Below are 242,227 nucleotides of genomic sequence, written 5' to 3'. Positions count from 1 at the left end.
ACTCTCTCTTTCCCTTATTTATCTCTCTGTGAAGAAAAAGAGAGAGAGATTGGCCCTTGGGAAGAGTGGGTTCATAGTGGAGCACCCAATGCCAATAATAACCCTGGTGTCAAAAACAAAAAGCAAAAGAAAATGACATTGAAAGTATAGAGTTAAGTGCTCCTGTTACAATACACAAGGAACTGGATTCAAGGCTCAGTCTCTATCTACTCGGTGGAAGATTTACAAATGGTAAAGCAATGCTAAAGGCCTCCTGCTCTCTCTCTTCATATATATGCAAATACATTTGCATATACATATCCCTTCCCTCTTCATTTTTCTGTCTCTATTCTATAAATAAATAAATAAAATATTTTTTAAGATGGCATTGTAACTCACCTGGTTAAGCACACACATTACAGTGCACAAGAAATCAGGTTCAACCCACTGGTCTCTACCTGCAGGGAGAAAGCTTCATGAGTGGTGAAGTAAGGATGCAAGTGTCTCTCTGTCTCTCTCCCTCATTATCTCTCTCCACCCTCTCAGTTTCTCTCTGTCTCTATCCAGTAATATATATATATATATATATATATATATATATATATTTTTTTTTTTTTTTTAAATAGCAGCAAGGGGGCCAGGTGGTGGTGCTCCAGGTTAAGCGCACATTACTATGCACAAGAACCTGGGTTTGAGCCCCGCTACCCATCTACAGGAGGAAAGCTTCACAAGAGATGAAATAGGTCTGCAGCTGTCTCTCATTCTCTCTCTCTCTCTCACCCTCCACTCTCAATTTCACTCTGTCCTATAAAATGGAAAATTAAAAAAAGAGGAGAAATGGATGCCAGGAGTGGTGGATTCATAGTGTTGGCACTAAGCCCCAGAGATAACCGTGGTAGGGAAGGGGAGGGGAGAAGCAACCAAATCATGGAAAGTGAAGTGTGCAAAAAAAAATTGAACTAGGAATACCAAAGGAGACCATCTGGGACCAAAACAAGACAGTACTAGAATGACTTCAAGCATCCATCAAACATGAGTGCAAACATGTGTGGCTGCTGGACAGAGAGGAGCCTAGAGAGGGATTAAATGGTTGGTAACAGTCCAGCAGTTAACCAGTTGAGACACCACCTCCAGTCTGTTTCACCAACAAGGGGACAGCTGAAGGGAGGAGAGGACTCCCCAGAGACTTATCAGGTGCAGCTGTGAGTCTCCATTATTGCTGCCCTCAGAATCTGGAGCAGTGGCAGGAGAGCCCTGTGCTGACACCAGGGGACAGAGAACTAGCCAGGAAAATCAGAAGACCTTTACCTCCATGGCAAAGTGGTGGGGCTCTGAAAGTCTCTTTGCACAACCACTGGAATATCTCTGCCACACCCTGCTTTATCTCTTGGTCAGGAGTCAGTGATTAAGCTAAGAAGCCTGCTTATAGTTTAAAAGTCCTCAGGCTCCCATAGACTACAGGGAAGAAAAAGCACAAAAAAGGCTTTTAAGACACTGAGCTCCAAATCAGGGATCAAAATGCTATTGAAACAACTGTTAAATTCCACAACTGTGAACCCTTTAATTACCTTACTTAGACACAAGTTAATCCAGGCAAGAGTGATCCGTAATTTGAAAAGTACTGAGAGAGGGACCTCATAACATACTATATAAAATGGTTAAACAAACAAGAAGAAATATTGGAGAAATGAATCAGGACAAGAGTCCAGCTAAAAGCCCCCCAAAGGCTGAATCACAAAATAATGAGGTCAACATCCAAACATTAGTTAAGGAAATAATCACAGGAGTGAGAAAAGAGTTTGAAAGAATTGTCATCAGAAATGAAGAAACAACAAATGAGACTCTGGAAGAAAATATTAATTATCTCAAGGTTATTAGAGAGCTAAAATAGCTGAGCTAAGAACACATGTACCTGAACAACAGTATAAGAACAGGGTAACAAAACAGATGAACTCCAGAAGACAATAGAGGGGAGAGAGAATAGAATCAATGAGGCTGAAGACAGAATTAGCAAGATCGAGGATGAATTAGAGACAACTAAAAAAGAAGTAAGAGATCTCAAAAAGAGATTAAGAGATACTGAAAACAACAACAGAGACCTATGGGATGATTTCAAAAGAAACAATATACGCATTATGGGATTACCAGAGGAAGAGAGGGAGAGGAAGAAAGCATTCTTCAGGCCATAAGAGCTGAAAACTTCTCTAGTCTAGACAACATCAAAGACATAAAGGTTCAAGAAGCCCAGAGAGTCCCAAACAGAATTAAACCAGACTTAAAGACACCAAGACACATCATATTTAGAATGAACAGGAATAAGGATAAAGAAAGGATCCTGAAGGCTGCAAGAGAAAAACAAAGAGTCACCTACAGAGGAAAACCCATAAAATTAGCAGCAGACTTCTCCACACAAATACTACAGGCCAGGAGAGAAGAGCAAGATATCTATCGAGTACTCAATGATAAAGGTTTTCAACCAAGAATACTGTATCCTGTTAGATTGTCATTCAGACTATACGGAGGCATAAAAACCTTCTCAGACAAGCAACAGTTGAAGGAATCAACTATCACCAAGCCTGCCCTGAAAGAAGTTCTGAAAGGTCTCCTATAAACAGTCAGACCACCATAAATAGGCCATATATCAGAACACTCTAAAGCTCTACAAGAATGGCATTAAAATATCTTCAATCTTTGATATCAATAAATGTCAATGGCCTAAATTCACCTATTAAAAGACACAGAGTACGAAGATGGATCAGAAAACACAACCCAACAATATGCTGTCTACAGGAAACCCACCTAACTCAACAAGACAAACACAGACTCAAACTGAAAGGATGGAAAATTATCATACAGGCCAATGGCCCACAAAAAAAAGGGCAGGAACAGCTATTCTCATATATGACACAATAGACATTAAAATAGATAAAATTTTAAAAGATAGGAATGGACACTACTTAGTGATCAGAGGATCAGTCAATCAAGAGGACTTACCAATTATTAACATCTATGCACCCAATGAGAAGCCATCTAAATACATGAAACATCTACTGAAAGAGCTACAGCAATACATTAACAACAACACAGTCATAGTAGGGGATTTCAACACCACACTCTCTCAACTTGACAGATCATTCAGGCAATCTTGAGAAGAAAGAACATAACTGAAAGCATCACACTCCCAGATCTCAAATTGTATTATAGGGCCATTGTCATCAAAACTGCTTGGTACTGGAACATGAATAGACATACTGATCAGCAGAACAGAATTGAGAGGCCAGAAGTAAGCCCCCACACTTATGGACATCTAATCTTTTATAAAGGTGCCCAGACCTTAAATGGGGAAAGCAGAGTCTCTTCAGCAAATGGTGTTGAAAAAAAAAAAATGGGTTGAAACATGCAAAAGAATGAAACTGAAACACTATATTTCACCAAAATACAAAAGTAAATTCCAAGTGGATCACGGACTTGGATGTTAGACCACAAACTATCAGATACTTAAAGGAAAATACTGGCAGAACTCTTTTCCACATAAATTTTAAAGACGTCTTCAGTGGAACTAATCCAATTACAAAGAAGACTAAGGCAAGCATAAACCTGTGGGACTACATCAAATTAAAAAGCTTCTGCATAGCTAAAGACACTACTACCCAAACCAAGAGACCCCTCACTGAATGGGAGAAGATCTTTACATGCCATACATCAGACAAGAGGCTAATAACCAAAATATATAAAGAACTTGCAAATCTCAACAACAAGACAACAAATAACCCCATCCAAAAATGGGGGGAGAACATGGACAGAATATTCACCACAGAAGAGATCCAAAAGGCCAAGAAACACATGAAAAAAAAAAAAAATGCTCCGAGTCTCTGATTGTCAGAGAAATGCAAATATACAATGGAATACTACTCAGCTATTAAAAATGGTGAATTCACCGTTTTCAGCCGACCTTGAATGGACCTTGAAAAATTCATGTTAAGTGAAATAAGTCAGAAACAAAAGGATGAATATGGGATGATCTCACTCTCAGGCAGAAGTTGAAAAATGATAAGGAAATTAAACACAAGTAGAACCTGAACTGGAATTGGCATATTGCACCAAAGTAAAAGACTCTGGGGTGGGTGGGTGGGTAGAATACAGGTTCAAAAAGGAAGACAGAGAACCTAGTGGGAGTTGTATTGTTATATGGAAAACTGGGAAATGTTATGCATGTACAAACTATTGTATTTACTGTCAACTATAAAACATTAATTTCCCAATAAAGAAATTTTTAAAAAATTACTGCTTTAGTAATTGCATTATTCTGAGATTTGTGTACATACATTATGCTAAACTAATTAGTTATTTCTATAGAATTATTTAACATTATTCAAGTTTTTAAGATTTGCTTATTTTATTATGAGAAAGGGAAGGAGTGAGGAAACTAGAGCTTCCCTCTGACACATGCACTGCCCAGGATCAGACTCAAGACTATATCATGTTTGATTATCTAGTGTCCCATCCACTGCATCACCTCCTGGGCCACTGAACTAAATGAGTTATTAAGAAGAGTATAATTTTATTGTTTTTATTTATCTGCTTGAAATCAGAATTTCTAGTGTAAAAGGTAGTATTAATGCAATCTAAAGAGCTAAGTAAAAGAACCTGTCATTATGAATTTGAATTAGAAAGTCAGTATAAACTTTTGTCTTTTCTATATGTGCATATATGTGAATGTATGTGGGGCATTAAGCCACCCTGCATTGCTGATACTATGGCATATTTACCTAATCATTGTTTTGCCTGAAATCCCCACCCATTCCACTCCTTTGATCTATCTTCTTCGAGCCCCACCCTGCCTGTAACATTAATCCCACTGGTTAAAACTCTCACAACAGTTGCTAGGGAGATTCTACCTTTCCAGCCCCTCCCATTTTTCTCCACCCCTCTCCTAAATATGTATAGGATTGTAAAGCCACTTCCATTTCTGTCTTATCTCTTCCGTGTCCCATGAAGGAATATGAGCCATACCCTAGAGACTCCAGGAATGGAAGAAATATGGGTCTTATAGAGAATGAGGAAGATTCCTGCTGTCTTAGAGTTTGAGAAGGCAATAGACAGTTATTGTTATAACCAAGTTATTTGGGAATCTGGTTTATTTTGAAAATCTTATGTTTAGGATTTACTGTACCATTCAAGACCTTACCATGATTTATGCCATTTAATGCTATTTACAAATAGTTGTATCTTATATGCTGACAGAACCAGTTGCTTCCCTCTGTCTCATCTGTGAGGCAGGTATCTCCTTTTTACTGTTCTCTTTTCTCTTCTCTTTGTGACAATTTCTTAACTTGTTTGTTCAAATACACACTCTATAACTTCTGCTGCATGTTTCCTTATTCTTTCCTGGGTCTCTTGTGCACCATGGACCAGAAGAAGGCTAAATATCTCTTTACCATATCCTCTTGATTTCTTTCTGTCTGTATCCAATAAAATAAAAAAGACTCACTTAAAAAGTCCTTTCTCTTAGTGAGACTTGCTAATTCATAATTGGGGCACAATCATTACTAATTGTTACTGGATTGGTCATTATTTCTAGACCTTTTCAATGGGCAGAGGTAGGAAAAATGTACACATGCTCACACACATTTGTCAGACTAGTATCAGGGGAGGGAGAGATAACCCAGGAATCAAGTCCGTGGGGCTAGCAATACAAATCTTTATTCATGTGGGTGCCCCAGAATGGGGCATGTAGGCACCTGGTTAAAACCACGTGGAGCCAAAAACCACAATGGCCAGTGTCCACCTCCCCCTGCATGTCTGTTTTTCTCCATTACTCTGGTGAGACCTTTCCTAGCTCATGGGACTCCTTAATTCCATTTTAGACCAGGGCCCATGAGATAGAGCACATGCATGTGCATCCATAAGTTAGGGGAAAATAGATACCTTGAAGTCAAAATGTGCATGAGTTTGCAGTCAATAAACACAGCAAGCAAGTAGAAAGAACATAAAAAGACACCATAAAGTACTTAATCAAGGGGGCAGAGCCAAGATGGCTACTTGGAGGCAGCTGCTGGCTTGAGCTCCGACAACAACTGCTGGAAAGGGTAGGATAACTGGCCATCAGCAGGACAGTGGATAAGGGGTCCTAAGTGTGACACCAAGGAGGTGATTATAGCTCAATTTGGGTTAGAAAACAGAGAAAAAAGAAAGGAAATTTTCTGATTATTTCTGAAGTGCACCCCTCTCCCCCACCCTATAACCAGACCCCAGGGGCTGGAGAGCTGCTACTAGCAGGCTACCCACTGAGCTTGTTTCCTTACCAAGATTCCTGGCTCATCAGGGGTGTGATTCCAATCCTTTTCCTTTCTGGTTCCCTTTGCTCTTTTTTTTTTTTCTTTTCAAGCTCAATTGGAATGACATTATATCTGACCAATCAGAGCCTCACCCCACCTGGGAAAGACTATCTGGAAGGTTTTCTGGTTTTTTTCTTTTTAACAACTGGTTGTCTTTGATCAGGTTTCCTGAGCCTGGTACTGGAACAAAAATAGGCACACAGACCAGTGAAACAGAATTGAAATCCCAGAACTAAACCTCCACACCTATGGACATCTAATCTTTGATAAGGGGGCCCAACATATTAAATGAAGGAAGGAGGCTCTCTTCAATAAATGGTGCTGGGAAAACAGGGTTGAGACATGCAAAAGAATGAAACTGAACCACCTTATCTCACCAGAAACAAAAATCAACTCCAAATAGATCAAGAACCTGGATGTTACACCAGAAACTATCAAATACTTAGAGGAAAACAGTGGTGGTACACTCTCCCACATAAACCTCAAGGAAAATTTTGATGAAACAAACCCAATTGCAAGGAAAACTAAAGCAGAAACAAACCAATGGGACTACATCAAATGGAAAAGCTTCTGCACAGCCAAAGAAACCATAGCACAAACAAAGAGACCCCTCACAGAATGGGAGAAGATCTTCACATGCCATACATCAGACAAGAGACTAATAACCAAAATATACAAAGAGCTCAGCAAACTTAGCACCAAAAAAGCAAATGACCCCATCCAAAAATGGGCAGAGGATATGAACAAAACATTCACTTCAGAGGAGATCCAAAAGGCTAATAAACATATGAAAAAGTGCTCCAGGTCGCTGATTGTCAGAGAAATGCAAATAAAGACAACATTGAGATACCACCTCATCCCTGTGAGAATGGCATACATCAAAAAGGACAGCAGCTACAAATGTTGGAGATGCTGTGGGGACAAGGGAACCCTTCTGCACTGCTGGTGGGAATATAAATTGGTCCAGCCTCTCTGGAGAGCAGTCTGGAGAACTCTCACAAGGCTAGACATAGACCTTCCATATGACCCAGCAATTCCTCTCCTGAGGATATACCCCAAGGATTCCATAATGCCCAACCAAAATGATAAGTGTATACCTATGTTGATAGCAGCACAATTCATAATAGCTAAAACCTGGAAGCAACCCAGGTGCCCAACAACAGATGAGTGGCTGAGAAAGCTGTGATATATATACACAATGGAATACTATGCAGCTATTAAGAACAATGAACCCACCTTCTCTGACCCTTCTTGAATGGAACTAGAATGAAATATGTTAAGTGAGCTAAGTTATAAAGATAAAGATGAGTATGGGATGATCCCACTCATCAACAGAAGTTGAGAAAGAAAAACAGAAAGGGAAATTAAAAGCAGAATTAGACTGAGATTGGAGTAGGGCACCAAAGTAAAAACCCTGGGGTGAGGGTAAAGGTGGACATTCAGCTTCCCGGGGCAGTAGGGGATAGGGGTAGGGGGGTGTGGGATGGGCCACAGTCTTTCAGTGGTGGGAATGGTGTTTATGTACACGCCTATTGATTTGTAGTCATATAAATCAATATTTAGTTAATATGAGAGGGGAAAAATTGATTGTATGTCTCAAACTTTTTAAAGCACATAATGAATCTTTTTAATACATATAGGCTGAGTCTTTGATATGTTTACTCTCTCAAAAGCCTAGACCAGAGAGAACAGAAGCAACCAGTGGCACAGCTATATATAAGATATTGGGTATTATACAGCAAATCCTAACAAAGGGACTTTTCAAAGTTAACCCAATACCAAATAATGTGATGATAACAATAACTATCCATTGTCTTCTTGAACCCTAAGACAGCAGGAACCTCACATTTCTACTATAGAGCCTCTACTTCCCCCAGTCCTGGAACCTTAGGGTGGGGGGCACTTTCCTGCATGCTTCTCTCAACTCATACCAAATAATATTGCATCCACCAATCACAACCTAATCAATGCAATGAGTGCCACCTCAGCATGCTTCACTTCAGACTGTGTCCAGAGACATCAGGTGTGGAATGACAACCCTTCAGCTTCATTACTCTGGTGAGACTTTTCCTTTCATAGTATTCTCTAATTCTATTACAGGTGGTTCACTTCCTTGAGAGCTTGTTTGGAGGTTCTAGCAGGGGAGCGCAGCTACTCGTATACCCTCGACCGAAGACCGGTCCGTCTCTATTCGGGGAAGGCCGTCCTCTTCGACCGAGCGCGCAGCTTCGAGAGGGACGCACATGGAGCGGTGAGGGAGGAAGGGGACACCCGCCTAGCCAGCCAGATCAGCCGAATCAACCCTGGCGATCAATGGGGTGACAGATGTCGCAGCCAGATCGCCCTCACATCCGGTGGTTCACTTCCTAACAAAGTCCCAAAACCTAGATATAGACCAGGTCCCCTGAGATAGAGCGTATGTTCACATGTATCCATAAACTAGGATACATGTGAACATATATACCTGAAATATATACCTGAAAGCAAAAGTACACAATAATCTGCAGTGAGTACCCCCCAACACTTCATCTGTTCTATTCCAGTCTTAAGGTCCATGATTGTTCAACAATTTGTTTGGCTTTGTATGTTAGCTCTCTTTCAGCCACCAGGTTCCAGATGCCAGCATGATGCCAACCAGACTTCCTTGGACAGATGACCCCACCAGTGTGTCCTGGAGCTCCGCTTCCCCAGAGACCCACCCTACTAGGGAAAGAGAGAGCCAGACTGGGATTATGGAACAACCAGTCAACACCCATGTTCAGCGGGGAAGCAATTACAGAAGCCAGACCTTCCACCTTCTGCAATCCACAATGACCTTGGGTCCATACTCCCAGAAGGATAAAGAATATGAAAGCTATTAGGGGAGGGGGTGGGATATAGAGATCTGGTGGTGGGAATTGTGTGGAGTCCTATCCTACGGTTCTGTTAATGTCTCCCTTTTTAAGTAAATTTTTAAAAAGTACTTAATCAAATAGTTTCTACTTAGACCTAGATACCTTCCTCACCTACTTCCTATTTCAATTCCCTTAAACACTCTAAGGCTAACCTTGTCAGACAAGGTAAGGACTACAAAATCGGGATAAGGGCAAGAGACTGGCATACTTTAGTGATGGCTTTTTTGTTCACTATCAGTCCACCCCATCATCTGGGGCCTTAGAATCCTTGGATTTCCACATAGGTATGATGGGCCTAGACCCCTAACAGATCCCTCTCTCTACCATCATTGGTCATCTCCATCAGGAACAACATCGTGGACCCTCTTGTGGGCCTTTACAGGACCTTGCCCTCAACGTGGAAAAACAATGGTAGGGACTGTCCCACTCTCTGAAGGGAGACTGGGTCAAAATACTCTGCCACTTGAGGAAGACTGGTCCTTAAATGAGTGCAGCCTAGAATGTCCTTAGCTATGACTACAGAATTTGAGCTCAGACTGACAGGGATGCAGAGGTTACACAGGCTCCTGTGCTGAATACGGGACTAGATTAGATTGATGGGGTTTATAATTAACTATATTTGTGTACTTTTCCAATATTTGGGAGCTACTATCTTCCCTGATCCAGCTTTCTAGTCCTATTTCCAATTTTGATACCATCTCCCCAGACAATTCCTTTAGCCCACCTGCATGTTAGCTGTCAGGCTGAGGCAAAATTGGTAAAGTCATGGGTCCCCTGGAATATACCTAAAATAGATCTACTAGCTTTTTAAAAAATGGAAACCCCAAATCTCAACTACTATAATCTTCCCCTTAGGTTCCTGATCATTAAACAATTTGTTCTGCTTTAAATCTTAATGTTTTTCAGCCACCAAGTTGCAGATGCTCCCATGACATCAACCTGACTTCCCTAGGCAGGCAACCTCATGAATGTGTTCTAGAACCCCACCTCCCCAGAGCCCTGTGCCACTAGGGAAAAATAGAAACAGACTGGTGGTATAGATTGACCTGCCAACACCTATGTCCAGTGGAGAAGCAGTTATAGAAGCCAGACCTTCCCCTTCTGTACCCCATAGTGATCCTGGGTCCACATTCCCAGAGGGATAAAGAATAGGACAGTGGGGGAGTTAAGCAGTAACACAGTGGGTTAAGCACAGGTGGCGCCAAGTGCCAGGACTGGTGTAAGGATCCCGGTTTGAGCCCCTGGCTCCCCACCTGCAGGGGAGTCACTTCACAGTGAAGCAGGTCTGCAGGTGTCTATCTTTCTCTCCCCTTCTCTGTCTTCTCCTCCTCTCTCCATTTCTCTCTGTCCTATCCAACAACAATGACACCAATAAAAACAATAACAATAACTACAACAACAACACGAAAACAAGGGCAACAAAAGGGAATAAATAAATATCAAAAAAAGAGTAGTTCCAGTGGTGGGTATGAGGTGCAGAACTCTGGTGGTTGGAATTGTACCCCTCTTATTAGATCAATAAAAAAATGCTAACATGAAATGAGGGAGAGGGGGAAATAGTCACCAAGAGAAGAGAAGGGTGGGCAGTAAAAAGGAGATATCTGTCTCACAGGTGAGACAGAGTAAAGTATGTCAGCAAAAAGCTAGAGCCAACTACCAACTGTTGGGCAAGAGTGTACTGGGTGGTCTGGGAAGTGGCACAGTGGATAAAGCATTGGACTCTCAAGCATTAGGTCCTGAGTTCAATCGCCAGCAGCACATGTACCAGAGTGATGTCTGGTTCATTCTCTCTCTCCTCCTTTCTCATTAATAGATAAAATATTTTTTTAAAAAATAATGCACTAGATATATACCTACAACTGAAATTGTGAGAAAATAGAAGTAGCGTGTTCTGGCCACCCTGGAATCAGGGGCAAATTCAGAAATCTGCCCTATTCAGCTGCCTCCAGTTCAACTGCCAGGTGTAAAAGCCTTATCTTTTGATATTCTGAATGACCGGAAACTGACGGCTAGCTTGGGCCAGGTGGTGGCACACCTGGTTGAGCACATGTTACAATGCACAAGGACTAGGATTTGAGCCCCCAGACCCCACCTGCAGGGGGAAATACTTTGCAAGTGGTGAAGCAGGGCTGCAGGTGTCTCTCTCCCTCTCTATCATCCCCTCCCCTCTCAATTTCTGGCTGTCTCTATCCAATAAATAAAGATAAGAAAAACATTGTTTTTAATTTTAGATTTTTTTAGCCTGGGGGTTTTCATTGGCCTAGCTCTGAACTGTTGCTAGTCTGTCAGCTGGCAAAAGCCTTATTTCTAATTTTATGCGACAGCAGAAGGGGAGCTGGAGAGGGAAAGAGAAAGAGAGACATCTATAGCACTGCTTCACTGCTCATGAAGCTTGCCCTTGCAGGTGAGGACTGGAACTTAAACCCAGGTCCTTCTATAGCTAGGTGTGCTACCACCCAGCCCCCCAAAAATGACTTCTTGAGGGAAGTGGTTCATTCCAGGTCTGAGGTGGGAAAAGCCTGTGATGAATCTGAAATACAGTTTCACACCAGAGAGCAACTGTACTACTAGGATCCTTACAAAATATTCAAGTACCAACTTGAAGAGGTTTCTACTGAACAAAAATCAGACACTTAGCTTTAAAGTGGATAATAAATGCAACTGCTTGAAACACTTCAAATATTATTTATTATTTGTTTGCTTGTTTGCTTTTCTCTTACCAGAGCACTGCTCAACTATGGCTTATGGTGGTCCCAGGGATTGAATCTGGGTCCTAAGAGGCCTCCGGCATGAAAGTCCATATGCATAACCATTATGCCCAGCTTATGTTGTTTTTTTAATGACTGACCAGTTTTAGACTTTAAGAAGGACTTGAACCACCATCTGAAAATAATAAGAATCAATTTTTCATCCTATATTTTTATTTCCCACATATTGGAGTGTTACTGGGCATATATCCAGAGGGTATGAAAACACTAGCTTAAAGGGCCATAAGCACCTCTATGTTCATAGCTGCATTATTCACAGTAGCCATGGGGTGGAAGCAGCCTGAATGCCCATCAAGAGATGACTGGATAAAGAAGTTGTGGGACAGTGCACAAGGACCTGGGTTTGAGTACCTGTTTCCCACCTTCAGGGGGAAACTTCACAAGCAGTGGAACAATGCTGTAAGTGTCTCTTTCTCTCTCCCTCTCTGTGCCCCCCCTCCCCCTCTCAATTTCTCTCTGTCCCATCTAATAAAAATAAAGGAGAAACAGCCACTGTGAGCAATAGATTTGTCACCTTAATCTATAGCCATACCACCTGAGCACACCTAATCTCATTTGATTTGTCACCTCAGACCACTGGGAGTGGTTGATTGATCATAAAGACATCAAGCCCCAGCAATAGCCCTGGCAAAAATAAAAATGAAATGAAGGGACTTGGTTGGTGGGGGGGGGGGGTGGCCAAAGAATGACAGCAACCAAATGATCATGCTGGGTGGGGATGACGGGTGATGAAAACAATGAAAAAAGAAGGAGGAGGAGGAGAAAGAGAAGGAGAGGGAGAGGGAGAGGGAGAGGGAGAGGGAGAGGGAGAGGGAGAGGGAGAGGGAGAGGGAGAGGGAGAGGGAGAGGAGGAAGAGGAAGAGGAAGAGGAAGAGGAAGAGAAAGAGGAAGAGAAAGAGAAAGAGAAAGAGAAAGAGAAAGAGAAAGAGAAAGAGAAAGAGAAAGAGAAAGAGAAAGAGAAAGAGAAAGAGAAAGAGAAAGAGAAAGAGAAAGAGAAAGAGGACGAAGAAAATGACGACGATGACCCAGGATCTCACAGCACAGCCTACAAAGTATGAGGATCAGGTGAACACCAACAGATGCATGACAAGTGTTAGGCAGGTGGTCCAGGAGGTGGTGCAGTGGATAAAATATTGGAATTTTAAGCATGAGGTACTGAGCTCGATCCCTGGCAGCACACGTACCAAAGGGTTGTCTAGTTTTCTCTCTTCTAGCCCCCTCAAAAACAAATTATATATATATATATATATATATATATATATATATATATATATGAAAAGAAAATTTTAAAAAATGTGTCAGACAGAACTTAGTGGAGCAGAGGCAGCTCAATTCTGGAGCTACAGCTGAAGCTGGGAGAACCATCTTGATTTGTAGATACTGAGCTCCAGGCAGCAGCACAGAAGAGTATGCACAAAAGGGCAGTCAGAGATGACAGTGCAATCTGAAAAAGGCAGGCACAGCAAGATCCTGAGGCTGGATAGCAACTCAGAACAGGAGTGGGAAAAGAAGCCATGGGAAACCATACTGAATTACCTACCACCCACTGAGGGTTAACCAGAGCTGAACCTAAGTAAACAGGGAAGATGCTCCTCCCCCACAAAACCACCACAAAAGCACAACCACAGTGCCACCTGCCAGTTGAACAGCAGAAACCACACCCAACAAAAAATGGGGGAGAAATACAGATATTCATTTCCATAGGATTATAAAAGCATGTCTGAATGCGATTTCAGAAAGCTAATTGTGAAGGCCACTCACGACTCCAACCGTAACATGCAAATGCAAATTAAGGAATCTCAAGACCTACTCACCAAAGAATTAAAAATGCACAAAGGGAGCTTCAAGAAGAAATATAGGAGCTAAAAGGTAAGATAAGATAGCCTGAAGCTAATGAGTGCCTACCTGAGAGGTCTTGTATCAAGAATAAACCAGCTTGATGCTAGAACAGCAAAATCAGAGGACAAAACCTCCACACTTGAGAGCAAAGCAGTTAAAGAAGGGTTTATTAAAAATGAAGTCTTCTGTGAGTTAGCAGACTCCATCAGAAGGAAGCATGTGAAAGTTCCAGGAGTCCCTAGAGATGAAGAGAGAGAGATGAGCAGAGAGCATATTCAGAGCAATTATTGCAGAATACCTCCCACATCTAGATAATGGTCAAAAGCTAGATATAGTAGAAGCTGAAAGGAATCCAAAGATACTGAACACTAAAAAACCCCAAGAAATATCATAATAGCATTGTTCAAAAGTAAGGACAAGTAAGAAACATGGCAAGCTGCAAAGGAAAGGGAAAAGTTAACATAGAGAGGTAGAACCATAATGCTATCATCAGATTTCTTAACACAAATCCAAGAAGCAAGAAGGGAATAGAATGACATTTTACAATATTAAGAGATAAAACTCACCAACCACGTTTACTATATTCTGCCAAATTACCCTTCAGGTATGAAGGAGAAATCAAAAGCTTCCCATACCAAAACTGAAGGAATTCATCACCACCAACCCTGTCTTGCAAGAACTATTGAAAGGAGTACTACAAGAAAAGAAGTAAAGGAACTATTAACTCCAAATGAAGTGATCTGTGGTAGAATATAAATGGAAAGGGAGCTGGGCGGTAGTGCAGCAGGTTAAGCGCATGTGGCGCAAAGAGCAAGGACCTGCATAAGGAAACTGGTTTGAGGCCCCGGCTCCCCCATCTGCCGGGGAGTCGCTTAACAAGCGGTGAAGCAGGTCTACAGGTGTCTTTCTCTCCACCTCTCTGTCTTCCCTTCCTCTCTCCATTTCTCTCTGTCCTATCCAACAACAACGATATCAATAACGACAACAATAAAACAAGGGCAACAAAAAGGTATAAATAAATATTAATAAATAATTTTTTAAAAAGAATATAAATGGAAAGTCAACAAAAGCAACAAAAGGGTCAACCATATAGGAAAAGAAAGGTGAGAAAGGTCAAAGAGATATGACCAGTATGAGTAAACCAAGACCAGCCATCAGTGGCCTAGACAGCAAAACAGAAACTCTTAAATCTCAATCTTTGCCTCACCTTTGCTGGAAACAGAAGAAAAAGTGTTGGGTCAAGAGAAGAAGGATAAGTACAGGATAACTCTACACATAAGTGGAACTTGGAAGACAGAGTTAGGAAGGCGATAACACAGGATGAAACTTGGACTGGGGAAGGGTAGTGCAACAAAGCAAGGGACTCTGGGGAGGGGGCAGAGTAGGGAGTCTGAGGGAAGAGTGGGCTTGGGGCCCCTGATGAGGGGGATGAAAGTATGCAGCAGATACCTGTTATGCAGAACAGGGAAAGCATATGCATGTGTAAACAAATGTACTGTAATTCATTAGCCCCTCCCCAATAATTTAAAAAAAAAGAAAATGAAATAAAATAGAATAAGAAGTTGTATGACATACACTCAATGGATCACTACTCAGTCATTGACAAAAGGATGATATTGTGTCCTTCAGACAAAATAGTTGGAACTGGAGGTGATTATGCTTAGTGAAGTAAGAAGATGAAAGACAACTACTAGATGGTTTCATTTATATGTGGAATATAGTGGATTAAAACACATGAACTTAAATTTAAAAAAAAAAAAAAAGCTAGCCAAACTGTCTCTAAGACTATGTGAGAACCAAGGTTGGGTATTGCTGGGAGCTGAGGACACAGAACTTGAGTGGTGGGTGTATTGTGGAACTATACCACTGTAATCTCATAATCATTTACATGAAAAAAACTAGAATATTGGGTTTTGGTTATAAAATACATTATTATTATTGTTGTTGTTGTTGTAAAATATTCCAACTTAACTTCACAAACAGTGAAGCATCACAGTAGCTGTGTTTCTTTTTCTCTTCTCTCCCCCTTTCTTCCCAATTTCTCTGTCTCTATTCAGAGAACAAAGAAAAAAAGGGTAGCAGGGATATGACTGCCAGGAATGGTAGATGCATTGTGCAGGCACCGAACCCCATTGATAACCCTGGTGGCAATAATAATAATGATGGTAATAATTCCCATTTAATGACTATATCTGAAAGCATCCCAACTAAAAAATAAATTGAGTTATTATATTACTGTTTTACAACTTCCAAGACATTACTGTACGTTGACGTTGGATATCAAAAGTTGCCGATAATAACATAAAGAAGGCAAGTCTTCATGGTTCTAATGAAGGAGCACAGAACCACCTAGGGATTCTTCAAGGGGGGTTTCCCTAAGTCTGGTGAGGCCCCTTGTGCCTGTTGCCAATTTGCAGGAAACACAGAAGACAGAGGAATACACTAACATGTATAAAGAGCAAAATCCAGACTGTGAGAAATGACACATCTAACACACTAGGATCTTGTCTAGAAGTGCAAAGAAAGGAAGAAATGGCAAGATGAACCTCAAGATTTAAAAGGACACTTGACAGCTTTTATAGGTGGGGGTCGAGAGCATAATGGTTATGCAAATAGACTCTCATGTCTCAGGCTCTAAAGTCCCAAGTTCAATCCCCACACCACTATAAATCAGAAGAGCTAAGCAATGTTCTGTTAAAAATAATAATAACAAATAATAATTAAAATTAAAAATAAATAAAACCCAAGATAGCACTTATTGGGGAGAAGGGAGTTTACTGGTGATCAGACTAAGGGTCTCACATATGCATTCTGCCACTGAGTTGCACCTCCTGCCTCCAAGACAAAGTAATTTTTAATTTTTTTAAATATTAATGTCCCCTTTTGTTGCCCTTGCTTTTTTTTTATTGTTGTAGTTATTGTTGTTGTTCTTGATGTTGTTGTTGTTAGATAAGACAGAGAGAAATGGAGAGAGGAGGGGAAGACAGAGAGGGAGAGAGAAAGAAATACACCTGAAGGCCAGCTTCACTGCCTGTGAAGCGAGCCCCCTGCAGGTGGAGAGCTGGGGGCTCAAACTGGGATCCTTACACCAGTCCTTGCGCTTTGCACCACCTGGGCTTAACCTCTGCGCTATCGTCCAACTCCCAATTTTTAATTTTTTTAGGAGTAATTTATTTGTGGCACAAAGTGCAAGGACCAGCATAAGGATTCCGGTTCAAGCCCCTAGCTCTCCACAAGTGGTGAAGCAGGTCTGCAGGTGTCTCTCTTTCTCTCCCTCTCTCTGCCTTTCCCTCCTCTCTCCATTTCTCTCTGTCCTATCCAACAACGACACAGTAATAAATGCAACAATAAAAAAAAGGGCAACAAAAGGGAATAAACAAATATTTTTTTAATTTATTTTTTATTTCAGAAAGGAAAAATTAACAAAACCACAGGGTAGTAGGGGTACAACTCCACACAATTCCCACCACCCAATCTCCATATCCCATCCCCTCCCCTGATAGCTTTCCAATTCTCTATCCCTCTGGGAGCATGGACCCAGGGTCGTTGTGGTTGCAGAAAGTGGAAGGTCTGACTTCTGTAATTGCTTCCCCACTGAACATGGACGTTGACTGGTCGATCCATACTCCCAGTCTGCCTCTCTCTTTCCCTAGTAGGGTGGGGCTCTGGGAAAGCAGAGCTCCAGGATACATTGGTGGGGTCTTCAGTCCAGGGAAGTCTAGCCGGCATCCTGATGACATCTGGAACCTGGTGACTGAAAAGAGAGTTAACATACAAAGCCAAACAAATTGTTGAGCAATCATGGACCCAAAGGTTGGAATAGTGGAGAGGAAGAGTTGGGGGGGTACTCACTGCAAACTCTAGTGTACTTCTGCTTTCAGGTATATATTTTGCACTAGTTTATGGATAAGTGTGAACATATTCTCTAACAGAACCTGGTGTATATCTAGGTTTTGGGACTTTGTTAGAAAGGGATCCACCTGTAATGGAATTAGAGAATACTATGAAAGGAAAGGTCTCACCTGAGTAATGAAGCTGAAGGGTTGTTATTCCACACGTGAAGTCTCTGGACACAGTGTGAGCTGAAGCATGTTGAGGTGGCAATCGTTGTGTTGATAAGGTTGTGATCGGCTGATGCAATATTATTTGATATGGATTGGGAGAGGCATGCAGGAAAGTGGGCCCTATCCTAAGGTTCCAGGACTGGGGGAAATATAGGCTCTCTAGTGGAGATGTGAGGTTCCTGCTGTCTTAGGGTTCAAAAAGACAATGGATAGTTAATGTTATCATCACATTATTTGGTAATTGGGTTAACTTTGAAAAGTCCTTTTGTTAGGGTTTGCTGTATAGTACCTAGTGTCTTATATAGTGGTGCCACTGGTTGTTTCTGATCTACTTGGTCTAGGCTTTTGAGAGAGGCCGCATATCAAATACACAGCCTATATATTAAAAAGACTCAGTCTGTGTTTTAAACACTTCGAAACATACAATTTTCCCCCTCTCATATTAATTAACTAGTGATTTATATGACTACACTTTACTAGGAGTGTACATAAACACCATTCCCACCACCAAAAGACTGTGTCCCATCCCACCCACCCACCCCCCACCAGCCCAGGAAGCCACATGTCCCTCCCCTTCACCACAGGGTTTTCACTTTGGTGCCCTACTTATAAAAATTTTTTTGAAAAGAGTAGTTTATTTGTAACATGGGAGAGAAAGAGGAGACAGCCAGACGATCACTCTGACACATGGGATGTCAGAGAGGAATTGAACTTGGAATGTGATATATGAAAGTCCAATGTCTTATCCACTGCACAGCCACCTAGACCACATAGTAATTTTCGAATGTTTATGTTTAAATAAAGCATAATATATAGGCTTGCATATATACTAAAATAAAAAAATAACTATTAAAAAAGCACAAGAAAATGGTTATTGGAAGCCAGGTAGTGGTGCACCTGGTAGAGCACACACATTATAGTGTGCAAGGACCTGGGTTCAAGCACATGGTCCCTGCCTTCAGGGGGAAAGCTTCTCAAGTGGTAAAGCAATGTTGGAGGTATCTCTCTGTCTCTTTCCTTCTCTATCTCCTCCACCTCTCACAATTTCTCACTTTCTCAATCCAAAACTAAATAAGTAAGTCTAAAAATGGTTATTATAAAGATAGTATAATGAATTATTTTGAAAGAAGAGAAAGTGTTAAGATCAAAATAGGGCACATGGATGTGAGGACAATCTGTCTGTATTATCTATACCGGTCACCCCCTGATTGCCAGAGTTGATGGGGCTGATCTGACTGGCTAGGCAAATATTCCCTTCCTTCCTCATCATTCCATGTGTATCCCTCCCGAAGTAGCTCACTCTAAAAGGGAAATCTTCCCTGATAGTGACAGATCCGTCTTCCAGTAAGTGGTACAGGAGCAGCTGTACTCCCCTGCTAGAGCCTCCAAACAAGCTCTCAAAATAGAGCACATGAAGGGCCTGCTCCGTGTGCTAGTTTGAGTAGCAAAGTTCTAACCACTCCAAGACCTGAGAAGTATCTGCAGGGACACTCACATAATAACTTAGTGGCTATGCCACCAAATTGCAAACGCTACCATGATTCCATCCTGACTTCCCTGGGCAGATGACCACCTCACCAATGAGTCTGGGAACCTTATACATCTCCAGAGCCCTACCCCACTAGGGAAAGACAGAAACAGGCTGGGAGTATGGATTGACCTGCCAATGCCTATGTCCAGGAGAGAAGCGATTACAAAAGCCAGAATTCCTACCCCCTGCACCCCAAAATAATTTTGATCCATACTCCCAGTGGAGGAAAAGTGATAGGAGGAAGAGGATAAGAGGGCTCTGAACTCCACCTCCATTAGGACCTGGAGAGAGAAGAGGTAAAAGAGAGGGACATTTGGATGTGGTAATAGGGTTATGTGTAACTTGGAAAGGAAGAGAAGATAGGACCTTTAAAAAAGGAGGGAAGGAAATTATATACAAATATAGACAGAGAGTTATAGAAATAATAGTTAACCCACATCTGCAACCTTAGGAAAACTGCTGTAGCTTACAAAAGAGGGGTAGGGGATTCAGAACTCTGGTGGTGGGAACAGTATGGAATTATATCTCTGTTGACATGTAATTTTGTAAACCAATATTAAATTACTAATAAAACTTTTTTTATAATTTATGTTCTATGCATTGGGCTTGTAGGGTGTTCTGATTTTGACTTCTTTCTCCCACAATTTTATTTAGATGTTTCATAAAAAATATATATATATCTAACAACCCATGGATTTAAGACTCCTTCCAAACTCAGCAACAATTAGAACAGTTATAAATTCCCTATTGCATAAAGACTCCTATGGAGTTTTTTTACCTATAGAAAGCTTACCAGGAACGTCCATTTTGTCAAATGCAGGGTTCAGGTTCAAGTTCTTCTCCTACGTAACCAGAGGAAACTTCAGTGCTATGATGTATTTTCCCCCTACCTATCCATCTACCTATCTTTCTATCTCTATTGCTCCATAAATAATAAATCTTGAAAAGAAGAAAGAACTTCCTACACATCAATAAGAAACCTTAATCCAAAAGAAAATATGGCAAGAGCTATAACCAGGCAGACCACTGTAAGAGAAAACTATATAAAGCACTGGTCTCTCAAGCATGAGGTCCTAACTGATCCCTGAAGTCAGCTCAAAGCAGTGAAGAATTAGACTAGGGGGAGGGGGTCAGAAGACAAGAAGCAAAGTTTTCTTACACAGAAAATATGCATTGTTCTGCACCTTGTTTTAAGTTGTTTTTAAAAATCAGTACAATATGAAATTAATTCCATTAGTTCACAGGACTCTCCCATTCTTTATTCTGCATGTACAATTCAATGCTTTTACATTCATCAAATGGTATAACTATCACCATCATCTAACTTTTTATTTATTTTATGAAAGAGATATAGAGAAAAAGATATACAGAGACCAGAGAACTGTTCAGCTCAGACTTATGTTGGTGCTGGGGACTGAACCTGTGACCTCAGAGCCTCAAGCATACCATAATCTAATTTTAGAACATTTTTTGTCACCCCCTCCCCCCAAAGAAGAAGCCCTGTGCCTATTAGCAGTCACTCCTCAGAATTTCCCACTTCCTTCCCCCAGCCTGAGGCAAGCAACAATCTACTACTTTGTATCTTTGTTCAGCTCATCGCTCTCTGGTGAAGATTGCTTTCAATCTATTGCTGCTATATAAATAATGTTACAGTGAATAGTTTATGCCATGCTTCCTTTTATTTGTGGAGAGATGAGTTTTTAGGACCAATTTCTGAAAGTGGAATTACTTGTTCTCTATCTAGAGGTTTGTCTTTTTGTTTTGTTTTTTTTACCGGAGCACTACTCAGTTCTGGTTTATGGTGGTGCTGGAAATTGAGCCTGAGATCTCAGAGCCTCAGGCATGAGTCTTTTGCAGAACTTTTATACTGTTTCCTCAGCCCTCTAAGAGTTATTACAACACACACACATACACACACTTTATTTAGGATAGAGACAGAAGTTGAGAAAAAAGGGGAAACTAGAGAAGAAGGGAGAGAGAGGAGGGAGGGGCCTTCAGCACTATTTCCCGGCTCATGAAACTCTCCCCCACACCCCCATAGGTGGGAACTTGTGGCTTGAACACACGTACTTGCACATTGTAATATGTGCGCTCAACCAGGTACACCACCTGGCCCCCTCTATCCAGAGTTCTTTATAGTTTATGAAGATGAGTTATTTACCTATGTGGTAAGTGCAGGTATATTCTTCCAATCTGTCATTCAGCTTTTAACATTGTTTTATAAAGTGTTTTGTTTGGTCATCCATGCAAGTTTTCTTTGTATATCACCAAAATCTATCAGTCCTTTTTTTTTTTTTTTTTTTTTTTTTTTATTATAATTATTTTTTTTTATTGGATAGAGACAGCCAGAAATTGAGAGGGATGGAGAGACATGGAAAGAGACAGAGAGACACCTGCAGCCCTGCTTCACCACTTGTGAAGCTTTCCCTCTGCAGGTGGGGACCAGGAGCTCAAACCTGGGTCCTTGCGCACTGTAACATGTGTGCTCAACCAGGTGCGCCACCACCTGGCCCCCCAAAATCTATCAGTCCTTTTAAAAAAATGTGTTTGTGGGAGGTCGGGCAGTAGCACAGCGGGTTAAGCACACATGGCACAAAGAGCAAGGACCGGCATAAAGATCTCAGTTTGAGCTCCCGGCTCTCCACCTGCAGGGGGGTTTGCCCCACAAGCGGTGAAGCAGGTCTGCGAGTGTCTCTCTCCCCCGTCTCCCCTCCTCTCTCAATTTCTCTCTGTCCTATTCAACAACAGCATCAATGGCAACAGTAAGAATAATGACAAGGGCCCCAGCGATAACCCTGGAAGCCAAAAAAAAAAAAAAATGTGTTTGGATTTTGAGAGTTACATACTTTCTTCAATTCCAGATTATATACAAATTTACCCATGTTTTCACTTAGTATTTATATGGTTACATTCATCATATTTAAATTTCTAGTCTATCTGAAGTTAACGCTGATATATAAAATATAAACCCAAGGGACCAGGTGGTGGTGCACCTGCTGAAGCACTCACATTATAGTGCACAAGGACGCAGGTTCAAGCCCCTGGTTCCTACCTGCAGGGAGAAAGCTTCATGAATGGAAAAGCAGTGCTGCAGGTGTCTGTCTCTTTCCTTCTCTATCTCCCCTCCCCTCTCAATTTCTTGCTGACCCTATTGAATAAATTAAATTTTAAAAAAACAATAAAAATAAAAGATGAAAACCCAAGTTCCTTTCTGTGAGGCTATCTGGCAGCAAAATCCTACTATTTAAACACTATCTTTTTTGTTGTTAAGACTTTACTTACTGGGAGCTGGGTGGTGGCATACCTGGTTGAGTGCACACATTACCATGCTCCAAGGACCAGGGTTCGAGTCTCCTCCTACTACCTGCATGGGAGATGACTCATGAGGATGAAGCAGATCTTTCAGGTGTCTCTTTTTCTCTTTTGCCCTTAATCCCTCCCTCCCCTCTCAATTTGTCATATCAAATACAGTAAAAAGAAAAATTAAAAAACGGCCCTATAACTGCTGGGAGTGGTGGATTGGCAGTGCCAGCACCAAGCACCAGCAATAATCTTGGTGGAAATTTAAAAAAAAAAACACTCTTTTAAAGGTTTTACTTACTAATGAGAGAAACAGAGAAAAAGAGAAGCAGACATCACCTTGGTACATGGGCTGCTGGGGATCAAACTCAGGGTCTCATGCTTTAGAACCCAAGTTTATTCACCGTGCTACCTCCCAGATCACTATATTACTGGGTTTTGTTAGTTTTTCTAGAAATTTGCAATACTATTTAAATCATTCTCTAATATTCCAAATGTTTCGGTCTCTTTTTAATCTTTTTGTTCCATTGGTCTATCCATCCATTCATGCTAGTTTCATTATAGGGGGGTTTGTTTGCTTGCTTTTTGGTTTTTGTTTCAGAAAATTTCTAGAACTGTATCTATATTATTTTGCTCATTTAAAAAATATTTTTATTTATTATTGGATAAAGAGAGAAATTGAGAGGGGAAGAAATAGGGACAGAAAGACACATGCAGCCCTGCTTCACTCATGAAGCTTTCCTCCTGCAGGTGGGGACCAGGGGCTTGAACCCAGGTCCTTGCGCACTGTAATGTGTGCACTTAACCAGTTAACCACCACCTGGCCATTTTGTTCATTCCCTCTCCAAGTCCTGATGGAGTTGGAGTTCAGAGCTCCCTGGTCATCTTCTCCATAACATTGACACATCTGGGAGTATGTACCAATTCTTTATGGGATGCAGAAGATGGAGGTTCCGGCTTCTGTAACTGTTTCTCTGCTGGACATAGGCATTGGCAGGTTGATCCATATCCCAAGTTTGTTTCTATCTTTCCCTAGTAGGGCAGAGCTCTGGAGAGGTGAGATTCCAGGACACATTGGTGAGGTGGTCTGCCCAGGAAAGACTGACAGGCTCCTAGATTTGGACCCCTCTAGAATAAGACCCTGGAACAGTCTCTGGATATCTGAGAGCAACAACCCCCTCCAGCATCCAGGCAATTTAATCATATTAAGGACAGAGGTATAATCTTTCTACATAAATCTTTTTTTCTTTTTCTTGCCTCCAGAGTTATTGCTAGGGCTCAGTGCCTGCACTACGAATCCACTGCTCCCATTTGTTGCCTTTGTTGTTGACCTTGTTGCCATTGCTGTTGTTGGATAGGACAGAGAGAAATCAAGAGGAGAGGCAGACAGAGGGGGAGAGAAAGATAGATACCTGTAGACCTGCTTTACTGCTTGTGAAGCAACTCCCATGCAAGTGGGAAATCAGGGGATCAAACTAGGATCCTTAGACCAGTCCTCACACTCCCAACTGCACTACCGCCCAGCCTCCTCTATATGAATCTTTAAAGTACTTTAATATCTTCTTCAATCCATCATGTAGTAAAAGAAGGCTGCATTTGTGCCCCTTAATCCCTGCTAATTAATACTAAGCTCACTATGCCCCAAATGACTTATGAAAAACATTACTGTGGTTACATTAAAATTAAAGCTAAATATGATATGCAAAGTCAAAAGGTTATATTAATGTTAGCAATTAATTGTTAAGATTTTTTTTTTTAACCAGAGCACTATTCACCTCTGGCTTATGATGGTGTGCCTCAGGGATGAGAATCTGTTTGTATAACCATTATGCTATCTACACCCCACCTAACCCTCCCCACCCAAGTGTTAAAGATGTTTCAATGTTTAGCACATAATTCATTTCCTACCCACCTACAGAGGGAAAGCTTTGCAAATGGTGGAGCAGGTCTGGGGGTGTGGCTTATCACTCTTCTCTATCTGTCCCTTCCCTCTCAATTTCTAGCTGTTTCTATCCAATAAATAAAATAAAGACAAAAAAATTTAAAAACTATTTAAAATAATTTATTTCCTGAAATCTTATCTACCATCAATTTCAAATACAGGCATTAAAAACTCATACCAGGGAAAATATAATAAAGTTTACATAATGGTATATACAACAATGACTTAGCTTTGGAAAGAAAAATACAAATATGCCATATTTTATTATATACCAAATATTCAGTCACAGTGCCTCCTAAAGGCAAAGTCCCTTTCTTACTCATCTTTACAGTGCCATCTTACATTTGCTGAAAAAATGAAAAGTAGTGTCTTTAAAAAGATTCTCAATGAAGTAGGTATAGTTTTAAGATTTGAATCTGAAAAATAGAAAGGCCTAAAAATAAAAATGATTACTAACTAAAATTCCCTTATATAATTTCATTATTACAAAACAGGTCTTGAGTAAAAATACTTTAAAAATAGTCTCTCTACACATAAGCAAGCTATCTCATGCTGTATCATCGTCATCTACCGCAGCATAAATGGCTTGATTCCGCCTCTTAATTTTCTTTCTTTGTTCAGGTTCATGTTCGTCACTCAGCCTCTTTGATGGCAACTGGGTTAAGTCCTTTCTATCCCCTGAATCCACAGCCTTGTCAGGATTCCCATCTCTGCCAACAGGGGAATCCAATGTATCATCAGAAGAAACGACCATGGAACCTGGTAAGATCCTGACATCAGAGAAGCTTGCTGAAAGGTCTGACGCTTGATCAAAAAGTTCAACAGACGGAGTAGTCATATCACTGTGTGCGCTTATTATACTGTCTTCATCCACCTCCTCCTCTTCATCTAACATGATTTCGTCGGGGTTGACAGAGGACAGGGCAGATGTGTCTGTGGTATATTCACTGACATCTCCTCCAGAGTCATTACTAGCCACATCATCCTGCTCTTCATATTCACCACAAAGGCGAGGTTCTTCCTTGGCCTGCTGCAATCTGACATTAATGTCTGTGATGCCAAGCTGAGCACAAAATTCAGTTGTCTGAGGACTAATCCTATGAATCAACTGTGTTTGTGTCTGTGGCTTGCTCGGGTCATAACAAGCAGCTGTTATGCTGAAGTTACATGGAACTCTGAGGTCATGGTTTAATTTTTCCAATACTTCTTTCATAGCTTCTTCTGTGGCACTATAATCCCACCTGTAAAAAGACCAGTATCATAGTTTTTCCCATTTCATCAGTCTCACATAATAAGTGAGGGACTGGGAGGCTGGCAGTAGTGTGGCGGGTTAAGCACACGTGGCGCAAGGACTGGCATAAGGATCCTGGTTTGAGGCCCTGGCTCCCCACCTGCAGAGGAGTCACTTCACAAGTGGTGAAGCAGGTCTGCAGGTGTCTCTCTTTCTCTCCCCCTCTCTCCATTTCACTCTGTCCTATCCAACAATGACAACAACAGTAACAACAATAACAACAACAATAAAACAAGGGCAACAAAAAGGAATAAATATTTTTAAATAATTAATTAATTAAATGAGGGACTGCATGGATTTCAAGTGCAAAGACAAAAAATAATGCATACATCAAAACTCCATTTAGTAAATAAAGGGACAGGCAATTTAGCAACGGACGATTTTGAGATTAAAACAATTCTTAGAAAGAGTACAAAATCATCTTAATGTGAACCTAATCACTAAATATTCGTCTCACACACATTTATGTGTTCATTCGAGTTGGTGCTCAACTCAAGTCCACTTTGTCCTGTCTTTTTGATGGGAAACTTGTATGTTTCCAGACAAGTTAGTGATGAGTGTGTTGACTCTAGTTTAACAATAATTCCCTTGGTAGAAAAAAATAAAAGGAAAAGAAGGTGGAGAAAACAAAGCTCTTCCATGCAATTGGAAAGGGCAAGTCCTAAAGAAGTCCAGTACCTTGTATGCAAGCCATTATTTTCTGGCATGTTCCACAGGTGTGCAGTCATATTAGTAAGATCATTAGTGGCCCTGAGAACAGTGAGCCACTCAACATCATATTCCAAGTAATCAGGGGCAGCGGGGTCATGCTCTATTTCTATCACCTACAGGAACAGAATGGCAATTTTAAGAAATATGTTTCTACTTCTCATAGTCCAAGAATTCCAATTTTTCTAAAATCTTTTTAAGAGACAGAAAAATTATGAGGGAAGTGGAAGATAGAGACACCTGCAGCACTGCTTCACTACTTGTGAATCCTGCCCCCTCCCTGTGAGGACTGGGGGCTTGAAACTGGGTTCTTGCACAAGGCAATGTGTGTGCTCAACTGGATGCACCACTGCCTCCCCCCCACCCCCCGCCCCCAATACAGCTTACTGAGAAGAAAGTAATTGCCTAAAATCATTATATCACTAAAATGTTCCCAAAGAAGTCTCAGGAATAGATAAATTACAAGAAAAGTATAAGTAATGAAGGAAATTATAACTTTGTAGTCACTGGAACATAACTATATTACAAGTTATTTCCTTTTCTTTTTACCTGAAGAAAATCTCTATGTGGTAAGCATTTGTCCAAGGCTAAAAATTTGGTTGTTTTAGCTGTCTGTTCTTTATCCTTGACCTACAAAAATGAACAGGTTAGCAAAGAGTGTTAAAATATCACAGGTAATTCACATATGGAGTATATGTAAACAATATTTATTGTCTATATCCTAGAACTGTATGACACAGGGACAACTGTTGCACTTCCAAAACAAGTTAGTTCCACTGTTACACAAGTGGGTATGATTTGTATAACATGGCACATGGTACTTAAATCCATCAATTTCCTTACACACACAAAAAAAGTAGAAATGAATTATTAGGATAATGGTCAAAGCATATAGCACACATAGGCACACAGTTTAGGCACACAGTTTAGAAGAGCGTTTTTTTTTTTTTTAAAGTGGCAAAATTAAACATACAATCTTCAAAAGAAACTGAATGAGGATTCTTTATAACCTTAGATCAAGCAAAGATTTCTTAGATACCAAAAGTAGAAGTGACACAGACATATAATGAAACACTATTCAACAACAAAAATGAATCAAATACGGACACATGTTACATAAACTCAAAAATACTGAAGGAAAGAAACCAGATGCTAAAGACTATACATTTTAGAATGCTATGTGTATGAAATGTTGAGAAAAGGCAGGTCTTAGAGAAAGCAAAGGTTACCTAGGACTGAGGATGGGGACAAGGATTCACAGGTCAAGACACAAAGGATCTTTTAGTTCTAAAACTGGACTATCTGATATTTTCACATCTCAAAAAAATATTTTAACTACAGCACTGCACACTTAAATGGATGAATTCTATGATGCAGAAACTATACTTCACTAAAGCTATTTTTTTCAAGTGAACTGACAGAAAGAAACATAGGTTAGAGGGGGCGAACAAATATGATGGCCTCAGTGGGGCAGTAACAAAGTGACCTGCTGAAAATAACAAGGTGCATGGGGAAGAAACATAGTGCTGAGAACCAGATACCATTCACTGCTGGTGAGGGGCTAAGGAATATGGAAGACCCAGAGGTCACAGGCACAGCCAACAGCAGGGCAGTTCTGAGGAAAGGTGATCTTTGGTGCTGGTGGAAGGGCTGAGAGAGAATACTAGCAGAGACAGAACAAGAATCAAGAAAATCAGGAATTGTGGTCCAGGAGGTGGCGCAGTGGTAAAGCTTTGGACTCTCAATCATGAGGTTGCAAGTTCGATCACCAGCAGCACATGTGCCAGAGTGATGTCTGGTTCTTTCTCTCTATCTTTCTCATAAATAAACAAAATACTAAAAAAAAAAAAAAAAAAAAAAGAAAGAAAGAAAAAGAGAAAAAAAAGAAAATCAGGAATCAAGTAGGAGGAATTAAGAAAAAGGGATCAGACATAATGTAAAGACACAGCCCATAAAGATAACAAGAAAAGATGGAGATGGGGAAAGCAGCAAATCATATGCTCTGCCTGAAATACAAGGATGCCATGAGCTTTAAGAGGAGGACAGATAAACTTGAGGTAGAAAAGGTGACTGAAATATGCAAGTGATTTGAACTTTAAAATAGGAACATTACTCTGAGTGTGACCCAAAGGAAAATGAAAGGAATAACCTCATCTCTTTTTCCCAGTGCAAAGCACAACAGAAATGGGCTAGAGGAATGCTTTCAGAGAGAACCTTCCAGGCTCTGAAGAACCTTGGTAAAGGTTGCCTCCACCACAGAAAGTGTTTGCATGGCATACCTCACCCCACCTTGGGACAAAGGCAATGCCTGTTAGCACATTAAAAGGTCTCAGAAGGGCCCCAGGAGGTGGCACAGTGGATTAAAGCACTGGACCCTCAAGCATGAGGTCCCAAATTTGCTCCCTGGCATCACATGTGCCAGAGTGATGCTCTGGTTCTGTCTCCTTAACATAAAAATTAATCTTAAGAGGGGGGATGGTGGCACACCTAGTTGAGCACACGTTACAAAAATTAATCTTACAAAAAAATAGCCTCAGAAACATAGCAGAAATGTCTGAGAAGAAACCTCCAATTTATTAGCACAGTTTTCTAAATGTGTTGTTCCCTTAGGACACTTTCTGGGAAAGTCAAAGCTCAATCAGACTCAAAGGGCCAAGTGTTAGAGGTCTGCCTAGGTAAAGTAACCCCTCTCCCTGCACCTGGCAGGTAACCAGGAAGAGGGGCCAGAAGAGCCAGTGCAACTGCATATCCTGTACCAGCACTCCCTCCCTCTCTACTTGACTGCAAAGGTTACATAACATGCAGGTGGAGACAGACGTGAGCACCTGAAAGTAAAGGCTAGGTCTTTGTATCCCCAGAAGCATAAAACTAGGAAGGCCAGGAAGCTTGATACCCTTCACTTCTCTCTTGGAGGGTTTACATTCCTCTAAGGCATGTACTTTCCTCCCCTTTTCTACTTCTACTTTCAGTAACTGCTCATCTCCCTGAAACATAGCTGTCTTTCATATGATTCCTCCATGTAGATGTTGGCCGAGAGCCCTTCCAGTGAAGCTTTGAGGGGACCTTTGCCCTATTCCCTCTCACTCCCCTGCAACAGGAAAGTCTATATTAATTCCACAAAAGCTAAGAAGTATGCATCTATTCCCTCCCTGCCATCGGGCAGCAACATCCATGCAATTATCAAGGAAGACTCTGATGAGAGTCATTTCAAACTCCCTCTCTCCTTTATCACCAAATCCCAAAGACTCTGTTTCCAAAATCTCTCTAGAATCTTTTCTGTTCTCTGCTCACTTAGAAAAGGAATTTCTTTTTCTATCTCTATATCTCTCAGCCCACCCCCATAAATAGTCTGGCTGAGGTGCTCCCTCAGTGACCTAGCAGGGAAAAAAAAAATTATATTTATTAACACCAGAGAGAGAAAGAGAGATGCAGGAGGAAGGGATTGGGGTCAACACATTTTCTATGGTGCTACCTCCTGGGTTGCCCTAGTGCTTTTAATCTCAAACCTATTCCAGTTTTATAATTACTTGCTTGTCTAAATATTGAAGCTCTCTTTACTTTCTTTCTCTAATTTATATATGTGCCAATTGTGCTTAGCTCACAGATTTGCTAAAATCTCCCTACTGGATGGGAGATTTTTTTACACACTATACACCCAAAAAAAATAATAAAAAGAAGAAGGCTGATGACCAAAATGTGTAAATTACTCACAAGACTCATTGTTAACATTAAAAAACAGATACAAAGTGCTACAACAATCTTGAAAAGAAAGAACAGAACTAGAGGCATCACATTCCCAGATCTCAAATCGTATTATAGAGCCACTGTAATCAAAACTGCTTGGTACTGACACATAAATAGACACACTGATCAGTGGAATAGACTTGGAATTGGGTTTGGTGTACTGCACCAAGTAAAGGACTCTGGGGAGTGGGTTTCAGATCCTGGAACATGATGTCAAAGGACCTAAGGGGGTTGAACTGTTATGCGGAAAACTGAAAAATGTCACACCATGTACAAACAACTTATTTTTGTTACTGTATTTTATTGTTTACTATAAACCATTAATTCCAATTAAAAAAAAATACAGGGAGTTGGGCTGTAGCGCAGCAGGTTAAGCGCAGGTGGCGCAAAGCACAAGGACCGGCATAAGGATCCTGGTTCGAGCCCCCAGCTCCCCACCTGCTGGGGAGTTGCTTCACAGGCGGTGAAGCAGGTCTGCAGGTGTCTACCTTTCTCTCCCCCTGTCTTCCCCTCCTCTCTCCATTTCTCTCTGTCCTACCCAACAACGACAACATCAATAACAACAATAATTACAATAAAACAAGGGCAACAAAAGGGAATATATATATATATATATATATATATATATATATATATATATAGTAGGAATGATATTTCTGTCTCCTACCTGATGCTTCATCAAGGCTGCAAACTTCACATGAAGGTGGGCAGAAAACCAATATGTAGGTTTCAAGTGCTCTAAGAGCTCTGAGGCAGCAGGACTTCCTAATGTGTTATTCTCCACTTCTTGGCGGAAAAAAGACTTAGTCTTAAGAAGTTGCTTCTTATTTCCATAGTGATATATACTTCTCGGCCAGTCATGAGATAAGAATATGTCCATAGGTTGTTTCAGCTTTATCAGAAGAAAAGGAGACCTCTTGATAACAAACTAGCCAAAAGCAAACCCCCTCGGTCTTCTCCACTACCACATCATTATTTACCCACTTAGAGCTCTAGGTTTCTGTGTATCACATTCTAAGGACGCTTCAAGGAAGTCACAATTACTAAACAACTCTGCTTCATAGATCGCCTCATTTTCTAGGGCATAACAGGTCAATAGAGATGCTTTGATTTAGATTACCAGTCAGCTATGGCTTCGGACACAAGGTTTCTAAAGTTTATACAGCCATAAAAGATAGAGCTATGCTTTTCCTTTTTTTTTTTAATTATCTTTATTTATTTACTGGATAAAGAAAGTCAGAAATCGAGAGGGAAGGGAGGGATAGAGAGGGTGAGAGACAGAGAGACACCTGCAGCACTGCTTCACCACTTGTGAAGCTTTTCCCCCTGAAGGTGGGGGCTGGGGACTCAAACCTGGGTCCTTGAGCATTGTAATGTGTGCACTCAACCAGGTGTGCCACCACCTGGCCACTTTTCCTTTTTGGTAAATAAACTGTTTTAAGATCCTGAGACATCCGATTAAGAGTCCTCTAATGTAATGCCATAGGAAAGTTTCATTCCATTTTTTCTTTTTTTTTTTCCTATTTTTATTTGATAGGACAAAGAGAAATTGAGAGGGGAGGGGAGATAGAGAAGGAGATAGGAAGAGAGACATCTGCAGACCTGCTCCTCTGCTCATGAAGCGTTCCTCCTGCAAGTGGAGGGGTCTCAAACCTGGGTCCTTGTGCTTGGTAATATGTGCATTTAACCAGGTGTGTCACCACCTAGCCCCCTTATTCCATTTTTCCCCCCAGTGGGCTCACACAATATACACGTCAAAAAACTCATGTTCCCATGAGGGTTATCAGCACACCTCTACCCTTCACCAATTTGTCGTGGCCCCCACCCCCATTAAACTTATTTTTAAAATTAATCTGTGATCCTCCTAAAGCAGTCAAAGATTCAAATTTTAGAAATTCTGAATTAAGTTCTTATAGGAAGTAGTATACCAAACCAAAATACATTTTTGAAAGGAATAACTTTACTTTTTGTCAAACCTACTGTACTCTTTACATACCTGTTTTAATTTATAGACCTCAATATTTCTCACATGATAAATGCTTCTTATCGTAGCAGAATTATAAGGGGGGCACTCAAAATGACCTTGAATTGAAAAAGAGAAATAAAATACACTCAACTCTCATAAAAATCATACATGCATGAATGTTATGCATTTACAAACTACAGTATTTACTGGCAACTGTAAAACATTAATTCTCCAATAAAGAGGGAAAAAAGAGAATTGCATTCTAAAATGACCAATAAAATCATACATATTCATGACTAAAATATTGCAATATATTATATTCCAGAAAATAAAGCAAAAAGAGAAGAAAAGAATAATAATAAAAAAGAACAGAGAGAAATCAAACACTTTGGGATACTTATACCCAATGATTACATTCAGTATAAATAAGATAAAGACCCCAATTAAAAATAATATTGTGAGAAATGTATAAAATTTTTTTAAATCATACATGCAGATACACACGCACATTTCTCAAAACTAATTTGTCCTCAATGTTTTTGGATTTTGAAACTTTTTTTCTAGTTTCATTGCTCAGCTCTGGCTTTAGGCATGAAAACCACTAAGCTACTCCAAGAAATGCCCTTAGTATCCTGGTATTTCCTATTGAAAAGTCATCACAAACTATAAATCTAAATAGAGGTGTTTATGACATTTTAATTACATTCAATTTTGGAGCATATTGCTTATTCACATTGTTTAAATTTTTTAAAATATCAGGTGGCTCTGAGGTGGCACAGTGGTTAAAGCTCTGGACATATAGCATGAAGTTCTTAAAAGCCAAAACCTGGAAGCAACCCAGCTGTCCAACAACAGATGAGTGGCTGGGTTAAGTTGTGGTCCATATACACAGCTATTAAAAATGATGAATTCACTTTCTTTATCTCATCTTGGATATAGCTTAAAGGAATCATGTGAAGTGAGATAAGCCAAGAAAGAGAAGAATGAATATGGGATGATCTCACTTATACACAGAAGTTGAGAAATCAGATCAAGAGAGGAAACACAAAGCAGAACTTGAACAGAACTTGGGTTTAGTGTACTGCACCAAAGTAAGACTCTGGATGGGCATGACAGTGGAGTAAGGCCTAGGCTAAGGTTTAGAATGTCTTGGAGAAAATTAACTGATTTTACACATGTGCCAACAACTGTATTTACTGTAAGTCATTAACCCCTCCCATTAAAAAAGAAAAGCATGAGGTCCTAAGCTCAATGCTTAGCATCACATGTGCCACAGTAATGCAGTTTCTCTCTCCCTCTTGTGTAAATAAATAAATCTTAACCAGAAGGGAGGGAGGGAATGATCATTGAAAGAGTAGAGCAGCAAATGGTCGCTGCTGGGCTATAAACAGGGACTAACCATAATAACTACAGAGTCGGGTGGTAGTGCAGAAGATTAAGCACATGTGGCACGAAGCGCAAGAACTGGAGTAAGAATGCCAGTTCGAACCCCTGGCTCCCCACAGAGGAGTTGCTTCACAGGTGGTGAAGCAGGTCTGCAGGTGTCTCTCTTTCTCTCCCCCTTTCTGTCTTCCCCTCCTCTCTCCATTTCTCTCTGTCCTATCTAACAATGACGATATCAATAACAACAATAACTACATCAATAATTTTAAAAAAAAGGGCAACAAAGGGGGAAATAAATATAAAAAATTTTTTAAATCAATGGAAAAGTCAAACTATATTTGTAAGTTGCACTACTTGCAAGTTCTAAAATTCAAAACAATTCTCAAATAAATCAATCAAATAACCATACCTTTTCGATAGTCATGAGATTTAAAGATTCCAGAGATTCCACCAATTCTAACACCCCGGTATTTTACTACACCAGCCAAACCTGGGAAAGTACATAGTTAAATAAAATTACTACTGGGGAAAAAAAAACTTTACTAACTAAGCAATTTAGAAGTCTGAAATTCCAAGCAATATTGAAATTATCTGAAAATTAAGTATCATGATGAAGTTGTTCTTTTACTTAACAACATGCCAATACTATAAAGTAGATTAAAGAGGTAACCCTAGAAGCAGATTAGTCAACAAACTAAACAGAAAGGAAGAAATGTAATAGGGTATATTAAGATAAAAAGACTAATTTGGTGTCTACTAGGATATTTACATTATAAATCTGAAGGCAGAAATAAGGCAGAAATCAGAACAAAGGGGACACATACACTGATTTTTTTATAATGCACAGGTGAAACTTTACATATGTTATGATACTTCCTTAACAATAGGAACTATAAAAAAACTAACAAAAGGAGCTACAAAAATAAAATGGAAGAGTATATAACTAAATCTAATCTAACTATAAGTCTAAATGCGGGAGGTAAAAGGAATAAGCTAATCAGTACATGGAATTCCAATCATCAAAATTCAGCAACTGATACTACTCACTAAAAAAGGGGGAGAAGACTCAAATAAATAGGCTTGTAAATGAGAGATATCACAACAGGCACCACAGAAATCCAAAGTATCATGTGATGCTTCTACGAACCAAGCTTTTTTTTTTTTTAATTTCTTTATTGGGGAGTTAATGTTTTACATTCGACAGTAAATACAATAGTTTGTACATGCATAACATTTCGTAGTTTTCCATATAACAATACAACCCCTACTAGGTCCTCTGTCATCCTTCCAAACCAAGCTTCTTATATGCCACCAAGCTAGAGAACCTGTGTGTTCTTAGAAACATACAACATTCTAGCAAACGCTAGAAGAAGCTAACTGGACACAGCAGTATATTAAAAAGATTGTACATTCTCACCAACTGGGATTTATCCCTAGAATGGCAGGCCAGTTCAGTATATGTTAATCAATCAATGTGATCCACCACATCAATAAAAGAAAAAACAAAAAAACCACACTCAGTAGATGCAGAGAAAGCCTTTGACAAAGTCCAACATCACTACAAAAAAATGGGAATAGGTGAAAATTTTCTTAACCTAGTGGAGTCCATATATAGCAAACCTACAACCATTATACTCAATGGTGTGGAGGTGAAAGCATTCCCGCTCAGACTAGGTACGAGAAGAGATTTCACAATTGCTATTGAATATAGTACTGGAAGTTCCCACCATAGCAATCAGGCAAGAAAGAAATAATGAGATACAGATTGGCAGTGAGGAAGTCAAACTCCTGGAAATTATCAGGCAATATAGTATAGTGTCAGGCTACAAATTAACATAGAAAAGTAGGTGGCATTCCTTTATGCTAACACTAAGTCATAAGGAGAAGAAATCCAGAAATTAATCCTACTTACTATAGCAACAAAAATAGTAAAATATCTAGGAATATACAAGTGAAAAAGACTTGTACACTGAAAATTATGAGTTAACTATTCAAGAAGTGAAAAGATATTCTACGTTCATAGATTGGAAGAATTAACATCATCAAAATGAGTATTCAACCCAGAGCCACATACAAATTTACTCCAATTCCATCAAGGTCCTACCCTATTAGAACAAAACAAAGCTACCCTATTATAATACCTCTGCTAACCTCAACTAAATCACCACAACCACTGCCACCATGCCATGTCACGCTGCCACTGCCTTTTTGCTTTGGACTGTATCCAGAGACTCCCCAAGCCTGAAATGTCAACCTTCCAACTCCAATAATGATCAACAATATTTATACACCTTTCCCATATTTGGGAGCTACTCTCTTCCCTGATCCAGCTTTCTAGCCCTTTTTCCAGCCATGACATCATCTCCCCAGACAATAACTTGGGTCCACTTGCGTATCAGATGTCAGGTTCAGGGAAAAAACTAGTATATAGTCCTGGGCCCTTTGGAATATAACTAAAATAGGCCTTCTAGCTATCTTCAAAACAGAGACCCCCAAATCTTCATCTGCAATATTCCAGCCTTTAGGTTCATGATTAGTCAACAATTTGTTTGGCTTTATGTTAACTCTTTTTTTCAGCCACCAAGTTCCAGATGCTACCATGATACCAATCAGACTGGGCAGATGACCCCACCAATGGGTCCTGGAGCTCTGCTTCCCCAGAGCCCTGCTCCACTAAGGAAAGAGAGAGACAGGCTGGGAGTATGGATTGAGCTGTCAACACCCACGTTCAGCGAGGGAAACAATTACAGAAGCCAGACCATCCACCTTCTGCACCCCATAATGACCCTTGATCCATACACCCAGAGGATTAAATAGGAAAGCTATATATATATATATATATATATATATCCTTTCCTAACACATGGGACTACCTAGTTCTATTTCAGATGGCTCACCCTCTAACAAAGTTACAGACCAGAGATATAGGTTAGGGCCTGAGGACTGGGTACATGTATCCATAAGAGCAACTGCATACCTCAAAGTAAAAGTGCATAATAGTCCTCTGTGATTAAATTTAAACCTAATAAGATCATCAATCTAGTAAAATAGCCTAAAGAAGGCAACATAAATTTTCAAAATCTTTATTACTTAAGCCTAGACATCCTATCCTACCCTATATTTCACTCCCCTCACTCACTCACTCACTCTACTCAACTAACTACACAAAAGAAAGATTTATCTCAATCTCTTCTGACAGCATCAGCATTATTGTAATCCCTTGTTAATCTTTAGAAGAAACACTATATACAACTGGCCCAGAGATATACTGGTAAAAGCATTTAACAATTAAAGGACAATTATTGTCCCTAGGACAATCTTTATTAGAACCACCAAGTAAGTGCAATGAGACCTGAGGTTAACTTAAACCACTAAAATCCTAGGTGTATGTCCTCCCTAACTTGAAGCTAGATCCCATAAACCTAATACTGGTTTGGATACAAATGACGCTCAACACTTTAACAACTGGAAGAAAGTCTAAGCTTGTCAGATAAAGATGGGACTACCAAAAGCTGGAATAGGGCAAGAGACTGGCTCACTTTTTAATAGTGGCCTTTTTGGTCAATACTAGGCCACCCCATCACCTGGGGCCCTAGACAGATGCCTCAGCCAGATCGCCCTCACATCCAATTATATTTCCATGATAAATTATTTAATACTTAAGAGGCATTCCCAAAACGACATCCATTTCACTCACAAAGCAGCTTGACTACAAATCCTGACAGGCTCTTCCACCCAATGGAAGTAAGAAATCACCCACAAGCACATACCTAAGTAATAAATGTTTGGTGCTACCCAGCCACCGTAGGGTAACTCTTGTAAATGATTTGAGGCTTCATGGTTCCCCCCTATGAAGATGGTTAGAACTGGGGCCTTCTTCTCTCCAGAATAATACCTGCAACATTAAAAAGTCAAGTTCATGTTTGCCTTAACAGGAATCCAACAAGGCAGCAAGCATTCTGGCATTTTATACAAATGCAAAGCCAAGTCGAGTGTAGAAGAAATATCTAAAATTCACCAAAAAAAAAAAAAAAGTTATTTCTGGGTCAGGAAGCTTCACAAGCAGTAGAGTAGTGCTGCAGGTGTCTCTCCTCTCTCTACCTCAGTCTCATAACCACTACGAAAAATGACTATAATGACCCTGAAGGTGATATAGTGGATAAAAGCTTAGACTCTCAAACTTAAAAGTCTCCAGTTCCATCCCCAGCAATGCATGTCCCAGTATGGCGCTCTGGCTCTCCCTCTCATAAATATATCTTTAAACATAATAAAAGTTCTTTTTTAACCAGATCACTGCTCAGCTCTGGCTTATGGTGATGGTGGTGTTGGGGACTGAACCTGGGGCTCTGAGCCTCAGGTAGAAAAGTTTCTTTGCAGAACCATAATGCTATCTGCCCCCGCCCCATTAACGAAGTTTCTAAAAGAACAGCCCCGTGTCTCTTGCCCCTACGTTAAGAGGTGCTGCCTTGGGTACCTTTACACTTAGTCAGTACAAAGTCAAGAACTTAAATTCTCTATATACACCCATTGCTACCGCCCCCTCTACCCCCCAGCTTCTAGAACCCAGACCTGCACCCAGGAGTCCGAGAAAGCACCCAGGAGGTGTCCACCACGGCACAACCCAGAGCAGATCAACACAGTCAACTTGTCCCGCCCCGGCTGCCCCTCGGGCAGCAGTCCCTCCCGGAAGCTGACCAGCCCGCCTGGCCGAAGGGAAGAAGGAAGGTGACAGCAAGGAGCCGCCAGCCCTGGGCGGCAGCGGGAACCCAGGTGGACAGCGGGCGGTGCCCGGGCCGAAGCACTTACCTGTAGAAAGTCTGCATGTGGCGGTATTTGGGTGGCACGGCCATGCAGCGCAAGTCTGCCTCGTTACGCACCGCCTGGAAGTCGCCGCAGCACAGCAGCAGGTCGATGGGCCCCGCGCCTCGCCGCTCCGCCAGAGCCAGCGTCTCATACAGCTTGTCCAGCTCGCCATGGCAGCAGCCCGCCACCACCACGCGCATCTTGCCTGCAGCAGCGGACAGTGTAGTCCCGGAGCCGGGCAGCACGAGCCCCGCAGACAGAACGCACACTGCGCTCCCGCCAACCCGCCTGTCGGCCGCGCCGAATTGAGACAGGCAGGTATTTATAACGCACTTCCGGATCCTGGGTCTCGCGAGAGCTTGTGGGATGAGTGTGACTAACTCCGGGATTCCAAAGGAACTTAAGTGTGGACGAGGGTGGGGCTTCGCATCCAGAGTGGGTGTGTACGGGGTTTCTATACGTGGTTTCTAATGCCCTGAGGGGAGAAATAAACTCCTAAGTCTCCTGAGCAATCCCCTATCCCTCCAAAAACCAGAACTGAGCAGTGCTCCGCTCTGTCTCTATAGATCATTAAAATAAAACAAAACAGCTCAAAATAAAAAGTAAAAAAACAAACGGAACACAAAGGAGTTGTGAGATAGCGCCATATATCCTGAGGACCTCCGTTCAAGCCCTTGAGATGTTGGAGCACTGCTATGAGCTCTACATTTCTTTCTTTCGGCCTGAAATTAAATAATAAAAAAAAAAAAAGCCAGACAGGAACTGTGGGATCCCACATGTATGAGACCCCAGCACCATAAGATTGAATAAATAAAAACATCCAGAGGGTGTGAAGTGCAGTCCCATGTTACAAATCATTGTAAACCTAAGTAACTCTTTCTCCAAATACATTATTGTTCATTTCCTTTAACAAGAATTTGACTCATGGGAGTTGGGCTGTAGCGCAGGGTTAAACACATGTAGTGTGAAGCGCAAGCACCAGCCTAAGGATCCCGGTTCGAGGCCCGGGCTCCCCACCTCAGGAGGATCAGTTCATAGGTGGTAAAGCAGGTCTGCAAGTGTCTATCTTTCTCTCCCCCTCTCTGTCTTCCCTCCTCTCTCCATTTCTTTCTGTCCTCTCCAACAACAATGACATCAATAACAACAACAATAATAACCATAACAATAAAAAACAACAAGAGCAACAAAAAGGAAAAAATAGCCTCCAGGAGCAGTGGATTTGTGGTACAGGCACTGAGCCCCAATAATAACCCTGGAGGCAAAAAAAAAAAATACAAAAAAAAATCCCTTTGGAATTTAACTTAAATATGCCTACTAGCTATCTACAAAATGAAGGACCCACCAACTCTTCATCTGCACTATTCCAGGTCCATGATTGGTCAACAATTTGTTTAGCTTTGTATGTTAACTCTCTTTCCAACTATCAGGTTCCAGATGCTAGCATGATGCTGACCAGACTTCCTTAGAGAAGTCTTGTCTTAGAGCTCTGCTTCCTCAGAGCCCCACCCCACTAGGGAAAGGAAGAGGCAGGCTGGGAGTTTGGATTGAGCAGTCAACCCCCATGTTCATGGGGGAAGCAATTACAGAAGCCAGACCTTCCATCTTCTGCATCCCACAATGACCTTGGGTCCATACTCCCAGAGGGATAAAGAATAGGAAAGCTAACAGGGGCAGGGATGCGATACAGAGTTCTGGTGGTGGGAATTGTGCATAGCTGTACCCCTCTTATCCTATGGTTTTGTCAATGTTTCCTTTTTATAAATAAAAAGTTAAAAAAAATAGGGAACCTCCCAATGGAGAGGATGGGATATGGCACTCTGGTCATGGGAATTATATGAATTGTACCCCTTTTATCCCACAATCTTGTTGATCATTATTAAATCACTAATAGTAAAAAATATATAAATAAAAAAAAAGAGGGTCCGGGTGGTGGCACACCTGGTTGAGCACACTTGTTAGAAAGTGCAAAGATTCAGGTTTGAGCCCCCAGTCTCCACTTGCTGGGGGAAAGCTTTGTGAGCGGTGAAGCAGGGTTGCAGGTGTCTCTCTGTCTCTCTCCCTTATCTACCCCTTCCCACTTGATTTCTGGCTGTCACTATCTAGCAAATAAATAAAGATAATTTTTTTAATTAAAAAAAAGGAAAAATGAAGTTGAAAAATAAGAAAACACAAAGTAGAATTTGGTCTGGGTTTGGTCTGTTGCACCAAAGTAAAAGACTGGAGTGGAGGGGAAGGGTTCATGTCTTGGAACCTGGTGGCAGAGGAGGACCAACAGGGGGTTGAATTGTTATGTGGAAAACTGAGAAATGTTACACATGTACAGACAATTGTATTTTACTGTTGACTGTAAGCCATTAACTCCCCCAATAAAGAAAAAAAAGGAAGAAAAAAATACAAAAAAAAAAAAGAATTGGACTCTGGTGGTCCAGGAGATGGCAGTGGATGAAGAGTCTTATTTGCATAGGTCTCATTTGCATAACCATTATACTATCTCTCCCTGCCCAACTTCTTTAATAATTGATGGACTTTTCCTGTTCATAAGTTAAATATGTATAAGGATTTACCAGCTGTGTGTGTGTGTTTTAATTTTTCTTGGGGTTTCACAACTTCAGGTTGACTTTCTCCTATAAAGAGGCAGAGATAAAGCAAGAGACTCTACAATAACCACAGCTTCTTCCTTCAATGCAGTGAGGGCTGGGCTTGAACCTGGGTCATGCCTGTGACATGACAGACATACACACACACACACATATGTAGTTTTTTATGCTTTTTTTTTTTCACCAGAACACTGCTCAGTTCTGGCATATGTTGGAGTCCAGGACTGAACCTAGGACCTCCCAGCGCTTCAAGCTATCTCTCCCACTCACTATGTACAATACTACAGACATCTATGGACATAGATAACTTAATCCCTGAAAATAATTTAAATATCTTACAGATATGTCATTCTCCTATATTGAAAATTACACTAATGTGTTTTAAAAATATTTCTTTCGGGGGCCGGACTGTAGTGCAGCAGGTTATGTGAACATTGCACAAAGCATAAGGATGGGCATAAGGATCCTGGTTGGAGCCCCCGGCTCCCCACTTGCAGGGGAGTCACTTCACAAGCGGTGAAGGAGGTCTGCAGGTGTCTGTCTTTCTCTCCTCCTCGCTGTCTTCCCCTCCTCTCTCCATTTCTCTCTGTCCTATCCAACAATAACAGCAATAACAACAACAACAACGATGAACAACAAGGGCAATAAAAGGGAAAAGGTGGCCTCTAGGAGCTGTGGATTAGTAGTGCAGGCATGAATCCCCAGCAATAATCCTGGGGCAAATAATAATAATAAATATATATATATATATATATATATATATGACACCTTTAATGATTCTTAAAGCAAATTAAATACTTCTAATTTTAAACATGTTTTTAAAAAAGATTATTATACCTGAACATTCACATTTGGGGAATTTTATGCAATTTTTAATATCTATTCATATAGATTTTTCTTTCCACCAGGGATTTACCTGAACTTCACACTTATATGATTCCACCACTCCCCATGGACTCTTTTTTCCCCCTCCATAATAAGGTGAGAGAAAATGAAAAGTCAAGTCGTACTGCCTTGCAGCTGGGATAGTGAAGCTTTACCTTTGCATGGACTTTTCCCATGTGTTGCCAGGCTCTATTGAATGTATGTTCTACAGGCTGAACCATCTCCGAGACCAGACCAATTTTACCTAATTTTCAGAGGGGTCATGTCAAGAGCTATGTAAATATAATGCTAAGTGGTCTGAGAGATGGTGCAGTAGATAAAGTATTGGACTCTCAAGCATGAGATCTCTAGTTCAGTACCCACAGCACATGTACCAGAGTGATGTGTGGTTCTTTCTCTCTCTCCTTCTATCTTTCTCATTAATAAATAAATAAAATCTTCAAAAAATTAAAAATAAATGAATATAATGCTAAGAAAGATTAGTTAAACATTTAGAAAAAATATTAATGTTGAGCTTTTAATGTTACTTCTTATGTAATTATGATTTTTCCATTTGAATTAACTTGAAAATTACATTTACTTTACTCTTTATTAGTAATTTAATAATGGTTGAAAAGATACCACATCTGTCACCTAAATTCTGTGCTTTCCCCACCTAAGGATAACCACTACCTTCTTAAGTCTTAGAGATAATTTGACTTCTATTTGTTTGCAACTTCCAATATTTCACATATGTTTACTTTGATATTTTTCATTCTACAATGAAAGAATATTTTTTTCTGATGATTCCCAGGGATCTTTTGGAAGACCTTAGTCAGCTAAGGGGAAAAAAAACTCTTGGCAGAAAGCGCAAGGACCAGTGTAAGGATCCTGATTCCAACCCTCAGCTAGCTCCCCACCTGCGGGAGAGGGTCACTTCACAAGCGGTGAAGCAGGCCTGCAGGTGTTTATCTTTCTCTCCCCTTCTTTGGCTTTCCCTCTTCTCTTAATTTCTCTTTGTCCTATCCAACAACAATAGCAATAACAACAAGGGCAACAAAATGGAAAAAATGGCCTCCAGGAGCAGTGGATCCTTAGTGTAGGCAGCGAGCCTCAGCAATAACCCTAGAGACAGAAAAAGAATAGAAAGAAAATATCTTTTTAAAAAAATATTTATTTATTCCCTTTTGTTGCCCCTGTTGTTTTATTGTCATAGTTATTATTGTTGTCGTCATTGTTGGATAGGACAAAGAGAAATGGAGAGAGGAGGGGACAACAAGAGGAGAGAAAGATAGATATCTGCAGACATGCTTCACCACTTGTGAAGCAACTCCCCCACAGGTGGGGAGTCCAGGACTCAAACCAGGACCCTTATGCTGGTCTTTGTGTTTCTACCACCTGCACTTAGAAAGACTCTTTACATAGAACTTTGATAGTAGGGAGTTGGGCGGTAGTGCAGTGGGTTAAGTGCATGTGGCGTGAAGCTCAATTACCGGCCTAAGGATCTCGGTTAGAGCCCCCGGCTCCCACCTGCAGAGGAGTCACTTCACAAGTGGTGAAGCAGGTCTGCAGGTGTCCTTCTCTCCCGCTCTCTGTCTTCCCCTCCTCTCTCCATTTCTCTCTGTCCTATCCACCAAGGACGAGAATAACAACAATAACTACAACAATAAAATAATAAGGGCAACAAAAAGGAATGAATAAATAAATAAATATTTTTAAAAAGAACTTTGATAGTGGGTATTGTGTGTAGTCATAACCTTGTAATCTTGAAATCTTGTAAATCACTAACATATATGTGTGTGTGTGTATATATATATATATATATATATTTTTTTTTTTACATTAAAAACCAAGGGGGTAGGGCAGTGTTGGCACCTGGTTAAACACACACATTACTGTCGGGCATTAAGCCAGCCTCCCCTCCATCTTGCATTGTCAATAGTATGGCCTATTTACATAATCATTGTTTTGCCTGAAAGATCCCCACCCATTCCAATGATCTATCTTCTTTCTACCTCGAGACCCATCCTGCCTGCAGGATAACATTAATCCCACCAGTTAAAACCAGCTCAACAGTTGCTAAGGAAGTTCTACCTTCCTAGCATGCCTTTTTCCTTTCTCCACCTCCTTTCCTAGCTATTTCCATTTCCGACTTGCCACTTCCGGTTTTATCCTATAAAAGCCACTTCTGTTTCTGGTTTCTCTCTCTTCTGCTTCCTGACCTCCTCCTTGTGCAGACCGGGATGCGGACACCAGCCATTGTGGTACTGGCTCCACGCGGCTTAACTGCTGCACTCACGCCTGACTTTGGGGCTCCCGCATGAATAAAGATCTGTATTGCTACTGCCATGAACTTGGTTCCTGGATCATCTCTCCCACCCATGACACTAGCCCAGCATATTACCATATGTCAAGACCTGGATCCAAACCCCCACTTCCCAGCTGCAAGGAGGAAACTTCATGAGCAGTGAAGCAGGCCCTGCAGACGGTCTATCTCTTTCCTCTATCTCCCCTGTCTCTCTCAAGTTCTCTCTGTCTTATCAAATAAAGAAGGAGAAGGAGAAGGAGAAGAAGAAGGCAATGAAGAAGAAGCAGAATCTCCAGGAGCAGTGGATTTGCTGTACAAGCACTGAGCCCCAGAGACAACCCTCATGGCAATTTAAAATATAAAATAAGATTAGAGAGAAAAAAACAACTGAGCTTCCTATATATATTTTAAGAAGTTATTTAGAGATTATTTGTAGAAATGTGTCAAGAATATAATCTAAAGTATTAGGTAGAAATAAGATCTCAGTGGCTCAGAAGAATGAGAAAACATTGGGCTCGAAAGCAGGAGGTTCAGAGTTCAGAGTTTGGGCCCCTGCATCACATGTGCCAGTATGATATCGTTTTTCTCTCTCCAACTTCTCCCTCTCTCTGATAAATAAATAAATATTTAAAAACAAGATCACAAATTATGAAGGAATATTTAAGTCTTTACCTAACCAATATTACAATGCAAAAATGACTCCTTTTTAACTTAACATTAAGAGAGCCAGAATTACTTAAAGTAAGGGGAAATAAGGTGGAATTACTGATAATAGTCTTTAAATTTTTTTTTCTTGGGCAGGGATAGAGATCATAATAGTTATGCAAATAGACTCTCACTCCTGTGGCTCTGAAGGCCCAGGTTCAGTCCTCACACCACCATAAACCGGAGCTTAGCAGCGCTGTGGTCAAATTTTTTTTCTTTATTTATTTAATAATAAGGACACTAAGGAAACAGAAGGAGAACCATAGCATCTCTCTGGCATATGCAATTCTGGAAATCAAACTTGGAACCTCATGCTTTTTAATTTTTTTAAATCCTTATTTGTTTATTATATATTGACAGAGAAATTGAGAGGGGAGGGGGGATAGAAAGGGAAAGAGACAAAGAGACACCTGCAGCCCTGTCTCAACACTTGTGAAACTTTCCCCCTCCAGGGGTGGGGGGAGCCAACGGCTTGAACTCAGGTCCTTGCGCATTGTAATGTGTGAGCTTAACCAGGTGCATCACCATCTGGCCCCAACTTAAGTAATCTTTATAGCAGCCTGGGTGGTGGCACAGTATATACAGCATTGGACTTAAAAGCATGAGGTCCTGAGCTTGATTCCTCATACCTCATGTGCTAGTGGGATACTCTAGTTCTTCATCTTTTTCGCTCTCATGTTAATAAATGATTTCATGTGCCTAACTTATTTATATTGTTGTTATTACTAACTGGAATACTGTTCCGTTCTGGGTTATGCTGGTGCTGGTGATTGAACCTGGGACCTCAAACCCTCAGGTATGAAAGTTGTTTGCAAAACCATTGTGCTATCTCCCTAGTCCTTTATATATGTCTTTATAAATAAAATGCATGCATGAATTTTAGCAAAAATACTTAAGGTGACCTTGAAAAATTCATGTTGAGTGAAATAAATCAGAAACAGAAGGATGAATATGGGATGATCTCACTCTCAGGCAGAAGTTGAAAAACAAGATCAGAAAAGAAAACACAAGTAGAACCTGAAATGGAATTGGTGTATTGCACCAAAGTAAAAGACTCTGGGGTGGGTGGGTGGGGAGAATACAGATCCATGAAGGATGATAAATGAGATAGTGGGGGTTGTATTGTTAAATGGGAAACTGGGGAATGTTATGCATGTACAAACTATTGTATTTACTGTTGAATGTAAAACATTAATTCCTCAATAAAGAAATAAAAAAGAGAGAAAAAAATACTTAAGGTGAAATACAAATATAGAGTTTAATGGGAGATAAAAGGACAAGAATATAAAGTTCCTAGTCACAGTCTCAAAGGTATAATGGGAAGATAATCAATTGAAAAACCACAACATATTGTTGAAGAGTCTATACTAGAGGTAACAAATGATGCATTTTGATGCATGAAAACATGGAAGGTCTCTTTTTTCTAGTACTGATTTAATGTTGATTTACGAAATTGTAAGATAACAATTCCACATTATTGCCACCATCAGAGCTCTGTGTCCCTACTTCCTCCATTGGAAACTGCAATAGTTCTCCCAAGGTCACAGATATGGGTTGAGTAATATATATATATATATATATATATATATATATATATATATATATATATATATATATATATAAAAATTCCTTTTTCCCCCTGTTTTCCTGCCTCCTCTTACATTCTAAGTCACACCTACAACTATCACTACTTCTGAGTGTTTTTCCTTTTTTTCCTCTTCTCTTTCTGGGTCCTGATAGAACTGAAGTTCAGAACCTTCTAGTCATCTTCCCCTAACATTTACCCCTTTGGGAGTATGGATGATAATTCTTATGGGGTACAGAAGGTGGGAGTTCTGGTTTCTGTAATTGCTTCTCTGCTGGGCCATGGACATTGGCAGGTTGATCCACACCCCCAGCCTGTTTCTTTTTTTCCCTAGTGTGGTAGGATTCTGGAATGGTGAGGTTATGGGGAGCATTGGTGAGGTCATCTGCCCAAGGGAGTTCAGGATGGAATTATAGCAGCATCTGCAATTTGGTGGCTGAAAGGTAGTAAAATGTTTAATAAATAGGAACTAAAAAGTAGGAATAGAACAGATAAGAATAGGGATCTTAGAGTGGAAGTAAGCATAATTAGGTATGTTCCTAGGGATCCATGACTTTGGTAGTTTTTGCTTGAGCTTGATAGATAACACGGAGGTGGGATAAAAATATTGTCAGGAGGTGGGGGTGCACGGTAGCCCAGTGGACTAAGCGCACATGGCCAAAGCTCAAGGACAAGCGAAAGGATCACAGTTTGAGCCCCCCCTCCCTACCTGCAGGGGAGTCACTTCACAGGCAGTGAATCAGGTCTGCAGGTATCTATCTTTCTCTCCCCTTCTCTGTGGCACAATGGATAAAGCACTGGACTCTCAAGAGCGAGGTCCTGAGTTTGATCCCTAGCAGAACATGTACTAAAGTGATGTCTAGTTCCCCCCTTTCTCCTATCCCTTTCAATTAATATAAACATATTTTTTAAATATTGTCTGGGAAGATGGTGCTAGAGTTAAGAATAGGACTAGAGTGGTCCGGGAGTTGGCATAGTGACTAAGGCACTAGACTCTCAAGCCGGCAACACATATACCAGATTGATATCTGGTCCTTTCTCCTTTCTCTCTTTCCTCCTATCTTTCTAAAAAAAAAGAAAAAGAAAGAAAGAAAGAAATCTGGATTAGGGCAGAGAGTAGCTCCCAAATTTGAAGAAAATATATAAATATATAAAATTAATGTTTACCCTATCAATCTGCCCTGGTGCCCATAGGTAAGGGTCTGAACCTATACTTGAACATGAGTCTTCCTGGAAAGTTTTTTTTTAATATATTTATTTATTTACTCCCTTTTGTTGCCCTTGTTGTTTTATTGTTGTAGTTATTATTGATGTCATCATTGTTGGATAGGACAGAGAGAAATGGAGAGAGGAGGGGAAGATGGGGAGAGAAAGACAGACACCTACAGACCTGCTTCACCGCCTGTGAAGCGACTCCCCTGCAGGTGGGGAGCCGGGGGCTCAAACCAGGATCCTTATGCTGGTCCTTGCACTTTGCGCCGCGTGCGCTTAACCCACTGTGCTACTACCCGACTCCCTTATTATTTGTTTTTTTTAGCCACTAGGGCTATTGTTGGAATAATTCAGCTCCACCATCCACAGTGTTATTTTTTTTTCTTTCTTTTTTGTCTCTCTTTATAAAGAGTGAGAAAAGAGAGGAGAAACATCACAACACTGCTCCACCACTTAGGAAATTTCCTCTGGTGTGGGGTAGAAGTGGGAGTCTTGAACCCAAGTTCTGGTGCAAGATAACATGTGCATGGTTATGAAACACTACCCAGACCCAAGGATGTATTGTTAGAGCTTAATGGACCAAGTTCAGATCAAATAAAGCTATAGCAGCACCATAGCATACAATTGTCAGTTATTTTTTTATTTTATTTTATTTTATTGTCAGTTATTTTTTATTTTTTATTTTTTAATTGTCAGTTATTTTTTATTCATTTATTTATTTATTTATTTATTTTTAAAAATATTTTATTTATTTTGTGGTCCAGGAGATGGCGCAGTGGCTAGGGCACTGGACTCTCAAGCATGAGGTCCTGAGTTCAATCTCTGGCAGCACATGTACCAGAGTGATGTCTGGTTCTTTATCTCTCTCTCCTATCTTTCTCATTAATAAATAAATAAATAAAATCTTTTTAAAAATACTTTATTTAATTATTGAATAGAGACAGAGAAATTGAGATAGAAGGGGGAGATAGGTAGAGATAGAGACAGATAGAGATAGAGACTGCTAGCACCACTCCACTGCTTGTGAAGCTTTTCCCTTGTAGGTGGCCATCGGGGTACTTGAACCCAGGAGCTTGCACATGGTGATTGTGCAAGCTCTCAACCAGGTGTGCTACCAACAGATACCTCACTTGAAAAAATTATTATAATTTTTTTTTTGCCTCCAGGGTTATTGCTGGGTCTCGGTGCCTGCACTACGAATCCACTGCTTCTGGAGGCTATTTTACCCATTTTGTTGTGCTTGTTGTAGTTGTTATTGTTGCCATAGCTGTTGTTGTTGTTGGATAGGACAGAGAGAAATGGAGACAGGAGGGGAAGGCAGAGAGGAGGAGAGAAAGATAGACACCCGCAGACCTGCTTCACAGCTTGTGAAGCGACCTCCTGCAGGTGGGGAGCCAGGGGCTCGAACCAGGATCCTTACGCAGGCCCTTGTGTGCTTAACCCGCTGCGCTACTGCCCGACTCCCCAAAAATTATACATGGTGCAGAAGAAGGGATGGATATGATGGAGATGGCATGGATGGGAATGATGCAGAAGGGAGAGATGCAGATGAAAGAGATGGCAGAGATTCGGATGATGCAGAAGGAGGCATGGAGATCATGGAGATATCGGGGATTGTGATGATGCAGAAGAGGGAGATGGAGATGATGGAGATGACAGAGATGCAGAAGAGGGAGATGGAGATGATGGAGATGACAGAGATGCAGAAGAGGGAGATGGAGATGGCGGGGAAAGCCATGATGCAGAAGAGGGTGATGGAGATGATGCAGATGGCGGAGATGTGGATGGTGCAGAAGAGGGAGATGGAGATGGTGGAGATGTCGGGGATGGGGATGATGCAGAAGGGGAAGATGGAGATGATGGAGATGGCAGGGATGTAGATGATGCAGAAGAGGGAGACAGGGATGATGGAGATGTCGGGGCTGGGGATGATGCAGAAGAGGGAGATAGAGATGATGAAGATGTCGTGGCTGAAGATGATGCAGAAGAGGGAGACAGAGATGATGGAGATGTCGGGAATGCGGATGATACAGAAGGGGGAGATGGAGATGATGGAGATGGCGGGGATGCGGATGATGCAGAAGAGGGTGGTGGGGATGATAGAGATGGCAGGGATTCAGGTGATACAGAAGAGGGAGATGGAGATGATGGAGATGGCAGAGATGCCGATGATGCAGAAGAGGGAGATGGAGATGATGGAGATGGCACAATGGGGATGATGCAGAATAGGGTGATGGCGATGATGAAGATGGCAGGGATGCAGGTGATACAGAAGAGGGAGATGGAGATTATGGAGATGGCGGAGGTGCCGATGACGCAGAAGAGGGAGATGGAGATGATGGAGATAGCTGAGATGTGGATTGTGCAGAAGGAGGGATGGAGATGGCAGGGATGGAGATGATGCAGAAGTGGGAGATGGAGATGATGGAGATGATGGGGATGGGGATTATGCAGAAGAGGAAGATGCAGATGATGGAAATTGTGGAGATTCGGATGATGCTAAAGGAGGGATGGAGATGATGGAGATGCAGGAGATGCAGATGATGCAGAAAAGGGAGATGGGGATGATGGAGATGGCGGGGATGGCGATGATGCAGAAGAGGGTGATGGAGATGATGGATATGGTAGGGATTCAGGTGATACAGAAGAGGAAGATGGAGATGATGGAGATGGTAGAGATGCGGATGATGCAGAAGGGAGAGATGGAGATGATGGAGATGGCTGAGATGAGGCTGAGGTTCTGCATCTTCTGCATCATCCCAGTCCCCACCATCTCTATCATCTCTGTCACCCTCTTCTGCATCATCCCCATCCCCGCCATCTCCATCATGTCCGTCTCCCCCTTCTGTATCATCTGCATTCCCGGCATCTCCATCATCTCTGTCTCCCTCTTCTGCATCATCTTCAGCCAAGACATCTCCATTATCTCCATCTCCCTCTTCTGCATCATCCTCAGCCCCAACATCTCCATCATCCCTGTCTCCCTCTTCTGCATCATCGCTTTCCCCACCATCTCCATCATCTCCATCTCCCTCTTCTACATCATCCGCATCTCCACCATCTGGATTGCAACATCTCCATCTCCTTCATTTCCATCATCTGCATCTCTCCCACCTGCATTATCTCCACCTCGATTTAAAAGATGGCCTATGTTCTGTGCATTAAAAAGTTTTAGACAGGGATTCTGGCAGTAGTGTTGTATGCTTTACATTAGGTTGTTCTAGCTCTCCCCCGCCAAGAAAATTGGATCAGTCCTGCTAGTTTCGCTGGCCCGCTTGGCCCCGCCCCTAGGAACCCGGAGAGGGTTTCAGAGTTCCAGAGTTCGAGAGTTCTTGGCGCCGCCGCGGGGGGAAAGAGGCAGCAGAGTTCTGTTTGGTGATTAGTTTGGTTTAGTTTATGAATCGTTGCTCCTGAATAAAGAAATACAGCTTACCTGCTCAGCCGTATGTCTCTGGTCGTCTCTGTTACCTGCCCGTGAAGCTAGCCCGGCCAGCAAGAGCCTCCAAATTTTAACAACAAATGGCACCCAACATGGGGTGACCTGCACATCTCTCAGATAAGTAAAGACAATTCGTCTACCTATGTACTATGGCCTTCTCTTCTGCTTGTGAAGAGATCTCCAAAGGCCTCTGCTCTTTCTTCACGAGACTGTTTTGCTGTTTCTGGAACATTTATCTCTGGACCACTCTGTGGTTTCCACTTGCTCGGGCGCACTCAAAACAGCCAGATGAGTCGGGAAGAGCCAGCAGGCAAGAGGCGAGGCGCCGAGCTGCCTTTTCCACCTGGTGGAACAGCCAGCCAGCGGGCTGCGCCCAGACAACCCCGCGCACTGTGCCCGCAGCCCCGCAGCCCCACAGCCTGCAGGAGGATGACGCCAGCATGCAGGAGCCCGATGCCACCACACAGGAGCCCGACACCAACACGCAGGAGCCCGATGCCAACACGCAGGAGCCCGATGCCACCACGCAGGAGCCCAATGCCAGCACGCAGGCCAGCCCACAGGAGCCGGCTCTCCACCGCGTGGCACAGAGCACTGGATGTGTGATCCCTCCATGCTGCTCGGCCACTGAGAACAGGGCAGCAGACATGACAGGGCCATGGGGCAGGGCCTTGGCAGCCTATCATGGCCGCCACCCCTGGGGACCTAGGCCCACGCCTTCTACAAGGCTGGCTCGCCCGCCCTCTTGCTATGAATTCTGCAATGATCCCGGACCTCCCGGACCCCCGGGCTCCCTGCCAAAACTGGGCACATGAGATCTCCAGCTGCTGGTCCGGTCTGAAGGCAGACAAGCTGGAGTACACAGAGATTTGCCCAAGAGACCACCACTGGACAACGCACCCCCCCAACAACTAAGACAGTACAGATTTAAATTCGTGTTTAAAATGACATGTCTTCGTAACAAAGGTTTCTCTCCTTGTGTATTAATGACCATGTTTATGTGTATGTTTAAAGTTTGGTAAGCAGTAACTTTAAGGCTAAATTCTTACTAGTCAAAGTTAAATGAAAAAGGTTTTCAACGTAATTCTCATAAAGATAAAATTAACTTACATTTAAAGTCTGAGGTAAAAATTAGTTAACAATCAATATATTTTAACTAAGTTGGTCTAAACAAAAGGTTAAATAGACTTATAGATATGTAAAACTCTCCATTATCTTCTCTATTAGAAATGGTAGATCGCACAATGGCTATGCTAATTATTCTCATGCCTGAGGTTTCCTTTCCTGCGCACACCTAGGGTGTGTCTCCATCTTTAATGGGTGTAACAAAAGGTCAAAAAGACATTGTTGATATGTAAAAGTCTCAAATTCCTTCTCTATTAGAAACGTTAGATTGCGCTATGGTCATGCTAATAAGTTTTGTTTCATAGTAAGTAAATTGCAGCCAGCTGCCTTTGGGACTCTAGGCCGTTCCCCACCCCCATGCAAATGCCTGTCGAGGCAAGTACGCCCCCCAGAGGCAAGAAATGTTTTTTTTAAGCTGATAAAGTTTTGCCACAGAGGCAAAAAAATATGGCCCCCTCAGGCCTTCCCTTGGCAGCACACTGGTTCTTGTTACTTGCTTATGTTTCTCCATGTTTGTGCCAGTTTCTTTTTTTGAAAATGCCTGTATGATATAGGTTTCTGTTCACCCGACACCCTTGATACTGTAGTCATTTAGTTAAAAAGAAAAGGGGGAATTGTTCTATGCTTTACATTGGGTTGTTCTAGCTCTCCCCCGCCAAGAAAATTGGATCAGTCCTGCTAGTTTCGTGGGCCTGCTTGGCCGCCCCTAGGAACCCGGAGAGGGTTCCAGAGTTCCAGAGTTCCAGAGTTCGAGAGTTCTTGGTTCTGCCACGGGGGGAAAGAAGCAGCAGAGTTCTGTTTGGTGATTAGTTTGGTTTAGTTTATGAATCGTTGTTCCTGAATAAATACAGCTTCCCTGCCCAGCCGTATGTCTCTGGTCGTCTCTGTTACCCGCCCATGAAGCTAGCCCAGCCAGCAAGAGCCTCTGAATTTTAACAACACGGTAGCACAACGGGTTGTGCACACGTGATGCAAAGCACCAGGACCAGCATAAGGATCCTGGTTTGAGTCCCTGGCTCCCCACCTGCAGGGAAGTCACTTCACAGGTGGTGAAACAGGTCTGCAGATGTCTGTCTTTTTCTTCCCCTCTCTGTCTTCCCTTCCTCTCTCCATTTCTCTCTGTCTTATCCAACAACAATGACATCAATAACAACAACAATAATAACTACAACAACAATGAAAAACAACAAGGGCAACAAAAGGGAAAATAAATAAATCTAAAAAAGAAAAAAAAGTTTGAGACATTCAATCATTTTTCCCTCTCATATTGATTAGAGTTTTACATGACTACAAGTTAATAGGAGTGTACATAAACAGCAGTCCCACAGCCAGAAGACTGTGTTTCCCCCTCTCCTCCCAGTGAAGCCAAACATGCACCCTCACCCTCAACCCAGAGATTTTTACTTTGGTGCCCTACTCCAAACTCAGTCAAATCCTGCTTTGATTTTCCCTTTCTGTTCTTCTTTATCAGCTTCTGTTTATGAGAGGGATCATCCCATACTCATCTTTGTCTTTCTGTCTTAGCTCACTTAATGCTGAATGCGAGCAACTACTAAAGCAGTATGATGAGTCGAGCGACCCAGATGTGGCCGACCACCTCATTGCCTCCCTGGATGCAGCACACCAAGCCTGCTGGCAATAACTCACGGAAAGTCTGAACTTCACCCACTCAAGTAGGAAGGCCTGGAAGCTTCTTCATAGTCTGGGTGCCTGTAGCCAACCCTCTCCTGTCTCCCATCCTCCCTTATCTCCAAACTCAGTGGCCAGTCACCTAACTCAAGTTGGACGTGCTAAGATCGACCCAGTCTGGAAAAGAGAAATTTCCCATGAGTGGTCATCCCACTTCCGTTTATCTTGTCCATCTCCAAAACTCTCTCCCTTTACACTGTCTGAACTGGAAGACGCTTTGAAGAGGGTTAAACCGGGAACGGTTGCTGGCTATGATAACATCACCCCAGAACTCATTCTTAACTTGGGCCCCGTGGCAAAGAAGTGGCTCACTTCATTCCTGTCCCACATCTTGGAATCTGAATCTATGCCCAAAATTTGGCATTGTGCAAAGATAATTGCAGTTTTGAAACCAAAGAAAGACCCAACACTGGCCACCAGCTATAGACCAATTTCTCTCCTCTCCGTGTGTTACAAACTCCTTGAGAGGCTGCTTCTGTCATGTATTTCTCCTCTTACAGAGAAATTCCTATCACCTGTCCAAGCTGGTTTCCGCCCAGGAAGATCTACCTGCGAACAAGTCCTGGCCCTCTCAACTTACATTGAAAATGGATTCCAGAAGAATTTAAAGACGGGTGCTGTCTTTGTTGATCTCACAGCAGCCTATGACACGGTCTGGCACTGTGGTCTCCTAGTCAAGATCTCAAAATGCCTGCCTCCATGGGTGGCCAACACTATATCATTTCTTCTCCAAAACAGAAGATTCCGGGTGCATCTGGGTGACAAGTCTAGCAGATGGAGTCTTGTCTCAAGTGGCCTCCCCCATGTCTCTGTTCTGGCTCCTACGCTATTTAATATTTACATCAATGACCTTCCAGAAACTTCTTCAAGGAAGTTCATCTACGCCGATGACATCTGCTGTGCAACTCAGGCATCCAAGTTTGACAACCTTGAGGAAACACTCACGAAAGACATGTCTCTGATATCTGATTACTGTAAAAAATGGTGACTAATCCCTAGCACTGCAAAAACGGTATCATCTGTTTTCCATCTACACCATGCCTTGGCCTCGCGTGAGCTTAATGTGCAGCTTGACAATGCGAGAATCCGGCATGAAGCCCAGCCAGCCTATCTTGGCGTTACTCTCGATCGCACCCTGTCATTTCACGAACATCTCATAAAAACTGCAGCAAAGGTGGGTGCGAGGAATAACATCATTGCAAGACTGGCCAGCTCTTCATGGGGCGCGAGCACTTCCACACTATGATCATCATCTCTGGCATTATGCTATTCCACTGCAGAATACTGTGCCCCAGTATGGTTCCGTAGCCCCCATGTCCACTTGGTCGATTCCAAATTATATTCCTCCATGAGGATAATTTCTGGAACCATCCGTTCCACCCCGGTTCCATGGCTGCCAGTTCTTAGCAACATCGCCCCGCCAGATATTCTCCGGGATGCAGCATCATCTAAGTTCATTTCCCACGTCTACGCTCTACCGGACCTGCCAATATACGCAAATATCTTTGCCCATCCTGTTCAATGCTTGACGTCTCGTCATCCAATCTGGTCTCCTACGCCTACACTGAACTTCTCTGTTCCAGACTCTTGGAAACAGAGTTGGCAGTCAGCTGAGGTAAAGAACAAACACCTCATCACAGACCCCTGCAAGCATCAACCTGGCTTTGACCTAGCACGTTATGATTGGGCCCTCCTCAATCGCTATCAAACAGGCCATGGCCGGTGTGCAGCTATGTTCCATCGCTGGGGAGCCAGAGACAACCCGAACTGCCCCTGCGGCTACAGACAGACTATGACCCACATAGTCAACGACTGCCACCTCTCCAGATTCAAAGGAGGTCTCGAAACTTTACATCAGGCTCAACCTGACGCTGTTGACTGGCTACGGAAGAAGGGCAAACACTAGAAGAAGAAGAAGAAGAAGCTCACTTAACATAATTTTTTTTAGCTCCATCGAAGAATGGTCAGAGAAGGTGGGTTCATTCTTTTTTGAAGACTATTTATTTATTAATGAGAAAGATAGGAGGAGAGAAAGAACCAGACATCACTCTGGTACATGTGCTGCCAAGGATTGAACTCAGTACCTCATGTTTGAGAGTCTGATGCTTTATCCACTGCACCACCCTAGGACCACATATTTTTAAAGATTTTATTTATTTATTAATGAGATGGATAGGAGGAGAGATAGAAAAAGAACCAGACTTCACTCTGGTCCACATTGTTCTTAATAGCTGCATAATCCCCTATTTAATTTTAAAAGAAGGAATTTAAATTGTTATAATCTAAAATTATACTATATCCAACTTCTTTTTTTGAATTTTTTTATTATTATTTAAGAAAGGAGACATAACAAAACTGTAGGATTGGAGGGGTACAACTCCACACAATTCCCACCACCCAATCTCCATATCCCATCCCCTCCCCTGATAGCTTTCCCATTCTCTATCCCTCTGGGAGTATGTACCCAGTGTCTTTGTGGGTTGCAGAACATGGAAGGTCTGGCTCTGTAATTGCTTCACCGCTGAGCATGGGCATTGACTGGTCGATCCATACTCCCAGTCTGCCTCTCTCTTTCCCTAGTAGGGTGGGTCTCTGGGGAAGCGGAGCTCCAGGACATATTGGTGGGGTCTTCAGTCCAGGGAAGCCTGGCTGGCATCATGATGGCATCTGGAACCTGGTGGCTGAAAAGAGAGCTAACATACAAAGCCAATCAAACTGTTGAACAATCATGGACCTAAAGGTTGGAATAGTGGAGATGAAGTGTTGGGGGGTACTCATTGCAGACTATTGTGTACGTTTGCTTTCAGGTATATATTTTGCCCTAGTTTATGGATACATGTGAACATACGCTGTCTCTCACAAAAAAACCTGGTCTATATCTAGGTTTTGGGAATTTGTTAGGAAGTGAACCACGTGGGATGGAATTACAGAATACTATGAAAGGCAAGGTCTCACCGAGTAATGAAGCTGAAGGGTTGTCATTCCACACCTGAAGTGTTCATCATTATGCCAGGTCTCGTGCATTGCTTGATGCTGTGGTATATTTACATAATCACTATTTTACCTGAGACCCGCCTGCCTGCAGGGTATTGGTTTACCCCATTGGTTAGAACCTTCATAACAGCTGCTATGGAAGCTTTCTATCTTCATGCTCTTTTCTTTTCTCCACCCCCTCTCCTAGGCATTTCTTTTTCTGACCTGCCACTTCCATTTAAAAAGATATAAAGGTGCTGTCTCTCATCAGTAAAGGCATTGCATCGCATTCCTGCTACATCATGAGTTTCTGGTCTCTTCTCTCTCCCACAATGCTAGCCCAGCACTGAAGTTTCTGGACACAGTCTGAAGTGAAGCATGCTGTGGTGGCACTTGTTGTGCTTAGGTTGGGATCGGTGGATGCAATATTATTTGGTATGAATTGAGAGAAGCATGCAGGAAAGTGCAGCCCACCCTAAGGTTCCAGGACTGGGGGAAATATAGGTTCTATGGTGGAAATGTGAGGTTCCTGCTGTCTTAGAGTTCAAGAAGACAATAGACAGTTATTGTTATCATCAGATTATGTGGTAATTGGGTTAACTTTGAAAAGTTCCTTTGTTAGGGTTTGCTGTATAATACCCAGCCTCTTGTATATAGCTGTGCCACTGGTTGCTTCTGTTCTCCCTGGTCTAAACTTTTGAGAGAGTCAATATATCAAAGACTCAGCCTATATGTATTAAAAAGATTCAGTCTGTGCTTTAGAAAAGTTTGAGACATACAATCAATTTTCCCCGCTCATATGAATTAAATAGTGATTTATATGACTACAAATTAATAGGCGTGTACATAAACACCATTCCCACCACCAAAAGACCGTGTCCCATCCCACCCATCCCCCCACCCCCACTGCCCCTGGAAGTTGAATGTCCACCCTCACCCTCAACCCAGGGTTTTTACTTTGGTGCCCTACTCCAGATTTAATCCAATCCTGCTTTTAGTTTCCCTTTATGTTCTTCTTTCTTAATTTCTGTTGATGAGTAGGATCATCCCATACTCATCTTATCTTTCTGACTTAGCTCACTTAACATAATTCCTTCTAGCTCCATCTAAGATGGGTCTGAGAAGGTGGGTTCATAGTTCTTAATAGTTGCATAGTATTCCATTGTATATATATATACCACAGCTTTCTCAGCCACTCATCTGTTGTTGGGCACCTGGGTTGCTTCCATGTTTTAGCTATTATGAATTGTGCTGCTATGAACACAGATGTACACATATCTTTTGGTTGGGCATTATGGAATCCTTGGGGTATATCCCCAGGAGAGGAATTGCTGGGTCATATGGAAGGTCCATGTCTAGCCATGTGAGAGTTCTCCAGACTGCTCTCTAGAGAGGCTGGACCAATTTACATTTCCACCAGCAGTGCAGAAGGGTTCCTCTGTCCCCACAGCCTCTCCAGCATTTGTTGCTGCTGTCCTTTTTGATGTATGCCATTCTCACAGGGATGAGGTGGTATCTCACTGTTGTCTTTATTTGCATTTCTCTGACAATCAGTTACCTGTAGCAATTTTTCATATGTTTATTAGCCTTTTGGATCTCCTCTGAAGTGAATCTTTTGTTCATATCCTCTGCCCATTTTTGGATGGGGTTGTTTGCTTTTTTGGTGCTTGTTGTAGTTATTATTGATGGTGTTGTTGTTGGATAGGACAGAGAGAAAAGGAAAGAGGAGAAGACAGAGAGGGGGAGAGAAAGAGAGACACCTACAGACCTGCTTCACTGCCTGTGAAGCAACTCCCCTGCAGATGGGGCGCCAGTGGCTTGAATCTGGATCCTTATGCCAGTCCTTGTGCTTTGCACCATGTGCGCTTAACCCGCTGCACTACTGCCTACTCTCGGACAAACAATTTTTTGAAATGATGCTAATGTTTGCTTTATGGTGGGTGCATGAGGGGCATTGACTATATATGTGCATAAAGCAGAGTGAAGGGTCAAAAGGAGTGTTTTATTTGTAAGCACGTATAAAAAAAATAAAAGATGTTCTGAGGCATTACTATGGAGTAGAAGCTGTTTTAGATCAAGCTCCTGATAAACTACAAAAGAGAAAAAGAAATCACCTGAATACTCAACAAAATACAACCAGCATCTCTCCAGAAACTCAGGAAGCTACCAAGTTGCGAATGCTACTGCAGTATTATCCTGAACTCCCTGGGCAGATGACCTCATCAATATGTCTTGGAACCTCACCTCTCCAGAGCCCAACCCCACTAGGGAAAGACAGAAATAGGCTGGTGGGGTATGGATCAACCTGCAATGCCCATGGCAAGTGAAGAAGCAATTACAGAAGCCAGACCTTCCACCTTCTCCACACCATAAAGAATGTTGGCTCACACCCTCAGAGATGGACATGATAAGGGAAGATGACTACAGGGTTCTGAACTCCAATTCCATCTGGACCCAGATAGAAAAACAAAACATAGTCAACAACTTCTTTGGCTTTATATGTTAACTTTCTTTTCAGCCACCAGGTTCCAGATGCTACCATGATGCCAAACAGACTTCCCTGGACAGACAGCCCCACCAATGTGTCGTGGAGCTCCGATTCCCCAGAACCCCGCCCCACTAGTGAAAGAGAGAGGCAGGCTGAGCGTATGGATCGACCTGTCAATGCCCATGTTCAGCGTGGAAGCAATTACAGAAGCCAGACCTTCCACCTTCTGCATCCCACAATGACCTTGGGTCCACAGTCCCAGAGGGTTAAAGAATAGGAAAGCTATCAGGGGAGGGAATGGGATATGGAGTTCTGGTAGTGGGAATTGTGTGGAGTTGTACCCCTCTTTTCCTATGGTTTTGTCAGTGTTTCCTTTTTATAAATAAAATAATAAAAAAACAAAAAAAAGGGAAGGACACTCAGAAGTAGTAGGTGTAACATAGAAATGAAAAGAAGGCAGGACCATAAGGAAAAAAATGGGCAAATATATATAACTACAGATAGTTATAGAAATTATAGTCAATCCATATCCGTGATTTTGGGAGAACTACAGCAATTTTCAATGGAGGAAATGGGGACACAGAACTCTGGTGGTGGGGAAGGTGTGGAATTTATACCCATTATCTTATAATTTTGTAAATGAATATTAAGTAACTAATAAATATATTTTACTTTTATTTATTTGTTATAGGATAGAAACAGAAAGAAATTGAGAGGGGGAGCTGAAGATAAAGGGAAAGAAACAGAGAGACAACTGTAGCCCAGCTTCACCACTTGTGAAGCTTTCCCCCCCGCAGGTGGGGAACAAGGGCTTGAACCCAGGCAAGGTCCTTATGCACTGTAATGTGTGTGCTTAATCCCACCTGGCCCCCAGTAATATATATTTTTTTAATTTACAAAAATAAAAAAATCTGCCATTAAAATATGTTTTTAAAACTATAAGTAACACATCACACTTGATTTTACAAAATGTTATGATTGAGGAAAAATTACAAAAAAATTTTTAATGCTTTAGGGCTGAGAAGACAGCATAATGGTTATGCAAACCAACTTCCATGCCTGAGGCTCTCTGAGGTCTCAGGTTCACTATACCACCATAAGCCAGAGCTGAGCAGTGCTCTGATCTCTTCCTCTGCCTGTCTGCCTCTAATCCAATTTCTCTCTCTCTCTCTCTCTCTCTCTCCCTTTATCTCCCTTATTGAAATTAATTAATTTTAGGGAGTTGTGTAGTAGCACAGCAGGCTAAGCGCACATGACGCAAAGTGCAAGGACTGGCATAAGGATCCTGGTTCGAGCCCCTGGCTCCCCATCTGTAGGGGAGTCACTTCACAGGAGGTGAAGCAGGTCTGCAGGTGTCTATCTTTCTCCCCATCTCTGTCTTCCTCTCCTCTCTCCATTTCTTTCTGTCCTCTCCAACAATGATGACATCAATAACAACAACAATAATAACTACAACAACAATAAAAAAACAAGGACAACAAAAAGGAAAATAAATATATATTTAAAAAAATTTTTAAAGAAGAATTGTTTATTTTTGCCACCAGAGTTATTTCTCTCTTATGCTTGGTGCCTGCATGACCTCACTGTTCCCAGAAATTTATTATTTTTCTATTTTTTTCAGAGACAGAGAAGGAGGAAGGGAGGAGGGAAAGAGATCTCAACATTCTTCAATTTGGTGGGAGTTGAGCTTGAATCTGGCTCTTGCACATGGCTAAACAGCACAATATGCAGTGAGCTATTTTCTGGTCCTCTGACAGCCATCTTGTCTTTCCTCTAGGTAAAGGATGAGAGATGGGCTTGGGTAGAGGAAAAGCAAGACAGAAAGAGAGACACTTGCAGTACTGCTCCACCATTTTCTTTCTTTCTTCTTTTTTTTGAAGATATCATATTTCATTTATTTATTAACCACAACGTAAATAGCTCAAGAAAAAGAAAAACCTGGTACTGTGTTCTATAACTTGTCATTAATAATCTTTTATTTTTAAAATTTCTTTATTGGGGAATTAATGTTTTATATTCAACAGTAAATACAAAAATTTGTACATGCTTAACATTTCCCAGTTTTCCATATAGCAATACAACCCCCACTAGGTTCTCTGTCAACCTTTTTTGGATGTATTCTTACCCTCACCCACCCCAGAGTCTTTTACTTTGGTGCAATATGCCATCTCCCATTCAATCCCTGAATCTCCATGTGCTTGAGTGATGCTCTTTCTCCCACTCACCCACCCACATAGAAAAATAAATCTTGGGGGCAGGGTGGCAGTGCACCAGGGTAAGTGCACATAATACTCTGTACAAGGATATGAGCAAAGACCTGGGTTCAAGCCCCCACTCCCCACCTGCAGTAGAGACCTTCACGAGCAGTAAAGCAGGCCTGCAAGGCTCTCTCTTTCCCTCTCCTCTCAATTTCTCACCACCCTATCAAATGAAAAGAAAAAAAAGCCACCAGAAGTCATGGACTTGTAGTATCAGTACCAAGTCCCAGCAGCTGGAGGAAGAAAAAAGAAAAAGAAATATATATTTTTATTTCTTTTTTGGGGTATTAATGCTTTACAGTAGACAGTAAATACAGTAGTTTGTACATGCATAACATTTCTCATTTTTCTACACAACAGTACGACTCCCACTAGGTCCTCTGCCATCCTGTTCCAGGAACTGAACTCCCACCCACCAACCTGAGTCTTTTACTTTGGTTCAATACACCAACTCCAGTCCAAGTTCTGCTTAGTGTTTTCTCTTCTGATTTTGTTTTTGTTTTTGTTTTTGCTTCCAGGGTTATTGTTGGGGCTCAGTGCCTGCACCATGAATCCACTGCTCCTGGAGGCTCTTTTTCCCCCTTTTTTTCCCCTTGTTGCTTATTGCTGTTGCGGTTATTATTATTATTGTTATTGATGTTGTTAGATAGGACAGAGAGAAATAGAGAGAGGTGGGGTAGACAGAGGGGGGAGAGAAAGATAGACACCTGCAGACCTGCTTCACCGCTTGTGAAGTGACCCCTGTGCAGGTGGGGAGCCAGGGGCTTGAACCAGGATCCTTACACCAATCCTTGTACTTCACCCACTGCGCTACAGCACGACCCCCTCTTCTGATTTTGTTTTTCAACTTCTGCCTGTGAATGAGATCATCCCATATTCATCCTTCTGTTTCTGACTTATTTTACTTAACATGATATCTTCAAGCTCCATCCAAGATGGGCTGAAAACAGTGAAATCACCATTTTTGCTCTGAAAATGTCCAACAGTTCTAATTTATCTACCTCTTCATTTAGCTCCCTTGTTTGTTGATTTTCTGTCTGGATGATCTTTCAAGTTGAGAGAGTGAGGTGTTGAAGTCCCCTACTATTACCATGTTGCTGTTAATCTATTGCTGTAGCTCTTTCAATAGATGTTTGATGTATTTAGATGGCCTCTCCTTGGGTGCATAGATGTTGATAAGCATTAAGGCCTCTTTATGGATTGATAAAACAGACTGAAAGTGGCTCCTCTACTGGCAAACTGGCGGATTTACCAACCGCTCAGGATTAGATATGGGCTTTAGCCATAGGTGTCTCTCCTTAGGCTACTCTGTGTCCAGGAGCTACACATGTTTGCACTTACCAGTGACTTGGTGGGTTCCCAAAGTAGTCCCCGTCTCTCGCCTTGTTGCACTCTCAGGTAATTTTTGATATTCCTTGTTTTTTTTTTTTTTTTTTTTTGATATTCCTTGTTCTTTTTTTTTTATTTTTTTATATTCCTTGTTCTTTTTTTTTTTTTTTTTTTTGATATTCCTTGTTCTTTAGAGAAGTTTCTCTTCTCGACTGGGTAGAGCTGGAGATCTGGTCAGAGTTGTGGTCTCTGGCTGCTCTGGTGATTTGGTGGGTTTCCAAAATAGTTCCAGTTCTGTCTTGTTGCGGTCCCAGATAGACTCCTTTGATATGCCATTGACTGGGGAGAGGCTTTCTTTCTTTCTTTCTTTCTTTCTTTCTTTCTTTCTTTCTTTCTTTCTTTCATATTTATTTATTCCCTTTTTGTTGCCCTTGTTGTTTTATTGTTGTTATTATTGATGTCCTCATTGTTGGATAGGACAGAGAGAAATGGAGAGGGGAGGGGAAGACAGAGAGGGGGAGAGAAAGATAGACACCTGCAGACCTGCTTCACCTCCTGTGAAGTGGCTCCCCTGCAGGTGGGGAGCCAGGGGTTCGAGCCTGAATCTTTACATCAGTCCTTGTGCTTGGTGCCACATGAGCTTAACCTGCTGCGCTACTGCCCGACTCTTGGGGAGAGGCTTTCTTTGAAATACTTTTTAAAAAAAATATTTATTTATTTATTCCTTTTTGTTGCCCTTGTTGTTTTATTGTTGTAGTTATTATTGTTGTTGTTACTGATCTCATCATTGTTGGATAGGACAGAAAAAAATGGAGAGAGGAGGGTAAGACAGAGATGGGGAGAGAAAGATAGACACCTGCAGACCTGCTTCACCGCCTGTGAAGTGACTCCCCTGCAGGTGGGGAGCCTGGGGCTTGAAACAGGATCCTTGTGCCACGTACACTTAACCCACTATGCACCCGACTCCCTCTTCTTTTTTTTTTTTTTTAACCAGAGCACTGCTAAGCTCTGGTTTATTGTTCAGGGGATCGAACCTGGGACTTCAGATTCTCAGGTAATAGAGTCTCTTTGTATAACTATTATGCTGTCTCCCCTGCCCAAAAAACAAATATTGATTTGGCTTAAGTTATTAGAGTATTTTGATAATGTAAATTATCCAGATATTTGCACCCATATTTTTCTACTTGGTGCAGGGGCTGGAGGAATGCTAACAGTTTTATGTTTTCTATGCTTCAGGCATTTAAATATATTTGTTTTATACAGCTAGAGAAATTGAGAGGGAAGGGTGAGTGTTGTCTAGGAGGTGGTGCAGTGGACAAAGTGTTAGACCCTCAAGCATAAAGTCCTGAGTTCCATCCCTGGCAGCACATGTACCAGAGTGATGTCTGGTTCTCTCTCTCTTTCCTCCTATCTCTCTCATTAATAAATAAATTTAAAAATATTTTAAAGAGAGAGAGAGAAGAGAGCCTGGGAGGGTGATATAGAGAGGGAAAGAGAGGGCCAGTGGTGGTGCACCTGGTTAAGTGCACATATCACCATGCACAAGGACCAGGGTTCAGGCTCTGCTCCCCACCTGCAGGGAACAATTCATGAGCAGTGAAGGGGGTCTGCAGCTGTCTATCCTCTCTCTCCCTCTCTCTCCCCCCATTTCAATTTCTCTCTGTCCTGTCAAAGGAAAATAGAAAAAAAAAAAAAAAAAAAAAGGAAAAATGGCCACTGAGAGCACCAAGCACCATGAATAATTCTGGTGGAGGGAAAAATGGAAAAGACACCTGTAGCACTGTAGCACTACTTTACCACTTACAAAGCTTTCCCTTACAAGTAGACTCTGCATGACAAATCCATAGGTCTTGATGTCCATTCTCTCTATTTCTCCCCCCCAACCCCCCACTTCCAGTCAGAGAATTTGAGTGGAGGAGGAGCCAGGTGGTGGCACACCTGGTTAAGTGCATACATTAGTGCTCAAGGAACCTGGTTCAAATCTCTGGTCCACCCAAGTGGTGAAGCAGGACTACAGGTGTCTTTCTCTTTCCCTCTCTATCCTCCCTTCTGCTCCCCTCTTAATTTTTCTCTGTTTCCAATAATAAAAAAAATTAAAATATTAAAAATTTGTTTTAAAAAAAGAGGGAAAAGGAAGACAGAAAGAGAAGCACCTGAAACCCTACTTCACCACTTGTGAAGCTTTCCCCCTGCAGGTGGGGAGCAGGAGCTTGAACCCAGGTCTTTGCACACGGTAATGTGCAAAGATTAAAAAATGTTGATTTATTTATTATGACACAGTGAGCAGAAAAAGACCTGAGCATTGCTCAGCTCTGGCACAAGGACAGTATGAGGCTTAAACTGCCTATGTTACAGAAATGATTCCCAAAGCACAAGACTTGAGCTAGTTCTTGGTGAAAGAGAGAAGTTTATTACACCAGTATGTAGGAGACTCCAGATCTCTCCGGGAAGTTCTCTCTGCACCTTCAAAGCACAGTTTTATTGAGGTCTCCCTCCCCAAAGGGGTGGAGGGAGTAGGTTTCTTTCACTATTACAAAGTAGGCAGAAACAGACAAAGGCAATCTTTTATGTAATTGCTATACATCTTCCTTATCTGTGCCCTTGGTACAGAAAGGAGAGAACTAGTGCCTGATATGTATCAGTCTTGAGACAGCTGAATTTACTCTGTAGTCTTTTACCTGACCACCACTGTCTCAGGCCCATTAGTTTACGAATGTGGAGGGGAGAAGGGGTAGCAACTACAGCCACTGTTTTAATCGATAGAAGAGTAAACACAAAGGAAATGCAGTCTTAGGCTTTATGTCTCCGTATCAGAGAGGAAAGGCACTTTTCCACCAGGCACATAGATTAAAATATCCACATAGGGTAAATCAGGAGAGTATGCACTCTGTGTTCATCTATTTCCCATAATACCTACTACAGGCACCTCAGGCATGCACGTCTTTTGCTCCAACAGGCAGTTATTTCCCCAGAAATCATCTATTATTTTTAACCATTTCTAGGACTTCATTGGTCTGTGCTGACTTCTTCAGCTAGAGAAAGGCAGAAAGAGGGAAAAGAGAGAGAGAGACCACAACACCGAAGTGGTGGGGCCCTGCTCAACCCTAAGCTGTGCACATGACAAAGAAGTACAGTGATGCTCTGATCCTTACCTTCTCTCAAATAAATAAATTAAAAAAAATTTTAAGTGAGCTAATTCTCTTTGAACACACACACACACACACACACACCATAGCACCACCATGGCACATGCAGTGCCAGGGATCTAACTGGAAACCTCATGTAAGGCTGGTGCCCTGCCCACTGGGCAATTTTCTTTTTTTTAATTAAAGTTTTTATTATCTTATCTTTATTTGTTGAATGGAAATAGCCATGAATTGAGAAGGGGGAGATAGATAAGATTGATAGAGACACCTGCAACGCTGCTTCACCGCTTGTCACCCCTGTAGGTGGGGATCTGGAGCTTGAACCTGGGTCCTTGCACACTGTAACATGTGTGCTCAATCAGGTGTGCCACCACCTAACCGTTGGACGATTTTCCTCAACAGGCAGTACATTTGTTCTTGACAAAACCTCGAAATAAGTGGAATAGATGAACAGATGATACTCAAGCAGGTTACACTTCTTTATTGGATCATGAAACATTTTGTTCTCCCCCCCCTTTTTATTAATGATTTACAAAATTACAAAATAACAGGGGGACAATTCACACCGCTCCCATCAGCAGAGTGCTGTGTCCCCTTAAATTGGAAACTGCAGTAGTTCTCCCAAGGTCACAGGTATGGGTTGACTATTATTTTTATATTTGTCAATCTGTCTATCTATCTATAGTTTTTCCCATTTTTCCTATGGTCCTGTCTGCTTTTCCTTTCTAAGTCACGAGCACCCCCTCCCATATTTTTCCCGTTTCTCTCCGGGTCCTGACGGAGTGGGAGTACAGAGTCCTCTCTGGTCATCTTCCCTTAACATTTATCTCTCTGGGAGTATGGGCCAAAATTATTTTTGGGGTGCAGAAGGTGGGAGTTTTTGCTTCTCTAATTTCTTCTTCACTGGACATGGGCGTTGGCAGATTAATCTTAACCCAGCCAAAACAGTCGTTCTTATCTGCGGCAGAGGAACTGGCTGTGAGACCACAGTGGCTCCATCTGTAAACTGAAGATAGCAACGACTTAGGATATTTCCTCTTTTTATTTAGGGGCGGGAAGGAGCGAGACGGAGAACTCCCACAGCCAAGTCCAAACTCTGCGGCTCCAAGGAGCGCTCAGGACACTCACGGGCGTCAGCCAATCAACGCGGGCGGCTCGCAACGCCAGCGCGAGGCCCCGCCCACCACGCCCCTACCGTCCGCAGGTGGGGCCGTGCTGTCCCTTCGCGCATGCGCACGCCGCCGCCCGGCGCCCACCTCCCGCACTGGCCGCGAGTAGCTGCGGTTTCTGAGAGGACGATTCGTAAGCCGCCCTTGGCGCGGTTTGCTTGCGCTCTGCCTCCCGCGGGCCCCGGAGGCCGTCCCGGAGCGTCCAGTCCGCGGCCTGCTCGCGTCTCCCAGGACAGCCCTTCCGCTGAGACGCCTGTCGCTGAGCCAGGAGTGGGTTGTCGAAAGTGCCGGCCCCCGCGCCGGCTCCGGCTGCCGCCGGGTGGGAAGGCGCAAGATGGCGTGCCTGCTGGAGACCCCCATCCGCATGAGCGTCCTCTCGGTGAGTGGCCGCCGCTGCCGCAGGCCTCCGAGTACCTCCCTCTGCGCCGAGCCCGGGCGGCTGGGCGGGCGCCCCCTGGCCGGAGGGGTGGGAGCCCCGGGGCCACAGCTCCCGCCTGCGCGCTCTGCCCCGCGCGGTGTCCGCTTGCGGGCGCAGCTCCTTTCCCGGCCTTTCGCGGCCGCCCGGCGGCTCCATACCCCGCGCGCGGCTCCTCTGCTCAGGGGGACGCGACGCGGCTGCTGAGCCCGAGAGAGTCCTTGCCCGGCCCGGCTTCCCGTTTTTCCTCCAAGGGGGAGTTCAGCGTTGAGGGAAAAAAGAGAGAGTGAGAGAGAGAAGGAATATGACTATGAATCCAGATTTTCTGTCATCGGAAGGTGGGACTCGAACTTGCGATCTCTGTTGGGCCCACCGCTGAACAACCCCCCCTGCCCCCCCTCCCCGATCTCCAGGAGCCAGTTTCCTAGGTCCTGATGGTCTGTTCTCCCTGTATTTTCAGAAAGTAGCACACCCAGAGGTACAGTTTCACTTGAAATCAGGATGACTGGCCACTGAGATGAGACAGAATGCGTTATTTAGCCTAAATTCTGACTTCCCGAGGTGCTATGGCTATTGGCAGGCTAGGAAGTGTGCTTGTTGTCAGGCTTATTTATTTATTTTATTCATGTATTTTTATTAAAGCGGTCACCACGAAAAGCACAGCTTTCACCTTGCCGTTGAGAACCAAAACCAGACGCAGGGGGTGAAAGTTCTGGGAGGGAGCCGCGAAGGGTTCGGCAGCCTTGGAGCTGCTCCTCACTCGGAGAATGTGCTTTCCTGAGTTGGGAGCAAGCCGGCAAAGGCTGGTTGACCATCGTTTCAGATTTGTGGGGGTCAATCTGGTGTTGAGAGTGTGGTTGAATTAGAGGTGACATGCCAGGTTTCTAGACGCAGAAAACTTAATCACTTTTCCTTTCTCCAGACTTTTCCCCATATGCACACCTGTCGGAAAGCACCTAAGACGTTTACTTAGGATTCAGGGTCAGAACGTTGGTGATTTAATTGGGGAAGAAGAGGTGTCAAGATGTTCTCTCCTGTTCTTTTTTTGTCTTTTATCTTCTCTCTCTCTCTCTCTCTCTCTCTCTCTCCCTGTCTCTCTCTCTTTCTCTTTTTCGTTTCTTTTCTTTCCCGACCAGAGCACCTGCCCGGCTCTGGTTTATGCTGGTGCTGGGGACTGAACCTGGGACCTTGGAGCCTCAGGCAGCAGGCAGGAAAGTTGTATGCATAAACACTCTGCTGTCTTCCCTGACTCAACAACACCTTTTCTTTTTTGTTGTATTTTTCTTGTCACCTGGCTTTTTGCTGGGGCTTGTTGCTTGCATGACAACTCCAGTATTCTGTGCAGCCATTGTCCCCCCCCCTTTTTTTCCCCTGATAACAGACAAAGCAGGAGTGACAGACAGCAGAAGAAACACCTGCAGCACTGCTCATGAAGCTTACCCCCATGCTCATGGGGACCCTGGGCTTGAACCAGGACTTTTGTGCATACTAACTGCAATAGTAGGTGTGCCAGTTGCCTCCCCCCACCCCCTTAATACATATAATAGGACTATTCTGTGTGAGAGCTGGCCAGTGACTTTCCCCTCATGATTTAGAAAATGTGCATTTCGGGGTATATTTAAAGATACTTATTTACCAGTGAGAGAGAGAGGGAGAAGGAGGGGGGGAGAGAGAGAGAGAGAGAGAAAGAAAGGGAGAGAGAGAAACCAGAGCATCATTTTGACATGTGTGATGGTGGAGATTGAAGCTTGAGCCCAAAGACACCTTATCCATTGTGCCACCTCCCATGCTGATAAAGTCCACATCTTAACTATTCTCTGTTCCCCAGTATTTCCTGTGGCCTTCATTTCACTTGAAGTGTCTTTTTTTTTTTTTTTTTTTGTATGTTGTCAACCGTTATAGTGTATCTAATTAAATCTTAACTGGTTTCACTTAGTAACATTTCCTGCTTAACTTTTTATCAAAAACTTTTTGAAGGGGTGTGAAGTGCAGGGACCAGAATAAGGATTCTGGTTTGAGCCCCCAGCTCCCCACCTGCGGGGGGCGGGGGGGGAGGGTCATTTCACAGGTGATGAAGCAGGTGTGCAGGTGTCTATCGTTTCTCTTCTCCTCTCAGTCTTCCCCTCCTTTCTCCATTTCTCTCTGTCCTATCCAACAATGACGACATCAATAACAATAATAGCAACAACAACAATGATAAATAACAAAGGCAACAAAAGGGAAAAAGTGACCTCCAGGAGCAGTGGATTCATAATGCAGGCATCGAGCCTCAGCAATAACCCTGGAGATAAAAGAAAAAAAAAAAACTTTTTGAAGAGTATTCTCTGCTTTACTCTCATTGGGGACATCATCATCATCATTAGTATTTTAAGCTATTCACAGTTAAGTCTAGTCTGTCAATTCTTCAGTCCTAGACTCTTGGGAAGTCAGAATTTTGGCTAAATAATTCTTTCTAATCTCAGTGGTCATACTAATTTAAAGTGAACACTGTGCCTCTTAATATGCTTCTCAGGACATCACTCTTTGAAAGTGTAGGTAGAACAATCAGAATCTTGGAAACTGATTCCTGGACTGGGGAAATAGTACAGTGCTTTATGCAACAGACTTACATGCCTGAGGTACCAGAGTGCCCAGGATCAATTCTCTGCTCCACCATCAGCCAGAGTTAAATCAGCTTTGATTTAAGGGGAAAAAAAAAGAAAAGAAAAAAAGAGGATTCCTTTAATGGGCTGCTTCCTGCACATTAGTTGCATTGCTGCTTCTTGCACACTGGTTGTGTTCAACATCCTTTATGTAGTGTGTATACCTGAGGGAGTGCTGGATGAGACCAGACGTGCCCTCTGGGAGCTTACAGTCTGAATGACTAGCACTTAATAAACACAATTCTTCCTAGGGGCTTATGTAATAATGGCGGTATAGGATTTCCTAATCAAAGCCTTTTATACCTTCTTCCATCTGTGAGATCTCTGTTTCTTTCATAACCTTAACTGTAGTCTGCCTATCCATTTTCATTGCTAGCTTGGACCCTTCTCCTTCATCTAGTCTCACATCTTCAAGTGTGTGGTTGCTACCCATCACTTCCAGCAAAGCACATATCTTCTAAGAGAAGAATGTATTTCTCATTTCTGTTAATGGTTATTACCTTTCAGTGATCACTCACTGTTAAACCTTTTAACTCTGACTTCCCCCCTTTTCCTGCCCCTATATCTAATCAGTCTAAGTTTTATTGACTCTTCATAGTGTTTCTTACATCTTTCTCTTCCTGTGGTCAATCTCTCATCTAGTGTCTACATTACCATATGTCCTTGTAATTATGTTTACAGCCTCTAGTGTTTCCTACTCTCTCAGTACAAGTTCGTTGTCCATATTAATGCTCCTGTTGAACACTTTGAATGCACTATTTCCCTGTTTCAATTCTTTATCAGGTTCCTATTGCTGAAAAGCTGACATTCATATTCAGCTTTGGATATAGTATTCCTCATCTCTCTCTGCAAGACTCTCCGATCCCCATTATGAGCTGTTTTCCTCGAGTTGAAGTGATCTTGGGTTCTTTAAACCCCAGTAACTCATATCGCTTGCCCACCCAATCTGCACATAACAATAACAGCTCTGTATAGGATTATTCACATAATATATTTTGAATTTTCTGTTATTTGTGAGGCATAGTTGGGTTTAGGAATACAAGCCACACAGACCCATCTGCCTTTTAGAGGGAAATAAAGTCATGTCATACTTTGTGGTATGGTGATTAGTACTATGAAGGAATAACCAGAATCTTTTTTGCGTGTGTAGCAGGGTGATCTGATCTCATATGTAGGATAGTAAGGAGAGGCAGGGAGGGTTTCCTTGAAGTAATGCTGAACTGAAAGTTTGGGGCTAGTAAGAAGTAACTAGAAAAACGAGCATTCAATAGAAGGAACTGCTTTTGCAGAGTCCCTGAGGCATTTGATATTTTTATATTATCTACTTAGTAAATTAATTCATGGGTAAATGCTTTACCTTTTCTTTTTAGTTCCCATTCTGTTTATAGCACTGAATCTTGTATATGTGCAATACTCAGCTGTTTGCTTGGACTTTGTCATTGGGCAGTTGGAGAAACTCTCCAGCTGTCTTTTAGATTGTGCTGTGACCACTCTATTTCACCTTTGTTTGGCATCACAAGTCACTCTGCTAAAAAAAAAAAAAAAAAAAAAAATCCATTCTCCGATGTTTCCCAAATTTTTGGTTGATTGTGCATCGACTTTTTATTTTGAAATCATTATTGACTCAACATGAAGTCATATAGACCCATGTGCCCAGTTCACCCAGCTTCCCCCGTTGGTTACATTTTATATGACTAGAATACAATTATCAAATCCCGGATACTCATGTATCTGCATAGTTAAGTTTCACTTTATTACAAGTGTATATTTGTGTAACCATCAATCAAGCTAGAGAACCAGTTCATTATCATTAAAAATTTCTTTCAGGGGCTTGGTGGTGATGCACCTGGTTGAGTACACAAGTTGCAGTTCAAAAGGACCCAGGTTCAAGCCCTGAATCCCCACCTGTAAGAAGCTTTGTGAGTGGTGAAGCAGTGCTGCAGGTGTCTCTCTGTCTCTTTCCCTCTCTATCTCTCCCCCTTATTTTCTGGATACCTCTGTCCAATAAATAAATAAAGCTAATAATAAGAAGACTTTCTTCACACTAGCTTTTTATTGACATACTTGCCAAACTCCCATCCCTGCAGTGCTTTAACTCTGACCACTAGCCTTATTTGCAGCCCTGTCCCTACAATTCTTTTATTTTCTATTTTTTTAAAAATATTTTACGGGAGTTGGGCGGTAGCGCAGCGGGTTAAGCGCAGGTGGCGCCAAACTCAAGGACTGGCAAAAGGATCCAGGTTTGAGCCCCCGGCTCCCCACCTGCAGGGGAGTTGCTTCACAGGTGGTGAAGCAGGTCTGCAGGTGTCTATCTTTCTCTCCTCCTCTCTGTCTTCCCCTCCTTTCTCCATTTCTCTCTGTCCTATCCAACAACAATGACATCGGTAATAACTACAACAATAAAACAACAAGGGCAACAAAAGGGGAATAAATAAATAAATAAAGTAAAAAAAATATTTTACTTATTTATTAATGAGAAAGCTAGGAGGAGAAAGAGGGAGAAAGAACCAGACATCACTCTTGTACATGTACTGCTGGGTATTGAACTCAGAACCTCATGCTTCAGAGTCCAATGCTTTTATCCACTGTGCCACCTCCCAGACCACCAATTCTGTTGTTTTCTATAGTGTTACGCAGATGAAGTCATACATATGTGACTTTTTGAATTGATTTTTTTTCTTGCTTTTCTACTCAACACAATTTCCTTGAAATCTTTTGCTTTCTGTATCATTAATTTTATTGCTATATAGTATTTTATGATAGATTGATGTACCCATTTGTAACTTTACCTATGAGGTATTTTAGGTTTTTAAAAATTATTTTTTAAAAATATTATTTTTGAATGGAGACAGAGAAATTGAAAGGGGGAGGTAAAGGGAGAAAGACACCTGCAGCACTGCCTCACCACTTGTGAAGCCTTTTCTCTTTTAGGTGGGGCCATGGGGCTTGATCCTGAAATGTGTGTGCTCAACCAGGTGTGCCACCATCTGACCTTTTTAGTTTTGAAATATTACAACCTGCTCTGTATAGGTTTTTGAGTGAATGTAAATTTTCTCTGAGATAAAAGTCCAGGAAAGCAATTCTTAGATTGTATGATGTCATTGATTTTTAAAATAACACAAATTTCCAGAGTGACTGTCATTCTTTTTTTTAAAATTAAAAAAATATATTCCCTTTTGTTGCTCTTGTTTTATTGTTGTAGTTATTATTGTTGTTGGATAGGACAGAGAGAAGTTGAGAATGGAGAGGAAGACGGAGAGGGGGAGAGAAAGATAGACACCTGTGGTCCTGTTTCACTGCTTATGAAGTGACCCCCTGCAGGTGGGGAGCTGGCGGCTTGAACCGAGATCCTTACACTGGTCCTTGCTCTTTGCGCCACTTGCACTTAACCGCTGCGCTACCACCCAACTCCCTGCATTTGTCATTCTTACAAGTAATATGTGGAGATTCAGTTTCTCCTCCCTTGCCAGCATTTGTTATGTCATGGTTTTTTATTTTAGCTATTCTAGTAAGTTGTTAAAGCATCCCCATTGTCTTAATTTGATTTCTCTTTTTAAAATTTTTATTAGTGATTTAATATTGATTTACAAAACTATATGTCAACAAGGGTATAATTCCATACCATTCCCACCACCAGAGTTCTGAATCTTCAATCTCCCCACTGCAAGCCACTGCAGTTCCCATACGATTGTAGACATGGGTCAACCATCATTTCTACAACTATCTGTCTACATTTATACACAATTACCCCCTTTTTCTTCCAGGCCCCTTCCTTTCTTCTCTTCAAAGCCGCTCTTGACACCACTACTACCTAAAAATGTTTCTCTTCTTTTCCTCCTCTCTCTTCAGATGCTGATGGAGCTGGAGTTCAGAGGCCTCTTATCCTCTTCCTTCTATCACTTTACCCCCACTGGGAGTATGGATCATAGTTGTTTTGGGGGTGCAGACGGAAGGAGTTCTGGCTTTTGTAATTGCTTCTCTGCTGGATGTGGGTGTTGGCAGATTGATCCATGCCCCCAGCCTGTTTCTATCTTTCCCTAGTGGGCCAGACCTCTTGAGATGTCAGGTTCCAGGACACTCTGGTGAGGTCATCTGTCCAGAGAAGTCAGTGTAGCATCTGCATCCTGGAAGGTGGCAGGACATAAAATGAGACAAAATGGTTAATGATCAGGAACCAAAAAGTAGGAGTAGAGCAGATAAGATTAGGGATCCTGGGGTAGAAGAAGGCTGTTCCATTTTAGGGGTGTTCCTGGGGGACACAGCTATGGTAGTTTTGCTTGAGTTTGATAGCTAACCTGAAGTTGGGTAAAAATATTGTCTGGGGGAGTCGGGCAGTAGTGCAGCAGGTTAAGTGCACGTGGCGCAAAGCGCAAGGACTGGCAAGGATCCTGGTTTGAGTCCCTGGCTCCCCACAGGTGGTGAAGGTGAAGCAGGTCTGCAGGTGTCTATCTTTCTCTCCCCCTCTCTGTCTTCCCCTCTCCATTTCTGTCTGTCCTGTCTAACAATGACAACATCAATAACAATAATAACTACAACAACAATGAAAAACAACAAGGACGACAAAAGAGAAAATAAATAAATAAAATATTAAAAAATATTGTCTGAGAAAATGGTTGTGAGAGTAGAGAAAAGGGCTAGAAAGTTGATTAGGGCAGTTGAGTAGCTCTCATTCTTGAAAAAGAATTCTGTGGGTAAAAAGGAACTATTTACCTCCATCCACCTGACCCAGAGCCTGTATATATATTTAGCACCAGAGCCTGTGTAACCTCTGAGGTCCCTATCAGTCTGAACTCACATTTCATGGTCACAGCTGAGAACATTGCAGGCTGCACTCATTTCAAGACCAGTCTTTCTTAAGGGCAGGGCAGGGTACCCTAGCCTCCCTTAAGCGACTGGGGCTGACACTACCATCACTGCTTTATGGTGAGGGCAAGGTCCAGGGAGGGCCCACAGGACAGCTTATGATGACATTCCTGATGAAAGTGACTACTGGTGAATTTGATTTCTCTTGATGCTTAATAATGTCGAACGTATCTTTGTTATTTATTTGTATTTTATATAATCTCTTTGGAAAATTATTTCTTCATATCTTTTAGGCTACTTTGTAGTTGGACTGTTTGGTTTTTGAAAGTTGATTTCTTTTTAACTAGAGGACTTTTTAAAAAATGTTTTTATTATCTTTATTTATTGGTTAGAGACAGCCAAATATAAAGAGGGGAGGAGACAGAGAGGGAGAGAGTCAGAGAGACATCTGCATCCCTGCTTCACCACTCAACAAAGCTTCTACCCTGCAGATAGGGAGTGGGGGCTCAAACCTGGGCACTTGCACATTGTAGCATGTGTGCTCAACCAAGTGTGCCACCACCTGGCGCCGGGGACTTTTATTTTTTAAAAATGTATTTTTATTTATTTCATAAAAGATAATTTCACAGAGGGAAAGAGACAGAGAAAGGAATCAGAGCACCATTCTTGTACATGGGGCTTTGGGTTTCGAATCAGCAGCCTCGGCATGAAGTCCTGTCCTCTACCAGTTAGCTCCCCACCTGCAGAATGCATTATTATAATATTTATTTTTTCTTTTTATAAATTAAAAAATATTTTTCTTATTGGATAGAGACAAATCTAGAGGGAAAGGGGAGATAGGGAGAGAGAAAGAGACATACCTGCAGCACTAACTTTACTACATGTGAAACTTTGCCCTCTGCAGAGGAGGACTAGAGGGCTTGAACTCGGGGCCTTGTGCATGGTGATGTGCGTTCAACTTGGTGTGCACAGCTCCAGAAGACTTCGTTTTTAAAGAAAACTTAAATTTAGATTATTGAACCAGTTAACAGTGTTCAGTGCATAAAAACATCTTGACTGTTGCGTTGTTTTTCCTTTTTTTTTTTTATTTGTGATTACTAGTGTGCTTTCTGTTCTTGTTTCTGAAGTTCTGTTCATGAGTGAGATCATCCCATATTCATGTTTTGATTTTAGGTAGATTTACTGTGATGTGTCTTGGTTTGTGTTGTTTTGGATTTAGGAACCTGGATATTCAGCTTCCTGAACATCTATATCTTGAACAAGGTCTTTAGATTTAAAAGTGCTTTCATATGGGATAATGTTCATTTTATTATTATTATTTTTTATTTATTTATTTATAAAAAGGAAACACTGACAAAACCATAGGAAAAGAGGGGTACAACTCCACACAGTTCCCACCACCAGAACTCTGTATCCCACCCCATTCCTCAATAGCTTTCCTATTCTTTAACCCTCTGGGAGTATGGACCCAAGGTCATTGTGGGATGCAGAAGATGGAAGGTCTGGCTTCTGTAATTGCTTCCCTGATGAACATGGGCGTTGACTGCTCGATCCATACTCCCAGCCTGCCTCTCTCTTTCCCTAGTGGGGTGGGGTGCTGGGGAAGCGGGGCTCCAGGACAAATTGGTGGACTTGTCTGTCCAGGGAAGTTGACATCATGCTAGCATCTGGAACCTGGTAGCTGAAAAGAGAGTTAACATATAAAGCCAAACAAGTTGTTGACTAATCATGAAATGTTAATTTTTGAAGTCATCTACATATTATTTCTTTTAACCCATTTAAAGATAAAAGTCTCAACACCTTTTCCAGAAACACATTCATTTGCTTAAAGAATCACATAGTTTCAAGGTTTTCTTGGATTTGCTGAAACTACACATGCATCTTGAGTTAGCAGTTCCTATGCTGTACTTAATCTAATGTAAGTTAGTTTAAACACACACACACGTACACGCACACACACACACACACATTTAAAAGTTATTTATGGGGGGAGTGTTCAGGTCCTGGAACATGATGGCAGAGGAGGACCTAGTGGGGGTTGTATTATTATGTGGAAATGTTATGCATGTACAGACTATTTTATTTTAGTTTGTCGACTGTAAACTGTTAATTTAATAAATAAATTAATAAAAAATTCATTTAAAATCATTTTGGAGTGGCAGAAGTCATAACAAGGTTTTAAAAACTCATGTTAGGTGTCATGTAGGGAACTTGGCTCTAGTATGCTGTAATCCTTGGCCCAGAGTGTTCAGTGATCTTCCGGAGTGCTACAGCCACAGAAAAGATTTTGTGTAGCAGAAGGTATAGCAGCAGGCTTGGAGAGCAGAGCTAGGCTAGCTGGAGACCCAAGCTAGGACATAGTAAAACACTTAAGAGGTCAGCATACAGTCAAAGTGGACTAGACAGAGGTGGTTTATGGTATTGGCATGATTGCTATAGCCTATTGTGTGGAAGATAAGTCAGACAGATACTAAGTGGTATTGTAATTGGGAGGGAATGCACCAGTTGTTGGAAGTGATGGGCTGAGTCTGAGTCAACCACCATGGATAGCTCCAAGGCCTCTGTGAATCTGAAGCAAATACTATTCCCCCTCCCCTTCACCTCCCTCTCTCCTTCCCCTTTCCCTACTCCTCCCACTCTACCTCTCTTTTCCCCCTTCCCTCCTCCCTCCCTCCCCCTCCTTTCCCTTTTATTGTTTTTTTTTTTAATATTTATTTTATTTATTCCCTTTTGTTGCCCTTGTTGTTTTATTGTTGTAGTTATTATTGTTGTCGTTGTTGGATAGGACAGAGAGAAATGGAGAGAGGAGGGGAAGACAGAGAGGAGGAGAGAAAGATAGACACCTGCAGACCTGCTTCACCGCCTGTGAAGCGACTCCCCTGCAGGTGGGGAGCCGGGGTTCGAACCAGGATCCTTATGCTGGTCCTTGTGCTTTGCGCCACCTGCGCTTAACCCGCTGCGCTACAGCCCGACTCCACCTCCTTTCCCTTTTAATCAGAAGACAACCAAGGTGTCTGAACATTATCATTTTCAACCCCCCTTTTTTTTCTTCACCAAAGTACTGCTCAGCTCTGGTTATGGTGGCTGTGGGAGTCCCCACAGCCACCTGGGACCTTTGGTGTCTCAGGCATGAAAGTCATTTTGCGTAACCTTTATACTATCTCCTTTGCTCAAAATTCCAGTTCTGAGTGGTACCTTGAAAGATAGTATCCAGGACTTCTAAGCCATTACATATTATTTTCAAACAATAAATTATTCTTATGGCTTGGAACACCACCACACCCATATCTGAATAGCCTAGCTCTGTAATGTCAGGATTGAGGTGCAGTGAAATAATTGTGTCTAGTGAATTTCCTGGACTATCTTATCATTTTGAGAGGCACCAGAATATTCCCAGGCCAAACCATAGAATATGTCAATTTTGTTTTTAAGGTTTTCATAGTCATTGCCACTTCATGTATGTCCCAGTGACTCTCCTTGCCCCCTTTGATTTGCAGATGCTGCTTGCTTTGCATTATAGCTGCTTTCTTAGTTTATTATTTACACTATACTTTGATTATTTTCTTTAAAAGATTTATTTATTAACAGAACAGAAAGAATGAGAGCATAATTCTGGTACATGCCATGTCAGGGATCAAACTTGCGACCTCTTGTTTTAGCCTTTGTGCACCTCTTGGGTCACTGTGCCATACTTTTCAGGGACACTGTAACACCTAACTAGAGGTTAGGGTTACTTTCAGTTCATGTGATCAACAAAGTATGTTTATGGCAATATTGAAATTACTGTAATGCTTATAAGACTGTGCCTTTAAAAAGTTAGTGCAATTGTACTCCTTATCCTATGGTCTTGTCAGTGTTTACGTTTTATAAATAAATAAATTTTAAAAAGTAATTGCAGAAAAAGTAAGCATCATTCTTTGTATCTGGTTTTTAATATCTTATTTATTTATTTTTAATGAAAGAGAAAAGCAAGCACTGCTCGACTCTGGCTCATGGTGGTGCCAAGGGGATTGAACCTGGAACTCTGTAGCCTCAGACATGAGAGCTTCTTTGCATTATGCTATTTTCTCCACCCCTTGTCACTTTGAATTGGGGAAAACTGAAAAAGGAGAGATTGATTTACCCAGTGTTACAAAAGTGAGTATCAATGCAAGACCCCCCCAAATGTGTATGCACAGCTTTACCTTTTAGAATTATTATTATTTAAATATTGACTTATTTACTTACCCTTTTGTTGCCCTTGTTGTTTTTCATTGTTTTAGTAATTATTGTTGTTATTGATGTCATTCTTTTTGGATAGGACAGAGATAAGTGGAGAGAGGAGAGGAGAAAGAGAAGGGGAGAGAAAGACACCTGCAGACTTGCTTCACCGCTTGTGAAGTGACCCCCCTGCAGGTGGGGAGCTGGGGGCTCGAACCTTTTAGAATTTTATTTTCACCATTGTGAGCACTGATTTAACTATTTCCTGATATGTTCTCTTACCACACAGTGTCTGATTTTCTACCTTAGTAATTATTGAGAGGTCAGAGTTCTCTCTTATCTAAACAGATTAAGGTGAAACATATTTAGGGCTGGTAGCTTCCCTTTTTCTTTCTGTCTCTATATGAAAAAGTTGGCTAGGAGCAGTGAAAACATGACAGTGACAAAACATAAAGAAAAACTTCTATTTTACATATTTACTTCTCCTGATTTTTTGAATTAAGTTTTATTCACAGCAAATCTGATATTTATTACAAGGTATTTAACACCTTACCTGAGGAGTTTTTACCCCCAAAAGGCAGATAATTCAGAAGAGCAATGAGAAATTCTTGTAGCTTGCTACTACTTTTCTGAGTTACCTCTAAGTTCCTTTTCCTTTGTGCTACTAAAGAAGAGTAAAAAGTAGGGTGACCAGATAGCCCACCCTGCCTATAGTACTCTGGCTTGTGTGTATTATCAATTATTAAGTGCTCCCTCTCATCCTTAAAATTATCCTGACTTGGATGAGAAATTTCAAGGTCTGTTGGTTGTCTGTTGTATTGTTAGGAAAAGAATTACTCCAGAACTAAGCTGCTTAAAACTACATGATCACAATGTTTCTATAGAACAGGAATCAAAGTGTGACTTAGTTGATGCCTCTGCCCCAGAATCTCATGGGGTTGCAGACATGGTGCTAGAAGGAGCTGCATCTCAAATGAAGTAGAATTTGCTCCCAAGCTCTCTCACAGTTATTGACAGGTGTTAGTTCACTGTGGGCTGTTGGACCAAGGGCCTTAGTTCCTTGCTGATTCTTGGCCAAGGGCTTCCCTCAATTCCAGGCCATCTGGACTTCTTTATTGGGCAGCTCATGGCATTGCAACAGCTTTTGAGAGAGAAAGAGATAGAGTGTGTGTAAAAGAGAGGACTCTGAAATGATATCCCATCAACTCTGCTCAGGTTCTCACTCAGGGTGAGTGACTGCACAAGACCTTGCCAGGAAGTGGGGGTCCTTGTGGTCCATTTTACAGGCTGCTTATTATCATGGTCACCCCAGTAAAAGGGAAGTTTGGTGGTCCGGGAGGTGGCGCAGTGGATAAAGCATTGGGCTCTCAAGCATGAAGTTGTCAGTTCAGTTCCTGGCAGCACAATGTACCAGAGTGATGTCTGATTCTTTCTCTCTCTCCTATCTTTCTAATAAATAATTTTTTTTTTAAGAAAAGGGAAGTTTGTTTCCATATAATTCTTCTCCACAGTTGAATGCAGCTAATTACCTACTTCTGTTTCCCCCCCCCCCCCAAATTATACTGGTATATGTAATTTTTTAAATACTTATTTCCTTTTTGTTGCCCTTGTTTTTTAAAAATTGTTGTTGTAGTTATTGTTGTAATTGATGTCGTTGTCGTTAGATAGAACAGAGAGAAATGGAGAAAGGAGGGGAAGACGGGAGAGAAAGACACACCTGCAGACCTGCTTCACTGCCTGTGAAGCGACTCCCCTGCAGATAGGGAGCCAGGGGCTTGAACCGGCATCATTACACCGGTCCTTGTGCTTTGCGCCATGTGCGCTTAACCTACTGCGCTACCACCCGACTCTCTACTTCTGTTTTTATTTTCCTTCAGAAAAAAAAAATTGAGGCCCTTCTCTTTTTACTCCTACACAATAAATTTAATTTCTCATAGGATTTACAAATTGGTGTGTGCAAACTATCTGGTGAAAGAATCCATGTGCATTTTTTTGCATATTATAATTTTGGGGGTGCTATTAAGCATAAAATGTGGTAGCCCCCTCAAAAAAATGAAAGAGACAAAAAGGGGGAAATAAACCGTAGCACCAAAGCTTCCTTCAGTGCAGTGGGGACCAGACTCAGACTTGGGTTGTGCACATAGTAGAGCAATGCATTATCCAGGTGAACTACTTTTTTAGTGTCTACAGTGGCTTTACTGCAGCTTTAATTTTGTAAAATGAGTTCATAGACAGGGTTTGAGGGCTTGTTAGCTCATGTGCTTGATACTTTATGCCAAAAGGCCGAGGGCTAATTCACCTTGCCTGGCTTTCCTCTCCTTCATGAGTGTCATCTGAGCTCTAGATGGTTTAGTGGCATATTCACTTTTGGTTGAAAAGCTGAAGGAATCACAATCCCTTTCAGCTACAGGAAACTGCAGAGAGGAAAAAATTGTGTGTGTAGTCCTTGCACATGTGCAATTCCACTACACTACTCATTTTTTTTCATTCCTTTTATGTCAGAGAGAGAGATAGAGAGATAGAAAGGGAGAGAGAAGCAGAGAGAAGAGACGTCACAGCACTACTTCACTGGCTGTGTACTTTCCCCTTGGTGCTGTCCATGGTCCTCCTATTTGGTGCTAGGGATTAGACCTCAACATGGCAAGTCATGTATCCTACCAGATTAGCTGTCTCCCTGCTTCATACAGAGAGTAACTGAAAAAGACAGAGCGTCAGAAACCCTCGTAACCTTGTCTCTGCAGGCAGGAGTTTCCCCAGTGCTGCTCATATTTCTGGATGAGTAAGAACGCCCCAATCAAACTGTTCCTTATCAGCATTGACACTGTCATTGGCAGGAATGAAGGCTAAACCTCCCCCCCCCTTTTTTTGGCAGAGTACTGATCAGCTCTGGTTTATGGTGGGGTGGGGGACTGAACCTGGGACTTCAGAGCCTCAGGCATGAGAGTTTCTACTATCTAACCCCATTCCAAAGACTAATAACCCTTTAAGAGCTGAGAGAGAGCTGTGTTCAGTTGCTCTTTTCAGACCCTTCATCCTCTATAAACACTCCTAGTTCTTTCTTTTTTTTTGTATATATAATTTTTACTTGTTATTAATAGTATGTTACAGGATGACAGAGGACCTAGTGGGGATTGTATTGGAAAAAAAAATAGTATGTTACAAAATTGTAAGATTACAGTGTATACTTCCACACCACACCCACCACCAAAGTTCTGTATCCTCATCCTTTCACCTTTCAAAGATAACCACCATAGTTCTCACAAGTCTCTGTTTGCTTCTGTTTTGTTTGGATTTTTTTTTTTTTGGCAAATTCATGTAAATCAGATCTAGATTCCACATATGAGTGAAGTCATCCGGTAGTTGTCATTCATCTCTACTTATTTTGCTAATCACCTCCAGTTACATCCATTTTGTCCCAAAAGGCACAATGCCATCTTTTTGATTGCAGAGTAATATTCCATGGGATGTATATCCCATAGCTTCTTTAGCCAGTCACTTGTTGATGGGCATTTAGGCTGCTTCCACTGTGGCTATTGTGGATAATGCAGCTATGAACATAGGGGTGCACATATGACCCTTCTAATGCTCCCAGTTTTGAATCTCATTTGACTCCAGATCATTGAAGTCATCTGCACATCCTTACTCCTTCTGTCTTATTTCTTTACTATTGTAAGCTCCCAGTTCATAAGTACATTTTCTAGCATTACTTTTGTCATAATCTGTGGAGATTTCATTATGTATGTAGATAGTTTTCCTGAAAAAAAATTTTTTTAATTTATTTCTTTATTGGGGAATTAATGTTTTACATTCAACAGTAAATACAATAATTTTTACATGCATAACATTCCCCAGTTTCCCATTTAACAATACACCCCCCACTATGTCATTTATCATCCTTCATGGACCTGTATTCTCCCCACCCATCCACCCCAGAGTCTTTTACTTTGGTGTGATATGCCAATTCCATTTCAGGTTCTACTTGTGTTTTCTTTTCTGATCTTGTTTTTCAACTTCGGCCTGAGAGTGAGATCATCCCATATTCATCCTTCTGTTTCTGACTTATTTCACATAACATGAATTTTTCAAGGTCCATCCAAGATCGGCTGAAAACGGTGAAGTCACCATTTTTTACAGCTGAGTAGTATACCACAACTTGCTCAGTTGACTGCCCCAATAGTCACATCTTCTATGCTACTTTGAGATACTTATCTCTGTGGCTGTTACCTAGACTTTGACCGTACCAATAGCTAAACCCAGATAATCTCAGTTCCAGAATCAAAGGTGCAAGCATCCTGGTCTCCACCTTCTGTCCTCCCCAACCTTTCCTTCTACTAGCCCTGTGCCAATAAGCATTTAGTCCCACCGCCACCTGCAGTTTGCACATCTTGCCACTTTTCACTGAGCTTTAACAGGTGCAGGACTACAGTCACAGCCTTTTGTGCACCCTCAACTCAGCAGACCCTTTGCTCTGGCTTTGTGATGCTTGTCTCAGATTTCAGCCTTAGTGAAACTTAGTTCTCATATACTCTCCTCTGTGCTTACTCTTACTTCCTACTTTGTATTTTCATACGGCTATTGTAGATGAGCACAACCAGGTGTGAATTCATAAAACAGGATTCATGCTGTCTCTTGGTCCTGGGACTTTTTCCTGGCCATTCAGTGCTTTACTTCTTCTCTTTCTTTAAACCATCCACAGTTTGCCACCCCATTCTTGCCATTTTTGTTCTTTAAAATTAAAATTTAAAATTTTAGACAGTGTCCAATACCCATTTGTTACTGTACCTCGTTAACCCCATTCTACCTCCATTATCCATAAACATTGTTCCAGAAGTTTTCCTCCTCCAGTTTAACATCAACTTTTATTGTCTATTAAAATCTTTCCCTTGGGGGCCTGGGAGGTGGCACAGTGGGTACAGCATTGAACTCTCAAGCTTGAGGTCTCAAGTTCAACCTCCAGTATCCCATGTGCCAGAGTGATACTCTGGTGGTTCTTTCTCATTAACAAATATAAATATATTTATGTAACATAATTATATTTGTATTAATAAAATGAACATACACACAGTCTTGGGGAGACTTGATGCCTGCTCAACTTTATTGTTTCTGGTGGTCATTTCCCTCCCTCCCCCCTCCCTTCCTCCCTTTCTCCCTCCCTTCCTTTTCTCTCTTTTAGAGGATGAGAGCTACAGAGAGGGAGAGACAGAAGGAGCAACACCTGCATACTGCTGTATTGCTTGTTAAGCTTCCCCTCTGTAGGTGGGGATTGGGGGCCTAAAACTCAGGTCCTTGCGCATTCGCTAAAGTGTGTGCTATGCCACTTGACCCCTAAACAAATCTTTTACTATTTATTTATTTTGCCTCCAGGGGATGCTGGGACTCAGTACCAGCACTGCAAATCCACTGCTTCTGGCAGCCACCTTCCCCTTCCCCCATTTTATTTGATAGTACAGAGAGATTGAGAGGGGAGGGAAAGATAGGGAGCGAGACAGATACCTGCAAACCTGTTTTACTGCTTGTAAAGCATTCCCCTTGCAGGTGAAGAGCTGAGTGCTTGTACTTGGATCTGTACTCGGGCCCTTGGTCTGGCCCTTGTGCCTAGTACTATGTGCACTTAACTGGGTGCACCACTGCGCAACCCCTCCTCCACCCCAATAAGTCTTAAAAGATTATTTTCCCCAGATTGGCAAGATAACTCAGCTTGATAGTATGGTGCTTTGCCAGGTATGCACTCTGGGTTCGACCACATTTAAGGAAGCTTTGGTGCTGTCATCTCTTCCACTCACTTGCTGCTTTCTCTGTCTCTATCAAATATAAGTAAATACATTTTTTCCCCCTTGTTGGGCTGGGAATATATCATAGTGGTTATGCAAAAGATGTTCATGCTAGGGACTCGAAGGTCCCCACCACCAAAAGCCAGAATTGAATAGTGCTCTGGTTTAAAAAAAAAGAGTGAAGAGGGTGAGAGGGGAGATATAAAATTATTTGCAAGCTAGGGAGACAGCATAATGGTTCTTTAGGACTCTTCCCCCCCCCCCCCCCAAGGTTATTGCTGGGGCTCGGTGCCTGCTCTACAAATCCACTGCTCCTGGAGGACATTTTCCCCATTTTTGTTGCCCTTGTTGTTATTGCTATTGTTGGACAGAACTGAGAGAGGAGTGGGGGAGAGAAAGATAGATACCTGCAGACCTGCTTCGCCTCTTGTGAAGCGATCCCCTCCTGCTGTTGGGGAGCCAGAGGCTCCAACTGCAATCGTAATGCTTATCCTTGTGTTTTGTGCTATGTGTGCTTAACTTTCTGTGCTACCACTGGCCCCCTACAAAAGACTTATGCCTGAAGCTCCAAGGTCCCAGGTTCAATCCCCAGCATCACCATAAGCCAGAGCTATGCAGTGCTCTGGTCTTTCTGTATCTCTCACTTATAAACATTAAATAAATAAAATATCTTTAAAAAAAAGAAATGATTTGCAAGAAGAAAGTAGGGAAATGAGAAAATTGCCCCATATAGACAGTTAAATGAAAATGTTTGCCAATAGCAGAGTCCAATAAGGTTGAATAAGCAATCACATCCCCTGACTTTCCACTTCTGGGCCAGCTGCTGGCTAGCCTTCTGTGTTTTGCATTCTGTGGCTGCTTCTCTACGCTCCCTTGTTTTTCTGTGCCAGCAGCTGATATACTTGGTGATGGATGTTATATGGGTGTTGTCTCCACATGCCTTATGGTTATGTCTGTGATAGTGATTCTTTCCTTGTCCATTTCCTACTCACTTTCCAAAACCAGCTCCTCCAAGAAGGCTTCATTGATTCTCCCAATTTAATTCCTTCTTCAGTACTGCCTTTATGTTTACATACTTCTTCTGTCTTGTATTCTAGTAGGAAGTATAAACATTAACACAGTTACAACAGAATATGATTTCTCTAGGACAGGAACTATGGTTTATTAAGTTAAAAAAAAAGACACTTTCCTTAGGGTCAGGCATATAGTAAGTACTCAGTGCCTGTTTGAAAGAAACAACTTTTCATGCCTGAAGCTCCAAGGTCCCCAGGTTCAGTTCCTGGCACCACCATAAGCCAGAGCTGATTAAAAAAAAAAAAATGAACTAGACTCAGAACAGTACAAAGAGTTGCTATTAATGGGGAAATTATGTTGTTTAAGGTACAGGTATTAAATGGAAGTACTTTTTAAACAAATATGTATTGTATGTGTGAGAGAGTTTGACTTGAGAGAACACAACAAGCAGGGCACCAGCCTTGTACATGACGTGCTAGAGGTCTAACTGGGAACCTCTGGCAGGTGGGTACTGTGCTCTGCCAGCTGAGCTGTGTCCTCAGCAACACAAGTACCTTTTTAAAAGCTTGAGAGGCAAGAGACTCAGAACTATGCCATAGTTTGTGGAGAAAAACAGTAAGACCACAGGTTTTTGGGTAAGAGGTAAGCTCAGAGCCTGTGGTGCTCAGAAGAACGTTTCTGTGTTGGAAAACCAGAAAAGCACATGTTCCTTTTTATTACAAGAATATGATTTTCAGATTTTGCTCCCAGGATTTTGCTCCAAATATTTCATTTCTTATGTATTCATATAGTTGTTTGTATCCGTAACTAACGCAGGACAATCTGACATCTGCGTACAAATCATCCTTCATTTGTTAGCCAACCAGTTGGGAGAGACCTGCATTATAATTCTGCTATTTTGAGGCAACTCCTTTATTTATTTATTTATTTATTTATTTGTATGTTTGTTTGCCAGAGCACTGCTCAGCTCTGGTTTGTGGTGGTGCAGGGGATGGAACCTGGGACTTTGGAGCTTCAGACATAAGAGTCTTTGCACAACCATTATGCCGTCTACCGCTGCCTGGAGGCAACTTCTTTACTGGCACCCTTGTGGGCAGAATTTTCATCAGTCTTTTTTGTTTGCTGCTCCTGCTTGCCTTTTATAAACAGAGTACATCCTAAAAGTGGGTATTTGAGCTGCCTTTGAAGGTATTTTTGACAGTTTTGATTCTGTATTAACTGTATTGTTAAGAAATTGGAGGTGATATTGTTTTTCTTTGAGTTATTTTTGATATTCAGATATGTTGGCAACTCTTTTCTGATTAGTTATTCTGGGTAAACTGGAAAAATATTTTTCTTCTGTAGATAATTTGTTGCAAAGTGTTGGCAGTAATTGAACATATTCCAGCAGGCATCAGAATGAAAGAGCAAGGAAGAAAAACCCTTTTTCTCTGCTTGTAAAACTTTTTTTTCTGTTTTAAATAATGTAAAATATTAAGAATTAAACATAAAAGATAAGTATTAACCATCATAAGAAATGTACACTAGAGGGAATAAGAAATAATATAACAAAGTAAATAAATCCCACCATCCAAGTAAAGGAAGTATCTCCCCTTGCTTTTAATGTTCGAACACTCCTCTTCTCTCAGCTTTACATAGTTGGACCAGGTAACTCTGTTGGTCCTGCAAACCACTTTATTATTAGTGTTTTCCCCATACAAAATGTGACAAGGCTTGCGTTCATGAGCACGCACTGTCTTTTTTTTCTTTCCTTTCTTTCTTTCACTTGTTTTCTTTCTCCCCTTCTCCCTTCCCACTCTTCTCTCTCTCCCTCTTGCCCTTCTGCCTCCTAGCAATATAGCTCCTCTGCATCAGTCTGAGGGTCTTCCTCTTATACCTGTTCCAGATTACCCCTTTTGAATGTTCATGAAGTCTGTAACCTTTTTTCCTTCCTGAGGGCCAGATTAATTCCCTCATTAGTGAGTACTACACAAAATCAAGTGTTTCTACGTAAATGACTTGCAATAGTTAAGAAATGCAGCTTCCTTCTTAATACAGCTCAGTTTTCCTGTCAGCAAAGCTCACTAGACAGCACAGGGCCTGTCACTGACCAGTTACGTTTTTGAAATGAGAGCCAGGTATCTGCCTTCTTCCCCAGTTTACTGTTTGTCTTGTTACACACGTTTTTGGGAATGATGTATTTTATGAGAGCTAATGCATGTACCTTAAATTAGATAATTTAGCTATTTGGTATTATGAGTGGTACTGTGTATTTTGTGATTTGCATGGCTTCAGATGTTATAATTTTTCCCCCCACTTTCTAGGAAGTAACAGCTAGCAGTCGCCACTATGTTGACAGGCTATTTGACCCTGATCCCCAGAAAGTTCTACAAGGTGTCATGTAAGTAGTATGTATTTAAGAGTCTATCAAAAAAGTCTTGCTTATTTTCATGTTTCATGAATCTATCAGATATGTGAGTACACAGACTTACAACTTTTTTCTTCCATTTTGGAAAGATGCCTTGACATGCATGATTTTAATGTTGCATTACAGAATACTGTCTGGTAGGTAGCTGTTAACTAGTTAGATAATTTAGCTATTTGGTATTATGAGTGATACTGTATTATTTTGTGATTTGCTTCAGATGATGGCTTCAGATGTTATAATTTTTCTGACTCTACTACCCAACAAAAGCTAGAGAATAAAATTGATTTTTTTAAAAATAAGTTAAAAGAGATGAAAAACGATTTTTCCTGTGTGTGTGTGTGTTTGGTTAGTCCATAAACTATCTCTTAAGATTTGAAGGTTTGCATTTCCTATTCATGATCTAAATATCAATACTTAGAAAGCAGTCATTAGAAAACTTACTACAGAGTAAGTAATCTATATAACATTTTCCCAAATTCTTTTTGTGTTTAATGAGAGGGAACATTTTTAAGGAGCATACCTAGGTGATATTGTTTTGAAAAAAGTCAAGTAGGACAAGTGTGATAAGTTTGCAAGTGATGGAAAGATGTGTTCTCTAAGAACAGATTACCATGCCCTAACACATTAGTTCTAGAGAAGATGCTCTAGTTTAAGATTCCATATAGGATTGGGAAATGCATAGGACCCACAGACTTCAACTATATTCAGGGAAAGGAGGACACAAAAGGCTTACCATGAGATTCAACAGTAATACTACAAATTAAGTCCCTTTCTTCTTCTTTTACTCTATAGTACCTTTCATTTAACTTTTGTTCGGTCATGGCAAAGTTAGGATGCCTGTTTACAGAAGTTGTATTGACTGAAATTCTTACTTAAGCCCCCTATCCAACCTTGGATGTTTATTTACAAAGTGAAAGCAAGATAAAAGTGAGTAAGGCTGCTTGTCTGTTCAACTTCAGCAGGAAGGAAAGGTGAAGAGTTGGAGGGAACCCCACCTAGGATACTTAACACTTTATCTTCCTACCTTCTCAGCTTACAGAAACTGATATTTTGTCTTTTCTCTTTATTTTTAATGGTTCCTTTTTCCTCTCATCCAAGGACTAACCAGGCCCGACCCTAATTCCTTTTTTTCCCTTAAATAGAAGTTTTTATATAATGATTTAATCAGCTTCTTCCTATACTAGTTTATTATCAGAAAAGTATGAAACTCATCTGCTATACAAAGTGACTGAGGGGATTAGTTTAATGTTCTCCCATGGACAGACCACATAAGCCAGGCAGCTTTACATGTGGGTAGTTGATAAAGATTGCTGAGTAAATAGTTTTGTTGAAAATGTCAGACTTAAAACAGAAGCAAGCAAACTCTTTGTAAATCTTGTGAAAACTATGGTGGTTCTCTTTGGGAGGTGGAGGGTGGGGGTATGGAGCTTTGGTGCTGGATGTGACGTGGAAGTATACACTGTAATCTTACAATCTTGTAACATACTATCAATAAAGTTTACATAAAAAAGGAAAATGTCAGACTTAGTAATTGCTCATTGAATAACAGAGGGTGGTATTGTTTTTTTCTTTATTATTTTGCTACTGACTGTTTAGGAGAAAAAAAAATCTATCACTGTTTACATATATCATTCAGTCTTTCTATGTGAAAGACTTCTTTATGTCTTGAGTTGTGTCTGATGTAAGCTCAGGTGTTGTCAACTTTATTACTTATTTATTAGAGACCACTGAAGCAGGGCCAGAGTAATAGCTCACCAGGTAGCATGTGATTCACTTGGCCAAGGTTCTACAGCCCAGTCACCACAGAGAGGTGCTAGGGCAATAGAGGGAGCTATGTGCTGTGGTACTTCTCCCTCTTTCTGTCTATCTGAATGAAAAAGTGACCCAGAGTGGAGAAATTATTCATACGCAAAGCCCTGAAATACTATAGTTTCTAGAAATTTGCTAAAACTTCAGGTAAAATATTAAAAATTTGTGGGGAGAGTATGTTGTGGAAAGCCAGTTAAGATGCCTCTTGAAAAATCAAGTCTTAGACACCTACTTGTCAGTTTAGACAGATGAGGCTGTGAAGGGAATTGTGGAGTGGTAAAAGTATGGGCATCTCTTGTAGTTGGACAAATTTAAATTCCTGGTTCTGATGCTTCCTAGTGGAATCTTCTCTTACCTGTGTGCTTGGGAAAACTACTAATTTTCTTAAGGTTCAACTTCACCATCTTCAAAGGGAGTGCAGCACCGCCAGTAATTTCCAGTTGTAAGAATTAAACACAGAAATATAAAATTGAGAACCTGTTATGTTATTTCTCACAAATTGGGACCTAAGTTATTGGTTGTCATTCATCTTAATTTAAGACAATTTCAAAAGCAAGGTGATTCTTTTCAAGGAAGGCAAAGGGAAACTCAGAAAATATCACATAGATAAAATAGTTCAAGTAAAAAAGGAGGAGAGATTAAAATTGATTCAAAGAAGAGAATGTGAATGATAGTGCCTTTCATAAATGGGATTACTGCTTACCCATAAACAATACTGATATAGTATGAGTACTTAACACTGCTGCATATAATAATACTAAATATAATGCTTCTATATTAATAATACTTAAAATTTGTCATACAGCTCCTCCCTTGTCTGCTGGTATATTTTCCAAGACCCCCCCATTAGTTTCCTAAATTGCAGGTTTATGTAAATTCACTGTTCTTTTCTTATACATATGTGATTAACAAAGCTTAACTGAGAAATTAAACACAGCAGGAGATCAGCTGTAACTGATAATAAAATAGAACAATTCCTTTTAGGCCATTAAAAAATAAAATAAAATAGAACGATCCTAACAACATAATGTAATAAAAGTTTTGCAATTGCAGTATCTATTTTCTCTCAGAATACTTTAATTGTACATAATATTTTCAGACTGGTTGACTATGAGTAACTTAAAACTCTGGAAATGAAAACCTTAGATAAAGTGGTACAGTTGTAGTTTTAGAGGAATAGGTCACCCCAAATCTTTTCATTTTATGTCAGACTAGCATAGGCATATTCCTTTGTGACTGTTACCCAGACATTCTTTTTGGCTTAATTTTTTTTTTTTTTTTTCAGAGCAAAAAAATAATGAAATTTTACTGTTTTTGGTTCTGGAAACAACAGACTTAACTAAAGTCTTGAAGAAAATTAGTAAGAGCTAATATTTAATTTATTAATTAGTATTAATATGAATTATCACTAATAACTGATTTTCTTTTTTTTTTTTTTTTAATTTTTTATTTAAGAAAGGATTAGTGAACAAAGGCATAAGGTAGGAGGGGTACAACTCCACACAATTCCCACCACCCAATCCCCATAACCCACCCTCTCCCATGATAGCCTTCCCATTCTCTAGCCCTCTGGGAGCATGGACCCAGGGTCGTTGAGGGTTGCAGAAGGTAGAGGGTCTGGCTTCTGTAATTGCTTCCCCGCTGAACATGGGCGTTGACTGGTCGGTCCATACTCCCAGTCTGCCTCTCTCTTTCCCTAGTAAGGTGTGTCTCTGGGGAATCTGAGCTCCAGGACACATTGGTGGGGTCTTCAATCCAGGGAAGCCTAGTCAGCATCCTGGTGGCATCTGGAACCTGGTGATTGAAAAGAGAGTTAACATACAAAGCCAAACAATTTGTTGAGCAATCATGGATCCCAAGTTTGGAATAGTGGAGAGGAAGTGTTAGGGAGGTACTCACTGCAAACTCTAGTGTAATCCTGCTTTCAGGTATATATTTTGCAGTAGTTTATGGATACGTGTGCACATAAGCTCTCTCTCACAGAAACTGGTGTATGTCTAGGTTATGGGACTTTGTTAGAAAGTGAACCACCTGAGATGAAATTAGAGTGTACTATTAAAGGAAAGGTCTCACCCGAGTAATGAAGCTGAAGGGTTGTCATTCCACACGTGAAGTCTCTGGATACAGTCTGAGGTGAAGCATGTTGAGATGGCAATCGTTGCTTTGGTTAGGTTGTGATCGGCGGATGCAATATTATTTGGTTTGGATTGGGAGATGCATACGGGAAAGTGGGCCCTGTCCAAGGGTGCCAGGACTGAGGGAAGTAGGGGCTCTATAGTGAAGATGTGAGGTTCCTGCTGTCTTAGGGTTCAAAAAGACAATCAATAGTTAATATTATCATCACATTATTTGTTAATAGGGTTAACTTTGAAAAGTCCCTTTGTTATGGTTTGCTGTACAGTACCCAGTATCTTGTATATAGCTGTGCTATTGGAAGCTTCTAATCTACTTGGTCTAGGCTTTTGAGAGAGTCCGCATATCAAATATGTAGCCTATCTATTTAAAAGATTCAAGTTTGTCTTTTGAGAACCTTTGAGACATACAATTGATTTCCCCCTCTCATATTAATTAACTACTGATTTATATGTCTACATTTTGCTAGGAGTGTACATAAACACCATTCCCATCACCAAAGGACCGTGACCCATCCCTCCCGCCCACTCCCACCCCCCACTGGCCCAGGAAGCTACATGTCTACCCCTCACCACTGGGTTTTTACTTTGGTGCCCTACTTACAATTTGATCAGGTCCTGCTTTTAGTTTCCCTTTCAGATCTTCTAAGTCAGCTTCTGTTGATGAGTGGGATCATCCCATACTCATCTTTAACTTTCTGACTTAGTTCACTTAACATAATTCCTTCTAGCTCTGTCCAAGATGGGTCAGAGAAGGTGGGTTCATTGTTCTTGATAGCTGCATAGTATTCCATTGTGTATATATACCACAGCTTTCTCAGCCATTCATCTGTTGTTGGGCACCTGGGTTGCTTCCAGGTTTTAGCTATTATGAATTGTGCTGCTATGAACATAGGAGTACACACCTCTTTTTGGTTGGGTGTTATGAAGTCCTTGGGGTATAACCCCAGGAGAGGAATTATTGGGTCATATGGAAGGTCCATGTCTAGCCTTCTGAGAGTTTTCCAGACTGCTCTCCACAGAGGCTGTACCAATTTACATTCCCACCAGCAATGTAAAAGGGTTCCTCTGTCCCCACATCCTCTCCAGCATTTGTTGCTGCTGTCCTTTTTGATGTATGCCATTCTTGCAGGAGTGAGGTGGTATCTTAGTGTTGTCTTAATTTGCATTTCTCTGACAATCAGTGACCTAGAGCAGTTTTTCATATGTTTGTTAGCCTTTTGGATCTCCTCTGTGGTGAATGTTTTGTTCATTTCCTCTGCCCATTTTTGGATGGGGTCATTTGCTTTTTTGGTGCAAAGTTTGCTGAGCTCTTTATATATTTTGGTGATTAGTTTCTTGTCTGATGTCTGGCATGTGAAGATCTTCTCCCATTCTGTGAGGGGTCTCTCTGTTTGTTTAATAGTTTCTTTGGATGTGCAGAAGCTTTTCAATTTGATGTAGTCCCATTGGTTTGTTTCTGCTTTGGTCTTCCTTGCAATTGGGTTTGATTCATCAAAGATGTCCTTGAGGTGTAGATGGGAAAGTGTTTTACCAATGTTTTCCTCTAAGTATTTGATTGTTTCTGGTCTGACATCTAGGTCTTTGATCCATTTGGAGTTGATTTTTGTTTCTGGTGAGATAGAGTGGTTCAATTTCATTCTTCTGCATGTTTCAACCCAGTTTTCCCAGCACCATTTATTGAAGAGAGCCTCCTTCTTCCATTTAATCCTTTGGGCCCCCTTATCAAAGATTAGATGTCCATAGGTGTTGGGATTTACTTCTGGGCTTTCAATTCTGTTCCACTGGTCTGTGTGCCTATTTTTGTTCCAGTACCATGCTGTTTTGATGATGATGGCTTTATAATATAGTTTAAGGTCTGGGAGTGTGATGCCTCCATTTCTGTTTCTTTTCCTTAGGATGTTTTTGGCAATTCTAGGTGTTTTCAGGTTCCAGATAAATGATTGTAGTGTTTGTTCTATTCTCTTAAAGAAGCTTGGTGGAACTTTGATGGGTATTGCATTAAATTTGTATATGGCTCTGGGGAGAATGTTCATTTTGATGATATTTATTCTTCCAATCCATGAGCATGGGATATCTTTCCATTTCTTGGTATCTGTTTCTATCTCCTTGAGTAGCGACTCATAGTTTTTAGCATACAAGTCTTTCACTTCTTTGGTCAACTTTATTCCTAGGTATTTGATTGATTTTGCTGAAACAGTAAATGGGAGTGATTTCTGGATGTCTTCTTCTTCAGATTTAGTGTTTGCATAAAGAAATGCCACTGATTTTTGTACATTGATTTTGTAGCCTGATACCTTGCTATATTGCCTAACAACTTCCAGTAATTTTCTACTGGATTCTTTAGGTCTTTCTATGTATACTATCATATCATCTGCAAATAGTGAGAGCTTGACTTCTTCCCTTCCAATCTGTATTCCTTTGATTTCTTTCTCTTGCCTGATTGCTATGGCAAGAACTTCCAATACTATGTTGAAGAGTAACGGTGACAGTGGGCAGCCCTGTCTAGTCCCTGATCTGAGGGGGAATGCTTTCAGCTTCTCTCCATTGAGTATGATGTTGGCTGTAGGTTTGCTATATATAGACTCCACTATCTTGAGGAATAATAAAAGTTTTGCAATTGCAGTATCTATTTTCTCTCAGAATACTTTAATTGTACATAATATTTTCAGACTGGTTGACTATGAGTAACTTAAAACTCTGGAAATGAAAACCTTAGATAAAGTGGTACAGTTGTAGTTTTAGAGGAATAGGTCACCCCAAATCTTTTCATTTTATGTCAGACTAGCATAGGCATATTCCTTTGTGACTGTTACCCAGACATTCTTTTTGGCTTAATTTTTTTTCTTAAGCTTTATCACTGTTTGAGAAGACAATGCAATATTGATAGAGGATAGAGGAACCATAATAACATTTATGAAAAGGGTGTTAATCAATTTGCCCTTTTTATATGCATTTCACAGTCTCCATTGAGTCACATGAAAACCGTTACTAGACAAAAACAGGCAGATAGAAGGGAGGAGACCATAGAGTGTAAACAACCAAAGGTAGCTTACTAACTTACAGGAAAGAAAAAATAGAGGCAAAAGTACAGTAATTAAAAAATTTTAAAAATCTGGGAGTTGGGCGATAGCGCAGCAGGTTAACTGTAGGTAACGCAAAGCGCAAGGACGCGGGCCTAAGGATCCCGGTTCAAGCCCCCTGCAGGGGAGTCGCGTCACAAGTGGTGAAGCAGGTCTGCAGGTGTCGTCTATCTTTCTCTTCCCCTCTCTGTCTTCCCCTCCTCTCTCCATTTCTCTCTGTCCTATCCAACAATGACGACATCAATAACAACAATAAAACAAGGTCAACAAAAGGGAATAAATAAATATTTAAAATAAATATGTTATAAAAACAAATAAAAAAACTTTGGGCGCAACTTTGCTTGGGGTTTAAGACAAATGGGGAGTTTACTGTATTACGGTACAGACAGTATTATTTAGGGGTAAAAAAATAGGCAATATTGGCTAGTCATTATAGAAGTAGCACATGAGTCTTGTAAGCTAGTTTTATGAGAGCTGAGCTCCACATGTACATCTCCTGGGAAATTGGGCATAGCGGTGCCTGGGGACAAGAGCAGGCACCAAGAGTGCACAGGAAGAAGAGAGCTGCAGCTTGAGTTCGCAGGAACGAAAGGGAACTTTAGACAGGATGACGCTTAGGCTGACGTCAGCTGTATACTAATTACGTCCATCAGTAATTATGCTAATTACATTCATGTCCCAACAGAAGTAAACACCTTTGAATATAAAGCATTGGGTTGTAAGGCGGGGCGGTAGCGGCCCCGCTTAAGCTCACATGGTGTGAAGCGCAAGGACTGGGCGTAAGAATCCCGGTTAGAACGCCCAGCTCCCCACCTGCAGAGGGGGTTCGCCCCACAAGCAGTGAGGCATGTCTGTAGGTGTCTATCTTTCTCTCCCCCTCTCTGTCTTCCCCTCCTCTCCCTATCTCTGTCCTATACAACAACATCAATAATAATGATAACCACAATAATGATATATATATATATATATATGTATATAAACAAGGGCAACAAAAAAGGGGGTAAAATAGCCTCCAGGAGCAGTGGATTCATAGTGCAGGCTCGAGCCCCAGCAATAACCCTGGAAGGGGAAAAAAAAAAACATTTGATTGTAAAGATATAAAGTAGTTGTCAGCTGGAAATAGAATTTTATCATTTTTTTAGTTTGATAGTTTCTAAGTTTGATTTTCCTCAGTGAAGAGTGTGAACATATAAAACAGGGAAAACAAAATTGATATATTGGGACTGTCTTTGTAGATAATCTATTACATAAAAGATAATATGTGTGTGTGTATATATATATATATATATACATATATATATATGTATATATATAATCCTGGCTAGTGAGTATGCTCATTGTTGAAGATTAACACTGACCATTAGAAATGCTTCCATTACAGTTGTAGAATGAAGTTATCTAGAGATAGATTTTTTGCTAGTTCTATATTTAGCATAAATTCAAATGGTCTTGTATCAGAGATTTAAATATAGAATCAGCTCCTAAAGATCAAAATTTTAAGCATGTAATCAAATGGAAGATCATCTTCAAGAGAATAGGGAGGACAGTTGTGTTAGTATAAACTATAGTCTTTACAACCTCTAAACAGTGTAGAGGTATCAGATATAACTGTGCTACACTTCAAATTCTGAGCTCCCTATGTTGAGGATCTGTGTATGGCATACAATTGAAACAACTACAAGATTCTTTTTGGGGGAGGTGTTGAAGGTACTTTGGAATTAGTTCATCCATGTTAAGTATCATAGGTAAAGAGTAGCTATTCAGGGGGCTGGCTTCTAGCTCACCTGGTATGGCACGTGCTTCACTATGTGAGATGACCCAGGTTCAAGCCTCTGGCCATCATACAGGAACACTGTGCAAAGGGGAAGCTTCACAAGTAGTGGAGCAGTGCTGTGGTGTCTCTCCTCTGTCTTTCTCCCTCTTTCTTTCACTCTCTGTAGGGAAAACAAAAAGTCTGCGAGTGATAGGATGGTGCAGGCACAAAATTCCAATGAAACAATACTGGAGGCAAAAAAAAACCTTAAAATGTTTTTATAAATTATGAATCAGAGCTCCTTAAAAACGTGTGTGTGTGTGTGTTTGTTAAATATGTTTAAGAGCTATTTAAGTGGTTTTCTTTTTAATTGGTGTTAGTGATTCTCTATGAAAACAATGAATGTATTTATATGATCTTTTGTTGAAGGATTAAGATGGTATAAGTAAATGTGACTGACTTGTAGATTCAGAGTTTAATAGAACCAAAAAACTCTGGAAAACTCAGACAGTTGTAGATTCTATAGGGCTATCTAGCTTTCATCAATATCTTTGATGTATTTTAATGTACTGATGAAAACTTTTCTTTGGTAAGGATTTCTTGATTTTCTGATCCTAGAAAATTATGTACCACTGGGTCAGTAGAGTGTATCACCTTCTTATAGACCCCCTAAAGTGAAATTTTTGAATTGAAAAAAATTTTTAAGATGGCCAGGTGGTGGCACACCTGGTTGAACACACATGTTACAGTGCACAAGGACCCAGATTCAAGCCCTTGATCCCCACCTGCAAGGGGAAAGCTTCATGAGTGGTGAAGCAGGGCTGAAGGTGTCTCTCTGTCTCTCTCTCTCTCTCTGTCTCCCCTTCTCTCTCAATTTCTGGCTGTCTCTATCCAATAAATACATAAAGATAATAAAAAATTTAAAAAAAGAAAAAAATTTAAGTTGAAGAGTTTTTTTTTTTAATTTCTTTATTCCCCTTTGTTGCCATTATTGTTTTATTGTTGTAGTTATTATTGTTGTTAATGATGTCATTGATGTTGGATAGGAGAGAAATGGAGAGAAGAGGGGAAGACGGGGAGAGAAAGACAGACATCTGCAGACCTGCTTCACCGTTTGTGAAGCGACTCCCCTGCAGGTGGGGAGCCGGGGGCTCGAACTGGATACTTACACCAGTCCTTGTGCTTTGCACCACCCGTGCTTAACCCGCTGCGCTACAGGCTGACTCCTTGAAGATGAGTTTTAAGATAATTCAAAAAGTATCCTAGAACAACAACAATAATAACTACAACAATAAAACAAGGGCAACTAAAGGGAATAAATAAATAAATAAATATATTTTTTAAAGTATGTGTATATATATACTCACACTTATGTAAATATAAATAGTAACATACATGTTACTTTTAAAATATTATAATCATAAATGATACCAAATGAAGCAATGATCTTGAATAGTACTTAACAAACAAGCAAACAAAAACTATGTATTCTGTTACAGGTCAGTCAGAGAATTATGTTGACAAGAGTGTCCGGAAGTTATTAGATCAAATTGACCTTTATGTAAAGAGACATAAACTGTGAATGTGATAGTAACTTTGTATATACCATGTAGCTATGCATTTATAGCTACATGTAAATATATGTTTCATATTAATAAACTGATTATGTGTTGCTATATTATCCCATAATGTTCTAGTAAATTTTTATGTTCTTCAAAGTGGTTACATATATAAGAATATCAACATGCTATATAAATATTTTGATAGACATTATTAATGTAATTATTTCATTATATTATTTATTTTTGGAGAATGTAAGGTATTTTGTAGTCATATGTTGGTAAAAGCAAAGGGTTAAATACAATGAATTGTAGTTTCCAAAGTACTATTTATATAAATCAGAACTGATCTAACAACAGCATGCATTCCAGAAATCTATACCATGGGATAATTTGTTGACAAGAATGAACAAAATTAGTTGATTCTCAGTTCTGTTCTCATGTATAGGTTCACACTACCTAAGCTGAAAATTTAAGTATACTCTGTATTCCTCATGTTCCTTCAAAGTGAAAGCCTTTTATTAAAATTGTTTGGTTCTTTTTTAAAAAAAAATTTCCTACGAGCTGGAGTGTCAGAGAGAGGAAAGAGGGAGAGGGATAGTGTACACTCCTTAAAGAGCAAAGTGAGTTTCACTCCAATACCTGCTGAGTGAGGAGGGTTTGAACTGAGAACCTCAGGTTTTCAAGTCCTATGTTCTGCCGCGAAACTAACTTTAGTTTTAATAGTAAGTAATTATCTAATTATTTTTTAAAAATACTTATTTAATTTTAGTGATACAGAAAGATGCAGAGAGATACTGAGAAAAACTCTAGAACACTGCTCTAGCTTACACAGTGGTGCTGGGCAATGAACCTTGGACTTCAGAGCCTCAGGCATGAAAGTCTTTTGCATAACCATTATGCTGTTTCCCCTGCCTTTATTATCTAATTCTTTAAAAATTGATCATTCACATAGGAAATTTAGGTAACTTTCATTGGTAATTGAAAATCTGTCATATTCTAACCATTCTGGATAGTACCAAGCACATTGCACTTAAGTGCTTGGATACTATATTCTCAGGGTTGTAATAGTTATAATTATAGGGATAGAGTAAGTGGCTTATAATTTTCCAAGTCCAAATAATTCTGTAAATTTACCATGCTGATTTGTACCTGTTATGTGCACATATGTGTGCACGAATGCACACACACACACAACACACACACACACACACACACACACACACACACACCTTAATCAACAGTGATTTATTGTTCTTTTTAGGTAAGTCACACTTTTTTAATAGTAAAATTTATTTTGATTGTCTTTATTGGGACGAGACATCCAGAAATCAAACAGGTAGGGGGAAATAGGGAGAGAGAAAAAGAGACAGCTGCAGCCCTGTTTCAACACTTGCAAAGCTTTCCCCCTGCAGGTGGGAACCAGGGGCTCAAACCCAGGTTTTTGTGCACTGTAACATGTATGGTCAACCAGATGTGCCACTACACAGCCCTGAGTAAGTCAAATGTTGTACTCATCTTGCAGTTTTCAATGTCTGATGTACTTTTGGACTTATTTACAATAGTTAGATTTAAAAATGCACAATATCCCATACAAAAGCTTCTTTATGTAAGTGAAAAATACTAATGGCTCAGAATCTAAATGCTATTTAGCCTGAGGCTCTATTCTATAATTTAAAATTTGCTTTTATAAAGTATTAGGTTTCAGGTAAATTTTATGTTATTTTTACTAATCAGAAATAAATGTGCTCATAGTTGATTGACTAAAATTACTTCAACAGTATATATAGCTAGGGGGTCAGGCAGTGGTACACCTAGTTAAGTGCACACTTTACAGTGTGTAAGGACCCAGGTTCAAGCCCCTGGTCCCCACTTGCAAGGGGGAAGCTTCATGAGTGTTAAAGCAGGGTTGCAGCTGCCTCTCTTTCTCCCCACCCCCTTCACCTCTCCTCTCAATTTCTCTATCTAAAAAATTTTTTTAAAGTATAGCTAGGGCTGATTCTTTCCTTCCTTCCTCCCCTTTCTTCTATCCTTCCTTCCAACTTTTCCCACAGTCTTAATGGCAAGTTGCAATCTTTATTTTCTCTCTCAGTCTTTTGATAGCCATTACACTTTTTAAATACATATTTATTATTTAGACAGAGAGTGAGTATGCACAAGCCATGACTCAGACCCAGGACTTCATAGTTGCAGGCCCTTTGCTTTACCACCTCCCAAGTTGCCCCAGGCCAAGTTTGAATTATTTTTTTATTTTATATTATTGAGAGAGATAGATCATATCACTACTCCATCATCCACGGTGCTCTCCTAATGCTGTCCATGATGTTAAGACTCAAACCCAGGGCCTCAAGCACAGTAAAGTACGTGTTCTACTGGGTGACCTATCTCCTGGTTTCATTTATTTATTCATTACTTATTCCCTTTTGTTGCCCTTGTTGTTTATTGTTGTTGTTATTGGTGTCGTCGTTGTTGGACAGGACAGAGAGAAATGGAGAGAGGAGGAGAAGACAGAGGGAGAGAGAAAGACCTGCTTCACCGCTTGTGATTACGCTGGTCCTTGCATTTTGCGCCATCTGTGCTTAACCTGTTGTGCTACCGCCCGATTCCTCTGGTTTTATTTTAATGAGTCCTTTAGTTTTTAAATTTATTTTATTTACTACATGTGAAAGACTTTTACATGAGACAGAGAAAGAGAGAAACGGGCTGGGTGATGGTGCACCTCATAGGACACACACATTACAGTGTATAAGGATCTGGGTTCAGACCCCTGGGAGAAGCATTATGAGCAGTGAAACAGTCTTGCTTTCCCTCTCCCTGTCTCCCCCTTCCCTCTCAACTTCTGTCTTGATCCAAAACCAGAAAAGCACTTCAGTACCTGCAGTGCCAGGGATCAGACTTTTAGGCCCACTTGAGTCACTTCCCTAACCTCCTGAGTCCTTCTCTATGATACTGGAAGTTAAACTTCTTTCAGAACAAAGAATGGAAGGAAGTAAAAAAAAAAATCAGCTCCATGTAAAAGTGGAAACTTCTTGAGTCCATTTACTAGTGGACAAAGAGTGGGATCTCCTTACACCTTTTTCCCCCTCCAAAGTACTGCTTTGCTCTGACATTGGATAGTGCTGGGGATTTGACTTGATGCCTTCATATCTATCTATTTATTTATTGATTGATTGATGATGTTAATTTATTGATGAAATGCCAGGCACAAGCAATGCTGTACATTGAATGTGGGTTCTTATCCTCTAGTCATTGTGTCACCTCCCAGACTGCCAGACAGGCTTCCTTTTTAGCTGTTTTTTAAATTTTTTAACTGGATATTTATTTGTTTGTTTGATTATTTATTTTTAAATGAGAGAGAGAGATATAGATATACCAGAGGAGTGCTCTGTCTGTCATTTATGGTGAGAGGATTAAACCCAAGGCCTCATGCATGCAAGGCATGTATGTACCACAGCCACCTCACCAGTATCTATGTGGATATTCTTTTTTTTTTAATTTTTAAAAAATTATCTTTATTTTTTATTTACTGGATAGAGACAGCCAGAAATCGAGAGGGAAGGGGGTGACAGAGAAGGAGAGACAGACACCTGAAACACTGCTTCACCTCTTGCAAAGCATTCCCCTTGAAAGTGGGGACTGGGGGCTCGAACCTGGGTCCTTGTGCACTGTTAACATATGAGCTCAACTAGGTGCACCACCACCCGGCCCCTAGATATTCATTTTTAAAGAGGTGTGTGTGTGTGTGTGTGTGTTTGTATGAGAGAATGAGAACATGGGGAGGGGGGAGGGAGAGAGAAAGGGAAAGACAGAGAGAGAATGAGAACACCAGAGAGAGAGAGAGAGAGAGAGAGAATGAGAACAGCAGAGTATCACTCTGCCACATGTGGTGCTGGAGGAGAATTCCAAGTTTTTATTTATTGTGCCACCTTCCAGGCTGCTACATGGTTGTTCTTACCTCAGATAATTTAGTTTGTCTAAAATTAAAATTGATTCTTGGCTCTCAAACGAAATGATTCTCCAAGATTTTTCGTATTTTCTCCCCAGACATCCAGACTTCATAGTCACTTTAGATAAGTCACATATCATAGCTTTTCTTGTACTTATCAAATCATCTGTTAACTCCTTCTATACAATGTACTTTGTGTAAAAAAAGATTCCTGGTGCTTCCACCCTAACCAGTCTTTTTTTTTTTAATTTTTTTAAATTTTACTTATTTATTCCCTTTTGTTGCCCTTGTTGTTTTTTTATTGTTGTAGTTATTATTGTTGTTGTCATTGTTGGATAGGACAGAGAAATGGAGAGGAGGGGAAGACAGGGGGAGAGAAAGCTAGACACCTGCTGACCTGCTTCACCGCCTGTGAAGCGACTCCCCTGCAGATGGGGAGCCGGGGTTAAAACCGGGATCCTTATGCCGGTCCTTGTGCTTTGCGCCACCTGCGCTTAACACGCTGTGCTACAGCCCGACTCCCCACCCTAACCAGTCTTATGTAAGCAAATGACTGGTCCATTCCTTCATCATACATTTGTGATGAAGATGCTAGACTCTGTGCTAGTGTGAAAGTATATGAGGGGCCAGGCGGTGCTGTACCTGGTTAAGTGCACATATTACATACAGTGTGCAAGGTCCCAGGTTCAAGCGCCTAGTCCCCACCTTCAGGGGGAAAGCTTCATGGGTGGTGGAGCAGGGATGCAGGTGTCTTTCACTATCTCTCCCTTCCTTCTCAATTTCTGTCTCTATCCAATTATAAATAAATAGAAAAAATTTAAAAATCAAACTAAAAAAATTGAAGAGGGTGCTGGATAGTGGTGCACATAGTACTAAGAGCAAGGACCTGAGTTCAAGTTCCTGGCTCCCCACCTACAGGGGTTAAGCTTCAAGACAGGTGAAGCAGGACTACTGGTCTCTCTGTCTCTCTCCAATTTCTCTCTGTTCTAGCCAATAAAATGGGGGGGGGATGGCCACCAGAAGCAGTGGATTCCTAGTGCTGGCACCAATCCCCAGAAATAACCCTATAGGCAAAAAAAAAAAAAAAAAAGTTAAGATGAAAAATGTAGTCACTGCTCTGGAGGATCCAGAAGTCTACAAGAGGAATTGACTAATGAAAGGACAGTTCTCTGTAGCCTGATTTGTGGATGCTGTGGTAATGATAAACACAGGGGACCTTGGCACTGGAGAGGAAAGCCATTCATCACTGAGCTGCCTCTCTTGACTCCAGTGTTATCTGTAGTCTAATTTGCTGCACATTCAGTTCTTGTTCTGTAGCCACTTTTCATGCCACTTTTCTGATAAAAATGGGCTTGCTTCATAATTTAGCCTTCTTTGGCTTGTCTCTTCTCCTTTTCACTTTTTAACTGCCTTCATTGTTACTTTGTCTTTTCAACCTAGACTCCACATTTCCCTCAAACTCAAAATGTGCTAAATTTATTTATTTGCTTTAAAAAAAATTATTGGGGAGCTGGGCGGTAGCGCAGCGGTTAAGCGCACGTGGCAGGAAGCACAAGGACCTGTGTAAGGATCACGGTTCCAGCCCCTGGTTCCCCACCTGCAGGGGAGTCGCTTCACAAGCAGTGAAGCAGGTCTGCAGGTGTCTATCTTTCTCTCCCCTTCTCTGTCTTCCCCTCCTCTCTCTGTTTCTCTCTGTCCTATTCAACAATGATAACATCAATAGCAACAATAATAATAACTACAACAACAATAAAAAACAAGGGCAACAAAAGGGAAAATAAATATTTAAAAAATTAGAAAAATTACTGGGTTAATGATTTACATGTGCAAAATTTCATAGTTTTCTGCAAAATAGTCACTTCCAGCCTAGGTCCTTTTCTACCATCTTGCATTAGGTTCTGAAAGCTGTGTGTCTCCCCCACCTCCCCTTGAATGAGAGTCCTTCACTTTGGTGTAATACACCAAACCCAGTCCAAGTTCTGCTTTGTTTTCCCCCTTCTGTTCTTATTGTTCTTAGTTCTCAGCTTCTGTCTATGAGTGAGATCATCCCATATTCATCCTTCTTTTTCTGTCTTACCTTATTTAACATGATTCCTTCAAGCTGCATCCAACATGAGGTGAAGAAGGTGAATTTACCATTCTTAATAGCTGAGTAATATGCCAGTGTGTGTATATATACCACAATTTTCTCATCTACTCATCTGTTGGTTGCCTGGGTTGCTTCTAGGTTTTGGATATTACAAACTGTGCTGCTATGAATATAGGTATACCCAAATTGAATGGATGTGTTTGTTTTCTTAAGCTATATTCCCAGGAGAAGAATTTTTGGGTCATAGGTAGGCCTGAGAGTTCTCCAGACTGCTCTCCACAGGGGTTGGACCAATTTATATTCTCACTAGCAGTGCAGGAGAGTTCCTTTGTCCCCACAGCCTCTCCAGCATTTGTTGTTGTTGTCCTTTCTGATGTATGGCATTCTCACAGGAGTGAAGTGGTATCTCATTGTTACCTTTATTTGCATTTCTCTATCAATTACTGGGCATTTTTTTCATATATCTGTTGACCTTTGGATCTTTTCTTTGGTGAATATTCCGTTCATGTCCTCTCCCTGTTTTAGGATGGAGTCATTTGGTTTTTTGTGGCTGAGTTTGGTGGACTTTTTATATTTTTTAATTAGCTTTTTGTTTGATGTATGACATAAACAGTTCTTTTTCCATTCTGTAAGGACTCTCTTGTTTGGGTGGTGATTTCTTTTGCTGTGCAGAAACCATTCAGTTTGATGTAGTCTTGTTTTTTTATTTTTGTTTTAATATTCCTTGCAACTGGATTTTTAAAAAAAAATTTTTTTTAATTTATTATCAGATACAGACAGAGAAATTTGAGAGTGTTGGGAGAGACAGAGAGGGAGAGAGACAGACACCTGCAGCCCTGCTTCACCACTTCCTCCCCTTGCTAGTGAGGAGCCAGGATCGAACCGGGATCCTTATGCTGGTCCTTGCGCTTGGCGCCACATGTGCTTAACCCGTGGCTCTGCCACTCAGCCCCCTGCAACTGGATTTGTATCACTGAAGATGCTTATAAAATTTAGATGGAAAAGAACTTGCCACTATTTTCCTGCCAGTAGTTTCTGGTCTAACATCATAGTCCTTGATCCATTCGGAGTTTACTTTTGTGTGTGGTAAAATGCAGTGGTTCAGTTTCACTCTTCTGCTCAGTTTAACCCAGTTTTCCCAACATCAATTGTTGAAGAGACTCTTCTTTCCATTTAATAGTTTGGACACCCTTGCGAAAAACTAGATCTCCATAGGTGTGTGGGTTTATTTCTAGGCTCTCAATTCTATTCCACTGGTCAGTGTGTCTGTTTTTGTTGCAAGCAGTTTTGATCACAATGGCCCTGCAATATAGTTTGAGATCTGGAAGTATAATGCCTCCAATTCTTTTTTTCTCAAGATAAATATTCCTAGATATTTTTCTGGTTCTCGACAAACTTTTGTAGCTTTTATTGGATTCTCTTAGAAAAAAAAATTGGTGGGGGTGTCGGGCAGTGGCTCACCAGGTAGATTGTATACTTTATAGTGCAAAGGACCCAGGTTCAAATCCCCAGCCCCTACCTGCAGGGGAGAGGCTTCACAAGGAGTGAAGTAGAGTTGCAGGTCTTTCTCTTCCTCTCTCTGCCCATTCCTTCTCAGCTTCTCTCTGTCTTATTCTAAAAACAAAAATAAACACCTACAAATTATTTGAGGCCAGACAGTGGCACACTTGGTTAAGCAGACACATTACAGTGTGCAAGGACCCGGGTTCAAGCCCCTGGCCCTCACTTGCAGGGGCAAGGCTTCATAAGTGGTGAAGTAAAGTTACAGATGTCTCTCTGTCTCTCTCCCACTCTCCCTCCCCCCTCCCCTCTCAATTTATCTCTGTCTCTATCCAGTAATTAAAAGAAAAAGAAAAAAATTGGTGGGACCTTGGTGTGGATTGCATTAAATTTGTATATTGCTCAGGGTAGAATATTCATTTTGATGATGTTCTTCCAACCCATGAACATAAAATATCTTTCTACTTCTTTGTATATTTTTCCATTTCCTTGTATAGTGACTCACAATATACAAGTCTTTACTTCTTTTGTTAAGTTTATTTCTAGATATTTCATTGTTTTTGCTGCTATATTGAATGTGACTGATTTCTGGATTTCTTCTTCTTTGACTTAGTATTAGCATAAAGGAATACATTGACATTTCATGTGCTAGTTTTGTAGCCTGACACCATACAATGTTGCCTGATAATTTCCTAGAGCTTTCTGCTGTATTCTCTAGGTTTTTCTGTGTATATTATCATAATAGTGACACTTTGACCTCTTCTCTTCCAATATGTATCCTTTTAATTCTTTGCTCTTGCTTGAATTGCTATGGCCAGAACTTCCAACACTATGTTGAGTAGTAAGAGTGACAGTGGGCAGTCCTGTCTAGTCCCTGATCTAAGTGGGAATGCTTTCAGTTTCTCACCATTAAGTATGATATTGGCTGTAGGTTTTCTGTATATAGGTTCCACTAGGTTAAATATACGGGTGGTGGTGCACCTGGTTGAGTGCACGCTATAATGCCCAAGGACCCAGGGGAAAGCTTTATGAGTGGTGAAGTAGTGCTGCAGGTGTCTCTCTTTCTCCCTCTCTATCTCCCACTACCCTCTTTATTTCTGGCCATCTCTATCCAATAAATAAAGATTAAAAAAATTAAAGTGGAAGGAGGTAGATAATATTTATGCAAAGAGACTCTCATGCCTGAGACTCTGAAGTCCCAAGTTCAATTCCCCACACCACTATAAGCCAGAGCTGGGCAGTGCTCTGGTGTTTGTCTCTCTGTCTCTCTCAAAAATAAAATAAATAAAATATTTTTTAAAATTAAACAAAAAAGTAATAGCACAACTGATCAATTAGGGTAAAAGTTTCTACTAGACATTTAATTTTAATAATTGGTTTATTTTAATGTATTTTTACCCTACCTGTCCTTTGGGATCACCTCCTATGTTTATGAGTCACTTACAATCGATAAGAACACTGTGAGGGTAGAATAACTTTACTCGTGAGTTAAAGATCTGAGTGTAAAATTTAAAATGCTCAGGTTGCCAGTGGTATCACACAGGACTTGCATACAAGAGGCCCCAGCTTCTGTCCTTGGCATCACCATCAACCAATGCTGAGTGGTGCTCTGGTAAAATAAATAACAAAATGTTTATGAATATGTGAGAAATAGTTTTTTTTTCTTGTGTTTTAATCTCCTTATAAGACCACTGACTGCTTAAGCAGAATAATCACAATGGATTATGCTTTTTCTGATAAAAAATAAAATGCCCAGATGTTTGGTGGTGGGTGTGGTATAATCTCATAATCTCGTAAACCCCCATTAATCACAACTAAATCTTAAATAAATTGGGAGGCTTCTTATAATCAATAGCACATCATTTTAGTTGGTAACCTTTTCTAGTGGTCAAATAATGTTTGACAGTAGCATTATAAAGACCAGCAGATAGCTCCCTGACAGGATGCCTGCTTTGCCACGCACATGACCCAGGTTCTAGCCTCTGGTGCACCACATGGGAGTATGGTAGCACTGGCAGAAGCTGTGGTGCTCTTCTTCCCCACCCCTCTGTCACCCAGAACAGTGAAGGCCCTCACACCCCAACAGTGACCAAACAGCAGGGTGAGGAAGTTAAAGTGTGTACTTGTAAAGCTATTAAAGTAGCCAAGAAAGAGGATGATATCCCTTGGAGACTAGGAATTATAAAACAAAACCTCAAGAAGGTACAACTCATAAGATCATAATGCAAATAAAATCAAATTATAAGAAATACTTGGTATAGAAGAAGTCAGGAAGAGAGGGAAAAAACAAGCAAAATCATGTCCCTGAAGCTGTATGTTCTGTGAGATGATTGTTTTTACTACCTACTCCTAGAGTTCTGAAAGGTTGGTCTTCCTTTCCGTTCCCTTCCCTTCCTTCCCCATCTCCTCCAGTGGACCACAACACTGGAGTTTCCTCTGTTGCGGTGGCATCTTACATGTGGCGCCAGGGCATAAACCTGGGCTATGCTCACAGTAGTGCACATGCTCTACCCAGTGAGTGACCTGTCTACTCTCTATTTCATTCTTATTTTTTCTTTAGAGAATTAATATTCTGTATTTCTTGATACTCAAAGAATTTTTTTTTAATTCTAACTCAGCATTCAAAAACGTTTTGCAAGCCCTTTGCCACCCACTTTCCACACTTCACAACTGTCCTGTTGTATAATCCTCAGGTTTACTTAACATCTGTTTCTGTCCCTTCTCTTCTGCACTCGAGAAAAAAAGGCCAGTATTCTGACTTTGTCACTGACTCCTATACTTGCTAATCTAAAATGTTGTTAGGTAATGGCACAGTGGGACGAATTGATCTTTGATTTTTCTGTGATGTCTCAGTGTACCTTACACTTTCCTTTTCTCCATGATTCAGAGACATGAAAAATGCTGTTATTGGAAACAACAAGCAGAAAGCCAACCTCATTGTTTTAGGAGCTGTTCCAAGGTATGTCTGCAATAACCCCTTTTCCTGATGTTTATGTTGGTAATGCAAATTTCATTATCAACCCTAAGCCTCAACTTAAAAAAAATTTTTATATTTATTTTTTTTTCCTTTTTGCTGCCCTTGTTGTTTTATTGTTGTAGTTATTGATGTCGTCGTTGTTGGATAGCACAGAGAGAAATTGAGAGAGGAGGGGAAGACAGAGGGGGCAGAGAAAGAGAGACACCTGCAGACCTGCTTCACCGCCTGTGAAGTGACTCCCTTGCAGGTGGGGAGCCAGGGGCTCGAACCGGAATCTTTACACCAGTTCTTGTGCTTAGTGCCACATGTGCTTAACCTGCTGCACTACCGCCCAACTCTCGGGGAGAGGCTTTCTTTAAAATACTTTTAAAAATACATTTATTTATTTATTCCTTTTTGTTGCCATTGTTGTTTTATTATTGTAGTTATTATTGTTGTTACTGGTCTCATCATTGTTGGATAGGACAGAGAGAAATGGAGAGAGGAGGGGAAGACAGAGATGGGGAGAGAAAGATAGACACCTGCAGACCTGCTTCACTGCCTGTGAAGTGACTCCTCTGCAGGTGGGGAGCCGGGGTCTTCAACCAGGATCCTTATGCCGGTCCTTGCGCTTTGCGCCATGTGCACCCAACCCGCTGCACTACTGCCCGACTCTCACCTCCACTTTTTTTTCTGTATTATCTATTATATATTTTTTAAAAGCCTCTTATTTTTACTAATACTTGCTTTGAAATATATGAATTATTTCTTCAAAAGAATTCAGAATGCTAGAGAATGGACCTATGAAGTCCATGTAGCATATTGGGGAATTTGGGAAGCTTATTCACTCATTGTATGGCCTGGCATGCAGGGAGACCCTGCTCTAGAGGGATGTGCTGTGTGATGGACAGTGGCCCTAACCTGCTTCTTACTGTCCAGGCCTTCTGTGTAATTGGATAATACTTGCTTTGGAGCCTCAACACTTTTTTTTTTTTTTCTTGAATTAAATAAATCTGCCTGGGTGCTGTCTCTTGCCTCTCCGCCTCATTAGAATTTGCTGTTTTTTATGTAAATGTTTTTATATTATTATTATTATTGGATAGAGACAGAGAGAAGGGCTGGGTGGTGGCACAACTAGTTTAGAGCACATGTTACAATGTGTGAGGACCTGAGTTCAAGCCCCTGATCTCCACCTGCAGGGAGAAAGCTTTGTGATTGATGAAACAGTGTTGCAGGTGTCTGTCTGTCTTTCTCCTTTTCTCTGCCACCCCCTTCCCTCTCAATTTCTGGATGTCTCTATTCAATAAAGATAATAATAAATTAAAAATTTTATTTTAATATTTTATTTATTTTTAATTTTTTATTTATAAAAAGGAAACACTGAAAAAACCATAGGATAAGAGGGGTACAGTTCCCACTACCAGAACTCCATATCCCATCCCCTCCTCTGATATCTTTCCTATTCTTTATCCCCCTGGGAGTATGGACACAGGGTCATTATGGGGTGCAGAAAGTGGAAAGTCTGGCTTCTGTAATTGCTTCCCCACTGAACATGGACGTTGACAGGTCTGTCCATACTTCCAGCCTGCCTCTCTCTTTCCCTAGTGGGGCAGGGCTCTGGGGAATCAGAGCTCCAGGACTCATTGGTGGGGTCATCTGCCCAGGGAGGTCCAGTTGGCATCATCTTAACATCTGGAGCCTGGTGGCTGAAAAAAAAAAAAAGAGTTAACATATAAAGCCAAACAAATTGTTGACTAATCATGAACCTAAAGGCTGGAATATTATAGATGATTTGGGGTCTTCATTTTAGAGATAGCTAGTAGGCCTATTTTAGTATATTCCAAAGGGCCCATGACTATACTAGTTTAAGAAAGAGAGGGGAGGGGAGATAGAAAGGGAAGGAGCCGCTTAATGAGGTGCACTACCACCAGTCCCCCAGAATTTACTGTTTTTAAAATTAACTCATTTTCCTTTGAGTACCTAATGGCAGACAATGGCAAGTATATAATTTCCTTTTTTGCCTTTGCTACTCAAAACTAAGTTATTTATTTATTAATTGCCACTAGGGTTATCACTGGGGCTTGGTGTAGGCACTAGGAATCTACTGCTCCTGGTAGCCATTTTTTCTTTCTATTTTATTTGACAGGAAAAAGAAAAATGGGGGGTGGGGTGAGATAGGGAAAGAGAAAGAGAGACACCTGCAAACCTTCACTGTTTGTGAAGCCTCCCCCTTGTAGGTTGGAGCTGAGCTTGAACCACCGTCTTTGCACTTTGCACATGGTACTATGTGGGCGGCTTCCTGGTTTTTGTTTTTTTGTATTGCCACCAGGGTTATCACTGGGGCTTAGTGCTGTTACTATGAATCTACCATTCCCAGCCCCCAGGGTGTCATTTTCTTTTTTCTCTTATTTTCATTAGCTAGGACACCAAAAAATTGAGAGAGGACAGGGAAGTAGAGGGAAAAAAAGACATCTGCTATCCTGTTTCACCACTTAAAAAATGGCCCCCTGCAGGTGGGGATTGGGGATTGAACCTGGCATCTTGTGCTTAGTAATATGTGTGCTTAATCAGAACACCCCCCAGAACTAACCGTTGTGTGCAACTATTGTAAGTTTTTCATTCAGTATTGTCTTACAGTTTTAGGGTTTTTTTTCCCCCCTATCTTTGATATAGGATATGTGATTGTTTTGGTTATAGCCAGTTTCAGATGTGTTTTTGGTAGCCATTGAGCTTTCAGAAGATTTTCATAAAGAATTAGTGGTTAGTATACATGATGTATACATATGCTTTTAGGAAGAATAAAGGTTCTGCCCTAGCACAGTATGTCATTACTGATAACTGATCACAGAGTCTGGGGAGTAATTGTTGGGCTGGAGTGGAAATGGATCTCCTGATTCTCAGAATTGGGAGACAAAGAGAGCTTTCCTTGTTGAAAACAAGGACTCTAAAGTAGTGCCTCTAGACTGTCCTTTGTGATATCTTTAGCTCCAGCTCTCAATTCAATGTCTGTTTCTAGTCTGAATTTAAGATCTGCAGCACTTGCATTTGAAGACTTTGAGTTTTTTTTTTAATGTAATTTTCATTAGCGATTTGGTAATGGTTTATAAGATTATAAGGCTACAGGGGTATATAGTCCACATCACACCAACCACCAAAGTTCTGTCTGTCTAACCCCTTCTGCTAATCACCATAGTTTAAGACTTTTGTTTTTTAACTTTAGGATATAAGTTTTATTTTTAAATTTTATTATTTTTATTTATTTATTAGAGATAGCCAGAAATCTAGAGGGAAGGGGGTGTTAGGAGAGAGACAGAGAGACACCTGTAACACTGCTTCACCACTCGCAAAGCTTTCCCATTGCAGGTGGTGGCCGGGGGCTTGAACCTGGATCCTTGCGCATTGTAACATGGGCACTTAACCAGGTGTGCTTCCACACGGCCCCTATTTATTTTTTTAATTTAATTGTCACCATGGTTATATTTACGATGCCAGCACTGTGAATTCACATCATCCAGTGACCATCTTTCCTTCTCCTCCTCCTCCTCCTTTTTCTTCTTCTTTATAAGTAACGTGTGCTAACCAATTGAGCTACTGGAGCGAGTCCCCCCACCCCCATCTTACCTGATAAGACAGAGAAATTGAGAGGGGAGGAGGAAATAGGGAGAGAAAGATAGACATCTGCAGACTTGCTTCATTGCTCATGAAATATGTCCCCTGCTGGTGGGGAGCAGGGTTTTGAATCTATCAACCAGATTTTTAATATGTAAAGAGTATTCATAGCCTTTTTCTGTTACATTATTTAGCTAACTTTTGTTTTTAGTTTTTTAGTCTTCTGTTTATCAAGTTCCTTCTTTTTAGATTGTTGTACTTGCTTCAGCAAGAAACCTCGAGCACAGAGCTGAAAACGGAGTGTGCAGTGGTATTGGGGAGTCTTGCTATGGGTACTGAAAACAATGTCAAGTCTCTACTGGATTGCCATATTATCCCTGCCTTACTACAAGGTATGTAGGACAGTTGTTTTTGCACAGCTAAATATTAAGAGTTTTCTTGTGCTTTAAGTACAGATTAAGTGCATGAGTCTCTGATCTGTTCTGTTAATAGGACTACTGTCTCCAGACCTGAAATTCATTGAAGCTTGCCTTCGATGCCTACGCACCATCTTCACGAGCCCTGTCACTCCAGAGGAGCTACTGTATACAGTGAGTCTTCGGTGTTTTTAAGCCATCATTTCACTAGCAGAGGACTTAGAATCTTAGCATCTCAAAACCCACCATATCTGTGCTATGTTACAGAAGTTTCCAGAAGTATTTTGAGTTCTTGCTTCTTTGCAAATATCAGACGATCCTAAGCTGTTAAAGATATAAAAGATAACCTCAGAGTTTGAGGAATTTGCAATTTTTAAAAAAAGACTCATTTGATATTTTAATGTATAGATAACAATACAGTATTTTATGTTAAATTAGTGAAAGGAGATTTCACTCATTCTTGGTTGAAATTCAGAGTAGGCATTATAGAGAAATTAGAATTTGGGGGCCGGGCAGTAGCACATTGGGTTAAGTGCACATAGTATGAAGCACAAGGATCCTGGTTTGAGCCCCCGGCTCCCCACCTGCAGGAGGGGTCACTTAGCAAGTGGTGAAGCAGGTCTGTAGGTGTCTATTTTTCTCTCCCCCCCTCTATCTCCTCCTCCTCTCTCAATTTCTCTCTGTCCTAGCCAATAAAATGGGAAAAAATGACCTCCAGAAACAGTGGGTTCATAGTGCCGGCACCAAGCACCAATGATAACCCTGGAGGCAAAAAAAGAGAATAATTAAGAATTTTATTTACTTATTTAGACCAGAGCCATACTCACTTCTGGTTTATGATGGAGCTAAGGATTAAACCTGGACCTTGGAGCCTCAAGCATGGAAATCTTTTGCATAAGTGCTGTGCTATCTCCTCTGCCTGAGAAGCTAGTATTTGACCTGTTTTGAATAATGAGCACAATTACAGAAGTAGAGAAGAAAAAGAAATCCAATCTAGGAAAACTCTAGAAGAGAGCATCCTATAGGACAGTGGGCAGAATGGTTTAATGGAGGATGGCAGTAGCTAGCTGCTGTATACACCATCCAGCTCACAGGTGTCAGTTAGTTGCACTGAACCACTACTCTATCATTAGCCTAGTTAAGCTCCCCGCCCCCCCATGAACTCACCAAATGTCTGAAGCATAAAATTGGAGATGTTACATAGTATAAATTGTTTCTCTATGAAAGCTCCTCACTATGCCTGGGTCTGAATTTTTCTTATATAGAAAAGTCAAATGGTCTAGACCAGAGTTTTCCAAACAATGAACCATGGTTTATTAATAAATTATGAAAGCAGAGTGACAAGCTAGCCAGGATCTTTTTATCCCCCTGTTAATGAGATGTCAATTCAGGAGAAACTTCTACACACAGATAATTGGTTTGATCTCTTTGTGAATGCAAGAGGATCTTTAGGATACAGTCTTTGATTTCACTTATGAGTCCTTTTCTGTAAACTGGACATCCCTAATTGAGAACTAGTTGGAGAGGAGTCCATGGACCAGTAGCATCTGAGTCATGGCAGTACAGTTCAAAACCCTGTTTTAAAATCCTGTTTTCAGATGGGTAACTTTGGGCAAATTATGTAGTTATTTTGTAGCATATTGGCAGAATGGGGCAATGTGAAGAATTGGGATGGGGCTATTATAACAGGAAAATAAAGGGAATAAAAAAGCAACCAGGGGTTGTGGTCTGAGAGGTGGTGCATTGGATAAAGTATTGTACTCTCAAGCATGAGGTTCTGAGTTTAAACCCCGGCAGCACATGTACCAAAGTGATATCTAGTTCTTTCCCTGTCTCTCCTCCTTTCTCAATAATAAATAAACTTTTAAAAACAAAAATTCTGTATCACCAAGAATTACCAAAGGGAAGATGAGATTTCCTGGGAGCTTAAACACAGAGAAGGTAAATTAAAAAAAAAAAAAAAAAAAAAAAGCTCGGTGGTGGTACACCCAGATGACCACACACTTGACAGTGCACAACGACCCAGGCTCAAGCCCCCCAGTCCCCACCTGCAGGGGGTGAAGCTTCATGAGTGGTGAAGCAGTGCTGCAAGTGTCTCTCTGTCTCCCTCTCTCCCCCTCTCAATCCTATAAAATAAATATCTTTGAATAGAGAGCAACTGAGATGAGGGTTTCAGAAGTAGTTTCAACAGCTTGAAAGAAGCTTTTTTTTTTAAATCTCTTTTTTTTTTTTTTTTTTGCTACATCTTAGCTGCTAACTGCTTTCTTGACTTCTGCCAATGCTGCCAATTAGTTCCCTTCAGCCCATAAAATAGATGGATACTGGTCGTTACTGCCTTTTCTCTTTTTGTGTACTTGGTACCTGCTCCCCCCCACACACCCCTTTATTGCCACCAGGATTTTTTCTGGGGTTCAGTCCTGGCACTGTGAGTCCATTGCTCCCAGTGGCCATTCCCCACCCCCTTCTTTCTATTTATTGGCTAGGACAGTGTGAAATGAGAGAGGAGGGGAAGATAGAGAGATACAATGAGAAAGATAAACACCTGCAGACCTGCTTCACTGCTCATGAAGCATCCCTCTCCAGATGGGGAGTGGGAGGGATCAAACTTGGGTCCTTGTGCATGGTAATATGTGTGCTTAATTGGCTGTGCCACTGTCTGGCCCCCTCTTCTTTAATATTTATTTTATTTTATTGGGCCGAGAAAAACAGAGGGGAGGGAGGTTTGGAGGGCTGGATAGAGGAAAGAGATGCCTTCAACACTGCTTCACCATTCGTAGAGCTTTTCTCCTATAAAGGGAGCTAGTGGCTTTGAACCCAGGTCCTTAAGCATGATATTATGTGCCCTCAACTGGTGCACCACTGCCCAGTCCCTAGTACCTGTTTCGCTTCAAAATTTCAAAGGCTTTCATTTGTTTTTACACTGCCTGTGACAAGAGAGTGTTAAATAGAGGGGAAAGATTCTTTTTTTGGGGGGGAAATGATCATTTCCAGGACTGTTGTTACATGTGAAATTTCTTACAGCCCCATAATAGGTGTGAGTACACCACACCCTTCCCCAGCTTTGATACCAAGTTTCCTTTCTTACCCTCCAAGTATGTATTTTTTGTTTGTTTTTTTTTGTTTTTTTGTTTTTGTCTTTTGTTAAGATATAGTCTTAACAGTGGACTAACTGCATGGGTCTATTTGGAAGGTGGTTAGAAAATGGGATCTTAAATTCTCGAAACTTCCAGAATCAGTTTTTACATAAAAAGTATCCCCTGGGAATTTGTGTGCACATCCACACTCCAGAACATAGCTCTAAGGCCATGACAACAGTGACTTAAGAAGTTTGCCTCGGTTTCCTTTCCATTTGTGATTCAGGTCATATCCCTCTTCACCTTTTTATATTTCTGTTGCAGTCTGAAAAACAGGTTCTTGCAGAACCCTGTGGCAGGAAGGCTGGATTTCTTTCTTCTTTACCATGATGTGTGTTGCTAGGTATCAGCAGGATAGTGGGTTCCAAATTAGTAGCATCTGTACAAGTTGTCTTGTACAGATGGAAATTAGCTGGCAGCGTAAGCGAATGTTGATGGATTACTGACACATAACAGCCCAGAGATTCAGATTGCCATGTTGTATTTTCATGCAATAATTTCTCCTTATAAACTGCATTATATCTTATTTTAGTAACAGATTTGCTTTTGGTACATTTCTGTTAAGTCTTATGGAAATAATTTTTAAACATTTTGTTTATATTATGGGTTAAAGGGTATTTATAGGAGTGCAGTTGTGAATTTCTTGTTTCTGTATTTTGTTGTCATGGTTGAATACTTTCTGTGTCCTTTTCTAGATAGTTGTGATGACCTTATTGCTTTTATTTGCTGTGTTAAGAGGATAGGTCCCAGGAAATACCTCTTTGGGTCAAGTGCATATATTACCATGTTTGAAGCCCTGACTTTGACTGTCAGCTCTATATGGAAACACACAGAGTTGTCAGTATGTACCACTAGAACTCCATTAACCATGAAACAGTTTTCTTTTCCCTCCCTTTTATACTTCTCCCTCTCTTTAGTTCTTTTACTTCCTTCTTTTTTTTTTTCTTTTTTCTGCTTTCCTAGTATAGGGGGAAAAAACATAAAATTGACCAGGAGGCATATGCAAAGTCTCCTATAACATATTATAAAGCAAGTTGAGAGACTAGAATATGTACATGCTCTTGGGAATTATTTGTTAGATGTTTTCATGGTGCTTCAGTTCCTTGTCTTTGTGCTCTGCTTCCCTTCAAGGATGCCACAGTGATACCACACCTCATGGCGCTGCTTAGCAGATCCCGCTACACCCAGGAGTACATCTGCCAGATCTTCTCACACTGCTGTAAAGTAAGAGCCAGAGAGAATGTTCTCTTCAATGTAAAATTTTACATGCCCCCAGGAATTGTGCCTTTTTATATATCCTGCCAGAGACCATCTATATATAGGGTAGCAACACTATGTATAGGCCCTCTCTCTCTCTCTCTCTCTCTCTCTCTCTTTTAATACAAGTAGTAGCACACCAGACATACAGTTATGCACCTTACATTTTCACTTAATTTAGTTTGATTATTCTGTATCAGTACAGAAAGAGCTTTCTTGTCTTCTAGAAACAGCCACATGGTGTTTTACTATATAAAATGTATAATGATTTATTTAACTGTCCTCTGTTAGGGGGTTGGCTTATATTATTTTAAAACAGTGCTGCAACAAGTACTTCATGTGTAAGGCATTCTGTAAGAAAAATTGCTGGGTCAGAGCATGTACATTTGTAATATTACCATTTATTATTTATATAGAGGTTGTACTTTTTTTTTTTTTAACTTTATTTTAATGAGAGTGGGAGATACAGAGAGAAAGACCAGAGGACTTATGGTGGTGCTGGGGATTTAACCTGGTACCTTAGAGCCTGAACCATGCAGGTCTTTGGCATAACCATTATGCTATCTATCTCCACAGCCCAAGGCTGTACCATTTTATGCTCCTACCAGCAGTGTGTGATCCTGATTATTACCTTACACCCTCAGTTTTTACACTGTAGGAAATAGTTTAAAGTGACCTTCTGTAAGGAAAAATAAGAATGATTCTTCAATGCTCTGTTGAGAGAACTTGCTAGTCCCAAAAGGCTAGAGTCTAAACTGAAGAAATACTATGAAGTGCTACTTAATTTACTTCATAGTTTGCATAATCAGGTATACTCTTTTGATTACCAAGGGTGATCTTTTACAATTTCTATACATTCTCAAATTTCTAGCCGAACGATTCCATGGGTGTTTCAAGACAGCATTACTCACCTACCTATCATACAAACACCAATACAGTGTGAGGAGTTTGGGGACCACAGGTAAGAGGGGAAAGACAAGTGAAGACCTACATGCCAAGCAAGAAGTCTTAGATCTCTGGTATTTTAGATTTCTCTCCCTTATTTATTAAGGGGGTGGGGGGGACACTACCAATAACAATAACTGGAGTCCTAACTTCTAAGTTGTTGCCACTTCTGAAATAGCTGCTCACATACTGAGACCCATCTTTTGGAGCTGAGAACTCTGAGGAGGGCTTGATGTGCCTTCCTAGCTCCTTTTCTCTAAATGGGCCAGCCATTAGTTTCTTGTTTGTATTTCCATACAATCCTATGCATGGCCAAAGAAAGGAGGAAGAGCTCTTTTGGTAAGAAATAATTGTGCAGTTTTTGGTTCAAAGACTTTAAATAGTTGAAGAAGCAACAGGGACAGTATTTAAAAAAATATTTTATTTGTTATTTATTATGTAGAGACAAATGAAGATGGAAAGGGGAGCTAGGGAGAGAGGAAGAGAGACACTTATAGCACTGCTTCACCACTAGTGAAGGTTCCCTCCTGCAGGTGGGGACTGGGGATTTGAACATGGATCCTCGCACATTGTAATGTGTGCTCAGCTACTGAGCTACCATCTAGCCCCATTTTTGCATAAATCATATGTATAAGCATGTACCTGTCTTATCTATATGTAGTAGCTATATAGATAAGACAATTCTACCTTTTGTATTAAAATGGTAAGTGGGGAGGAATGTATTTATATATTTGCTTGACTATATATAAAATGGATTGAAGAATATAAAACAATCTTATTAGTTAGGCCATCTCAAAGTGGGAAACAGTTGGCCACAGACTGGTTGAAAGCAGAGATGGAAGAACAATAGAGGGTAGAGAGAGCAATACCTGTTGATTTACTTCTGATAGGGACAGCCAATATTTAAATTGGAATGTTGAATTTGAGAAGGAAAAAGAGGTCCTTACTTATCCCAGTATGCTGACATGTAAGCTAAGGCTAATTTAGGTTTGTCTTCACAATTTATTCTAATTCCCTACTTGTTATAGATTATGTTGGTATGCTTCTAAGACCCCTTCTGTTTCATTGATTTAATTCCCCCTGCTTAACACTGCAGTCTATTTACATAAACCACTGTTAACTAAGCACTGCCCTGCCTGCAGGGCATTGGTTTAATCCCCACTGATTCATGATGTCTTTTTGCTCCGCCCCCTCTGGTAGTACACCCTGATTTGCACCAGTCACTTTTCACTCCACCCTCTCTATGCCACATCCTGTTTCCACCCTACTTGGCGAGTATATATATATATATATATATATGGACAGGGTTGTGATTATAGATAGTTTAGATGGCTTAGATTGTGCTGCATTCCACATGAATAAAGACTGAACTGCGTACCAGCCATGAGTCCCTGGTCATCTGTCTCCCGCCCGCGAAGCTAGCCCGGCAAGATTAGACAAACGTGTCAGATTCTTAGGAGTCTTTTGCTTGGTTTTCCTGTTACAGTCTCTATTATTATTATTATTATTATTTTTTTACACCAGAGCACTGCTCTCATTTATGGTGATGTAGAGGATTAATGAACCTGGGACTTTGGAGTCTCAGGCAAGAGGGTCTCTTTGCATAACCATTATGCTATCTACCCCTGCCCCTCCACTATCTTTATAATGAATAAGCTAAAGACTTTTCTAACTTTCAAGTGAAACATTAATAATACAGTGACAAGTATGCAGTAAGTAGTACCTATAATTATGATTTGAGGTGCATCTGTGAGGATGAGGTAGAAGACTAGGAACATACTTCAAGCCTGTGCCCCAAGACTACCCTGATTTTTGTTATCATAAAAGCATTTTAAAATAGAAATATAGAGGTAAATACTTTAAACAGTTGTCTGCTGGGAATTATCCTCACACCCTGAGAATCTACACTAACAAGCAGCTTCAATAATTTTCAGTAAAACATTGTTTATAAAAACAATACATTAGGATTGGGTCATGGCATACATGGTTGAGTGCACATGCTACAATGTGCAAGGACCGGGGTTCAAGCCCCTGGTCCCCACCTGTGGGTGGGAAGCTTCACAAGCTTTCCTAAGATAATCACATCCCATAGTAGGAAGGTAAAGAAATAGGAAAATTAACACATTGTATGCTTGACAACTTTTTCTAGTATTCAACTGGAAATCTTTGAAATGGCCCTACATGTAGGGGGAAAGATTCACAAGTGGTGAAGCAGTGTTATAGGTGTCTCTCTGCCTCTCTCTTTCTCTATTTTTCCCTTTCCTATCAATTCCTCTCCATCTCCTTACAATAAATAAATATATAAATAAATAAAAAGAAAATAATTATATATTTTTTCATTTTCTTTTTATTTATTCATGAGAAATATAGGAGGAGAGAGAGAAAGAACCAGACATCACTCTGGTACATGTGCTGCCGGGGATTGAACTCAGGACCTCATGATTGAGAATCCAATACTTTATCCACTGCACTACTTCCTGTACCACAAGAAAATAATTCTTTTTTAAAACTAAAAAATATTTACTTATTCATTATTGGATAGAGACAGAAATTGAGAAGTGAGAGACAGGTAGAGAGCGAAAGAAACAGACACCTGTAACCCTATTTACCACTCATGAACCTTTCCCCCTGCAGGTGGGGTCCAGGAGCTTAAATCCTGGTCCTTGCTCACTGTCATGTATGCACTTAGCCAGGTGCACCACCACTTGGCCAAAGGAAATAAAAATATTAAAAACAAAAACAAAACAAAAAACACAGGACAGTGGTCCGGGAGGTGGTGCAGTGGATAAAGTATCGGACTCTCAAGCATGAGGTCCTGAGTTCAACCCTTGCCAGCACATGTACCAGAGTAATGTCTGGCTCTTTCTCTCTCCTCCTATCTTTTGCATTAATAAATAAATAAAATCTTCTAAAAAAAAAAAAGCAAAAAAAAAAAAAACAGGACATTACCTAAAGTATGTGAGGGGATTGCCTGAATAAATTGTGGATTGTTTAAATTAAAAGGAGAGATTAGGAGTTGAATAATATATAAACATTAAGACAAATTTGTTCATATAATGTGTTTATGTAATGCAGTATATACAGACAATAACTTAAAGTAAAAGAACCTTTTAGTAGTATGCAAAATGTTTACAGGATTATTACTTACAAAATAGAATATAGGCGTCTTAATATGAATGCTAGCCTCCCACTTCAAATGGTGAATAATTTGGCCCCAAGGGAAAATGAGCATCTACACGATAGTTGTTTAGCTAAGTAGTGTATTGAATAGAAGAAAGTGGTTTGAGAATTCTTGTTTTGGATCAGTAAGTCTTTTCTTTTGTTGAGTAAGAACTGCCTCAGACGTGAAACTTTGTATTAATTTTTACTTTCTACCACTTCAAAAATTTTCATTATATTTAATTTTTAAAGTTACTTTTGAGAGAGAGAGAGATGCAGTACTGCTTCACCACTTGTGAAGCTTTCCCCCTGCAGGTAGGACCATTTCAAAGATTTTTCAGTTGAATACTAGAAAACAGTTGTCATGCATGCAATGTGTTAATTTCCTATTTCTTTACCTTCCTATTATAGGATGTGATAATTTTAAGAAATAAGATAACAGTAAGCATCATATCTTACTGCTCAGTTACAGTGTGTTGTTTCTCACTATCTATGATTCAGAGGGGCCTGATGAGATAGATCAGGCTCTGGGTTGGTGATTAAATAGCATTAGTTGCCCCTAACTCACTATCAGTCTATACACAGGGTAAGAGTGTATAGAATTCATAGTGGTTGTATTGCTTTGATGATATACTGTTTAAAAATTGCAAAGGGCCCTTGCCAGGATAGCTTTTCTACCCTCTTCTTTTTAAATTTTATTTCTACTTATTTATGAGAGCTAGAATATCATGTGATATTGGGAATCCATCTCAGGACCTCACACTCTTAAGTCCATTTTATCTACCTCCCAGACTTCTCTGGTCCCCCCCCACTTTGTTGGGGAGAGGTGAGGAAGCAGCTGTTCTACAGACTGAGATGAGGTAAGATTTGGTTGCCACTTGTAGGAATGAAACAGTATCTACCCTGTAACCTAGGAGGTGGCACAAGGGATGAAATACTCAAGCATAAGGTTCCAAGTTTGCTTCCAGGCACTGCATGTGCCAAAATGCTGCTGTTTTGTTCTTTTTTATTTTTACTTTTATTTATAAAAAGGAAACATTGACAAAAACCATAGAATAAGAGAGGTACAACTCCACACCATTCCCATCACCTCCCCTGATAGCTTTGCTGTTTTTAAAAAAATATTTACTTATTAAAAAAAATATATTTATTTCCTTTTTGTTGCCCTTGTTTTTATTGTTGTTGTAGTTATTGTTGATACCGTCATTGTTGGATAGGACAGAGAGAAATGGAGAGAGGAAGGGAAGACAGAGATAGGGAGAGAAAGACAGACACCTGGAGACCTGCTTCACCGCCTGTGAAGTGATGCCCCTGCAGGTGGAGAGCAGGGGCTCGAACTGGGATCCTTATGCCAGTCCTTGAGTTTTGCGCCACGTGCGCTTAACCTGTTGCACTACTGCCTGACTCCCAGCTTTCCTATTTTTTATCCCTCTGGGAGTATGGACCCAGGGTCAGTATGGGGGTGCAGAAGGTGGAAGGTCTGGCTTCTGTGATTGCTTCCCCGCTGAACATGGGCATTGGCAGGTTGATCCATACTCCCAGCCTGTCTCTCTCTTTCCCTAATGGGGTGAGGCTCTGGGGAAGTGGGGCTCTAGGACACAAAGGTAGGGTTGTCTGCCCAGGGAGGTGCGGTTGGCATCATGCTAGCATCTGGAACCTGGTGGCTGAAAAAAAAAGAGTTAGCATATAGAACTAAACAAATTGTTGGCTAATCATGAACCTAAAGGCTGTAATAGTTCAGATGAAGAGTGGGGGGGAGGGGCTCTCCATTTTGTAGATAGTAGGTCTATTTTAGTTATATTCCAGAGAGCCCATGACTATACTAGTTTTTTTGTGTTTGTTTGTTTGCTTGTTTCTGAGCCTGGCATCTGATATGCAGGTGGGCCCAAGTTATTTTCTGGGGAGATGATGTCATGACTAGAAAAAGGACCAGAAAGCTGGATCAGGGAAGAGAGTAGCTCCCTGATATGGGAAAAGTGTATAAATATTGTTGACTGTAAACCCCATTGATTTGATCTGATCTGGGGCCCATATTCAGCTTAGGAGCCTATGTGACCTCTGCATCCCTGTAGAGCTGAGCTCACATATTATGGTCATGAGTAGGAATGTTCCGAGCTACCCCAATTTCAGGACCCATCTTCCTCAAGTGTTTTGTTCTCTGTCTCCCTCCATCCTTCTCTCCCTCCCTCCCCCTCACTAATAAATAAGTAAACCATTTTTAAAATAATATTTATCCTGCTTTTGGGGCAGTGTTTTATGCGAGCAAAAGCTAATTCTACATTGTAGTGAATATGGCTCTATATATTTTTAAAAATTATTTTATTGGGAGTCAGGTGGTAGTGCAGTGGGTTAAGTGAAGGTGGTGCAAAGTGCAAGGACCAGCGTAAGGATCCCAATTAGAGCCCCCGGCTCCCCACCTGCAGGGGAGTCCCTTCACAAGCGGTGAAGCAGGTCTGCAGGTATCTATCTATCTTTCTCCCCTATCTCTGTCTTCCCCATCTCTCTCCATTTCTCTCTGTCCTATCCAACAACGATGACATCAATAACAACAATAAGTACAACAATAAAAGAACAAGGGCAACAAAAAGGAATAAATATTTAAAAATATTTTATTATTTTTATTTATTTATGGATAGAGACAGCCAGAAATTAAGAGGAAGGGGGAGATAGAGAGTGAGAGAGACAGAGAAACACCTGCAGTACTGCTTCACCACTCAGAAGGCTTTCCCCATGCAAATGGGGACCAGGGGCTTGAACCTGGGTCCTTGTGCATTGTAACATGTGCACTCAACCAGCTGTGCCACTACCTGGCCCCTGTGAATATGGCTTTCTACATCTAAGTAAATGTATTATTGGAATGAATCAACTCTTCTTAATTTATTATTCTCTTTCTTACAGGGTCCAGATCATCAAACAATTTTATTTAACCATGGTGCAGTTCAGAATATTGCTCACCTACTAACCTCAGTATCTTACAAAGTAAGACATTAAAAATCATGGTCAGATTTTTTTATTCTTTTAGTTCCTAAAGTCTTGCTCTAGAAAGAAGTCTCTAAATTTTATTACTTCATTGATAGAAACTTTGTTCAGGAATAACATTTTATCAACAAAGTGTTACAAGGTATTGCTTTATTGAATACTCCTAAAAGAGCATATATCCCTCCCCCCCATAAGTCAAGTTATGGTAGTTACTATTGATGTTTACCTTTGGTTAGTAATAATGTCTCTTCTAGTTAAATGCCAGTGCCAAAGCTATGCTTGAGGTGATGGCTTCTAAACTCTGACCTTGATGAGCTGACTGGAATGAGGAATGGAGCCATCTGAAGCTGGGGAAGGAAATGTAGTGAGGGCCGCATACCCTGCTCTGTACAGAAACCATTCAACATCACGTCTGGAACAGTTGTGGGGGTGCCAGCTTATGCCCTATTTCTGTACCCTGTGGTATTATTAATTTCTCCACATCTTCCATCACTTCTTTCTGTATAGAATATAATAAAAACTGTGGATGGAAAAAGGTCTTGGCACTGTCACTTTTGTGATGCATTCTCTGCCTGGGGACCCATGCCAGTGATAAAGAGCACCACCCAGCTGCCTACCACTCAGGTCCACAGAAGAACTCCCTAAGTAGACTCAGGCTTAGAACTGAAGAGGTGGTAATCTGGTGAAGACTGAATAGGAAGAATGAAAAGTAACAGCTCTTGGAATTGGAGAGGTAGCTCACTGTGCAGTGCTGTGCCTTGCTTTTGTGAAGCAGAAGTTTGATCCTTGTACCACACGAGAGGTGTTATGGTATTGAGAGAAGCTCTGGTGTCTCTCCCTCTCTCTGTCTCTGCTTCTATCAGAACAAAAATGAGACCTAGAACAGCAAATCTTTCATGCTCCAGGCCCATACTCCACCAGAAGAAAGAAAAAAAAAGCACTCTTGTAGGAACCCCTGCAGATTATAAATTATATTTGGTCAGGAGATTGGGCCCCTGCTACTGTCCCAGACTAAGAGCCTAGCTTTGTGGAATTCTTTAGTGTTTTCTAAGTTAAATTAGTTTAGTCCTTTTTAAACTTTCATTGTTCGCTTTGGCCCTCGCCCAGCTTATACATAACTCTTTTTTTTTTTTTTGGTCTCTCTTCCCCCTTTTATTCTTTTTCCTTCCCTTCAGCTCTCTGGTTTGTCTTTGGGAATAAGAAATGTCCCATTTGGAAGACAATTGATAATTCTTAGTTCCCTTTGACTTACCAACATTGTGTTTTGTACACTGTTCTGTAAAATTTAATTAGAGCTCTCATTAAATTGTTGTGTCTCCGGGTATTTTCTTTGCTATTATTTCAAAATCAATTTATGTTTTATAACTAATTCTTTTAAAAAAATATTTATTTATTATTTATTCCCTTTTGTTGCCCTTGTTTTATTGTAGTTATTATTGTTGTCGTCGCTGTTTGATAGGACAGAGAGAAATGGAGAGAGGAGGGGAAGACAGGGGGGAGGGAAAGATAGATACCTGCAGACCTGCTTCACCGCTTGTGAAGCAGCCCCTCTGCAGGTGGGGAGCCGGGGGCTCGAACCGGGATCCTTACGCTGGTCCTTGTGCTTTGCGCCACGTGCGCTTAACCCGCTGCGCTACCGCCCGACTCCCATAACTAATTCTTAACTCTTACTATATTCTCCAGGAATATATATTCTCCAGGCATATAGGTACTTAAATAATTATTTATATACAGGAATTTAGATTATGAGGCATTAAAAGTCATACTTGCAGATTAAAGTAGTTGCATTTTTTTGTTTGTTTTTACAGGTTCGAATGCAAGCACTGAAATGTTTCTCAGTTTTAGCTTTTGAAAATCCCCAGGTATCGATGACCCTCGTAAATGGTAGGCTGAAACTTTCAGTGGCACCTACGTGATTTAATTTATGAGTTTCATAGATGGGAAGAGTTTCCTTAATCCTTTTTTCCCCCTCTAGTTCTGGTTGATGGAGAACTGTTACCACAAATTTTTGTGAAGATGTTACAGAGGGATAAGCCTATTGAGATGCAGCTGACATCAGCAAAATGGTAAAAAAAATGTGGCAATGTGGAAAAATGAATCCTTTAATAATATCTTAGAGTATTTGTGAACAACCTGATCAGCTCACTTCCAACGCTGTTCATGTTTTGGCGTTTTAAAATCTGAAAGTCAAGGGGCTGTTTTACATTTTCTTGAATAGATACAAATTTTTATTCACTTTAATCCAGTAACAAGCAGAGCAGGAGAATGCTTCTGTAGCATCTGAGACCATCCACAGAAAATATTGTGTCAATCTCAACTCATAACTAGTGTTTCAGTTAAAATGATCCAGAATTATGTCAGATTTAGCCAACACACTTCATACCAAGTATTAAGATGTAAAATATATAATTTGTACCATATAAAGATATAACTATATGGTGTGGGAATTAAAGTCACAAATTAGAATGTGGCTTCTTTGTCTTTAGAAAATCAAGGTAGGAGAGTCAGGTGGAGGTGCACCTGGTTAAGCGCACACATTAACAGTGCACAAGACGCAGGTTAAGCCCCTGGTCCCCACTTGCAGGGGGAAGGCTTCATGAGTGGTGAAGTAGGGCTGCAGGTGTCTCTTTTGTCTCTTTCCCTCTCTGTCTCCCTCTCCCTTCTCAATTTCTCTCTGTCTCTATCTAATAAATAAATAAATAAAAATAATTTTAAGAAATCCTCAGAGGTGTGAGTCTGTAAGATAGTTATATAACCTAGTTTCTGGCTTTCATAGCACTCAGTAAAACACTGTAGTATTCTGTGCTAAATTAATTGTTAAGTTTAAGTATTTGAAAAGCTGTGATTCTGAGGAATTTTCAGTGACTGCATCATGAATTTTGTTCAATTTTGATCTTAATTTCAAAACTGAGCGCTTTTCCTCTCGGTTAGTAAGGTAACGTTTTGATATAACTGGTTTAAAAACTGAATGTGGTAATATGCTGTAAGGCATATACAAAGAATTCAGCTTTCTACAGTAAATGAAGAGTTTTACTAATTTGTTCATAGTTTCCCATGGAAGTCAGAACATGGGTGTTTTTATTTTCTCCCAAATTTACTAAAGGAATCTAATTTAAAAAGAAAACTCATTCATTAAGTTTCTGAAGTGCTTAATGCTCAGTACCTACTTAAAAGCGTCTGGATTGATTTCATTCATATTCAAAACCTTATGTAACTGTCAAGGTAAATTTTCTTTTTTTCTTTTTTTTTTGTAGTGAATGAGTATTTGCCTAATTCTCAAAAGCCAATACTTGTAGCTTCTGAATAGGTAATTCATTTCAGATTACATGCTTCTTCTGTGATCCTTCTACTATTCTTATTCCCTTGCTGGAGTTAGAATAGCATGACAATAAATAAATATAAATAAATAAATAAGAGGAAAAACAAAAAAAGAAAAACTAGAAAACAACTTCTGTTTACTTATATACTTGATAAATGCTATATTTTTATTTGAAACAGATTTTCCTTTTTTTTTTTTTCCTTAAAATTTTTTGGGGTTAGGCTGTCAAAAGTTTCAAACAGAAAGTACAGAGAGGAACCAGGGGATAGTTTAACTGATAATCTGAGGCCCTGGGTTCTAGCCCTGATCACAAAGTGAAATTGTAGATAGTTTCATCTCCATGGATGGGGAAGTTGTACTGTGGTATCTTTCTCCCCCCATTGTAAAATTAAAAGAATGAAAGGACTGGCCCAGGAACAATTGTATTGCACATGTGCTAGGTCCCAGGCATGTATGAGGTCCTGGCAGCCAACACACACACACACACACACACACACACACACACACACACACACACACACACACGAAAATACAGAGAAAAATATAAAAAACTTCAGTGAATTGCTGTGTGTCTAGCACCTCATTTCAAAATTTATCCACTTGGGGGGTCAGGCAGTGGCACACCTGGTTAAGTGCACACATTATAGTGTGCAAGGACCCAGGTTCAAGTCCCCAGTCTTCACCTGCAGGGGTAAGTTTCATGAGTGGTGAAACAAGGCTGTAGATGTCTCTGTCTCTTTCCCTCTATATCCCCCCTCCCCTCTCAATTTCACTTTGTCTCCAATAAAAAATATATTTAAAAAATAATTCACTTGGGTAGTGTACTATTTAAAAAAATTATCCACTTGTTAAATCATTTTTTGTTTTTTTTTAAAGGTGTATTTATTTTTATGCGTGATTCACCAGAGTTCCACTCTGGCCTAAAGTAACTTTGTAGGGTTTTCTTTTTTTTTTTTTTTTTTTTTTTTGGGGGGGGGTGAAGTGGGAAGGTAATAGTTAAATGCCTATGTGTAAATAAATAATGTACATTTACTCTACCCATAAATTTGATTTATGAAACAGTGTTTTATTTAAGAAGATAAATGTCTAAAAGCACAGTGTTCCTCTGTTTCTATAAAACTGCTAAACTAGAACAAAGCTTGTCTTGTTAGAATTTTATGTTTGAATGAGAATTCTCCAAAGTGAAATTATAGGTATTTTTAAAAACTTGTCTGGCTTACTCGTTGTATATAGCAGTTAGTTTTCTTTGACTTTTAACTTGATAGAGCCATAGAAGGGAATATCAAAAATCTGCTCACAATTGGTGAGAGCACTTTTTCCCATAGTATATTAAAGGCATATAAATTTTTTCAAGAAGATTTAGAGCACAGAATAAATTTATTTTTTGCTGTCTTATTCTAGTTTAACTTACATGTGTAGAGCTGGAGCAATTCGGACAGATGACAACAGTATTGTATTAAAGGTGAGCAGCTTCACATTAAAAACATGAAAATTATTTAGTGGTTGACTCTAAATATTAGTATTCCTATTTCTATTATATGTTTAACACTGAGGCCTTCATACATAATTCTAAAACTCCCTGCCTTTCTTTTTAGTGGGATGCCATGCAATTTTTTAAGTTTTAGATATGTTTTAAAGTTAAAATGAAATAATTTTCCTTTTGTCTCATACTTTTTTTGTTTGAATACTTTTTTTTAATTAGTGATTTAATAATGATTGATAAGATTATGGTATAAGAGGGGTACAATTACATATGGTTCCCACCACCAGAGTGCCATTTCCCACCCCCTCCATTGGAAGGTTCCCTAATCTTTATCCATCTGTCAGTATGGCCCAAAGATCTTTACAGGGAGTAGAAGGTGGAGGAAGGCTTCTGTAATTGCTTCTCCACTGGACATGGTCATTGACAGGTCTCTATACCTCAAGCCTGTTTCTATTTTCTACTTTAGTGGGGTAGGGCTCTGGGGAAGTGGAGTTCCAGGACACATTGGTGAGGTCGTCTGTCCAGGGAACTCAGGTTGTCTCACACTTTTTTTCTAGCTATAAAAGTTAGGACCATGTAGACCTTTTAAAAATGTGGAAAATTCAAGAGAAATAAAAAAACGCATTTTACCCTTAATATTCAGTTAAGTTTTCAATACAGTTTTGCAAGCAAGTATGCAGTTTATTAGCTCTGCAAATAAAGATTTTGTCACTGTAATATGTCAGTAGTGAAAAATTATAATAAAAAAGAATGAGAAAATAATACATGACAGCAGTCACCGTCATTATAGTAAGATACAAACTGAACGCAAAAAACCCAGAGGAAACCTGATGGCAGAGGACAACCTAGAGGGGGTTGAATTGTGTTGTGAAAAACTTATTTGAGAAATGTCACACATGTACAAACTACTGTATTTTTCTATTGAGTGTAAACCATTAATCCTCCCAATAAAAGAAAAAAAGATGACTCACCCTAAAAATCACAGGAGCTGGATGCTGATTTTAGCATTTGAATTGATGACCAGTTTAGTAATCTTGGACATATCCATTATGCTTTTGGTGTTCAGACTCTTGTAGTAAAGATAAATATCTATATGTCTATATACCTATACAATGATTATCTGTATCCATAATCGAAATGATTTTTTAACTGTAGAGAACAAAACAGATAGAAATAGATTATCATTTTATGTTTATGAAATCTCTCACTATTACTGTTTAAAATGAACCTAAGTGTAAACGCATTTCAAAATACAAAGACTGATATTTGCTTTAGTCTTTTATGAAGTGAGTAAATTAACTGAATTAAATCTGAGAATTTTTTCTTAAAATTCTTTTTATTTATTATTTGATAGAGACAGATAGAAATTGAGAGGGATGGGGAAAATAGAGGGAAAGAGACAAGAGATATCTGCCGTCTTGCTTCACCACTTGTGAAATTTCCCTCTGCAGCGGGCCCTTGGTCCTAATCTGAGAAGCTTTTATGTATACAGCACTGCACAGAGAGCTAAGGACTTCCATTCAAGTGTCCATCATTTATTTATTTTTTAAATTTCTTTATTGGGGATTAATGTTTTACAGTCGACAATAAACACAATAGTTTGTACATGAATAACATTTCTCATTTTTCCACACAACAATACAACCCCCACTAGGTCCTCTGCCATCCTGTTCCAGGACCTGAACTCCCTTCCACCTACTCTAGAGTCTCTTACTTTGGTGCAGTATACCAACTCCAGTCCAAGTTCTGCTTAGTGTTTTCTCTTCTGATCTTGTGTTTCATTTCTGTCCGTGATATGAGATAATCCCATATTCATCCTTCTGTTTCTAACTTCTTTCACTTAACATGATTTCTTCAAGCTCCACCCAAGATAAGCTGAAAATGCTGAAATCACCATTTTTACTCTGAAAATGTCCAACAGCTCTAGTTTATCTGTCTCTTCATTTAGCTCCCTCGTTTCTTTATTGATTTTCTGCCTGGATGATCTTTCAAGTTGAGAGAGTGGGGTGCTGAAGTCCCCTACTATTACCATGTTGCTGTTAATCTATTGCTGTAGCTCTTTCAATAGATGTTTGATGTATTTAGATGGCCTCTCCTTGGGTGCATAGATGTTGATAATCATTAAGTCCTCTTGATTGATTGAACCTCTGAGCACTAAGTAATGTCCATCCCTATTTTTTAATTTTTTTTATTTGAAAGTCTATCAAGTCAGATATAAGCATACATAGCTGTTCCTGCCGTGTGTGTGTGTGTGTGTGTGTGTGTGTGTGTGTGTGTGTGCGCGTGTGTGTGTGTTCCATTGGCTTGTATGGTAGTTTCCATCCTTTCACTTTGAGTCTGTGTTTGTCTTAATTGAATTTGGTGGGATTCCTGCAGACAACATATGGTTGGGTTGTTTTCTGATCCATCTTCCTACTCTGTGCCTTTTAATAGGTGAATTCAGGCCATTGACATTTATTGATATTATAGGTTGAAGATATTTTAATGCCATTACTATAGATTTTTAGTGTTCTGATATATGGCATGTTTATGGTGATCTGATTGTATATAGGAGGCCTTTCAGAACTTTTTTCAGGGCAGGCTTGGTGATAGTTGACTCCTTCAATTATTGCTTGTCTGAGAAGGTTTTTATGCCTCCATGTAGTCTGAATGACAGTCTAGCAAGATACAGTAGTCTTGCTTGAAAGCCTTTCTCATTGAGCACTCGATAAATATCTTGCCATTCTCTTCTGGCCTGTAGTGTTTCTGTGGAGAAATCTGCTGGTAATCTCTGTAGGTGACTCTTTTTCTCTTGCAGCTTTCATGATCCTTTCTTTATCCTTATTCCTTTTCATTCTAAGTATGATGTGTCTTAGTGTCTTTAAGTCTGTGTTAATTCTGTTCGGGGCCCTCTGGGCTTCTTGAACCTTTATGTCTTTGATGTTGTCCAGACTAGAGAAGTTCTCCGCTATTATGTCCTGTAGAATGCTTTGTTCCCTTCCCTCTCTTTCTTCCTCTGGTAAGCCAATAATGTCTATATTATTCTTTTGTAGTCATCCCATATATCTCTGTTGTTTTCAGTATCTCTTTATCTCTTTTTGAGATCTCTTTATCTTTTTGAGACCTCTTCTTTCTTAGTTTTCTCTAATTCATCCTCAATCTTGCTATTTCTGTTTTCTGCCTCATTTATTCTATTCTCTCTCTCTCTCTCTCCTGTTGCTTTCTGTAGTTCAGCTATTTTATTACCCTGTTCTGATACCGTATTAGCTTGTTCACCTAGTTGTGCTCTTAGCTCAGCTATTTCAGCTTTCAGCTCTCTGATTACCTTGAGATAGTGCTTTCTTTCCAAGTCTCATATGTTGTTTTTGCATTTCTGATGACAGTTCTTTCAAACCCTTTCCTCGCTCCTGTGACTAATTCCTCAACTAATGTTTGGATGTTTATCTCATTCTTCCGTGCTTCTACCTTTGAGGGGGCTTTTAAGTGGAATTTTTTTTTAAAAAGATTTTTTATTTTAAATTTATTAATAAGAAACATAGGAGGAGAGAGAAAGAACCAGGCATCACCCTGGTACATGTGCTGCCGGGGATTGAACTCAGGACCTCATGCTTAAGAGTCTGATGCTTTATCCACTGCGCCACCTCCCGGACCACTTAGCTGGACTTTTGTCCTGGTTCATTTCTCCAATGTTTCTCCTTGATTTAACCATTATTATAGTGTATTACGAGGTTCTTCTCTCAATACTTTTCAGTCCACTGATCATTATGCCTGGATTGACCTGTATCAAAGTAAGGTACTTAGAGAGTTCACAGTTGTGGAAATTAACATTTGTTTTAATGTTATCTCAGTCCCTGAGTTGAAGCACAGTGCTGTTAAAGCCCTTTTGTTCTTTTTCTTCCATGTAGGCTATGGGAGCCTGAGGGCTTTTTACCTATAAGTAGGTTTTTTTTAGCTTAGTCACTCACTCCTGACCAAGAGATAAAACAGGGTGGGGGAGAGATAGCACAGTGATTCTGCAAAGAGACTCCCACACCCCAAGGATTCAAAGCTCCAGGCTCAATTCATCTTCTCTGCCAAGTGGGGCAGCACTGCTGGGCCCTGTGAGTTTCTAAACAAGTCCCGTTTATAGTCTGTAGGTTCTGAGGCAATTATTCACCATGTTCTCATCAGGAGAACAATGTAGAAAGGCTCCCACTATACAGCCCCACCGCTAGACCACCAGGGTGTACCTCTTCTCCTGGATTTCCTGGTCAGTTCTCTGCTGTCACCACCCCACTCATGTCAGCACAGGACCTCCCCCCTGTTGCTCCAGCCTCTGAGGGCAGTAGCCATGGAGACTCACAGTTGGATTTGGTGAGTCTTAGAGGAGGCCTCTTCTCCCTTCAGCAGTCTTTTTGTTGGTAAAACAGACTAGCGGTGGCTCCTCAGCTGGCAAACTGGCAGACTTAACAGCCGCTTGGGAGTAGATAGGGATTTAGCCCCAGGTGTCTCTCCTTAGGCTCCTCGCTGTCCATGAGCCACACATGTTTTCACTTACTGTGGTGTGGTAGGTTCCCAAAGTAGTTCTAGTCCTGTCTTGTTGCGGTCCCAGGTAGTCTCCTTTGATAGTCTTAGTTGTCTACATCATTTATTCATTTAACTCCTCTTAACTCTCCTTTATTTCTTTATTGGTAAAATAGGTTGATATTAAGGTTTTCCTGTACTAGCCTATGAATTTAGCTGTTCAATGTTAAATAAGAATGGGTTTTTCCTCCTGGGTTTTGTCTTGAAAAACTTGGACTAACTGATTAGAAATCAGTAATGGACAGTAAAGTACCAAACTTACAGTAATTGAAATAAGAACTCAGAAAAGAGTAATAAAGCAATTGACTGTGGTGATTGTAGCTTCTCTAATTATAATGCTTCAGTTTTCATTCCAAAATTCTTTAAAGTTGATTAACCTGCCTTAAAAATGGCAGAGGATATTTTAATTAAAAAATTATTGTAGATAAATTTTCAAGAGCAGTGACAAGATTTTTGAAGGACTTCAAAGGTAAAACTGCATCCATAGATGATACTATAATTATTCCATGAAGCTCTTTGGAAAACCTAGGAACTGAGATTGACTTCTTCATTCACACTGTAGGAAAAAAGTGGAGTCTGAGAAGATTGCTGAAATTTTTAAGGCTGTATTTTGTTTTGGTCACTCTATATTAATCCTTAAACAAAATGCATCATTTCAGATATATTACCAAAAAGTACATATTGTAGGGCAAAAATTATTCTATATTAAAATGTTTATCTCTTTCAGTCAAATAAATCTAATTAGAGCTTGTATTACTTTGTACAAGCTTATATGATTCGATTTTATATGTCACCACAAGTTTTTGTTTTGCATTCCAAAGGAAAGAAACAAAAAAAACTTTTATTTAAGTCTTTATTGAAATATTGACTGTAAATATACTCCCAATAAGAACCATTGAGTTGGTAAGTCACTATATGCTCCTTGTTAAACTTTTACCTTAACCAAAAGCAAATAATGAATCTCACTACCTTCCAGACATTGCCTTGTTTGGTTCGAATGTGCAGTAAGGAGAGATTACTAGAGGAGAGAGTTGAAGGAGCTGAGACTCTCGCCTATCTGATTGAACCAGATGTTGAGCTGCAGAGAATCGCTAGCATAACTGATCATCTCATTGCCATGCTTGCTGATTATTTCAAGTATCCCAGCTCAGTGAGTGCCATCACTGATATTAAAAGGGTATGTGTTCTTTTCCTTTATAGCAGTTTAGGAGAGGGTTAAAAACAAGTTTTCTTGCTGTTCACAACATTGAACCAAATGATAAATATAGTCCAAAGCCCCATTAAATGTAATATTTTACCTTTGGTGATGTAGGTGATGCTGCTTTCTTAGTTTCTGAATCTAGTTTGTTTCATGTTTATTATTAGAATTATTTTTTAGGGGGTTTGGCAGTGGCACAGCGGGTTAACCGCACGTGGCGCAAAGCACCAGGATGGGCATAAGGATCCCGGTTCAAGCCCCCGGCTCCCCACCTTCAGGGGAGTTGCTTCACAGGTGGTGAAGCAGGTCTGCAGGTGTCTTTCTCTCCCCCTCTCTGTCTTTCCCTCCTCTCTCCATTTCTCTCTGCCCTATCCAACAATGAATGACATCAACAACAACAATAATAATGACCACAGCAAGGCTACAACAAGGGCAACACATGGGGGAAATAGCCTCCAGGAGCAGTGGATTCATGGTGTAGGCACTGAGCCCCAGCAATAACCCTGGAGGCAAAAAAAAAAAAAAAGAATATTTTTTTTAATTGAGTAGGTCATAGTAAAGAATAAGGTTGCATGCCTAATTAAACTAAGCCAAACTAACCCCCAAACAGTGGGGTCTCTGTACTGGATATTGATATTTTGTTAACATCATCTAATGCCATTCAAGGTTCAACCTTCTCTGTTACCACCATCTCTTTCTCTACAATAAGAATTATCTATTGCTATAGGTGGCTAGCCTTCCTTTATCTTTTTTTTTTTTTTAATCAGAGCACTGCTCAGCTCTGGCTTATGTGGGGGATTCAGCCTGGGACCTCAGAGCCTCAGGCATGAGAGTCTCTTTGCATAACCATTATGTTATCTACCTTTGCCCCTTCCTTTATTTTCTACTGCTCTTTTCCTTTTGTTACCTTACTCTTACTTTTGCTATAGTCTCTCTCTCTTTCTTTTCCAGTTCCACTTTGGATCTACCGGTGGCTTCTTAACCTGGTGACCAGATCCATTTCCTTAACTATAACATATCAGTATTTTGTTAGAGAAAGCTTATTATTTAAGGAGGTCATGATGGAGAAAACATTACTTCTTAATTAGTGGCCATCTCTGTTTTGTGAATGTCACTATTTTTGATGCAGTGGCAGATTTTAAAAAAACACTTCTCCTGACCTCTCCTGTGATACGGAATTCTGTTAAAGAAAGGAAAAAAAAAAAGGGGGCTTAGAAGGCAGCTGTCACTTGGTATTTAACATTTTAACACTGAAACCAGGACCATGTATAGCTCTATAGGTTTTTCTCTTTCTCAGGAAGGGCCTAAATTAACCTTCATTGATGATTGTATTAATAATATTCACTGGGAGTCGGGTGGTAGCACAGTGGGTTAAGCGCACGTGTTGCAAAGCACAAGGACCTGCGTAAGGATCCCATTTCGAGCCCCTGGCTCCCCACCTGCTGTGGAGTCACTTCACAGGTGGTGAAGCAGGTCTGCAGGTGTCCTTCTTTCTCTCCCCCTCTCTGTCTTCCCCTCCTCTCTCCATTTCTCTCTGTCCTATCCAACAACGATGACATCAACAACAATAACTACAACAATAAAACAATAAGGGTAACAAAAGGGAATAAACAAATATTTCAAAAAATAATCTTCACTGTCCTTTATGTATTAGTATGTGTGTGCTCATGTCCCTTCTGTAGTACAATTATTTTCCAGTAGAACTAAACCAGGTGTCCTGTATCTTTCCTCTGACTAATTGCTCACACTGATACAGTTTTGTCATTGGTACAAGATACATGGGCACCCTGAGTTGATCACCCCAGTAGTGCCAATGGAATTCTTTGGTAGACATGATGATAAGCAATCAGACTTACAAGATGCATATCAAATAATTTTAGCTAATATGTGGAAGATGATTTCTTCTGTTAGAAATTTTTCATCTTATTTACATAACAGTTGAACTAGAATTAACTTTTAATGATCTTCTAACAACCTTGAGTGTTACTTTGTTTTGCCATCTTTGTTTTGCTTTATTTTATTTTATTTTTATTTTATTTTATTTTATTTTATTTATTTTTTACCAGAACACTGCTCAGCTCTGATTTATGGTGGTTCAAGGGTTGAACTTGGGACTTCAGAGCCTCAGGCATGAACGTCTGTATGCATAACCATTATGCTATCTCCCCCTGCCATTATTTTTATTTTTAAGAGTGGATTATCCATTGCTTTCTGACCATAAAAAATATATATCTAGGGGCTGGAAAGATAGCTCACCTATATGGTGTACCTGCTTTGTCATGTTTGTGACCCAGGTTTGAGCCTGACCACCATTGCACTGCAAGAGACTTCAGTGCTATGCTGTCTTTCCATGTGCCTGTCTCTGTCTCTTTATATCTGAAAAAGTTGACCCAGAGAGGTGGAACTCCAGTGATATGGGGCGGGAAGAAGGGAAGGAAATACAGCTACTGAAGATTATAGTGAGTTATTTCTTACTTATTAATAAATGTATTTTTTCCTAGTATACTAGCCCAAGCTAGTATTTTATTATATAAATCATGGTTAGAAAGCAGTTAAGACTTTAAGCATAGATATTTTAGAACTTACATATCAGGATGAATATCGTATATTGGAAAGTTCTTTTTACAACCCATTGTACCTGCTTTGATGAAATATTTTTGAAACAACTCTTGAGTAAGTGCCTTCAGAACTGGCCCTGTTGAGTCCCAGTTCTTTGCCATGATGCTTACATTGTTTTTGTTACTCTGATTTCCCCATTTTCTCATACCACATTTGATAAAGATACGCCACTGTCAGGATTTACTAGCTAATTTGCTACTAACTCTTCAAATTCTCAGAATATTATGAACAACACCCATATCGTACCACAGGTTCATTATATAAGGTAATCCTTGAAGACAAAGGATATTAACTGGGATAAAACATCACTTTTTAAAAGTATTTATTTATTTATTGGATAGAGACAGGAATTGAGAGGGAAGGGGAAGATGCAGTGGGAGAGAATAAGGCACCTACAGCACTGCTTTACCACTTGCATGCAGGTGGGGATTGGGGGCTTGAATCTGGGTCCTTTTGCATGGTAACATGCACTCTACCAGGTACATCACCACTTGGGTCTTAATCAGTTATGTTTCCTAGCTGTGAAAGTACTTGCTTTATTGAGATGCTTTGTATATTTACTAATCTGTGTTCAGTCACTGTCATTGTCCTAAGAACATGCTCCTAGTCTATTGACATTTTTCTCCTAGTTTGATAAGTCATGTATAAAAATAATTCATAATTAGAAAACTAGCTATACTGTACATGAAGAAAGATAGCATCAATTGCTTTGTATCAGGAAGTAATATTAATACCAATGACCCTGAACATAGGTCTTTATAGTTGCATAATAAATATTTATCATGCTATATTGCTTATCAAGGTTTTTCACAAAGATTTCTCTGTTTCTAAAAGCTCAAATTAGGTTAGCAGTGTGGTTAGTTAGCATTTGCTTAAACTTTCCAAAAACATTGTTATAGTCACTCCCAGTTGCCAGTTGTTTTCTGGGGCTAAACAGTCCTGGTGTGCCTTACTTTTGACAAGTCCATTTTAAAGACCTTGTACAACCAGCATCATTGCTATTAAGACTCCTTTCTAAGCACACTGGATTTTAGTAGAAAGAGGTTCACAAAAGATTTCCTTTCATTTATTTATTTTACCAGAGAACTACATAACTCTAACTTATGGTGGTACTAGAGATTGAACCTGACACCTCTGATTCCTCAAAGCTTGAGAGCCTGTTATATAGATTGCTGTGCTGTCTGTCTGCTTAACCCCTCACAGGGTTTTCATATATCGGTGACAAGTTGTTGTGATTTTCACTTTTAGCCAGATGCAGAGTGCATGCATTCTGGATCATGATTACACAAGTACAGTGAGCTCTCTGTCAACTGTGAGCAGAGCCCCAATATAATCACAGATTTAGTCAGGGCGCTAATAGCATTCATTGCCAAACCTTTGTTGAAAATTTATTTTTTGTTTAGTTAGAACATGTCTCTTTTTTTATCCCCCTCCCATAGCTTGATCATGACTTAAAACATGCCCATGAACTCCGCCAGGCTGCATTCAAGCTATATGCCTCCCTCGGAGCTAATGACGAAGACATCCGGAAGAAGGTGAGTCTGGGAGAGGGGCGTCCCCCAGTCCTGGCAGCCAGCAGGCAGGGAGTGACGTCAACCTGAAAGTCGTGGTGAAGAGCACTAACCGTGACTGCTTGAATAGAATAAAGCAGAGTGACTTACAGGCATAATTGAAGAATGAATGGGACCCGGATTTGGTGGGCTGTTTGTTTTTAGAATATAGAGTGGCATGGCCGTGCTGGAATGATAAATAATTGACGTGCTTTTTTGTGTCATTAATATGGATCACTGTGTTGCACATCTTTGCATGTTTTCTGATAAAAATCAATTCTAGCACTGTGAAGCTTTAGTCACCTTGAAAGATCTAACACTAGAATTGTAAATGTTATTTATGGAAATACTTTCCAATGCCATTGGGACATTCAGATCTCTATTGTATATTGTTCTTTGATATGTGGCTTAGTCATGTTTGGACTTTTTTTTTTTTTTACTACTGTGCAAGTTTTGATGTGAATAAAATCTTTGTTGAATAATGATTTTATGTTTAGTGAGTGGTCATCTGAATTTTCCAGTCCCCTCACTCCCAAAATATATCACTGGTATAACACCTCTGTGTTGCTGCAGCTTAGTCTCACACTGAAATTCTGTTCTTTATGAGAATAGGTCTAAGTAGGAGACAGAATGTAGTGGTGAACTCTGAGCTGATTCCCTTCACAAATCAAAAGGATGGAGCTTACTATTCAAAAAGTATATCTAGTCTAGTAGCTTTTACACACAAATTTTAGGAACATTGGTAAATTAATCTTATGTTTTTATGAACCACAGTAAAAAGCAAATTGGGCATTATTTATGAATATGACAATTTATTAAATCCTGCCACTTATTTGGTATTTTAAGGAACTCTGACAGAAACCACAAAGTTTTGGGGGAGTTTAACATGATTCAGAAAAGCATTTCAGGCTTGAGGAAAAGAAGAGAATGAACTAACTGTAGATTTATTGAAATTAATGGAAAAGGAATAGTTCTTGAAGTAAATTGAAATAATAGCAGTAAGAATAGGTGTGTGTGTAGCTTTGGCTTAAAATCATTGTGAAAAACACAACTAAACTGAATGTTTTCCATGTATCTCAACTTAGTTTAGCTAACAGATGATTTTGACTTAAAGTGTTTTTAGTAAATGTCTTATGAAAAGTTCTTTTTGACACTGCTAAGCATTCAGTTGTAAACTGTCAATTCATGACAAACATACTAGCTATAAAATATACCCTATGTCTAAACATGGTTTATGGATATTGATGTTAATACCTTTTATTCAGTCTAGGTGCATGTGTATTGCAAGGGGAGAGACTTTTTATGGCAATTCACATAAAATATTTTTAAAGAAAATTTAACCTGACTGTATAATTTAAGTACATAATGATCTATTCTGGATGATTATTAGAGCCCTTTGGAAAGAGAAAAGTGTTTTGCCCATTCTTCTAGCTTAAGAAGGCCATGTAGACTGAAAGGGAGAGAGATAGGTGGGTCATATGGGAAAAGTAGGATGTCCGTTTGTACTTCTTTGTACTTTTTTGTTAATAAACTATTGTTTTGGAACTAATGACTTAATTTGTGGTATCATGTTGGAAATCCTTACAATATAATAGTCTGGTGGCCAATAGTCTATTAAAATTTGTATTCGTAATATGTATAACTTCCTGGTGAGATTAAGTCCTGATAATTTCTGTAGAAAGATGGCAAATAAAGAATAAGTTATTAATTATAGTTTTTGTGTGATAAAGATATTCTGACATTCTTATGTAACTGGGTTAATAGGGAGATAATTAATTTCTGGGAATATCAGTGTTTGAATACTTTATAGCAACTAACAAAAGAGAAATTGTAAAATGAAAAATATAAAGTACTTTTGTGATATAATCTTCATAAAAACAGTTCTTAGGAGTGGAGAATGCTTATTTTTAAGTGTGTGAAATATGATAAATAATACCATTATTCCTTTGGATACAATTATTGCTTTCTGTTCTTTGTTGAAATAATTTTTATTTACTTTCTCCATGAAACATTTTACATTTATGCCATTACATTTATACCTTTTTGGGTATAAATTCTTGAAGTACAATGCTTACTATTGGTTTACTTTTGAATATATGATTACCAAGGGGATGTTCAATTTACTGAATTAATGAGGCTCTGAAAGTGTTATAAACCCTCTCCTCCCAAAAGGCAGCAGAAAGACTTGTCTCTGAACAAAATTATGAAATTTTCAGTTAGTCTGCCTTTTTATGTGAAAATGGGAGTGCAGTTTCATAAGAATAGCAAGTTACATATCCTACAGCTTCCATTATGGTCAGTTAAGTAAATGAGAGAGAATAAAGAGAAGAAAACAAGTGCAAAGAGGAATAGAGACAAGAAGTAAAGAAAAAAGACAGAAGCCTTCTGTCATCACATGATTATGTATCTGTCTCTGTCTTTTATTGCCTCCAAAGACTTCTAAAGACCTATTGTGAACTCATTTCTGATGATTTCTTTTTGAAGCAGTAAATTGAATAATGAGTATGACTTGTAGTCCAGAGATTTATCACTCCTGCCATAGCACAGTGTTTGTGTATTCCCATGAAAAGAAGTCAACTGTGTAACTGTCTGTTGAGCCCAATAAATACTCATTATTTGTTAAATAAATACAGAAATGAAAATGTAGAAGTCTTACATAGAGTGACATTTCCTTTAAATATACCTGGGTCCTTCTTTAACCTTCTATGCAGAGTAAATTGGGTATTCTGTTCCTAACTTTGTGTCCTCTGTCACTCTGTGGCATACTTAAACTGTCCTTAATCTTCTGTGTTGGAGTCCTATCAGAGTGAAAGAGGGTGGTAAGAGCTGCAGGTGACAGTGGAAATTATTGCCATTGGCTGTGATCTGAAGATGGAGAAGAAGCCCACGAAAAGAGGAGGGACCACTATACTTGCCAGTAGTTTGTGGTCTGATCACATCAAACTTAGAATTCAAGGATTTGGGTCAGGGAAAACAAAGATAGAGGCAGGAATTGGGGGTATAGTGGAAGAAGGATCCAGAGCACATTAGTAATAATCACAATGACAGAAATACCAGGTAAAAATCATCTCTCCCACAAAGATGCCTAGTTTCTAATGATAGCCTTTACCATATATTGACAGAGATGCATAAGTTCAGTTAGTGAGACATTAAATAGGAAAGCAGTTAAGATACATGCATATGTTAACAAGTGACTGCAGGTAGTGGCATCTCCAGTCAGAATCCCCAGTCTCTGGGCAAGCAGTGCAAAGGTAGAGGTGGCAAACCTGTAATTCTTTTCTAACAAATCATTCTCATCATTTAATTGGTGCCTACTGATTAGAAATTTGTAAGGCTGGTCTCTTTGAACTAATTTATCCGCAGTAGCTGTAAAATGTAAAGTGAGGAAAATTGCTATTGACTATTAACTAAAATCAATAAAATTAAAAAACTTAATAGTTTTTTATTTTTGAGAAAAAGCATTACACTTTACAAATGTTTATTGTAGTGTTTGTTCCATTGTGGTATCTGACTAGTAACATGTTTCAGAAAGCTTGCCTCTTGAATTTGGAATACTTTTAGCTGGAGCTTTCTTTTGAGGAACTAGAATGTAAGCTCCACGAGTGCAGATATTTTTTCCCACTTAACTACTATATCACTAGTATCTATAGCATTATCAAATGTATAGTTGGCACTTAATAGATATTTGAAGGATAGATGGGTGGACAAATAGTTTTACAAATGCCCATATTGCAAAAGGGCATTAGTAAACACCTCTTAATTAAATTATACATGACTATTTGCAGTAAGAACTGTAAGTTTACTGGTGATTCTATAAATTCATGAAGAGAGTAGATTTAAGGGGGGGCCAGGCTATGGCGCACCTGTGCACTACAGTGCACAGGGACCTGGGTTCAACCCCCTGGTCCCCACCTGCAGGGGAAAAGCTTCACAAGTGTGGAAGCAGAGTTGCAGGTGTCTCTCAGTCTCTATCCAATAAAAATAAATATTTTAAAAAGGAGAGAGTATATTTAAGGTACAGGAAACGAACATCTGGCCATATATAGGCATGGAGGGAAAATGCAGGAAATTCCCACTTTTCAAAAGGCAGGCAGTCCTTACAGCATGTCTTCTGTTCACCTTGATAGATCAAAGAGAACATACTTTGTGGCATGGTACTTGCTTAACTTTGAAATAACTTTAGCTGTTATTATTCTTATTTTTAAAGGTTTTGTTTATTAACACAGGAAAGAGAGGGAAAGAGTGGGCCAGACCATCATTCTGACACATGCACAACCAGGGACCAATGTTTGAGTCACTGCACCACCTCTGAGGCCGATAGACATTATTTTTTAATTAGAAAAATGTTTTTTATAGATGTGTGATTTAAAAGTTTTTTTTTTTTTTTTTTTTTTTTTTTTTGCATTCACACAAGTCTGAACCTGGACCAATTTTATTTTCTTGGGCTAAAGGCATGATTTGCTTTATAGAAATTAGCCTGGACCTTGGAAATCAACACCTTCTTACTAAAGCGATAGACACCTGTGTAAAATACCTTCTCAGCTAATATCAATTTTGCATATATTGAACCGTATACACTGTGTAAATATTGTCTCATGAGTAGGAGAGCAGAAAAAGAACAGTGGAACAGTCTTAAAACTCAGCACTTCTAACCAAATGTCATTAAATAAAAAAAAGTTAGGAATGGGCATTAAGAATCTTTGTGGGCTCAAACAATTATTTTGGACCAATTAAAATCAGCATGGTATGGGAACTGGGCAGTGGCACACTCGGTTGAGCACCGGTTGAGTGCTGTTAGCGTGCAAGGACTGGGGTTCGAGCTCCTCTTCGCACCTGAAGGGGGAACTTCACAAGCATTGAAGCAGGTCTTCAGATGTCTGTCTTTCTTTCTCCCTCCATATACATGACTCCTCTCAGTTTCTGTCTGCCCTATCAAATGATAAAAGAAAAGAAAAAGGAAAAAATGGTTGTCGGAAGCCATGGATACATAATACTAGCTCCGAGCCCCAGCAATTACCCCGGTGGCAATTTTAAAAATCAGCATGATGTTATCAATGATGCTATCCTTAAACCAGTATGGAAGCTAGTAGTTTAATATTTTTGCCACTTTTAATTTTTTCTCTTACTTGTATTTTCAAGAGTAAAACAAAGGATCTTAAGTTTTTGGTTTTTCTGATAATTGTATAGTCAAGCAGTTTTAGATAACATATGAAGAAGGTAGCCACAGGTGGGTGAGATTTATTGTTTTTTCAAATGATTTTATTGGCAGAGATGATTTATAGTACAGTTCTTGACACGTGGGTACAATTTTTCATCTCCCTGTGATAGGTATTTATAGAACACATTCACCTCCAACACTTTCCACCACCATGTATCAAGATCCCCATCACCCTCTGCACTCATCCTCCCATCTCCTCGCCTCCCAGAGTCCTCTGCTTTGCTGCAATTGGAGTTTTTCTTTTTTTTCCTTTTTCTTCTTCTTTTTTTTTTTTTTGAGATGTATAGGCAGAAAACAGTAAATGGGAAACCAAGGAGAATGAGAATTTATCTTGTATCCACTCGCACCCCCATCCCCATACAAATGAAGAAAGCTGTAAGGATGGAATGTGTTTGAAATGCTCAGAATAGCAGCCCAGGAAGTGGTGCAATGGATAAAATACTGACCTCTCAAACAAGATGTCCTAATTTCACTGCTGTTGCATGTGCCGGAGTGATGTTCTGATTTTCTTTCTTATTCATAAGTCTTTGAAGCAGATTTTGTATGATGCCTGTAGTTGCTCAAAAAAAAAAAAAAAAAAGAAGAGGCATTATTAGAGGATATTTATGCTATAAACTACTCAAAACTGTTACTCATTCCAATAGAATATTTAACTTCAGATGCAAAGACTAATTTATCTCATAGTAATGACAATATGTTTTTAATTTTAGGTTTTAAAATTTTCCTAATATTTTGGTTTTCTGGAAATTAAATTGAATGCACAATATAAGTTAATAATTGATTAAAAGCATCAGAAACAGAGAAAAGTAAGGAGGCCAGATTCTAACTTTTATTATTTAAGCATAGTTGTCATATATCTTATTTTTTAAGGGAAAAAAAATCTTTCATATGAAACCGTATCCCAAATAGTATTGTTCAAAGTTTGAACAAATATAAATTCGTACTTTTTAGGTCAGTTTTTCTTAATATCTTTTAGCTGTCTCATTTGCTAAACATTTCATGTTGAACATTTTCACCATGTGTTCTGGCTTGCTTTTATTGCTAATTGATCTGGGTAACAATGCTATAAGTTTATATATTTAAAATATTTTGCAAAAGTTCATTGATTCTAAATACACACGTTAAAGTTACATTGACAATATTCTGTATTTGTCTCTGCCACAAAATCAGACAGGTTTTATGCAAATAATGAATCCTAAGCTTTAGCCTGCATGTTGAAATAAATACATTGAACATTTTGAAGGTCTTCAGTGGTACCACACAAGTGGTGCCCTTCAGGAGTTTGCTCTGAATAAGAACAAATTCATTCAGAATTCAGAATGCCTTGACTTAATCAGTGGTTAAAGTGTAAGTTATCTTCTTAAAGCTAATCTACCAAAGACTTTTAAGTGAATTCTGCAGCATTCATGCACAATGGTAAGTATTTCTGAAGAGTTACCTGGGACAGAACTAGGTTTCACCGCTTACCCGCAGTGTAACCACCCTTGACCTTCAGCACAATGAATGAAGCAAATCTGAGAGTGATAATGCTATGCACATAATAGAGGTATTTATGAAATCGAGTAAGGAAATTTCATTGCAGTGTTTCCATATATGGCACATAAAATATTTATATTATCATTTGTAGGATTGTAGTTACATAAACCCTAATATAGTTCTTACTCTTTTTGAAACTGAAAAGTACAGGTTATTTTCTTCTTTGTTTATAGTCTAATTAAAGATAGATGGCATACTGGCCAAGAAAGGGGCTAAGTTCTGATCTGACCTGCAGAACTAAAATTAGGTCTTCATTAGATTTTTAAGAATGTTTCATTTGGACCTTGAGGAAACCAAGCCTGTGGTAAAAGAACAGGACCTCTGCTTGTACAGTTTCCTATCACTAAAGTGGGCACAAGGTTGACAAACTATACCCTCTGTGAACTTACTGCACATTACTGCCAGTGCACTGAGAATCACTTTTAAATGTTGAAAAGTAAAAAAAAAAAAAAAAAAGTAATTCCTGACATATGCGCATTGTATTAGAAATTGGGCCCATACTAGTTTTCCCTCTAGTTTTATTGCAGTATGACTGACAGAATGTCCATGAGGTTTTCTTGAATTGCAGCCATGTTCATCTGTTTTTAAGTGTTCCTGTGAGTGGTTTTGCACTGAAATAGCAGGTGAAGTCGTTAGTTATAGAGTCATATGAACCTAAACTATGTACTGTTTGTCACTTCACAGAAAAACAAAAACCATAGCTGCCACCCTCTGCTAATAATGCTACATAGCCAAGTAGACAGTATTATAAAGCAGTTTGATGTACAGTGATGCTTCCCACTTTCCGCTTTGTACTGGATTATAGAGAGAATGGAGCCTCAGCAGAGCTGGGAGAAGGAGGGGTCAGTTGGCCTGACTTTCTGAAAGGAGAACATTTATCAAGTGCTGACAATATGGCATTGTCATTGTATATTTTCCTATATGTGAATTTCTTTGTTTGAATTTTTTGGCCACTCGACAGACCCCAAACAAGTTGGATTAATAAGCTATGACTTTTGGTGATGCTAGGGAATGTTAATTTACTAGACTCTGCACATTGGTTAACAAAATTGCTTGAACAAGAGTTTTTTCCATGCCAAAGGGGAAAAATTAAAATAAAAAATACCCCAAAAAACAGATCCAGTTTATTAAGGAAATACCTAGCCACTCTTTACTACAAAGTGTTAGGTAGTCCTGGGACATGCAAAAGAAAATTATTTAGATAGTTACATCAAAAGCAAGTTATTTAGATAGTTACAATCCATTTAGGAGACTGACTATATTGTAATGTAAGTACTTACTGTGTGCTGGGCACTGGGCTAAGTATTAGCGTATTCCTTGGAAGTTCATAAAACCCGTGAGATAGCAATTTGTGAATAAGCAGTTTGATCATAACCATCTACCCTGTTAAATGATAGCACCTACACCATATTCCAGTCTCTCTTAACTCTAAAACCTGTGCTCTTAATCATAATGTTACTCACATACAGTTAAATACCATGACTAGAGCCAAGTGATCTGAAATGATAGGACACTTCACAGGAGGATGTGGGCAGTCTCAGAATTGGCATAGTTGTAGAATGCTGAACTTGCAAGTGTGAGGTTCTGAATTCAGTCACTAGCACCGCATTATCTCATGAAATAAATACATCTTTAAAAAGAGAATTTAGTGAGTCAGGTGGTAGCACAGTGGGTTAAGCGCAGGTGGCACAAAGCACAAGGACCAGTGTAAGGATCCGGGTTTGAGCCCCTGGCTCCCCCACTTGCAGGGGAGTCGCTTCACAATCGGTGAAGCAGGTCTGCAGGTGTCTTTCTTCCCCCCTTTCTGTCTTCCCCTCCTCTCTCCATTTCTCTCTGTCCTATCCAACAACAACAGTAATAACTACAACAATAAAACAACAAGGGCAACAACAGGGAATAACAAATATTAAGAAAATCTTTTTTAAAAAGAGAATTTATTAGGATAAAGCACCAAATTCAGAAACTATGTCTTTTTTTTCTCTTCTTCAGCTTTCCGTATAAAAAAGTAAGGAAATACTTTAATTGTAGCATTTCCAATATGTTCAAGAAGAAGCAGAAGAAAGATGTGTAACTTGTGGGAGCTCACAGTTTAAAGCTACCTTACAAATTTAAACTTGAGGCTACATGTTGAAATCTTTGGGTCTTTTTGTAAAGATTACTCCCTTATCAGGCTATAATGTTAAGGACTGGAATGTTAGCTCCACAGAAGCAATACTTTTCAGGTAGTCAATGTTGCGCTTGATTATGCTGTGTACTTTGCCATTAAAATTGAGCCAGCCAATGTGTAGGATAATTAAGGCTATCACGTGTTCTTGAGCACAGAAGCAAGAGGACTGAGCTAGGCCATTGTCGGGCTGGTGTCGGGCTAGCTTCGAGGGCGGGAGACAGACGACCAGGGACTCATGGCTGAGCTTTACGGAATGCAGCACAATCTAAGCCAAGCTAAGTTACACTAAACTAAACTAAATTAAAAACTCACAATCCTGCCCTTATATATACTTGCCATGTAGGGTGTAAACAGGATGTGAGGTAGAGAGGGTGGAGCAAAAAAAGAGATTGGTGAAAATCAGGGTGTGACAAGGAGAGGGGGCGGAGCAGGTGAGAATTCTACCACTGAACCACCAATGCCCTGGAGGGAGGGTGGTGCTTAGTTAACAGTGGTTATGTAAATAGAATACAGTGTTAAGCAGGGGGGGATTAAACCAAATGAAGTAGAAGGGGTTTTTAGAAGCATACCAACAGGCCGTTGTGAATGAAGCAATGGCTTCATACAGGTCCCGGCACTGGAAAACAGCAAAGATGGGGGTAGATGGTGGGGGATGTCATACTAGTTCTGTCATCTGAATAATAATAATGATATTGTGTGTGTGTTGAAGGTCTAAGTCCACTAATCATGTAGACTATATATTGCCATTTAACTAATGAACTCTATAAAAATTGAGCTCATGCTGATAATTATTTTTTGATGGGGGAAGTACTGAGCTATTTTCAGACATTATAAGTATTACTGACATAGTGTGTTTATATTTTTGATCTTAGGGGAAGGAGAAATTGAATCAAGAAAGAACTTCCTCTTTTTTTTACAGCATGGAAAAGTTTAAAACTTTTGGAGTTTATGCCCAATACTGGTTTCATATAATTTACCCTATACTTATGAACATTGTAACTTGATAAGAGAATAATTATTAAAGTAAAACTCAAAGATTCCAAATGATGTCTCAAATTTAAATCTATAAGGAAGCTGTCTACAAAATAGAATACTGAGTAATAACTCTGTGATATCATTAGGTTTCAATATCAAAGTTTAGCACTCTAAGCACTTAACATAAGTAAAAGTTTCCCAACTGTTGAGAAGATAAAAAGAAAGACAGGAATTACAAAATACTTCTTAAAGAGGCTTAAAAGCAAAAATGAAATATAGAAACTTAAGAATGGGCCTGTCATCAGAACCCTGACCCTTTTATCCTCCACTCCTAATTTGAAGTGGCACTGTTCTGAGGTTTAGCCCCACAGGAGAGACTAAATATTGATACAGTTCAACCTTCAAGTTGAAAAGATCATAAAGAGAGCTCCATGCATATCAGCTTAACAGTGTTTTGCTTTTAGGTCTCTGAGAGGAGGAACACTTTGCCTCCTGCCTCCCAAGATGGGGGAAGCTAGAGAAATGTGATAAGAATGTGGGAGTGGGTAGCCATGGAAGAGTGGGAGAAGGAAAGAAATACTTTGTAAATTCTGTACTGAGAGTCCAGAACAAAATGTGTGGATGAGTGTTCAGTTCTAAGAGAAGCTGTGTGTCCTTAAAAAAAAAAAAAAAAAAGAGAGGCAGGGGAGGCAGGCAGGGTGGCTGGTTGGCTTTGGTAAAAAAAATTATTTCATTTTAAAAATTAATAAGAAAACTGTCAGAACAAGGCAAGGAGAATAGTAGCTTATGATTAGAGAAAGCATGTGTATATATATCACTGACAAAACCATAGTATATATAAGAGGGGTACAACTCAACACAATTCCCACCACCTGAACTCCGTATCCCATCCCTTCCCTTGATAGCTTTTAATCTCAAAAGAAATGGAGGCTTGTTACCTGCAAATAGTAATGTATTGTCCCATGTTGTTGATATCTGGTTAAAGCTAGCTTCTAGTTCTGGAATGGAAATCATATTATAAAGGGATTGAATTGAGAAATCACATTATAAAGAGATTGAATTGAAAAAGTCATCAGAACTCATTCTCTTGGTTTCTTCAGGGTTTTGTTTTTGTTTTCCTTCTCAGTGATTTGTATCCTCTGCACCTGAGCATTTGTACCCTCACTTAAGCTGAATTGTTGATTTGTCGTTTTCTGTGTTGGAAGCTCTGTGAATTGTATCTTCCCCAAACCCCAGTCATCAGCTTAGGTTATCAGTGATGACTACACTTGTTTCATTCAGATCTTTATTGGTCTAGCATGTGAGTACATAGTTCTTCTTTCTTGGCTTATAAAGTCAGATCTCTGCTAAGTCTAAGCACAGATCTCATCCTTAAGAACAATGAGCAGAGAGGACCTTGTAATAGGAATAAGAAAATGTGGTGAAGTCTCAGCTCTGCCTCAGTTTATCTAGAGAACCTTGACTGATGGTTTACTCTTTTCAAACTCCAGAGATCTCATTGATTAACTAAAATAATTCAATGAATTTATTTCTGTATAAGTACCGCACGCTAACTGATTGTGCCACTGGAGCTCAATGATGAGTTCATTTCTAAAACCTTCCAATTTTTAACCTTTAACAACAACAAAAATGAACAGCTCTAAGTGTGCTCAGTTCTTTCCAGTAGTTCCATCTGCTTATGCAGATAAATGCCACACATAAGAGCACAGTGTTCATATTGTCTTCCCAGTTGTCCCTGCTGAGGAGCAAGCACTGCAACTACCCTTGCTTGATTCATGGAAGGCCATGGTTTTTGTTAGTTTCTTTTTTCTCACCACTCCTATCACCAGAAGTCTGTGTCCCCACCCTCACCCCCATAGATGGCCATTATAGTTCAACCATACTCTTAGATACAGGTTGACCTTTTTTTTTTTTTTTTTTTTCGTATTTGTATGCTCAATTCTCTAAACTCCATATATGAGTGAAACCATTCTGTAGTTGTCCTTACCTCCTTACTTGGTTCACAAAGTATAATCTTCTCTAATTCTATCCACTTTATCCCAAAGGCCACAATATTATCTTTTTATTGCTCCATTGAATATATGTCCCATAATATTTTTTTATCCAGTCATTTTTTTGAAGGGCATTTTGGTTGTTGACAGGTTTTTCCTATTGTGAATAAAGCTGATATGAACTTGGGGTGCATATATCCCTTCAAATCAGTGTTATGATATCTTTTAGGCATATGCCTATTCGTGGAATTGCTGGATCATAAGGTATTTCCATGTTCTTTATAATGGCTGCACCAATTTGTACTTCTACCAGCAGTGTAGTAGGGGTCCTCTCTCTTTCACATCCTCTCCAGCACTTCATCTTCTCTTCTTTTATTGATGGAGCCCATTCTCGCAGGTGTGAGGTAGAATCTCAGGATAGTTTTAATTTGCATTTCTGTAATGGTAAGTGAATTAGAGCATTTCTGCATATGTCTATAAGCCATGCATATCTCTTCTTTAGAGAACTATCTATTCACATCTGCATATTCGTATCCACTTTTTTATCGAGCTCTTCTTTTTTCTTTTTGTTGAGCTGTAGGAGTTCTTGATAGATATTTGATACAACCTCTTGTCTGAAGTATAGTATGCAAATATTTTCCCATTTGTTAAGTTTCCTCTATTCTTTTTTTAAAATGATTTTTTAATATTTATTTCCTTTTTGTTGCCCTTCTTTTCATTGTTGTTGTAGTTATTACTGTTGTTATTGTTGGATAGGACAGAGAGAAGTGGAGAGAGGAGGGGAAAACAGAGAGAGGGAGAGAAAGATAGACACCTGCAGACCTGCTTCACCACTTGTGAAGCGACTCCCTTGCAGGTGGGAAGCCAGAGTTCAAATCGGGATCCTCATTCTGGTCCTTGCACTTTGCGCCACATGCGCTTAAGCTGCTGTGCTACCACCCGACTCCCATTTCCTCTTTATTTTTACGGAATAATAGTGAAAAGAGACCATACCACCAAAGCTTCCTTCAGTGCAGTGGAGGCTGGGCTCAAACTTGGGTCACATGCATAGCAAAGCTGCACACTATCCTCACTGCAGGTGTTTCTCCCTTTCTATCTCCCTCATCCTCTCAATTTCTGGCTGACTCTATCAAATAAAGATAATTTTTTAAAAAGCTAAAATTATTTAAAAAAGAAAAACAAAGAAAATGGGAGTTGAAGACTGGTGGTGGTATAGCTGCATGAGGACTCAGGTTCAAGCCCCCAGCCATACCAGGAAATGGCAGGGGGTGGAGGGTGGGGATCAATGATGTCTTTTCTCTATCAAAAGAAAAATGGGGTTGGAGGGCAGGAATGGCTACTGTGAGTGATAGAGTCATGCAGACACCAAGCCTCAGTGATAAACCTGGTGACAAAGAAAGGAAGAGAGAGGAGAAAGGGAATTTGGGGGCTAGAAGTGACAATGAAGACAGAGTAGAGGTGTGTGAGGCAGAGTCAGGTCAGGTCTGGTCTAGGGTGAGGAGTAAAAGAGTTCCACAGCTAAGTTTTCTTGAGCCCAGCAAAGCATTATGTATGTGGTAGTTACCATTCCTGCCCCACAGCCCAGTGTGGCCTCTACCTTTATCCAGCCCTCCTTTTAGCTATTCCTGTTTAACTCAGACACCCTAAGACCTCCCCACCCCCTCCTGTGCTGACACCTTTCAGTTCAGTCTTGGTCAGCGATCCTCGTACAGTGGACACAATCTGAGAGACTTTGGAGTCCCACCCCAAGGAATCTAATTTTATTTGCTCGTTTTTTTTTTTTTTTTTAAGTCCCTTTTTAAAAAGTTCCCCCAGATGGTCTTTCTGCATGTATACCCAGCCAGATGTTCTCCCAGGTGAGAGTAGTGACTAGGTGGCTTTGCCCAGGTGGGGGCTAGCTGACCAGGCTGGGCACAAGCTCTCCTAAGCACAGCCAGGTTTAAGGTCTTGAGTCTGCAGGCCAGGTTCTAGGCTAAGCTCCCAGGCTCTGTATTAGCCAGAATCCATCTTTTCACAAATTGCCTGGAGTGACCATAGTCATGCCTACAGAAAGGTGAGGATATATCAGATAATGCCACATGCTTAGCACAATGCCTGGCACGTAGAAGTACTCAGCAGATAGTAGCTGTTAATGTCTGTGCTGTGAATACATTTGCACTTTATTCTCTAGCTTCAATCAGATGTATTAGCCCAACTGGCCACTCCGGCATCTGACACTGTATTTCTAATACACTGTTTCTCTGTAGGGTCACACAAGGTAAATCTGATTTCTTCTTTTACATATTTGTTTTGTCTCTACACATTAATTACTGAATAAAGAAATAAGGTATAGGATTTTTTGTTTGTTGTTGTTTTTTTAATTTTAGGAAAGTTTCCTCATGAGATGTTGCCAGTCTTGCTGCTACAATAAATATGGGGCAAGGGCTATTTTTTTTTAATGTTTAATCTAGTTTCAATTTGTTGGGTAAGAATATTAACCAGAAGGAGGTGGCTGTATAAGAAACCTGCAGATTTTATTTCATAAGGTGTGAGTATATCTGATTTTTCTAGACCCTCATGCTCGCAGGCCCTTGCCCAATGGAAGTTCGGTTATATCTTTTACTTTTTCTAAAGATTTTATAGGCAACATACCTGCAATACTAGTGCCATTTAATTACTGTTTTGAGTGGGTTTAAAAACAGCAAAGCAGTCAGTCTGGCAGGTCCTTATCGAGGTGGCCCTACCTGTCCCCACCACAAAATGATTATCCCAGAGGTAAAAACTGGTTAAAAGCAATCTTCAACTTTCGTAGTGGGCTTTAGCAGACTTGCATTTACAAGCAGTGAAGTTATCATCTTCGTGTTGTTATTTATGCAGCATTAACCTTTTTCTCCAGATCATTGAGACTGAAAATATGATGGACCGAATTGTGACTGGCTTGTCTGAGTCTAGTGTCAAGGTGCGGTTAGCTGCCGTCAGGTATGCGCTTTAAATGGTCTGCATAAACATCCTTTGCGTGTGTTTAACCTCCTTTCTTTCCAGACCTTCCATGAATAAACACAGAATCCAAATGTTACTGTCAAAAGTATGCTCAGGTGAATTCCTACCGGGGGTAATAACACTATTTAACAGAAACTCTGGCCACAAAAGTAGTCTGGAGTAGTTGAATTCACAATGTCTATAGAATATCCTTGAAGTGTGTGCTAGTGAATGTGAATTGCCAGTTTTTGAGTAAAAGCTTCAACTTCTTGTGAAGCTAACTTTGATTGTTCTTTGTAGATGCTTGCACAGTTTATCTAGATCTGTGCAGCAGCTTCGAACAAGTTTCCAGGATCATGCTGTATGGAAGCCTTTAATGAAGGTAAGTTGTAATGGTCAGTGGGTGACACCCATCCCCGGCCTAGGAAAGTGTCTAATGTTCTGAGTGTCTTTAAATCTACACACGTGTTCCTGGGGCCAGCACCTCATACCTCACAGGGAAGTACACACGCACAAGTCCATTGCTTCCTGGCAGACTTTTTATATTTAATATTTGATTTAGTATTTACTTATTTTGAGAGAGAGAGAGAGAGAGAATGATTCAGATAGAAAAACCATATCTCTGCTCAGCTCTTGCTTATGGTGGTGTTGGGACCTGAGAGTCTCAAGCATAACAGTCTTCTGCATAACCATTATGCTGTTTCATCAGCCTCCTCCCCCCTGTCAGAGAGAGAAAGATGCTGCAGTCCTGTGGAGCTTCCCCTGGTGCCACGGTAGCTCCCATTTGGTGCTGAGTTCCTAACCTGGGGCCTCCCACATGGGAAAGCAAGTGCTCTACTTGGTGAGCTATCTTCAGCCTTACACCTTTCATAGTAGCCTAATTTTGACGTAACAATTTATCTAACCATTCAAGACTTTTTTAAAATTTATTTTCCCTTTTTATTGTTGTAGTTATTATTTGTTGTTGTTGATGTTGTCCTTGTTGGATAGGACAGAGAGAAATCGGGAGGGGGGGAGGGGAGAAAGACACCTGCCATTCAAGACCTCCTTTTTCCCCCAAAGAACTTTCCAGATACTTTCACTGGTGCCATTTCTCTGATTGCTCCACCTAGTGTTCCCATGAATCAGAATTGGAGCAGTATGTGGTGTCTGGTTGGTTCTGCCTGGGAAAAGATTTGGTGAATAGTCTAGAAGAATTTTGTGTTTGGGTCCATGTGACTGTAATTACTCTTTTGTTGCACATTTCAAGTATACTATTAAAAACTTGGAATCAAATCATTTACTTTTAGTTTCTTCTTAGTTTAAGGGTTATTTGCATGTCTACTTCCCCCTCCCCTTTGCTTTTTCATGTTTTCTTTTCTTTTGGAGTATGGGATGTTTGTGCTGGGGATCTTGCCCAAGCAGGTGCTATATACACCTGAGCTATGGCCCAAGCCCTTAATTTGTTTGTCTTGCTTTTAACTGCTGGTTAGCAAATGGCAGGAATGCAGGCATTTATTTCATTAACATTTTTATTTTTGGTTATTTTACTCTTATTTTGGTGAAATGTCAACTTCTGGATTGCACACTATATACTACACTGCTGCATCCTAAAAGTGTCATGACTTTCTTTTTAGTTTTAGCATTATTTTGTTTTAACTAATTTAAAAATAAATTTATAAAAGCACATTAATCTCTATAAAATCCTATTTTTTTTTCAAACACAGCCACTTTTCAAAGCCGTGGTAGAAGCACTTACTTATTTCAACCAATAATTCTTAGTAGATACAATTTACTTCCTTCCTTCCTTCCTTCCTTCCTTCCTTCCTTCCTTCCTTCCTTCCTTCCTTCCTTCCTTCCTTCCTTCATCACTGGAGCTTCATTGACTTTTTGAGATAAAAAGGGAGAGAGAGGGAGTCGAGCGGTAGTGCAGTGGGTAAAGTGTAGGTGGCACAAAGCACAAGGACTGGCGTAAGAATCACGGTTCGAGCCCCCGGCTCCCCACCTGCAGGGGAGTCGCTTCACAGGTGGTGAAGCAGGTCTGCAGGTGTCTGTCTTTCTCCCTCCCCCCGTCTCCTTCCTCCTCCATTTCTCTCTGTCCTATCCAACAACGACAACAATAATAACTACAACAATAAAAAGGGCAACAAAAGGGAATAAATAAAATTTTTTTAAAAAATCTTGAAAAAGAGAGAGAGATGTGTGGGTGTGAGGGAGGGTATAACAGCAGAGAAGCTTCCACCAGTACGATGGGGCCAGAATCAAGTCCGAGTCATGTGCATGGCAAAGCAGGTGCACTATCCAGGTGATCTATTTTACCAGTCTGGTTATTTTTCTTACATTATAAGCATTCATTTAGCACCCATTTTATATTTTATGTACTATTTGGTTGATTTAGGCTGGGATAAACTAGAATATATATATATATAATTTCTTCAAGAACCTTAAATTTGTAGCCTGGGAGGTGGCACAGTGGATAAAATGTTGGGACTCAAAAGCACAGGCTCTGAACTTGAACCCTAGCGTTGTACATGCTAGAGTGATGCCACTGGTCTCTTCCCAATACTCTCTCATAAATAAGCAACTGATTAAAAATAAAAAGAATTGGGAGTTGGGCGGTAGCGCAGCGGGTTAAGCGCACGTGGCGCAAAGCGCAAAGACCGGCATAAGAATCCCGGTTTGAGCCCCCGGCTCCCCACCTTCAGGGGAGTCGCTTCACAGGCGGTGAAGCAGGTCTGCAGGTGTCTGTCTTTCTCTCCCCCTCTTAGTCTTCCCCTCCTCTCTCCATTTCTCTCTGTCCTGTCCAACAGTGACAACATCAGTAAAAACCACAATAATAACTACAGTAAAACAACAAGGACAACAAAAGGGAATAAATAAATATTAATAAATAAAAATAAAAAGAATCTTAAATTTGTTGGCAAGAAAGTAATAAAGATCCTAAAAAGTGGTCACAAGCAATGGCAGTGGGTTTTCCAAAGAATACAGGGGCAGCCTTGAGTTGGAATGGGACAGCCTTAAGGTTTGTGTGGGGTATGCAGCTGCTGGAAGGACATGGCAAGGCAAGGGAAGGTGCTTGGGTCTAGAGAGGATGTAGTAGAGGGTGCATATCCTATATGAGATTTGGTCTTTATCAGCTAGCTGAAAAGTTACAAGGACAGTAAAACGTATGTCTCGAGAAGTGCTTCTGTTTCGTCACTCTTGCTTATTCTTGGCAGCCCAAGACTTGATCTAACTGGACACAGGTAACATATTTCACTGAATTTTTGTAGGTTGATACATTTCCAATCTCTGTATCTAGAGTTCCCTTGGATTCTTTGAAAAATCATAAATCTGATCACAGCACAATCTCAAATACAAAGAATTTAGATGAACTGAATGTACTGGAGAAGTCTTCTCACCTAGAATCTAGAAAAGAACAGGTTCTGGTCATTGCTAATGGTACTAGCACTTATTATTGTGCTGTGTTGTCCTCTGAGTTCAGTGCACTTGGGTACATGAATGTCCATGGCAGCTTACTGTTTACTTACTGTGCCTGATAGCAGCAGGGGACTATGACAATAAATTAAGCTTTCAAAAGCTCTGCTTACTCATTGCTGTGTGCCAATTACTATTCTAAAATATAATCATCTGTTAATTCTCACAATAACTATTAATTAACTCTTAATTATTATCCATTTTACAGCTAAGGATTTCATATACCTCTCGTGATTTGACTGAAATGTGAACTCAGGCTGCTTTTTTAAATGAATTTTAAAAATATTTTATTTACTGATTTATTGGGTAGAGACAGAAAGTGGAGGGAGGAGAATTGGGCCAGGACTGTGCGATTCCAGCCCTCAGTACCAGGTCCTCATTTGAATACCCAGCCTGTGCAGTAAGTTTGATCCATATGTGCCCCAGTCAAGCACTTCCAGAAGCACACCAGAAAGTCACAGACCTAAGTGCAGTTCAATGGTTTCAGAAATGTCCTCACTGGACAGAGTATTAGGAACTAACTTGGCCCCAGAATTTTCCACAGAGTAGTGACTTCTCTTTGACTTCTTTTATTTCCTTTCCTTTGGAGCAACCGTTTTCCAGGCAGTGAAGTTGTAGTTTCTCCAGCAAGATAGATGTGAGAGCCTTAGTCCCTTATAGTTACAACACCAGGTGAATTTTGACAGGATATCAAGGCTGCCTCTCCTGCCTCTCCAGTATGAAAAATCTGGCTGAGAGAAATTGTTTTTGTTTAGTTTTATGATATTACCTTGGTTCCAAACCATTAATACTATTCCCCCTTTTAATTCCCTAGGTCTTACAAAATGCACCAGATGAAATCCTAGTAGTAGCATCTTCCATGCTGTGTAATCTTCTCCTTGAGTTTTCTCCAAGCAAAGAGGTTAGTATTAATTTTCTCTTCCTGGGTGTTATATTCTCTACCTTGAACTTAATCAGGTAATTTCATAGTAGTTAACATTGAAATCTGAGATTTGGACTTAAAAATTTTGTTTTCTTGGTTTTGAGGTAAGCTTAGCTTCCAAGACTATATATGCTTTAAAAGTTCAACTTTACACCTCTTCAAAATATATCACTACACCACACCTAAGTACACACAAAGCACAAATATTCTTGCAGCACAAAAGTCTGTTGGAACCCCTCTCTGCCCCAGGAACCCTCAGTTTTATAGTCTGAGTCTAAAGGCTTTTCTTCACTTGACTGCTTGTTCCCCTGGCTTAATTTCTGTATAGACCTCCTATAAGTGAGAACGTTCTTTATTTTCCATTTGTATATGTTCCTTTAGTACTTCTTATAGGGCTGATTTACAAAAGTTTTTGATGAATTATGTGATTGGAGAAGGGGGAAAGTTAAATCATTTTAAGGTCTTTTTTTGGGGGGAGGCATCATTTTTCCCTTCTATGCCTGTCATGTTAAGCTTGTTGAAATGGTATTGAAGATTACAGTCAGACTTAACTGCCTATAAGTTTAAATATAAGAATTATACAAGTAAGAAGACTTTTTCAAAATTGTCTTTATTAGATATAAATCCAAACTCAATTTTGTAAGTCAAAATTACTAGTAATTTCAAGGAGGTAACTGCTGGCATCAAAAATTAATCTTATTAATGATTGTTAATATTTGGAGAAACATTAGATGTAGTGATGTTTATTTATTATGTTATAAATTATTTTACTCTGCGTTCTTTCAGTAGTAGGTAAAAATAAAATTGGCTAGTCATAAACAGATTTAGACACTTTATTGTGCATTTGTTATGTACTGTTTTTTTTTTATATATATTTTACTTATTTTGAACAGAGACAGAAATTGAGGAGTAATGGGGAGGGGATAGAGGGAGAAGTGAGTGAGAGGTCCCTGTAGCATTGTTTCACCATTCATAAAGTTTCCCTCCTTGCTGGTGGGGAGCTGGTCTTGAACCCAGGCCCTTTCATATTGTAATATGTGTGCTGAACTAGGTACACCACCACAATGTCTGTTGTGCATTTACTAGTCTCATTTTTATTTTATTTTATTTCATTTTATTGTAAATTTCTTTACTGCATTGTAATCCCTGCTGACATTTTATTGGTATTAAGAAAGTCAGAAAGGGAAGGGTGAATGTGTGATTATCTTACTCATGGACAGAACTTAAGAAACAAGAACCTAAAAGGGGAAACAAAGTTAAACTTGGGCTGGTTTTGCACCAAAGCAAAGCATGCCGGGGATAAAGGAGAAGGGATAGGGTTGAGGAAAGAGGAGTTTCGTGGTCCTGGTCCTGGTACCTGATGGGAAAGGACCAAAGTCAGGCATGAGAGTATCTTGCAGATGGCAAGATGGGAGATTTACCCATTTGCCAACATCTGTACTATAAACTATTAACTTCTCAATTAAAAGGGGGTGGGAGAGATTACTTTTTTTTTAAGGTGGTAGTTAGAGACAGTTATTCAACAAGTGAAAATTTTGGAATGTAAGGGGAGAGACTTTTTTTTTTTTTTTCCCAGACAAAGGGACAAGGTAAGATATCTTTTCTCCTCTGTTCCAGTGGTGGGTGTTTTGGCCTGACTTGGGTTGGGAGGTGGCTTCGGGCACAGACTCATTAACATGATTGATATTTAAAGTTAATCATAAAATGTAAAGGTATAGTTTAAATGTCAACTTCTCAGAATTGATGACTGTTTAGTAGTTATCCAAGAAACTGTGACATAATTAATACACATGAAAATGTTAAAGGTAAAGGGGCACAGAGTATGGGCTCTACTCTCAGCTGACTTGGAAAAAGAGAAATAATGTGAATATGGGTATAAGGACAAGCAGTAATAATAAAACAAGCATGGGGAAATGTTGAAAATGGGTAAATCTGGGAGAATCCTTATTATTTGTCTGTTTTAATGAGAGAGCAGAGGACTGCCCCATCATTACAGATGAGATCAGGTATGTTCAGGATGGTATGGCTATAGTTGCCCCATCATTACATGTGATGCGATGTAATGGTGCTGGAGATCTAGACTGGGGCTTCTCCTGTACAAGGCATGTATTTAAACCACTCAGCAGCTTCCCTGGTCTGCTTTTGTACTATTCTTTTTGTTGTTTGTTTGTTTGAAAGATACATTTATTTATAACCAGGGCACTGCTCAGCTCTGGCTTATGGTGGTATAGGGACTGAACCTTGGGACCATAGAACCTCAGGCATGAAAGTCTTGCATAGCTATTATCTTATTCTCAGGCCCAATCCTTGTGTTATTCCTTCCTTCTTTCCTTCTTTCCTTCCTACCTTCCTTCCTTCCTTCCTCCCTAGCCCTCTTGTATTCTTCTTGATAGATAACTTTTAAGCTTATACTTACTTCAAAATAGAAAGTAGAAAGATAAACCTAAACATATAAGTAATTTGCATAAGAGTATTATACTACCTTTTTGTGCATCTGCCCTTTTTCTCAATACATACTTCTGAATTAATTAAGATACCCCCCCATATTTGATTTGTTATTAATAGTGGGTTACCCACTAGGGAAAGATAGAAACTGGCTAGGAGTATGGATTGACCTGCCAATGCCTGTGTCCAGTGGAAAATCAATTACAGACCTTCTGCACCTCAAAAAAGAAAATTTTGGTCCATACTTCCAGAAGGGGAGATATGTTAGGGGAAGATGAACAAAGGACCCTGAACTCCAACTTCATCAGGACCCAGGGAGAGAATGGGGGCTGGGCATGTGAAATGGACACTCAGAAGTAGTAGGTGTGACTTAGAAAGGAAGAAAAGGAAGGACCATAGGAAAAATGGGCATGGAAAAATGGTGTATTATACCAAAATAAAAGACTCTGGGGTGGGGGGACTTGGGTCCTGGAACATGATGGCAGAGGAGGACCTAGAGGGGGTTAAATTGTTATGTGGAAAACTGAGAAATGTTACACATGTACAAACTACTGTATTACTGTAAACCACTAATTCTCCCAATAAAGAAAAATATTGAATTATTAAAAAAAGGAAAAAGTGGGCAAATATATAAAAATATAGGTAGATAGTTAAAGAAATAATAGTCAACCCATATCTGTGATCTTGGGGGAACTAATGCAGTTTTCAGTAGAGGGAATGGGGACACAGAGCTCTGGTGTTGGGAAAGGTGTGGAATCTTATAATTTTATAAATCAATATTAAATCACTAGTAAAAATTTTTTTTAAAGTGAGTTACAAGATTGTAAGATTAAAATATAGTTTCACACCACATCCACCACCAAAGCTTTGTGTCTCACCCTCTCACTTCCCAAAGATAACCACCATAGTTCTCACAAGTCTAATTAAGATGCTTTTCAAATCCACTTGACTTTTTATTTGTCGGAAATGATAAAGCAGTCCTTTAAGTATTGACTTAGAAATTATCTATCAAGACTTGTCTTTAGCTAAGTATGATAAAGTAAGTGTTCAGCATAAAACTTGCTCTGTTAAGTATAAAATATGGTACAAATGTAAAAGTATAAGACTGTTTTGTTCATTTAATTTACTACAGTGAAAATAGCTCTAAGGGATGAATTCCATAGCAGGTCTGGAATAAGACTGACAGTTTAGAGGGAGGAAGTTTGGTTATCCGAATTCCATTCTAAACTAGCCATATTACTTCACAGTCACAGCCCGTGGGAGGGATCCTAGTTATCAAGAGAAATCCTAATCTATGTATTTCTCGCATATTCTAGTAAGAAATAGTATTTATTTCTTTTATATATATATATTTCTTTATTAGGGAATTAATGTTTTACATTCGACAGTAAATACAGTAGTTTGTACACGCATAACATTTCCCAGTTTTCCATATAACAATACAACCCCCACTAGGTCCTCTGTCATCCTTTTTGGACCTTTATTCTCCCCCCCACCCCCCTACCCCAGAGTCTTTTACTTTGGTGCAATACGCCAATTCCAGTTCAGGTTCTACTTGTGTTTTCTTTTCTGATCTTGTTTTTCAATTTCTGCCTGAGAGTGAGATCATCCCATATTCATCCTTCAAGAAACAGTATTTCTTATTACTCTAGCTGTACATTCATTCGCACTGTCCTCTGAGGCTCTGTCACTCCCTGGTATATGGTGCTTACATTTCACTGAGTCTTCCAGGACTACAAAGTAAAAGAGAATTACAGGGGTACAGGGGTTATTTTAGTTTTTTTTTTTTCCACTTATGACTCTTCTTAAAGTGGTTTTTTTATGTTTGCCTCACTAAAGCATTATAAAAGGTGCTTGCACTTGGATAAAAGAGGGAAGCAGTATGCCAGTAAAACATAAACACCTTTACTTTTCAAGCCTAACTTTAACACTGTCTTTTTCCTTTCTAACCATAGCCAATTTTAGAATCTGGAGCCGTAGAACTACTTTGTGGATTAACCCAAAGTGAAAATCCTGCTTTACGAGTAAATGGAATTTGGGCTTTAATGGTATGTTCACAATTTGTGTGTGTATGTCACTATTTACAAAAAGAATAGAGCTATTAACAAAACTAAAGATTGTGTTATTTGAAATGTCATTTTAAAAAATCTTGTCATTTAGGCCCAGTTTTCTAATGACCTGAGAATTAGAAAACTTGATATTTTACTTTTGGGATTTAAATGTAAGCAAGGTGTTTGGCTTTTGTGTACTTCAGTTCTCCTATGTATTATTAAGAAAAATTAACCGGTACACCCAAAGAGACCTCCCACAGAATGGGAGAAGATATTTACATGCCTCACATCAGATAAGAGGCTAATAACCAAAATATATAAAGAACTCACCAAACTCAGCAACAAGAAAACGAATGACTCCATCCAAAAGTGAGGAGAGGATATGAACAGAATATTCTCCATAGAGGAGATCCAATAGGCCAACAAACATGAAAAATGCTCCAAGTCATTGATTGTCAGAGAAATGTAAATAAAGACAACAATGAGATACCACTTCACTCCTGTGAGAATGTCATACATCAGAAAAGGTAGCAGCAACAAATGCTGGAGAGGTTGTGGGGACAAAGGAACCCTCTTACACTGCTGGTGGGAATGTAAATTGGTCCAACCCCTGTGGGGAGCGGTCTGGATAACTCTCAGAAGGCTTGAAGTGGACCTACCCTATGACCCTGTAATTCTTCTCCTGGGGATATATCCTAAAGAACCCAACACACCCATCCAAAAAGATTTGTGTATACCTATGTTCATAGCAGCACAATTGCTAATAGCCGACACCTGGAAGCAGCCCAGGTATCCAACAATGGATGAGTGGCTGAATAAGCTGTGGAACGATGGAATACTACTTAGCTATTTAAAAATGGTGAATTCACCTTCTTCACCACAGCCTTGATGCTTTCTCTCAATACGGTAGATCTTTTACTCCTGGGTGGAGCTTGAAGACTTAACATGAGTTAAGTGAGATAAGTCAGAAAGAGAAGGATGAATATGGGATGATCTCTGAAGGGAAAACACTAAGCAAAACTTGGACTAAAGTTGGTGTATTACATCAAAGTAAAAGACTCTGGGGTAGGAGGTTGGGAAGAGGGTTCAAGTCCTGGAACAGGATGGCAGAGGAGGACCTAGTGGGGGTTGAATTGTTATGTGGAAAACTGGGAAATGTTATGCATGTATAAACTACTGTATTTTACTGTCAACTATAAACCATTAATCCCCCAATAAAGAGATTAAAATAAAGAAAAACGAACTGATATTGAAAGTCAATTAATTATAGGAAAAGAAGTTTTCTGCATTGTGAATATGCTAATGCCTGAATAGACCTTTATTCTGTATAGCAGATTTGTGAAATAAGCTAGAGAGTATTAAATGAGGGTTTGTTGCTGCTGCTGTTTGATATTGTGTGTGTGTGTGTGTGTGTGTGTGTGTGTGTGTGTGTGTGTGTCACTCCCAAGACTTCATTGGACTGCTCTATTTCAGCTAGAAAGAGAGAGAGGGAGAGAGGGAAAGATACCATAGCACTGAAGCTTTCCCAAGTGTGACAAGACCTGTGCACAGACCTGGGTCACATGCATGTACTTGCTTTGCCATGCAATCACTGACTTAAAAAACATCCTGGGGAAGAGCTTTAAGAAAGAGAAATATTGGGAGTCGGGCAGTAGCACAGTGGGTTAAGCGCACATGGCGCAAAGCGCAAGGACTGGTTAGGATCCCACTTCAAGCTCCTGGCTCCCCACCTGCAGGGGAGTCACTTCACAGGCGGTGAAGCAGGTCTGCAGGTGTCTCTCTGTATCTCTTCCTCTCTGTCTCCCCCTTCTCTCTCAATTTCTCTCTGTCTCTATCCAATAATAAATTTTTAAAAATTTAAAATAAAAGTATGGCTCAGAATAATTGTTAATGGTCACTTTTATTATTAAAGGGTATAAGAAGACAACTTGGCAGCTACAAATGTAGTGTTGAAAGTAATAGATTTTGTGTTTATTTTAGAAATCTTTTCCTTGACCTCACTATCACTTTATTGAGAAAATGTTTTATTTTGAAACCTTAAGGCACTCAAATATCTTTGTCAGAAAGTGGCCATATTCTTCACGTAGTATTTATAGTAGTGACTGGTACCTTTCTCTTGATAAGAAAAATTGTAGTTGGTTAGCAGGAACTAGAAAAATAATGCTATTGTGGGTCAGGCAGTAGTGCAGCAGGTTAATCGCACATGATGCGAAGCACAAGGACCAGCTTAAGGATCCTGGTTCAAGCCCCTGGCTCCCTATGTGCAGGGGAGTTGCTTCACAGCAGGTCTGTAGGTGTCTATCTTTCTCTCCCCGGCTCTATCTTCCCCTCCTCTCTGGATCTCTCTCTGTCCTGTCCAACAACAGCAGTGGCAATAATAAATAACAAGGGCAACAAAATGGGGAAAATGGCCTCCAAGAGCAGTGGATTTGTAGTGCAGGCACCAAGCCCCAGTAGTAATCCTGGAGAGGGAAAAAATGCTACTTAAGCTTAAAGATGTTCCCCAGATTCTATTAATGCTTTGAAAATTATCGGTTACTATTAAATTGTAATTTAATTAAGCAAATGTCATTGAAACCTCTTTAATTCTTTCAGAATATGGCATTTCAAGCTGAACAGAAAATAAAAGCAGATATCTTACGAAGCTTGAGTACTGAACAACTATTCCGGTTATTATCTGATTCAGATCTGAATGTGTTGATGAAGACCTTGGGGCTTCTTAGGAACCTTCTTTCTACTCGACCTGTAAGTACAGTCACCTTGGCTTCCAGATTAACTGCCCTGCACATTACAAAGCATTGCCATCCTCTCTGTTCCCATCTACATCTGCCCACAGGTGTCATTCAGACACTACCCCTTCCCAGAGAAGCAGATAGTGAATAACTGGGCCTGACACCTTTATAAGTGTTTTGGAAGCTATTTCAGCTATTGCTTCTGGGCCTTTGACTCTTCCACAGACTGTCCTCTTTTCCTGTTCTTCCTCTAGTCTGGATATGAACCTGTTGGGGTAGGTTTCCTTATCTACCTAGATCACCTAGCACCAGGGTCTCTGCCTTTCCTCTAGAGAACTCTTTTCAAAAGGTGCCATTGCATAGACATCCTGCTCACCCATTGCCACATTCACTGAATTACCTCTGAAGAGGTCAGTGTGGGGAAGCTAAGCCCAGCCGGTGGGGTCCCTCGAGCAGCAGTGTCAGTGGAAGAAGCATGGGTGGACACCCTCTCTGTGCCTCACTTGTATTTCTTACGGTACATTTTTTATGTTTTTATGAAAGTGAGAAAAAGATCAGAGCTCTGCTCTACTTGAGTATGCACAATGGTGCTAGTGATCAAACCTAGGTAACACTGTATGATAGCGTCTGACTTTTCCAAGTTCATTTGTATTGTCTTTCTCTTCCTCTCCCAGATGATAACTGGGTTTCTCGTTGTTTTACAGCACATAGACAAAATAATGAGCACTCATGGGAAGCAGATCATGCAAGCTGTCACCTTTATTCTGGAAGGGGAGCATAACATTGAAGTCAAAGAGCAGGTATGTGTTTGCTTTTGCTGAGGGGCTTCTTTGCGGAATGAGTGCCAACAAGGAGCCTGCTGAGCAGTCTCCTAAAATGTTCAGATCTCCCCACGACAGGGTGCCAAGATGGAAGGTACTGTGGAGAAAGGTCCTCCATCACCCCTTCAGCCCTCTTCAAGTTCTCTTCCTCCTGAAATACAAGAGAACATTTTATTTTTAGTTTTTTTAAAAAAATTTTTTATCTTTATTTATTGGATAGAGACAGCCAGAAATCAAGAAGGAAGGGGGTGATAGGGAGTGAGACCTGCAACCCTGCTTCACAATACACAAAGCTTTCCCTCTACAGGTGGGTACCAGGGGCTTGCATGCTATAGTGCGTGCACTTAACCAGGTGCGCCACTACCTGGCCCCACAAGAAAACATTTTAGATAGTTGATATTAGGGTTTTTTTCTTTTTCCCCAATCAGCATTTATTCATTTTTTGGTAAAGTTTAAGTAATATGGCAAATTCTCTTACTGAGTTTCAGATATTAAAGATATTTCAGTTTTTTGGGTTTTTTTTTTTTTTTTAAGAGAGAGATAGCACCTATGCTTCCTTTAATATGGTGGGTACTGGGCTTGAACCTGGGTTATTTGCATGGCAAAGCAGTGCACTATCCAAGTGAGCTATTTTGCTAGCCCATTCAAATAACCCTTTATACAGGAGATATACTCCAGTTGGTTATTATGGCTTATCCTTTACATGTGCTTTGGGTCTCAGTTTACTGCTGTTTGGTAAGACGTGTTCCACATCTAGACTCATAGTAGTTGGTGTGTATTCTTTTTGTGATGTCTTTGTCTGATTTTGTTTTGAGGGCCATGCATGTTTCCCTCAGGGAATGAGGTAGTAATCTGTTCAGTTTTGTGCAAAAACTTGAGAACAATTAGTATTCTTTCTTAAATTTTGGTAGACTATATATCAGTGATGCCATTGTGGGAAAGTAGCTACAGATTTTATTTCTCTTATAGAAATAGGACTGTTTAGTGGCTAGGGAGGTTCAGTGGTTAGAGCACAGGCCTTCCCTATATAAGAACCTGGGTGCAGTCCTTGTTTCAGCATATTCCAGAGCAGTTTTCTAGCATGTCTGTCTGATTCTCTCATTAGATAGATCCTTTAGAAAATAAGTCTTAGCTTAAAACATTTAAAAGAAGGAGATAAAGAACTATTGGTTTGTCAAAAAATAATGACTCCTCTTTACATAGAAAAATACATCATGACTTTCCCAACAACCCATTGTTGAAGTTAGCCATTATTTGTTGAGTGAGTTTCAAATAATCTGTCCATTTTATCTACAACTTCAAACGTATTAACGTACAGCAGCTCCTAGTATTCTCTTTTTATAGCTGTAGTATTCTTTGTGGTTTACCCTCCTTTGTTCTATATATTGGTGGTGATTTCACTTTTCCTTAGTCTCTGTCACCTGCAGGCTCTTTTTACTGTTAGTTCAGACTCCCTCTAGACTCCACATGAGGCCAACTGGACAGGGCTCCTTCAGACATTTTGCTTCTCTTTATGTTCCTCAGATAAAATGTTTTAAAACAAGTCCAGAGGCCCTACTTGCCTGTTGAGAGTAGAATTTGTGGACAGTGTCCAGGCCTTCATTATGAAGGTTATGAACTTGGGAGCAAGTAGCATTGTGGGAGGGAGGAGGAGGGAGAGGTACTTGCAATAGCATCTGTGAAGCATCCACTGAAGAATCTGCATCTGAAAAAAGAAAGGAAGAAAGAAAGGAGGGAGGGAGGGGAGGAGGGAAATAAAAGGAAAAAAGAGAAAAGAGAGAGGGCTGGGTGGTGCCAAAGCTGGTAGAGCACATAAGTATACCATTTCATGAACCTGGATCCTCCCAGGCCCCACCTGCAGGGGAGAAGTTTCATGAGAGGTGGAGCAGTGTTGCAGGTGTCTCTCCTTTTCTTTGTCTCTCCCTATCTTTCTGCCTCTATCAAAAGAAAGAAACAACTTGTGGGTTATTTAGAAATGAAATTTTCAAGAAAATAATAACAAGTTATATTTTCCCTTTGATTTATATATTGATAAATGAAATGTAAGACAGGACTGCCTTTGCCCAGCTATGGGCAAGCTTATACCCAGAAAGGAACTGTTAACATGCTCTGGGTCTATGCGAGATGCTGAGGTTCTACTGACAGTGATTCCAGGGAGTAAAGTCAGGGTATTTCAAGTGGAGTCAGTGAGAACCCATGTATTTCAGGTGAAAATGACCTGAAGTCTTGAAAAACCTGGAGTCTAGGCACTGAAGGTTTTGCTCACCACTGGGCTCCCTCTTTTCCAGACATTGTGCATCCTGGCCAACATAGCAGATGGAACAACAGCAAAAGAGCTCATTATGACAAATGATGACATCCTGCAGAAAATCAAGTATTACATGGTAGGTCTTGATCTCTTTTCCCAGAGGCCGTAGCATTTGTTATTATTATTTTTAGTTTCTTTTCATATATATAAATAATTGTGTAGAGACAGAGAAATCAAGAGGGCAGTGGGGAGATAGAAAGGGAGAGAAACAGAGAGACAACCACAGCCCTGCTTCACCATTTGTGAAGCTTTCCCCTTGCAGGTGGAGGCCTGGGGCTTAAACCTGGGTCCTTGTGTGTTGTAGCATGTGGATTCAACTAGGTGCGCCACCACCTTGCTTCAGGGACTGTAGCATTGAAACAAATTGTATGGCCAGCAAGATAGCTCACCTCATTATGTACCTGTTACAGTGGGGAAAGCCTTGGTGCTGTGATATTCTTCCCGCTTTCTGTTTCTTTGTCTCTTTCTATCTGAAAAAAGCGTAATGTGGTGAGGCCCTAGTGATGACAAAAAATAATTTGTACAGGACTTCTAGGACAAAGAAATTACTCTTAAGAGATTCAAAGAGCTCTCTTTCATTCTGAAGAAGGGTGAATAACACCAAATCTTTGAAGGCTGTGCCATTTGGCATACCCCCACCACCAGCCCACTGCACACCATGTCATGTTCTGGGAACTTCCCTCTCACTTACTTTGAGCTCTTGCTTCTTTTTCAGTGCCAGCTCTCTCCTATCCTGGTCTTCTCTCTCAAGACTTCAGTGCCATGTAGATGAACTCTCTAGCCCTTTTAATACCTGGACACCTGCTCCACCTATTGTACTTTTTTGCCACCACCAGAAGCTGTCCATTACCAAAATGTGCAAACCAGAGATCTCACCTCTTTCCTGTCTCTTGATGTCTCCTAACAAACCCCTAAGCATAGATGAGCATGTTTTCTCTCTGCTTGCTGTATCAGAATTAAGAACTACAGAGGGAAGTACAAAACCAGCTAGGCCAGCTTCATGCTGAAGTCACATTTATAAACCCAAGTAGGCAACTGGCACTACCTGGTATCATCTTGTCATTTTCCAAGCAAGTTGGTAGACTTCTCCTCAAGAATACTTCCTTACCCTTGCTATCTCTTTTAAGCCTCACCTCTTATTTTATTGTTGTTGTTGTTGTTTGTTTATAAAATGGTGATGTTGGCAGGACCATGCCTCACCTCTTTTCCTACCTGCCTAGGAGAGCACTACTTAGCTCTGATTTATGGTAGTGTGAAGGATTGAGCCTGGGAGTTCAGTCTCAGGCATGAACTTCTGCTTGCATAACTAGTATGCTATCTCCCCAGTCCTAACCCTCATCTCTTCTGTTGTCTTATTATCTCAGAGAAGTAGGCAGCATGGCTAACCTGTGGGTTGCCGCAGGTCAGAGGAAGGGGTGCACTTCACTCTAAATTGACAGGAAGCCCCTGAAGGATTCAAGCTGTTACAGGACAAAAGTCTGATTTAAATATTTTTTTTCTCCCCCCCCCCAAATTAGGTCCTTGTACTTGGGTGACTTCACCAACCCCCAGGACACTTTTTTATAGTGGGATAGACAACCCAACACCAACACTTTCCCTGCCGCACCCCATGTGGTGCCAGGATAGGCCCTGGGCCATGTACAGTCTCCAAGTGTGAGTCTTACCAGGGGAGCTAGCTCTCTGGCCCTGATGAACATTGTTAGAAAACTGGCTGGGCAGAAGGGATTAGAGGGATATAAGGGGATGTGCAGGAGCCCATTATAGTCAGTCACGTCCACCTGTGTGGTAGACTACGGAAGAAGTTGTGATAGAAAGAAACAGGTTCCAGATCAGTTTTAGAGAAAGCTAGCAACACCTGCCAGTAGCTTAATGAATGATATGAGAGAATCAAAACTGATTCATAGCTTTGAACAGCAAGATAAATGGCAAGGTTGTTACCCTGAGATGGGAAAGATGGGGAGAGAAGAAATGTAGGTTTAAGGAAAGTGTTTAAGAATTCATTAGTTTAGGGCTGACAACAGCTGGCTTGGATAGTGCGCTGCTATGTCATGTGTGCGACCCAGGTTTGACACTGGCCCCCATGACATTATAGGAAGCTTTGGTGCTGTGATTTCTTTCAGTCTCTCTGTCTGTCTCTGTCTCTATCTGTATCTGAAAAATTATCCACGAGTAGTTTGGTGGTGACCAAAAAAGAAAATAAATCATTATGTTATTTATTTTTTAAATTTTTATTTTAAGAACAAAAAGGAGAGGAAGAGAGGCCACAGAACTGCTTCTCTTTGGCATATAGTGGGGTTGAACCTGGGGCCTCTGGGGTCTTGGATATGCAAGTTTTGGGTTCTCAGGCTGAGGTATCTCCCAGCCCAAGGAAATAATTTAAATTTTTTTATGTATTTGTGTGTGTGTAAGAGAAACACCAGAGCATCACTCTGTCACACATGATGTTAGGGATCAAATTCTGGACCTCATGCTAGAGCCCAATACTTTAACCACTAAGCCAGACCACCAAGAATCCACTTTTTTTTTTAAATATTTATTTCTTTTCCCTTTTGTTGCCCTTGTTGTTTTTTTATTGTTGTTGTAGTTATTGTTATTGATGTTGTCATTGTTAGATAGGACAGAGAGAAATAGAGACAGGAGGGGAAGACAAAGAGGAGGAGAGAGAAAGACACCTGCAGACCTGCTTCACCGCTTGTGAAGCGACTCCCCTGCAGGTGGGGAGCCAGGGCTCGAACCGGGATCCTTACGCCAGTCCTTGCGCTTTGCGCCACCTGCGCTTAACCCGCTGAACTACAGCCCAACTCCCAAGAATCCACTTTTAAACATTGACTTCAGTAGCCTCTGGTTAGCCATGAGAAGGTGTTGAACTGTTAGGAAAAACAGGTCAGGGAAGGTTGAGATAGAGGTCTAGGCTGGAGGCAGACACTTTAAAAGTCACTATCATGAAGATGACAGGAAAAGCCATGGAGAGGGTCCTGTACCCCTCCCTATACCACTTATTCTTTTTATTATTATTATTATTATTTTTAATAAAAAGGAGACATTGACAAAACCATAGGGTAAGAGGGGTACAACTCCACACAATTCCCACCACCAGAACTCCGTATCCATCCCCTCCCCTGATAGCTTTTCTGTTCTTTATCCCTTTGGGAGTATGGACCCAAGGTCATTGTGGGATGCAGAAGGTGGAAGATCTGGCTTCTGTAATTGCTTCTCCACCAAACATGGGCGTTGACAGGTCGATCCATACTCCCAGCCTGCCTCTCTCTTTCTCTAGTAGGGTGGGGCTCTGGGGAAGCAGAGCTCTAGGACACATTGGTAGGGTCGTCTTTCCAGGGAAGTCTGATCGGCATCATGCCAGCATCTGGAACCTGGTAGTTGAAAAGAGTAAACATACAAAGCCAAACAAATTGTTGAACAATCATGGAACCTAAAGGCTGGAATAGTGCAGATGAAGTGTTGGGGGGTCGTCCATTCTGTAGATAGCTAGTAGGCATAGTTATATTCCAAAGGGCCTGTGGCTATACTCGTGTTTTTTTGTTTGTTTGTTTGTTTGTTTGTTTGTTTTTTGCCTGAGCCTGAAATCTGATATGCAGGTAGATCCTAATTATTGTCTGGGGAGGTGATGTTATGGCTGGCAGAAGGACCAAAAAGCTGGATCAGGGAAGAGAGTAGCTCCCTAATATGGGAAAGGGGTATAAATATTGTTGACTGTAAACCCCATCTATTTGATGTGATCTGGGGCCCATATTCAGCTTAGGAGCCTGTGTGACCTCTGCATCTCTGTAGATCTGAGCTCATATTCTGTGGTCATAAGTAGGAAAGTTCCAAGCTGCCCCAATATCAGGACCCATCTTCCTCAGGTGTAGCATAGAGTATGTTGTCCAGCCTCCCTTCAGAGAATGGAACATTCTCTACCATTGTTGATCCAAGTTGAGAGCAAGGTCCTATGAGGGCCCACAAAGGGGTCTATTTTGTTGTTCTTGATAGAGATGACTGGTAACAATGGAGAGATGCCGGCACTCACGTGGAGTGGCTTCAACCAAGGGGTAAGCCACCAACCCTCCCTCGCCGGTTCTAGGGACCGCGCGATTCAGAAAGGAGGCCACAGGGAGTACTCTGGTACAAACTCTCATTTATTTGGGGATGGGTACAGGCTTATATATAGAGTTAAACAAAGAACATTTTTCACATATGTCAGAAATTACAGGTTTCTTAAAGGTCAGCTTGCCCCTATGGTAGGGGGCTGGTATGACAAGAACTGATGTGATGCATAAAGGTCAAAACGATTAGTCTCCATGATGCAGGCAAGTTAATTATCCAAAGGCATTTGGGAGAAGCATAGGGGTTAAACCAGTAAGGAGAGGTAGAGAAGAAGAAAAACAAAGCTTGATGTAAATCACAGATATCAAAAGGCCCAAGGAAATAAGATTTGGGGTTTTCACTGCCTGGTATTGGGGGGTGTATGATAGAGTGTGTTCTCCTATATGATCAAAAGGTGAAGTGGATGTGTGAACATTGAGTGAACCCTAAAGCAGGCAGCCATTTGTCGTGCTAGCAGGGGAAACTAAGTATAAGAGGCTGGTAGGCTTTCTGTGAGCTTGAGAGACTAACAAGGAGAAACTGAGTCTGGGAGGGGAGACTTTTCCCTCTTGGCTCTTCTCTATAAGGAAAGAGGCTAACAAGTGGGGTGTCTTTCCAGACCTTCATCCAAGGATGGGAGAGCTCCCCTAAGCTCTACCAAGCTTTCACATAGTCCCATCATGTCTGTTTGGGAATCTCAGGACTCCCTGAATAGGGCCCCACCACTTATTCTTAATTCTGGCTGTAACATGGTATATAAGATGACTTTTGGGACTTAAGAAAACCCTGATGCCCAGGATATGCCCCAGATCTGTTAAGTCAGAACCTCAGAAGGAACGAGATGAGGCAAGTCCTTGAAGCCCTCCAGGGAGGTGATACAACAAATGCTGTGTGCAAAGCACTGTTCTCAGGAGAGCATGGAGGGGAACAGAGAAGAAAGTGCATAGCCCAAGTCAAAAGCATCATGTTTGTCCAATGCTAGTGTTGCTGTGCATGTGTGTGTGTGCGGGGGTGATTACTGATCATAAACTGCACGCTGACCTGCAGCCCTGGAGTTTTACTGGTCCTCTTGTATAGTAACGTGCTCTCTACTGAGTGCTTCATCAACGAGCTCCATGATTACCTCTCCAATGTGTCCCGGAACTTCATCTCTCCAGAGCCCTACTCCATTAGGGAAAGATTAAAAACAGACTGGGGGTATGGATTGACTTTTCAACATCCATGTCCAACAGAGAAGCAATTAGAGATACCAGAACTCCCACCTTCTGCACCCCATAAAGAATTTTGATCCATACTCCCAGAGAGGGAGAAATGTCAGAGGAAGACAACTAGATGGTTCTGAACTCTGATTCCATCAGGACCCTGAGAAAGGAGGGGGTACAAAATGGATACTTGTAGTATTAGGTGTAGGTGAGACTTAGAAAGGAAGAGAAGGCAGGACCATAGGAAAAGGGGACAAATATAAGTCAACCTGTATCTGTGAACTTGGGATAACTAATGCAGTTCCCAGTGGAGGGAATGGGGACAGGGAATTCTGATGGTAGGGAAGGCGTGGAATTAGACCCTTGTTGTCTTATAATTTTGTACATCAACATTAAATCCATAATAATGATAAAAATTATCAGATGGGACTTCCTCCACTTATGTTTTCTTTTCCTCTTCTGTTCAAATAGGGCCACTCGCATGTCAAACTGCAGCTTGCTGCGATGTTTTGTATATCAAACCTCATATGGAATGAAGAGGAAGGTAAGAGACTGATGAAGTTTGTCCTGAAGAAAGTGATAGAAAGTCTTCCTAGGGGAAGGCACCATGATCCCCTGAGGTCCTGGGGTAGGGGCACCTCCCACTGATCCCCAGGCACCAACAGCATCCCCTATGAGGGGCTCATGGGGCTAGCCCGGGGCAGCAGATAGTGCAGTGCAGAGCCATGGTCAGCCACCAGTGCACCAGGTTACCTGCTCTGGAGTACAGGGAGGGGTTGTGGGGGTGATGCTGGAGAACCAAGTGACAGTCCCTGCCCTCAAGAGTGGGTAGGAGGACAGGCTTGTCATTGTGTGCAGAGGAGTCAGTCACACACATGCTGCAGATAAATAAGCTCAATGTTGAAGGGAGAAGCAGGTTCATTAGTGAGTCATAAGAAGTACAGGGCCGGAGAGATATCTCACTAGGTAGGGTGCCTGTCTTGTCATTTTGGCACAGTTTAAGTCCTAGGCACCACATGGAGGTGTCATGGTACCAGGAGGTGCTCTGGTGCTGTGGTGTCAGTTCCCCATACCTCAGTATAAAAGGAAAATAGGCCTGAAATGAAAATCGCACATGGGGGCTGGGTGGTGGTGCCCCTGGTTGAGCACATATTACAATGTGCAAGGACCCAGGTTCGAGCACATTACAATGTGCAAGGCCCCCGTCTCCACCTTCAGGGGGAAAGCTTTGTGGGTGGTAAAGCAGGGCTGCAGGTGTCTCTCTGTCTCTCTTCCTCTCTGTCACCCCCTTCACTCTTGACTTCTGGCTATCTCTAGCCAGTAAATAAAGATGAAAAAAATTTAAAAAAAAAAGAAAAATCACACATGTACAAAATCCAAGGTTCTTTTCAAGGGAAGAAGAAATAACAGTGTAAGACCTTGGTTCTCTACCGTGGCTGTATATTAAAAGTTATCTGGGGGGATTTTTGCACCAGCCTCACTCAATAAGGGTTCTTAGAAGTGGACTTGAGGCATAAATGGTCTTTATCCCTAGCTGACCCCAATGTACAACCAAGGTTGTAGACAGCAGGGGACCAGTGGGTCTTAGTGCCAGGCTGTGTGAGAATCATCTGGTGGACCTGGATAGTACACTGCCATGTGCACAACCCAGGTTCAAGCCCAACCACCAACACACTGAAGTGTTGGTATGCTTCTAAAAACCCCTTCTGTTTCATTAGTTTAATCCCCTCTGCTTAACACTATTCTATTTACATAACCACTTCATTCTATTTACATAACCTCTGTTAACAAGCACCACCTTCCCTCCAGGGCATTGGTGGTTTAGTGGTAGAATTCTCACCTGCTCCGCCCCCTCTCCTTGTCACACCCTGATTTTCACCAGTCACTTTTCTCTCCACCCTCTCTGCGTCACATCCTGTTCCCACCCTGCTGGGCTAGTAGATTTATAAGGACAAGATTGTTTGTAGTAGTTAGTTTAGCTTAGCTCAGCTTAGATTGTGCTGCATCCTGCATGAATAAAGAGATACTGCCTACAGCTCAACCATGAGTCCCTGGTCGTCTGTTACCCACCCGTGAAGCCAGCCCGGCGAAAACAACACTGAAGGAAGCTTTGATGCTGTGGTTTCTTTTCCCTATCTATCTGTGTATCTGTGCCTGCCTGCCTGCCTCCCTGTCTGTCTATCTATCTATCTGAAAAAGCCTGGATCAGTGAAGTCCCGGCAATGACAAGAAAAGATGCTCTTGAGCTTTTCTTGGGATTTTCAAATAGCCCATTTCTGGGTTCTATTCCTCGAGTCAGGTTAACTGGGTTTAGAAAAGAACTGGAGGGATCCATGAGTGAGTCACTGTAGGCTCTTCAGTGAGGAGAAAAGACTCCAGGATGATACAGCCAATGTTTGTAGAATAAAGTAGGAGGAGAAATCAAAATTAAATATAAGCCTAGGGGCCAAGTACCATCCAGGGCCAGGAAAACGGCCCCCCTCATGGAGCTCCTGGTCCAGTTGGAAAGTATAGCAGAGTGGAATGAGGTCAGGATGGCCTGTGGCAGAGCCCCTAGCATAAGGCTGAAGAAGATTTTGACCTGGACCCTACAATCCATGGAGAAACTAGACCAGAAGCTGAACCCAGGAAGGGCTTCAGAAGGGAGGGTGAGGAGAGGCCAGGTAGGACATAAGCATGTGGGGTGCCAGCCACACTGGGCCAGAGGAGATAGGCAGGGGCCGCTTGGAGGGAGAGCCACTGCTCTGGCTTCACATCGTTGATGTTGCAGCCACAGTAACAGTCGCATGGTTCTGGTCCCTGTGACCTGTGTGCTTCTCTCTCTTAGGGTCACAAGAACGGCAGGATAAATTGCGAGACATGGGCATCGTCGATATTCTACACAAACTGAGTCAGTCACCAGATTCAAACCTCTGTGACAAGTGAGTATCAAAGATAAGGAACCTTGCTCTTATTTTGAAAGAGTTTGGACCATTTAGTAGTTCACATGGCCAGACTTGAAAAATATTTGAATATTTTTATTTATTTTTTTATTTTAGAGTCAGAAATTGTGAGGGAAAGGAGAAATAAGGAGAGACAGAGAGACATCTTCAGTACCACTTCACAACTTGTGAGGCATCCCCCTTGCAGGTGGGGACCAGGGGTTTGAACCAAGGTCCTCTTGTACTGTAATCTGTGCACTCAACTAGGTGCACCACCACCCAGCCCCTAAACTTGAAATTTACTTACATTTAGACCGTAATTTGTTACTGAAGTTGCATAGTTTTATAACATAGTCATTCAATTTTTAAAATATTTTGGGGGCGGGGGAGGGAGTCAGGCGGTAGCACAGCGGGTTAAGCACACGTGGCATGAAGCGCAAGGACCAGTGTAAGGATCCCGGTTCGAGCCCCCGGCTCCCCACCTGCAGGGGTGTCGCTTCACAGGTGGTGATGCAGGTCTGCAGGTGTCTCTCTTTCTCTCCCCCTCTCTGTCTTCCCTTTCTCCATTTCTCTCTGTTCTAGCAAACAACGACAACATCAAGAACAATGTTAACTACAATAAAACAACAAGGGCAACAAAAGGGAAACTAAATAAATAAATATTTAAAATTTCATATTTTGATAGAATAGAAAGAAATTGAAAGGGGCAGGGGAGATAGAGAGGGAGACAGAGAGACACCTACAGCACTGGCCCACTGTTCATGAAGCTTCCCCCCCTGCAGGTGAGGACCAGGGAGTAGAGCCTGCATCCTTGTGCATGGTAATGTGTGCACTTAACCAGGTGCTTCATCACCTGGCCCCTATTTTAACTTTTTGAAAATTTTATTTATTAACAAGGAAGGACACCAGAGCATCAGTTTGGCACATGCAGTGCTGGGGACCAAAGTTGATCTCATGTTTCTAAGTCCAACATTCTGACTACTGCCCCTCCCAGGCCACTCATCTGTACAGTATTATAAATTGTCATCCTTGTTTACATTATGTTCACCAGCAGGAGGCTAGTTTCTGTCTTTCACCATACAATTGATCCTTTTGTGTGATTTATCTACCCCACATACCCTTCCCCTCCCCACTGTTCTATTCTTAACAACAGTTCCTTGTTTTGTTTATCATATATGTATATATATACATGTATATATATGTGAATTCAGACAGTGTATGTCTTTCTGGCTGACTTATTTCATTTAGCAGAATACCTTTTAGGTATGTGTTGTTACAAAGCTCAAGATTATGTCCATTGAAAAAGCTAAGCAATATTTTGTTGTGTGACCTTTTAACATAAGGATTCCCTTTATTAATTTTCTGTGAGCCAACTGGGTGACATCTGAATGAGGGATACGTTAATAGTTAGAAGAACAGTTTTTGAAAGATCCATCCATCCATCCATCCATCCATATGACAGAGAACCAGGATACCATTCTGGAACTTGCAGTGCTGGAAACTGAACTCAGGACCTCAACTTTGAGTGTCCAACACTTCATCTACTGCACCACTTCCTGGGCCTCATTAGCAGAGTATATATTATTAAAAATAACAATCTAGAGGTTGAGAAACTTGCTCTGAATAGATGTGAGTCTGGGCCATTGGAGGGCTGATTCAGAGACGGTTTCCTTACAGGGTTTTCATTAGAATAGAAATGTGTATGGGCCTTTGAAAAGCGAAGGGAAGACAGAAAGTGAAAGTATCCATTTGCTTAAAGTTTCATGGACCTCCTGCCCTCTGCATCCTGACCTGGCTACTAGAGATAGATGGATACAACAGTGATGACTAGGGAGGTCCTGGCTCAAGAGAGCTCGACGCTTAGAGATGCAGGTCATGCTGAGAGATTCCTCTAGCCTTAAAAATAGCCAGAGATGCTCTTCCACCCTGTTTACCCTTCCCTGTAGCAAAGCCTTCATTTCCAGCTTGCTTCTGTACACACAAATAACAACAGCATGAAGCAGCAGTATTTGGTTTTCAGGGTTATCACTGGGGCTTAGTAACTGCACTAAGAATCCTCTGCTCCCAGTGTCCATTTTTTTCTCTTTTTTTTAAAATTTTTTATTTATGAAAAGGAAATATTGACAAAACCATAGGATAATAGGGTGGGGTACAGCTTCACACAGTTCCCACCACCAGACCTCCTTACATCATCCCCTCCATTGATAGCTTTCCTATTCTTTAACCCTCTGGGATTATGGACCCAAGATCATTGTGGGATGCAGAAGGTTGAAGGTCTGGCTTCTGTAATTGCTTCCCCACTGAACATGGGCGTTGGCAGGTCAATCCATACTCCCAGCCTGTCTCTCTCTTTCCCTAGTGGGGAAGGGCTCTGGGGAAGCAGAGCTCCAAGGCACATTGGTGGGGTTGTCTCTCCAGGGAAGTCTGGTCCCATCTTGCTAGCATCTGGAACCTGGTGGCTCAAAAGAGACTTAATATACAAAGCCAAACAAATTGTTGACCAATGATGGACCTAAAGGCTGGAATAGTGCAGATGAAGTGTTGGGGGGGGGTCCTCCATTTTGTAGCTAGCTAGTAGGCATGTTTTAGTTATGTTTCAAAGGGCCTGTAGCGATACTAGTGTTTTTTGTTTTGTGTTTGTTTGTTTTTTGCCTAAGCCTGAAATCTGATATGCAGGTGGATCCTAATTATTGTTTGGGGAGATGATGTCATGGCTGGGAAAAGGACCAGAAAGCTGGATCAGGGAAGAGAGTAGCTCCCTAATATGGGAAAGGGGGTTAAATATTACTGTAAACCCCATTGATTTGATGTGATCTTGGGCCCATAATTAGCTTAGGAGCCTCTGTGACCTCTACACCCCTCTAGATCTGAGCTCACATTCTCTGGTCATGAGTAGGAACATTCTATGCTGCCCCAGTATCGACCCATCTTCCTCAGGTGTAGCATAGAGTATGTTGTCCATCCTCCTTTCGGAGGATGGAACTTTCTCTACTATTGTTGATCCAAGTTGAGGGAAAGGTTCTATGGGGGCCCACAAAAGTGTCTATTTTGTTGTTCCTGATAGAAATGACTGGTATCAATGGAGAGACGGATTTATTTGAGTTCTAGGCCCATCATGTCTGTTTGGAATCTCAGGACTCCCCAATTAGGGCCCCAGCTGGTGGAATGGCCTGATAGTGAATAAAGAGTCATCGTTAAAGTATGCCAGTCTGTTACCCTTATTCAACTTTTGCAGTCCTTGCTTTGATGAGGTTAGCTTTGGAGTGAGTGAGAGAACTATAATAGGAAGTAGGTGAGGAGGCTATCTAGGTCTAAGTGGACACTATTTCATTATGAACTTGATACTGACTCACTACAGACTTGTGTATTTTTGCTTTCAGGTATATATTTTGCCCTAATTTATGGATACATGTGAACATATGCTTTATCTTACGGGACCTGGTCTATATCTAGGTTTTGGGACTTTGTTAGGAAGTGAGCCTCCTGGAATGGAATTAGAGAATACCATGAAAGGAAAGGTCTCACCTGAATGATGAGGGTGAAGGGTTGGCATTTCATGCCTGACATCTCTGTACGCAGTCTGAGGTGAAGCATGCTGAGATGGTACTCGTTGCATTGATTAGGTTGGGATCGGTGGATGCAATATCATTTGGCCTGACTTGAGAGAAGCATGCAGGGAAGTGAGCCCCACCCCAGAGGTTCCAGGATTGGGAGAAACATAGGCTCTATAGAGGAAGTGGGAGATTCCTGTTGTCTTAGGGTTTAAGAAGACAATAGATAGTTATTGCAATAATCACATTGTTTGGCAGTTGGGTTAACTTTGAAAACTCCCATTGTTAAGATTTTCTGTATCATACACACCCTCACCATATTTTATGTCATTTGATAGTATTTGCATATAGCTGTGCCACCGGTTGCTTTTGTTCTTTCTGAACTAAGCTTTTAAGAGAGTCAACATATCAAAGACTCAGTCTATATATTAAAAAGACTCAGTCTGTGCTTTAAAAATTTGAGACATTCAATCAATTCAATTACTACAAATTGATAGGAGTGTACATAAACACTTTTTTTCATTTTTTTTCATATATATATTTGATTTGACAGGACAGAGAAATTGAAAGGGGGTAAGATAGACAGCTGCAGACCTGCTTCACTGCGCATGAAGCATCCCCTCAGCAGGTAGGGAGTGGGGGGCTCAAACCCAGGTCCTTGTGCATGATGGTATCTGTGCTTAACCGGTGTGCCACCACCTAGCCCCCAGCAACAGTGTTTTCATCCTCTAGACCATGGAACATTGCTCAGGAATCTCCGACAGTTTGCCTCTGTCCTCCCCCGTTGTCCCCCCACCACCATTTTAGCTGCTCCCTTCCAGAATCATATCCCTGTGCATTTACACTCTGCTCTGTATGATTTGTCTTCTCCACGGATAGAAAGGCACTTGGAAACTGCTCCGTGAGTGATGGACTGGCTATACCACACAGAGCAGACTGGCCCTGCCTTTCCAGAAGGGTGCCGTCAGTGCTGCCTCTGCTCAAATGGCTGACCTGGCCAGCCAGGTGTGGAAAGCGGGGCTGGAGTTAGACCATGAGGATGGAAGTCTCTGCTTCCACAGTGTAGCTACAGCTGCCTGCTTAAACGAGCAGACTCTGTCAGCCCCTGTCTTCTGGCTGAGAGCAGATTGTTCCCTGAGTTTTTCTCTCATGTTTTCTCAGAAACAAATACTCCCACTGAAGTTCTCTTTTCCCATCCCCCTCTTCCCCTCCCCCCAGCTGCTTCTCCCCTCAGTTTCTCTGTGTCATATAACACACACACACACACACACACACACACACACACACCCCTCTTTATTGCTAACCATCCTTTTCATCCCAGACTCAGAGGGTCTCTGGTCTCCCCGGACTCCTACCCCCTTTCTTCTTGATCCAATCTCTCTCTCTCTCTCTTTCCCCCTCCTCCATTTTTCTCTAATTGCAGGGTAAGAGTAGTGTTCCATTGAATATATATCCCACACGTCTTTTTTTTCTTTTTTTTATTTATAAAAAGGAAACATTGACTAAACCATAGGATAAGAGGGGTATGGCTTCGCACAGTTCCCACCACCAGAACTCTGTATCCCGTCCCCTCCCCTGTTAGCTTTCCTATTCTTTGTCCCTCTGGGAGTATGGACCCAAGGTCATTGTGGGATGCAGAAGGTGAAGGTCTGGCTTCTGTAATTGCTTCCCCACTGAACATGGGCATTGACTGGTCGATCCATACTCCCAGCCTGTCTTTCTCTTTCCCTAGTGAGGAAGGGCTCTGGGGAAGTGGGGCTCCAGGACACATTGGTGGGGTTGTCTGTCCAGGGAAGTCTGATCGGCATCATGCTAGCATCTGGAACCTGATGGTTGAAAAGAGTAAACATACAAAGCCAAACAAATTGTTGAACAATCATGGAACCTAAGGGCTGGAATAGTGCAGATGAAGAGTCGTGTGTGTGTGTGTGTGTGGGGGGGGGTCCTTCATTCTGTGGACAGCTAGCTAGCAGGCATAGTTTACTTACATTCCAAAGGGCCTGTGGCTATACTAGTGTTTTTTTGTTTGTTTGTTTGTTTTTTGCCTGAGCCTGAAATCTGATATGCAGGTAGATCCTAATTATTATCTGGGGAGGTGATGTTATGGCTGGCAGAAGGACCAGAAAGCTGGATCAGGGAAGAGAGTAGCTCCCTAATATGGGAAAGGGGTATAAATATTGTTGACTGTAAACCCCATCGATTTGATGTGATCTTGGGCCTATATTCAGCTTAGGAGCCTGTGTGACCTCTGCATCCCTGTAGATCTGAGCTCACATTCTGTGGTCATGAGTAGGAACGTTCCAAGCTGCCCCAATATCAGGACCCATCTTCCTCAGGTGTAGCATAGAGTATGTTGTCCATCCTCCCTTCGGAGGATGGAACATTCTCTACCATTGTTGATCCAAGTTGAGGGCAAGGTCCTAGGGGGGCCCATAAAGGGGTCTATTGTGCTGGTCCTGATAGGAATGACTGGTAACAATGGAGAGAGGGATTTATTTGAGGTCTAGGCCCATCATGTCTATTTCGGAATCTCAGGACTTCCCGAATAGGGCCCCAGCTGATATCTTTTTTTAAAAAAACCTTTTTTTATTATTTGCTTACCCCCCTTTGTTGCCCTTTTTGTTGTTGTTGTTATTATTATTGTTGTTGTTGTTGATGTCCTCATTGTTGGATAGGACAGAGGGAAATGGAGAGAGGAGGGGAAGACAGAGAGGGAAAGACACCTGTGAAGCGACTCCTCTGCGGTGGGGAGCCGGGGGCTCGAACTGGGATTCTTAAGCCAGTCCTTGTGCTTCTCATCACGTGTGCTTAACCCACTGCGCTACCGCCCGGCACCCCCACCCCCACCTCCACCTCCTACACACACACACACACACACACACACACACACACACACACACACACACACACACACACACACACGTCTTTTATCCAGTCATCCATTGGTGGGCATTTAGGCTGCTTCCATCTTTTGGCTATAGTGAGTAATGCAGCTATAAACATGGAGTGCATATATCCTTTCAAATTAGTGTCCTTTCCCCCATTTTAATGGGGTTATTTGTCTTATTTTGGCTGGGTTTTGCGATCTTTTTATGTATTTTGGTTATTAGTCCTTAGTCTGATATATAGTATATAAAAATCTTCTCTCATTCAATAGGGTGTCTTTCTATTTTGATAATGGTACCTTTAGCTATTCAGAAGACTTACAGTTTGAGGTAGTGTAGTCCCACTATTTATTTTTGCTTTTGCGTTGGTTGCTGAGGCACTCAGTTTTCTAAAGACATTTACAAAGCAGTGTCTGCCGTAGCCCTCCCCCATATGTTTTATGGTTTCCAGCCTGACTACCACATCTTCAGTCTATTTGGAGTTGATTTCATGCCCAGTGAGATGTGGTGGTCTTAGAACCTTCTGCATGTTTCAAACCAATTTTTCTAACAGCAATAATTGAAAAGACTATGCTTTCTAGAAACATTTAATGTTATGGGCCCCTTATTACAAATTAATTGTCCATAGAATTGAGAGCTTATTTTGAGAATCTCAGTTCTATTCCATTGACCTGTGTGTCTGTCTGTTAGTCCAGTACCATGCAATTCTGATTACTATAGACATGTAATATAAAAGGCCTACTGAGATCTTTTGGCCATTTTCCTTTCTCCTCCTATTGCTCTAGAATGAATATACCATATACCACTTTTTTTTTTAACTTTTCCTTATTACCTTTATTTATTTATTGGATAGAGACAGCCAGAAGTCAAGAGGAAGGGGGAGACAGAGGAAAAGAGACAGAGAGATACCTGCAGCCCTTCTTCACCACTTGCAAAGTTTTTTCCCTGCATGTGGGGTCTGGGGACTCGAACCTGGGTCCTTGAGCATTGTAATCTGTGCGTTCAACCAGGTGCACCACCACCCAGCCCCAAGTATACCACTTTTAAAACTAGGGAGTTGGGCGGTAGCGCAGTGGGTTAAGCGCACATGGTGCAAAGCACAGGGACTGGCATAAGGATCCCAGTTTGAGCCCCCAGCTCCTCACCTGCAGGGGAGTTGTTTCACAAGTGGTAAAGCAGGTCTGCAGGTGTCTCTCTTTATCTCCCCCTCTTTGTTTTCCCCTCCTCTCTCCATTTTTCTCTGTTCTATCCAATAACAACAATAATAATAATAGCAACAGCAATAAAAACAACAAAAGGAAAAATAAATAAATAGTAAAAAAACTATCGACTATAGGGGCCTGGGGCTGGATTGCTTGCATGGTAGAACACACACTTTACCATGTGTAAGGAGTTGAGATTGAGGCCCAAGTCGCCACATGGGAGCAACACACACACAAAAGTTTCATGAGTGGTGATGCTGTGATTTGACTTCCATCCTCCCTCCCTTTCTGCTTTTCACCTTCTACTTGATTAAAACACGCACGCACTCACACACACATACACACACACATACACACACGCATAGGCACACTTCTGGGAGCAGTGGAATTGTGTAGGCCTGAAGCCCCAGGGTAAAGGAACAAAAGACGAACAACAACAACTATAGTTCAGTCCATTACTAGAGATGATACTGGAGTTCAGCTTACTGCATGTTGTGTAGTTGGTATAGCTTTTCATCACCTAGTAGCATATGAAAACTCTAGCCTTTCCCCCCATGACTGTGAAGGAGAGACTACTACTGACATTAACATGAATACAGCATCTTTAGAAACTTCCCCAGGCCCCTGACGGAATGAATGATGAAGGGGGCCTCTCCCAGGTAAGCACTTCTGCGAGAATCAGGAAATCACTGCGTGTGGCATCCTTTCCTCTCCAACTAGCTACCTCCTCCTTGACAACACAAGCCCCACACTGGCCCCAGCCCCTCCTGTGCACCTGCTCATCAGCACCTAGACCTCTTCACCACCTTGAACTCCAGGTGCCCCATTCCCCATCCCTGCCTCCCTCCCCCAGCACGTCCCACAGCACTTGGTAAAAGTTGCTAGGCAATGGGGGGACTAGACTTGAGGACCACCTCAGCTGTGTACCATTGGCAGAGGAAAACTGTGGAATGGAACTGGGCAAGTGTGTGGGCAGTAGCAGTACTTTAAGAAAGAACCCCTGGAAGGTCTGGGGAAATAGCTCACTAGGATAGTGCACTGCTCTACTATTAAACAACATGGGTTGAGCCTGGCCCCTACCACACTGGAGAAAGCTTCGGTACTGTGATGTTTTCACCCTCTCTAAAAAAGAAAATGAAGAAAGGAAGAGAGAAGGAGAGAAAAGGAAACGAACCCAGAGAAGAGGACTAGAGCCGGCGTGAGTTTGAACAGTCAGCCTGTTACATCTCTCTGCCTTCACTAGGTGCCCAGCTGGACTCACTCCAGTCCCCTTTGGAGCTCAGCTTTTTAGATTCTTCCAGCTCCCATCTTTGAATCACAGGCTTTTGCATTAACCACTGTTCTTAGATGATAACTAACAGCAACTTTGTGATTGCAGGGCAAAGACGGCGCTGCAGCAGTACTTGGCGTGATGGGAGTGCCTCCCTCGTCATTGTCTAAGGAAGTACAGGAAGTAGCCTCATTTGATACCTTCTTTTTGCACAAGTCACCTTGGACTGCAGGGAGCTGTTTTGCAAAAGCAATTTGGTAGGCTTAGGTCTCAAATTCATCTGGAGAACATGTTTTTGGGTTTTGGTTTTTTTGTAGTAATTTCTTCAGAGGACTATTGTGTTTTGTTTTATTTCCGAGTTACCTGGACTCTATTAGAACAATCAGTCATTTCTTTTGGACCTACAATTGTTTGCCTATGCTGCAGCCACTTTGTGAGTGAGTGAGAGAGTGTGTGTGTGAGTGGTTGTGTGTGCTTGAGCACACACATGTGGGTCAGTGAACGGGTGTGTGTGTGAGGGATACCTCAGATGTTTCTTTTCTTATTTTGTGTGAAAATCTCTTTTCTACAGATTTTCCAAGGTTTAAGCATCGCTTGCTGTATAAAAGAAAATAACTTTACTGAATTATATACAGTTCAGATGAAATGTTATTTTAAAAACAAAACAATTGTTAAGTGTTCCATAAAAGTTATGTTGAATTTTGGTCAGATGAATATTTGTAAGTAAAGAATATATGCATTTCTGAACCTCAACTTACATAGATTTTCTTTATATATATATATATAGAGAGAGAGAGAGAGAGAGAGTGTGTGAGAGATAGATAAATATATATTAAAAAAGGAGAAAGAACAGACTGTAATAGGCCTGATGACAGGCACACTCAGGGGTGCTGTGCAGAGTGGTGAGCTAGCATCTCACTGCTGCCTATGGCAGCAGGCACAGGGCCTCTGCCTAGCGTGGCCCAGTGAGCACCTGGGCCTCCAGTCGGGTGGAGAGGGCGGATGGAGTGTGGCCACAGACTCCGCTCTGCACATGGAAACAGCAGAGGGAGAATTGTCCCCATCAGCAGTGGAAAACAGCCTTGGCTTTCAGTGCTGCCCTGGGCAGATTCTGGACACCAAAGGCCTCCCAGCCACCCTGCCTAACTCCTGTCACTGGTACAGCAGTGTCTGCAGGGTTTGGAACCAGCCATGGAACCTTGTGGTCAAACTCAAGGAGATCATCACTTCCAAGAAACGAAGTCCAGTCACCACATGCTTCCTGAAATAGTAGATATCACTGTGAAACTAAAGAACGCGCCACAGACTCGCCTGTAGGAAGAAGCAAAGAAGACCACCACTGAGAAGGCTGTCCTTCTCCCCCCCCCCCCCCAAGAGCTGTACCCAGAAAATCCCACACCAGTCTTTCAGGACTTCTACTCAGGGTGCTCCTCCAAAATGAGATGGAAATTGAGTCCAGGATGCAGCTAAGCTTTCCTCCCAGCTGAACCTCAAAGCACTGGAGTCTGAGGAGAGGAACTTCTGTCCCATCGAGTACTGAGTACTGCGGGATCATTTGGTTGCCCTGAAGTCCTTGCCTGCTCCAGATCCTGAGACAGCTTCCAGGGAAGCTCATCAGGTAGCTCCCAAATGGCACTGTTTCCCCTGGACCTGAGAGACCGTCTGAGGCACTGCAGACAGGAAGTAGGGGCTGCACCCAGGAGCTTGCTGAAGGCTTGTGCCCACCAGCCACTCCCCCAGGGGGCCGCTCACCTGCCACCAAACTGCTCTTTCCTCCTAGACTGAACTCTTCTTGTTTGCAAGTGAATGTTTTTTTTAATGTATTTAATGCAATTTTATCCTTCTGTTCTCAACATGACCACCCAAGATTCAAACAGATTTCCAAGTTCTTTTGATTTTTTCAGAACATCACCGGTCTGAAAATCTGTCACAGCAGGGATATGTACAGCTGTTAGAGTGCTGTTGAGCAAGCCAGTTAAAAGAAAACCTAGTCTATTCAGAATAAAGCCTTACTTAGACACACTAATTAGCATTTCTAGTATTGTCCCAACATCCTTTGCTGGTCTTCACAGAGCAGAACACTGTAGAGTTTGCATTTAAAAGTAGCAGATACAGACAAAGAAGCTAAGAATGCATTGCCAAGACAATCTAGAAACCAAAGAGCATTAGCAAGCTGAGGGCCCAAGGAAATGACACTTTGACACTCCAACTCTGTGACTAACTTTTGCCTGTGATTACAGATAGTCAAAAAGTGCTTTACAATAATCAAGTCATCTGATCTGAAGGAGGGAAAGTATATTTATTCGACAAAGCTGTTGGCTGCTCTGTGTGGGTGCAGTATTGGGTCAGCAAGGAAAAAGGAGGACTGGGACGTGGTTTCATATCTCCAGCCTGGCTTCTCGATCTCTCTTAATACTGCATTCTGCTTCTACCTGTGTGCCCTGGTTGTAAGCCCAAATTTACAGGCTAGAAGAGAATGTCCATTTCAATTTATTTCTTAAGCACTTTATGCGGAACAGTACATGTTCCTCTCGAGTGTTTGGATAATATGATTTTAACACATGCTAATAAAAGCCAAGAGCAGATTGTGGCAACTTCTAAAAAGGAGTCTGTTTTCCAGATGTCTAGAACCTTAGGCAGCAGAAGTAATGTGTGCTGGCTTTTGGCAACTGTGATTCGTGGTAACCTAGAGACAGTCTGGAAGTTTCTGCATTTTTGAATGAGGGTCCCAGGGCAGCTGGTCATGGGGGGCATCTGTAGTCATTGGCACCTCTCAATTCCCAGCCCTCTAAAGGCCCACAGACCTTGTGCAGGTGACCACTCCCTACCACCAGAACCATACACACTGCTGGAGATCACCACCTCCCTCCTCCCCTCTTATATCCACACCTCCCCCCAACCACCACTGCCACCACTTGCTGGGCTCAGGCAGGATTGGCAAGTGACAGTAATAAGGAAGTACCATCCCACCATAAGGAGCCCACCTGTCTCTACTGACTCCCCTGCCCTCTACCCTCCCCATCTTCTAAAACATGGAGAAAGACTTCTTGTCCTGATCTGTGGTAGAAACCAGGAGAAAACCAAGAACACTACCCCAGTTCAGGGAGGAGAGTGAATGCAGCTAGTTGACGGGAAGGGCTGCTGTGGGGGTAGGGGGAATGCACAGAGAGTTAGGGAGCCAGCCCACCCCAGATCCTAATGCAGAGCCCCTACACCTGGCTAGCTGGGTGTTAGCACTTTATGGGTGGTCAAACAGTGCTGCAGGTATCTCTCTCTCTCTCTCTCTCTCTCTCACACACACACACACACACACACACACACACACACACACACACACACCTTGTTTCTGAAGAAAGAAAGGAAGAGAGAAAGATAGGAAAAGAGAAAAGAAAGGCCACCAGGAGTAGTGGATTTGTCAAACAGGCTACAAGCCCCAGTGATAAGCCTGGAGGCAAAAAAAATTAAAAAAAAAAAAAAAAGATTAGGTGTTAGCTAGAATGAGAAACACCAACCCCAAAATGGGGGAAAGGAGGGAGCATCAAGGAAATGAGGCAGCAGCACAGGAAGCCCCATGGCGCTGGAGCACAGGACTTGGAAGCGTGACGTCCTGACTTCCACCCCCAGCACCACACATACTAGAGTGACGCTCTGACTGACTCTGCTTCCTGGGAGATGGTGCAGCAGCAAGAGCATGAGGCCCCAGGCCCAGTCCCCAGCATCACATGCCAGGGTGATGCCCTGCTCTCTCCTCTCATGTTAATAAATCAGTCGATTTTTAAAAAGAGTAAAAAGACCAGATGAACTCTGGCCCTAAACATCATCTCCGGGCACTGCTTTCTAACCATGTATGGAAACCATGCGTGGAATCGTGCAGAACCCTAAGTGGGCACACATAGCTCTGTGAGCTGGAAGGAAGCTGCCTGCTATCCACTGTCCCCACTCAACACTTCTGCAGCTGTCACCTCCAAACTTGTCAACTGTTTTCAAGTCTGTAGTTACCAAGTTAAGCTCTGACTTTTAAATTTTTATTGACGCAACACTGGCTTACAAGGCTGTAGTTTTAGGGGTACAGTTTTTCAGGTCTGTCTGATATATGTGTCATCACACCATGCCCACCACTGAAGTGTCAGTACCATCGACGCCCTCCCCAAAGTCTCTTGTGTCTAAATTTCTTAAATCCATAAAGTGTATCAGGGACACAACTATCCCATGTAACTTAATATCCCCCGAGGTGACACCACATCACATATAGGACACAATAACTGAAATCTGCTGGTGTCATGAAATCCCAGATACAGCGAAAATGAAAAGTTAGTGTGCTACATGCTTTCCAGTAAGGCAGGAAAGTTGATACTGTGAGCTTTTGTGCCCATGAAAAATAGCCAAGCTCCCCAAAGACCAGATGCTTAGCAGGAAAGTTACAGCTCTCGAGGCTTCTTCACATGCAGCGAGTAAGGGTGTTTCTGCGCATGGCCTTGCCCCTGCTCAGCCGCTCTGGAAGGGCACCTCAGTCTGCATCCACTGGAAAGCCAGGAGTCTCCATGTGGCCCACTGTGTCTTCATCCTGGTGGCCTGGGGGTGGGAGGTGACATGCTCTGTGTGACTTCTGAAACAGCCCTGTCTCTCCATCTCCTGCCCCACACGCCCTCCATGAGGACAGAGGGAGATCTTACTGCATCAGATGGTGAAGGCAGGGTGGGAGGGACAGCAGAACACTGTCCTAATCCCCTGTGAGGGGCTAGGAATTGAAGAAGGGACATGTTTGCTGAGCACTTAAAGTGTCAGGTGGCACTGTGGATAAAAACTCAATTTGATTCCCTGGCATTGCATGGGCCAGAGTGATACTCTGGTTCTCATAAATAAGTATCAATAAATCTTTTTTCAAAATATGATGTGTCATGCTTGGCTCCCTTTCTCCAGAGTGTGGGGCTGCAAAGATGAGAGTCACCGCAGCATATCCCTAGCTTCTTAAGACCCAGTCAAGGGCTGAGTGAGTGAGCATCTTCTGCTTCTCATGGGTTTTGAAGAAGGCTCACAGAAAGTTCTGAGCTGTGGTAGATGCCACAAAAGTTCTGCAAAAGACTTGCATGCCTGAGGCTCTGAGGTGCTGGATTCAATCCCTGGCATGGCCATAAGCCAGAGTTGAGCAGGGCTGTGGTAAAAACAAACAAACAAAAAACTGCAACTTTCCACAGGGAAATGCATAGTAGCTTCTAGCAAAAATTATGATCCAGAACCAGAAAGCAGAAAAAAAGAAATGAGCAAAGTCTTAAAAAGCAGCCTGTTACTCTCAACAAGCATCAAACAGTTCGGAACAGCCTTTGAGCTTCTATGTGACAGCCTCACAGAGTTTGATTGACCCAGCCCCTCCTCACTGCAGATCTTTAAAGAAAACCCAAGTCTGCTATGGTGCCTCACCAGGAAGGGCCCCCTGGGCTGGGGCTGAGAACCTGATGCTGGGGAAGAGCAGTGCCAGCTCCCGGCAGGCATCCTCTGTGTCCCGGCTCCCGTGGACGGCGTTGAAGGGCAGCTCTGTGCCATACTGGGCCCGGAGGCTGCAGATGAGACAGTGATCTGACAGGAACAGGAAGGGACTTTTCTGCGGGGGCCACGGTGGGGGGGGGGGGTGAGCACCCTACATTGCTTCCAGCACCTTCCTCTGAGAGACACCAAGGACAGCAGCCAACACGACAGTGCTCTGGGCACACTGCAGTGTCCCCACATGCTTGATCTCACCCTGCCTGTGTCACACTCTTGTGATGGAGATCCTCACACAGCTCCATCTGGAAGGTGCACCACTGGCAAGAGTCGCCATGTTTGTGACTCCCACTACCAGGGGCCAGCACCCTCACAGTACTTACTTCATTCAGGCAGAGCTAGAGATCACACTGGGGGCCGGGAGGTGGTGCACCTGGTAGAGCATGCACATGACCAGGCACAAGGGCCAGGGTTCAAGTCCCAGCCCCAAACTGCAGAGGGGAGGCATCACAGGTGCTGGAGCAATGCTGTGTCTTTCCTCTCTCCCTCTCTAGCTGCCCCCTCTTCCCTCTCAATTTCTGTCTCTTATCAGAAAGAAGGGAGGGAGGAAGAAAGGAGTGGCCTGGTAGTGGTGGCACACATTACAGTGTGCAAGGACCTGGGTTCAAGTTCCCGGTCTCCACACATGGGGGAGCTTCACAAGTAGTGAAGCAGTGCTGCATGTGTTCCTCACCCTCTGTCTCCCCCTTTCTCTCAATTTTTATATATATCCAAAACAAGTAAAATTAAAAATTGTTCTGAACGAGAGACAGAAAGAAAGGGAAGGTGAGAGGAAGGAAGGGAAAAAAGAAGGCTGCCAAGAACACTGGAGTCACTGTGCAGGCATCAAGTCCTAGTAACAAGCCTGGTGGTAATAAAAAAAAGAATGATCCCACTGACACCACACAGGTCCAGCCACTTGTGGGACTTCCTGTGAGCTGGCACTCTCCCAATGCTCATCTAACCCTCCCAGTGTCTGCATCTGAGACAAGGCCTCACTGACTCACTGGGGCAGATGAGTAAGAGGCACTTGGAGGACCACCTACTGCAAATCACATGGTGGTCGATGAGCAGGGGGTGGGATGTTATTGATCTGTTTGTTTATTGCAGTGCCTGGTGGCCAGGCTTCCGAACTTCAAGTAACGACACTGGTTCTACTTGCTTCACCAGTTTTCCAGCTCCACCCATGTCACCTGATCTTTATTGGACTTACAGCCATGATGCCAATTCTACACACTCTCTCCCCCCTCCCATTTTTAAAATGAGGAAACTACAGTGCAGAGATTAAAACATGGGCTAAAGTGATAACAGATTAGCAAAAAGAGAAAAGAAGAACTCTGAAGTCTTAATCATGACCATGCTAGAAGTTCACCCCCATTTTACAGATGAGCAAACTGAGGCTCAGAGAAGAAACTTGCCTGCTGACAGATGGCCTAAGATCTGAGCCTGGGACGTCTTCACCAGCCCTAGCAGCCTCCTGTGTCAACTCAGTGTCTTGTTAGTCTCCATCATAGTGGCTGGGCCTCTTGGTTTGCATGAGAATACAGTGAGCCTGGCCTTAGCAGCCCCGGGCTAAGTGCGAACAAGGCTGAGGAGCACATAGGCCAGGCTGCCTCGTACAGCATGCGGAACAGGGTGCTCAGACACTGAGGCCTTGGGGCCCCCAGAGGAGTAAGGGGGAGGGCTTGTTTCTGCAGCACAGGTTCCTGGGCCCCCATCCCAAGCCTCTGTATTTGCTGTGTCTGTGTTAGTGTCCTGGAACACTAGGGGGGGTCGCTAGTTGCAGAGAGGGGAGTAAGGACTGGACTGAGACAAGTGCAGAGGAAGGAAGGAGACAGGAGGGACTGAGGTAAGAAGTGGATGCTAGATCAGTATACAGCCTAGAGCAGGCATGGAGAGCCACCGTCACCCACAGCTCTGGGCTGTGTTGAGCAGGGTCTTTGGCAGCCTGAAACTTCGGACTAGAGACAGGTGAAGGGACCACAGCACCTGACCTCACCTGTCAGGCTGTTCCCTCCTTGCTACACAGGGGTCATAAGGACCCATGAGGCTCCGCCAGGCAGCAGCTACATCCTCTGTGCCCTCAGGCCTCGTGAGCACCAGGAGGTGACTCTGGCCGCTGCACATGTGCTGCACCAGCTTCTCAAATGCTTCCTAGATGGGAAGGAAACAGTGATTCAGGATTGGGGGTGAAGGCCAGCAGGCCCCAGCAAGAAGGCTCCTCATGACCACCCCCCCACCCAGAGGCAGAAAGGTGAGACTGCTGCCTCAGGGGACAGCAGGAAATTACGTAGGAGCACTCAAAAGACCACTAGTATGCAACCCACACAGTGACTGGATGCTGGGAGTAGGGAGGGGGGGATAACACTGAGATTCATGTCTACTGCAATGCCTTGTGACCCTCCTCACTTCAAATACCAGCACTCTAGTGTCCTTTATTTTCCAATTTTCCAGCTCTTCCCCATGTCACCTGGTCTGTTTGACTGACAGTCGTGATGCCCATTCTACACACACGCACACACACACACACACTGTCTCAGCTGAGATGTGAGCTATGATGCTATGATCCAAGAGCTACATTGACCAGTCAGTCCTCTCTCCCAAGTAGGCGAACCACAAGAGATACAGATGAAGAGGGGCTGATATCTGATTACTGTAAAAAATGGCGACTAATCCCTAGCACTGCAAAAACGGTATCATCTGTTTTCCATCTACACCATGCCTCGGCCTCACGTGAGCTTAATGTGCAGCTTGGCGATACAAGAATCCGGCATGAAGCCCAGCCAGTCTATCTTGGCGTTATTCTAGATCGCACTCTGTCATTTCACGAACATCTCATAAAAACTGCAGCAAAGGTGGGCGCGAGGAATAACATCATTGCAAGACTGGCCAGCTCCTCATGGGGCGCGAGCGCTTCCACACTACGATCATCATCTCTGGCATTATGCTATTCCACTGCAGAATACTGTGCCCCAGTATGGTTCCGTAGCCCCCATGTCCACTTGGTCGATTCCAAATTATATTCCTCCATGAGGATAATTTCTGGAACCATCCGTTCCACCCCGGTTCCATGGCTGCCAGTTCTTAGCAACATCGCCCCGCCAGATAGTCGTCAGGATGCGGCATCATCTAAGTTCATTTCCCACGTCTACGCTCAACCGGACCTGCCAATATACGCGGATATCTTCACCCACCTGTCCAATGCTTGACGTCTCGTCACCCAATCTGGTCCCCTATGCCTACACTGAACTTCTCTGTTCCAGACTCTTGGAAACAGAGTTGGCAGTCAACTGAGGTAAAGAACAAACACCTCATCACAGACCCCTGCAAGCGTCAACCCGGCTTTGACCTAGCACGTTATGATTGGGCCCTCCTCAATCGCTATCGAACAGGCCATGGCCCGTGCGCCGCTATGTTCCATCGCTGGGGAGCCAGAGACGACCCGAACTGCCCCTGCGGCTCCAGACAGACTATGACCCACATAGTCAACGACTGCCACCTCTCCAGATTCAAAGGAGGTCTCGAAACTTTACATCAGGCTCAACCTGATGCTGTTGACTGGCTACGGAAGAAGGGCAAACGCTAGAAGAAGGGGCTGGGTCTACCTCCTCAACAGCAGACCTCCAAGCAAAATGCTCACAACAGGTGGCTCCAGAGAGCCCTTCTGCCTTCATCCTTCTCCCCAAGACCTTCTTGTTCAACTCTTCCTACAGTTCTGGGAGCTGTGGAGTATCCATCCAAGACATTCCTTCTTTTGTCATTTAAGCTCCAATCCAAATCTCTTCCTTAAAACCCAGGAACATTGGCCTGCTCCAGTCAGTAGTCAGTACTCTGAGAGCAAATCTGTGGCCCCCTGGTGGATGGAATCCATGTCCATCCTAATACTCTGACACCCTTCTGTTCACAGGCTGCTGGAGAAAGAGGCTACAGGAGAGCACCGCGGGCAGGGAAGCTGACCTCTCCAGCCTGGTGCTGGTAGAAGAGCCGCATCTCGGCTTCAGTCATGGTTCTCTCTTCGTGTGTTAGGATGTCAAACCCAGCTTCCTGGATCTGTAGAGTGCATGACAAAGACTTTTTCTGAGAGGGCAAAGCAAACCCAAATCCACATTTCTTTTGATTTGCAAAAGTGAACGATAAAAGAATAAACGGGCAACATTCCAATCCATGGAGATCCGTCCTCCCCATGGTGCCTGTCCAGGTGACATTTCAGTGTTTTCACTTTCTTAAATGAGATTTTAATTAAAACTCTTTAGTGTCACCCAAGTCTCAGATCCCAAATATTTTCATCTTTGTGGCACTTTTGAAACACTCCTGAGGAAAGTAGAGGGTAGATGCCCATGTAGGCGCATATTTAACACCTCTTTCTTCTCTTTGAACTAAGTGATGCGTGACATACATATCCTACCCCTTTCCCTACTTCACTGTAAAAAAATATATAAATCAGTAAGTGGTGAAGGGTAGCGTGGAGTTCATACCTTTTTCCTTATTGTCTTCTTTTTTTTAGTAGTTATTTGTTTACTCATTTATTTTAGCTGGAGATAGAAATTGAGAAGGGAGGAGGAGACAGAGAAAAAGAGAGACACCCACAGCACTGCTTTACCACTTGTGAAGCTTCCCCACCCACCCCTGCAGATGGCAACCATGGACTTGAACCTGGGTCCTTTCCCACTGTTAATGTGTGTGCTCAATCATGTGTGCCACCACCCAATCCCTTCCTTATTATCTACAGTTGATGAAGGGTGACAGGAAATTCACTGAACCTGAGCACCAGGGAGTGGCCAAGTACTGGGATGAGAGAAACAGAGGTGACTCTACTTAACTAGTTAAAATCCAACCTGATCAGGGATAAAGAATAGGAAAGCTTTCAAGGGAGGGGATGGGATATGGAGTTCTGGTGGTGGGAATTGTGTGGAAATGTGTGTGTGTGTGTGTGTGTGTATATATATATATATATATATTCCCTTTTTGTTGCCCTTGTTGAGAAATGTGCCCCTCTTATCCTATAGTCTTGTCAATATTTCCATTTTATAAATAAATAAATTTTTTAAAATCCAACCTGATCACCACACTATGAGACCTCTAGGCTTGATTTAGAGGCACAAAAAAGGTAGAACCTGACCCCCAGAGAGCATTCAAACCACCCCCCCCAAAAAAAAAAGACAAATATTCTGTCCTGTTGTAAGGGATTATAAATTCTTTTGTTTTTCTGTGAATTCAGGGAGAAGGATATTTTCAGGGTCATCCATTCACTCATCAATGAGAACTGAAGGAGGGAAGGCATGTGGTGATGCTGGGGACCTCATGCTTGAGACCAACCCTTTATCCACTGCATACCTCCTGGGCTGCAATTATTAATTAATCACTTTCTAGCATGAGCTTTCCCTTTTCCCCCAATCAAGGAATAAACCTTTTGTTTCGTAGTTTCTTTTGTGTGTTAACTTGCCACCTCACAGACTGGACTGAACCACTGTTGACAATGGAAGCCTCCTTTTCCCTCTGCAGGACACCACAGTAGGATGTCCACCCAAGGATGCATGTTAAGTGGCCTCTCACCTTGAGGATAATCTCCTCAGCCTTCCCATGGGCCACGGCGTCTGGTTTCACGATCGCCAGGGTGCAGGCCTTCTCCAAGGATGCTGCGGGGGGGGGGGGGGGGGGGTGTTTGCTGTTGTCAGGGCTCCCAGCCATGCCCGCAACCTAGGGGGCCATACAGGTCTGCAGGGGCCAGGAGCTCTCTCATCTGTGCCTTGTCTTGGGCTCTATCTCCAGACCTCAAACCTGGCTACAAAGCACAGGGACATGCAGGGGACAGGAACGGTCTTGGTGGGGACATGGGGGCAGCAAGATGGAAGGACAAGACTCAGGACCAGAGGCAGCCTGGGCCTGGAGTAGGGGGGCAAGCTGGAGCAGGGGTGAAAGAGGGACAAGGACAAGAGCCAAGGGAGGAAGGTGCCCAGATGGAGGTGAACAACAAGAAAGGCCTGGGCACTGCAGAAGCCAGAGGAGAAAAGGGTCTCAGAAATGGTCAAATATGTATAAATATAGGTAGTTGTAGAAATAATAGCCCATGGCTCTGACCTGGGGAGAACCTCTGCAATTTCCAGTGGAGGTAAAGGGACACAGAAATCTGGTAGTAAGAATGGTGGGGAATTATACCCCTGTTACCTTGTAATTTTATAAATCAATATTAAATCACTAATAAAAATTTTAAATGAACAAAGAAATAGGGACAAGGAAGAAGACCACAATGTGAAATACGGACTGGCAATGGTATATTTCACCAAAGCAAAGGATTCTTGGGAAGGAGGGAGAAAGAGAAGCGAAAGAGAACTTTGGGGACCAGGTGGTGGCACAGCTGGTTGAGAGCATATGTTACCATGCTCAAGGACCTGGGTTCAAACCCCCAGCCCCCACCTGTAGGGGAAAGCTTTAGGAGTGGTGAAGCAATGCTGCCGGTGTCTATTTCCCTCTACCTCCCCCCTTCCTCATGATTTCTGGCTGGCTCTATCCAATAAAGATAACAGAAAGAAAAGAAGGAAGGAAGGAAAGGAAGGAAGAACTTTGGGGTCCTGATGCATAATGAAAATTGTACCTATGTGTCAGTGCACTGTAAATCATCAACCCCCAATAAAAAAATTTAAAAAAGGAAGACACTGCTCCTATCACCCAACTTTACAGAAGGGACATGGCCCCAGACAGGCATAGCTCAGAGAGGGTGCCAAGAGACACCATGCTGCACCCTGTGGAGCAGAGGACACAGGAGGCCAGAGACTGAACTTAGGACCTCATGCCTGAGAGTCTAGGGCCTTATCCCATGTGCCACCTCCCAGGCTGCAAGACTGCTGATCTTTTCACACTTATAGGTCCTCATGTGGAGGAAAGTATACACTCTACTGGGTGAGCTAGCTCCTGAACCAAGAACATAAGTTTGTTTGTTTATTTATTTATTTATTGTTATCTCTGGTACTTTACTGCTCTGGGCTGACTTTTTCAGAGAGACACTGAGAAGCAGGGCGAGGAGGGCCATAGCACTAAAGCTTCCTTCAATATTGTGGAGGCTGGGCTTGAATCTAGGTCACACACATGGAAAAGCAGTGCACTGTCCAGGTGAGCTATTTCCCTCACCTTCATGTGTGTTTTGAGGTTTTTTTAAAGTTTTTCTTTTATTTCTTATACTTACTTATTTTCCTTTTTGTTGCTCTTGTTGTTTTTCTTATTGTTGTAGTTATTATTGTTTTTGTTATTGATGTTGTTGTTGGATAGGACAGAGAGAAATGGAGAGAGGAGGGGGAGACAGAGAGGGCGAGAGAAATATAGACACCTGCAGACCTGCTTCACCACCTGTAAAGCGACTGACTCCCCTGCAGGTGGGGAGCCAGGGGCTTGAACCGGGATCCTTACGTGGGTCTTTGCGCTTTTTGTCACGTGCGCTTAACCCACTGCACCACCGCCTGACTCCCTTTCATGTGTGTTTTGAAAACACCAGACCCCATCTGTCTGCTTTGCCTGGCACTCACCCACATGCTCATCTTCACTGTCATCTTTTCCATGGGGAAAGCATTCCTCTTCTTTACAAAGAGCCTGATCTGTAATCTAGTGCAAAGTGGTCAGGGAAACAGGGAGGTGTTAGTCCATTTAAATGACCGTGGAAGCCTGCATAGACCAAAACAGTGGCTCAGCATGCTCAGTGGAAAAGTGGAATGGGCATGGAGAGGTTCAATCTTGGGATCCTTTCAAGACTCTGTTGTTGGGGGAAGGAGTGGGGGCGGGGGTGAGGAAGTGGAAAAGAAGGTAGTCAAGTGGTGGTGCATCTGGTAAAGTGCACATAGTATGAAGTGCAAGGACCTGTGCAAAGATCCCAGTTCAAGTCCCTGGCTCCCCACCTGCAGGGGGGTCGCTTCATAAGTGGTGAAGCAGGTCTGCAGATGTCTGTCTTTCTCTCCCCCTATCTCCCCTACCCTCTCAAATTTCTCTCTGTCCTATCCAATAAAATGGAAAAAATATGGCCACCAGGAGCAGTGGATTAGTAATGCTGGATGATAAACCTGGAGGCAAAGAGAGCGAGGAGACCACCTAGGTTGATCTGAAGTTGTCGATTCTGCCTGTTTTTTTTTTTTTAGAGATTTTTTAAAAAATATTTATTTCCTTTTTGTTGCCCTTGTTTTTATTGTTGGTATATTTATTATTGTTGTTATTGTTATTGATGTCATCATTGTTGGATAGGACAGAGAGAAATGGAGAGAGGAGAGAAAGACGGGGAGAGAAAGACAGACACCTGCAGACCTGCTTCACCGCCTGTGAAGTGACTCCCCTGCAGGTTGGGAGCCAGGGGGCTCAAACTGGGATCCTTACACTGGTCCTTGCACTTTGCACCACCTGCACTTAATCTGCTGCACTACCGCCTAACTCCCGGATTCTGCCTGTTTTTTTTATTATTTTTTTTAATGTTTATTTTTCCTTTTGTTGCCCTTGTTTTTCATTGTTGTTGTAGTTATTATTGTTGTTGTTATTGATGTCGTTGTTGTTAGGACAGAGAAATGGAGCGAGGAAGGGGAGACAGAGACGGGGAGAGAAAGACAGACACCTGCAGACCTGCTTCACCACCTGTGAAGCGACTCCCCTGCAGGTGGGGAGCCAAGGGCTCAAACTAGGATCCTTAAGCCAGTCCTTGCGCTTTGCGCCACGTGCGCTTAACCCGCTGCACGCCCGACTCTTGCCTGTTTTTATAAGCATCGATTAGCAAGTGAAGAAAAGGAAAGATGAGAAAGAGAACTGGCAGGAAGCAAAGGAAGAACTGAAATGCACTGATTTGCTCTCCAGTTCAGCAAAGTAGTAAAGAGACAGATCACCTCCCCACGCCTGAAGCTCTTGAAATGTAGGCATATGTGGTTCAGGAGGTGGCACAGTGGGTAAGCTGATGGACTTTCAGTCATAAGGTTCAGAGTTCAATCCCTGGCAGTGCATGTACCAGAATGTCCCTGTCTCTGTCCTGTCTCTCTGTCTCTCTCTCTCTCTCTCTCTCTCTCTCTCTCTCTCTGTGTGTATGTGTGTGTTACCATAAAAAGGACTTGTCAACCTCTCAAGCTATGTGGATCCTGTTTCTCCTGGTAATGACAAAGCTCAACTGCTAGATGAAGAAAATGACCATTTGGGGTTTCAGGGTAAACCTTCAGGTCTGTCAGCTGATAAGGTGGCACCAAGGAGCTTCCCCCTCAACCAGACTCTTCTCCCCCTAACTTGATCTGTGTCTTTAATTCTGAATTCATCCTCAGGGTTTCACAATCCCCCACTTAGGGGTGGAAGTAGGGAGAGGAATGGAAATGAGTAGAAGAAGTTAGTGTCCTGATTGAAGGAGAAGCAGAATCACATAGAAAAAGAGAAACACAGAAAGGAGAAACATAGAAAATAAATACGCCATAAATAACCATCATATGTGTGTGTGTGTGTGTGTGTGTGTGTGTGTGTGTGTGTGTGTATGTGTCTTCAAAGGCCTGGGAAGTGGCACAGTGAATAAGGTGCTAGACTCTCAAGCCTGAGTTCCTGAGTACTATCCCTGGCGCTGCATGTGCCAGAGTGATGCTCTGCTTCTCTTTTTAAAATAATACATAAGATTTAATGGTAGGGAGTTGGTAGGTAGTATAGCGGGTTAAGCGCAGGTGGCGCAAAGCACAAGGACCGGCATAAGGATCCCAGTTTGAGCCCCTGGCTCTCCACCTGCAGGGGAGTCGCTTCACAGGTGGTAAAGCAGGTCTGCAGGTGTCTGTCTTTTTCTCCCCCTCTGTCTTCCCTTCCTCTCTTCATTTCTCTTTGTCCTATCCAACAATGACGACATCAATAACAACAACAACAATAATAACTACAACCATAAAATAAGGGCAACAAAAGGGAATAAATAAATAAATATTAAATAAAAAAAATAATAGTAAATCAATAATAATAATTTAATCTCATATATTCTTATTATGTTTTTTAAATATTTATATATTCTGTTATAAAATAATATATGTATGTTGTTATATAAATTAATAAGTAAATCTTAGAGAGAAGACTTCAAAATGCATACATGTCCTAGTGGACACTGTCCCCTCCCCTAAGTCCTGGGGGGCATGATCCCAGGGCTGGGGATTTCTGGGAGTTTCCCTGGCAGCCTCAGGAGATGGGCTGGGAGTGGTGAGTGAGCACAGAGCAGTGCCTGGCTTACCACTCTGCGTTCTTGGCCTCCAGCCAGCACCTTCCTCTCAGCCTCCAGCTGGTCCAGGATGGTCTTCTGCAGCAGTGGGGCATCAGCCCCTCTCACCACAGCCACCAGCTCTCCCCCCTGGAATACAGAACACAGGCACTGAGCAGCCAGGGGAATGCCTTGGGGCTGATGTCCATCTTCTTTTTTGTTGTTGTTTGTTTTTCCCACCAGGTTACTTATCACTGGGGCTTGATGCCTGCATGATACCACTGTTCCAAGTAGCCATTGTTTTCTGGTGGAGAGAAAATGATAGAGAAAGAAAGAGAGAAACAAAGAGAAGAAGAGACACCTGCAGCACTGCTCCATCACTTGTGAAACTTCCCCCCTGCAAGTGGGAAATGGGGACTTGAACCAGGGTCCTTGAGCATGATAACACGTGTGCTCTACTGGGAGAGCCAGCACTTGGTCTCATCTTTCTCAGGAGGCAGTGAGGAGTGGTCAAGAGCCTGTGTTGACAATCATGGCTCACTGCTTCCAGCTACTTCTCCCCTTCCCCATATCTCCCACCCTTGTCTCTGTCTCTGTCTCTCTCTCTCTCTATATATATATATATATTATTGGATAGATGCAGAGAAATTGTGAGGGGAGAGGGAGGCAGAGAAAGAAAGATACACCTGAAGACCTGTTTCACCACTCCTGAAGCTTTCCTCCCTTCAGCTGGGGACTAGGGGCTTGAACCTGGGTCCTTGAGCACTGTAACGTGTGCACTTAACCAGGTGTAACACCACCCGGGCCCCACCAGCTACTTCTCTACACTCCACACCACGTCCTTCCTTTCAAACTCTCCTTCAGGTCCACACGTCTTAGTTAATTGGGGAACAAGACACACTACCTTGTGAGTAGCTGAATGTGGGTGACACGTAGCTTATTCAATCTTCAAACACTCTATGAGGGGCATGGCACCCAAAGGCTCACATGCCTTCCCAAACATGGAACTGAGGATCTGTCCTCGGCATTCCCTCCCATGCTGGTCTCTCTGTAGACCTGCCTTCCTGTCCAGTTTTATATTCAAGAAAGGTGAGTGTCTTCCCCATGAACAGGATCCTGAAGGTTCTAACCTGCTGTGGACTGGAGTACTTAACATTCAGTACTACGGGGACCATACTGCAGTTCACAGAGCACAGCAGCCCCTGGTTTCCTGTAGCCAGCCAGTTAGGAGGCAACAGAGCTCAGAGTAACCCAGTGACAGACAGGTCCTCAGGCCAGTCCTAGTAGGTGGGGACATCTGTCCTGAGCCACAAGCAAAGAGCAGAGGAGGAGGCAGCATCACTGCTTTAGACAATGAGACCTTTGGAGTGCCAGAAGAATGGGGGCCAGTGAGGTGTCCAGATGCCAGGGGATGCCACCTGACAGTAGGTCTGTACCTGCGTACCACTCACCGCATAGAAAAGGAAGGTAGGCTCACACCTGCCACGGTATTTTTCTAGGATATCCAGACGATCTGCCTCCGCCTGGAGAAGACAATGGTTAGAGGGCTGGGTGCAGCGGGCAGGGGCAGACAGTAGGGGAATGAATACACAGGACAACCCACATGCTCACCCACATACAATCCACTCCATCACACCTACACCTAGCAGGGGAGACAGCATAGTGGTTCTGCAAAAAAGATTCTTCTGCCTGAGGTTCTGAGGCCCCTGAGGCCCCAGGTACAATCACCAGCGCTGCCACCAGTCAGAAATGAGCAGTGCTCTGGTTAAAATAAGAAGAAAAGGCGAAAGAAGGATAAGAAGGAGTGGTCTGGGAGATAGCACAGTAGATAAAGGACTAGACTCTCAAGCATGAGGTCCTAAGTTTGATCCCCAGCAGCACATGTACCGCAGTGATATCTGGTTCTTTCTCTCTCCCCCTATCTTTCTCATTAATAAATGAATAAAATCTTTAAAAAAATAAGAATGACAAGGAGAAGAAAATACATATGGGGCACGGAGATAGCATAATGGCTATGCAAAAGACTTTTTCATGCCAGAGGCTCTGAGGTCCTAGGTACAATTACTGGCACCACCATAATAAGCCAGAGCTAAGCAGTGCTCTTGTAAACAAAACAAACATCAAAAACAAAAGCCCTACTACTGACAGAGATCTTCTGAACTTGGGAGTTAAGTTGACAGGAAAGAGAGAAGACAGCATAGTGACAATGCAGAAATGACTTTCAAGTCTGAGGCTCTGAGGTCTCAGGTTCAATCTACAACACCACCATAAGCCAGAGCTGAGCAGGGCTCTGGTTAAAAAAATGAATGTCCGGAAATTGAGTGGTAGCACAGAGGGTTAAGCGCACATGGCACAAAGTGCAATAACTGGCATAGGATCCCAGTTCAAGCCTCTGGCTCCCCACCTTCGGGGAGGGGGGTCCACTTCACAAGCGGTGAAGCCGGTCTGCAGCTGTCTTTCTTCCCCCGTCTATATCTTCCCCTTCTCTCTCAATTTCTCTCTGTCCTCTCCAACAACAAGGACATTAATAACAACAATAATAACCACAACAATGATAAAAAAAAAAAAGGGCAACAAAAGGGAAAAAAAATGGAAAAGAAGAAGATAAAAGGCCCTGCACCATATCCCCTCCACATCTATACACAATATTACTCCCTTCACACACATTACACCCCTCCCACACCCACACATACCTACACTACAGCCCCCCACATAGCCCCCTACACACTACACCAACCTCCTCACACACAACACAGCACACCCTTGCACACATAAACACAGTATGATCTATAGCACACTCCCCCCCACACATACATCTCTGCTCACACATTCTCAACTGCACATAGTTACATGCCACACACACACATACACACACCTTACTGAAGCCCTGGTGTGCTCTCATGTGGCTCCTTCTAATGTCTTTTTAAAAAATTTTTTTTATTATCTTTATTTATTTATTGGATAGAGACAGCCAGAAATTGAGAGGGGAAGGAGGTGATAGAAAGGGAGAGAGACAGAGAGACACCTACAGCCCTGCTTCACCACTTGCAAAGCTGCCCTAGTTGTTATTGTTGTTGGATAGAACAGAGAGAAATGGGGGGGGGGGAGACAAAGAGGGGGAGAGAAAGATACCTGCAGACCTGCTTCACTGCTTGTGAAGCGACTCCCCTGCAGGTGAGGATCCAGGGGCTCAAACCCAGATCCTTAAGCCGGTCCTTGTGCTTTGCTGCCACGTGCACTTAACCCACTGCACTACTGCCGACCCCCTTCTAATGTCTCTTCATCACAGTCTTAACCTATGAACATGTTGGTAAAACTTGTTGACAGGAGACTTCTCCCAATAAGAAGATAAGGAGTAACAGTTCACTCCTGCTTCCATAGTGCAGCTACTCAGGCACTAGAGGCGGGGAATGAGTACCCATTCATTGGGGAAACTGACGATCCTTCCTAGCCGACTGAATCCACATGGATCCCAGTCACTTTCAAAGCCAGCAACAAGCAGCTCCTGACAGCTTTCAACCTGACGCTGTTGACTGGCTACGGAAGAAGGACAAACGCTAGAAGAAGAAGAAGAATGGGGGCTGCTCCTGCTATCACCTCAAGGGCCCCCGATGTTGCTCTCCTCAACCAGCAGTGCTGTGCCTGCACAAAAGGGTGCTGGTGGACTCCCCCCTCCCATACTCTCCACAAAAGTGTCCTGTTGACACCCAAGAGGAAGCCCAGTCAGGAGGTTAGAACTGGGAAGTTTTGTTTTTTTTTTCCTCCAGGGTTATTGCTGGGCTCGGTGCCTGCGCCATGAATCCACTGCTCCTGGAGGCCATTTTTTCCCCTTTTTGTTGCCCTTGTTATTGTAGCCTCGATGTGGTTATTATTATTGCCATTGCTGATGTCGTTTGTTGTTGGATAGGACAGAGAGAAATGGAGAGAGGAGGGGAAGACAGAGGGGGGAGAGAAAGATAGACACCTGCAGACCTGCTTCACCGCCTGTGAAGCGACTCCCTTGCAGGTGGGGAGCTGGGGGCTCGAACTGGGATCCTTACGACGGTCCTTGCGCTTTGCACCACATGCGCTTAACCCACTGTGCCACCGCCCGACCCCCAGAACTGGGAAGTTTTAACCTCAGGCCCACGAGCCCCTGTGCCCACTACCTGTGAACCACACACCTGAGCAGCTTAGCATGTGTTTCTCACATGCTTTTCTAGAACTGAACCCCATTTTCCTATATTAATCCAAGCAAATGTGTGCCAAAAACTCCCCTCTGTGGATCGGAGGCAGCAGTCAGGAAACGCTGGGCTCAGGAAACAAGCTCACAGTGCTCAGGATCCCAAGAGTAGGGACCTGTCAGGGTGGTGCGTAAGGCAGAAACCTCTATCTTTGGAGACACAAGGGGGCAACCTGGTCAAGATCTACCAACAGGCCCACAGCAGAAGGCTTCTAGCCACCTGACACAGGTAGCTGCTGTGCCCAGTTCCTATCTTGTCCCTCTGAGGGAGAATATTACCAGTGCGAAGTGCAGAAGGTCCAGGCCCATTTCTACCCTCATCTTCTGGAAGAGGCTCACCACGGGCTTGCAGGGGCCACACCAGCCTTGGTAGACATCGACAACTGTGGGGGACCAAGAAATAAGGACACTGGTGGGTACCAGCTCCCACAGTGTGCGGTGATTTTCTTTTCTTTTTTTTTTAATTAATTAATTAATTTATTCCCTTTTGTTGCCCTTGTTTATTATTGTTGTTATTGATGTCATCGTTGTTGGATAGGACAGAGAGAAATGGAGAGAGGAGGGGAAGACAGAGAGGGGGAGAGAAAGACAGACACCTGCAGACCTGCTTTACTGCCTGTGAAGTGACTCCCCTGCAGGTGGGGAGCCGGGGGCTCGAACCGGGATCCTTCCGCCAGTCCTTGTGATTTGCGCCACCTGCGCTTAACCCGCTGCGCTACCTACCACCCGACTCCCATGAGGTGATTTTCATACCCCCACTGGCTAAGCCCATCTCATCAGATCTAATGGTTACAGGGATTCATTAGCCCAGCAGAGCATGAACAAGCTTCTGGAAACAGTTATCTATTATTGTTATTGATGTCATTATTACTAATTCACTATAAACTATATTATTTTAGATTAATTAAGTCATTTCTGTGGGAGGAATGATGATTTATGGGACACCTGCCACATGGGAATAATTTCTCATCACCTGTGACAGGCCTCTGCAAAGCTCTCTCACCCCCAGCTTAAGTCCTTCTCTCCCATAATGCACCAGGACCTCAACACCCACTCTACCTCTCCCATTCCTCTCTTCCACCCCCATCCTTTATTATTTTTAATAATGAATCCATTATTTTAAATGTAAGTGTAATAAAATACAATTGATAAATTATTAATACATTAATGATTTATTGACTTTAATAATGATTAACATAACTTTTTAATAATAATAAAGTATTTAATACAATCCTTTATTATTTTTTAAAGCTTTATTTTATTTATTTTGTGAGGGACACATACATACACACACACCAGAGTCAAAGTTCTTTGGCATATGCAGTGTCAGAGATTGAACTTGGGACCTACCTCATGCTTACAAGCCCAAAGCTCCCCCACTGCATCACTTCCTGGATTACAGCACCGAGCTGGACAGTTCTAGTGGGAGAAGGTGGGCTTCTCAGGCCAGGGGCACCCCACACTGGACACTGTGCAGAATACTGGCAGTTTGGCCTGGCAGAAAGGGGCTGGGAAGGGACACGGGTGGCCAGGCACGAGGTAGGAAGCTCTGAGATGCTGGAGATTTACTGAACCCCAAAAGCTGGAGATTTACTGAACCTCTGTGCTTTGCTTTCTCTAATAAGAAGCCTTAGTGGGATGGGTATCATTATCCCACTGTAGAGAGGGGGAATCTCCAGGTGAAAGGGATAAAGGAGCCTGCCAAGGAAATATAGTCAGTACCCTACAGGAATGGAGCCATAGTTCTTATCATATTTACACCTTTTGTGGCCAGGGAGGTGGTACACAGAACTTTGGACTCTGAAGCATGGATCCTGAGTTCAGTTCCCGAATGTGCTAGAGTGATGCTCTGCTTGTCTCTCTTCTTTCTTCTTTCTTTCTTTCTTTCTTTCTTTCTTTCTTTCTTTCTTTCTTTCTTTCTTTCTTTCATCCATCCAAAAAAGTGGATGCTTAGCTATTTATGCCTCAGGTAGTTAGAATAAGTTTCTGTTCCTTAACACTAAACAACACAAGTGTGAAACACAGCTTGAAGCTGCTATCCAACCATACTGACTAATTTCCTGAACTGAACTTTATATATCTATATATATATATGTTAAATTCTAAATATATATATATATATTTAGTACTAATTTCCTGAACTGAACTTAATATATATATATATATATATATATGTATATGTTCATATACACACAATCACCTGCTTATTTTATTTGATCACCTGATGATGATGATTTCCTCTAACTCAAGGTTATAGGGAGATGTAGACCACTGCAGTCCTTCTCATCACAGTTCTCTATGTCTGTTAGCACTAGAGAAAGAGGGAGCTAAAAGATTATCTTAGATTACCTGTTAGTCCCTTAGAACTGAGCATTTCTTCCCAAAGCTCTTGGGTGCTGATGTTAACCTAACAGCAAAGAGAAATGAACACCAGGTTACTGAGGACATAGATGGGGAAATAATTGCTATAGCTCCTCCTTAGTCTTCTCCCCTCCCTCACTCCCTCCATCCCTTCTCTCGCTTAACGGGGGCATATACAGATCAATCTCTCCTCTTTATCCAGTCTGTGTTTCTCCTTTTCTCTCTTCTGGTCTCCATCCCAAGGAGTGGTCATGATGCTAAGAAAAATCACAGACAAAAAAAGGGGGGGCAGGCCGTAGTGCAGCTGGTGAAGCACACATGTTACCTGGGTTTAAGCCCCTGGTCTCCACCTACAGGGGTGGAAGCATCACAAGTGGTGAAGCAGTGCTGTAGGTGTCTTTCTCCCTAGCTCCTACTCCTCTCTCCATGTCTTCCTGTCTCTTATCAAATAAAAAAAAGGGGAAAAAAGAAAAAAAGTGTAGGCTGCAGAGTTGGCTCATTGGGTTGAGCATATATGTGCCTTGCCTTGTGTGAGGCTCTGGTGCAGTGGTGCTTCTCCTCTCATTAAAATTTAACAGCAGGAAATTTGTGGCTTTTATTTATTTATCTACTTTGAAGAATCTCTGTCTCTGTTTGAAGGAAAATGTCAGCCCAAGCATGGCCAAATAGCACATGTGTGAGGTTCCAGCTCTGGAAAAAAGTTACTTTAAAAATACATGCAATTTTTGTGTCCATAAACCATGTGTAAATAATATCATCCTGTGACATATTTTTGCAATGTGTGCTATCACTCAGTGTTAACTTTTTTTTTTTGGCATCACCAGGGCTTCGTCACTCTAGACTGATTTTTTCAGACAGACAGACAGACAGACAGACAGAACACAGCACTGAAACTTCCTCCAGTGAGGTGGTACCTGGGTTTGAACCAGGACATATGCAAGGAAAACAAATGTACTCTCCAGGGGAGCTATTACCTGACCTTTAACATTAATTTTCATACTTATATATACCTATACATATATATATATCCATTTTTACCTTTTCACATATTTTACTGAAATATAATTTATTTTAAAACTAGTAATTAAAACCAAACATAATTCTTTTATATTAGAACTGAAGAATTAACAGTCCGAGATTTGAGAAATGCTTATACCTATGTATCACCAATGTGGCAATACAGATCATGTCTGTTACCCTAAAAAGTTCCTTGGTGTCTCCTCTTGAACACTTACTATTATCACCTCAGGAAAATACTGACCTTCTTTCTGCCAGGATAGATTCACAGAGCCTATTATAAAACTACATCGAATTGAAGCTACACAGCATGTACTGTCCTCTTCGGGCTTCTCACACTCTGCACATTTGGGGGACTCGTCTCTGTGGCTGAGCATTAACAGTTTGTCCATTTTTATTCATAATAATGTTCCATCTGCTGATTCCACCTGACTCTATCTCAGTTCTTTTGATAGCTATGTGGGCTACATCCACTTTCAAGTTGTTATATGAATAAAGAGTCAAATTTTTTGAAACTTTTTTGTGTTCATATTTTCATTTCTTTTTTGTAAATAAATTCCGAGGAGTAGAACTGCTGGAACATAGGGTAACGGTAAGTTTTGTTTTGTAAGAAACTGCTGGTACTTTTCCTAAAGTGGTTGCACCATTTTAAACCTTGGTGATCATTCTAGCATCTGTGATGCAGGGACTGAACTGGGGACATTATCACATCTGCAAGTGTGATGCCTTACCCACTGTACCATCTATCAGATGCCCATGACCACATTTTTGTTTGGTTTGGTTCTTTTGTTTTTTGGCCTCTAGGGTTATTGCTGGGGCTTGGTGCCTGCACCATGAATCCACTACTCCTGGAGGCTATTTTTTTCCCCTTTTGTTGCCCTTGTTGTTTTATCATTGTTGTGGTTATTATTGTTGTTGTCATTGATGATGTTGTTGTTGGATAGAACAGAAAGAAATCGAGAGAAGAGGGGGAGAAAGACACCTGTAGACCTGCTTCACCGCCTGTGAAGTGACTCCTCCCCCCACGCGTGTGCTTAACCTGCTGCGCTACCACCCGACCCCCTTATGACCACATTTTGAGGAGTACAGCTTTCTAATGTCTTTTTAATTTTGTTGGGTTGAAATACCTGTCTCTTACCTAACCAGCAAATTCAGCAGGGGAAGGCCCTTTGCTGGTCAGCAGTAGGCTGCTAGGTTGCAAATACCGTCAGCGACAAGTGTGATTTGCTGGATGGAGATTTGGACACAAGAGAGGAGCACTAGGCTCTGCCACAGGAGAGCAAGCTGTGCAGCAGCCTGCAAGGTAGGGGTGGGGTGGGGGAGGTGAGGGGTTGAAAGCAGGAAGGACAGCAGGCACCACCACCACAAAGAATGCCATAGGGCTAAGTACAGGTGCTCTTCAGAAGAATGGAAAGGAGTGGAGGAGTACTGGGTTCAGAGGGTCTATAGTTTGTTTATTCCTGGTCATTTTCCTGTTAGTTTTTGCAGACTCTAGTCTCATTATTGGCAAAGATTCAGCATTCATAGTATCCTTGGGGACAAAACATGGGGAGGTGACTGTGCTAACTGAAAGAAATAAAGGTGAAGGGAGTCGGGCGGTAGCGCAGCGGGTTAAGCACACGTGACACAAAGCACAAGGACCGGCTTAAGGATCCCGGTTCGAGCCCCAGGCTCCCCACTTGTAGGGGAGTCGCTTCACAGGCGGTGAAGCAGGACTGCAGGTGTCTATCTTTCTCCTCCCCTCTCTGTCTTCCTCTCCTCTCTTTATTTCTCTCTGTCCTATCCAACAACAACGACATCAACAATAAATTCAACAATAAAACAAGGACAATAAAAGGGAATAAATAAATATAAAAAAATTAAAAAAAGAAATAAAGGTGAAAGACAACTACCAGATGATTCATATATGCAATATAGATAACTAAAAGCAAATAAACTTGCCCCAAGACAAGCAAACAAAAAAACTAGTAATCAGGGGCTTGGTGGTAGTACATCCAATTGAGTGCACATGTTCCCATGTTCAAAGACACAGGTTTAAGCTCCTTCTCTCCACCTGCAGGGAGAATACCTCATAAGCAGTAAAGCAAATCTCACTCCCTATCTCCCTCATCCCTCTCAATTTCTCTCTGCTTTATGAAATAAATAAATAAGCAAACAGCATTTTAAAAAGTGCTCAATGTCAGTAAATATGCTAAATAATAAATAAATAGATAAATAACTGGGGGGCTGGGTGGTGGTGCACCCAGTTAAGTGCACTCAGTACTATGCGTAAGTACTCTTGTTTGAACCCCACTCATCACCTGCAGCAGGGACGGGCTGTGAAGCAAGTCTGCAGGTCTCTCTCTCTCTCTCCATCTCTCTCTCTCCTTTCAATTTCTCCCTGTCCTATTAAATAAAATAGAAAAAGAAAGTGGCTGCAAGGAGTGATGGATTCATAACACAAGCACTAAGTCCCAGCGATAACCCTGAAGCCAAATAAAATAAAATAAAATAAAATAATAAATAGTAACGAAATTGCCTCTTAGACTCTAAGAAACTATGGTTGTTGTTGGGAGGGTGTAGAAGACTGGAAGATACTAAGACCTACATATATGTGACTACGAAGCTACACCACTGAAATCTTATGATCCTGTAAACCAACACTAAATCACTAATAGTCAAAAATTAACTGTACACCCATCCCTAGGGAAACAAGATGGGAGGGTACAATATTCAAAGTTTGAGGGGACTGTGACATCCTGCTGGTAAGCAAAGCATCACAGCGATGCATAATTCTCCACCCTCCCAGCTTCTCCACATCCCCGAAATCCTACCTGTAGGGCAACTTCCTTCTTCTTGCTGCCCATGATTCTGCAAAGACAATACTGTCACCGTTTTGGTCATGCAATGTGGGGCCCAGCTGCTGGTAGGTAAATCTGCTGCAGAAACAGTGTCCCCCGCCCGGCACAAGCCCCATCCCCACCACTTTTCGAGAGGAAGAGAGAGACAACGACATCTGCAGCCCAATTTCATCACTCGCGAAGCTTTCCTCTTGTGCAGGTGGGGCCTGGGGTTTTGAACCCAGGTCCTTGAGCATTTTAAATATGTGCGCTCAACCAAGTGCACCACCATCTGATCACCACTCCCGCCACTTTTTTTTTTTTAACTTGGAAGTGGAAGCCAGTAAAATCACAGGTGCAAAACGCAGGCCCCATGGGTAAGCGGAGCTAGCGGCCTAGAGGGTCCCTGGCGGCTTTGCAAACCCCTCCCCACCCGGAGCGGGCGAGGATTTCTGCTGCCCGTGAGTCTCGGGACACCCTTCTCCAGCGAACCTTCTTTTCCCGAGCGCCTCTGAGACCCGGCAGCCGTCGTCTTGGCAACACAACACAGAGACCAGGCCAAGCCCAAGTCACCACGCCTCCGACCCCTCCCCCACCCCCACGCCCACCGCTAGAAATAGTCCACCCCTTTCCGTCTGAATTGTGGGGATGCTCTCATTGGCTGACGTGGCTGTCAGTCTTCGTATCACTGCATTGTATCCAGTATCACTTCGTTCTCTTTTCCTTTCTCAGCCCCGCAAACCCTCGGTCCAGCTAGGTCCAGTGTGCATCCTTTCCTTGCCTGCTTCATGCTCACAGGGCAGAGGTGGCGCCACGATTTGAGCGATTAGAAGTTCCCCCTTTAAGACAGAGGATACAAAATGACACATTCAAAATTAGTCATGAATCGAACTGGAGGTAATTATGCTTAGTGAGGTAAGTAAGGAAGTGAAGGACAATTATTGGATGGTTTCATTCATATATGGAATATGGAGAATTAAAACACGTGAACTTGGGGGAGGGGGAAGCCCATATCTAAGACCTTGTGAGAGCTATCGTAGTTATTATTGGGGGGTGGGGACACAGAACTTGGTGGGTGTAGTGTGGAACTGTACTCTTATTATTGTAAATCACTATTAAATCACACACACACAAGCCATGAAAGTCAAGTGGACCAAATAGAAAGCAATTACAAACATGGTGTAACAAACAGTCTAGTTACAACAATTAAAAGACAGAAGTGGTCAGTAGATTTTAAAAAGTAGATGGCTGAGCTGGGGAGACAGCACACCGGTTATGCAAAAGACTTTCACGCCCAGTCCTCCAAGGTCCCATGTTCAATCCCCAGCACTACTATAAAGCAGAGCTGAGCAGTATTCCATTAAAAAAAAAAAGACAAACAAAACAAAAAAGCAACAAACCAAACCAAAACAAGAAAAAGAATGTGGTTTTGGGTGGAGGAGGTAGATATGGAGGGTAATATCACAGCCAGTAGAACATGGGACTTGCAGGGGAGAGGATCCCAGTTTTATCTGCGACAGTACCGGTAGCCAGAGCTGAGTGGTGCACTCGGCAAAAAACGAACAAAAAGAACAATAAAACATGTACCAAGTTGTCTGCATGCCATCCACTTTAATTATTAAGATATATTAGGTTAAAAAATGTTGAGAAAATAAGCTATGCCTAATGTTAATCAACAAAAAGTTAAAACAACTATATTAAATTATATAGTGCAGACTTTAGAACTTGGGAATTTATCAAGGATAGAAAATAATTTTTATAAGGATTTTTAAAAATATTTATTTATTCCCTTTTGTTGCCCTTGTTTTTTATTGTTGTAGTATTATTGTTGTTGTGGATCCCAGTCACTTTCAAAGCCAGCAACAAGCAGCTCCTGACAGCTTTCAACCTGACCTGTTGACTGGCTACGGAAGAAGGGCAAACGCTAGAAGAATTGTTGTTGTTGGATAGGACAGAAAGAAATGGAGAGAGGAGGGAAGACAGAGAGGGGGAGAGAAAGATAGACAACTGCAGACCTGCTTCACCGCTTTTGAAGCGACTCCCCTGCAGGTGGGGAGCCAGGGGCTCGAACCCGGATCCTTCCACCCGTCCTTGTATTTTGTGCCACCTGCACTTAACCCGCTGCGCTACCACCCAGCTCCCTAGAAAGAAATCTTTATGTAAAGTTAAAGGAGACATTTCTCCATAACAATATTTAGCATGTATATACCCAGTAGCAATATTAAAATATAGAAGTAAAGAACTGATAGAACTTCAAGAGGAATAAAGATAATTCATTATTCCAATAAATCAAAGACCTCAATTCCACTTTTTTTTTTCGCCACCTGCGTTCTCACTGCGGCTCAGTACAAATCCACTGCTGCTGGAAGCCATTTTTCCATTTTGTTGTTGTTGTTGGATAGGACAGAGAAAAATCAAGAGAGGAGGGGGAGACAGAGAGGAGAAGAGAAAGATAGACACCTGCAGACCTGCTTCACCGCTTTTGAAGCGACCCCACTGTAGGTGCGGAGCCAGGGGCTCAAATCAGGTCCTTGAGCTTGGGGCCACGTGTGCTTAACCGGCTGTGCTACCACCCAACTCCCCTCAACTACACTTTTAAAGTAAAAGGCACAGTAGACAGAACGTTAAGAACATGAAATGAACCATAATCAACTTGATCTGTATACAGTACAGATTTATACAGTACTTCACCCAGTAGCTGCTGAATACAGATTCTTATCAGCTTTACACAAAACATTCACAGAGACTACATTACAGGCTTTCGAACATATGTTTAACAAATGCAAAAAATTATGCATCTTATGTTCTCAGAACATGATGGAATTAAACTAGAAATCAATAATAACTGATAAAATACATTAAAAAGATGTAAGTAAATGGAGAGATATTTCATGCTCATGGATATAAAGAATCAATATATTTGAGATGTTAACTTCCCCCAACAGTGTCTATACATAAACCCAATTCCAGTCAAAGTCCTAGCCAGTGATTTTGTTTATATCAACAAACTAGTTCTAGAGATTCTATGAAAAGAGACTCAGATTAGCCACTACAACACAAAAGAAGAAAAACAAAGTTGGAGAACAGACTCTATCAGACATCAAATTTTACTATAAAACTATAGATATCAAGGCAAAATATTATAAAAATGGTTATGTAGCTTAAGGGGACAGAATAGAGAGTCCAAATACATATATAAACAAATAATTAACTTCCATTTGACAAGTGAACAAAGCAAAACCACTAGAGAAAGAATATATGTGTTTTTATAAAGATGTTACTAAGATAATTGATGTCCTTACCATAAAAGAAAAGTAAACATAGACCATATGTCTTTCATAAAATTATCTCAAAATGAATTATAGGCAAAATTATAAACTGCTAGAAGAAAACATAATAGAAGTCTGTTTAGGTGAACTTGGGTTTCACAAAGATTTCTTAAATAACAACACCAAAAGCATGATCCATGAAAGAAAAAGAATACTGGAATTTATCAAAATTAAAAACTTGTGTTCTGTAGGAAATTTTTAAAGGAATGAAAGATCAAATCATGGATTGGAAAGAAACATTTGAAAAACACATACCCTATGAAGGGATTTTTATCCAAAATATACAAAACTCAACAATAAGACAACAACTCAATAAAAATGGACAAAAGATATGAACGGATACCTTAGCAAAGGAAACACACAGATGGAAATCAGCAAACCAAAAGCATGCTCTACCTCATATAAAAGAAAGCGAGAGTGAGATACTGTTACTCATCTGTCAGAAAGGCTGAAATCCAGGGAGACCGGGCAGTAATGCATGAAGTTAAGCCCACATAGTACAAAGCACAAGGACTTGCGCAAGGATCTGGGTTTGAGTCCCTGTTCCCCACCTCCAAGGGGGGAAGCTTCACAAGTGGTGAAGCAGATCTGAAGGTGTCTCTGTCTATCTCCCTTTCTATCTCCCCCTCCTCTTTCAATTTCTCTCTGTCCTATCCCATTTAAAAAAAAAAGGTTGAAATCTAAAAATCCTGAGAATTTCAAATTGTGGCAACTATGTGATCTATGTTGATATAGATCAATAGGCACTGTTACTTATTGCTGGTCAGAATAAAAAAATGTCAGTATTTTGGATGACCATTTGGCAGCTTCTTGCAATGTTCAATATAATCTTATAATTTGACCTAGCAATCATGCTCCATTGTATTTAATGCAGCTGATTTGAAAATGTATATGTATACAAAATCCCTCATATAAATGTTTACATGCAGTTTCATTTACAATCACTAAAAGTTGGAAGTAACCAAGAGGTTTTTAGTAGGTGAATGAAAAATAAAATGTGAAATAGCTCACCTGGATATATTGTGCTGCTTTGTCATGCAGCAAAGGTTTGAGCCCAGTCCTCACAGCACTGAAGGAAGCTCCCGTTCTATGATCTCTTTGACTCTCTCTGCCTCTATCTAAAAACAACAATAAAAACAAACAAACAAAAAACCCTGCTGTTTACTGCCACAAGATGTTAGCTCCTCAAGTTCTGGAAAGTTATATAATCTCTCTTAGCACTTAGTTCTCAGGCTTATGTTCCAATCAAATGTTGAACTCTTCCTGCCACCACACTGGTAGTCATTTCACTCATTTTGAAGGTTAGAGTTCTCAACATGTCATTGCCCAGCTAAATCTCAGAAACAAGTTTAGAGCAATTACATGTCCTCAGTCTGCCTCAGACATCCCCAGTTTACACCTATTCTTCCACTTAGTTGTTAATAGCAACCTCTTTTCACTTTTTAAGAGCTACTGTCTTTTGAAAATATTTTATTTAGTTTAATGTAAGAGAGATACAGAAAGATGCGCAGAGAGAAAGACTAGAGTACTGTTTATATCTGGGTGGTGCTGACAATTGAACCTGGGACCTCAGAGTCTCAGGCATGTCAGTTTCTTGCAGAACACCTATGCTAGCTCCCCAGTTCTCTTTTTCACTTTTATAAGTGTAGAGTTGACAAAAAAAAAAAAAGAAAGAAAAGAAAATCTTGTAAGTTTCCCCCAAAAATAGATGGATCACTTTGGGTCACCCAGATTTTTACATCCCAATTTAGCAAAAATATCTTTATGTATTTTATAATATGAATCAGTAATTTGATTGTTTTGCCCAAAAGGCAGGTGTCTTTTTCACAGACATCCATTTAAATTAGAATTTCCCTGATTTTAATTAGCATTCCTGTGTCTTGTTTTGACTTTTTAACACAAAATCTTCTGACTTTAAGGATTATTGCTATGTTCTGGCACCTGAAAGACTGAAAAAACAGAACAAAACAAAATAAAATAATCCCACAAAACCTTATTCTTTCTCTTGCAAGTTGTGTTTATTGCCACCAGGTGGTGACTGACTCTCAGGAAAGCAATCTGGGATCTGAATTGGTAACCAACATCTTCATGACAAAAACAGTTCAAAATTCTGACTGTGACTGTAAGACAAAACTGAACCTCTTCACTTTAAGAGCACATCAAACACCAAAGCAGGTTACCTGTTTCCCCAGATAACTTTTCGTTCTACATCTGAGATCATAAGAATGTATATTTATATCTTTGTCTAGGCTGACACATTTCTGCTTCAGATTTTTTCTGGTTACATGTATTTATTTAAATTTATCTCTTAAGATTTTTCTATAATACTCTAATACATCATCACGGAACAATTATATGAATGAATTTAAGCCAATGTGAGACAGATTATTTTATGTATTCCATTATTTTGAAGGATGTTTTGTGTCTGTGTGACATATTACACTTGCCATGTTTTATAATATGAATCAGTAATTTATCCTTTCAGATTATATCATCAGGACTATTTTGCAGATGAGCTAGGACTGTTGAGCTTATTAGTCACATGATGAGTTTGAGCAATTTGCACACAAAAGGTCAGGCTGAGCGCTAGCATTGCTCCATTTCTTTACTAGTTCTCATCGATCAATGTCTCAAATTTATTAGGAAGTGGGATGTCTCCATTCTTGCTCTTTGTTTTCAAGGTTTCTGTAGTTATTCTGGTTGTGTGTTTTCAGTTCCAAGTAAACTTACGTAACATTTGTTATATTGTCTTAAAGAAATTCAGTGGAACCGTGGTCTCCTAGTCAAGATCTCAAGATGCCTGCCTCCATGGGTGGCCAACACTATATCGTTTCTTCTCCAAAACAGAAGATTCCGGGTGCATCTGGGTGACAAGTCTAGCAGATGGAGACTTGTCTCAAGTGGCCTCCCCCAGGGCTCTGTTCTGGCTCCTACGCTATTTAATATTTACACCAATGACCTCCCAGAAACTTCTTCAAGGAAGTACATCTATGCCGATGACATCTGCTGTGCAACTCAGGCATCCAAGTTCGACATCCTCGAGGAAACACTCACGAAAGACATGTCTCTGATATCTGATTACTGTAAAAAATGGCGACTAATCCCTAGCACTGCAAAAACGGTATCATCTGTTTTCCATCTACACCATGCCTCGGCCTCACGTGACCTTAATGTGCAGCTTGGCGATATGAGAATCCGGCATGAAGCCTAGCCAGTCTATCTTGGCGTTACTCTCGATCGCACTCTGTCATTTCACAAACATCTCATAAAAACTGCAGCAAAGGTGGGCGCGAGGAATAACATCATTGCAAGACTGGCCAGCTTCTCATGGGGCGTGAGCGCTTCCACACTACGACCATCATCTCTGGCATTATGCTATTCCACTGCAGAATACTGTGCCCCAGTATGGTTCTGTAGCCCCCATGTCCACTTGGTCGATTCCAAATTATATTCCTCCATGAATATAACCGAATATAATATAACCGTTCCACCCCGGTACCATGGCTGCCAGTTCTTAGCAACATCGCCCCGCCAAATATTCGTCGGGATGCAGCATCATCCAAGTTCATTTCCCACGTCTACGCTCGACCAGACCTGCCAATATACGCGGATATCTTCGCCCACCCTGTCCAACGCTTGGTCTCGTCACCCAATCTGGTCCCCTATGCCTACACTGAACTTCTCTGTTCCAGTCTCTTGGAAACAGAGTTGGCAGTCAGCTGAGGTAAAGAACAAACACCTCATCACAGACCCCTGCAAGCGTCAACCCGGCTTTGACCTAGCACGCTATGATTGGGCCCTCCTCAATCGCTATCGAACAGGCCATGGCCGGTACGCCGCTATGTTCCATCGCTGGGGAGTCAGAGATGACCTGAACTGCCCCTGCAGCTACAGACAGACTATGACCCACATAGTCAACGACTGCCACCTCTCCAGATTCAAAGGAGGTCTCGAAACTTTACATCAGGCTCAACCTGATGCTGTTGACTGGCTATGGAAGAAGGGCAAACGCTAGAAGAAGAAGTGGAACTTTGGTAGGGATTGCATTGAATTTACATGTTGTTTTGGGTAGAGTGGTTACTTTAATGATGCCAGTTCTCCCAGTCCATGAACATGGGATATCTTTCCATTTTTCTGTGTCATTTTCTATACTGTTTAGTAGTGAGTCCACAATGTTTCCTTTGGAAATATCTTTGGAGACTTGAGTCCAATAACAAGAACAACAAAAGCAAAAGTAAACCAGTGGGACTAAAACTAACTGAAAAGCTTCTGCACAGATAAAAGAACCATCACCAAAAAAGAAAAACTCCCCACTGAAGGGGAGAAAGTTATAATAAAAAAAAGAGAGCTCATACAACTCAACAACAACAAAAGCAAACTACATCATCAAAAATGGAGAGAGGTTGTGAACAGAATCTTCACCAAAGAAGATATCCATATTGCCAGAAGACAAGAAAAAATGTTCAATGTCACTGAGTACCAGAGAAATAAAAATTAAGACAATATCTATGAGGGGCTGGGGATGGCACACCTAGTTAAGAGCACATAGTACAAAGCACAAGGACCTTTGCAAGGATTCTGGTTCGAGCCCCTGATTCCCCACCTGTAGGGGGATGGCTTCACAAACAGTGAAAAGCAGGTCTGCAGGTGTCTATCTTTCTCTCCCCTCCCTATCTTCCCTTCCCTCCTTAATTTCTCTCTGTGCTACCCAATAAAATGAAAAAATTTTTTTAAAAGGCTTCCAGGAGGAGTGGATTTGTAGTGCTGACACCAATCCAGAGTATTAACCCTGGAGGTAAAAGAGAGAGAGGGAAAAATGACAATATTTATAAGAATATCATACATTAGAAAGGACAGAAACAACTAGTGTCAGTGAGATGTGGAGAAAAGGAACCTTCCCTCCTACACTACTGGTGGGGATGTAAACTGGCTCAGCCCCTGTGGAAGAAAGTGTGGCGTTTCCTAAGAATATTAGAAAAGGAATTACCTTACAGTCTGGCAATTCCTCTCCTAGAGATCTATCCAAAGGAAGAAAAGCACCTATCTGAAAAGATCTATGTACACCTATGCTCATGGTAGCACAGTTTATAATAACCCAAAGTTGGAAGCAACCCAGATGTCTAATGACAGATGAGTGGTTAAGAAAGTTGTATATATATACAATGGAATACTACTCAGCTATTAAAAATGATAAAGACATTCCTTCATCTTGGCTGGGACTTGAAAGAATCATGTTAAATGAGACAATTCAGAAGGATAAAGATGAATACTGGGGGACCTCACTTGATGGTTAAGAAATAAAGGAAGAAATGGGGTAAGGAGATGGCTCACCTGGTTGAGGGCGCACCTGGGCCTGAGCCCTGGCCATCACTTGGAGGCACTGTGCAAAAGAAGATGTGTGAGTAGTGATGCAGTGCTGTGGTCTTATCTCCTCTGTTTCTCTCTGTGCTTCTTTTAAATCTGTCTTTCATTCTTTATCTGGAAAAAAAATAGTAGTCCACTGGTAGTGGTAGAATCATGCAGACCAAGCAAAGGTCTGGTGAAAAAAAAGAAAACAAAAGAAAGAAAGAAAGAAAGAGAAAATATAAGATGAAACTTATGCTAGCTCTGGCCTATTGCAGCAACTCCAGTGACTTTAAAGGATTGACGTGGGAAGGGGAGACATGGGGGACCCTGTACACAATGGTAGAGGAAGTAGTGTGTGGACACCAATCACAGGGAGATAAAAACTGTGCTCATGTGACCACAACTGATATGTAAATCAGTATTTCCCCAATAAAGTGGATCATAAGACCTACCTTCCAGGAATGTTGTAGAGAGAGATAGCTTTAAAATACCCTCTATAGTAGAGCCATCATTGTTGTTATAGTGAAGGGAGCTCGCTCTCTCTATGCAATGTAGGGTCATCACTGGCGAAAGCTTCCCTGAGAAGGATCACAATGCCCCATCCTGTGGAAGTGATGTGTGTCACTTCTGGACTCGGGTGGTGAGGTGGCAGATATGGAGTCTCCCACTCTCCACCCATCTGCCATCTTGGTGTTACTAGGATGCTGTTAATGGCCAGAAATTAAAATTTGTTGATAAAATTTAATTTATCAGGGAGTCGGGCAGTAGCACAGCAGAAGTGCACGTGGTTGCCAAGTGCAAGGACCGGAATAAGGGTCCCGGTTTGAGCCCCCGATCCCTACCTGCAGGTGGGTTGCTTCACAGGCATTGAAGCAGATCTGTCTTTCTCTCCCCCTCTCTGTCTTCCCCTCCTCTTTCCATTTCTCTCTGTCCTATCCAACAACGACAACATCAATAACAACAACAATAGTAATTACTACAACAATAAAAAAAAACAAGGGTAACAAAAGGAAAAATGAATAAATATAAAAATTAAAAAAAATAATTTATCAACCTTTTTTTCCTGTTATCATTGGGGCTTCATGACTATGGGCCAACATTTTCAGGTAGAGACAGAGATAAACAGAGACAGATGGAGAGACATCACAGCACTGAAGCAGTAGGGACCATGCTCCAATTTGGGATGTGTACTTGGTAAAAAACAGGCACCCTCGTGATGATGGAGATTGTTCTGTAAGCAGCTATAGTGGGTAGATGAGAAACTGAGACCATGTGTCAACAACCACACTGTAAACCATTAACCCTCCAATAAAATGAATAAATACATTTATATATTTATTTATTTTTCCTTTTGTTGCCCTTGTTTTTATTGTTGTTGTAGTTATTATTGTTGTTGTTAATGTCATTGTTGGATAGGACAGAGAGAAATGGAGAGAGGAGGGGAAGACAGAGAGCGGGAGAGAAACACATACACCTGCAGACCTGCTTCACTGCCTGTGAAGCGACTCCCCTGCTGGTCGGGAGCTGGGGCTCGAGCCCGGATCCTTACGCTGGATCCTTATCCTTGTACTTCGCGCCACCCTTGCGCTATTGCCTGACCCCCATATTTATTCATATTTTTTGATTGTAGCTCCAGGCCCCAGCATGGAGGAGAGGGAGAGCTACATAATCCCAGAGAGGCAATGGCTGGAGAAAAACAAAGCCTCAGTCTTGAGGAGGAGAGCTGGAGAAGGCAAGGTGGTGAGAAGAGGAGAAATGTAACCCTGGAGACCAGTCCAGGCTTAGCTTTTGGCTTTAGGAAGAAGTACTGGACTATAGGTGAGTTCCCATCACCCTACAATCTTGGGAAGAACCATGTGGGAAATACATACAAATTCTCTAGAGCCCATTCAATCGACAGGGTCTCCAGGTCCTCAGTCACTTATCCATTAGAGAAACCTGTTGTCATCACCAGCACTTCATCTCCTACCAGCACCAGCTGGGTCAGTCTTGGCTGGACCGATAGCCAAACCCTGGCAGGATCTGCCTTGCGCTTGCTGTGATAGGAATTCCTCCTGCTCTGGTCCACAGGCCTGGGAGCTCCTGCACTTTCTTAGGCCTCCGATGCAGCAAGGATATGGCGCCCTCTGCGGTTAAGTCGGGTACTACAACTTGAAAGTGTGGCGCATGCATCTGGAAAACTTTGGTCCCAGAGAGGCAAAAAAAAAAAAAAAAAAAAAAGGCAGGGATGTCAACAAATCTTCTCTCCTTACACCTTAGGGCACACCTCCAGGCTCAGTGTTTCCACTTCAGTGGCTCCAGATGTGCTGCACAGCCAGGCCACAGGACCATTTTCTCCTGGAGTTGTGAGGCTGGCTAAGGTCCCACCTTTGGCTATCTGTCTCATTTCCTTTTGCTGTGCTGGAATGGTCCTGTCCTACAGCAAGATGCTAACACGTGTGCTCTACCCAGGGTGAAGACAACCCCTTTTCAACTCCCATTTATCACCCACATTATAAGTAAATTCTCTGTGTGTGTGTGTGTGTGTGTGTGTGTGTCTGGAATCTCATGTAAGCACACTTTCATCTCTCTGGATGGATTTTCTACTCAGAGAAGGGAAGAGAAGGAAAGGGGAAGAGAGGAGGAGGAGGAGGAGGAGGAGGAGGAGGAGGAGGAGGAGGAGGCAGAGGGAGAGGTAGAGGTAGAGGTAGAGGGAGAAAGAAAGAGGGGCCAGGTGGTGGTGCACCTGGTTGAGTGCACATGTTACAATGTACAAGGACCCAGATTCAAGTCCCTGGTCCCCACCTTCAGGGGGAACGCTTTTCAAGTGGTGAAGCAATGCTTCAGGTGTCTCTCTCTCTCTTTCCTTGTCTGTCTTTCCTTTCTCTCTTGATTTCTTTTTTATATTGTTGTCGTAGTTATTGTTGCTGTTATTGATATCATTGTTGTTGGATAGGACAGAGAGAAATGGAGAGAGGAGGAGAAGACAGAGAGGGGGAGAGAAAGATAGACACCTGCAGACCTGCCTCACTGCCTGTGAAGCGACTCCCCTGCAGGTGGGGAGCTGGGGGCTCGAGCCGGGATTCTTACACCAGTCCTTGTGCTTTGCGCCACGTATGCTTAACCCGCTGTGCTACCACCTGACTTACTCTCTCTCTATTTCTGGCTGTCTTTATCCAATAAATAAACAAAGCTAGTAAAAAAAAATGAGAGAGAGAGAAAGGTACAGAGACAGCACTGGAACTTTCTCTGGTACCATACATAGCACCATTTGTGTGGTATTGGGGCTTGAGCCTAGGCTGCATGTTCTACCCAGTAAGATATCACTACCACCCCAGCAAGCATTTTAATATGACTAATAAGTGTTTGTGTAGGAAGGTGCAAGTTTTGTTTGCATGTGACGTGTGGGTGTATATTTTCAATTTACAAAGTGGTTATTGTTAGTCTGCATGTTGGTGACATTTATTTGTCCTTTTCTTTTGCTGCCAGAGTTTGCTGGAAATTGCTGCTTGCACAACTCCAGTGTTCTCAGCACCTTGCTTGGTTCCTACCTTTTTTTTTTTTTTAAGAGGATAAGAGAGACACATCATCTCCAGAGCTATGGTCCACTAAGTAAAGATAGAAACAGGCTGGGGGTATGGATCGACCTGTCAATGCCCATGCTCAGTGGAGAAGCAGTTACAGAAGCCAGAACTCCTACCTTCTGCTTCCCATAAACATGATCGATACTCCTGAGGGGAGAAGTGATGAGATGAAGATACGAGAACTCTGCACTCCAGCTCCATCAGCACCCAGAGAGAGAGAAGGAAAAGGAGAGGGCCATATGGAGGTAGCAGTTTAGAGGAGAAGAGAGGATTGAATCAGAAAAAGAAGGGGCAACTATGTATAAATGTGGACAGATAGTTATAGAGAAGATAGTTGGCCCATGTCTACAACTTTAGGGGAACTGTGGTGGATTGCAGTGGGGAGAGTGAAGATTCAGAACTCTGTTGGTGGGAACAGTGTGGATTCAAACCCTTGCCAACATGTAATTCTGTAATATAAAAATAAATAATAAAAAAGGGTGAGAGAGAGAGAGAGGGAGGGAGGGGGAGAGGAAGAAAGAGGGGGGAGAGGAAGAGAGAGAGAAAGACATCTGTAGCACTGCTATACCACTTGTGAAGCCTCCCCTCAGCAGGTGAGGAACAGGGGCTTGAACCTGGGTCCTCATGCATGAGAATACATGCACTCTATAAAGTGTGCTACCACTAGAGCCCTCCGCTGGTAAATTTCCCTCCTTGTGTTTTCAGATCACCTCCAGCTGCTGCATGCTCCTTGGTACCCTGTGGCAGGTACTTCCAGCATTCTCAGGGGCAGGTAGCAAGGCATTTTCCCATCCCAGCTCATTCCAGCAGAAATGAAGTGCTGGCCAAGTCACACACAGTTCATATCAGTGCATTTAGGGTTTTCTCAGTTAACCAATAATCCACTTCATTTCCGTGGGTAACCTGGCAACATCTGGCAACTCACCTGATGCCCCTGCCCAGTAGTGGCTAGGACATGCACTCTGCTGTGCAAGCAGTCCTCTAGGCCCTCACCCTGATTTAAAATGTATCTTTAGGTGCCAAACTCAGTAAACATCCTGTGGAGAATGGTTGTGTTTTCAGTCTCCTAGTGCCATGGGACCACATTAAAAGCCTTTCTCTTTCCTCCATTAGAAGATTTACTTCCAGGCAAAAACTGGCAGATGTCCTGGGGGGGGGGGGGTCAGGGGAGGAGGGAAGGCTGCTAGAGAACTTAGTTTCATGGCAATAGGAGTACAGCCCTGACACAGCTAACCAACTACATCCTACCCGGGATGGGGAAGCACCACACTTTTGAAACTCAAAACACACTTCCTTTCCAACTATCATCTCTAGTTGGCCTCTCAAAATCTCAGAGCCTATTTTCCTCCTTGACAAATCTCTACTGCAGTGTAACTCTCTTGAGGTTCTGGGCTTTTAGCACATGTGTGGTTCATTGCGGGGGCGGGGGGGGGGGAGAGTTACCACCACACTAAAGCTCCCTTCAACGTGATGGGGGCCAACCTTGAACATGGCAAAAATAGCACATTATTCAAGTGAACTGTTTCACTGGCCAGGTTCAATGTTTTTCAAACTGTAGGTCATGGCCCAGTGGGTATGGCATGAAATTAGTGCAGTAGGTCTTGCTAGCACCTCCAAATGAGTCAGATCAGGAGAGATGAAGGTCCACCCCCCAGAGTAAGTGTTAATCCATGATTTTTTTGTTTTGTTGTGTTGTGTGTGTATGTTCAAACACACGTGTGTGTGTGCCTTGGTTTGTGAGGTGAAACCTATGCCATGCTATAAACTGTCATCCACAATTTCTAAAAGTTACCTTGGATGGAGCTTGAGGGAATCATCTTAAAGGAGATATGTCAAAAAGAAAAGGACGAGTTACAGATAATCTCACTCAAAGATGGAATTTAAGAACAGGGAGGGTGCCAGATGGTGGCACACCTGGTTGAGCACACACATTACTGTGTGCAAGGACCCAGGTTCAAGCCCCTGGTCCCCACGTGTAGAGAGAAAGTTTTGCAAGTGGTGAAGCAGGGTTGCAGGTATCTCGATATCTCTCTCCCTATCACCCCCTTCCCTTTTGATTTCTGGCTGTCTCTACCAAGTAAAATAAAAATAATAATAAATAAATAATAATAATTTGCACAGAAAATAGTCTAAAAGTCTAGATTGTTAAACACATCAGAATATGTCTATTAAAAAAAAAGAACAGGGAGAAAAGGGAAAACACAAAGTGACACTTTGACTGGGTGTGGTGCATTGCACCAAATGGAAAGACTCTGGGGAAGAGAGGGAGGGATGGAGCTGGGGTCCTGATGCATGATGGTGTAAAAGGACCTAAATTGGGTCCATTGTTTCTTTTTCCTATAGTCGCTGGGGCTCAGTGCCAGCACTACAAATCTATCACTTCTGTTGGCCTTTCTTTTTTTCCTTTTCATTTAATAGGACAAAGAGAAATTGAGAGGGGAAGGGGAGGTAAAGGGGGATAGAGAAAGACACCTGCAGACCTGCTTCACCACTTGTGAAGCTTCCCCCCTACAAGTGGGGGGGGGAGTGAGGGGCTCGAACCCAAGCCCTTGCATAGGTCTTTGCTCTTCATGCTATGAGCACTTAACCCAGTGTGTTACTGCCCGGCCACTGGGGCCTAAGTTGCGCAAATGACAAAAAAAAGTACCATACGCAAGGACCTGAGTTTGAGCCTGGGGTTGCCATGTGGGAACACCTGCAAAGTCTGGAGTGGGGTGGGGGTGGAAGGGTCCATGAAAGGTGAAGGTGTGCTGTGGTGTTTCTCCTTCTCTCTCTTTTTTCTGTCTCTTTATCTAAAAAAGTAAATAGTTGTTACCAGGAGTGGTGGAGTCATGTAGATATAGGCAATGAACACAGTAATAAGCCTGGTGATGAAAGAAAGAAAGAAAGAAAGAAAGAAAGAAAGAAAGAAAGAAAGAAAGAAAGAAAAGGAGAGAAAGGAAGAAAGGAAAAGGAAAGGAAAAAAGACAGAAATCCCTGAGGAAGATTGTATAGTTTTTTGGGTGTCACTCTCTGTCACTGGGGCCAGCACACAATAGGAACTCTAATGGATTTCACTGAGAGAATGAACTCCAGCCTAGGCCTCCCTCTGTGCCCAATGACCCTGCTCTCTGAAGTCCCATGTGCTAACCACGGAGCCATGTTCTGTGTCAGGGTTCACCGAGCTGGGGAGGTAGCCCCCTGGGACAAGGGCCCTGTGGCAAGTCCCTAGACCCGCTGGCAGGATCTCCCCTCAGCCCAAAAGACACCAAACCACTGTGCATAACCAAGAGTTGTCTCTGTGTTGTTTCTGAGGAAATAAGTTACTAAACATGCCTGCAAATGTCTGGGAGATATCTCACCTGGTAGTACACACATTTTACTACTCTCAAGGACCCAAGTCCTTGTAAAAGCATGTAAAAGCACTTATATGGGACACAGGCGGTATCTCTATGGTATATCTCCTCCTCCTTCCTTTCTTTGTCTCTCTTTTCCTGTCTCTCACCTTCAATCTGGGGGAATAAAATAAATAAATAAAACTCAAAGAAAACAGTCCATTATGAGTGGTGGCATCATGTAGGCACAGAGTCCCAGCAAAAAATAAAAGGAAAGTGGTCTGGGAGGTGACACAGTGAATAAGGCACTGGACTCCCAAGCAATGGACTCTCAAGCATGAGGTTCAATCCCCAGCAGCACATGTACCAGAGTGATGGCTAGTCCTATCTCTTGCCCTTCTTATCTTTCTTATTAATAAATAAATAAAATTTTTAAAAAGTAAAACACTTAGCTGTGCCTTATAAAAAATATACAAAAGAAAGAAAATTCATGCACAAAGGTACTATAAAGGCAGATCTTTTGTAAGGAAATATTTAATTGTGGTTCGGGAGGTGGCACAATAATGGTTAAAGCACTGGATTCTCAACCATGAGGTCCCAAGTTCAATCCCTGGCAGCACATGTATCAGAGTGATATCTGATTCTTTCTATCTCTCTTCCTATCTTTCTCATTAATAAATAAATAAATTCCACCTTCTGCAACCCACAATGACCTTGGGTCCATACTCCCAGAGAGATAAAGAATGGGAAAGCTATCAGGGGAGGGGATGGAATAGGGGAGGGGATGGGATAAGGGAGGGGATGGGATAAGGGAGGGGATGGGATAAGGGAGGGGATGGGATACGGAGATCTGGTGGTGGGAATTGTGTGGAGTTGTACCCATCCTATCCTACAGTTTTGTTAATGTCTCCTTTTTAAAATAAACAAACAAACAAACAAATAAATTCTCTTAAAAATTTAATTTTCAGGGAGTACGGCGGTAGTGCAGTGGGATAAGCGTACGTGGCGCAAAGCACAAAGACCAGTGTAAGGATCCCGGTTCGAGCCTCCAGCTTCCTACCTATAGGGGAGTCGCTTCACAGGTGGTGAAGCAGGTCTGCAGGTGTCTATCTTTCTCTCTCCCTCTCTGTCTTCCCCTCCTCTCCATTTCTCTCTGTCCTATCCAGCAATGATGACAATAACAACAACAATGATAAACAATAAGGGCAACAAAAAGGAAAACAAATAAGTATAAAAAATTTAACTCTTTTAAAGTAGATAGAATGTGCATGAAACACTATAAAGACAATATTGTTTTATTTAAATTAATCTTTGTTGATGTAACCTTATATTATAACCATGTATATGTTTCAAATGTCATTAAGTTCACCACTAAATAAAAAAATATAAAATCTACTCTACTAGGACATTCAGAATCTTAAGAAAAAGCAAACAACAAAAAGGAAATAAACATATGAGCAATAATGTCCTCTAAAATATTTGTGTTCACCTGCTTGTTTCTTTTTAAAAATTTTTTATATTTATTTATTTTCCCTTTTTGTTGCCCCTGTTGCTTATTATTGTTGTAGTTACTGTTGTTGTTATTGATGTCATCGTTGTTAGATAGGATAGAGAGAAATTGAGAGAGGAGGGGAAGAGAGAGGGGGAGAGAAAGACACCTGCAGACTTGCTTCACTGCCTGTGAAGCAACTCCCCTGCAGGTGGGGAGCCAGGAGTTCCGAACCGAATCCTTATTCTGGTCCTTGCGCTTCGCACCACTTAACCTGCTGCACAACTGCCCGACTCCTGTGCTTGTTTCTTTTATTAGTGATTGGACAGTTTTACATTAGATTAGTTTTTTTTTTTGCAAGCTCATGTGCTTTTATCATCTCTATCTCACAGTTGTCTGACACCATCTGGTACTTGTCCTTCCCCACAAAGCCCAGCTTCTGGCTCTTAACGCAGCTGAGGGCATTAGTCAGGTGGCTGTGCCAGCTAGGGTCCAGAGAGGATGTTTCTGGAGGACAGACATGAGAGACAGTCAGACAGCCAGGATGCACAGATCTCTGTTCCCAGGTCTAGGCCTATGATAAACTGAGGAGGTGTGTGGGTGTGAGGAAGAGGCAGGTTGTAGAGTAAGAGGAATGTTTCTCTCTCCAGTCTCCCCTCAAGCAGTTCCTTTACTCCCTACCTAAGTGGGGTCCTCCTAATGGTACGTAACACATCCCTTTTGCCATGGGGCTCTGGGTCCAGCTGCTTTAGAGAGAGCAGCAGGTGGGAATGGGGGTGCATGGATGTGTGCAACAGCTCATAGCACATGGCTGCTAGAGTGCAGGAATCCTAAGCCAATCCTGCATCCACATGATGGCAAGGGTTACCATTTGCGTAGCAAAGAGTTCTGAGCCCACATCAAGGCTCATGTGCACAGTGTCCTCGGTGCTGCCCTGGAGAAGGCCCATGATTAGAACAATGGGCTTGCAGAGGAGGTCTGCAGTGTTACATAGGTCAGAGTGATGCTCTGCTTCTCTTTCTCTTTCTCTCTCCCTTTCTCATTAATAAACAACTAGCACTTTTGTAAACACAAAGAATTATCTTTTTTCAGCTTGGGAGGTGGCACTGTAGATAGGGTGCTAGACTCTCAACCATCCTGAGGTCTTGAGTTCCATCGCCAGTACTGCATGTACCAGAATGATGCTATGATTCTTTCCCTCCCCTTCACTTGTTAATAAATTAGTCAAACTTGAGCAGGGGAGATAGAATAGCAGTTATGCAAAAGACTCTCATGCTGGAGGCTCTGAGTGTCCAGGTTTAATTCCCTGCTCAGTTCTGTCCATAAGCAGAACTGAGCAGTATTATGGTGAAAAATAAGCAAATAAAAATAACTAGTGTTTCATATATATTATATTATACTATCATATAGTAATATGATATTATTTTATCAGAGCACTGTTCAGCTCTGGCTTATAGTAGTGATGGGGATTGAACCTGGAACTCTGGAACCTCAAGCACCAAAATCTTTTTGCATAACCATTATGCTATCTTCCTCATCCAATAAATGGTTTTAAAAAAAAAGACTATCTTTGAGCAAGGAGATAGCTCATCAGGAAGAGTGGGTGCCTGTGTGTGAGGATCTGGGGTCATAGCCTAGCACCCCATGGGGACAACATGGTCAGCATCAGGGGTGCTGTCTCTTCGTTCCTCTCCTTTCTCTATTTGTTGCTTCCTCTCTGATTCTCCCCAAATAAAGAATAAAAGTAAATCAGCCTAGGTAGGCAGATCAACAATATCATGCCTATGTGATGTATTGGGTTCATTCTCTGGCAATAGAAAAAAAGAAAATAAAAGAATATGCTAAGAAGTGACACCAATGATCACAACCACTATGAGATACCACTCCAAGCCCTTTCCTCCCAGATTGTCAGTACTTGAAAGTCAGACAATAACAAGTGCTTGAGAGAATGTGGAGGGACTGTAAGCTTCAGACATTGTTGGTGGACATGTAAACAGAACAGGTGTGCAGCCTGGGTTTGGCTCAGTGGGTAGAGTGCTCAGCTTGCAAGCATGAGGGCCTGAGTTCAATCCCTGGCACGTACGACAAAAAAAAAAAAAAAAAAAAAAAAAAAAAAAAAAAAAAACCCTACGCAGTCACTTTGCCAAAACAGGTTATGGGGAGGGTGAGTGAGTCCTCAAAATGTTAAGCATGTAAACTGCCTCCGCCCCCTCCCCGTCCCAATTCTCTTCATGGGCATATACTCAAAAGAAATGAGAACATATATGCAAATATGCATAAAAGACTTCTCAGCAAATGTTTGTAGTTTTATTCCTGGTACCCCAAAAGTACAAACAATGTAAGTACCTACTGGCTGATGCGAGCAAGCGTCAACAGAATGTGGTGCATAATATGACGAACTATTATTATTCTGTCACAAAAAAAGAGTGAGGACGGTGACATGCCGTCTCAGGGATAAACTTTGAAAACGTGCTAAGTAAGGAAGACATTCATTGTTCACAAAAGACTTCTTGCACCCTGCTACTCCTCTGCGATCCCTGTGCAAATCCGTAGGCAGAAAGTAGCAGTTGTGGGGGGCGGGGGGGCTGAGAGAGACTGCTCGAGGGTACAGTCCCCCCTCTGGGGCGGCGGTGCGGGGGGGGGGGGTGGCCCATGGAAATGTTCTGGAGCTGGAAAAAGAGTGAAGGATGCAACAACTTCTTGAAGGTCCTGACAACAAAGCTCCGACCCAATGCACGCCTTAAAAAGGTGGACTTTGGTGGGCTGTGCACCCCTTCTGTGTAAAAGGCAATGTCTCCAGGAGAGGAGCTGGCGGACTTGAAACCCCGAGCGCGCCCACCGCCGGCCCTGGGCCCCCCAGCTCCGAATGACCCGGGGGCCGGGAATGGGGCACCATGGGGGCCTGGGGCAGGGAAGGGGCCCCAGGATGCCGAGGAAGCGCGGTTCTGGGGGTGCCCGGGGCCTCCACGCCGCCCTTCTCGTTGTCGGCGGTCGGGGTCCGAGGGCCTGGGTCGGTGGTCCGGGCGCCGCCAGCTCAGAGACCGAGCAGGAGGGCGGCGAGCAGGGCGCCCGGGGCGTCAGGCGCACCCCTTTCCCCTCCCTGGGGCCCCTGGTCCCGGGGCGGAGCGCTGGCTGCGCGGCCGCTTTAAGGCGGCTGGGGGCGGGGCTTCGGCGCGCGGGCGCTGCCTCAGCGGCGCGCGGGGCGCGGGCCTGGGGCTGGGGGCGGCCTGGGGGCCCAGCCGGCTGCGAGCGGGGTGAGTGCTGCGGACACCGGACTCGGGTGGCGGCGGCGGGGGCGCCCCCGGGGTGCTGGGCTGACCTTAGGGGCCTGCGGCTCCGGCCGCTGGGAAACTCGCCTCACGGAGACCCGGGGCCCTAAGGGCTCCTTCCATGCCGACCCCTCTGGGTATCTGGGCTTCTTTGCCGTGCGGGGAGCAGTGCACAAGGCGGGGATTGGGGGCGCCCCCCCCAAATGGCGTTGGGGGGACAGGGCTGGGGGTGGGGGGCGATGGCCAGGCTCCTGTGATTGATAAGCAGCCGGCCTCCTCGCCACCCTTCTCGGCGCCCAGTGGCTCATTCATTGTGCACACCTGATGGGGCGCCCACCGTGTATGTGTGTGTGTGTGTGGGGGGCCTCTGCCAGCTCCTGCTCTGCGGGCAAACTTGGGGCGCTGGGGGAGCCCCAGCTGCTGTGTTGGGACCCCGGGTCAGAGCAGCACAGGCTGTGGACACTCTGAGCTGTAACGTGCCCCCCCCTACCCCCCATCCTGTGTGCCTGGTCAGGGAAAGCTTCTTGGAGGAGGTGGTGCCTGGCAGGAACCTGGGCACCCAAGTAGCCCTTGCAAGTTCTGGCAGAGGGCACAGCCGAGTCTTGAGGCGAGGAGCAGGGCGAGGGCTACTTCCTGGGTGGGTTAGTGGGGGGTTCTCTTTCCTCATCCTGCGCCTGCCCTGTTGCCCTCTTTCCAGGGCCAAGCTGTTTTCTTGGCTTCCCAGACCCACTTCAGTTTTCAGAGTGAGCTCCCAGGCAGCAGGAGTTAAAGGCCTTCTAACCTAAAAGCCCTGAAACTCTACTGTCATTAACTGGTAGGCTGTCACAGACCAGGCACTTGACAGTTGACTGACATGTCTGCTTATTACCTTCCTGGCTCCTGGGAAATCTTGTGTCACAGTTCCCACATGCAGGAGTTGGGATGCAGGCCAGGCCCATTGCTTGCCTGGGGTCCTGTTTATAGACCAAGCGGCGGACCTGGAGGCTGTCCTGGTCACAGTTCTCAGGAGTCCCTCCTGCTTCTCTCCCCAGGGCAGAAACTGGAGCTGGGGGCACCCTGGAAGTCACCTGGGTTCCTGTGAGTCATATCCCTGCAGATGGGGGCCTTGAAAACTCTCAGGCTGGGAGTGTTCACCCTTGGGCCAGTGGCCAAGTCTGTCCCTCTGGTCATGGCGTCTGCTGGGGCAGGGGACTTGTCTGCTGATGGGGTGGGGGGTGGGGGGTTAAGGCTGCAAGCACTGGGGGTTTCTTTGTGGAGGACTTGAGGATGTTGCAGGAGCTGGGTGGTCAGGAGGAAACTGTCCCCCCCCACACACCCATGGAGAAAAATCTGTGTGTGTGTGGTGGTGGTGGTGGTGGGGGTAGGGTAAGGCCCTCTGCTGAGCCAGCTTCCAGGGCAGCTTCAGTCTGCAGGTGCCCACTGGCATTTTGTATTGCACAGTGCATGCCTGTGGCAGGGATGAGCTTCAGATCTTATGATTTGGGCTGGAGCCCTGGGGATTGAACCCAGGGCCTTCTTGCTGGGAGGCAGGTACTCACTCCTCCTGCAGCTGCCTCCCTAGCCTTTGTAGGTATGGCTTTCATTATCAGCTACAGCCACAGGCTTCTCTTCTCCTTCTCCTTCTCCTTCTCCTTCTCCTTCTCCTTCTCCTTCTCCTTCTCCTTCTCCTTCTCCTTCTCCTTCTCCTTCTCCTTCTCCTCCTCCTCCTTCTCCTCCTTCTCCTTCTCCTCCTCCTCCTCCTTCTCCTCCTCCTCCTCCTCCTCCTCCTTCTCCTTCTCCTCCTTCTCCTTCTTCCCCTTCCCCTTCTCCTTCTCCTCCTCCTTCTCCTCCTTCTCCTCCTTCTCCTTCTCCTCCTTCTCCTTCTCCTTCTCCTTCTCCTCCTCCTTCTCCTTCTCCTCCTTCTCCTTCTTCCCCTTCCCCTTCTCCTTCTCCTTCTCCTTCTCCTCCTTCTCCTTCTCCTTCCCCTTCTCCTTCTCCTCCTCCTCCTCCTTCTCCTTCTCCTTCTCCTCCTCCTTCTCCTTCTCCTTCTTTCCCTTCCCCTTCTCCTTCTCCTCCTCCTCCTTCTTTTCTCCCTCAACTTTCTTTCAATTTTTTAGAGATTTAATATTGATTTATAAAATTAATGAGATAACAGGTATAATTTAACATCTTTCCCACCACTAGAGTTCTGTGTCCCCATTTCCTCCAAACTGCAGTAGTTCTCCCAATATGTCACAGATATGGGTTGACTTATTTCTATCACTATTATCTGTCTATCTATCTCTGTCTATCTGTATATCTGCCCATTTGATCTGTGGTCCTTCTTTCTCTTCATACCTACATCTTAATGTCTTTCCTATTTTCCTCTTCTCTCTGGGTTCTGATGGAACTGGAATTCAGAGCCCTCTGGTCAACTTCCCCTAACATTTCTTCTCCTCTGGGAGTATGGACCAAAATTCTTTTTGGGGTGCAGAAGGTAGAAGGTCTGGCTTCTGAAACTGCTTCTCTGCTGGACATGGGTGTTAGCAGGTTGATCCGTAACCTCATCTTGTTTCTGTTTTTCCCTAGTGGGGTAGGGCTCTGGAGAGGTGAGGTTTTGGGACACATTGGTGAGGTCATCCTTTGTCTGCCCAAGGAAGTCAGGATGGAATTATAGTCGCATCTAGAACTTGGGAGTCCAGGCTTTCCAGACTGTTTGTAGGTGATAGACTGAGCTGACTCCTAGGGTAACTGGCCCTGGCATAGGTCACAGACATGCTGGATGCTTCAGGAAGCATGGGTTCTAGTCACTGTGTCACATGCTGGCATTTTGCCAGTGAAAGACCCCCAAGTGCCGCTGTGTCATCTATCAACCCACAGACTTGTAAATGGTGGAGACACGTGCTGGTGCATGGCTGGGTGGGTCTCCAGAGTGGTTTTCTGGAGGCTCCATGCCTGCCAGGCAGGGGCAGCCCACTGGGTTGAGGGCACACTCACCTGGGCCTGGGGCTGAAAAGAGAGGAGCAGGTGAGTTCCTTGTGTGCCAAGGCATTGGGTAGGGGCCCATGGTTGAGAAAATCAGGGAGATGAAACTCTGAGTTCTGTCAGTGGGCTCCAAGCTCTGGCCAGCTGTGGGCACCATGATACTGGATCATCAAGGTGCTTTGGCTGCTAGAACAAAGTGCAAATCCCAGCAGCCTAAGCATTTGTAGCTCCTCTTTTTTTTAAAAAAAAAAAAATTATTACTTTTTATTGTTGTTGTTACCACCAGGGTTATTGCTGGAGCTCAGTGCCTGCACTACAAATCCACAGTTCCTGGTGGCCATTTTTCACCGTTTTATTGGATAGGACAGAGAGAAAATGAAGCACTCCCTGTAGGTTGGAAGTGGGGGCTCGAACTAAGGTCCTTCCTCATGGTGATATATGTTATTTTTTTTTTTTATTTTTATTTTTTAATATTTATTTATTTTCCCTTTTGTTGCCCTTGTTGTTTTGGTGATATGTGTTCTTAACCACATGCACCATCACATGGCCCCCTATTTGCAGCTCTTGTGAGGCCTCTCTACTTGGGGCCAGGGCAGTAACAACTGGTCAAACCCTGTAACCAGAGAGGCTGGGCTTCTGCTGTCTATAGCTGAGGTTTCTGTCTTCCTGAATCACAGTCTTTCTGTCTTTTGACTTTTATTTTTCAAGATGTATCTATTTAATTAAAAAAATCATTGTGTGCTCTGGGAGATGGTGCAGTGCATAAAGCATAGGACTCTCAACCATGAGGTCCTGAGTTCAGTCCCCAGCAGCACATGTACCAAAGTAATGTCTGTTTCTTTCTCTCTCTCTCTCCTACTATCTTTCTAATTAATAAATAAAATCTTTTAAAAAATATTGTAGAAAGATACAAACTATGAAGGAAGAGGGAGATAGAGAGGGACTGGGTGGTAGTGCACCTGGTTGAGCGCACACATTATAGTGCACAAGGACCTGGGTTCAAATCCCTCGTCCCTACCTGCAGAGGGGAAGCTTCACAAATGGTGAAACAGGGCTGCAGGTGTCTCTCTGTCTCTTTCCCTTTCTGAATCTCCTCTGCTCTCAATTTCTCTGTCTATATCTAATAAATAAACAAAAATATTTTTAAAAACAGAGGGAGAGAAAGAGACACTTCCAGCACTACTTTAGAATCCATGAAGCTTCCCCCCTGCAGGTGGGGACTTGGGTTTGAACCCAGGTTCTTATGCATGGTAATGTGTGTAGTCATCCAGGTACACCACCACCTGGCTCCCTCAGGATGTACTTACTAGTGATAGAAAGAAGAGAGAGTGAGCCAGAGCATCACTTTTGCATGTGTGATGTTGGGGGATCAAACTTAGGACCTTGTGGTTTTATTTTATTATTTTTTAAATAATTTTATTTATTACCTAGAAAGGAAGAGAACCAGAGCATCAGTCTAGCACATGCTATACTAGAAATTAAATGCAGGATTTCATGCTTAAGAGTCCCAGCACCTTGTTCACAGTGCCATCTCCTGGGCCACTCTATTTTTTTCTTTTTAAAGATTTAATTACCAGGGCTAGGTGATAGCACACCTGGTTAAGTGCACACATTACAGTGTTCAAGGACCTGGGTTTAAGTCCCTGGTCCCCACTTGCAGGAGGGAAGCTACATGAGCAATGAAACAGGTCTGCAGGTCTCTCTCTCCATCTCTCTCTCTCTTCTTCCCTCCCTCCCTCCTTCCCTCCCTCCCTCCCTCCCTCCATCCATCCCTTACTCTGTATCTCCTTCCCTCTAAATTTCTCTCTGTCCTATCAAATACAAAAGTTAAAAAATCTTTTAAAATATTTTTTTACCTAGCTTTTTGGGAAAATACTGCTATGCTCTGGCCTGTAGAGTCCCAGGTTTCAAACCTGGAACTCTTAAGCAAGCAAGTCTCATGCTCTACTGCTGAGCTATCTCCTCAGCCAAATGACAGTCTCTTTCAGAGGCCAACTTCAACCTAGCCTGGAGTTGTTGGATAGACCAAACCAGGCCTGTGACACATAGGCCTCTGGGCCCAGGTTGGTCACTCCTCCTCTAAAGCTGCACCACTTCACTGCTGTCTGCTGACGATTCAACTTGTGTCTCTGCCCTCATGGCTGGGCAGAGGCGGGGACGAGGGTGGAGATGGAGCCTCCCAGCCCAGAGCGACAACTGTCGAGTCAGCTAGTGGGTCTTGCATGCTTGGGCAGCAGAGCCAGTCTCATAGAGGCCAAGGTGACAGCTACGTGGCACTCCTTGGCGTTCCATCTGCCACACTCTCCCCCACTGCTGATCTTGCCTTCTCTCCACTCTCCTTGACCTGACCCACGGCCCCTGCCACACCCCTCTGCCCCCAGCCTTTCTGCAGCTGCTGTCCTCTCACTTGGCTCCTGAATGTCCCTATCTTTGCCCTTTTCTCCTCGGTCACTTTTCCAGGTGAGGCCTACTAATGGCCAGAGGACCAGGTGGGCTCTCACTGGTCTTGAAGGTGACACTGTGGGCCTCAGAGGGGTATTTCCTGTCTGCTTCCTACCTGGCCCGCTGGGTGGGTCAGGTAGTAATAAGTTGACGTTTGGGCTGCGTTGCTGATGAGGTTTTGGCGAGCGTCCCCACTCCAGGGGCCCATGTTCCCTGAGACTGCTCTGCTCAGCACTGGGGTTGTCATGGGGATGAGATGCAACACAGAGATGAGGGCTTGCTGGGGAGGCCTGGCTGGGTCATCAGGATGAAGGTACTATCAGTGCTCTAGCAGCCTTCAGATAACAGAACTGGGGGCTGGGGGCGGAGGGGGCTGCCTGTAGTCCATTTTGTGGAGACACAAACCCGTTTCTTTGAGGGGTGAGGGAGAGGGCTTTAGTGGGACACATGTGCACACACAGCTTCAGTCTTTTTTTTTTTTTTTTAATTGTCACCAGGGTTATTGCTGGGTCATAGCCATTGCTTTCTTTTATTTATTTTTGTAGAGACAGAAATTGGGGGTAGGGGAGGGTCAGAGAGGGAGAGAAAAGGAGAGACATCTGTAGCACTGCTTCACCACTTGCCCCTGTAGGTGGGGACCAGGTGCTTAAACGCAGGTCTTTGTGCACTCAACCTGGTGTGCCACCACCAAGCCCCATTTTAATAGTAATACACTCAAATCACTCTCCAGATCATATAAAATTTTCACCTGTTAACTGCCATCCACTAGTTTATATGTATTATAAAAATTATAGGTGTCACATAAGATCTGTCTTTCTTTGTTGGTACTGTTTAGGATCGGATTATGGTCAAACACGTTATATTAAAAAGTATACTAGTTTTGCTTTATTTTATTTTAATTACATTTTGCCACCAGGGTTATCACGAGAGCTTGGTACCTGTACATCAAATCCATAGCTCCTGGTGATTTTTCACCTTTCCTTCCTTCCTTCCTTCCTTTCTTTCTTTCTTTCTTTCTTTCTTCCCTTTCTTTCTTTCTTTCTTCTATCCTTCCTCCCTCCCTCCCTTCTTCCCTCCTTTTCTTCTTCCCTCCTTTCCTTCTTCCCTCCTTTCCTTCTTTCCTTCTTCCCTTCCATCCTTCCTTCCTTCCTTTCTTTTTCTTTTAGTTTTACTTGATAAGACAGAAGTTGAAATGGGAGGGGGCAATAGTGAGCCACCTGCAGCACTGCTTCACCACTCATGAAGCTTCCCTCATGTAGGTGGGGACTGGGGCCGTGAACCTGGGTCCTTGTGCATGGGGATATGTGTGATTAACTGGGTGTGCTACTGGCTAACTCCTCAAAGTATGTTAGTTATATAAAAATTTGTGTGTGTGATTACTAGAGAATCATTGATCCAGCTAACTTTTTTAGACAGACAGACAGACAGACAGACAGACAGATACCGTAACAGCAGAACTTCCTTTGATGTAGTGGGGCCATGCTGATCCTGGGCAGTGCACATAGTGGAGCAGTTCACTATCCAGGTGAACTACTTCACTGGCTCTGGAGCATGGTGATTTTTTTAAAAATTTATTTTTATATTTATTTATTTATTTATTTATTTTCCCTTTTGTTGCCCTTATTGTATAACATTGTTGTGGTTATTGATGTCATCGTTGTTGGATAGGACAGAGAGAAATGGAGAGAGGAGGGGAAGACAGAGAGGGGGAGAGAAAGATAGACACCTGCAGACCTGCTTCACTGCTTCTGAAGCGACTCCCCTGCAGTTGGGGAGCCAGGGGCTCGAACCCGGATCCTTAATTCGGTCCTTCAGCTTTGCGCCACATGCGCTTAGCTGTCATCGCTTAGCTTGACCACCGCCCGACTCCCAGTGATTTTTTTTTTACCTGCTTTACTACCCATGAAGCGACCCCCCCCCCTGCAAGTGGGGAGTCAGGGGCTCAAATAGGGATCCTTACACCAGTCGTTGCACTTTACACCATGCGCACTTAAAATGGTGTGCTACTGCCCGGCCCCTGAGCATGGTGATTTTAAGGTATAGATGAAGCTAAAATAGCTCAGTCATAGGCACAAAGACCTATGGGGGAGTGTTGGGGGGGGAATCACTCCTAGAACAAAGGCCTGGAAATGTTTATGAAGGGAACTTGTTCAGCACTGTGAGGGGGTTGACTCAACTGGATTGTTCTAGAATATGGAAACTTCTGCTCCCCCTCAAGTCAGTCCACTGCATTTATGGACTCTCTCATTCTTGCAAAGTTCTTGTTTATTTAGTAATGAGATGGAGGAAAGAGAGGGAGAGAGAGAGAGAGAGGGAGAGAGAGAGAGAGAGAGAAATTGACTAGCTCATCACTGTGATGTGTGTGGTGTGGTGCCAGGGCTTGAACTCAGGACCTGAAGCAATTGAGTCCTGCCCTTTGACACTGTCACCTCCTGCTCCACCCCTGGCCTTTCCTCCCCTCCTTCACTAGCCCCTTGACCCTGTCTCTGACAGCACAAGCCATCTGAATGTTTCAGCTGCTCTTCCAACTTGGTGTCTTCACCCTTCCCTCTCACCCTTCCCTCTCACTCTTCCTCTCTCCTGCTCCTCCTCTCGCACACTCTTCTTTTCTCCCATTATTTCTCTTTTCTTCCCTTCTGTCACCAGAGACTGGTGGGTGTGGACTGACCTGGTGTGGACAGTGTATGCCCCTAGGAAGGCCCCAGTGGTGCGTTCAGTCTACACTTGAGCCCGGTATGGCTTTCCTCACAGCTTGGGCACAGGCTACACCTTTCATCTTTCCTCCTCCTCCTCCCCCTCCTCCTCCTCGTCCTCCTCCTCCTCCCCCTCCTCCTCCTCCTTTTCCTTCCCTACCCACCCCTCCCTCTCCTCCAACATTATGCTCTCCCCCAGCCCTGTACCTTTCATTTTAATAGTTATGTATTTGTCTCTAAGGGGTATTATGAAAACACAGTCCATCATGACAAACCTGAGTTTTATTCATGGATAGATGGCTCAAACTAAGGCTAGAGAAAGATTGAAAAGTAATTTTTTTCCTCATTAGGATTATTGCTGGGGCTCTGTGCTTACACAACTCCACTGTGGCTAGTGGCCATTTCTTTCATTTTTCTTTCTTTCTTTTTTGATAGAGAAACAGCAATAGAGAGGAAGAGAGAGACACCAGTAGCAATGCTGCACTGCTCATGAAACTTCCTCCCTGTATGTGTGGACCTGGGCCTTGAACCCTGGTCCTTGTGCATGGTAACGTGTACTTTATAGGGTGCACCACCACCACTTGGCCCCCACATATGCTCCTTCTGTTTCACTCTGCTGCTCCCAGTGCTGGGTGACCTAGAGTGACATGTCGCTTCCCTCCTGGTGCTCTCAGCACCTGCAGGGTGAGGGTGGCAGTGGGTCACTTCCTTGGGAGCACTGGGGTTGGAGTAGCCTTGACACTGGGTTCTGTGAGGAAACAGAAGTGGTTAGTCAGTTGAGGGGAGACAGAGAGAGACTAAATGGCAGTGGGTCACCAAATTCTTCTTTTTTTCTGGAAACAGCCGCTGGTTGTGGCACATCCTTTTAAAAATCTTTTGAAATTATCTTTACTTATTGGATAGAGAAAGAAATCGAGAGGGAGGGGGGTGGTAGAGAGACAGACACCTACAACACTACTTCACCTCTTGCAAAGCTTTCCCCCTGCAGGTGGTGACTGGGGGTTTGAACCTGGGTCCTTGCACATTGTAACACTCAGCCAGGTACACCACCACCCAGCCCTGGGCCACCCCAATTCTAAGCTCACAGTGAACTACAACTGCCACCCCCCCCCATAAACTTGGCACCTGATGCATTGATCTGACTGCTTATTGAGGTAGGGGGCTTGGGGCCTCATACATGTGAGATTTCAACGTTATGGGCTACTCTTTCATTCAGAGAGAGAGAGGGAGAGAAGCACAGAGACAGAGAGACACCATAGCACGAGAGCATCCCCCAGTGCCATAGCACCTCCCATGAGGTGCTGGGGCTCAGATC

The 242,227-nt window shown here is 41.9% G+C and overlaps 4 protein-coding genes across 14 annotated transcripts in view; 2 read left to right on the top strand and 2 right to left on the bottom strand.

Annotated features, from left to right (window-relative positions):
• Positions 1 to 24,759: 24,759 nt before the first annotated feature.
• DBR1 (debranching RNA lariats 1) lies at positions 24,760 to 38,849 on the bottom strand. The gene is made up of 8 exons (XM_007538633.3): positions 38,554 to 38,849; positions 37,518 to 37,642; positions 34,157 to 34,237; positions 32,395 to 32,480; positions 31,066 to 31,290; positions 27,204 to 27,284; positions 26,625 to 26,770; positions 24,760 to 25,896 (listed from the first exon to the last, which is right to left on the bottom strand). The coding sequence occupies exons 1-8, from the start codon at positions 38,748 to 38,750 to the stop codon at positions 25,203 to 25,205; spliced, it is 1,635 nt and encodes a 544-aa protein (XP_007538695.1). The 5' UTR covers positions 38,751 to 38,849; the 3' UTR covers positions 24,760 to 25,202.
• Positions 38,850 to 67,505: 28,656 nt separating this feature from the next.
• Positions 67,506 to 188,298, top strand: ARMC8 (armadillo repeat containing 8). 5 transcript variants are annotated; one of them, XM_060196731.1, is made up of 22 exons: positions 67,507 to 67,816; positions 88,586 to 88,662; positions 109,448 to 109,519; positions 113,375 to 113,517; positions 113,618 to 113,715; positions 117,807 to 117,899; positions 124,935 to 125,015; positions 126,824 to 126,899; positions 126,991 to 127,081; positions 129,736 to 129,796; positions 135,336 to 135,536; positions 139,616 to 139,711; positions 154,489 to 154,571; positions 154,872 to 154,953; positions 158,842 to 158,928; positions 163,350 to 163,442; positions 166,041 to 166,190; positions 166,882 to 166,977; positions 169,287 to 169,382; positions 175,063 to 175,135; positions 177,419 to 177,512; positions 186,529 to 188,298. In XM_060196731.1, the coding sequence occupies exons 1-22, from the start codon at positions 67,772 to 67,774 to the stop codon at positions 186,560 to 186,562; spliced, it is 2,022 nt and encodes a 673-aa protein (XP_060052714.1). In that variant the 5' UTR covers positions 67,507 to 67,771; the 3' UTR covers positions 186,563 to 188,298. The 5 variants fall into 5 exon arrangements, with proteins under 5 accessions (XP_060052718.1, XP_060052725.1, XP_060052733.1 ...); XM_060196735.1 differs by lacking the exon at positions 109,448 to 109,519 and having other exon boundaries at positions 67,506 to 67,816; XM_060196742.1 differs by lacking the exon at positions 117,807 to 117,899 and having other exon boundaries at positions 67,506 to 67,816.
• A 2,133-nt stretch (positions 188,299 to 190,431) lies between these two features.
• NME9 (NME/NM23 family member 9) lies at positions 190,432 to 213,046 on the bottom strand. Of its 4 annotated transcripts, none has more exons than XM_060196777.1 (12): positions 212,958 to 213,046; positions 212,519 to 212,555; positions 208,677 to 208,734; positions 206,607 to 206,710; positions 203,557 to 203,628; positions 202,139 to 202,255; positions 199,455 to 199,530; positions 197,491 to 197,573; positions 195,895 to 195,987; positions 193,937 to 194,091; positions 191,839 to 191,975; positions 190,432 to 190,992 (listed from the first exon to the last, which is right to left on the bottom strand). In XM_060196777.1, exons 2-12 carry the CDS (start codon positions 212,549 to 212,551, stop codon positions 190,928 to 190,930), a joined length of 993 nt encoding a protein of 330 aa, XP_060052760.1. In that variant the 5' UTR covers positions 212,552 to 212,555; positions 212,958 to 213,046; the 3' UTR covers positions 190,432 to 190,927. The 4 variants fall into 4 exon arrangements, with proteins under 4 accessions (XP_060052760.1, XP_060052742.1, XP_060052747.1 ...); XM_060196759.1 differs by lacking the exon at positions 212,958 to 213,046 and adding an exon at positions 212,721 to 212,833; XM_060196764.1 differs by lacking the exons at positions 202,139 to 202,255; positions 212,958 to 213,046 and adding an exon at positions 212,721 to 212,836.
• Positions 213,047 to 232,717: 19,671 nt separating this feature from the next.
• Positions 232,718 to 242,227, top strand: part of MRAS (muscle RAS oncogene homolog) — a 52,117-nt gene continuing 42,607 nt past the window's right edge. The window contains exons 1-2 of one of the 4 annotated variants that reach the window (XM_060196712.1): positions 232,766 to 232,819; positions 233,866 to 233,911. The gene's annotated coding sequence lies outside the window, so the exon portion shown is untranslated. Of the gene's footprint in view, positions 232,820 to 233,865; positions 233,912 to 242,227 lie in introns of all 4 variants that reach the window. The other 3 variants (XM_060196705.1, XM_060196716.1, XM_060196699.1) reach the window with 3 other exon arrangements.

Source organism: Erinaceus europaeus, chromosome 1, assembly GCF_950295315.1.
Source record: "Erinaceus europaeus chromosome 1, mEriEur2.1, whole genome shotgun sequence".
Taxonomy (NCBI): domain Eukaryota; kingdom Metazoa; phylum Chordata; class Mammalia; order Eulipotyphla; family Erinaceidae; genus Erinaceus; species Erinaceus europaeus.
This window is presented reverse-complemented; position numbering and strand designations above follow the sequence as displayed.

Coding starts and splice junctions, on each gene's coding strand:
- ARMC8 (XM_060196731.1), top strand. CDS start 67,772: ATGGCGTGCCTGCTGGAGACCCCCATCCGCATGAGCGTCCTCTCG. Junction 67,817..88,585: donor TCCGCATGAGCGTCCTCTCG/GTGAGTGGCCGC, acceptor CCCACTTTCTAG/GAAGTAACAGCTAGCAGTCG. Junction 135,537..139,615: donor CCATCACTGATATTAAAAGG/GTATGTGTTCTT, acceptor CCCCTCCCATAG/CTTGATCATGACTTAAAACA.
- DBR1 (XM_007538633.3), bottom strand. CDS start 38,750: ATGCGCGTGGTGGTGGCGGGCTGCTGCCATGGCGAGCTGGACAAGCTG. Junction 32,481..34,156: donor ATCTCATGACTATCGAAAAG/GTATGGTTATTT, acceptor TTTCAATTCAAG/GTCATTTTGAGTGCCCCCCT. Junction 31,291..32,394: donor AGGTCTATAAATTAAAACAG/GTATGTAAAGAG, acceptor CTTCTGATAAAG/CTGAAACAACCTATGGACAT.
- NME9 (XM_060196777.1), bottom strand. CDS start 212,551: ATGGGCAGCAAGAAGAAGGAAGTTGCCCTACAG. Junction 194,092..195,894: donor ACCAGCACCAGGCTGGAGAG/GTCAGCTTCCCT, acceptor CTTCCCATCTAG/GAAGCATTTGAGAAGCTGGT. Junction 191,976..193,936: donor AGGAGGGAACAGCCTGACAG/GTGAGGTCAGGT, acceptor TCTCATCTGCAG/CCTCCGGGCCCAGTATGGCA.